We start from the raw sequence: 251,053 nt of genomic DNA, 5'->3' as shown, positions 1-251,053 counted from the left end.
AAATGATCACCATTTAGAATTTATACCAAATTTCCTCTTATCAAAGCAATACATATGTGTACATTGTTATCATTATCAATTTATCTAACTATATCCATTATCACTTCATTTTTAACATAATGCTCTAATTTTAACTAAACTTGACTAATATTTTGTTATTAGTTTTCATATCTCCACCTGCGTCTTTCCAGTAATAGTGCAGTCTTATGTCTTTTGCCATTTGTGGAATTAGTCTTCTGGTTATTTCCTTAATCAAATTTGTGTGGACTTCTCTTCGCAACTTATTGCTTTTTGCATATCTTGCAATATCTCGAGACCCTCCATCAGCTTCTTTAATCAGCTTATCTTTGGTTATCAGTAGTGCTTTTGTCAAAGTTTCTCTCCTTGAATCCATCAATTCTTCTCTTTTTTCTTCTCCTATGCCTTGAAATCTGGGGTAGAGCTCCTTTCCATATATCTTCCCTTTCCATGTTCCACTCTTTCCATCTCCAACCACACTCAGTTCACTGTCACTATCCATAATTATCTTGCCTCTTTGTTCATTTTCCCTTGGGTTTTTAGGACTCTAACCTCCACTTTTTCCATTTGCTGGATATCTTCAATTTTTCCATCGAAATTTACTGCATTACAATCTATATTTTCCAATCTCTTCTCAATTCTCTCTGTTGTTTCTAATAATTTTTGAATTTCAAACAATCTGTTGTAATGTTATGGTTTCTTTTTGGTGTTGTGCCATTCTTTCAACTAGTAAACACTGCTGCTCTAATTTCAAAACAAGGTTTTGTTTTCACTTCTCTCCAGCTGCCAAAGAAGCATCCAAAGAGCACCTGTATAAACAACCCATGCTCTATTCTTTATCTCTTCTGTAAGCAAGCTGAAGCCTTTGAAGTGCAAAGTCAAAATGATCAAAGAGAAAAAAAAGAAAGCAATATTTCCAGGACTCAACCTCTAACCTCCAAGTGGCAGTGTAACTTCATTTTCCTCTGATGTTACTACCCTCTTTATATTCCTTTTATATCTTCTTTATATTCCAGGCTTAACAGAAACAAAATTCTTAAATGGAGCAAAATAAAGAGAAAAAACCCATCCAAACCAATATTATAAAAATAAAGAAAAAGATTTAAACTATAGGTAAAAAAAGAAATAGAAGAAGAAAAACCAATACTTTCACTTTAAAAAGTAGGAAATATTTGCAAAACTTCCATCCATTAAAAAAAGGATAACACACTGTCCAATAGAGCTTAATTTTGCTGCTTATTTTTTTTCTTTGCAAGTTTAATTTAGCTTTGATTTTTTGGGGGGACAGTCTGTTTTATAACAATAAAATTTCCACACCAGATGGACACACTTTCTCTTTCCACTTTCCTCCTGTTGCGGAGCTGTCCCAACTTCAGCAACTTTTGGCTGTGCTTCTGTCACCAGCAAGAAGATATTCTCCTGCATCAATCAGGGACTTCGCGATGTCCCTGAGATCAACAAGACATACTCTTCCCTGTCACTGTCTCTTCGGGATGGTTTAGGTCCAAAAAGACCGTCCAGCGGCAAAAAAAAAGAGCTCCGAGATCGCACATTGTACCGTTGCGATGTCAGATCCTGTCTCCCAAATACTGTTGATTTCTTCTGGAGTTTTAAAATTAGCAGCATAGGTTCAATGTACTTATCAACTGTACATGCATCCAACAGGAATATCCACACATTAGTTGGCACTGTTAGCAAAACATGCCCCCATGGAAAATTTGTATTTCTGCTTGAAACTAATAATAGTATTTAAATTTTAAAAATTTAAATTACCTTCCACGTAAATCAGATTAAAACCCAAGTAGAGATTTCAGTGACAATATTTGGCTTTCAGTAAAGTGATTTGATTTCTATTTTTTCTGCATTTATTTGAAAAACTGTCATCTAGCTGAAACAGATAGTGGTTCTAAAGTTGCAGGAGTCCTTTTTCCTCCATTATTATTGATGATGGCATATATTATAATGGAGGATACTGGACAATGACACTCAGGCAATGTGGTGGAGAGCCCATATTTGCATACAGACAAACTCCCAATCTGAAGCTGATTCTCAGAAGCATCAAAAGGACAATGATGCTAATATGGGAGACCCTGCAACAAATCCACGTATCTACTTTGCTCTCACATCTACCCCAACAGCACCACCATAGGCCACAATAAGTACACAAATCAAATCATTTATTAAATTCCATAAGACCAGAAATGAGCAATATAAGACCTACAGTGAATATAAGTACTGGTATTCCTGGCATACTGACCACTCATTCAGTGCAAATTGCAGTAACATTGAATGAATGGTAATTATGAGAAGTCCTCAAAGTTCTGGTCATTCTAGCAACCCAGCCACATAATTGCAATTCGGGCACTTGAAAATCAGCTCCCATTTATGACAATTGCAATAACCCATAGTCGCATGTTGACCATTTGCAGCTTTACTTGCCAGCTTCCCACAAGCAAACTCAACAGGGAAAGCCAGCAGGGAAGCTCATTCTCCTTGCACGCAATGGCAATCCTGGTCCCATTGTAGTCTGAGGCATATGTGTGTATGCGTGTGTTTAAAAGAAGTAAATATAAATATGAGGTACCTAATAAAGAATATACAAATGTTTTAAAAATGAGATAAATAATATAATAATGGTAAAGTAAAATAACATATAATACAAGGAAATTGATGAAACTCCAGATCTTTACTTACAAGTAAAGTGAACTGAACAAAGACACAAAAAATCAGGGCAACTGGGAAAATATACATGAGATTTTATCAGATAGGAGGAGAACAAATAGAAGTCATGCTCTGTGTCCAGAAACTTCTTCAGGATGGAATGGATGGATGGCAAGTCAGCCAAAAGCCCCTGTAAAGGGAACAACAGAGGAGCATATGGCTTAGAGACTTTATTCACTGTTTACACATGAGCATGGGTAGTGGTGAAGAGGGATGTGCTTGCAGTATAGCATCCAAAAAGGAATACTGTGGAAAGTGCATTGAGCCTGCATATCATAGAGGCTCGGCAAATGTTCATTATTGTTATGTTCACTATAGGTATGAAGCTGGTACAAAACCTTTTGAAAGAATCCCCAAAATTATAGAACTAGACTTTAGGGTTAGATTGATTTGAAGGTCAATATCCTTAGATGTGTTGCTTGACAACATTGCCATCATTTTAGAGATTAGTGAGATGTCAGCCCAACTAGATAGATCAGATCAAGATATCAATCAACTCCATAGGAAGGTTAAAGTTACTCATATTGTGATTGGCTATAATAATATAATGTTGCATGACTGATTGTGTGGGACCTCCTCCCCTATCTTATACTCCAGTGAATTAGGGACATGTCTCTCTGAGTCACTTCTAAGTCTTATCTGGACATTGTGGACTTAGCAAATGTTTTACCTCTAGTCACCTTAGCAATAGAACTTGCATATCTCCATCAAGGCCACCTTCCTTACTCTTTACATCAGCAGAGGCTCTCTACTGAGAAATGCAGTGAATGAATTTTGTCAATAGCTTTCTTAACCCATGTTGATTTAATGTGGCCTTTAAAAACCAAACCTATAGGGAAGAAAATCAATTTTAACTAAACATTAATGGGTGGGAACCAAGCTCTGTCAACTACAGGAACCAAATCCATCTCTAAACATAAGATAGCATTCTTAATATATTTGGGAGTGCATGAATGACTCTAATAAACGTAGTTTGAACAAGTTCAAGAATATTGAACTTGGGAGGCGGGGCTTGATGTCACGATGACACGACATGCATTCTTGGGGCTCCAGGATTGCTGTCGATATCTCTGTTGCTGGACAGTCCTTTTTGGATCTAAACCATTCTGAAGGAACGGTAATAGAGAAGAGCATGTCCTGCTGATCTCAGGGACATCGCAAAGTCCCTGATCGATTCAGGAGAAAGCTCTTTTTGCCAGCTACAAGAGAAGCAGTCAAAGTGGCTGCAGAAGGTTGGGACAGTCCTCTGAAATGGAAGCAGAACAGGAGAGCCAGTGTGTCAAAATGGTGAGAAAAATCCTTATTATTAGAGAGAAGAGAAAACCCAAAAGACTTAGAGTTAAAATAAAATTGAAGACAGAAGTAAGTAAGTGGCGAATTAACCCTGGTTTAAAACTATCAGGTTATCTTTTTCACTTTAATTTTGTTTGTTTTCTATGGATGGAGTTTTTACAAATGCCTCTTACTTTTAAACTGGACTGGTCTTTTCCCCCTTCTCCCCCTTCTTCCTCTATATTTTTTCCATTTTTTGTATTTATGGATTAAAAGTTTCTTTCCTCGCAAGGCTTGGCTGGATTGTAATCTTTAAACTTTTTTTCCCTTCTCTTCCAGAGTTCGGAGCTTAGAAAGAGAGGCAAAAACAGAGGGAAAGTATGTAACACTGCCATCTGGAGGCTAGAGGCTTGGCAACACCTGATAATACAAACCTATTAGCTTTGTTTACTGAAAGGGTCAGTGGAAAACATCTTGTTTATACAGGTGTTTCTTTGAAGGAAAGAGAAAGCTTTGACCTGAAAAACTTTACTGGATTTGTTTGAAACCTAGCAAAAGCCTTGGATGTTTTAGTGGCAGTGCTTATATCCTGGGAAAATGGCCCAATATGAAGAAGAAAAAGGACTAACATTGCAAATAATTATGCTAGAAATTCAAAAAGTCTTAATAATCACAGAGAGAATTGAAAAGAGACTTGAAATTATAGATCAGAATACAGAAAGTACGGAGGGAAGAGTTGAGAATACTTATAAAACAACGATAAAATTTGAGGACAGAGTTCAAAAAGCCACAGAGACACATGAAAGTGATAAGAAAATTGTTGACACTGACAGCAAATCGAGAGTGGAGGAAAATGAAAAGTGCGAAATACGGAAAGGAGAGATTGATGAACTGGAACTCTATCTCAGATGTCAAAATATAGATGAAGAAAGGGGAGAAAATTTGGCAGAAACAATGAGAGTAATTTCGGCAGAAGCACCAGCGATAACAAAAGTCAAGCTGATGAAAGGAACAAATAGAGGATTTCGAATCTTTATAAGATATGCAATGAATAACAAGTTGTCAAGAGAAGTCCACATAAGATTTATCAAGAAAACATTTAGAATACAGATTCTACAAATGGCAAGAAATATTGGACTGCACTATTTCTGGAAGGATACAGGATGATGAAATGAAATGTCACAATAAAATTTATTTAAATGTAGTTAAATTTTGAATACTATGTATAAGACAAAGTAATAATAGCTATAGTCAAATAAATGATTAATAATGATAATAAAGCACTTATATATACTAGATTGATAATATGAAATTTTATACAAACTGTAAGTGAGGATGATGGAAATGATGTTGAAAAACCTTTTTATAAAAGGTAAATAATTCTATATAGAATAGAATATAAAGATGTAATATCATTGGATGATTTCAGGATGATGTAATGAAATGCCATAATATAAATTTACTTCAAATTTAATATGTTTCATATAAAAAGGATGTAATAATAGCTATGCTTAATGGATATTTAACAATTATAACAATTTGCATATATGTATATTAGATTGATGATACTAATAATGGAAAAAACATGGAATTGAAAATTATTAGAGAATGTTATCAATACTAAAATAATAGAATGACTTAGAATAGGATATAAAAAATTCTTTATTATTGGATATATTGAAGATGATATAATGAATCATTATAATATAAATGGATACATATTTAGAATACCTTGTTTAAAATGGAGAAACAATAGTGATAATCAAACAAATGAAGTATAATAATAATGTATACAAAGATATTTGATTGACAATATGTGAATTTTGATAAAGCTCAAGTGATGACTATGGAAAGGACGCAGAAAGACCTTGTAACCAATCGACACACTGTATGCATTTGAAGAGGTTTTTATGTTATATGTTTTGTATGTTTGTTTGAAAATAAAAATTTTATTTAAAAAAAAAAGAATATTGAACTTGTTAAGAGGACAAATGCAAGTACCATAAAGAAGTTGAGGAACAACCTTGGCTAAGAGAATCTTACTGGCTACAGGGATACAATGAGCCCTCTTTTAAATGAAAAGATATCATAATAGCTGTCGAGTTACACTGATCAACACCTGCCTAATAGGAAAGAAGTGCCCTACAAGATAAAGAGGTCTGGAACAGCACACCAGGGCTTCACAGTTGAAGTGCTATTATTTGATCATTTCTGAAAATTACCATAGTATTGAATAAATACTAGAACTTTGTTTTTTATGACATTTAATTAATAATCTTTCTTTTAAACCTGAAAGGCCAAAGACCTTCTCATTTCTAGTTGGGAAATGGACATAATAATTACACTAACTGCATGTAAAGAGTCTTATTATTGAATTTATATAGAAATTAAAAATTAAGGAAGCCAGTACAAGCTTGCTTTACTCTTCTCTAAGTTGAAACAGCTTCAGAAAGGTGACCCCAGGGGAGTGTCTAACTCTCCGAGAGGTGTTAGAGTAGAAAGATTGGATAAGTAGAAGGATCCTTTTGTCAATGGTGGATTACCTTAATTTGTCCCACAATCTGTTTTGGGGAATTAAATTCAAAGTCAATGTAAAGTTATCAAAGGTTGCAAAAAAGGGGAAAGTATTTTTCAGCCAAATTTAAAAGTGCTTTCATATGCAATAGATTTAATGCAAAATGCAACAACTTACTTCTGGACAAAGAGAACTAACCTTACTTGGAATTCCTTTACTTTATAAAGGCAAAAATGAACACCATTTTTATATTAGGACTAAAAACAAGGACAAATTTATAGCAGAGCATTCCAAGCCTCCAAGGATATGCTATTGCAGATCCCCAAAGTGACAATTTTGGAAAGCTGAAACTTTAAAAGCAACATTGGCAATGGATTGCTGAACTCACAAACATCAAAAGGTTTCAAGACATCTCAAAAGGTCTCAATAAACACAATGTGTTTTTAACTAAATACAATTGTTAATTGTTAAGATATTTCAATATGTATCTGCTGTTTCGTATGTGGTCTGTATCTGCATAACCTAGCTACTTTTCTTTCCCTTTCCCTCTCCTAACCTGATTTAAATCCTACATTAGTCCAGCTACGCTATGCATCTGATGAAGTGAGTTGCAGCTCACAAACGTTTCTGTCTTTTAATAAAATGTACTATCAGACTAATGTATTTTGCCTAATTAGCATTTTATTATCTTTTAGTTTACTCTAGGATGGTTCCATTTATTAAATTGTATTACAAATTTGAGTTCATGTCCTCTGCCACATTAATATCTTCAATAACAATGAACTAAATAATTGAATCTATATTATTGAGGGGAGTAGAGGATCCAAGTACATGTGCCCAGTACATCAGATGTAATCTTGGAACCATTGAACAGAAACAGGTTACTACTGATATTTAGGAATTGTTGAAATGGACACAGGGGTTTTACCATGACTGAATGCAATCAACAGGGTTACTCTTTTGTCCATGTATAGCCATGAAAGGGAATCTGCTTCTCCTGTTGTTGTTAGGTTTTCTTATCCACCCTTTTTTTTCAAAAAATATTTTGGGGTCAACTCATGGCAGGGATATCCTAATATACCTGTCTGCTGTTATACATGTGTGGCAGCCTTGACTGCAGCTGTCAAATAGCTCTCGATCATCCTGTTCCACTGAAGGTGTAAAGTGAGATAAGCTGTCTATCCTTTACCAAAGCAATAAGGAGAAGAACATAGCTTAAGTCTAAAAGAAGAAGGGATACATAAGTGGTTCCAACACACACCACCCTAATTTAATGGATATTAGAAGGGGAGGAGGCATTGACAATCAGACTTGCAAGATTATGTTATTGTAGTCCATCTTAGTAAAGGTAATTTTAGCCTTCCTTCCTTTCATGGTCTATTCTATCTGGTGAGGCTGACACTTCTGATATGATGCTGAACTACATAATAATATTTTTCTTATAACTCTGAAGTGTCCTGAATGTAGATACTTGTTTACTGATATCTTTATATTAGAAATTGTAGTAACAAGAATAAAGCATAACTCATATTTCCTTCTCTTTATTAACATTAATATTTTAAATCATACCTAATATTGATATATCTTTTTTCTTTTCTATCTTTAAAGGTCTAAGTTATCTAAACATCATAGTGTTAATGATCTAGTTGGTGTTACCTTTGGCTCAAAACGCCTAGTTGGTGTTACCTTTGGCTCAAAACAATACAATAAAACCATTTTTAAAGGTAATATTAGATATGTTCCTAGAGTGGCTGAATGACTGACTTCATGAAACAAGAGTAGTAATTAATTTCTTTCCTACTGTAAATGTACTCTTTGGCAGCTGGATATGATAGTGCTATTCTCTAGGAAATTACCTGAGATGTTTTGTGTACATCAAATATACTGTTATTTCAGTCTCTCAATATATTTGTGCTTAGAATCCAACTAACAATTTGAAGAGTATTCAAAAGTTGGACTTGAAAGAAGCAAGTTAGGAAAAATAATAATACTTTTGAACTTTGGTGTTCAAGACAAGACAAGAAAGCAAATGCGTCATTGAACAAATCAAATTTTGTGTGGTCATTAAGACTTAAGGCCATCTGTAAGGGTTGATACCAATTTGATGGCACATGCTGATATCAAGTGGAATTCAAAAAAACACTATATATGTTAGTGCCCAAGGGGGGGGGGAGGAAGTCATAAATGCTGCAAGAATGTTGGATAACAGTAAACTTGTTGGACTAGATGGGGTAGAGAAATGTTAAAATATGGCTGTGGTCACATGGTAGAATGGCTGTGCAGTTTGACATTAATGTCTACCTGAGTATTGAAAGAATGATGTTGGTCCCAGTGGTGGAATACATTTTTTTTTACTACCGGTTCTGGGGGCGTGGCTTGGTGGGTGCGGCAGGGGAAGGATACAGTAAAATCTCCATTCCCACTCCACTCCAGGGGAAGGTTACTGCAAAATCCCATTTCTTCCCGATCAGCTAGGACTCAGGAGGCAGAGAGGGGGCGGGGCCAGTCAGAGGTTGTATTTACCAGTTCTCTGAACTACTCAAAATTTCCGCTACCGGTTCTCCAGAACTGGTCAGAACCTCCTGAATACCACCTCTGGTTGGTCCCCTATATAAATAGAAGGTGACCATATGAGTGACTGCAAAAACTGCAGTGAGCTTGGAAGACCCGTCACAAAATTCTGATTTAAAAGAAATGAGAAGTGACACAAATGAAATCTAGTAAACACAGTGTAACTTTCTGCTAGGCAGAACAGATCTTTTCTTGTGCAATCTCTGAGAAATGTATGATTATCAGAAAGAAAAAAATACTATATGTTTGTTGTTTCAGAGACAGACTGTAATTAAGCAACAAGATTTTAATTGTATCTTGCTTTATGTGAATAGGAAGTTTAGTTGCTGAATACAAAAGTGCAGTCACTGAGGGAAACTGAGCAAGCACGAGAAAAAGATGCTTAGCCATGAAAAAGAACTAAAATAACAATATATCAGGACCCCCTTGGTTGTTCCATACATTTATAGATAACTACATAAGAAATATTCATAGTGATGTTAAAAGTAGAATATGTTGGTCGATATGAATGTGCATATACTTTTTGTATGGAGAGAAGTTGCAGCAAATATTAGATTATATGATACCATGAGAACTATAGAACTGCAAAACAATCTGTTTTAGACTAAGTGAGCTATATTTTAGTATAAATGCATTTTAAGGTCTGTATCTTTGTTGATTGCAAAAAACACAGTGGGTAATAGCAGTAGCCGGCTGAGAGGAAGTAATGTTTGTTGAAAGCAGTGAAAATGTATTGTGAGAACCTGCTAATCTCCATTTTGTTATATGACAAATGTTCAGTATATCAGAAACAAAGAAGCAAGTTAGGCATTGTATGGATGTAATTAAAAATAATATGATGAGATTATTTGGAATGAAAGTAAAAAGTAAGAAAATTCTGGAACACGCACTTTAGGGAATCTATATGTTAAATATTTATTGAGGGAAGTTGGATTAGAAGATGATAAGTGTGGTTTTAACATTTAAGAAGGCAATGTTAATAACCATGCTATGCTGATGACACTCTCTCAGAGATGAAAATTATCTGCAAGCTGTGATAATGAAAGTTAAGGAGCACAATGAAGAAAAAATGAGACTAAGTTTTCCCAGAGGGTGGATGGCTATCAGTAAGAGTTGTTTGTTGTTGTGGATTCTGGAACAAAGCAGAGACTGAACTAGATTATTTCCAAGATCTCTTCTAAAGTGATTGTTTGGATAGCCCCCAACATTGCTTTCTGTCCTTCAGTCAAAATGTTGATGATAAGATACAGTCTTTGACATTTGATGGGTTGAACTTGAATCCAAAATTTCCCCTATCAAATCTATATATTTAAATCATATATATTCAAAATAGTTCTAGGACATTTGGTGTTCCTTGGGTTTTTGATTGGAAAGTAAAAAGAATTTTCTGAAATTAAGAATATTTGGAAATCTCATAGCAGACTAGAAACTAGAATCTAGTTTTTTACTTTATTAATATCTGCAATATGTTGTCACCTTCTTGCTTGCTTTTTGCTGCGTGATTTAAAAACACGTCATGTATGCTTCATCTGTTAGCTAAAATTAATTTTTTATATCCTAATTGTGGAAACATACATAAATCCTTTAAGGAAGTTAGAAGAATTATGAGGATTGTATTTTGGAATGAGAGATCAGATTCACATTCCTTTAAAGTCACGAATGAGGACTCTGTTAGCGTTTATTTATTATTAAGTATACAAGCTTTTGTGTACTACAGCTTACTTCATTGGATGCATGAGGAGGCTACATTGATGTAGGGTTTAAATTGGGATGAGGTGAATAGAAAGGGAGGATGTGGAAAGCCAGAGTGCTTATCAAAGTACAAGTTATATGTAAGGCAAGTATCTTATCACTTAACGATTGTAATCTGTTAGAAATTTATTTTTTTGATCGCATACTTTTCCTCTGATGTGAGATATACCATTCTTTGCTAACAATGTCGGTCTGAATTCAACATAGAACAGACAGTCCAAACTTTGTACAAAATAAATAAATTGACATGTTTGACATCAGGACTCAAAAAAAGGACAAGGCATATCAGAGGATTTTAACCTCTCAAAATGATCCATTACAGATTTCAAAGTGGTTACTTTGAAAAAAAAAACTTTTTAACAGGACAATTGAGCAAGATATCGATGAACTCATATACATCAAAAGGCTTCAGGCTATCTCAGCAATACAATGGAATTTTAACACATTACAATTGTTGTTTGACGTAATGCTTGTTATCTATCTCACATTTTACTTGCACCTTTTCTTCCTCTCGATGGATTGCTATTATCTATATTATGTCTTCTTGATTTTGATCAGGAAGATGCTGTGCAGAAAAGTAAACACCTTCGTGATATTCATTTTGCAGTTGCCTTTTTTGTATAGCTTTTACATATTGTTATTGGTTACTTAGGTTCTATATATGGAGAGGTGGTAAATATATCAATAAAAAATATGGTAAATAGCATTCTTTCATTACTGCTGAAAATGTATTTATAGCCTTATTAAAAACAGTGCACCTGGTTTAACATTATTCTCCAGATGCTTTTATTTTACAGTCTTTTGAATGAAGTTTAATATTTTCAAAAGAAATGTTTGGAGAAGTTTTCATAAATTACTTGCCATGGAGTGTATATTTTGGGTCTGAAGGTTTAGAATATATTAATTATAAGCAAAGAAACTCAAAGCAAATTGCCCTAAGATTTAATGTTGCCTGCTTCAAACATTTATTTGTGTGCTTCCCATTCAGGAAAATATTTGATTTACTGATCTTGAATGAACTTTTGCCAAAGAGCTGGAAATGCCTAGTTGGTGTTACCTTTCTTCAATAGAATCTGCCTTTCTCTTTCAGCCTGCTTTTATCTCTTATCATTTGTTCAGCTGTCACCAAAGACTTTAGGCATTGATGAAAGGAATTGGAAACTTAGGGCTCATGAAAAAGATAGTTCCTAGAAGCTATTTAGTGAGGACACTTTTGTATTACTAGGAATTAACTGGTGCTATAGTTCCACTGCTCTTTGCGGCCTTTCAGTGATCCACTTATTGCCTGGAAGTTACTAATTTTATACACCCACATTGAAATGTAGGTCAGCTCAACTCAAGGATCATCCTAGTTTTGCTGGGTAAAAAGGAAATAGATAAAGCTGAATTCCTTATTTTTAGAAATATAATATCTAGTTCTTATACTCACGCCACTTTCCACACATAGATAAGAATATTGTTTCCTCAAACTTTGCAATATTAGTACTACCATTAATAACACTAATTATGTCAAGGGAGGTGAAATAAAAATGCCACTTGCTTTTAATCATTTTTATCTATACTTCCAATCAAACAATGGTAGAAGTTTCAAACTTTATACATTAAAACCATGTTCTTGGAATCCAACATATTTAATGGGGGAAAAGGATCAGTTTGCTTCCTGTTGCATAATTTCTGAAAACCGATCATGAGATATTCACTCTCATTTGATTTTCCTCTTTTGTTCATTCAAAGACCCAGATAAAACAGAATGTAATTGGTGAGCTGTATCCCTATACTAAAGAAGTAATGTATTTAAGTGGTAGTTAAAAGTAACTCAGCAAAGAGAGGCTATACATTTTTCCAGATAGATAAATGCACAGATACAGTATAGGTGGTACCTTGTTCAATAGTAGTAACTGTGAGAGGGATCTTGGAATCCTAGTGGACATCCATTTAAATATAAGCCAGCAGTGTGTAGCAAAAAAGCCAACATAGTTCTAGGCTACATAAACAGAGGATAGAATCAAGATCACGTGAAGTGTTAATACCACTTCATAATGCTTTGGTAAGGCCACACTTGGAATACTACATTCAGTTTTGGTCGCCACGATGTAAAAAAGATGTGGAGACTCTAGAAAGAGTGCAGAGAAAAGCAACAAAGATGATTAGGGGACTGGAGACTTAAACATATGAAGAACGGTTGCAGGAACTGGGTATGTGTAGTTTAATGAAAAGAAGGACTAGGGGAGACATGATAGCAGTGTTCCAATATCTCAGGGGTTGCCACAAAGAAGAGGGAGTCAGACTATTCTCCAAGGCACCTGAGGGTAGAACAAGAAGCAATGGGTGGAAACTAATCAAGGAGAGAAGCAACTTAGAACTGAGGAGAAATTTCCTGACAGTTAGAACAATTAATCAGTGGAACAGCTTGCCTCCAGAAGTTGTGAATGCCCCAACACTGGAAGTCTTTAAGAAGACGTTGGATAGCCATCTGTCTGAAACGTTATAGGGTTTCCTGCCTAGGCAGGGGGTTGGACTAGAAGGCCTCCAAGGTCCCTTCGAACTCTACTATTGTATTGTATTGTAAATGTAGACATTATTTCCTATGATTAATTATGTTTTGCTATCATTTATACACATGCCAAGGAAAGATTCACTGTTTTTAAACTTTTGAATATGGTCTGCTGTCAGCCATGGAAATAATCTCAGATCAGGCACAATGGTAACCTACCATTTTGTGGTATATCCATATTTTCACATAAAAAATATATTTTTAAGAAAATGTAAACATTGCACCTAAGCTTCTGATGGCATTTGCAAAAAGGCCGTGATTTCTTCATACAGCCTTCAAATCTGTGTCATGAGATCAATGGCTTTTATGATACTTTGCTTGCAATGCAACTGAACGGAATGTTGTTTCCGATTGGAAGGATTATTCCTTCATGCAAATGAAAGGTTTGCTATAGGGCTTGGGATGCTGAATGGCTTACATGTTGTTACTTTAATTTTTCCATCTCAAATTCTTAGCAATCTAAGTTGAATTACCTCCCAATTTGCATATGTAAATATTTTCCATTTACTATTTTCTCCAGTATTTGAATATGATCTATTGAAGCACTTTTCTTCAATAAGTATTAAGCATTCAGATTAATGTTAATTTTGCACATTCAACTTTTATGCAACTGACATCTTAAAAGCCTTGAAACACGGACTGCACTACTACTCAGACTGTATTTGGAATAAAAATGGTAAGTACTATCATTTATGGATACTATCAAATATAATTGTATTAAAGATGCAATTTAGTCAATAATTGGCAAGTTTATGCATGTGGTTTATAGTGCCACTTTTTAAAAATCACAGACAGTAACTATTCTATGTGGGCCAAAGAATAAATTGTGTAGATCAGAACTTTGGGGACGTAGAATGAATGAATGAAGCTAGGTTTAGTAAATTGAATGAAGCTAGGTTTAGTAAATTGTAATGGCAATTTGGAAGTAAAAATAAAACCCCAAAGCATCCATAGCAGAGGCATATTTGAGTTCAATCATTGTGCTAAACCATGGCTTGATCAACCATGGCTTAATGAATTGACCACAAATAATTTACTGAGTAGAGCACACTAAATCAAAAATCAAGCAAACCACATTATAGTTTATCTCAGACTTCAGGCAGAAGGAGATATCACTGAAAGATCAGGGTTCCAAAGCCTTGACACTGTCACTAAAGATATGAGCCTTTTTTATTATGGTTAAGTTAATCACAATGTAGGTATCCCATTGACTATTCTGCAGTATATCTACTCATGTCCATAATTTTTTCATAAATACATGCTGAATACAACTTAACCAAACTTTAAAAAATATATATAGTATTAATTATCTTTGAACAATCATTCCATGCTTTTGCTGATCTTTAATACGATCGGTGCACTTTATTTTTACAGTAGAGCCTTCATTTTATTCTAATTTATGTATTATATTATTTATACTCTATCTTTCTGCTTATTTTGCAGTCAAGGCAGCTTACAATAAAAAATATAGACCACTGTATAAAATGCAAAATGCATGAAATTAAAATCAAAGGTAAAATTCCAGCCAATAATTAACAGCTTGGCAGGAGAGATACTTTTTCCATTTTCCTAAATACTAGGGGTCTGGGAGTCAATCCCACCTCCTTATATTCCATAGCCAGATAACTAGAGAAGAACAACCCTTGCTGTTTAACCATTGTTGGGTTGAGAATGAAGCAACTCTGTCATTGCAGTCATATTATTTTGTTCTGCTCCAACTTGATTGCTTAGAAAGATTTAATAAAGTCATTGCCACACTCCCCATTTAATAACATTACATTAAGCTGGGGGACAAATGCCCGATTTTAGGAAAGAGCAAACAAAACTTACTCAACAGCTTATGTGTGCAATTTGCAAGCTGCAGATGGAATATAAATAGCTTATTCAGATAAGGTTGTAAAATATTCAACTTTAGCTTCTAAAATCTCATTCCATTCTTAATAGCACTTGTAAGACTTAGGCAGAGAGAGAGAGAACAATGAGGGTTGCATTTTGCATTAACTAATAATGTGGTTTGTTTTTTACTTTGTATGTGAACTTAACCATTGGGGTATATAAAGCTGAATTCCTATCTTAGCATATTGTTTGAACCTAGCTAACTATCTCTGCAGTAGGGAGAGGAAGCACTACAATTTCACACCAGCAAAACCTTGCAGAAAAGGGGCCAATTTGTGGCAGTGCCATTTTGCCCCATTTTCCAGGTTCTGGAAGAAGCTATGACAAAGACATATCCATGAGGTCATCAGGACTTTTCTTTTGTGCCTTTGAGTCAGTGTTGACACCTGGGGACTACCTGGACAAGTCCTTGCACTTTTCTTAGCATTGTTTGCCTTTGCCTGCTTCCTAGGGCTGAGAAAGTGACTGGCCTAAAGTCACCCAACTGAGTTTGTGCATAAGGTAGAACTAGAATTCATGTCTTTGTTTCTACCCTAGTGCCTTGATCACACCACCAAACTGGCTCTCAAGCTTTATGGTGACTTTATATCTTCAATGTAACAGAAATTCTGCTTTTATACATAGAATTCCTTACTTGAAGGGTGGATGGAGTTGGCTGGTTGCAGAACATATCCTAGTGGAGAGATTTTTTATTACTTACATACAGTAACACTTCAGATACAGGTAGCTGAAACAGTCTGTTCATGTTATACTGTTGATTAGTTGAACATCAGATGTGTCTATGAGACATAAGAACCACATTGCAGACTTGGAAATAATGTCTGAATCAGTATGTTCTTTACCATTGAATTATCTATCAGACTACATAGGTTCTCTTACAGAACAGATGGCAATATCTTATTTGAATGTATTTGTGTAATCCGTATTTGGTTCACTGAAAGAATTCACACACAAGCACACACATCAATTAAAAACAGCTTAAAGAGATTTAATCCAGAAAGCTTAACTTTCTGGCAATACCATTTTCATATGGATTTCAGGATAGAAGGGAGGGGAATCTGCTTTGCAACAAAAATAGGTTATTCTTTTGCACTTTCACCCCATTAGCAGAAAATATTGAAGAACTGTGTTTTTCCCCCCACTCGTACGTTAGCTTCTTTTTGTACTGAAGTTCCATCCTTAATGTCCAGGCATAAGCTTGTCCTGTCTTGATTTGAATCCTTTAATTTAATCATATCATGCTTGTTGTAAGTCACTCAGAATTTCTTAAGATGTACAGCCATTTAAGTAAATATTTCAACATAGACAAAATAGCATACATGGATCCTGTCAAGGATAATATGTGTGTGTCTATATTCTAAAGTTTTTATCCAGAACGTGGATTGATAAATGCAGTCTAGATAGAAGTGGTCTGTTTATACAGACACAGAAACATTGACATCTGATTGTTAATATATTTCTGTGTGGTTTTTAATCTTATAATATTGAGGTGCATGTATACTTAAAACTATGTTTATGTCTTTTAGATATGCTCAGAAGTGTATTAAAAGGCACTGGAGAAACCACTCCTCTTATACACAATATTCCTACTTGCCTTATAACAATCCTTACCATGCAAATGAACAGTGGCTATATAGCACATAGGCTCAAGTGAGTGTCCACAGCAAACCATGATGATGTCAAAATAACAAGCATGTCATCACATAAAAGCTGTGATTGTTGATCCCTATGTCTGAGAGAAGAAAGCTGTGGCTTTTGTGTAATATCATCATACATTTTATCACTTGCCCCTTTTGCCTTCTCCCCCCCCCTTCCCAAAGCACCCTCACTTTCTGGAATTAAACAATGCAGTAATATGGCAGTTTGAAAAGACAGACAGTGATATGGCTTACTCTGTGTTTCTCAATGTGGTTTTTATTCTACAAGTGGAATAAAATATTCTGGACGTCCTGACATTGACTGGATTCATATATAGTGCATTCCATCTTGGTTTATGAAATATGCCACTGTTTAATTAAGTTCAGCCAGCGCACCACACTATGGAAAAGATCCTCAATCTTTCTAGGCTGGTGGGCACATTGGGAAATGTTGAGAACATTGGCTGCTGGAATTGTTCGGTCATTAATAAAATGACTGCTGTGCGGGGACAGAAGCTATTATAGTGCAATGAGTTTAGCAGAACCTGCTTGACATCCTCTCTAAAAGATAAGGCAGCTGTAGCTCACTGGAGAGTTTTGCAGAGGTATCTAGGAGCGATTGCTGGAGGGCAAAGAGGGCAACTAGAGGCTCTAGTCAACCCTCCTTGCCCTCCAGCATTCGCTCCTAGATACCTCTGCAGAAATCAAGACAATGTTGGAAGTTCATGTTTTGCTTGGCAAAATGCTAGCTAGGAAACCTGATGGGGTAGGAGAGAGCTCAGTGGGCACCAGTGGAAATGCCCGCGGGTGCAACTGGCGCTTTTGCGCTATCACATTCAGCACCCCAGCCTTAACCTTCATTTTACAAGTCGCAACCCGTGCTAAATTACAACCCCCCCCAAAAAACCCCAACCCTTTCCGGTTGAACGTGGGATCGATGAGTCCAGCTACCAGCGCCTTTTATTTGAGGAGCCTCGGCAGCAAAACACACGCTGAAGAGAGAAGGGCGAAAGAGCCGCGACCGGCGAGTCCAGCTCCGCGGGCAGAGAAGCAGCGGATTCTTCGATGCCCGGGAAGGTTTTCCGAAGAGGGGCGCGGCTCGGGCGCTTGCGAGGTTGGGCCGGGAAGGAAAGGGTCCCGCGGCCAGGGAGGCGCAGCTGGTATTACCCACAATTCTTTCTCCAGCCCCTGCAAAGAGGTGGAGGTTAGGGTTAGTTTTATACACACACGCGCACAAATCGGGGGGTGGGTGGGTGGGCGGCAAGAGGAGGGAAAAAGAGGAGGGAAAGGAGGCACGGGTGGAAAACGCACGCCCTCTTTATCGCCGCCGAAAGGGAACCTGTCCTCTTCCCATTTGAACCCCAGGCTCCTTGTAAAGTCGCCCGTCGTTTGACAGTCAAACGACCCTCTGCTCTCACCGCCCTTAAACTCTTCCTTTCCCCGTCGCTCCCCCTCCTCCCCCCGAGAGAAAACGCCGCCGCCTCCATTGCCCCCGCCTCCTTTTCCCGGGCGATGGCTTTGACTACGCGGTGGCAACTCCCCGCTTTTGCCTTTCCCTGCTGACTCAAGCCCGCGAGAGAAATGGGAGCAGAAGGCGTAGAGGAGGATTGAAGGGACGCCGTCCCTCCGCCTCTTGAAGAGGCTCGTGCCCTTTCCCGGCTTCCTCCCCTCCCCTCCCTCTCTCACCCTCTGGGGAAAGAAAAGGTGCCCGCGCCCAGCAGCCGCAGCAGGCAAAGTGGGCGCTTGTGAGGAGCGAGCGAGCGGGCGGGAGGAACGGGTCGAAGCGGAAGGGGGTCGCGGGCGGATGAAGCAGCCCCCGCCGCTAGGAGCAGCCGGAATCTGCAAGGACTCGGGGCAGCGGCTCCGCCTCTCTCTCTCTCGCCAACTCCGGTCCTCCTCCAGCATCCTCCAGAGGCGCCGCTGGAGGGAGGGAGGTGCTGCAGAGGCAGCGTGGTGCATGGAGGAGCGCGCCGAGGCCAGGAAGCCTCGCCTACCGGAGCGCGGACCCTGGAGGAAAAACCCCTCCCGCACCTGTGCTCCCCCCCTGCTGCTTTCAAGCCTCCCGGGGCAGCTGCGGACTGCGTGGCTTCTGGTAAGTCTGAGGGGAGTCGCCGCCTTTTAGAGGTGGGGGGAGCGGGAGAGGCTCTTGTTATGCTGGCATTTTGCGCTCATCGCCGCGGGTGGGTAGGTGGGTGGAAAACAAGGAGGGAGAAGTTGCTTTGTTTGCGTGGGCTACTGGGTGGTTGGGGTGGCGCTGGCGGTCGCCCCCGTCCTTTCTTCCTCTACATCACAGCATCTTTTGGGAGGGTAAGAAGAAGCAGAAGCGAATGAGTCAGTCGTTATGTGTGCGTGCGGCTCTCATGGCTATGGGAACATTATTATGTCATTTCCTAGGCTTAGCATGCTTTTCGTGTCAAGAGGGGAAAACCTTTTGGTGGCCGACGTCGTTCGGGATCCGAAGTCGGCTAGGACTGCTGCAGCCTTATCTGTTTACATTTCCCCTGCGAGGTGTTAATGGCAGATGTATCAGATATCTCGGGTCGGCTGTAGCTCTCCTGACCAATTCATTTGGGGTGCTGATGATGTGTCAATGTACGCACACAGAGGGCATTGCGAAAGGATTTCCGTATGAAAGACGGATCATTTTCCACTAATTCCCTCAGGATTTATAGTGACCATGTGAAAACGGCAACAAACTAATACAATTATTCTTTGGACATGAAGTTTCAGTAATCAGACTGAGTCAGTGGAAACATTGGCTTGAAAGATTTCCTTTGGCAAAGAATTAGATTGGGGAGGGGGGGGATTGTAAGAAAAGCCAGAAACTGTTTAAGTAAATGTAGTGCCAACAGTTCTCAGAAAGTATTTGAACATTATATTGGATATAAATTGTCATATATAATCATTTGTTTATAGCAATTTAGTTCAGTGGTGGTTTACCTGACATCAGTCTTTGTTATTGATTATATTGATTATTCATTACGAAGGCAAGATTTTTAGATAGGAGCTTGCATTTGTAAACAGGAAAGGGTTCCTTTTTGGTTAATTTAAACTGCCAATGCAAGTAATATTTGATGGCTAATTTGATATTGTGGATCATTGTTATTCATATTCGGATATTTTTTCCTGTGCTGTATAAAGATTTTTCCAAACCTCTTTTTAATTCTTGTGAAGAAATTGCACTAAAATCAGGATATATAGGCCTCTGTTATTAAAATAAATATTTTTTCCTATGCTTTAAAAAGTAGGAATGCTGCTGCTTATCTTTAAATATATCACATGCACACACGCACACACACTCACACTCACTGAATACCATACCTATTGTTTCGGTTGATATTTTTAAAAAACCCTTTTTTTACATTTATCAACTTTTAAACTAATTTCAGGGGATTTTGAGTGTTTTATATAGTTGGCTGTTGTCTTCAAATGCTTATAAAATCTGTAATACAGTAAATGCTTTTGCTACTTGTTTTTAAAGATGATAATTACCAATTAAATTTGGGGAAAGAAAATGTTAACTGAAAAGTTTCAGATTTGCTTCATTTATTCAATATTTTCTTTTTTAAAAAACAAAAATGAAATACCAAGTTTAGGGGTGATTCTTAAATCCTACTAAACTCTTAAGCTAAATGGAAGAACACTACTTAAATGTACATTTGTTTAGAATTTATGTGATTCATTTTTCATAATTGTGTTACATTTTTTATTCAGTGAAGTTTTGTCCAGATTCTCTTAGGTTTGCCTTACTTGTACTATTAATGGGGAAAATATTTTCCTTGCTAGCCTAGCAATGTGATTCAGGCTCTTTAGTATCAGTAACAAAATTGTGTACCATGTATGGTTCTCCCAAGAATGTAGGTTTTTTTAAAAAAGTGTAATGATTTTGTCTGAGAAAAGAAAATCAATATTGAGTCAATACTTTTATTAAGTTAACTCAAGCTTTTCCAAATAGAATACAAGCTTCTGAGTTTCCAAGAATGTTTTATTTGGCAAGTTGATATGATATTGTAGATACTATAATACTAAATTCTTAAGTGTAGTTAAAAATGATAAAATAGTTATGTAACTTGTCAGTTTCACCATTGCGATTGAGTCAAATATAGTCCAAGGTCACTGCCATACATGGATTTACAGTGAAAAAGGAAGTTCTGAGATATACAGTTGAATTGTGTCATAAAAGCTTCATTGGTGAGGATAAATATGAAATACATGCAGCAGAGCATCTACCTTAAACAGAAGAATAATCCTTAGATATAATCATCAAAGGAAAATTGAAGGGATGGAAGCAATGAGTAAAGAAGCAGCTGTATTCAAGAAACTACTGTTACTATTGAGAATAAAATTCACATAGCGAAACAATAATACATTTTCCCCCAAATGGACATACAGGACAAAAAATGTATCTCTTGTAATACATACCGTTTAGTATAGGTAGCTTTATCAGATATCGACCTGAAATCCTCTGATAAGATATTCATTTTCAACCAATAGTTTGTTGATCAATTTCAGTGGTATCAATTTGTCTGTGAACTTTGCTCAGAAACCTTTTAAATAGTAGGACAAAAATGCAATCTTGCATTGTATGTAAAAGATTGTAAGCAAAATTTCCTCAAAAGGGTTAAATAACCTTTCAATATAGTGAAACTTAACTAAGCCAAAATTGAACTTCAAATTTGCTATGATTGATGGTTTCTCACCTTGTAAAACATAAATTTCTATATATTTGTTCAAAAACATGGAATAGTTATGACCTATTAAATAGATTTGTTAAGGTACTGAACTATTAATTGTTATTGCAATTCACTAACAATAAATCATATACATACATTTGGAAATAAACCCTACTAAATGCAGTCAGATTTTTAGTCAGGTATGTGTATATAAGGCAGTGCTTCTCAATTATTTTCTGTCATGCCCCCCCTAGGAAGAAGAAAACATTTCGCGCCCCCCGCGCGACTGTAAATAGTATCATTTGTCTATAAAATTGTTATAAGTACACCTCTGCATAACACTGTATCCTTATTAACGTATAAGAGAATAAAAAAAGAAAGAAATGTGGATCAATTTACAACAAAGAATAGCTTTATTAACTATAGCAGAAAAGATTTAAAGGAGCACAGGATTTAAAGGAACACAATATTAAAAAAAAACTTTAACCTGCAAAACAAAAATATATAAAATAATTTGAGCTGAGCCCCCCTTTACGGAGCCTCGCGCCCCCCCCTGGGGGGCCCGCCCCACTATTTGAGAAGCACTGATATAAGGCAATAGCTTTTTGTTACACTCAAAACATATACTTTAAAACATTAGAATTATTAGTTTGCATTACATTCTGCAAGTATAATAGAAGCATTTAGATATTACTTGGGTAAATAATCAAATAATGTACCTGAGTGACTGAACAGTGATGACTTTAGAAATAAACATTTCTTAACTTATTCTTTTATGGAAATTAGTCAGAAGGCTAAGTATTACAGATAAATTTTCTTAATACAATATTATTCCCTATATGTACTGGTACTTAGAGAGTCTTTTTGGATTGGGCTGTACAACAGTTTTGGAGCTAAATGTTGCATTTAGCCTTTGAGAGGCTTTACTTCAAAAAATCACTATTCTAAAGACATAAATAGTGGATTAAATATATTTTATATTTAAACTTAATTGACATTTCATCAGTCAAATAGATACAATTAATATGGCTATTCTCTATGTATTCCCTATTTTTCCTTTGATCATATTAAAACTTATAATTTGGTAGCTAAAATTGAAAGGTTTCTGGAGGTTGAAATAAAATCTTTTGGGTGCCATATATGCCCTTCTCCCCTACTTTAAATACCACACCTGTTCCAAATGGGCTTCTGAAAATGTGTAATAAGGCTAAGGTGGGATTTGTAGAGAATTTAGGAAATTTCTGCAGTAAAGATTTATGGCATCTCCATTGCATTGCCTGGGTATCATTGTAGTGATATAAAATTCGTCTGTGCCACTTTTCTTTTGGCACAACAATGGTTGCGAGGATTCTGGAAGTTATTATAAATTGCTAGTGTGGAAATAGCCTTTGTGAAAGGGCTTGTTGTTCTTGGTTTTGGTGCCACTCTGAAAGCAGCTTAGGTCTTCAACATCAACTGTATTGAGGATCTGAATTCTGTCTCGGATGAAAGTGCTCTGAAGCAATTTTGGGGCTTTTTTGAGATGATGTGACTTCATTTCATTTTTGGATGGAATTCTTCCTCAAACCTTCCCATTGCTTCAGACCCTTTAACAGAAGTCCTAGTGAAACCTTTGTACTTAGGTTTTAGCAGAGTCCACGGAAAACTAAGAGGCATGAATTTGACAAGTATTTTGTCGCTCTCTTCTTTCTGTCAGCACTGAATCTTTTATTTTGTTTGCCTTTTCTTTGAGTGGAAGATGAAGGTATTTTTGTCTTTGCAGCACCCACAGGGGGTCAGTGACTTTCAAATCTTGTCAGATTGGCAGAAGGAGAGACTGTAATGGGCTGATGTCCCCACTGGAGAAATAAGACGATGAAAACAGCTGAAATGCATCCTTTAAGGGAGGTTATGTTAAAATATGCTGTCTTATCTTGGATAACAAAAAATTAAGATTCAAAGGAGTGTATTCTAGAATCTGTTACCACTGTATCATTAAAAAAATAATGCCGTGTATGATCATTGTCCCAATTTCTAGAATTGTGAAAAATATTTCAAGAGCTACTTTGTAAAGTATGTTGACAAGAGAGAAGCACCCTCTGGGAAGCCCCGAGACACACCTGGACTCTGGAAAGCTCAGCCCAGTTGGTCTGGGATCTTTCGCAGGTGATCTTCACTTGGACATATTGATGCTTCTCTTTGCTGGTAACCCCAGTGGAAGCATTGCCTGTGCATACACGTGCAGAGAATCTAGAAATCTATGGCAGCTGTGACAAACCTTCCAGAAGACACAACCACTTCAGTGTTTAAAGAAAATATGTGCTACTCCTGCTAGTTCCCTTTGCAAAGCACTTACTGTAATTGTGCAGATCCTATGATTTACCTTACTTTCTAAGATAAACTAGGACCACTTGGAGAAAGTACAGTAAAGGATCCAAACCATGGATGCTGTAGAATACTTCCCTATTTTTATATGGTGATTCTAATTTCTGAACACATCCAGTTTCAAATTAATCCCATTTGTTTACTTGGAACCTTTATAATATTCCTGTATGGAATCTCTGCCACCATCAATACAAGGTTTTCTCTGACATTATTGATTTCTTATCCAAAAAATAGGTGCTCTGGATCAGTGGTCAATTGGCAAAAGACAGGAAATCTAAAACACTTAGATATATTTTCTCAATTGCTTTGATGAGACTTAATGTGCTTTTAATTTTTCATTTGATTTATCCTTATAATATAAGTTGGATTTATCATTTGCTTTCTGTGTAGTTTTTCTTTTTCTTTTTGGTGTCTTCAAGTGTGTGTTGACTCCTAGTGACTACCTGGACAAACGCCTGCAGTTTTCTTGACAAGATATTGGAAATTGTTTGTCTTTGCCTACTTCCAGGACTGAGAGTGACTGCTCCAAGGTCACCCAACTGGTTTCATGCCTAAAATGGGACTAGCATTCACAGTCTCATGGTTTTTAACCTGGTCCCTTAACCACTACACCATACTGTCTTTCTAGGATGCTGCATAGCATATAGGTTGCAGCTGATCATTTTCCTAAGGTGAAATCTCTGGATCCATGTTTCATGCTAAGCCATAATTTAGCTTGTTTTGCCATAGTGTATCAGTAAAATGTATTAATCTAGCTACTGGGAATTGGAAACAAGTTATTACTTAGCTTGTATGATAAATAGTGATTTATTTAATGAACTATAGTTAAGCAAACAGTGGCTAAATGCAATCCAGAAATTAAATTGATAGGGGTTTAATAATGAATACATACAAACATTATGTATAGAATCTAAGTATCTGATGCAAGAAGTAATGAATGGAAACTTATCAAGGAGAGATCTAGAATTAAGGATAAATTCCGTGAAAGTGAGGACAATTAATCAGAGGAACAGCTTCCTTCCAGAAGTTGTGGATACTTCATCACTAGAGGGTTTTAAGAAGAGAATGGGCGGAGACAACTTCCGGTCCCTGAAGGCGACGGATATGTGCGTCCGCTTCTCATCTTCTCAGTGGGCTCCTTTTAGGAGCACGGGGGGCCTTAGAGGGGCTCCCTGCCATAGGGCGGCTTGTTGGGACCCCCTGGATCAGCAGCAGCCGCAGGGGGGTCTCCAACTTTGCGCCAGGAGCCGGGGAGGGAGGGGGTACGTGGCATCGCTGTCATGTCGCTGCATGCCTTCGCCGAGCGGAGCCTGGAAGGAAATAATCAATCAGATGTTACAGCTGAAATGCGTTGAGGTGGGAAGTCTCCCTCAATCTCTTTTTAAGTTACTCAATTTATGAACAGCAGCTTCTCTAAATCCTGGTTTCAATCTTTTGAAGTGTTAAGATTGGAGGGGGGGGTTTTCCACACCCCCTTGAAAAGCAGCATTCCCTCTCTCTCGGAGGAGAGAGAGAGAGAGTTAAAAGTTACTTTCACTTCCTCTAAGCAATGGGAGAATGACTTTTTGCTACAATTGCAAGAGATGACTGCTGAGTTGATTCTTTTAAACTATTTTATGGAAACTTTGGACATGTTGCTTTCTGATCTCCTGTGAAGGCAGAGCCAAGACGGCCAACTTCCTCCTTCTTCTTTGCTTTTATGAATGAAGTTTCCCTTTTGAAAGTTTCTGGCTTTGTACTATTTCACACCCTAGAGATCTCCAGGAACCTCTCCTCTCACGTATCTCCCTGGGATTTGGAACATTTGACTTATATCATCTGGTGTGGAACTGTATAGGAAGACTAACTTTTCTCTTCTGGGCTTGCTTGCCTCACGATCTCTCCCAGCTGTGTTTTTCCACAGACACCATTTCTTTTGTATAGACTTATAGCTATCTCGGAACTTAATATGGGTCCTAAAAAGTTACCGCCTGGTAAGGCATCTTCGGCCCCGACATCTTCTACGTCCAGTCCGATTACACAACAGACACAATTGGCTTCATTTCTACAACCTAAAACAACTGAAGAGAGTTCAAAGGATTTATCTGTTGCCCAAATGTTTCAAAACATTATGAAGGGACAAGATGAACTGAAAAAACAGTTGGTGGATTTAAACGATCAGCTCAAAGAAACGCAACAACAAACAACACAAAATAATCAGAGAATAGGTGTGCTGGAGGAGGACGCGACTGGGATGAGGGAAGAGGTTAAGACAATTCAGAAGGGGAATACAGAATTTGAAAATCATATGATAAAGATGGAATTTGAAAGAATGTCCTTTTTTCTTAGATTTCAAAACGTGCCAGAGACAGAGAACGAAGACCTTAAGGAAATCATGACCACAATTTCAGCAGAATACATTAAAAGAGATAAACAACAGTTATGGTGGGATATTGATTTGATTTATAGGATCAATTCAGCATACACTAGAACACACAATGTTCCAAGGGAAATGCATGTTAAATTCCTTAGAAAGACTACAAGAGATGAGGTCTTAGGAGCTTGAAGGGTGGGACCATTAAAATATAAAGATAAAGAAATAACCATTCTTAAACAAATTCCGAAGAAAGTAAGAGATAAGAGGAAGAAATATTCCTCTTTATCAAAGAAATTATATAATAAAGGAATTTGGTTTAGATGGTTATTGCCAGAAGGAATGCTGATTTTCTGGGAGGGCAGCAGAATTAGAATTAATACAGTTGCGGAGGCAGAGGCCTTCATTAAAAAACACAGTGCCCTCCTAGATGAAATAGGGGACAGTACACAAGATATGAAGGAGGGAGGAGCCGTGGCTCTGCCAGCAGACAGGGGGGAGGATGCAACAGTGAAAAGACTCAGGTCACAAAAATGAGTTTGAAACATTATTGCAATTGTTGTTATAATGTAATTGTTGGAAGTGACATAAAAGTTGATTGAATATATTGATGATATAATGTAAAACAAAAAGCTGCCAATGTCTATTTCTAAACTTTTGATGTTTTTTTTCTGTAAAAGTTGTGAGATTTGGGGGGATTTCCACCTTTCGCATGATGTAGCTGTCAAAATTTTCTATACCTATTTACCCTTTTCCTATAAATATTTGTAAAAACCAATAAAATTCTTTTTTTAAAAAATAAAGAAGAGAATGGACAGCCATTTTTCTGGAATGGTATAGGGTCTATTGCTTGAGCAGAGGGTTGGACTAGAAGACCTCCAAGGTACCTTCCAACTCTGTTATTCTGTATTCTGTAAGTTAACCATTTTTGTATCTGGTTATGGTTTGGAGCCTGCTAAATGATGACTAGCACTTGCCTGCTTTTTATGTTTTCTGATTTTAATTTTGATTTTAATTAGGTTTTTTTCATTTGGTTTTAATGGTTATTGCATTTTTATTATTTTCCTGCAGTTTATTGTTTGTGTTGTTTCTTTGTTTTAACTATGTGAGCTACCCAGAATCACAAATGAGTTACTATACAAAGCGAATAAATAAATACTGTACATAAATTTTTCAATAGGAATATGAGAGAGAAAAGGTAAGTGTTAAAACATTTGTTTGAGTGCAGAGTATGTGTCCTTACTCATGCTGATGAATTCAGATGAACAACTATGATAGCATAACTGCTGAAACATGTATATGTGTATGTGACATTATAGAAGCAGCTGTATACATATCCTTTGGATTATGCATCCCTCCCTCCCTCCGTCTTCCTGCCTCTATCACTATCACTATCTCTGTACGTGGTCACACTTTTTTGTGATTTAATGTACCTTCATAAGTGATCAAGCAATACTATAAAATGCCAATTGTGTAGCTCTGAGCAATAATCCATAGTGAAATTGCAAACTCTGTGACTCTTATCTGAGGTATCCTTTGCTTGGTTTCAGCATCTTTTAAATGCCGTGATTTAGCTATTTGAGAACTATCTATTCTATAACATTCAATAGTATTGTTGCATTAGGGCTCTTTCCCCTGCTGCTTAATAATACATTTCTTAGTGATGCTATAGAAACACGTTTAGGTTCCTTGAAATGAATTGCGTATGTGTATGTTGTATTTGTGCTGATAAATAAATAAAGGGAGACTAAATAAATAAATAAATAAATAAAGGGACACAAATGTAACAAAGGCAACATTAAAAATATGGTTTTCTGCCTGGATGGTCTCCTGGAGTGAGTCGAAAGACAGAAAAGGGAAGCAGTGTGTTCCCTCCCATATTTGGGCATACCAGGGGTTGTGACACAATACATACATACATACATACATACATACATACACACACACACACATATATTCATATTTTTATATTTTTATATTTTTATATTTATATTTATATTTTTATATTATTTTTATATTTTTATATTATTTTTATATTTTTATATTTTTATATTTTTATATTGTTATATTGTTATATTGTTATATTGTTATATTGTTGTATTGTTGTATTGTTGTATTGTTGTATTTTCGTATTTTCGTATTTTCGTATTTTCATATTTGTATACATATACACACACACACACACACACATATATATATATACACACACACACACATACATATACACATATATATGCTAGTCTTGTTGTATTGGGGTCTTTTCCCATGTAAGATTGAGATTGTCTTGGCAATGTTTCAGCGAGGTCAAGACAATCTCAATCTTACACGGGAAAATATATATGTGTGTGTGTATGTGATGTGTGTGTGTGTGTGTGTGTATGTGTTTATGTGTGTATGCAGGTCTTGGCGTATTCGGGTCCTTTCCTGTGTAAGATTGAGAGTATCTTGGCGACGTTTCGCCAAGGTCTCACTCGTCATCCTCAGGCTGGTGTTTTTGGCTTAAAGTATGATCGGAGCTGCCATCTTTCTATAAATCTTGATGGGGGTGTGTGGAGTGCTGGCTTTGTTTCAGTAAGTGGAATAATTGGTTGTATGGTTGTACCATGATTGGTAGATTGGTGCTGATTGGTGCTGGCTGTGTGTCCGTTGTTGTTTCATGTTGTAGGCCTGGGTTGTGGATGGGGCTCGTTTGTTGACTAGGGCTGGTTTCCAGATGTCTGATAGGCAGAAGGTATTGTCACATTTATTCATGTTGTGGGGGTGATTCTCTATTTCGATAGCTTCCATAATTATTCTCTTGTTGAAGTGTTCAGTTTTGGAGATTAACCTGGTTCCTTCAAAATTAATTTCATGTCCTGTAGCTTTAAGGTGCTGGTAAAGGGAGGAAGTTCCTTGCCAAACAAACCAGCCCTATGAGCAAACCGGAAGTCAGATCCTGAATTTCTGGTTTGCCCGTAGGGCTGGTTTTTTGCACTCTGGAGGCTTCAGGAAAGCTCAGGAAAAAATGGCCTCAAAAGAAGGCCAAAGTCAGTTGCCCAGTGCACACATGCACACTGGCCACTGACAGGGCAACGCCTCGCATGCCCTGACAAATGGCTCCGTGTGCCACTTGTGGCACGAGTGCCATAGGTTCGCCATCCCGGTCCTATAGTGACACCCTGAAAGGAGAGGTTAAAACAGTTTATTTCCAGGATGTGAAGGGTCTGTAACTAGTTTCTCAGCCCTCTTTCTGGTCTATGCAGTATACAAGTCCTCAATGGAAGGCAGGCTGGTTTCAGTTGTTTTTTCTCCAATCCTAACTATCCGTTGAAGTCTGTACCTGTCCTGTTTAATTGCTGGGCCAAACCAGACAGTTATAGAAGTACAAATGACAGATTCAATAATTTCTCTGTAGAACTGCATCAAAAACTCCTGGTGCAGTCTGAACTTTTTGAGTTGACATAGGAAGAACATTCTTTGTTGCACCTTTTTAATGATGGTTTTAATGTTAGGTGTCCATTTCAAATCTTGTGAGATTCTAGAACCCCAAAACCTGAAGGAGTCTCCTGTTGATACTGTATTGACTTCCAGGATTAATTGGCCTATATATTCAGGAGAGAGGTCAAGACTGCAGAATTTTGCTATGCAGGTACAGTGCCAACGGGATTGGTAATTGTCTGACAGCAGCAGAAGCACCAGGCCTGTAGATGTGATTCTTAAGGCCTAAAATTAGGATCCTAGTCCAGGCCTGAGACTTAATGCTTGGCATATTGGCTTCAAGCCTCAATAGAGGGTGCATTTTGGAGTGCCAAGCAAGATCCCAAGAAAATTTGATTGAATGGCTGCATAAGCACTCATATTTATGTAAGGCCCAAATTGTATGCCATATAATAGTTGAACAACTGTTTTCACTGTAAACAATTTAACTGCTGCTGGGAATGTACTCTGGAAACAAAATAACTGTAGTCAAGGATTCGGGCAGAAAGAATCCACTAAGAATCCTAGATATTTGATTGAGCACTCTGTTGAAGCAGATGTTGGCCTTCAAAGAAGCAAGATAGAAGAGTATTGATGAAGAAGAAGCCTCCTGAGAATACTGTGGATGGCTAAGAAAACAACCAAGGGATCGTTGAACAAATCAGCCCAGAATTTTCACTTGAAGCATGAATGACCAGGCTCAAATTATCTTACTTTGGATACATTGTGCAAAGACCTAACTCTTTGGTGGAAAATACTCTAATGGTGAGAAAGGTGGAAAGAAATATAAGGAGGGGATGACTAGCAGCAAAGTGGATGAACTCAGTTACAGTGGTGATGAGTGTAGCATTGGAAGACCTGAAAGACTAAGTTGGAGCTAGATCATTCTGAAGACAATCAATCTACGTGCTCTCTACTAGTTAAAAATTATTTGATGGCACATAGAGAAAAGGAAAAGAACATAGTGCTAATGTCATAAAAATCAGGAAATGCAGTCAGATTTTAAACAATTTATTTTTAATTTCTAAAAAAACAATGCTAAGCTCCAGAATTTACAGCATTTTTGTCTTAATATTAAAATCAAATATTATACTTAACGGCTGAGTTCTTTTGCTATGGCAGTTTGACACTGTCATATTAGTTGCTCCTTCTTTCCCACACATTTGTTTAGTTTCATTATTTGTGTACACAACCAAGAATTATGAGTTTGTCCTTGGTTATCAGCACAGGAAGGCTTTTATAAATTAATGTGTTTTATTTAGGGTTCTGAAAATGGAATGATCTCTCTGAAAAAAGAAGGAAAAAAGAGTATAAAAGATATGGATAAGTAGTTCCTTGGGACAATTCGAAATGAGGTGTTATTCTTTGGCAATTTGTGAATGCATTTTAAAAAAGCAAATAATAGTTATAGGTTCCTTAATGTAGGACACAGGGTGGGTTTCGCAGCCACCCCTGCCATTAGATAGAGAGAGGCAGCAATTTTGGATATCAGTAGATTGTTAATGATTTACTTAACTGTTGATGTTTTCAATCAGGGTGAAGGAATGATTCTTATGATCCTCTCCTCTGCCCCCCTCCCCCATTGCCACAGAATAATTTCACTGGCAGAGTTTTGTGTATATTGGTTTGGTTAGTAGGAGGTAAGTCATCTTATATTTTCTCAGGCAGCACATTTTTTTACATTTCATGTAATTACATTTTGGGATTCGCTATCACAAAATGTGGTGTTGGCTACTCATTTGGCTGACTTCAGAAAGGGCTGGACCCACTCATAGAAGACATGGGGATTGATAGCTATTACCCTGATAGTAGTCTATAGGTAATCTACTGGGAGACTAGTTTTGATACTATAATAAATTAACAATAGCAGCCACTGGTAACCAAATAGAGTAAATGCATATTCCTAATTCTATTTATCACTGTGGATCTTAACAAGAAGGTTTTACCACCAGTATATGAGCTTCTGCATATGAAATAATTTGAGCTATATAGTTTTTATTATAAGAATAACTGGTATTTTCATTCAGATTTGGATACCAACTGCAAACCTTTTTTGACCTTCCACACAATGAAAAGTATTTCCATTGCTTGCTAGTTTCCTGACTAATTGAAGCTATTAAACTTATGGCCCTTTGCTACCTGCCACATTTTTTTTTGCAGGCAAGGTGGAAAAGGCTTTTAAATGATAAGCCACTTCTTTTTGAACAATAATAAACAGGTTATATATATATATATATATATATATATATATATATATATATATATATATATATATATATATATATATATATATATATATATATATATATATATATATATATATATATATATATATATATATATATATATATATATATATATATATATATATATATATATAACAATAAGTTGCAAGGAATGCAGCAGCTACTGAGCTTTATTATTGCAAGAAAAGCCTTGGTATCTTTCCTGAATCTCAGACACTCATATCTGCTCCTGGATTTTAGTAACAGTATCTTACATTATTCAAAGCTGAGAAATGACATAGATCTTAATTGGCATGTGCTTGGAGATCATTTCAAAGAAACTAGTTAAAATGAACAGTAGATTGTCAGCTGTGATGACATAGCAAGATGTGGTTAATCAAAAATTAAGTATAATTCTTGCAAGGTCTTTTTCACAAATTAGAAGCAGAAGGGAGAAAGAGAGTAAGGAGCGAGCTAGAATGATTCTCATCAGAATATCCATGACACAGTCCCTGTGAGTTGGCTTTTTAAAAGGGCTGGTTTGACATCTCTATAAATAGCATTTTTTTTCACAAGCAAATAAAAGAAGCAGAAGTAGGTCTGGACTTTTGCCTACTTTGTATTGAAGTTTGTGTAGACCAATGTGATCTTTGGAACTCCAAGATATTTTTATCTTCACAAAGATAAGCCATCTTAATTGTGTTTAGCATAGTGGAAGATGATTTTAAGCCACTTAAAAATAGGTTTGGATGAACTAAGTTGCGAAGAATTTGCTGGAGAAGGAAACCCTTGAAAGAAATGAGAATTACAACTCTCAGATTCCATCTAAGAGTGAGGTTCCCTATTAGTTCTCCATCCATTCAGTGTGATGGAGGATCTTATCTATGTTGGCTGAAAGAATTAGTCCCCAAAGATATTTGATTCCTTCTGAGCCCAGTGGCTTCTGCAGATGCAGAGCTGGCTTATTCGCATTCTTTGTGGCATCTGAGGACTGTACAGTATTCCTTGGTGGCAAGAAAGTGCATGTGCAACTCCCACCCAATCCAGTTCCTAGGTGAAGAGGTGTTCTTCCAGTATATGTTCATGGCAAGAGTAGAGGGTTTCATTTTAATCACTTGTAGATAATTGTTCCTATATTGCTTTCCCTTCATATAGCTATGTGAGAAATTCAAGCTTCAATGCAGACTCAAACTTTTCAAAGAGATAAGTAACCTACACAGCAGTGGTGGGTTCCTACCAGTTCGGACCAGTATGACCAAACTGGTAGTGGTTTGGTGGCCTGAGTTGCTGGAACCAGACTTCTGTGCATGCGCAGAACCATTTTTATAGTACTGTGCATGTGTGCGCATCAAGCACACATGCGCGTACGACCACGAATGAACCAGTAATAGCAGCTGCTGGAACCCACCCCTGATACACATAACATTATATTGCATTGCCTCCTGTTAACAGAACATTTACCCTTTTTCATTTTTTCTTTTGATTTTTTCCCCCCCAACCAAGTGGAATGTTGAAAAGAAATTATGTGAAGGGATCGGGGTTCTTTCTGTCTTTCTATCCATTAGTCTGCTTCTCTATCAAGAGGATAATTCTTCAAAAGCTGAACAGAATGAGTGTGGGGGGGCAGAAGCAGATGGACTGCGAGCTCTAGTCTCATTTTAGCCATGAAAATCAGATGACTGACTTTGAGCCGGTCATTTTCTCTCAGCCCAATTCCCCTCACAGGGTTGTTGTTGTGGGGAAAATAGGAAGAGGAAGATGTATTGGCTGTGTCCACTGCCTTGAATTCTTTGTAAAAAGAATAATGACGGGATACAAATAAATATATGAAAAACGAAAGTGGTCTACTAATAAATGGTTAACCACAGGTTTTGCTGTCTACATTGCCACCACTGTGCTGTGCTGTTAGCCTCTGAACAAGTGTTTGATGCACTAGACGACATGGCTCAGCTGTGCTTTCAACTGGCTCACCAATTTCCAGAGAATATAACAATAGGGTCTCATGAACCACTATAAGCTGGTTGCAGCACACCACTGGGCACCTCCAATTAAAGGCTGTGGAGGGGGAAAAAAAGGAATGGAAAATGTCCAAGGTGCATCACTATGGGAGAGGCAAGTGGCTTGGCTTGGACTGAGTCCAACTATCCCATTCTAAGTCACTTCCTTCCTGGTCACATGAACCAGATTGGAAAGTATGCAGTCCACTTTATAGTGCCAGGGCACACGTACACATAAACACAGACAGATGTAAAGCAGGGGAAAGCAGATTACAAACATGCACATACACAAACTCAACACATTCACATCTGGCCTGAATGAAGGAATGGTTTCTATAGGCCAGCATAAGCAAATTCCAAATAGAAATACAATTATTGGATCCAAATAGGTTAATAAAAATAAATACAATGCATTTACGTATGCATAATACATAAACATAGTCAACTGAATAAACAACTAAAATTAAGATGGGTAATCAGCAAAACCAAATAAGAAATATCTAAGAGCTATTTACACAAAGACTGTGGCATAGTGTACAGTTAGCAACATTTGGCAAAGAAGAGTCAGATAGCTTTGATACTAACAACTGGAGGTGAGAAGCATCAGAATGACCAGGATGCTTGACTAAAAATGGAGATAACAACTGCCATGTGTTAGGATAAGATGAGCAATATGATACAACGTGATCCAGCATTTCAATTCCTCCTACACCATCAGAGCACAATCTCCACTCAACTGAGATGTTCCCATATCTCCCCTTAGTAACAGTTGTTGGGAAGGCATTAAATCTAGCCAGAAATAACACCCTTCTGAATTTGGGGACTTCTTTACAGCTAAAGTACTTAGCAGAATGGAATAGATGAATAGTACAACTCAAAAACATGTTCCTGGTAAAACTGACAGATCCATTTGGATCTCTGTTCCATAGCCTATTGCTTAAGGGTGGCTGATACATGTTTATAGTCTATTTGGAAGATTGTGGCCCATGAAAAGCCAAGGGATTTTAATTTCTCATGAAGTTCCTGGACCCAGGAAGAATTAAAATTGTTAACCAAGATCAGAACAGCCAAATCACTTGGGAGAAATAATAGCTTAAATCAGTAGGAAAATATATGAATCCAGTCAGGCACAATACTGCATTAGAAAATTGGAGGGGCTCTTGGAAGATGGATCCCAAAAATTGGGATTGTACTTTTACAAAGAGAAGGAATTCACCCGTAAAGTCCAAATTCAATTCCAAACATTAAGTGCTTCAGGTACAAACTGCACTCTTTTGGAGAAATGGAATAATTGTAGAACTGAGTTTAATTTTCAAAGTATTTAGGATAGCGCACTCAGCATGTGCTTTATGATTGACATTGATGCAACAGTAAAATAGTTATAAAATTGGGTGATGTGATGACTTGCTTAATGATTGCATCACTTAATGATTGAAATTGTGTCATAAGTTGAGGACATATACATTGAGGACATATAAGTAGAGGTCATATACAGAAGTCAATATAGATGACTCCTATGGTTAGTGTTCGTAAACAAAATTTGAAACAATTCCAGAAACCATTCTCTGCATTCTTTCTTTACTTCCTTTTCTTTTCCAACTTTTCCTCTCCTGGCTGCTGAGTATGCTGGGTCCATTAGTCAATGTTTGTTTCTTTAAATTTTTGTTTAAAACAGGGGGGAAATTTCTGTCAATGTTGGGGTTGCCCTAAGCATGCAGTTGGCTACATTCCTACGAATATGTCAATAGGATTTGCTTTTAGAAAGGATTTAATGAAATTCTGTGCTTCAGATACATCAATGCAGTAGGGTGGAGTTAGAGGTCAGGGGGGGAAATTGTGCCATCCTCTTCATGTATAAAAAAAGCAGAGCTTCTGGCACAAAACTGCTTTTGTAATTTCTAGATCCTGCAGAGGTTTCTGGTTTGCTTACTTGCTAAAAACCAGAGTCTCAAGTAAACAATAGCCTGAAACAGTCTGATATGTGTGATGGAATAATGAGATTTGTCTTTTTATCATGCCTATTTAATATGTTAAGAATATCTAGCATAACCGAAAGATGCATGGTTTTAAAAAAACCATACGTACAAAAAATTCCACATGCATAGTTTTAGAAAGTAAAACTACCATCCCATTAAAGATCAGGTAATCAAACGTATAATTTAGATCCTTAGGCACCATGAACTATATCATATTATCCTGAAATAGTGTTATTGACTATTAATTTGTTTCCATATGTAATTCATATGGGGCAGTTTTTGTGCTATTTTTATCAAAACTTGAGGGATGGCTTATGTGTGGATGCTCCTATCTACAAGTATATATGGTATCTATTATTACTTTTTTCATAGTGTCTTTCCTGTAGATGCATGCTTTAAGAGTCAAATGTTATGTGTTTGAAGCCTCGGTGAATATGTGGGTTGTCAGGTGAGGCAAGTGAGGCACAGCCTAACCTCTCATCATCAGGGCAGCGAGTCATTCGATGGGAAACTTGCCTTTTGGGAGGAATGACCCAGCTTGGCTCCCGCTTTCGATCTGCCGCCCAACGACTGAACGGAGAAGCGAAGAGGCAGGAGAGACAAAGCAGGAGCCAAGCCGAGTCATTCCTTCCAAGAGGCAAGTTTCCTATCGAATGACTCGCTGCCCTAGACTCAAGGCTCCAGTCCAGCCTGTGGTGCCTGCAGCCCCCGCCAGCTCCTCCAGGGACTCCCAAGCTCGGCACGAGAGAGCCGCAGCGAGAGAGGCTGGCCAGGTTGCCCGGGTGGCGGCAGAGGTTCCCTTTGTTCTTTCAGGCGTGGGAAGCAGGGGGGGAGAGTCTTCCTCCGCTCCGTCCACTCCCCACCTGCGCTGCCTTCGCCTGACAAGCACGCCCCGGATTCCACGCAGCTCTGGCAGGCGATGCCATGGCCGAATCCCAGGGCGGAGGGCGGCAGGTCGCAACTGAGCATGCCTGACCGTGGAATTCTGGGAGTTGAAGTCCACAAGTCTATTGCAGAAGCAACCTGAGCGTTGTAAGCCTGCATAGTTGGTCCCCAGTTGTGGGTTTCAAAATTTTTTGGAACTTCTGTAGGTGTGGCCTGCTTTGTGGTAGTGGTTTGCCAGCCATGTGACAGGGTGGGAGTGGCTTGGCAGTCATGTGACTGGATGGGAGTGGCTTGGCAGTCATGTGACCGGATGGGAGTGGCTTGGCAGTCATGCGACTGGATGGGAGTGGCTTGGCAGTCATGTGACCGGATGGGAGTGGCTTGGCAGTCATGTGACCAGGTGGGAGTGGCCAAGATGATGTCACTGAATTCTTTGCCCCAATGGATGATCTACAGAAACATATAAAAAAGGAAAATTATTATTTGGTGTACTTACTACTTAAATAAGATTAAAATAAGTACACAAAACAATAAAAGAGCTACTTACAGAAGGAAGATGACTGTCCTTGCCAGTCTCCAATATCACTGACTCCAATGAATGGCCTGCACAAAGAAGAGACACAGAAATGAACTCTTTCATTGCATGCATTGCATCAGGATGAAACCAGCACACAAAATAATAGAAAAGGAAGATTACTGTCCTTTTGTGTGTTGAAGTCATCCACTGACCACCTTGCTCCAATGAATGGCCTGCACAAAGAGATACAGAAAGGAAGACTCTAATTGCTTGCACTGCTATATTAAGGATGAAACAAGCACACAAAGCAATAAAACAGCTACTTACATAGGAAAGATGACTGTCCTAGCGGTCATACTCAGTTTCTTCTTCATCCTGTTAAATAATACTAACTGCAGAAGAAATAAAATAATATTGGACTCGATTGTGATTGTAAGCTGAGGACTACACTACAGGTAACAGAAGGGATCTCTGTTTTCACCCAACAATGTACAGTCTTTTCAGGAAGGATGTCCCCCAACAAACAGGAAAGATATAGTTTTTCATCTAAGAAGTTAGATCAAGAATGAATGTCATCGGTAGATTCACAGAGAAATACGGATTTCTTTTTCTGAAATTTATTTCTCAGTTCAAAAAACAGGAATATATGAATTAGGTTCAGTACTTAGGACAGACCAAGTAGCTATTCAAGAGTTACTGGTGTCATGGTTAGAAGCAATGGTAAAGTGAGATATGGATTTAAAACCAGTAATATTTGATTGGGCATTTCAAAGGAAATACAATACATATTTAATTTTACACATGTTAATAGCTGCTGGAATTGTGTTTGCACAACAGTGGAAAAACAAAGATATGAAAATGAATAAATATTGGAATGTGCAGAAATGAATAAATTGACAATTAAAATCAAGAAGGCTTCGAATACTTTTTCACGTGAGATTTGTTTTATCGATTGCTAACTAACAGAAACAGAAATTAGAAATCTAAAAGTATGAAAGAAAACACCAATTATGTAAGGAAAGGTCACTAAAATGTATAAGGAAATATTATTAGTACTTGATCATTATTAATGTGTAGATAACTGCAGGACATTAGATGGTTCCAGCTAGATGGTTCCGCCCCAGGCACCTGATGGACCCCGAAAGGTTCCTGATGGAGCTTGGAACTTTTCCTGAATCCCTTGCTCACAACTCGACCGAAGCCCTAGTGGAAGCCTGGGATAGGGCTGCGGCTGGGGCCTTGGATCGCGTTGTGCCTTGGATCGCGTTGTGCCTCTGACCCGGTGTTGATCCCGGGTGGCTCCCTGGTTTACCAAGGAGTCCGGGAGATGAAACGCCGGAAAAGACGCCTAGAGAGTGGCTGGAGGGCCAGCCACTCCGAATTTGATCGAACACTAGTAAGAATTCATATTAAATCCTACTTAGTGGCGATAGAAGTGGATCTGGATGGGGAGGAACAGGCTCAAGCTCAATCCCTCCAAGACTGAGTGGCTGTGGTTTCTGTCATCCCGATTTGTATATCTTGTTCCATCTTTGACGATAGGGGGAGAAATTTTAGCCCTCTCCCCCTCAGAGAAGGCTCGCAATCTGGGAGTCCTCCTGGATACGTGGCTTAGTTTAGAAGAACACCTGACGGCCGTGACCAAGGGGGCCTTTTACCAGGTTCGCCTGGTATGTCAGTTGCGCCCCTTCCTGGATCGGGATGCTCTGTGCACAGTCACTCATGCCCTCGTCCTTTCTCGCCTGGACTACTGCAATGCTCTCTACATGGGGCTGCCCTTGAAGAGCACCCGGAGGCTTCAGCTGGTCCAGAATGCGGCCACGTGGGTTGTCATGGGGGTACCTAGGTGCTCCCATGTTACACCCCTTTTAGGCGGCCTGCACTGGTTGCCGATTGTTTTCCGGGTGCGATTCAAGGTATTAATTATGACCTTTAAAGCGCTCCATGGCTTAGGCCCAGGGTACCTGTGAGACCATCTACTGCCACCAGTAGCCTCCCACCGTCCAGTACGATCCCACAGAATTGGCCTCCTCTGGGTGCCATCGGCCGACAGTGTCGGCTGGTGACCCCCAGGGGGAGAGCCTTCTCTGTGGGAGCGCCTTCCCTCTGGAATGAGCTGCCCCCGGAGCTTCGCATAATCCCTGACCTCCAGTCCTTCCGACGCGCCCTAAAAAGTTGGCTTTTCCAGCAAGCCAGCCTGACCTGTTAATTTTAACTCATTTTTAAATGTATTGTCTTATAAATTTGGGGTTTTTTGGGGGGATATGTATTTAATTTCTTTTTAACTTTTGGGATATGTGTTTTTTAATGTTGTACGCCACCCTGAATCCTTTTGGAGAAGGGCGGCATATAAATCCAATAAAAACAAACAAACAAAACAAAACAAACAGACATTACACACACACACACACACACACTATGACAGTGCCAGGAAAACATCAAAAAATAACAATTTCCTCCCAAAAGACTGCAAATTAAACCAGTTTTTTTCCCCTAATCCTAAGGACAGGAAAGACAAAGCCACTGGAATAAAAACCATCAAGGCATTGTGGGAAATTATAAAGGACAGTACCAGGAAGCTCACAGAACCAGGAACCACAATTACCTAAACAACCAGGTATCACACAGAAACACACAAAATCTGGCAAAGCTGCCTTGCACCAACCTGGCCTGCCCATAGAAAAGTAGCCACTTTGAGACACATAAACCATGCACCAACCTGCACACTTAAAAGCAACACATTGCATCACAAATAAAACATTTGCAAAAAGGAATAACATTTCTTGTAATAAACATATTCTATAAACAATAAATAAATAAAATTTCCCTTAAAATAATTTAAAAAAAAAGATATTCTATAAATAATAAACAAAATCCTGAAAAACATTAAAAAATATTCTATACACAATAAATTAAAATAAACCATTTAAAAATATTGTATCCACAATACTTTTAAATGTATTGTGGATAGAATATTTTTAAATCGTTTTATTTAAAAGTATTGAGTATAGAATATTTTTAAATGGTTTATTTTAATTTATTGTTGATAGAATCTTTTTTTAATAGTCTAAGACAATTTAAAAAAAGATTCTATCAACAATAAATTAAAATAAACCATTTAAATTTTTTTATACTCAATACTTTTAAATAAAATGATTAAAAAAAATTCTATACACAATAAATAAAATATTCTTTAAAAAACCATTAAAAGCATAAAAGAAAAAAAAAACCCGGGTCACTTACCAGCAGGCAGAATCAGCAGCTCTCCGACGCGATGGATGCAGCAGGGAGCAGGCAGGAGACGAGGCAGCAGGTAAGCTGGACTTAAGGGACAAGGGACAACCGGGTCAGCTAGGCCCGCCGCCTGGCAGGCTCAGCCAGCCAGGTGATGCTGGGGACTGGGGGTGGGGGTGGGGGTGGTAACAGGAAACCCCCTTTCGGCCCGGCAGCTTACGCCAGCTTGCAGCTTTCGCAAAAGCCGCGGGCGGGCATATGCTAGCTTCCTGTGGCCACGGCAGTGGCGCCCATTTTGGCCATGCAGCGTATGCTAGCCTTCCCTCGCGAAAGCCTTTTGGCTGCGAGCTAGCATATGCTAGCTTCCCACTGCTGCTGCTGTGCCCCTTTTGGCCACACGGCATATGCCAGCTTGCAGCTTTTGCGAGGGAAGGCCTGAAGGCCTTCTCTCATGAAAGCCGCAAGCTGGCATATGCTAGCCTCCCACCGTGGCCACCGCCCCCCTTGCACTTAGTTGCTTACCTGAGGGAAGCAGCAAGCTGCTGGAAGGCAAAGCGAAGCGAGGACCCGATCAGCAAGCGTGATATGACAGCTGCTTGGGAATGAGAAAGTCTCTTCAAAAGAGAAAGACTCTTTCCAAAAAAGGAATGCTGGCTGTTGGCGCCGCACTTTTAAATGGGTGTTAGAGGTGGGTGGGTCAACTCCAGCCTGCTCACTGATTGGCTGGACTCCAGCCAATCAGTGAGTGGCAGGCTGGACTAGTTTAGTGCGGATGGGCAGGGGAGCGAGTGAGCTGCGACGGAACGGGTGGGACGAGCGAGCGAAAGGGCCGGGGCAGGTGTTCCGGAACTTACTTCCGGGTCCACCAGTGGAACCTCTTCTAACCGGTACAGTAGATTTGACGAACTTTACTTTCTTTACTTTTATTTAATTTATAAACCGCGCCCTCTCCCGGAAGGGACTCGGGGCGGTGTACAGTCATATTAAAACAACAATATAAATACATAAATATAGATAAATATAGATGGAGGAGGTAACATATAAACTGTACAGTAATAGTTAAAATTAAAATTAAAGATACATTAAAAACTACCCCTAAAAAACTACCCCAGAATAAAATGTTTGCCAGGAGGTTAAAAATGGGACTATAAATCGGCTAGGCCAGCTAATTGGAACAGGTGGGTCTTGAGTTTCTGTTGGAAGGAGCGGAGGTCGGTAGTGGTTCTGATATCGGGGGGGAGGTCATTCCAGAGGGTTGGGCCCATCACATTCTACCGAATCGGTTAGAACCGGCAGGAACCCACACCTGTTGGTCCCCCACTTTCTGGACCATATATTGGGCAGGAGGCAGACTTCCCAGAAGTCTAAATTGCAACAGCCCTTATATTATGGAACCAAATCCTGCCTTGCCAGAGGCTTCCACTTTAGGGCCTCTTGAGCCTGAACCAAGTGATCCAAAAATACTTATTAGAAGCTAGACGCCTCTTCCCTCCAGCCCTCAAGAAAGACCTAGGTTACAATGCAGAGTCCTAGGTTAGCTGAGAAAGTTATAGATTCTGGCAGGGGAGGCAGATGAAGGTATATGCAGGCAGTCTAAGGACTTTTTGCTGGATAGATTCTTTGTGAATATTTAAACCACCTTTACAGGTAAGAGACTACTCTGACTGCTTGCTTTGTCACAGTTATGGTATTCCTGTAGATTCATGGTCTGTTGTTTGATTGTGTTTCTGGACTTCCCCACTAGTTTGATTTTTAGGGCCATCTTGCTGTTACTTCTGCTTTAGTGTATGTTTGCCTAATGTATATGAAAACTGTAACAGTGTTTTCAGTTGCTTACTGCTGCGTGATCTTGGAATCTTGGCTTCTGACCTTACACATTATCCAAGAACAGATTCTAACACTTTTCCATGAACAGTAAATTTGAATAATACTTTCATAATTCTAACATTAAATACAGTAGAATCTTAATTTAATAGGCCCTCCCATTTATTGGATTTCCAGGTTCAATAGATCACATTTCTTGCTAGTGAAATCATGGGTGATACCACTTGCATAAGCATTTATAATTTTGCAGTCAAACTCTATTTTGTCCGAAATACAAACATAATCAAATGGATAATTCTGGTTGATTCTAACAGGATGGCAGTATATTTGCATATTTTCATGAGTTATCTAATAATGACAACAAGGTTGATTTGTGGATAGTATGCTATTGCAAAGCATTTCAATAACTATTGCTCTCTTCACATGGCCCATTCTGTATTATAGCTGCTACAATATTATGGTTGAAGAAATGGAATGGTAACATAATGGTATTTTATATGTGTGGAGTAACAGGCTTGGCAGAATCGGAAGATGGTTTTTAAAGAGTGTTCATTTCAGAGGCTAATTTTAGCTGTCATGCTCTGTACAGACACTTAAACTGACTCATGAACCAGGAAATATTTGAGTTCGAGAATGCATAAAGAATACCCAATCATCTCCAGTTTTTCCTACTGAAGCTAAAAATAAAAACACCACTTCATTGCTAACCTTAAAATATGCATATCTAGTCTTATTGAATGCATAGGCAACACTTAAGTTACCGCCCTATCCTAAATACAGTTTGGGAGGCTGTTTCCATTGCAAAACTTTTAAGGTTCTGTAAGAACCAAGTTAAAAATATGCTCTTTGTGGTAGAACTCATGCTGATGATGGTGACTAAGATAAAAATAATTGGCATCCATTTTCTGGTTGAGTTATTAAATGCTTAATTATATTTGGAAGTAAAATATTAGTTCTTGGATTTTATCCAAAAACACTTGCTTAAAAGATTTCATTTGTTCACTTTGTTTATCATTTATGCAGCTCAGTAAACATGAATGAGAAGCCTGTGTTCAATACCCTTTTCTTTTCAGTTACACTTTTCTTGGAAAAAATATTATGTAAACTTGCAGTCATTCTTCTCTTCTTCATATAGTTTTTAAAAATATAATATATTATAATTTTAGACTGCTTAATGCGTTCTGGGACATGATTGTAGAAACATTTAATTTTAGGTAAACTTTATTTCCTTCTTTTTAAATTTTTCAAACAAAAGTTTTCAAAAGAGAAAAACTAGTTTTATTAGGAGACAAATATTTTGCACTAAGTGATAAATGATTGGATAATTATTTTAGATAAGTTCTATGGATGCATAGAAAATTCCAGTTTGAGGGGGTTGCTTAATGTGTCACACTAGAAACTAAGAAACCATGAATTCTAGTTCTGCCTTAGGCATGAAACCAGCTGGATGACTTTAAGCCAGTCATTTCTCTGTCAGCCCCAGGAAACAGCCAGTGTCAAGCAATTTTCAAAAATCTTGCCAAGAAAACTGCAGAATTAGTCCAGGGAGTCATGAGGAGTCAAACACTGACTGAAAGGCATAAATAAATGATCATATACTGTATAGAAGATTAACCTTTCACAATTTTTTGAAGAAAATAATACTTAATTAGCTTAAACAGTAAAAAAACATTGTCCAGCTTAGTTATTGTAGAAGATGTTGTCTGAATTGCTATAGACCAATGATGGCGAACCTATGGCACGCGTGCCACAGGTGGCACGTGGAGCCATTTGTCAGGGCACGCGAGGCGCTGCCCTGTCAGCTGGCCAGCACGCATGCGTGCGCTGGCCAGCTGAGTTCACCCTTTTTTAAAGTCATTTTTCACCCTCCCCAGGCTCCTATAGAGCCTGGGGAGGGCGAAAACAGCCTCCCCCGCCCCCCTGGACGCCCTCCGGAGGTGTCAGGGAAGCCTCCGGACAGTCCCTGAAGCCTTTGGAGTGCTCAAAATGATCCTCTGCGCAAACCTGGAGGGTCGTTTTGAGTGCTCCGAAGGCTTCAGGGACCGTCCGGAGGCTTCCCTGAAGCCTTTGGAACGCTTAAAACGACCCTCCGAGCAAACCAGCAGTGACTTCTGGTTTGTTCGGAGGCTCGTTTTGAGTGCTCCGAAGGCATCATGGAAGCCTCAGGACGGTCCCTGAAGCCTTCGGAGCGCTCAAAATGACCCTCCGAGGTTTGCTCGGAGGATCGTTTTGTGTGCTCCGAAGGCTTCAGGGACTGTCTGGAGGCTACCCTGATGCCTCCAGAGGGTGTCCGGGGGGGGGGGGAGGCTGTTTTCGCCCTCCCCAGGCTCCTATAAAGCCTCTGGAGCATGGGGAGGGCGAAAAAGCATGTACAAATGGGGGGGTTGCGCCTGTAGTGCACACATGCGCACTGGGGGTCGTGCATTGTATTATCGGTGCGGCATGCCCACACACGACCACCTTGCGCTCCCCCCACTTATGGCACACGAGCCAAAAAACATTCGCCATCGCTGCTATAGACATTCTATCCTTAGTATTTATTCTGAATTAAAATACTGCATTAGCAAATCTTTGAAGCAAATTTTGAAAGGAGAACTTACCATGTTTCCCTGAAAATAAGACAGGGTCTTATTTTCTTTTGACCCCCGAAATAAGTGCTTGGCCTTTTCAGGGAGGTCTTATTATTTTTGAGGTGCAGGAGGCGGCGAGCCATGGCTGCTGCAGTGTCACCTCATGGCTGCTGCAGTGTTGCAATATTTTCGGGAAGGGCTTATTTTCAGGGGAGGGCTTATTTTAGCGCATGCGTTCAAAAGCCCAATTGGGCTTATTATCCAGGGAGGTCTTATTTTGGGGGAAACAGGGTAGACGTATTGTGCAATAGTCATTGTATGTATGTATGTATGTATGTATGTATGTATGTATGTAATGTTACATGCCATCCCAAATCATTCCATAGACATTCCACAGACATATCATCGCAAATCATTCCAGACAACATCTTTATGGAAGGTTATGCACCTTCTAGCGTGCCTTATGTCTACCATGATGTCCCAGGGAGATGTTTTTTCAACTTCCCAGTGTAGGACTAGAATGCATGACTGATTCAAAATCATCAAGCCAGCTTCTCCACTTATGGGAAGACTGGAATTCTGGCTCTTCCCACTTCTAGTCCCACATCTTAACCACTGCACCACAGTAGCTTTTATGCACCTGCACACATTATAAGTGATTGTACATTTTTTTTTGTACAATGCATATTAAATAAAATCTTCCAAGGGCACGATTACAAATATGTTTAACAGAGGGCTGTAACCCAAAATAAAATTCTGTATTAATCTTTCCACGCGTCTTTCAGGTATTATTATATTTCTTCTGTTCATCTTGTAGTGATTATGGAACTAGGTAGTGATATAATAGCATTTTTACATATAGGATTATTTTTTTCTCCTTTAAACGCAATGCCATTATGCATATAAAGATTAACTTCTTTGTATTTCTTTAATAGAAGAAGATATTAAAAGAATCAAGTTAAAATATTAGATATTAGAAAATATTTTAATATCCAAAGTATTAACAGATAAATTTAAGAGATGTGAAACTTTTTAATAGAAAATAATATAGTTATTTCAGAGTCCTTTTTCATGTTTTTCATTTTATCTTTTGAATTTCATTCTCTTATGTGATCATTTCTCTGGTTAAGAATACTGTGGCACAAGAGGCAATTATTACATTTGAATCCTCTGAAACAAGAATGTTGTCAGTAATAGGGAGGTATGAACTGCAAAGAGCAGGAGAGTTAGAGAAGATCTGAATTCTGGAGCTGAAATAAAAAATCCCAACTTGAATGTAATTAACTATCCATCCAATACTCTCCAGATTCAAATAAGGCAGACCAGTCAGACTGGAACTAGCACCATTCCCAGACACCAATCAATGGATATTTCCCAAGAAGCATCCAATCACTGATCAACCCCAGAGAATTTGCATTCCATATAGACTATAAATACCATAAGGCAATCCCTATTTCTGGACTATCATGCTGGGAAAATCCCTACCAAGATGCAGAGTAAAACATATAAAGAAAATGTGATCTGCACATCACTATATTTGAACCTGGAGAGCCCCAATTTTTTTAAAAAAGCAAGTATTTGAAGTCATAGGGATCAATAGTGGCACAGGAAAGGTCGATTGTGGTTATGTAGTCTTTTGCAGTACTCATGATTCTGTGCATTTGATATTTCCAGTTGCATGCTGTTATACTTCTATTGTTTCACACCCTAAACCTTATTAATTTATTTGTTATTCTACACAGCAGAGGTAGTATTCAGCAGGTTCTGATCAGTTCTGGAGAACGGGTAACGGAAATTTTCCGGAGCGAGGGACAGGAGGCTCCAGTGGATGGTATTGACACGCCTATTTGGCCACGAGACCGGGATGAAGCTGAAGACACGCCTGTGCTCCACCTTTTCTTCTCCAGTTCATCTCAGTCCAGCCAAATAGCGAGTCATATTTTAAACTTCTCCTGCGATTTCTATCTCTACTGGAACCTCCTTGCCTCTGCAGCCTCTGAATCTAGCTCTCTGCTCTAGCCTGTAAGTAGCTCTATGTGGTTTTCCAGATGGACAGCAAGTCCAAGTGGCAGCTGGCGTCAGCCGACTACATGGGGGGCTCCCTCTTCGGGGCAGCCCTGGAACTGCTCCTCTGGAGGACAAAAATAAGAAAAAAGTCTTATCCACCTTGGCGAAGAAGGTGGATCAAAGGTCAACCCCGTTTTACCACAAGCCCTTGTACCATCTCACGGAACAGGAGGCTCAGCAGAGCAGGTAGTCTTTTCCCAGGACAGAGAGGACATCTGACCGCAACTTCAGTAGGGACAGATCCCGCTTCCAGTCTCAGAGTAAGTGGCCCTTTCAAGGGGGAGGTGGGTGCCCCTACCGCCGGCGCAAATAGGTCGAACCAGGAGGGCCGGGGGTTCTGTTCAAACCTGTTCCTCGTGCCAAAAGCCTGGGGGGGTTGGAGAGCTATTCTCGACTTGAAGCTCTTGAATCAACATCTTGTGTACTGCAAGTTCAAGATGGCCTCGCTTAAATCCATTCTAGCAGGCATACAGGAGGGGGACTACATGGCATCTATAGACCTCACAGAGGCTTCTCTCCATATTCCCATCCTCCCACAACACAGGCGGTTCCTCCAGTTCTCCTATCTGGGTCGCCATTTCGAATATAAGGCCCTACACTTTGGGTTATCCTCTGCACCTAGGTCATTCACCAAGGTACTGGTGGTGGTGGCAGCCTACCTAAGGGGTTTCCCCATTAGGCTGCATGGCTACCTGGATGACGTCCTTGTCCAGGGGGCATCCCCGGGTCAGACGAGGGCAGACCTCTTGCAGGTTGTGGACACCCTTCAGGGGCTTGGGTTCTCTGTCAACTTTGAAAAGAGTTCCCTCACCCCGTCAACTAGAATTCTCCATGTAAGGGTGGTTATAGACTCCCATTCAGGGAAGGTTTTTCTCTCCCTGGACCGCAGGGCCAGTTTGGTTAAGATGGTTAAGCAGGTCCGTAGGGACCGTTATGTTCCCATAGCCCTTCTATCTAGCTTGTTGGGGAAACTCATATCCTGCATCGAGGTAGTACCGTGGGCACGGTTGCACGCCAGGATTCTGCAGTGGCGACTCCTACCATTCCAGAGGGCCAACACCAGCAGCTCGCCAGCCAAGGTCGAGGCCACCCCTCAGATACTGATTTCCCTCAAGTGGTGGCTGTCCCCAGCCTTGCTCAAGGGGTGCGAGTTCAGGGACCAGGAGTGCCTCATTCTCACCATGAATACCAGCCTGTTCGGCTGGGGGGTGACCCTGGGATCCCAGTTGGCGCAGGGCCGATTGTCCTGGCAGTAGCTTTGACACAATATCAACTGGCTGGAGCTCCGGCCGATCCATCTGGCGCTTTGAAATTTCCGGACTGCCGTCAAGGGTCATCACATCAACAACATAGCGGCCAAGGCCCACATCAATCGGCAGGGCAGCACACATTTCCAGGGCAATGCATACTGAAGTGATGTCGCTGGGCAGCTGGGCAGAGAGACACATGTGGTCCATCCGGGTGGAGCACATCACGGGGATCGACAACCATCAGGCCGACTGGCTCAGTCGAGAGACAGTGGACAAAGGAAAGTGGAGCCTGTCCCTGGTTCGCGGACCTCAAGATCCTGTCAGTCCAGTCTCCATGGCGGATTCAGGAGGGGGAAATAGAGCTGCACCAAGGGAAGCTAATGCACCCGGAACCACACTGGCTGCAACTAGCTGTGTGGAGAGTGAGCGGGAGCGCCTAAAAGGAGCTCAATTTTCTCTGCAGGTGATTAGAGCCATAGAGGCCTCATGCAGAAATTCCACCTCTATGACTCTACATGGGTTGCCTTCGTTTCCTGGTGTCAGGCAAAACGGGTTGAGCCCAACAGGGCCTCAGTCCCACAAGTCCTGGATTTCATCCAGGAGGGCCTAGACAAGGGACTCGCCCGGGGTACTGTGCGCAGGCAACTAGCTGCCCTTGCCACGTTCCTCCCAGGCGAGGGCCCGGTCCCTCTCACCCAACTACCTATTGTGAAGAGGTTCCTTTGGGGGGTCTCCAACCTGCACCCCCCAGTGGTGCATAGATTCCCCATGTGGACTCTTCCCCTGTGTTTCGGGCTCTCGTGGAGGAACCCTTTGAGCCGTTGCGAACAGTTAGCTTGAAGCACCTAATCCTTAAGGTGGTATTCCTAGTCGCTATCATGTCAGCAAGAAGGGTGTCAGAGCTAGGAACACTTTCCTCCAGGGAGGACTTGTGCATGTTCCACAACAACAGGGTCATGTTGACCTAAGGTGAATTCCATCTTTCACCGTTCTCAGGAACTTGTTCTCCCGGATTTCTGCCCAAATCCGGCTAAGGAACAGGAATAGCAGTGGCACCGGTTGGATGTACGACAGGCCCTGCATATTTACTTGAAGCGGACAGCCTCCTTCCGGAGGTCAGAGGCACTCTTCCTATCCTTCCAACCTTCGTCTCTTGGTAAGAGGGTAACGCCTTCCACCATTAGCCGGTGGATCCGCTTAGTCATCTCCCTAGCATACGAATCCCAGAGGTTGCCAGTGCCGCCTGGCATCACGGCACACTCGATGAGGAGTGCTGCCACCTCAGCAGCTTGGGCCTCCATGGCCCTGATAGACGACATTTACAGAGTGGCTACATGGGCACCCCATCGCCGTTTATCTGACATTACAGGTTGGACGCGTTCGCATTGGCTGATGCGGCGTTTGGGCGCAGGGTGCTACAGCAGGTTATTGCAGAGCATGAGTTCCCGCCTATGGGACTTAGCTTTGGTAGGTCCCATCCACTGGAGCCTCTTGTCCCTCGCTCTGGAAAATGGCAATTGGTCTTACCTGAACTGCTATTTTCAGGGCTCGGATAGGAGGCTCCAGTTCCCGCCCTAGGTAGTAGGATAGCTGGGGTGGTGGGAGTTCTCCTTTGTGCCTTGTTTTCAGGTCTGTGGGGAGCTCACTTCGATGAACTGGAGAAGAAAGGGTGGAGCACAGAGGCGTGTTTTCAGCTTCATCCCAGTCTCGTGGCCAAATGGGTGTGTCAATACCATCCACTGGAGCCTCCTGTCCGAGCCCCGAAAATAGCAGTTCATGTAAGACCAACTGCCAATTTGAGTAGTTTGAAGAACTGATAAATGCCACCTCTCACTGGCCCCATCCCCAACTATTTTCTGCCTCCCGAGTCCCAGCGGATCAGGGGGCAATGGGGATTTCGCAGTATCCTTCCCCTGGAGTCAGGTGGAAATGGAGATTTTACAGTATCCTTCCCCTGCCACACCCACCAAGCCATGCCCACAGAACCGATAGTAAAAATTTTTGAATCCCATCACTGCTACTCACCACTGTACACACAAGATGAATATAAGATGCCACCAAGTTGTACAAAAACCACACTTTATAGTAATAATTGTACAACAGGCTGAGAGCTCACTGGCTTTTAGAAAGTGAACCTTGGTTAAATAGTAAACCTTGTATAAACTTTTCTATAGAAAATGCACTGAAGTTTTGGCAGTCCACAAATGTATCAATACAGTAATTTATGCCCAATTCATAGTCTCTGCATCTATTGGATAATATAAATTAAGAGTCTTGTCTTGTTGTCTTGCTGCCAGTTTGAAGGGTAAGATAACAAAAGATAATACAATACATATAGTCTTACTGCAACAGACAGTCATGATTGAATATTAAAGTCTGATACTTTGGAAATGCTATTTCATAGATACTCACTACTTGAATCACAATCTTTCTGTAATGTTTATAACCTAATGTGGGATTTTGAATAGGATTTTTTGGAGGAGGAAATAAATTTCATTGAATAAAATTGTGCCCAATACCAGAAATAGTTGCCCAGTCCTAATGGTTAATAGAATCAGAATTTTTCCACTGGGATTTGTACTAAATACTGAATTTAACACAAGAACATTCATTTTTGTTCTTCTGCCTATCCTTACTTGTGCATTATGTGTTATTGAGCTGTGGTCAGATTATCTTCGCTTTTTCTCCGTTATCATTTTAAGAAAACCAGCATTTTTTTTATTTATATATTATTTATTTGTCTTGCAACTCACCATAATCTGCCAGGATTCCTGGCAGTCACCGAATAAATATATGTAGCATAAAATGTCCACAGTAATTCAAATAAGGTACATAAATAAATAATATCCAAAGCTAAATAAAACCAACAAGAGAACAAAAACCCAGATGGCTGCTGCTCATGTCATAAAAGCTTCCAAAATGTGCAGACTGAGGGAGGCAGCCTGATCTCTACCAGAAGGCTATTCCAAAGAGACAGCCTGCTGCACAAAAGCAGTGCCTCAAATCACCTTACTTTGCAGAAATGAGACACCGTCAACAGCTTCTCAAGGGGACTACTGAGACAGTTGAGTTAATCCTGGAGAATGCAGTCCTAAAGATATCTAGGTGCCAAGGATTTAATGGTAATATAGGATAAAACCAACACTTTGAATTGCACCTGAGAGCTTGTTGGAAGCCAATGCGGCATTCTCAGCACAGAGGTAATGTGTCCTTGGCAACATGTAATATTAGCAGGCTGCTGCATTTTGAACCAACTGCAGCTTTCATTCTAGTAATCCAGGTGATGAGGTCATTAGCTACTTCTAACTCCAGGCACTGTAAGGATTCAAGTGGTGTACTAACTGAAGATGGGCTTAAGTTCCTTTGATTTACCGGATGCAATCTGAGTTGGTCACTCTGGTACTAGTGACCAGTCTAGATTGGATTCTGAACATTATCCTGGGATATGTAATATTTCTCTTCATTCGTAACAGCCTTTACCCGTCCAATGAGTAAAAGCCATGAATGAATCCAGGAGGATCCCCAATTCACAAACCTGCTCCTGCAGAGTTAGTGTTTACATATCTAGAGGCAACAGAAAGCCCAAACATGCAAACAGCAGGTGCATCTTTTTTGCAACTTTAGCCAATCTCAGTACAGTATCTTGGTGCATTGATGTTAGCACATTTGGAATTGATGGTTGATCTTTCCCTCTGACTTCATCTAAACATTAAATAAGGAAGAAGAGCTGTATCCTCAGTTTAATATGCAATTGTTCCTAAAATATTTTAAATTAACCTTAATCCCTTTGATATATCAACAGTTAAAACTTGGATGATACTTTAATTGGTATTACTATAAAGTGAAGCATACTTTTATAGGCAATTTCTGAATTTTACTATGATATCTATTGTAGAAAATGAGAGGGCACTATCACCTCTCAAAGTAGAGCACAATAACTTTCTGTCTCTGAAATAAAAAGAGAACAGGGTTATTAACTAGATTATAAATGTGATCAATCAGACCTTATGTACAATATGTTAAAATCCATCATTAACCATGTCAGATCCTTAGATTTTAATGTTGGTTTTCACTTATGTTTTAATTGTGTATGTATAGACACATAAGTTGGATGACTAATAAATATTGTAAATAAATAAATAAATAAATAAATAAATAAATAAATAAATAAATAAATAAATAAATAAATAAATAAATAAATAAATAAATAAATAAATAAATAAATAAATAAATAAATAAATAAATAAATAAATAAATAAATAAATAAAATAACAGTGCTTCCACTTTCCATATCCAAAAAATCTCATCAAGCAATGGCTTAATCCATATTCAAGCATTGCACAGTTGTATATAAGGCTTGCTATCCTCACACTAATGATTACTGCCTGAGGATCTCTTGTCATGCACACTGTAATTATAAATCTATACTTGGTGATCATTTTGTTCTATTCTTATACCAAGGATCAAATATTTTCCATAGGGTAAATCTGGAAAGTAAGCATAAAGGTTAAATTGATCATACTGAATGTTGCCTAAAAACCTGCATCTCACACCACAGGGTGGATGTTAACATGTCTATAGGTATCATTAAGAATTTGTCACATCCTGAAACTCCCAAGAGAAATTTCTAAAGGTCAGACAACTCATAGATTCTTTTTGGTCATTTTTAAAGGATTTGTTTCTTAGCAAAAGGAACTTGACATTTTAACATAATCTCCCCATACCACACTGTGAGGTCTATTTGCTTTGTTCCACGTTGTCATCCTGGGAGAATAATTAAACTGATCTCTCAGCTAAATGTAACCTATATTTACAGTACAGAGCAGTAAATGGTAAACAATCCAGGCAATATTTTTAAACTTAAGAAAAACCTGATTAGCATTATGTTGATTAAAATATTGGTCTGTTTTCAAGAAAAAAGCACTGGGTGTGTTAAAAATTGCATGCCTTCTCCTTAAGTTGTTTTATAAATTAATCTGTATAGAAATTTATTTCTTAAACCAACAAATGGACTGCTCCAAATATTATTTTGTTTGCTGATACTGACTGCCAATTAAGTGTGTGTGTGTGTGTGTGTGTGTGTGTGTGTGTGCGTGCGTGTGTGGGGGGTGGGTGGGTGGCGGCGGCATCTTTTTCTGCTTTGTTCTTAAATTATGCAGCTTTCACCTGCTGTAGTAAATCATTCATAAGTCTGCATTAGTGAGTAAGAAATACATTATTAGTAACAAGCTTTAGTGCAGTGGATATGAAACATTTTGAAGAACAGTGGTTAAAGTCATATATTTTTTCAGATTTAATACTCTTTACATAGGGAATAGTAGGAAACAAAATTATCCTGATTCCTGAAGAAGGAATTTGCATTCAGAGACAGAAAACAGACATAATTAATGACTTCTGAATTAAACATAGAGTCCCCTCTCCCTTTTCCTTCCTAGTGTTTTTCCACAAGTGCAGAATCTCCCCCCACCCCCCGATTAACTGTGTGATCCATTCGTTGCGTAGGAGTTGGCTGACTGGTTTGTCATGTGAGCCTGATGTGGTGGATTGAGAAATAGAGAGATTAGCTCAAGTCACCCAGTCAGCTTTCATGCTTAAAACGGGACTACAACCTACAATTCACTATCTCACCATGGTTTCTAGCTTGGTGCCTTGATAACTAGACCAAATTGACTCTTATTCCTAAACATAAAATAAATGTACACACTAAATCTGTTCTTGAAAGTTTTAATGCAAAAAGATATTAATTTTGTAATATCTATATTTTAAAATGTGTATAATTTTGTAAGTTAAATAATTTTTCTTGCTGAACTTGACCTTGACTTGACGGACTATCTGAATAGGAATGAAATGAAACATATAATGAAGAAAATAATATGAAATGGAATGAAACATAATGAAGAAAATAATAAAACATAGACTAATGCTCGGCATGCATAGGCTAATTAGAATTTGAGGTTCCTTCTCCAGTTGGCTCCTTATTCAACTTTTTAAAGGAACTCCCATATATGACATTCCAGAACTACCTGTTGCTTTTGGGGTTCTCATTGGAAGTGTAGCTCTAGCAAAACCAGTCTTGAAGTGCAGCTGCTGGAAGGACCCCTTTCTCTTTGAAACTGAGTGAAAGCATACCAAGTCTGACATTGATTTAAAATTATGATGACATTCCTTTTCCAAGACCATGCTTTAAGGCATTTAATGCCAGCTCTCCTGCCTGAGGGAAGCAGCACTCCGGGATTCCATTATTTCAATTAACTGTGGAAATGATTTTTCTCTCTCTCTTCTTTTTTCCAGGAGGGAAATAGTAGTTTAATACTCATAAATATGTATCTTTTAAATTTACAGGAATGATATCTTTTGTTTGCTCTGCCATAATAATTGAGACTTAGAAATGGGGGAGGGAGAATGAACGGGGTAAATTCAAGGAGGTGAAGGCTATTTTAATGTTGTCTTTTATTGAGTTTTGCAAATACTATCAAATATACTCCTTCCTTAATGTTTGTTTAAATTTATACAATTTGCTTTATTTTAGTAAATTAATTCTGAAGCTTTCTAAGGATGCACATTTATGGAACATGAAATATTTCATATGTCACTATAATCGGTACGTAAGCACATTTCATGATCAAAACTTATACACAGGACAAATGGTGCTTTTGCAGTAGAAACATGTGAAATGCTGTAAATCACCTGAATTAATGAAGTAATGGAGCAGCAAAAAGACCACTAGTGCTTCATAGTTCAGATGGGGAAGAATTTTCTAAACTCTTACAAAAATGCTAAATGCAGAACTGAATCAGTGCTTCATAATATGAAAATGTTTGGGGAAGAAACGAACTGTAGCATAATATTTTTTGTTAAAATGAGAAGGAAACGTCACTGGTAAATTTAGTTGCACTGTAAACCCGGGAAATCCAGTAGCATAACTTGCACATATGAATCTATTATTATTAATGGCTATTTTTTGTGGGTCAAATCTAAACCTAAATGACAAAATACATTATACTGAATTTCAGTTTTGTTGAATCCAGTAGCCTATTACACTGACTTCTTCATCTATAAAATTATGTTTGTATAAATTATTTCTTGTTTCTAAAAGGAAACAATAATAAGTACAAGGAAAAGAAGAAGAAAAGTAAAAATATAAAGAAAAATATGCAAATAAGTTACTTCCAAATTTCAATATAATTATAAACAAATTTAGTGACTCTTCACTCCCTCTAAGATTACAAACAATTGTTTTACCCCATATTCCATCCCTTACCTATAGGCAAATTCACAAACATTTTGTCCATAAGTGCCACTTAATTATACAAAAGGTAATCTTTTGATTTTTTCTCCTACCTAGAATTTTTAGTCCCTTCTAGTGTCCAGTTTTTAAAATAAAATAGTTTATCATGTTATGGCTTACAAAAACAAAAATAGTTTTATCTCCTACAATAATTTTTTGTTCTTTATAATTAATTCCAATATCTTATTGTAAAAGTTTCTATATTCCAAATTTATCTGTACTCTTAATGCATTTATAACTTTTAAAATCAAAATCTTACTTTGCTTATTACTATTTATTTTAAATTCTTTAAATTCTTAAATTTATTAAAAATTTCTTTCATTCAGGATTGAAGCAAAGTTATCTGGCATTTTCAAACTTGTCATTTTGAAGATCTATAATAGCTTAAAAGTATGTAATATGCAATATCTGAAAGTGATTAGAAAGTGATGGAACTTAATGGCCTTTAAAACACACTAAACATGGTTTCAAGCAAGATTCCCATCATCTCCCATCACCCACACATTCAGTAGACTGTGGTCCAGTGTCTTCATAAGGAATAGCTGCCTGGAGAACATGTGGGTGATCTTTCATCTTCTCCTTATCCAGAGAGATTTAAAAGAACCAGTCTATTCACTATTTCTGTGGTCTTTGACATTTTTGTAGAGACATCTCTAGTCCACCATTCCTTCCATGGAAGCTGAAAATGTTTTTAATCAGTATCAATAGATAGAGGGATATAAATCGATCTCAGCTAGTGGGTGCATTCTGGTCTATTAAAGAAAAGAAGTAAGTCAGGTTTTATGATCATTGATTAACATTAGTCAGTTTCAGGAACTATCACAGACAATATGTACAGGTCAGCTTAGCAACGGTTCAAAATTCTGATAGACCTACATGGGGGATACTAACGACATGTATTCAAAGTTGCAATGGTTCTGTTTCCCCACGGTCACATGACTGAAATTTGGGGACTTGGTAACCGGGCTGCATTCCCCATTTTACAACACTTATACCAAAAACCAGCATTTCCTTCTGGTTTTTGGTAAAACCATGCCCATAGGGAATCATGGTTTTATTTAATGATCATAGCAGTCACTTAATGACTGTGGCGATTGCTTAACAACCACAGAGTTCACTAGTCACCCATTTTACAACCACCATGAGTTATGACCATGATGGGCAGTTTCCATTATGGTCAGTCATAACTTGAGGACTACCTGTACTAGATTTATTCATAATGATCTGGAAAAAAACTCCTTGAAAATATGATTGATTAGCTTAAAATTAAATAGGGCAATAATGATTAACAGTATTGAATGTAAAAGACTGGCAGGACATCATCAAAGACACACCACAACAACATCAATTAACAATAATTAAGGCCACCAGAAGAGCAAGATCCAAAACTTTGTATCTTCCTTGACACTTGAAGTGGTAAAAAAGGAAGTAAAGAAGGAGAAGAAGGTAAAATGTAAAAATATTCTAAAGAACATGGCACAAATTTGGTTAAGATATCCAGAGGTCACAATATACTGAGTGGAAGAATTTTAGAAAACATTCATGTAGAGTTCAGAGCTTCCTAAAATATCACACCAGATTAACCATTTTCAAAGCTCGCTGAAGCAGATTGTAACTATTTGAATGTAAAACTTTTAGCAATTATTGCCTTTCAGCCTTTGTATGTTTCAACAGGTGGTTCCCGAGTTACCAATGCAACTGGGACTGGGATTGCCATCGCTAAATGATGCAATTGTAAAGCGCAACCTCACATGACAACGTTGCTTAGCAATGACAATCCAGGCAGTCTCAGTTGTTGTCGTAACCCAAGATACATGGGTTGTTAAGTGGGAAGCAGAGGGAGTTGTAGGTAAAAGAGTGTGGGTGTTGCTGCAAGGCATGGGTGGGGAGGTCTTGGTTGGCCCAGCCCAGGGTCATATGCAAGTTAGGGGAGGTAATGTAAACTCAGAAATGCTGGGGAAAGAGAGTGTAAAGTGCATGAATATCTATATGCAAGAGCAGGGAGGCCAAGGAAAGGTTCAGGGTCCATATGATCCCAGGGAAAGAGAGCACAGGGTACATGTGTGTGAGAGAGAGGAGAGAGGGGTGGGGAGAGAGATTGCAGGGAAGCCATAGAAGGAGGGCATGAGCTACATACAATTGCAAGGAGGCCATGGAAAGAGGGTGTGAGATGTGTGCATAATTTCCTGCTATGATAGATTCTTTGGGCAATCTAAACTTATTAAGATCTTCAGTTTTAAAGTTTATGAAGTTGGCCACCTTCGTAAGTGTGCTGAATTTAGCAGAAAACAACATTTCCTTTGAATTATAATTAAAAATAGTAGCAGAAGATGGTGACCTAGGCTAGAATAAGAATTTCATTTCCTCTCTTTAATTGATGTCACATTTTTGGTAAGATACTGATGTGAAAAAGATGCTCTTTTCTTTTGTCCTTGATAATTTAGCAGTGGCAGTGCAATTAGCAAATGACACTAAGTGCCCAAATGCAGTGTTTTTCCTGACCCCTGCAGTGAGCTTGCCTCTAGAGGATTGGAAACCTTATATAAATGTGTAACCATACACATACTGCCCCTTTTATATTTTCTGCTGTTTAAATGACAGGAAACTGAAATTTGAGGGTTTAAAGGAATTAGATATTATCATAAGGGCTATCTATTAAATAACATTCTTATAACTGGATTCGGTAATCTATAGACAAATGTGGATCAAAACCTTCAGAAAGTTAATACTTTTTCAGCTGACTAATAAAGGTCTGGTATGGGGAAACTTCATATTTTCTGGCTATTATAATTTGCCCGTAATATATGTTTTATTGTTGGGATTTTTGGTATACAATGTATAGATTATGGGTACATAATATATACATTATATGCCATGTCAATGGAATCTGTCTTAAGACTGAGTTATAACCACCAACTATTCTTTTAACAAAGCTCTGGGATATTGGGTAGTATTGCAAGCTGATGCTGCATGACAGATAAATACTGTAGATAGATAGATAGGTAGGTAGAGAGAGAGAGAGACAGAGAGACATACACAGACACAGACAGGCGAGGAAAACGTTTGATGGATACCAAGAGGATTTTCTCTGGAGAGATTCGTGTCCATAGAAACCACAGACTATGAGGATGCAAAATAAAATTAGTACAACATTGCTGAAGTGTTGGTATTACATTTTAAATCTGATTCCGATGACTCTGTCTTCAACTCTGAAAGGATCATATTCTTCATCTGTCCTGGGAGAATCCTCATACTGACAGTTTTGCTACCAGAATATATATATATCTGCATTTGTTTTTAAACAATCAGTTTTAAGACTGGATTGGGTTTTCTTCCTTCTTCAAAATGGACCTTTTAGCCTCATGAAATCTCTAAATAACAAGTCATTGCTGAATAATGAGTGCCATGCTTTGATGAACGATTCTGGCTCACCAGTTTGATTCTAGAACAGTGTTACATGCTTCAAGATATCTATAGTTACACCAACTAAGTGCCATAGCTACCCTCATGAGAAGACCTAACTATCGTCAAGATGCACAGAGCCAGGAGAAACTGTCTTCTAAAGGACAATGTTACTAGATGTAAGTTTGGCAGGTTGGAGAGACATAATCTGTGAGTGACATAAATCTTGGCTGGAGGCAAAGCATGAGTTCATTATTGCAAAGTGAAATAATATGGCACTAATATAACCCATTTTTATAGCTTGTTGATAAAGATGACACAAAGAATAATGTTATCTGTCATTTTTATTATTGTTTCGGAATCTGCTAGAAAAACAACTTTTGAAACCTGAATTTTACTATTTTCTTTGGAGACTTTGACCTATTTTACTATTTTCTTTGGACAAACAGATACAGCAATGCTTAAAAGTTTTCAAGCCTTTTTAATTTTCAACATTGACCTAAAATTTGACCTAAAATATGGTTTGTTCTCCACACGTCCTAACTAGATAAAGAGAAACTATTAAGCAAATGAGTCAAAACCATGATATGTGTTCATTATTTTTTTTTAAAGAAAATGATCCAGAACTGCATATTTGTGTATGGCAATGTTTGTGAACCTCTAGGATTATAAGTTCATTTGAAGGGAAATTAAAGTCAGGTGTTTCAATCAATGGAATGATGATCAAGCATGAGTGTGGGTGGTCTTGCCTTATTTAAAAGATAGATAAAGGTAGCTTGCACATATTTGCTAGTCATTCCCGACTCTAGGGGGTAGTGCTCATCTCCGTTTCAAAGCTGAAGAGCCAGCTCTGTCCGAAGACGTCTCCGTGGTCATGTGGCCAGCATGATTAAACACCAAAGGTGCACGGAACGCTGTTACCTTCCCACCAAAGGTGGTTCCTATTTTTCTTCTTGCATTTTTATATGCTTTCAAATTCCTTGGTTGTCAGAAGCTGGGACAAGTAACGGGGGCTCACTCCATTACACCGCACTAGGGATTCGAACCTCTGAACTGCCAACCTTTCTGATCGACAAGCTCAGCGTCTTAGCCACTAAGCCACCATGCCCCTTTTATTTAAAAGATAGAATTCTGCATATTCACTATCTAAGTCTGAAACAGATATGTGGAAGTGTGCCATGGCTCAAATAAAGGAGATTTCTGAGGACATTGATGCTCACCAGGCTGAAAATGGTTTCGAAACTATTTCCAAAGAGTTTGGATTCCACTAGTTAGGTAATTCTCGTGAATTGGGGAGGTGTCTGCCCGAGCTGCTTCACAATATTAACTTGTTTCTCAGAGCTTAAAAATACTTCAGCCCTTTTGCCTTAGGCTTAGGCAATGGTTCTTGTAAATTTCCATCAAGTTTATCCTCCTTGCTCTCTAGATATGGGTGTCTTCTGAACCAACCTTGTCCAATTTATCTGTGTTTTTTTCCCCCTCATGATCTATTATTTGCAGTTTTCAGGACTCAAAACCTATATGTTATTTTGGGTATCTCTGAAGTCTATTAGAAAGCCCACCAGTATCTGCAGTTCTCAAAGGTAAAATTAATATGCTTGAATAGTTGGTTATTGATTCTCACACTATATCTCAAGAGCCATTTACCAAAGCATTTTATCCTTCAGTGGGAATTAGGTATGTCTGTGCAAGCAGTAGTAGATCTGTGGTTTGGTAGATAAAATGGACCAGCCAGTCGTGCAAATAGTATTGCACTCACTACCTAAATGAAACATAACTTTATTCACTGGATTGTTCAAGAAGGTTAATTAGGCAGAGTAAGATAAAGAAAACGAATGCATGAGCTATTAGCTGTCTTACTGGCAAATATGATATTCATTCCAAGATAAAATTGGCAGAGGTTTCTTTCTGATGCTTACAGTATGAAAGGTAATATTAAAGTTACCTTTGCAATCTTTAATGGATTATTAGATAGTTTAGAAGACAGCCAGTAAATCTTATTAGGAGACTCTTAATTAGGCTGTGCTGGGAAACTTACATTACTGAGTTACCAGATATTACATATATAATTTTAAGGTGACCAACCGTCCTCCTTTAGGGAGGACAGTCCTTCTTTTGTAAGTTCTGTCCTCCCTCGAAAAGTGTCCTCCTACATGTCCTCCTTTTTGATATTTGAAGGCTAATCTGTTGCGCGTTATGTGACGTATTTTATTAAACAGTTTTTAATGGTGGTTTTTTTTACTTCATCGCAAGTATATTGAACAGATATTGAATCTTGTGTTGAATTTTTATCTAAAGAAATGCTAGACGTTAAAATAGATGACAATTGTCTCTTTGAAGAAATTAGAAGACTGAATGTATATTTAAATTCTGAAAAATTAATACAATGGGAAAATCAACATGTTGAAATTGATAAAAGATGGGTGGATATTTTCAGCCATTTCAAAAATGAATGAACATATTCCATGTGAACATTTAGTTATACTTGTTCAATTTACGTTGTGCTGCCCTGGAACTAATGCAGCAGTTGAAAGAGTTTTTTTCAATTGCCAATGATTTTTCGACAAGTGAGAAATCGAGATTGAATGTTGATACTCTAGCTGCAGCACTTGCCGTAAAATTCAATATGAAGGATATTTCTTGTTCAGATATTTCCAATATATTGTTAGAAGATGATACATTGACAAAAAGTATTAATTCAATGGAAAAGTACTCATTTAAATAATAATTAACAGGCATGTAAGCATAATTACAATATAAAATGTTGCAAATGTTTTATTATGCATATATCATATTTTAGTGTATTATTGTTGCAATGAATAAAATATTTCTTTTATTTACGATATATTTTTTCCAATTTATTTGTCCTCCTTTTCATTGTAAAAAAGTTGGTCACCTTAATAATTTAGACTTTAAAATATGTGATAATACTTGTAAATCACATTTTAACCAGCCTGTTTTTATTGTGTCATACTTCTCCATATAAAAGTTTTAAAACATTGTATCTAATTTTGAAGAAAAAAGACATCAGCATCCTCCCAGACAATTTTTGCATGCATATTCTCATTATCTACTATGTTGTTCCTGAATTTAAACTAGGTTGCCATGCATTGCAAACTAATGCAAAGATTCTAAGAAGCAGGTCTGGAATGTATTAAGTTAAAAATAGGACTCCTATATCTGGGCTACAAAAATTCAGATAATTGGCAGAGATAGCAAAACATGAAAATTAAATCTTTGCTTCCATCAACTGGCTCTCTGGATTTTTGCCATTGTATTATAGTAGCTTTGGAAAAAAACAAGTTTGATTTGCAGGAAAAACAAAATATGCGAAATGCTAATATAAAACATACTGGAAAACAGCAACTGTTCGATCTGAACAACATGTATTGTGCATGATAATCTGTCTCGATTCCTTAACTTTGAGGGAGGAAATACAGGGGCAATGTTTAATCACAAGTACTCAAATCCAGTTCTGCATGAGTAGATCATCTGATCGGAGGCTCTCTTTTCATCCTTAGTTTTTTTTATGAATGCGATTAACTACTGCTCAAATGCTCAAATAAAGATTCAAATCATTCTTCAGAAGTATATTTTATTGATGCAAGGAGAATGTACTTTCAAGTTAAAAAAAAGGATGACAATCCAACTTCAATTTTTTGTTTGATTTCATTTGTTTGGCTTGAGCTGAACACTTTCTCCCTTGCTTTTAGACAACTCCGTTGTCAGTTATTTGAATCCTTTTTTAAAAAATGTCTAGGCCAATATCATGCCATGACATTTGAAAGAAATTTGAGATGGGAAATGCTTTTCATTCCCAGCAACTAATTGCATATATTGGGTGAGTCAGAACGTCTGGGATGTTAAAACATTGATTATATCCAACATATGATTTAAAAAAAGTTTTTCCATGTGAGTCTCAGAAGAGCTTGTGCTTGAACCAGTTTATGCTGTTATTGCAAATGGATCTTATCTAGAATAAGTGTTCATTTCCACAATGCCATAATGGATTGATGACATTTACAAAGGATTCAAATTGCTTCTCTTATTTGCCTTTGCTTTCTTCAGTTTTGTTTGTATGTGTTTTATGGGACCACAGATGGTGTGGTGTGCGTGTGTGTGAGTGTATCTCCAAATAATAAGTCAGTCAGCTTCATATTCCGGTTTGTTCTAAAGTTGTTACACATAACTTCCCAATTCAGATAGTCCTTGACTTACTAGTCCCACAGCAACTGTTCAAAGTTAAAACAGACCCTGCCCAAAAGCTTTTTAGGATCCAGTTCCAAATTCTGATGGTTGCCCGTCGCCCCCGTCCCATCCCCCCCCCGCCTGCAGTTACATGATTGTGATTTACAATGTTTTTGCTGAAAACTGGCATTTCAGGTTTTCAGCAAAAATGCCCCATAGCAATCAATGAGTTCACTTAATGGCTGCAGCATTCACTAAATGACCAATTAAGATTCACTTAACTACCTCAATTTTTTTGCAAAATCAGCTCAGCCACATGGGTGACACACTTTATGCCATAACTTACAACTGTAATGGGAAGGCTCCATAAGTCAAAGAGTACCTGAATGAAAAACCAGAGAAACACCATTTGTTTGTTTGTTTGTTTTTCACCCTTTATGTGTATCCCAATTAATAGACTCTGGGTGGTATACAAATACAAGTTGAACAAAATTCTACCCACATCTACATTTAAAAACAGATCAATAACACTTGGCGAAATATTTATAAGATAAAAGTCTCCTTTGTGCTGAGCTACACTACCCATTGACCACATCTTAGATACTCCATGTAGTGTTTTGGCATCAGTGTGGAAATAGTCTGCCACTTCCTTCTTCCATGATGTTTTTGTTTTCATTCTCCCAGTCCAGCTTACAGCCCTGGCATTGCCAAGTGGTCTCCCATTGAAGCTTAGCTTCTGAGCCCAAAGAGGATTTCTCAGGTGATGCACTGCTGAGGTACTTTGCTTTGTGGTATGAAAGTGAAAACTGAAGGTAACCAAGATGATTGTGTTCATCATTTGCCTAATAAAACTGAAGATGCAGTTATCTGAATATGACCAGTGAGTTGTGGGGAAATGATGTGTGGAAAAAGGTTGGCATTTCTGACTTTTTAAAACCTATTTATGGTGACATTTATTACATCGTAAGAAAGTTTAGTTGCCTCATAAATAGAGCCATTATGTTCAGCTCTCAGGTTGTGGGATCATTAAGTGTTCTCTCTGAGTTGCTAAATTTGAGACACATATTCAGAACTGTATCCTCCGTGTACAGCTTTTCCAAATACTAGAATTACTGAACTTTATCCAAGTTTAACCGTCTGATCTAGTAAATGGAGTGGAATAATATAATTGTGCAGGCTCTGAGCTAAAAGGCGCCGTGGTGAATTTTCTAAGTATTTACCAGCATTTAAAAGCAAGCCTTTTAATACAGTTGAATACAGTTGAAACTCATTTCTGAGCAAAAGATCTATCATTTGGGAAAAACCGAGGAGGTATTCAATACCACCAAAAATCTTAGTTTTAATGCAAGTTTAATTCAAACTTAATTAAGATTTAAATGTATGGTAATTCTCTTATGTGAGAGAATGAGCATCAGTGAAAATATTAATAGCCAGTTATCTGTCTTTTACATTTTTATGTGTTAACTTAGACCTACATACTGCTTATGTTGACAAACTTTTGGTGTTTACTGTTGGATGGAATAATGAGAAAGAAACTGGCTCCAGACTGGCAAGTTGTGGGACAAGGTTTTATATTTTCCCTTTATGTATTCAACTAATATACTGAATAGATATTGAGGGAAGCTGTATTGGAAGATGATGAACATGATTTTGAAACCAATGACCTGCGTCTGCTATGCTGATGGTGCTACTCTGATAAAGGATTAGCAATGAAAATCAAGGAGCATATGAAAATACAAGATTGCAACTAAATATAAAGAAGGTCAGATTAATGACTAATGAGATTGAGTTTGGTGTAGTGGTTATGGTGCTGGCTGGGATAGAAACTAGGAGGCTATGACTTCTAGTCCTAACTTAGGTATGAAAGCTGGCCAGCCACTCTCTCTTAACCCAATCTACCTTATAGTGTTGTTGTTGTTGTGGAGAAAACAGGAGGTGAAAGGTGTACTAGATATATTTGCTGCCTTGAGTTACTTATAAAGCAAAAGGCAGGATAAAACTCTAATCAACCAATCATCAAATGCAGTGTAGTAACCAGCCTTAGAATAAGGTGACCAGATTTTAACATTGGTAAAGCGGGACACCATTGACTGGGTGGTGGTGGTTCTTGATTAAAAATTTGGTCTATATCCTTGCATCCCTAACCCTTTAGGGAAAAAAACCCCAGGGGTCTTCAAACCTGACAGGTTTAAGACTTGTGGACTTCAACTCCCAGAATTCCTCCTCCAGTCATGTTGCGGTGACATTATCTGCGTGGATCTGCTCCATCTTCGGTTTTTTTCACCGGGGGCAGGGCTGCCGCTGAAGATGCCGACGAGCTCCCGCCACCAGCAGAATAACTGCCTCCTCCTCCTCCTTCTCCTCCTCCTCCTCTCCTCCTCCTCCTCCTCCAACAGCACCACCACATTTGCTGCCCGGCGCTGTGGCTGAGGTGAAGCTGCCAAAGCTCCCGCTAGTGCCTCCGCCTGTGGCAGTGGCCCCGGCGCCACCCCCTCTGCTCGGAGCACCTGAGCTGGGCACCGCGTTACCCCCTCCTCCTCCACCGTGCTTTTGAGAAGCCATGAGGTGTTTTTTTCATGCTCCAGCTCCCTCTGCCGCCTTGCTACTGGCTCCTGAGGCCTCATGGCTCCTCAAAAGAACGGCGGAGGAGGAGGGGGCAGGGGTAATGCGGGGCCCAGCTCAGGTGCTCCGGGCGGAGGGGGAGGCACTGCTGCTACGGGCAGGGGCACCAGCGGTAGCTTTGGTGGCTTCACCTCAGCCGCAGCGTCAGGCAGCAAATGTGGTGGTGCTGTTGGAGGAGGAGGAGGAGGAGGAGGAGGAGGAGAAGGAGGAGGAGGAGGAAGCAGCAGTTATTCTAGTGGCAGCGGGGACTTTGGGGGTTCACTTCAGCTGTAGTGCCAGGCCAAACGGCTGGGACTGGCTGCCCACAAAGGACATCCCCAGGCTTGCTTTGCTGAACATGGGGCGACTGACAATAGTTTGAAACTACTGTTAGTCGCCTCGCGCTCATCAAAACAAATCCGGGGAGGTCCTTTCCGGGCGGCCAGTTCTAGCTGCCTGCAAAGGACCTTCCCTGCTTCTGGAGCCTGTGACAGTAGAAATCACTGCATGGCAGTTGCAAACTGCTGCGCGGTGTTTTCTTGTCATGTGTGCGGCCACGCAACCATGCCACTTAGAGGGAACATTGATCCTGGCTAAATAGCCACATGGCCGCCGAAAACCGTATATTCCCTTCCCGTTCTCCCACCGTTCCCTAGCTTGTCATGCATTCTTTCAAAAAATTGGGACTTTTTAAAAACACCGCAGGACGCAGGACAAATTGTTAAAAATTGGGACTGTCCCACCAAAAGCGGGACGTCTAGTCACCTTACCTTAGAATGAACAAATTCTGAAGTGATAGATAGCTTCTGCTTTTTAAGATTAATGTTTAGCAACAAAGAAACAAGCAGTAAAAATACACCACTGACTGACTGTCACTTAGTAAAATAGCAATGAAGTCCTTGGAAAATAATTCAGTAACTGAGATGTGTCTAGGCATACAAAAATCAGAACCGTGCATGCAGTGATTTTTTGTGTGGCACTCTATCGAAGCGAAAGTTAGATTTTGAAAAGGGATAGGAAGAGTATTGACACTTTTAAATTTTGTTATTGGAGAAGACTCCTGAGAATGACATTAATAATAACCAACCCCCCACAAACAAATGGATCTTCACCTCAACCTAGAGTGCTCACTGGAGGCACAAATCACCTGGCTCAAATCATTGTCCTGTATTTTAGACACATTAGGCAAACCTCTAACTCACTGGAGAAGCCTGTGATGCTTCTTGCTGGGAAAAATGAAAGGAAAGAGAAGAAAAGGACCATTAGTGGGTGGACTGGATTATGACTGCAATGCACGCATGTTGACAGAAGACCTGAAGGGTCAAGTTGGGGATATTCCCTCCCAGAGAAGGTGTGGTTGCTAAAACCTGGCAAGGAGTTTTCATCAGTCAGATGTGCGAATTAGGATTTAATTATCAGGATTTTACTTGATTTCTAAATTGTGAAAATTTGGCTAAAGAAATAAAAGTGCACATTAAAATGTATGCATATCACAAGAAAAAAATGGGAATATATTATTAAGGATAAAATATGCTTTAGGGATATATGAATATTTATGCATATTCATGCAGATGTCTGTGTGAAAGCAGAGCAGAAAATATTATGGAAAAATATTCAACAGTAGTAGATTGAAAATAGTCTGATTCATCCTCACAAAATTGAATTGCATTATAGAATTAGTTGTTAATGATCATTTTAAGTGGGACTAAGTTCAGTTTGTTGGGCAGTTCTGTTGGCATTTTATTTTGGGCTGCCTTAAGAATAAGAAGTTTGTACAGTGATTTATAGTATTTCATTTAAATATTAACACGTGGATGTGGAAGCAGATCCTACCCATTCTGTAATGGGTATAAAAAGATGTACTTTGGCCAATTGTTATGATCAGAGCAACAGCAATGCTTATCTTTCAATGTTTTATAACAGCAATGGGAATAATAAAATATTCTGAAATTTTTAGATATGATATTCTTAAGCTGTATAAATAAGCGTTTTTCAGTTGCTACATTTGGTACTTTTTAATTCATACAGCATTTTAAAAGCATTTATTAAAAAAAGCAATTCTAAATAATGGAATCTGACTTTTTACCAGTATGATTGTTAATTCGCAGGACTTATAATTGTCTGGGGAAAACAAATGGGGGATATTGTATAATTGAGGGCAACTTAAGGTGGAGGAAGGGCAGAATTGGCAATTTAGGTTTTTGCAAAATAGTTGCTTCTCATTTATATTATTTACTAAGTATCTTTGCTTTTGGGGGATAAAATAATATATTTATGTTTTTGTGCTAAATTAATTCCTATTGCTGTTAATATTTTATAGTTTCAATCCCATTGCATAATTTTATTTTGAAATATTTTACAGCAACAGTGATGTTCCTGAAATGAATGTTGCATATTTTTTCTGATTTTATAATCAATATAAAAAAACTCAAGAGTCTTTTTTTTTTAAAGCTTGACCTAGTTCCTTTTTTGAAACAAGAAATAAAGTAGTAAGCAAGATCTGTTGCAGAATGGAGATGGGTGACTTTTCTCTTGGTCTCCTCTATTCTCTAGAGTCTGAGATGATTTGACAATCATAAACAGTGGTGCTGGCAAGATTGAGTAAGCCTAGCCTGTACGTCCTTCTGGCCCACATCACCATGTATCCCACTCACTGTTCTGTCTTAGAGATGTAAATATGGCATCTGTGTTCTCTTCTCTCCTCAGCTGTTTCCCATCAGATTCTCTCTCTCTCTCCTTAAGTGAAGAAACACAATCCTATTTTTCTCACTTGTAGCCATTCTATGTTATTTTATTTTCATTTGTCTGATTACAAAGCTGAGGCTGAAAAATAAGATATAGGATATGGGAGTGCTGCATGGATTAGCATGTTATGCAACCTTAAGCAATGAGGCTATGTTTATTACTATGTGGTTTTTTTTTCTTATCAAATTCTAAGGTTTAATTTTTAATATCAAAAATGTATTAAAAATAAACATTTTCTAAGCATGGCTCCTAAATTGTCAAGCATTGTTCTGGCTTGATGCATTTTTTTAATCAGAATGGTTAGGGAGGCTAGAACTCCTCAATTCTTGGATGAAATTATCCAAGGAAAAAATCAGCGCCTTGCTCCTGATGGATTATTAACCAGTGTTTTCAAAATGACTGTTCACTAGGCAATCGCTCCTCACACTGGTGATAATAGAAGGGGCTCCTCCAAATGCACTGCCACCCTGCTCCTCTGTGGCTCCATACTGCTGCCTCCTCTCTTGCTAGCCCAGTGAGATCCCTTCAGTGGAAGAAGCTCTGCTGCCCTGCTGCACTCACTAAGCCAGGACTGTGCTCTTACCCAGTGTGTAACTCCCAGGCCAGGAGTGTGTGGAAAATGATTGTGAAGATCAGCTAGGTTTGATGGTGGAGAGTGGCAGGAATAGGTGGTGTAGGTGCTGTATTAGATACATAGGTGGTGTATCCAAAAGGGCAGAGATGGGGGAGGCAGGCAGGTGGGAGAAATTGATGCAGAGGGAATTCGTGCAGGGCAGGAGAACACAACCATGGGATGCTGCCCCAGTCATAAATGTGGGCCAATTGCCAATTGCCTAAATTTTGATCATGTAACTACAGGACTCTTCAACAATGAGAAAGTCTAAGAATGGTCATAATTACCATTCATTCAGTGCAGTCATTATTTTTGAATGATTCCTGAATGAATGGTAGTAATGGGGTAGTAGACTACCTGTATAGTGTAAATTGAATTCACTAGCGATGAGTTTTTTAAAGAAATATATATATAATACAAGGAGCAATAGAGTCAAGAATGAATGGATGATAAATTGAATAGGGATAGAATTAAAAAAAATGAGTGGTCATATACAGAAAATGGATATGAATTAAATCGCAACAAAAATACATGAAGAAATAGTGAATTTGGGAAAAACGGTAGGACTGGTTGTATGACATTGATAACCAATATGAAGGGGTGTACAAATATGATAGGACTGCAGATGTTGCAAGGATAGAAAAATACGGAGAAGTATCATGAATATTGCTAATACAGAGAACATTTCCTTAGATTTTCTTTTGTCTCCTGCCTTTTATTTCTTTTGCTGATTACATGTCACTGTTTTCTGTGCTTTGTATAATTTATGCCAGAAGTGCATAGAATGATGGATAACCTTCCCCTGCCTGGATGTTGCTGGATTGCACTTTCCACTTTCCTAGCATGACTAAATTGAAATATAGTCAAGTAACACAATAGTTGTCATAAAGGTGTTAAGGTGAAAATAGTTTCAGATGACATGTAAGACACCAAGAGCTGTCCCCTTCCCACTTGACAAGATGCTTCCTTTTATACAGATTAATATACTCTTTGTAATCAGCTGGGAAGACTTCCAAACCAAACAAACTGCAGTAGCCGCCTAATACTTTTATTTTCCAAGTTTTTGTAGCCCAGAGGCAATTTCTGGAAATATAGATGAGGGAAATTTGCTCCTTGTTTCCTATTAAAATAACTTTTGACTTCCCAGTTAGGATCTGATGCACCAGCAAATTCTCAAATCTTAAACTATATTATTTGGAAGTTGTTTAAATTTTTTTAAAACCCAGTCTTTGTTTTTACAGATACTTGAAGATATGATATTTGCCCTTGTAATTTGGAATAAAAAGTTAGAATATACTATTCAACAAATTAATGGTCTTATTTCTAAATAATGTTAAATAGGTTTCTTATGAATGTGAAATAACACTAATTCATCAAAGGATTATTTTCAAGTTTATGAATTTTAGTGCATTTTAAAAAGATTTGAATGTCAAATTCTTTATGCTGCAAATATAATATATTTGAAGAAAGTTTCTCCCATGCGATTTGATCATATGGCTGTTCCATAGTTCTTCATTTTTGGTTGAACGCAGGTATTCACATTATTATGAATTTGATCTTGGACAGAGAAATATGGTTCAAATATGTTACTACTATATTGAATTATATATTAAAAACTTGTGATTTATTTTTATGAAGAAATTTGGACTTACTGAGCATGGAAAGTAGGTCAAAATTATTTGCTGGAAAAATACTCCTATTTCAGACTTAAAGTCCCTGCATTCAACCTCTTCTCTTTGAATGAATACATATAAATATAGTTTTCTATATTGTGATTGCTCCCCTCTTATTTTAATAAAAAAGAGCATGCCAGATTCAATTTCTTAAAAAAAAAGAAAATAATGCATTAAAAATGTAAAATATCAAGTGGGAGAGAGATCGTGTAGGATAGAAGAAAGTTTTTTATGCATGCATTTTATAGACAGATCGCATTTACAGAATGTCCTTTTTTCATCTTGAGGCACATCTCTTCATTTTAGTCCTTTAAAACACACTTGCATTCTCCAGCATTATGCATTAGCCATCACAAGTATCTCTGTTAGGATAAACACACAATTCCAGTGCAATAGTGGCAGGCCAAGGGTGAATCAAATTTAAAATCTGGGAAAATTCTACAAATTATTTTACCCTAGAAAACAAAAATATGTTCTCTGGCATTAAATATAAAATAATAATGAATTAAATACCTAACAATTGCATGCCTTTTATGTCATCTTAAGATAACTTGTTTTATCTAATAGCATGGCCAGCCCAGTCTGTTAATGACTTTAATTCAAACCAATGGACTTGCTGCTGTCCATAACAATAGGATCCCACCCCATTGTTTAGATAATTAACTAGTTAAAGAAAAAAAAGCTTCCCAGTGAGAGTTTTATGAATTAGCTAAATCTGTATTGTGAACATGATTTCTTTATGAAAGGAAGATTTTAGATATTTTAAGATGAAAATAGATTTTCAATTTTTTTTAAAAAAATCTTCTTTCTCTTTTAACATTCTTAACCAAGTTTCAACATTTAGTCTGATGTGAGAATTTGTTCCTAATGTTTACATTTTGTTCTTTACAGATTTGTAAGTAAAACGGTTTCTCTATAAACAAAGATCAGGATGACCAGCTCTACCCGAGAACATCTGCTTTTTGCCCGAAGGCGTAATCCACAATTGCGTTACACTTTGAGTCCAGAGAATCTCCAAAGTCTTACATCTCAGGGCACTGTGGCTGAGAACGTGAACTTGCAGCGTGCCAACAGTGACACAGATCTGGTGACTTTTGAGAGCCGCTCTAGTTTGACTGCAAGCATGTATGAATACACTCTAGGACAATCTCAGAACCTCATCATTTTCTGGGATATTAAAGAAGAAGTGGATCCCACAGACTGGATTGGGCTGTACCATATTGGTAAGTAATGGGTTTTTACTTTCTTTACAAATAGACAAATTCAGCATCCCAAAAATTACAAATCAGTCTGGTAAAATTAGTTCAGCACTTAGGAAACAAACATTAACAATAAAGGAGCAATGTATACAATATAAGAGAGACTTGGCTAGAATTGAATGTATATACAGTACATCTGCAGTAATTTAAATCAGGTGTTAAACTGGAGCTATCAGTTAAATATGGGCAGGGTAGACTAACCAGATCCCACACTAATTCTTTAACTGCTTTCCAAAAGCCATCTACTAGCATCTTAGCTGTAAAATCAGTAAATGGGCAGGAAGTCAGCTGATCTACAATGAGGAAGTATAAGATTTTCTTGGACTGTTCTCAGTAATTTTCATGAACAATGAATGTGTTTTGATCATCTCTTTTTATACTATATAAAACAAGACGTCCTGTTTTAACTATCTTGCACAATCTTTAATTTGATAGCATTCGGAGAAGGAGTACTGAATTAATTTCAAAACCACAAGAATGTTTTTTTTTAATCATGGTTGTTCATATTATAATATTACATATGAAAGTCAGGCCATGTGCTTATGGACAAGTCCTTTCAGTTTTCCTGGCAAGGTTTTCCAGCAGTGGTTGGCCAATTGCTTCCTTCCTAGGACTGACAAAGTCATTGGTCTAAGGTCTTCTAGCTGACTTTGTGCTTAAGACAAGATTAGAATTCACCTTTTCCCAGTTTCTAGCTTGAAGCCTTAAACCACTACACCAAATCGATTCTCCTTTTGTTGATACAGTAACACAAAGAACTCAGATGATAATTTTTCTATATGAACTATTGTTTACCATATTTAATTGTGATGTTTTTCCTTGAGATTGTCTATTTCCTCCTGTTTTCAAGCGTCCTTAAAATTTGATTTATTATTCACAGGGTTTAGAAAATAAATCCCTCAGCTGAATGATCCTTTGATATAAGTAATGTGTTTTATATTCTAGGTTATCTCTAGTTTAACGTAATAGGTAATGCATGTGAGTTGAGATATCTCTAGTTTGAAATGAACTGATATATAGTTATCATAACCAGCAGTTTTATTAAGGTGGTATAAAAGTACAATAAGAAACCACATTGCACAACAGATGGAAATTCTTTGAAGAATTTGACCTGCTATCAAATTAAGTCATTCCTTTCTTTTCTTTCTGCAAGTGGCATAGATTACATGCACTTTAGGTTTTATGCAGTTTGTCTTACGCATAGGAAGGATCTCTGGACTGCTGCCAGAGTAATGCAGCACTTCACTTTTTCCCTTCAAATACTGGAGAGCTGTTTGAAGGAGAATCATTTAGATCAGAGGTGTCAAACTCGATTTCATTGAGGGCCGCATCAGGGTTGTGTTTGACCTCCAGGGGGGAGGAGTGGCCAGGATGGGTGTGGCCAGTATGATGTCACTTGTGTTGGGGGGTACCTGTGGTTGCCTGAGTACACTGCCAGTGAAAATGGGCTCCCAAGCTTTCCTATAGAATGGAAAGCTGCTCATGTTAACAGTTATACTGTATTTGTAATTAATATGAAGTATTTTTTTGGTCATGCAGAGTATAAAATAGTTTGGACATAAGTTTGCTTAGACTACTTTGAAGCTGGAAGTGAAATTCTTATACCTCATATGACTGATAAAATAATAAAAAACTCTAGATCTAGAAAACTACTTATTTAGGTATATATTTCCTCCCTCCCTCCCTTCCCAAAAACAAAAATCTTAACCACCATGCTATTTTAGCAGTTCTGGTAAAGAGATTGGAAACATTTGAGTGCTTGCTGCATTTTTAAAAAGTGTTTGTTGTGCTTGGATATATCTGTATTTTGATAACTTTGTGTATGTATATTTAACAACTTTTTTATATATAGCTATTTGTAATTTAACAACTTTTTGTGTATGCCCAGATTATGTGTACACACACACTTATAAAAGTATATCTGTCCAGGAAGACCTTCCCACAGAAAGAAAAACAATTGTTTTCCTGAAACAGAAAGATGGGAGCTATTGTAGGTGGATAATTGTTCAATGGAAGAATGTAGTAATCTGTAGACCAGATCGAATATCTTCAAACTAAACCATCTTAGAGTCAAACTGGCATGTGCACAGGACAGGAGCATCTTAAATATAAGTTGCTTAAATGTAACTTAAATCTAGGTACATAATCTGAAGGGCAAGCAGGGAACTGATATAATTTGCAGATGATATTCAGGATAGTAATGTTCGAAAAGGAACTCTTTCAACAGAATAAACATTAAGTCAGGTAGAAAATGCAATTCAGTTTAAATGTCTAAAGTGTGGTCCATTTGGAGCAAACAAACAACCTGACTTCCTTTCTGCACAGATGGGTTTTATAACAAGGAAAATGTTGTGGATTTTTATTGGGCAACTCAGTGGCAAAGATTAGTAAGCAATGCAGCAGCTCTCTCTCTCTCAAAACAAAAACAACTAGGGAATCACTAAGAAAAGACGGAAAAATACCATATACAAAGCATTGTATATCTGGTACATTGTACAGTTCTGGTCATTATATTTGACAAAGGATAAAGCAGATTTAAAAAGTGCATAGGAGAAAAATTAAAATGACCAGGAGCATCTAACTTCTTTCTTATGAGAAAAAGAAACAAAGGGAGAAATAAGGTGCCTACAATCTTGTTTAGAGAAAGGACTCTCTTGTAATATTGTGATGGCCAGTAAGTTAGGAAGGTGTTAAAAAGAGATTGGGTACATTCAGGGTGGACAGGTCAATTGAAGATCATTTGTTTTGAGGTTCAGTGTTATTTTCAGGGTGGGAGTAGCATTGTAGGAGAATAACAGTGAGAGAGAAGTATCTCTTTGTCTCCTGCTTGTGAGTATATCTGAGGCATCTGTGATCAACAAATCACTGGACTAACATGGACCTTGGTCAGATCAGGGCTACTTCTATATTTTTATGTTCAGGTTTATTTATGGATTACTCGGTCCTATTATATCATTGTGGATTAAAATTGGAAAGAACTGTAGGTTCAGCAGCACATCTTATCAGCAGTCAGTTCTATTTAAAAAAAAAATCAGACATGACGGCATACCCAAAATTTGCAAAAAGGCTGGAAAGCAATGAGATCTTCTTAACCAATGTTGTATGCTGCATCTGATGCTCTTCCAGAAAGTTTTTATGATTGAACCGAGTTATTTCTAACCTGGTATAATTTGATGTTTGCAGGTGTGAGATAATGTTTATGAAGTGATGCTTCCAGCTTCTTTTCTTCCAGTGGGAACATTTCCTTAATTAGGTTTGCTGAGAACTCTCTGAAATAGGAAGAGATGAAGCAAAGTTCATTTTTCTTCTTCTTCCCTGCTCCTCCTTCCATGTTGAATTGAAGGAGTATAGAGGATTTGGAGGGTCAGGAAAGGGTCAGAAGTTGATGATGATTGCCCCTTCATAGCATAATCCACACTTTTGGTATCTCATTGGGAATGGGCAGTAATCCTTGACATATTGCATCCATTTTGCATTCTCATTTGTTCATTATATTGGATGCATTTTGAGAGAACGTTCTGGACATGCTGACAAAACATTCAATAATTCCAGTAGTAGGAGTTGTAGGTATTAAAACATTATACATCTAGCCATTTTGTGAAACTGCTTAGCAATATTATATTTTAATGTTTTCTATGTTTTTACATTTCTCACTGTAGTGTTTTGACTTCATTTGTTCCCTTGTGTCTTTTTAAAATTATATATTTTGTATGTTCCTTTAAACAACTTGTATGCCATTAAATAACAGAATAATAGAGTTTGAAGGGGCCTTGAAGATCTTCTAATCCAACCCCCTGCTCAAGTAGGAAACCCTATATCGTTTCAGACAAATGGTTGTTCAGTCTCTTCTTAAAAACCTCCAGTGTTGGAGCACCAACAATTCTGGAGGCAAGCTGTTCCACTGATTAATTGTTCTAGTTGTCAGGAAATTTCTCCTTAGTTCTAGGTTGCTTCTCTCCTTGATTAGTTTCCACCCATTGCTTCTTGTCCTGCACTCAGGTGCTTTGGAGAATAGCTTGACACCCTCTGCTTTGTGGCAGCAGCACCTCAAGTATTGGAAGACTGCTATCATGTCTTCCTAGTCCTTCTTTTCATTAAACTAGACATACCCAGTTCCTGCAACCGTCCTTCATATGCTTTATTTTTCATTAGGCAAGCATTCTTACCAAACAACAACCAACCCTGAACTGTAGCCCCATTATATTCTGGCAGTTACTCCCAATACAGGTAGTCCTTGAGTTACAAGAGTTCATTAAGTAGCCATTTGTAGTTACAACAGCACTGAAAAAAGTGACTTATGACCATCTTTCACACTTATGATCACTGCAGCATTCCCATGGTCATGTGATCAAAATTAAGATGCTTAGCAACTAACTCATATTTATGCATTGTCCTGGGATCAAGTGACCCCCTTAAGTCAATGAACAAATCAGATTCACTTAACAACCATGTTGCTAACTTAACAACTGCAGTGATTCACTTAACAGAAAAATGGTCACAGATGGGGCAAAATTCATTTAACAAATGTTTCACTTAACAACAGAAAGGTTTGGCTCAATTGCGGTATTATAAGTCGAGGACTATCTGTATATGCAGTGAATTAAATATTTGCCTGCTGTAGAGATTGGCTGCATCTTGTGACATTTTTAGCATTTTTTCTTCTGTAACATATCACAAAAATAATAAGTGAGTTTGGAGGAAAATATTTTATTGAGTGTCCCAGAACATCTTTCCGGCTGTCCTTTTCTTTACATGGGGAGAGGGCAAGTACCTATGGCAAAACTCAGAAACCTGGTGGCCTCTAAATGTGTGGGAACTATAATTCCCAGATTGCCTAGTCAGTGTGGCAAAGTAAAAAAAAAAAAGAAACATACAAGGTAAAAATTTCAATTCTGGTCAAAAATAAAGTGCTTTGCAATTAGTCAGAATTTTATCTGTGATGTGGTGGTTTCTTTTTTAAATTTGATGAGGCCAATTAAACTTCAGAAAAGTAGACATGCACTCTGTTTCTTTATTTAAAGAAAAAAATACATCCAAGTTAGCACATTTCATTTTATACCTTTCTGTGTTGTAGGTAATTTTTTTTATGGTTGAGGAAGGTTAAATATGAGAATGTAGTAGTACTTTTTTCTGCTTCTTTAATATCTGTTGTTTTGAATGTTTCTACATGCATTCTCCCCTGAAACTGACAAATGTTACCTTGGCAATGAGAGCTATTATAGAAATGCTTACTTTCTGTTATGTATTGTGTCATTATATGTCTAATATAATTTTAGGGTAAAGTGCATTTTACTAAGACTAAGAAACACCTCCCTTCCCCTAAAAAAACAAAACCAAAAACCAAGAGAGGAGGGGGGGGTCCCTGAAACTGCAGTGCCATTAGTAGGAGGAAAACTAAATCAAGTCAAATAGTAAACCATGTTTGAGGATATTTATAGGAGCTCCTTTTTCTGTAACTAGGCACCTATCTGTTGTTCAGATCTTGCCAGAGTCTTCTGAATAGAACATACACTCTGCAGTTGCAGGCCAAAACTTCTCTACTCCAGAGGGAGTTTGCTAACTTATTTAACTGTATTGTCATCTGTGATTAGAAAACATATTGAAACAGGAAGTGTCTAGTACTTATATAGGAAGAGACCGGGTTTTGACATTGTTCCCTCTGAAACAAAGGGGGTGCAATCCCATTGGAGTTTTCTTTGTAGAGTTTACTGTTTGTATCAGTGCTTTGTAACTTTAACTATTTCCTTCCGAATTCCATAATATTACACAGTGCTTGGCTGCTGTCCAGTTTGTGGTTATTATTATATTTTTCTATTTATGGCCTTTCTAGAAAAACCAGTTAAAAACTCATTTTATTAAAATCCCTAAATTTTAAAGAGAATCCCATAAGAATCCTACAACAGCAGTTTGCATGAAGAGGTGCCCACCTAATGGATAACAAAAAGGTAAAATGAAATTAGAGATACATTTTGAACAATTTTATGATATTTAGAGTAATGGCAGTTTTATGAGATTGCCTACTAGTGGGAAAGACTTACAGATAGATTGCACAGTAAAAGATTTCAGGTGCTGCTGTTTTGAGTAGAAACTAGAGCAGAAAAGTGACAGCTCACGTAAGTAGAATCTTGGTTTAGTTCAAATTGGAGCTTTGAAACAATGCTGCTGGAAGGTTTTGAGCTCTGTTGTCTCCTAGTTGTTTTTTATTTTCTTATTTCTTTCAGTGCTTATTTAGGGGAAGTGAATGAGAAACAATAATAAGGTAAGCAATAATAAGATAAGCATAGGAGGATCTGGTGATTAGGAAGTGTCTCCACACAACTTTAGTGATCTCCAGCATTTTTGGCCTGTGATGCATAAATGTTCTGTGCTACTGGTTAAGTTAGACACAAACAGCCAGCTTGTGATAACAAACTCAAGATACTTAGTGCAATCATAAGCATTTCACCACAGTAGCACAAAACATGCTGCAGAATCAAAGCTTTCTGCACAGAAATTGTGCACAAATGTTATTTTAGGAAAACGAATCCAGAAGGGGGAAACAAAATGCCATGTTCAGGAAGATCCAAGTTCAAGGTTTCAAGTGATCCAACAACAACAAATGAATGTTAATTGCCACAGAAAACCAGTCACAAAAGCCATCGTTTATATAACCCTGATTGTCAGCTGGAGTAATTTGCTGAATCACATTTCTTTCCTTCAAGTAGGTTTCTTGACTTCCTTTGCTCTTCCCTTTGTAATTTCTGATAAGTTGTTGGTCTTATGACCTTACCTAGTTCATAAGTTCTGAATCAGTGATTTAACCTGTACCTGTGCATCTCCAGGTGTGCTGTCCTTGGGTAATTATTTTAGTGCATGTTGAAGCTCAGACTGGTCAACTCTTTCAGCTTTTACATCTAAAAATCAAGTTTACCCCTAACAATAAGGAATTTTGGGGATATGTTACTGCTGTTTTGCAAAATGACTGCTGGTGGGATCACAAGGTGGCTTCTATAGATAGAAATCAAGATTAGTCACAATTTTGCATTTTCCCCTCTTAGGTAAATAATAAAAATAATCTTTTCCATGTACCTGACCAACTCTTGCCCCGTTGTCTAAGGAAATATTTCTCCTTACCTTTGTTAATACAGTAAGCAACATAAAAATTGTAGCCCTGTAACATTTGTAAAATGTTAATTTCAAAGGTTTTTTACACAGGAGCTAATCCAGAAATAAATTGCAATATGTAGGTCACAGTTCAGTGTTTAAGATGAATGTATAAGTTCTAATTGAATTGCAAATATTGTGGCTTAATTATATAAGTATGCTTTTTCTATAGACAGAACAAATCATTTTGAAGTCCATATAACACTATCTTTGCTCATTATATTTTAATGTATTTATGATACTTAGTGCTTTTGGAGCAAGGGTGAAAAATGAATCTCCTTATTTAGATGTCTGGATTGTGATGTGAATTACTAATGAAAGTGAACTGTGTATATTGAACCCATGTGCAACTGACCAGCTTAATCATTAATGTATAAGATATTATTAAAGTATAAAATATTTAAGATTAAAGTGCCTTACAGGAAAAATACAATGGCAAAACCAATGATGCAGTTTTGAGTACCTGTAGTCTTGTTTTTTTGTACTGCAAGTAAAAGAGCTCAGTGTATGGGGTGCAATCTAGATGAAGTAAACACATTTAACCCGTTAAGATCAAAAGGATCAAAGCTTGCACTTAAATATTTAAGAGGTGTTTGAATATAAACAGTGAGGGTTGTTCTTATGAGACCGTATGCCTATGATGTTTAAAAATATTCCTACAATAAAATATTCTAACATGAAAGTCAGAATCATTGAGAAGAGGATGATATGGAGGATTGTATGAGAAATCAGAGTTATTATTTCAACCACCATGTGTTGATGAAGTACTAGTGTAGGCATATTTTCAAACTTGATGTTTATTGGTTCTTCATTAATTGATGATGCCTGCATTGTATACGTTTTCAGATTGTTCACAGTTTCAGAATTACCATATGTGCTATACTGAACTTCTGAGGGTTTGGAGACCATTTATCCTCCTAACAATCTGGAGGACCACCAGTATATAGTTGCATTTCTTCATTCCATTTTTGGGTAAATTTAAATGCAGGGCTGGGGTAAGAGATTGATGAGAGACTTCTCCTGGCTTTTAAAGAGCTGGTGATCTTTCTCCCCAAGAAACTGGTTTTTTGTCCTGTTTTCAACCTTCCCTTTGGGTGGCAAAGTTGTTGGGTCAGGTTGCTACTTCAGAGGATCCTAGAAGAAATGGATTATCTGGATCCTTTTCAGTCAGGTTTCAGGCTGGGCTATAGTACTGAATTGGTATTAATTGACTTGTTGATCATTTTTGGCAGCACTGAGATAGGTGTAGTGCATCCACACTGGCCCATGATCTCTATGCAGCCTTTAATGCTGTCAATCATAGTAACCTTCTGGATCAGTTTAGGGGTGTGGGAATTGGGAGTTTTGTGTTATAAAGATTCCCCTCTTCTCCATTGAGGTGGAGATAGGATCCAGGAATGGGTTGATCTCGTTTGCTAGCTGATTGGACTGAGTCTGTCAGAGCTGTTAGTTCACTCCCCTGTTGCTAGGTCTTCCCAGCTTTTCTACTCAGTCCCAGCTGTGTTTTCTCCGGTTTAACATTACATGAATTCTCTATGTGATACTGTCCATTGCAGAACCTTCTGTAAGATGCTAAAATCTAACTTTTCCCCTTGACCATTGGGCTAACGCATTAGATGAGCTCATACTATAAGGGGAGAGTGATTATGATTGACTTTGGATGTCTTTATTTCTCTTCTTATTTTTTAATTTTAGAATATTTTGTTGCTTGTTTTTTATTTAGTGTGAGCCACTCAGAGTCCCAACTGCCAGTTGGGCAGCCATGTAAATTAATTAGTCAAACAAATGTAGAAAACTCCTTGTTCTAGGAGGCCACACTGGTTGGCTGAAAATAATAGGAGATCCATTCATTTTTTTCCTGAATTATTATTAGCAAGGCTTTCCTTTAATGCCTAGGAGTTTTTGAGAAATGACAATGGGAACTACTGCCTATTGAGACATATTGTTTTGCAAGCTTCACTACTGAGTATGCAAGTTTAGTTGGATGCTTAGACAGAGTCCTATACTATTTGTTGTGCAGGAAATTCACTGGAATGTCTGTGGGGTCATGTTTATTTGCTAATACCAGTCATCCCCCCACATTATGGATCCTTATATAATCCCCACAAAATATCAGAGCCTTCAACAACAGTTTGGAAACTGTTATAAGCCAGTTTCTAATTGATTAACAAGAACCACCTGGTTTTACTTTATTTTTGTTATTTTGATTTATTTCGTTTCTATTGTTTTATTTCTATAAACAGATAACTAATACGCTAAGGTAATGTTGCATTGTTTATATTCCATCTGGATTGATTTGTCTGAGCATTTCTGTATGTCAGAGAATTCTTTTTGAATCATTGAAGTACATAAGCTTTCCCAAATAACTTTAGAATTAGTTTTCCCACCATTCTATTGTCTCTTCACAAGATGTCTGATAAACATGAGCTTCTGTTTATTGGCAATGTCTGGACTAAATCCTAGAAAGTCTTGATCACCCACTGAGCCCTCTGTTTCTTGTTAATGTTTGATGTGCTGTTGGATGTAGTAAAAACAATCTCATTATAGTTTACAGATGGCAGTTATCTTACTACCTAATAGTCATCTTTGTTTCTAAGAAAGTACAAGAAGCAACGTTGTTGTTTTTATATTGCTCATAGGACAGTTTTAATGCTTAATTCGCATATGAATCATATGCAGGTAACATTCCAAGACTTGGCCTAGAAGTTCTGCATATATCAGAACTGCAGTATACAGTAGATGTTATTTGGGATTATTCTAATCGCTAATCAAATATTGGTTAGGCAAGATAAAATTAATAAGGTTAGTATATAAAATGATCTGATTTAGTAAATACCAGCAGACTATCTATATTGTTACCACTTTTTAAGCATGTCATTTATAAAAAAAAAATTGTTATGGAAATAACTGTTAAAGCAAAGTGACAGTGCTTGTGTACTGGTGATAATATCTCAACCAGTTGACAGAAATATTTTATACAATAGTAATAATGTAAACTTAGTTGGGAAAGATAGTGGCAGAACATATGCTCCTCTTTCTGGTTCTGCCTTAATACGGCTGGAAAATATATTGATCTAAGATATCTTTCCAATACAGTGGGTAGATGGGTAGACTATTATTCCAATTATCCATGGAGGTCCACGGCTATGCTGGAGAAGGCTAGCCACAGAGGACCATTTTATTGGCTTAAGCCACTTAAACTATATATAAGTACTTACTGAAGTACTTTAAATAATGTATAAATATATAATGGAGAAACATACTGCGGCAATGTCTAGTTTAATGAAAAGAAGGACTAGGGGAGACATGATAGCAGTGTTCCAATATCTCAGGGTTGCCACAAAGAAGAGGGAGTCAAACTATTTTCCAAGGCACCTGAGGGTACAACAAGAAGCAATGGGTGGAAACTAATCAAGGAGAGAAGCAACTTAGAACTGAGGAGAAATTTCCTGACAGTTAGAACAATTAATCAGTGGAACAGCTTGCCTCCAGAAGTTGTGAATGCCCCAACACTGGAAGTCTTTAAGAAGATGTTGGATAGCCATTTGTCTGGGGCGGTATAGGGTTTCTTGCCTAGGCAGGGGGTTGGACTAGAAGACCTCCAAGGTCCCTTCCAACTCTGCTATTGTATTGTATTGTATTGTATTGTAATGTTATTGGAAAACAAACTAAACTCTGATTAGAACTAACCCAAATTCTAATTATCTAAAAGAGTTTAAGTGTGATCTCCAGGATGAAATTAACCCATGAAACATAAAAGATACATTCTTTTTATTATATCTTTCTTTATTTTGCCCCTCTTCTGTTATTAAAGTGTCTGTAATAAATTCAGGGGGTGGGAAGAGAAAGTGCTGCCATTAAATTTGGGAAAGGAGGAGAAATGGAGAGAATGAGCAACAGAGGATTTGTGTGTATTTTCTGCTCAGGGATTTCAGTTTTCGTATCCGTATGAGTTTGGTGGACATCAGCAAGCGAGAGCAATCATGCTGAAGCGATAGGTTCACATGAATGGTTTTGTGCTTATGGTTTTTTTTCCCCTCCCAGAAGAATTAAGACTAAATTATCTTTCATGGCCCCTGCCTGATTTTCTTTCAGGATGTGTGGAGTTATTTCCTTGAATACTTTTTTTAAAAAGAATTTTATTGATTTTTAAAAATTTATGGGAAAGGGTAAGTGGATATACAAAATTTTTTGGCAACTCCATCGTGCTAGAAGTAGAAATCTCTCCAATTCTCACAACTTTTACAGAAAAGAAAAAACAAAAGATAAAAGATAAGCAGAAACAGCATCTTATTATACATTGTATCAACCATGTGTTCAATCATCCTTTTTGCCACTTTCTAATGTATCAACAATATTTCCAATATTGTTCCCTCCCCCCTGTCCCCAGGCAGAGAAGCAGCCCCTCCCTCCTTCATGTCTTGTATATTGTCACCTTTTTCACTACCTCTTATATTTTTGTCCTCTAGGAGGGCACTATGTTTTTTAATGAAGGGCTCTGCCTCCACAACTGTATTAATTCTAACTCTGTTTCCCTCCCAGAAGATCAACATTCCTTCTTGTCAGGGGAAATTTCACCCTGAGCTAATGAGGTCTAGAATTGACGGCTTTTCCAAACAGCATATCTTCAGAAGAAGCGAAAATAAAAACCCGAGAACATGTTCTAATGAAAAACAAGCTTTAATACAAAAATAAGAAATAAGAAAATAAACAAATCTATCTAATTGTTACATTTTGGCAATAGCAAATTATCGTCCACCTCCTTGGCAGACAAACAAAGATCAAAAAGAGAAGAAGTCTCTGGAATGTGTGATGTATATGAAACGTGTTAAGCATGCACAGTAAATCATTGCTGATAAGGGCCTATGACCTGCGCAGTAATTATTCAGTTCGGCTAGCAAACAATTAACGCAGTGACACTTCTGGCAATAACCATCTAAACCAAACTCCTTTATTATATAATTTCTTTGATAAGGAGGAATACTTCCTCCTCTTATCTCTTATTTTTTCGGAATTTGCTTAAGAATGGTAATTTCTTTGTCTTTATATTTTAGTGGTCCCCCCCTTTGGGCCCCTAGCACCTCATCCCTCGTGGTCTTCCTAAGAAATTTAACATGTACTTCCCTTGGAACGTTATGTGTTCTGGCATATGCTGAGTTAATCCTGTAAACCAGATCCACATCCCACCACAACTGTTCTTTATCTCTCTTAATATATTCTGCTAAGATTGTACTCATGATATCCTTAAGATCTTCATCTTCTGTCTCCGGTAGGTTCTGGAATCTGAGAAAAAGGGACATTCTTTCAAGTTCCATCTTTACCATAAAAATTTCCAATTCTATATTCCCCTTCTGGACTGCCTTAACCTCCTCCCCCAGCCCGGCTGCACCCTCCTCCAGCACACCAATTCTTTGTTTATTTTCTATTGTTTGCTGCTGTACAGCTTTGAGCTGTTCTCTAAAATCTGCCACCTCTTTTTTCAACTCATTTTGTCCCTGCATAAGAGCCTGGAACATTTGTATAATAGATAAGTCTTTTGAACTCTCTCCAGTCCCTTCTTGTTGTGAGAATGATGAAATTTTTGTCTGTTGAGTCATAGGGCTGGATGTAGAAGATGTAGGTGCTGAAGCTGCCTTGCCTGAAGGTGGTTTTCTGGGCCCCATTTGTCTGAGTTCAGAGATGACTGTAAATCTTTTGCAAAAGAAATGGCATCTGTGAAGCATGCAGCCGAGCGAGTCTGAGAAGACAGGCAAATCCAAAAGTGAAAGTTAATCCTCAGTCAGAGTTCCAAGCCAAGAAGTCACAAGAAAAAAAAATCAAATAATCCAAATCCAGAAAGACCACATAACAGGAGAAGCTCCAGGAGTCCTTCAGGAGGAAATAGTAATGTAAAGCCAGACTTTCTTCAAAGGTAGTTTCAAAAGGCAGACTTCATTTATAAGTGCGAAGAAGACGACGGAAGCAGGCCATCTTAGCTCCCCCTTTCACAGGGAACCAGGGAGCAGAACATCAAAAATTTCCATAAAGTTTTTAAAACAACTCAGCAATTGCCTCTTGCAATTGTAATATAAATCTTTTCACATAGTTAGTACAAGTGACTAATTCAACTTTTTTCTCTCTCTCTCCATTCTGAGATTGAGAGATAGTCCAAATGCTGCTTTGCCTGAGGGGGTGAACCCCCCCCTCCAATCTTCCAACTTCAAATAGATTGAATCCACAACTTACAAAAGGCCGCTGCTCATCAATTAAAAGGGGTTAGGGAGATTGGAGCTAATTTCTCACCTCCAGTACTTCAGCCGCTACTTCTAATTAGTTACTTCCTTCTGGAATCCATTCAGCGAAGGTGCTGCTATGCACCCCCCATGCTCCCCGGCTCCTGAGGCGAAGCTGGAAACCCCCCCATGGCTGCCACCGATCCAGGGGTTCCAGCAAGCCGCCCTACGGCAGGTGGTCCCTCCAAGACTGCCTGTGCTCCTAAAAGGAGCCCACCGGAGAAGCGAGCAGCGGACCAATGTCCGTTGCCTTCGGAAATCGGAAGTGATCTTCTCCTTAAATACTTTTAAAATATATATACACCCATGATAGATAACAAAGGAAGTGAATCTTGAAATAAATCATTTGGTGGCAGACTAGAGATTAGGTTAATTTAAAGCACAACATATATTTGGACTGATCTCTTGAAACCTTAGATTTACTTGGATAATTACTGTATTTCAGAAGATCAAACCACTTCTGTGTTTTTTTTAAAAAAATCCTATATAGTCCTGTACATTAAACTCTAAATAATTCCATACCTTTCCTGAGATAGTGAATCAAGTGGGAAACAACAGCCAAAGAAGAATCCAGAATGTTAAGAATGAATTGAGTGTTGTTGCATTGAATTTAAGATATTAGATTTTTATAATACAGATTAATATAATTATTTCTCCTGATCTCTGGCATTTTTGTTCTTACAATGCATTCAGTATATAATACAAAATATTAAAGCTTCTTAATAACTTCCGCAGAATTAGAAGAATAATACCAATTCTGGTTTATATTTAAAAAATGTAATATCCACTTTCTACTCAAAGGCCAGCAAGGATAGAATTTTAATATTTTAGTAATTCTTAGAATCTGCAAGTTAACATAATATTAACTCTTAGTAAAGCTACCTGGGTTTTTGCTGCATAGAATATGGTTAAATCAATTTTTAAAAACTTTTTCTCTTATTAGCTTTTAGCATAAATTGTTCATGTTTTTCTCACTTTGTTGAATTTAAAATACTTTTCCTAAATAAACTCAACTCTTAAATAAAATTCACAGAAGAATACCAGAGTTTACTCATATATATCATTATTTTTGCAGGTAATATGTTTGTACCTTGCTGGGAGTTCAGAAAAAAAATCATGCGATCTGTCAGATGGGATTTTGAATATTTAAAATGAGAAATTATAGTGTATAAAAAACACTATAAGCACAAATGCCATTTTTGTTTGTTTCTTTTTATCCCTAAATAATCTGTTCCAAGTCATTGAGTATTGTATGAAATGATGTTTTAAAAGAGAAGTAGACTTGTAAAAAAGTAGCTTAATAAATTTTTGTTCAGTTACATCATTGTAACTGATATTATGCTATGTTGACTGTAAAGCAGAGGTAGGTTCCGACCAGTATGCCCCAGTACACACGTACTGGGGGTGGAAATTGGGCATTCATTTGCAGTCCCTGGCGGCCCCGTACTGGTACAGTCCTTCCCCTGGCCTGCCTCCTCCCACCGCTCGCTCCCCCACCTGCCCAGTCCCCGCTCTCTCTCTCGCCCATACTGTCTGCACCATGCTTGCCCCGCCCACACACTTCCTTTGCTGGAGTGGAGGACTCAGCTGTTGGAAGAAGCCCATGTGTACTTCTTTCTCTTTGACAGCTGCTTCATTTCCATTGGGGTGCGGAGAAATCATGTGTTAGAGAGGGAGGAAAGGCAGTCCCTAGCAGAAGCTTGGCCTTCTCTTCCCTCTAACGCATGGATTTCTCCGCACCCCATTGGAAACAAGGTGGCTGTCAAAGAAAAGGAAGCGCACATGGGCTTCTTCCAAAAGCCGAGGAAGGAACAGGAGCAGAGGATTCGGCTGTTAGAAGAAGCCTATGCACACTTCCTTCTCTTTGACAAGCGGCTTGGAAAAACCAGGACTTTGCAAACCTCTTCTCAAAGAGAAGGAAGCTGGGGGGGGAGGGGGATGGACTTCTTCAGATGAGCCCAGAAAGGCCGCTTTGCCACCACTATCCTCCTTCCTGCACTGCAGGAGTGGCCTCGAGGAGAAGATGTCCTACTAAGGCAATAACATCCCTCGGATCACAATGAGGTATTCTGCCAAACTTGGGCGGCCGAGGCGGGGGAAGCTGGTGGGTGGGAATCTCCAAAAGTCCGGCAAGAAGGGGAGGGGGCTCCATGGGTGGGGGACACAGCTTCCCTTTCAGCATCAGAAGCCACACTTGGCCTGCTCAGCTCCTGGGGATGTTTTCCTGTCCTGTGTCCGATTTATAAACAGAAATTAACCATCTTCTTTAAACTTTCCATTTCAATGAGAATTTAAGAAGTTTTAGAAAAAGTCTCATTGAAATGGAAAGTTTAAAAGAAGTTGGTTAATTTCTGTTTATAAAGGTCACGTGGCGGTGGTGCGTGGGCTGCTGACTGACCCAGCATCTGGCCAGTGTGGCAGGGCTGACCTGGAGTGTCTCCCAAGCCGGGAAGGGGCACCAGGAGAAAGCGGGGCCGCCAAAGGCCCAACTGCAGCTGGCAACGGGGCACAAAGGAGTGGCTGCCCAGCAGAACTGGGAGCATCCCCAGGTTAGTGGGGGTGGCGGGGAGGTTGTGTGGGCCTGGAGGTGGTGGGGAGGCAGGGGTCAAGGCTGTCCTTGGTTTTATTGCATTGTATCTTAATCTCTTCATTCTCTCCCGCCGAGAGGAGCTGTGGGTATGGCTGCTCTCTGCTCCCCGTGCTTTGCAACCTGGCTGGAAACTACCGCCGCTGAAGTGGCACTTTACTTGATGTCGCTCGGACACTGAGGAGGGAGGTGGGAGTAGCGCTGTCTGGGTTTGGGAGAAGGCGGCCAGGGCTGGGCTGCCGCAGCCGAGCCTCCACTGACCTCTAAAGAAGAAGCGGTGGCAGATAATTGGTTGTACAAGCAAATCTTCTTTAGGGGTCAGTGGAGGATCGGCTGTGCAGCCGGCCCGGGCCGCCTTTCCCCAAACCCGGACAGCACTACTCCTGCCTCCCTGGTGTCTGAGCTGCAGCAAGTGAAGTGCCACTTCAGTGGCATTTATCTCCAGCCAGGTTGCAAAGCATGGGGAGCAGAGAGCAGCCATGCCCACAGAAGCAGAGAGCAGCCACCGCCGCTGCTACCCCACTGTTGCTGCTGCTGGTGATAGTAATAGTAGACATGGACGCATCTTTGCTGTATATTCCACTGCACCCAGTCTCATGGGAGGTAAAATGGGAGGCGCCCCACTGGCAGAGCCTCTGGGTGGAAGGCGAGTGAATGGCGCAGTGGTGGAAGAGACTGGCCATCCCTGAAGCCAGCTCTCAAGGAAGGAGGCAGAAAGGCCACCCAGGGCTCACCTCCCTGCCTCCTTCCTCCAAGAGCTGCGGGCGGCAGGGAAAATGAGGCTTCTTTATCAGCCTCCCAGCTGGCAAAAAAGAAATTGTTGCGGTTCTGTGGGCGTGGCTAGGTGGGGGCATGTGACTGAGTGTATGTGTGTGCATGAGTGATGTCAAGTTGGCCACGCCCACTCAGTCACATGCCTTCCCATACATAGCCACACCCACAGAATGGGTAGTAAACCCACTACTGCTGTAAAGGCCAGTAAAGAATTATGTGGGCACTTCATTATTAGGAAGGTAGTGATGAAATGTTTAGGTGTAGAATTGTAGGGAAAGCTGTAGACTTTCTTTGGGGGATAAAATTAACAATTGTATTTTTCCATAATTTTTCCCCCAAATTATTTTCCTTAGAGGATGTTTATCAGGATAGCTGCAATGTGGAATATTGATATATTATAATGTAAAGTTGGAGTGGGGAAACGTTGTCACCCTGGATGTGGTCATGCTTTAATTCAGCACATCAAAAGGGCTCATACATCATTTATTTATTTATTTATTTGAACTTATTAGTCGCCCCCTCTCCCCACAGGGACTCGGGGCGACGTACAAAAGCAACAATCAAAACAGTATCATATAGAGGAGGTAAAAATAAATAAATAAATTACAATGCTTAGAAAAAGTTAAAACCCCAATAACATTAAAAATTTAAAAACTAAAATTAACAGTTAAAAATGACCAAGGGGTGGAGAAGTTGTAGAGTTATGCCAGGCCGGCTAGTCGAAACAGGTAGGTCTTCAGTTTCATATGGAAGGAGCGGAGGTCGGTTGTTGTCCTAATGTCTGGGGGGAGGTCATTCCAAAGGGTAGGGCCCACCACAGAGAAGGCCCTATTCCTGGGCACCGCCCTCTGACACTCTCTGGAGGACGGCACCCGGAGGAGTCCCTCTCTGTGTGAGCGAATGGGTCGCAGGGATGTATGGGGCAGGACACGATCCCGCAGATAACTAGGCCCTGTGCCATGGAGCGCTTTGAAGATGGTGACTAACACCTTGAAGCGCACCCGGTAGGCCACAGGAAGCCAGTGCAGCTCGCGCAGGAGAGGTGTTATATGGGAGAACTTCGATCTCCCCATAATTACCCGCGCGGCTGCATTCTGGACCAACTGCAGTCTCTGGGTGCACCTCAAGGGGAGCCCCATGTAGAGAGCATTACAGTAGTCCAGGCGAGACGTCACCAGCGCGTGAGTGACTGTGCTCAAGGCCTCCCGGTCCAAAAGGGGTCGCAATTGGCGCACCAGGCGAACCTGGTGGAATGCTCCCCTCGCCACGGCTGCCACATGATCTTCCATAGCCAGCCGGGCATCAAATTGCGCGCCCGTTCCACCGGGGCTAATTGCTCATCCCCGATGGCCAGCGATGGAATGTGCTGGTTGAACCGGGAAGCCGGAAGCCACAGCCACTCTGTCTTGGAGGGGTTGAGCTTGAGCCTCTTGTCACCCATCCAGACCTGTACGGCTTCCAGACACCAGGACATCACTTCATGCTTGGTAGAGAGATATAATGGAAATTAGAATTTGATTGTACTTAAAAATGTAGCATTCCCATGTTTTGCCAGTTGATAAGAGTCATATGTAGCCTATGAACTGAATGTGTATTTGACAATATACTTCAACAATCTTCAGAGCACTGAAAATCCATAGCAGATCTATGAATCTCCAAACTAGCCTCTGAATTGGGTTCTGCTTATCTTTGTCTATTCTAGCCACAGGAAAGAAATGTTCACCTTCTGCTGAAAAATGAATGTTGTATTCATTGAATATAGTTGAAATGTTTAGGGTTTTTTCTTTAAATTTCCATTAATTCCTAGGAAAAAATCTGTCTATGCAAAAGAAACAAAGTGGGCAAGTATAGGAAGAGATATCTCTGACTAAATGACACACCTTATTTATCAATTTATTTAAAAGATTTTTTTGTATTGTTGCTATGCTGTGTATGACTGTAATAGTAACTTGATGTGGTTAGTCTCTAGGATAACTAGATCTAGTTATTCTCTAGGAGATAATGGAGTTCTCTTGAATGATTACTTCAAACAGTGATTTCAAGATGGAGAATAGAGGATGCTGTAGAAGAATACTGATTTGAGGAGATTCCCAATAAGGGATACTAGAAAGGAGCAGAAGATCTCTTTTAAACTTTGCCTTGCCTGCTATCTGTGTACCTTAAAACTCTGGACAACTCCTGAGATTAACAAAGAGATACAGAACTCTAATCTGCTGCTGCTAATCTAGTGCTAAATGCAAAATGCAATAGCATTTAGATTTATATACCACTTTACAGTGATTTAAAGCCCACTCTAAATCATTTACAGGGTAAGCATATTGCCCTCAACAGTCTGGATCCTCATTTTACCAACCTTGGAAGGATGGAAGGCTGAGTCAGTCTTGAGCTGGTTAGGATCAAACTGCTGGCAGTCAACAGAATTAGCCTGCAATATTGCATTCTAACCACTGTGTCACCACTGATCTTTACTAATTCTTATAGTTAGAAACAGTAGCCTCTAACCATTGCCTTGCAGGTAGATTTGAAAGCCCTTCAGACTAAAGGTTCCATACCCTTGAAAGATTAAAATGGAGTTGCCATCTATTAAAAACAGACTTAAGTTTGGGGATTGAATAATTTATCTTGGTCCCTAAATAATAATAGTAAGAAGGGCATATTTCTCTTGGGGAGATATAGCACCAGTGCTTTGCATATACAAAATAAATTTATGAATAACAGCTACAATGGTTATCAATTCAACAGTTGGGATCTAATCTTAGTGTGTATCTACTTCTCTAATCTAAGGTCAGGACATTACATTGAAGTTACATTGATCTTTGGCTTGGATTATCGCCATTGCAACACAACCACTTGAAGAATGACTGCTAATATTGGTAGGAGGTTTTTCATGCCAGAATAATTTATGACCATGGAGGTCTGAGTCTTCCAGGAAGCCTGTTGTCCTTTTTAGCTTCATAATAGGTATTTCGGCTCTCAGAGACATCTGTGCAATTCTTTTGAACATGTTTTTTTTTTAAACTCAGGACAATTTATGTGGAGTCACGTATAACTTCTAGGGACAAATTCAGAGTTACTGTATGGTCTAATCTGATTTCATCTGATATGTTTCTACTGCATTTTATAATTGAATATATTGATAGAATATAGTTCTTTATGTTCTGGCCACTACACAAATATATTTCATGCTTCTTTTAGTTAGAATTCCTACATTAAAGTAACCCTAAAGAAATGCATGCTGCATTGTTAGTATAGTACATTTTTCTTTAATCTGAAAATAAATCCATTAATTTTACAAAAAATATTTTGAAGTTGTGCTTATGTTTTGAATTCAAAGGCAGCCATTATCCTTTAAGTAAAAATGGTATTCTAATACCTAGTAATGTCTTATTTAAAAGTATCTGGCAATAATTCTAAACAAATTATTTGTCAGTTATTTCAGTTGCCAGTTCTCAGCAGTTGGTTTAAAGGAGAAGGTAACATAATTTTATTGAAACCATCTTTGCTGCTAATATTTACCTGATGTTTTTTGAACTTTTGTGTGTGTCTGCTTTTGAGTCAATGTTGATTCCTAGCTGTTGTCCGGACAATTTGCCTTTAACTCCTCCATCAAACTATTTATCTGTCTCTCTTTTTAAATTCAGCTAATCACTGAAAGGAGACAAGAAAAGAAAGATGGAGGAGGAAAGAATAACACAGTCAACATATTATGTCACAATGCAGATTGAAAACTGCATAGAGGCAAGAAATAGAATTAACTGGATATAGATTTGCCCTAGCTTTTTAGGCAGCTAAGAATGATGTGAAATATAAACCCATGGAAATGCTGAGGAAGGTAGGAGGTATAATTACTTTGTGGTGTCCTGTTGCAGCATTTTAGTGAATTGGTGTAAAGAATGGCATCTATTGTCTACCAGCATATTTTAAAATGTAATGTTAACACAGGTATAACCTTTCATGGAGTGCAGCTATTTAGTTGGAAGGAGGAAAAGAATTGTCCTCAAAAATGCCAAAATTTGCTTATCCAGTCTGTGCCCAGTTTTAACAAAAACATAAATTAGCAGGATAAGTTTTATTATTTCTGAAGTAAAATTGTGAAATAATATAACTTACACTTTAATAGCAATTCTTAATTTTCTCCTTGAAAACTTTGAATACAAGATGTCCCCTATGCCTGATAAGATGTGATACTGCTCTTGGTTTGTTCTCCTGGTGAGTCCCCAGATTTTCTGAGAAGAAATTTCCTAGGCTGCATAGAATATCAGAGGAAAAACAAAAATAATACCCCCATTCAGTAGGGTAAATAGTTAAGGAATAAGTTACAGGTTGATGTATGTTACAATGAGACATTTCTCAGTTCAAATAGTAAACAGAAATGATAACAACACAGTATGTTATCTTTTAATAATATGATTAAAAATAAGATTATTTCCTCCAGAGTGCTTCCAGCAGAGAGCTTCTACTATTACCAATACAAATGCATTACACAATTACTTTGTGATATGTTTTTTTTTTGGTCAATACCATTTTAAAAAAAGATGGAAGAAGCAATAGGAAAAGATATGAGGATCATAAAAGCAGGGTGGGTGGGAATGTTAATCCATATAGCATTTTCTGGATGATGCAAGATCAATGCATACTTCAAGACACCCAAAATCAATGTTGAAATGCCAACGTTTTAATGCTATGATCTTACTCCTTTTCAATAGTTTTCTGGAAGCCCAGGAGAGTGGGTGCTTAATGCTATGATCTTACTCCTTTTCAATAGTTTTCTGGAAGCCCAGGAGAGTGGGTGCTCCCTGTATCTTTGGGAGGTGGGAGCCATGACAGAGAATGCACACTTCCCAGATCCCACCAGAGGGCAACATTTAATAGAAGGGACCTGGGGCATGCCTACTCTGCCCAAATCTGCTTGGCAGGCAGAAACAAGATTGGATGTTATTAAAATTATTAAAAAATAAATCCTGGTTGGTGGGCATCTATATTAGCCCCCCCACATCTATTGCAATTAAACATTCTTATTGCTTACCAAAGTGTGGCTTAATTCTATCACTCTCCCAATATATAAGAAAGGAGAAAGGCAAAAATTCTGACAAACTACCATGTTTCCCCGAAAATAAGACTGGGTCTTATTTTCTTTTGACCCCCGAAATAAGAGCTTGGCCTTATTTTTGGGGAGGTTTTATTATTTTTGAGGTGCAGGAGGCGGCCAGCGTGGTCACCTCATGGCTGCTGTTGTTTTGCAATATTTTGGGGGAGGGCTTATTTTAGCGCATGCGCTCAAAAGCCCGATTGGGCTTATTATCTGGGGAGGTCTTATTTTCAGGGAAACAGTGTACTACTCAGCTTATAATCAATCATTAACAAAATCTATGGCCAATTTCTGTACCATTAATTTTTAGATCGGATGTATTCAGAGAATATTTTGACTCGTACAAGCAGGTCTTAGATCAGGATATCCCACCATAGATCAACACACAGTTTTATACATTTACATTTTTACACCCTTCTGAAGCCCTCTCTATGTTCCCTTATTGATTTAAGCCCTTTATTAATTTACTGTGAGAGACAGTGGAGGAAATAAGTCATAATATCCATTGATCATTGTTTTTCAGGTTTATGATTTTGTTACATCAAAACTCTGCCATGCAGATTAGAACCAATTTTAATGATGTTCTTACCATTCCCATTCCTATACTCATACAAAATAGGGACTATATTCCAGTCGTATATTGTTTAATTTTTATTTAAATGACATTATTGTGGTTCTTTTGTAAGCCAGAATTTCTCCTTTCCATACTCATCTATAGTCCTATTTCAATTCTTTTATATGTGGATGGTGCAATCATTTTATCTGTAATCCGGGTGGGCCTTCGTAAATGCCTAGATTTTTTTAACCTTCATTTACATATAATGAAGGTTATAGGCAAATATATTAGTCTCTGGAATAGAGCAGAAGCTGAGTCAATAACCCAAGTACCACACATAGTGTCTGGCATTCATAAACCTAAGGGTCAGAAAATGTAGCTATCATATCTGTTTGATCAAGAAATTATGATGTTCCTTTGATAAGATCTAACTTGGAAAGAAGCTGCAAAGTTTCTAGCAATAATTAAGGTTTGTAGAATCCAATTGATACCCTTTTCTCATTATTGCTTTTTTCATTTTTTTTGCACTTTTAAATTTTATACTTTTTATTTACGTTTTATTGGCCTAAGACTGGTTAATTTCAGAGGCACTTGATCTGAGCTTTGATGGCAATTTGTAGCATGTTGGTGAATTCTGGTAGTTAAAGTCCACACATCTTAAAGTTGCTTAGGTTGAGAAACACTGCTCTATCCTGTTTGTTTCTTGGTATATTAAGAGCTTATAGAATGCTAGGCCAAGTCTGACAAACACATTATGAGATAAAATATAGTTTATACTGTAATAAAATGTGGCATAGGAGAAGCACAAGATGATGTGCATTTTCTGTGTGTCAAAATCACATTGCACACATTGTGTTTGGTAGATCCCTGCAATTATACATTGTGTTATGAGTGCTATCTGCCAAAGTATCCTTGAACATCTTGTGAGCTGGTAGTTTTCTTAAGGAGCAAGGCTCAAGGCTTTGCAACTTGAGAACTATTTACAGCATTCATTAAACCTATTTTCATGCCACCACACTATGAAAAAAGATTATTGGCTTAACATAGGAAGTGAACTAATTAAAACACCCACAATAACAGAGATAAAAACAACTACACAAAAGTGAAACCATACAAAATAAAAATAAGTGAGGATAAAGATAAAAATAGCAACATTAAATCAGGGGAAGAATGTCTGGAACAGCTCAGTCTTCAAAAATTTCTGAATGATTAACAAAGAGTCAGCCTGAACTTTATAGAGAGGCTGTTCCACAATGTTGGCACTGCTACAGAGAGCAGCAACTCCTTGTCTTAGCCCCATCCCACCAAAGACCTCCCCCAAAGTTTGGGAATTGTAGCAGTTACTCCCCGGTAGATTTAACTGGACAAAATGATGGTTTTTGCCAACTGGTCTACAGCTGTTGATCTCTCAGTGGTCTACAGAGAAATCTGGCTCGCTGGTGGGTTGGGGAAACAGAATATTCAAGCTCTTTGCTGTCTTCTTTAAAATACTTCCAGTGAAATTACTTTGATAGAACATTTGAGCATTTTAGGGACCTTAATGATCACCAGATGTTTCCAATATTACAGATTCATTTCTTTTCTACTGGTGCCAAAATAGATATCTTTGAAACATAAAATGTGTTTGGCTCATAATGTCTTTTGCCTTGACAGTTAGGCAGTGTCAGTGAGACACCGTGTATAGGCCAAGATCTTGCTTAAAATAGAGATATTCTATTTGCTAATCTATTTACATGCCTGCACACTAAAACTGTTGGGAAATTTAGCAGTTACCAGCAAGATCAGAATTATATTATTTTTCTAATATGAAAGCAGTGATGCAATAAATATAAAAATTGATGGTTCAATTGTTGCTTCCTCTGACTAATGCAGTTATCATTTATGTTTGTTTGTTTTTTAAAATCCTGTTTATTAATTCCCCCAAACTCTTCCATGGAAAACAGTAAAGGAAGGAAGTTGAGGGACTTTGTATCCTGTGTCCTTCAAATGGGAGTAGCTACAAATAAACTAATCTTAAGGACAAACTGCTTCATCTATGTTTTAGAGCACCAAAAGCAGTTAGCTCTGTAGTTACAGTTGCTATCAAAAGCAACAACATTTCTTTAGCATTTCAAAAAACATATTTAAGAACTCTGAATCTAACAGCCAAAGGAAGATGACAAATGCAGAAGTACTTCTCCAGTGAACTCATCATGATGCCAGTGAGGGTTCAGCACAGTACCGAGTTTCCTTTTTCAAGAAGTCAGCAGTATTTAAAATGGAGAAAAGAACTGTCATATGGATAACAGAAACCATAAAGAAGAGACTTCCTTGCTAGGTCATCTCCAGATAATTAACCTGACATTAATTGAACAAAGGTGTTGGCGCAGGATAAATCAGGTAAGGCACAAAAAGAAAGAGTGAAGAATGCTGTTAAAAGAAACTTAACAGCATAGTTCTAGGCATGCCAATTCAGAGGTCTTTTTTAGTTTCTGGAACTTATTTACACATAAAGTAGGGCTGTGAAGAAGATTTGAAAGGGAAAAAAAAAGTGATTCTGTGTATGTATTCATAGTCTTTTCTTATGACCACCCAACAACTGTGGAAGACAACCACCCAGAAAACAAAATTCAGCTGCTTTAAGACATTGTAGGTAGTGCTATGTGCATATCCCCATGTACTTTACTCACTCTTTGGTCTTTAAGAGTTATGAAACTATGGACTTAAAATGGATTTTCCTTAGAAAGCATAGGAAAAATGTATTTACTTTTAAGAATAGAGGATTTTTTAAAAATGAAAGGCTGACATGATATCATAATAGCTGGACTTCCAATAAAAACCTGATAATTCAATAATGCTAATTGTTTTTTAAAAAATGATTACAATCGCATTTTAGCAACATGTTCAGCAGTAGTTACCATACAGATTTGTTTTTCAATTTAATATTGCATTATGATTTTGTAGTGGTATATATAACAAGTATGCTACAAGATGTTCTGAACTGTAATAAATTGATTTTGACAACCATTTAAAGAGAAAATATAGTACAACTGATGCTCTGCTGTTTCTTTAAAATTCTTTTTTTGTGAACTGAAAGATGAAAAAAGAATACAGTTTAGCAGCTGCTAGATGATGGGGTCCTGTGGCTCTCCCAATAGAAAGTAATAAATATTTCATGGTGAAAAGGAGAATCAGAACTCTAGCATCTCACAGCTCCATTCCAAGACCAATTTTATTTATTTGTAATTATTATTTTTATTTGTTTGTCTTGATGTTGCTTTAACAGGTTCATGTATGTATGTTTGTATATGTGTGTGTGTGTGTGTGTGTGTACATACATACATATATACATATATACATCATATACAACATACATACATACATGCATGCATGCATGCGCGCGCGCGCACACACACACACACACACACACACACACACACACACACACACACATATATATATATATATATATATATATATATATATATATATATATATGTTTTCGTAGATTTTCACGGGTGTAGGTATGCTGGTTTTGTTGTATTCGGGTCTTTTCCCGTGTAAGGTTGAGATTGTCTTTGCAACGTTTCGGCAGGATCACACCTGCCATCTTCAAGCTGTGGGCTTTTTTAAGCCCACAGCTTGAAGATGGCAGGTGTGATCCTGCCGAAACGTTGCAAAGACAATCTCAACCTTACACGGGAAAAGACCCGAATACAACAAAACCAGCATATATATATATATATATATATATATATATATATATTCGTAGATTTTCATGGGCGTAGGTATGCTGGTCTTGTTGTATTTGGGTCTTTTCACATGTAAGATTGACAGTATCTTGGTGATGTTTCGACGAGGTCACACTTGTCATCTTCAGGCTGGTGCCTTTGGATTCGTGCTTGTGCGAGCAAAGCGTGAATGTAAAAATAATGAAGTTTCAGTTAATGAAATTATGGCTCAATTAATATGGTAGGGGGATGTTAGCACCTGCCTTGAAGAAGAAGTAAGAATCTGTATGGAAAATGCTTTTCAAGAAGAGTGGAACACTTTTCTCTTAGGAATTGATTAATTATGTATTCATTCATTTTACAGCCATAATCTAGTGGCTATATAACTAAAAAGCACAGTGGAACTGTTATACAACAGCTATTGTTTCCTTTTCCTACTCTTAATGCTTATGTATGTTAAAGTTTAAAAAGTCTTGTTCCTAATTATTTTTTTCTATAGCAAATTAAATGAAGTTCTCTCCCCCAGATTCATTTTATTCTATTGGGAACAGAAATGGTCCTTTGCTGTCCGTCTTATTCACAGCATTAGTCTTAATAACAATGGAGATAATGACTGAAAGAAGGAAATCAGTTTAATTAGTGTTTAATACTACTTGGATTACACAAATTGCAAAAAGATGTTTATGTTGGAGCCAAAATGTTATAAGGAAGTTCTTACCACTGTGAAAAATAATAGTCTATATGGATTGAACCAGAGTTTAATTCTTGGAGGATGCTTGGATAAATTGGCCTATCCAATTATAACTGCATATTGAACATGTTTTTTTTTCCTCAATTTATTGGATGATTTCACAGAAGCTACAAAAAACTATTGATTACAATTCAGAGATTGCACATTCTATAGTTATAATCTCACATTTCAAGTGGCTTTTATTTGATAGACAAACAATTCTTAACTATAAGAAAAGCTCATCAAATAGATCTCTTATGATAAGACATTGAAAACGTGATTAATGCATACCAATAAAAGAAAACAAATATAGTCAATTCAGTTTAAAAGACAAATATTTCCTTTAGCAAGATAATCTTTACAGGGAAGACAGAAAAGAAGAGATTAATCTAACCCAGTAGGCAACAATTTCCAGTTTCAAAGGAGATTTTTCCTTTTTGCATCCTATTTGTAATTATTACAGATTTGTTATAGATTTCTTTCTTTTTCATTTTTAGTAGTCATTTGAAATGTGAATGCTTTTAGAGAATACCTTTCCCATCAATTGTAAGCCACCCAGAGTCATTGACTGAGATGGATGGCCACAGAAATTGAACAAACAAATAAATCAAATTGAACCTGCTAGGTTAATAAAATCTGTGGTTCCTTGCAATACACCCAGAAGCTTCAGCTACCCCAGCTTGCTTCAGCAAGTGCAAACAAGCATTCGTTTACCCAGCGGCCTTCTCTCCCCAACTCCACATGGCTCCCCAGCACCAGTTAGCAAGCATTCATTTGCTCCTCAGCCCAGTCCAGCCCAGCCCAGCAACCAGCCCAGCAAACATTCATTTGCCCAGCTGCCTTCTCTCCCAATTCCCCACGCAGACTTTTCATATTTTGCTGCCTGCTTTTTGGACCCAGCTTCTCCAGCAAATTTTTCATACTTTTCTAATTTTATTCCTTCTTTCTGAAGACAGTGCTTTCTTTGCAAAGCTGTGCTGTCTTTGAAATAAGAGGTTCTAAAGACAATGCATCTTTGCATAGATAGCACAGCCTTCAGAAAGCTGCACTGTCTTCAGAAAGAATGAAAAAAGTAGGAAATGTTTGCCTGAGAAACTGGATCCAGAAAGGAGAGAACAAAAGCTGTGATGCTTTGGTCAGGGCAGCTGGGTGTAAATAGCAAAAGGTTGGTGCAGGGAACTGGGAGAGAAGAACCACATATTCTGTGATTTCTACCTCTCTGGAATCACAAGGGCAGAAAATTTCAGCCAATGGAACATTTAAATATTTCAATACTATCCAATATTGCAGAGTATCATAACTCTCAGTTATCTAAAAAATACTTTATGTGCCTGCAATAGGTACAAATGTTAAAATTCAGTAAATATCAATATAACACCTTCAGAACTCAAGTGCAATGTTTGGTTTTAAAATAAATATTGAAAAGCCTTCATATTTATACTCAACAATGAAGGAACCACAAGAAGTCTCTGCTGTGTTACTTTCCCTATTCTCTGACTTCTTGAATGTCAATCTGTGACAATAATAGAAAAACTTAAAAGGCTCACCTCATTCACTTTCTGGAACTCAATCCACTATCAAGCATTTTGGCAGATGATGGTAACATTATTCCTGCTCTGATAAAATCCATGTATTGAAATCTCCTTTATGCAGCTCATACTATGACAGATATAATGGAGATCTGGGACAGATAGATACGGTTTCCAAGCATATTCTGTAAACAATCTCTTCCCTAAGTCTTCCTTAGGGAAAAACAGTAGAAAAGGATTTTTTTCTCCAACTATTCAAAGATTAGAGCAATTTAATCTTTTCATCAACACATTTATATTATGATTTAGAAATGATTATGGATTAGCAGGGAGCTCCCTTCTTGAAAGGTACATATAATAGTGAGCTTCCAATGACCAAGCGTGAATTCTGTTACTATTTTTGATGTCTTTTTCTGGAGCTTCAACTGAGAAGACTGCTGCTGTTACTGGCTCTTGTGCATGCCAGGGCAGAGGGATTTACCATCTAATACTGAAGTGCAATTATGCCTTTAGTGAAACATTTCACAAGCTGCTGCTTTGTCATATCTAAGAAGGAGGCCTTAGTGTTTTGACATTTAAGACTCTTAAATGGCTCTTGTTGAGGTGCAGGTGGCAGCTGTGGCCAGGAGGACATTTGCACAACTTCAAATGGTTTGCTAATGGTGCCTGTTCATAAACCAGAAGGCTCTACTTGTCATCACTGATGCCTCATTCACCTCCCAGCTGGATTACAGCAATGTGTGCTTTATGTGGTGACCTTAAAAGCCACTCATGGGTAGTTATGGGCATACCGTGGCATGCCCATGAAGCATCACTGTTTTCTGAGCTTATATCTCCCAATAGACTACAACATGCAATTCAGGGTGCTGATAATCATTTATAAAGCCTTACATGACACAAGAAAGGATTATTTGTTGGACTGCCTATCTCCAATTACATAGTCCCTTCCACAGGCTGGGCATGCCCCAGTCTCTTTGTTGTGTCAAGATTATCTACTTAGATCTAACAAGTCTAACTTGGAAAGGTAGCATACATCCTCTGGAGTGACCCTTACCAAGACTTTATTGGCCCCAAAACCTGCTGGCTTTCAGAAAGCATTAAAACCCATTTTCATTTGGATTGGAATGTTAGATGTGCCTTTCTTGGGGATGGATGATGATGTAGCTGAGCAGAATACTTTTTATTTTAGTTTTGTTGATTGATGTTTATAAGGTTTTTGTTAGTCACTCAGAGTCACTATGGCAAGTGGTAAAAATATAAATATTTCCTTCCTCTGTCTAAAAACTAGAGGAATTCTATTATATTTGGTGCATTATTCATTTTGAGCTTTGTCAAAGGGAAATCCTTTGTGCAATGATATTTTTAGGGAAAAAACAATGATTTCATTTGCCCAAAATACTGAGAATGAACAGACTTGCTCTCAGAGGAATGAGATTAATTAAATCTTAGTTGTGATCTTACCTGGTGTGTTTGTGTGTGTGTGTGTGTGAGAGAGAGAGACAGAGACAGAGACACACAGAGAGATCTCATGCTTGAAATGCTGACAATTTTATTTATTTATTTATTTATTTATTTATTTATTTATTTATTTATTTATTTATTTATTTATTTATTTATTTATTTATTTATTTATTTATTTATCTTGATACTGATTTTACTATTTTAATTCTTTAGGTAAGTTTCCATGGGAGATGTTCAGTCATCCACTGCAATCTGTGGCTGAAATAAACGAAGTTTCAGGCTCTCAGTTATTGTAACATGGATTAATTTCCAAGCACTTTTCCCCCTTTCAGATGAGAACTCACCAGCAAATTTCTGGGATTCTAAAAACCGTGGTGTGACTGGAACACAGAAAGGGCAGATCATATGGCGGATTGAACCTGGTCCCTATTTCATGGAACGTAAGTCCTCTGATGACAGAGAATGTATATATGTGAATAACATTTCTAGAGGAATGCTTAGCCTCTTTGCAATGAGTTTTAGTGTTCCCTAGTATTTATATCCTCTCAAAATCTTATCAGGCATAAGACAATGACAATACAAATCTGTTGATTGAGAAATATTGGTAGGTAAGCAGTGAATTGCTACATATTCATATTACATTATTCAGTTTTGAGGCAAGTAGTGTTATTCAAACTATAGAAAAACAGAAAGAAGTAGTAAGTAAAAGGAAATGAATCAAGTAGATAAGAAAACAGAAAAGGAAATAAAAGTAAGCCTGGTTTATGTTTTGTACTTCAACTCTGCAAACCTAGATATTCTTGCTAAGTATAATCTTTATTGTCATTGTATTTAAATACAACGAAATTGGTTTTAACCTTAACAAAAAAAGAAAAAAGAAAAGAAAAAAAACTAGTGTGTGTGTGTAAGTATCCTTCCTTCTGATATGTCTACCTTCCAATACGGTAACTTTTGTTCTTTAAATTGCTTATGTTTCTTGTTTTAGGTTCAGCTGAAATGTGAAAGTATCAAGAAATCGGTTAACATTTTGTTCATATTTTTATCCTTTTGCTTTACAATTCTTCTTAACTATTCTAGAGCTTGAACAAGTGTGAACTGTCACAGCAAATTATTATTATTATACAGGGCTAATCTACAATTAGATTCATTGTAGATTCATCTAGGATGGGTGGAAACTTATTAGTTCAAGTCCTAAATAAGAACCTAATAATTATTAAGGTAGCATTAAAATATATAAGCTGTTCCAAGCAGCATGGTTTTGGGTTTTCTTTTTGCAAAATTGTTCAAGTCTGAAAAATTCAATACAGGGGTACCTTGATACTCAGCTGCTTTGAAACACGTCCAATTTAATACTTAACACATTTTTACACATTTTTTTTACCCAGGTACTCATTTGTTTGGCACTCAACACACAGATTAGAACTTGGCCAGTGTCAGCTGTCTTGAGACTCATTGGAGTGATGGGAAAAAATTGTTTAGTTCTTTATCTTTTACCATCCTTCCTCTGGTATTGTCACATCAATTATCCACATTTTCTTCTTTTCAACTACAGTGAAATAGTGAAAGAACTTTATCAATTTGTATTCAGAAATCCCATAATATTTCCACCTGGTCATTTTTGAACTACTTTTTTCAAATCTGTTTCCAACCATTTTTCATTACTGGTACATAATAATTTTTACAGATGTTCCGATGAATCATTTTGGTGACTTTGTTATGTCATTGTTTATAATCAGTTTGTGTGATCATCTTGGTGGAGGAGGAAGAATCCAAATACAGGAATGTGGTGCTCAGTTTAAATAACTCAGGAGAGAACACAAAAGGGAGTTAGAGGAAGAAGGAATGATACAGCTGTCAAATAGGATCCTTTGATCATCATTGTAATAAGTCTTTGCCCTCCAGCTGTATCATTGGTTTAAAAGACAGGCTGAATTTGTACTACAGCATTAATGCTATTAGAGGAATGGAAAAGTATGGCCATCCCCATACTCTAGAGAAAAGAATAAAATGGGAAATATCCAATTGGAATTCTTGTTGCTTTGGCAGTGAGCAAAGAAGAGCTCTCTTCCCCCATAGAAAAGCTGGAGGAATATGACATACTTGTTGCATAATGCTAATGTGGCAAATTGCTCTTTTGGACTACTATTTATTTTTGTATTTATTAAATTTATATGCTATCCCTCTCTATCCAAACAACTCTCATCATCCTACAGTGCAACCCGCCCCAAATATAAAAACAATAAAATTAATGAAGATTGTACAAAAATATTGCTTTCCCTGTTATATTTTAGCAGGCAGAGCCCATCTTTTCTTCCTAGCTTCCATGGAGGATAGGATGGCATCCTGAAGCTCAGTAATATGGCTTGCTTCCCCATGTGATTAAAAGCTTTGTGCTCTGATTTCTAGAGTACCTGAAATAAATAAGTAAAATATTCAATTTTTATTCTAGATGCATTGTCTATAGTGGAATTAGTAGGTTATATGTATCCTACTAAATGTATTTTAAAGCCACTGGATTTCCCCGAGATGGTCTCCATGGCATGGAAATAAAAAAGTTGGTATTGTAATTAACCATCCTTTTTAGGATATGCCAGTAATTGTTCCTCTGAAATTGAAGGGGGGGGGGAGAAGAGAAATTCTTGATCCTACCTTTTTGCATTGCTCAGCCTACCCCTTTTATATCACTTAATCCTCTCTAGATTGGTGGACTAGGCAGCAAATTCATTCATCATTTTTGGCAACATTTTCATAGACATATGGGTGCAGCATATACTGCAATTTCAAATGGCTATTGCAATGAATTGTCATAACTGTGACCTATAGTCTTCCCAAGATGTTATTTTTGTTAGAACAATACTATTTAAATATTTCCATACTCTTCTAAGAAGTCATCTCTTATTCAGATGATATCTGATCTGAGATAAAGTCCATCAAAACTCCCGAGCAACAATCAAGGCCAGAGAAGAACAGCAAAGGAATAATTCCCTCTGACCTTACATTAATAAAGTTTATTACTTAAAGGGGGAATAATATAAGAACCCCAACAAATAAGTTAGTTTTCAGATATGGAACCTATTTATAGACTTTCTCCTGTGTTTTTGGTTTAATGGAAAAAAGTCTAATATGAGAAAGTGGGCTAGTCACAATATCTTCTCTCCTGTGAGGAGAATCCTTTCCTTCAGAGCCCAGTGAAGAAATGCATACTACTAATCATTGTCAGAGTATCCACACAATACATTCTTCCTCCTCCATGTTTGTGCCATATAAAATAGGATTTGGTTTAATGCTTCTATGCTGGTCATCAAGAAGGGACATAGCAGGGACTGCAATTATGGAGTGTGCATTACTGATGGAGCAGCTTCTAGGTGGCGAGCCTATGGCACCCGGGCCAGAGGTGGCATGCAGAGCCCTCTCTGTGGGCAAACGTGCCATCACCAGCTGCTCTTCTGGTTTCTTGTGAACATAGTTTTCAGCTGATCTTCACAGGTGCCGGAGCACTGGAAAATGGCCCGAAAACGGCCGAAAAACTGCCTGAAAACAAGCCCCAAAATGCCCAAAAAACAGGCATGTGCGTGGTAGCCAGCTGCCCTTCAGGTATCCAGTGCTCCTGCGTGCTCACACGGACAAATGCACATGCATTTTGGTTTGGGCATTCGGTGCCGAAAAGGTTCGCCATCACTCTTCTAGGTGATCATTGAAGAACCTTACTTATAAATAACTGACAGCACATAATTACTTAGTTCTCCTTTTACATTTTCTCTTATTCTGATAACAGTTGGGATGACCAAAATGACCTTATATTTTTACATTGAGGCTGACGTAGTAAACATTTTCTGTTTAAGAGTTTACAAAGCGCCTATTGGTTACAACTAAGGAAGTTGCATATACAAAGTTGACTGTAAAACTAGACCTTTTAATTTTGTATTCTTCTGATTATAGGACCTTATGTAAAAGTTGAGGTATAATAACGTCTCATGCCTTAGAAAGGAAAACAACTTTATTTTATCTTGTGCTGCAACTGTGAATTAATATTTTGGCTAGATGCTTAAGTACAGTTTCCCCTTTCTGCATATCCTTTGTTGTGATTCATTAAAATTGAGTTAATAAAAATGGCAAGATTTTGTCTTCCCCCTGAGGAAAATCAGTTGACAGAATTAATTCTTGCAAGGAAAGAAATAATAGTAAAGCTTGTGGGAACTGGCCATAAAGTTGAATGCCTGTATCTCTGGTATTAAGTCATAGATATGTATTTACAGCAGCTCATCATTTGCATTACTGTTTCCTCAGGGAGAATTCATATGAGTTGAGAGAACATTTTGATGCTTGTGTGATGTTAATAAAACTCTTCTTGCCTGCTTGATGTTCTGCCCTGTTCCCTTTCTCTGCCTTGTGTTCTCTTTGTACCATCCAAGTGTAGTTTGGAACCGTAATTGTCTATCCGTTATAGCAGTTGGGGTGAAATTAGCAATTCATGTAGGAAGAATGGAAGAAAAAGTGAAGTGCGAAAAATATATTCTGCACAGATTCTTGATTCTCAAGTTATAATTTTGGGTACTAAAATGTATATCTTAAGTAACAAGCATAACAACAATCATAATATTAATTATATATTCAAATTGCTACACAACTCAACAAGAGCTGAGGTGGCACAGTAGTTAGAGTGCAGTACTGCAGGCTACTTCAACTGATTGCTAGCTGCAATTTGGCAGTTCAAATCTCACCAGGCTCAAGGTTGACTCAGCCTTCCATCCTTCTGAGGCGGGTAAAATGATGAGCCAGATTGTTGGGGGCAATAGGCTGACTCTATAAATTGCTTAGAGAGGGCTGTAAAAGCGGTATATAAGTCTAAGTGCTACTGCTATTGCTAACTCTGAGCAGATTTGCAGCTGATAATTACTTAGTCTAGAACTTAGTCTTGGATTAGTGAGCACATCTGGATTTTTGAAAGTGTATTATGGTCCCTCACATAAAAGATGTTTATTACAATCTTCCAATTCAGCAGGAAGTATTTTAATACTGTAATCCCTTGCATCAGAGTGAGGTTGGGGCAACTTAATGGAGCTGAGTCTATACTGGCCAGATGCCCTTCCTGTCACCAATGCAGAGGTCCCAGTAGATATTTACTCATTGTGCCCAGAGAGAGAAATTTCTGCCGCTACCTAGGATTGAACCAAGGGTGAAATCCAGCAGGTTCTGACAGGTTCTGGAGAACTGGTAATGGAAATTTTGAATAGTTCGGAGAACTGGCAAATGCCACCTCTGGCTGGTCCAAGAGTGCGGTGGGAATGGAGATTTTGCAGTACACTTCTCCTGCCACGCCCACCAAGCCACCCCATGCCACCCCACGCCCATCAAGACATGCCCACAGAACCGGTAAAACAATTTGAATTTCACCACTGGATCGAACCCACAGCCTTCTGATTGTGAGGCTAGAACGCCACCTCTAGGCCACTGCATCACTCCCTCTAATTCAGCAAGAAGTGAATGAGTGGAAATATTCCTGCTACTCTTTAGCCCCTCAGGATTCTTATTATCAACCTACCAACTTTCCTTTGTCATTTGGAGTGGCAAGTATCATATTTAAAAATGGCTGGGCTGTCATTTTTATTTGTTAGGTATGGCCTTCCAACTTGTGACTGATTGACTTCTGACTTAACTGGCTCAAAAAGAGATAATGTATTACAGTAAAAACAGACGCTGTTATGGATTGTGGGGTCCAGGAAAAATGACAGGTTATTGCAGTTGCTTAAAAAAAACAAACTTGGGGGGAAAATAGATGTGGAAAGCAAAGGAGGAAAAAGCTGAAATCCTTTCCTTAATTGGGCTGCTTAATTTTAATTTTGGCATCTGTAGAGTTTCAACAGCTTAATAATACGTATGTTGCCTGCCAAAGGTTTCAAGGGCATCTCTTTTGGAGAAACAATTATTAGACTAATGATATCATTATTTAATCAAATTGCTACAATTTAAGTAATATGGTCTCAATGAATTGTGGCTTCTGTTGTATCAAGGCAGCGGTTCCATTGACTCTCTTCACTCATTATGAATTGTGCATGGATTCTTATACTTCTTTCCCTTCATTCCCCCCCCCCCTTTTAGCTGAAATAAAAATCTGCTTTAAATACTACCATGGTATAAGCGGAGCCCAGCGTGCAACAACTCCATGTATCACTGTGAAAAACCCTGCTGTGATGGTAAGTATATATATTGCTTACAGTGGATCAATTTATTTAACACTAACATTAAACCTGTTAATTTAGTTTGACAAATAGTATTTTCCAATGAATTATCTGATTTAATGAGGATATCAATATAAGGATGTGATGAGTGATATTTTGCCCCTAAAGGTTACATTTCATTTATTCTTAAGCTGTTTGATTTTAAGGTATCTTGAATTTTATTGTCTTGTTGTGTCAGATAAGATTGTTTGGGTTTACTTAATGGTTTCCCAAAATCTGGACATGCTTTATCATCTCTGATGTCCTATAGCAAGTGATGGCTAACTTTTTTGTAGTTGAGTGCCAAAAATGCGAGCGTGCATGTGTGCCAGAACCCATAATGCAAAGTCCGCCCCCACATATGCACAACCCCCCCACACACGCTCCTCCCCACATGCACCACACTGCTTGCCTCACCTCCTACCGGAAGTTCGGAAATGATCTCCGTTTCCGGCTTCTGGAGGGCCTCCGGGGGCCTGGGGGAGGCCTGGAGGAGGCCGAAAAATGGGCCCAATGGGCCTAACAAAAGTTGAGAAATGAACTTCCGGTAGGCCCATTGGGCCTGTTTTTCACCATCCCCAGGCTCCAGAGGCTTTCCTGAAGCCTGGGGAGGATGAAAATGGCCTCCACCAGCCCTGTGGAAGGCCGAAAACCAGCTGGCAGGCACACACATGTGGAGCTGAGGGCCTAAGTGCCAGCATTTATGGCTCTGCGTGCCACCTGTGGCATGTGCACCATAGGTTCGCCATCACGGTCCTATAGAGACTATTTAGTGTCATAATTATGCCTCCTTAGCCTTCACTAGCCTGCTTTTTTGGGGGGCCTGAGTAAAAGTAAATGTGCCTTGGAATAGAATTTGATTCCAGCTGAGGATCTGGAATGATCCCTGAATACCCTTGTACGCTGCCCATCTAAGCACTAACCAGAACTAAATCCCCTTAACTTTGGAGCCAAAACAAAATTGGTCACCTTAGGCTCAGCAAATCACAATAAAACATGTCTCCTTCTCCTTATTCCCCTCTCCTTGCCCGATTCATTTTTATTCATGAAATAATATTGTGATAGCTGAACAACTTTGTGGAACCAATTTGATGCACTGGCTATGGCAGCAGGTGAGAAATCGTAAGACCCTGAGTTGTAGTCCTGCTTTGGGCACAGTGCCAACTTGGTGACCTTGTGCCAGTCAATCTCTCTCAACCCTCAGAAGCAGGAAATGTTAAGCCACTCAAAATAACCCAAAAAAACCTTGGTGTGGAAACAGTACACTCCAAATAGCCTTTCCCAACTTGCTGTCACCCGAGGTATTTGCTGTATCTGTTGTACACCTTGAATGTTAGTGATGCTGAGCAGGGCTGTAGATTTTCTGGTGCAACAAATCTGATCAGCTTGTAGAAGGCCGTGTTAGCAAAGCTATCTTTAGTATTTAGGCATGCACCTGGCCCGAGTAAAAAAAATTTCCCCCATCTTTGTGTGGCTTAATGTATATTCATTAGAAAGGTATATGTTTGATTCCTAGGTGAGAGCGGGCTAGCAACCTCATCTCAGATTCTGCCTAGCAGAATCTGGCTTATCTAAGAGATGTTAGTATTACATCAAGTATTGTTGACCCAATTCCTTTTTTTAAAAAAAGGCTTATAAATGTGTAGGTGAAAGTCAGTTTAACACTGTGGTTAAAAAAACTAGGCTAAGCAGCTGTGAAATCTAGTCCTGCTTTAGGTACAAAGCCAGCTGGGTGACCTGGGGCTAGTCATTCTACCTCTTAGTCCTGGGAAGCAGGAAATGCTTCTGAAAAACCTTGCAAAGAAAACTGCAAGGTCTAGTCCAGGCAGTAGCCAAACTTAGCAATGAAGAACCAAAAATGTCTTCAAAGTACCTTCCTAAATAAGCAAGATATTTTAATGATTGCATGTGTTCCTTATTCTGTACAATTCATTGAAACAAACATGCTATGCATATTTAATTAGTTTGTTGTAGAAGACAAAATGCAGATGAAGCCCAATTGCAATTGTGTTCAATTTTGGATAATTACACCATGAGTTTTAGAAGTGTAACTGGCTTCTCTGCACCTTGCAGTAGGCTACTTATATTCTTTGGAGGCATCATGTTAAGGAAACTCTTTTCTACAATTAGGCAAAGTTTAGACAAAGAAAATATTAAAGTAGACCCTTTTCTCTTTGAAAAGATTGATAAGAAAAAAAAGAATCTATTGGAAGCCGTTTAGGCAGTATTTGGTGGCAGACACAAATAAGAGCAGTGCAATTTGCTATTCTCGACAAAATGCCGTATTTTTCGCTCCATAAGATGCTCCTGACCATAAGCCGCACCTAGGTTTAGAGGAGAAAACCAAGAAAAAAAAATCTGCCTCTGCCTCCCAGTGTCCATGCGGTATTCATCTGCCCAGTGTCCTTGCAGCAAACAGCAAACAACCTGCCTCCTCTGTATATGCTGCCTGTGTTGGGGAATGCTGGAGCCTTCGCCTCCAAGCAACTGATCGGCAGTTGGATTGGCCCCTTGAAATACTGCCAACCAGCTGTTCCAGGTGGTGGGGATCGCTGCTGCCGTTCACTGCTGCTGCCTGTCGCCCATATTTGCTCCATAAGATGCACAGATATTTCCACCAACTTTTGGGAGGAAAAAAAGTGCGTCTTATGGAGCGAAAAATATGACAGGTGAAATGAATGAATCATGCTTCTGCCAAACCTGAAACTCAAGAGTCCAGTCCTCTTTATTCTGGTGATGTCACTGCTGTTCCTGACAACCCCTGATCATTGAAAAAGTTGATTTAAAAAGTGCTGCTATTGGCCAGAGAATAATTGTGCACCCTTGAAATAAACAATAGCATAATAGCATGTGGTGTAATAATTACGATGGGCGAGTTAGACATCTGATAAGTAAAGCAAATGATGTATCAATTTCTGATATAATATAAACATAACTCTTAAAATTGATGGCAATATTAAGATAACATACATATGAGTATACATAATTCAGTAAATAGAAAGATTCACCATCTTCTCTGTAAATTTATCAGTAACCAGGAAGAACAACAATATGTATACAACAGCTATTTGGAGAAAATAAAACTTACCAGAATAAAGCGTATTATGTCTCTTCTATTTTTATTAGACATTCAGATCCCTACAATTGTATTTTTAGCTGTCACTTCCTCAATTATCTGCTCTTTCAAACCCAGATCTTGAGGTTAAATAAAACAGGCTTATTTATATAATAGTTAATCTTTGTATATCAGTAAGAATATAGACAATGGGTGGAATTTGGAACAAGATGTATTGCTGTTCAGAGCTTAACTAGCAAGAAGGCCAAATCACAATTCCCAAGTCATTTTTTTTCTGTTTTGTTTTTAGTTTGATAATCAAAATTCCATAATCTATAGGAATCATTGAGTATGTTTAGTTGCTGTAATCCTTTCAATTTTAATACATTTTTATTTTCTACATTTCAAATGTAGCACATCTTGGATTTTATTCAGCCATTGTTGTCAGGCATGCCTCCCTCACTAACCAAGAAAGAAACCTCTCACTCCAATGTTTGTGGAATTAAAAGTACTTTTACTGGTTATGAATAGATAGCAGCGAAGTAAAGCAAGGTCTGACGTAGAAAAGCGCGAAATCATACATATCAAACTTTTGCCCAGCCCCTCCCTCAACAACCCCCACCCTTTGCCCAATCTGCATCTCCCTTAGGTATCATGTGAGTGCATCTCCAAGTAGCATCATCAGGTTGGTATGCAGGACGGTTGGCCTTGACCAGGTCCAAACATTGGCCATCAGCATGCGCAGACGATGGTGAGAACAAAACTCCCTGTTTGACAAATCCTCCTGTACTAATTATTCCCATCCCAAATACCACACCCTCCTCCCCGGTTCCATGGCAGCCGAAAGCAAGCAAGTGAAACAGAGGCTGACAATTGTGATAATTCCCTCATATTTTTCATAATCCTATTTTGATTCTATGCTCCACTGAGTTTGCTGTGAGTGACTGATGTTTCTTTCTCCAACTGTTCATCCCCTGTTGGACCAGAACAATAACTAAAACTATAACTTGTTATTTATAATAATAAATCAATATGTGTGCTGCAGAAACCAAAATGGTATTTCAAAACAAAAAATGACATAACACTGATATTCGACAAAAGCCATCTGTTTTCTCATTACTAATTCTGTTATAACAAAGGATATTTTGTTCACCTATTTATTGTGCACTTAATTAACTGATTCCTATATAGAAAGTATTTTAAGAATTTAATAGATGAATCACTTTGTTTTATGTTTAGAAGGGTGTTTTTTTCAGATTTTTCTTATATTTTGAACTGCAAAATACAAAATAAAATATTCTTTGCCTTTTAGATGGGGGCAGAAGGCACTGATGGTGCTTCTACAGGTCAGCACTCCCGAAAATTAATTAGTTTTACACTCTCAGGTAAGTTTTGCTTATGTTTTTGTCCCTTTAAAGCAGAGCATTACGATTTTTTTAATAGGGAATTCTGTAAAGAATAAAAATCAAATAAATTTGATGGTTCAATTTTAAGTGGAAATTTGAGTGAAATTTAAGAAGAATATCTGATGAAAATAATAGATTGGATCCAGATTGTTTGAGTCAGGAGACTAGAACATTAAAGATAGATGGAAAAAAAGGAAAGAAATAAAAGAAACTGGAGTGAAAATAGAATGACTGCAGGAAGAAAACCCAAGTCCTTTATGAACAAGTATTAGAAGGTGAACAGAGTGAATAGAAAGCAGGAAGAGAAGAGGGTGGAGAAGATGCTTGGAAGGAATTGCCACAGAAGGCTGTGAGTCAGATGCTTATAAGGATTATGAAGAGAGACCCTTGGTCGAATGATGAAGTGAAAAAGACGGTGGATGAGGAGAAATATAAAAGAATGATTTCTGAAATAAATGAGAATTACATAGCCCAATTACATAGCCAGATGTTTTAGCTCAAGTAACAATTATAGATGCAAGTAGTAGTAACAGCCGGGAAGGAGAGCAAGGTAAATGCCTTTGAGAAGCCTGATGCATCTTTCCAGTGCCTGCTATGAGCACAGTTAAGGATCTCTCACCCTCTCTGCCCCCCCCCCAGACTGCTTTGGGTTTATGGATTCAATTTGTTAGTGCTAAAATCTCTCTCTTGTAATTTTGGGTGGTCAAAATGGCTTTCCATTCCTGCTTTAATCTGCAGCAAGATTTTTCATCCTTGAGCAATATATTAGTTATGCCTGTCCCTAGTTTTATTAATTTTTATTAACTTAACAACTCATTAGGTATAATTCCTGGAAGCTTCGATAATCTGTGGTTATTATTTAGATGTATATGGCAACTCCCTCCCTCTCAATGCACAATTATTCCATCCATTTTTTTAAAAAAATACTTGAACACCATGTTTATCTTTGACTGATAGCTGTCCTTATACTTCTGCAAGGTTAGCTTCTTCCCCATTGTGGAAAATGATGCATCAACAAACATTACTAATGGGTACAGCCCACTTTGGGGCTTTTTTCGAACTAAGATGTCATAGTGCTAGTTCATCATTTTGAATGGCTTTGGCATATATGTTCAAACAGTAGGTATGTCCATGAGAAGGTTCAATTTTGCATTCACCAATTCAATGGGATAAACAAATTTAACACAAGCAGTGAATTTTCTGTAGCGGCATTACTCAACATGATATCCTTCAGCTACATGTTCAGCTTTCACAATTCCCTGCTAGTGTGACCAGTAAATCTATATAAAAGCAAAGTGTTATGTTGTTGGAACACTTAATGATAGATTGGAAAAATATTTTTTAGCAAGTATGCTTGATGTACAGGTGGTCCTCGACCTACCACAGTTCGTTTCATGGCCACCAAAAGTTACAGCTGTACTGAAAAAGTGGCTTATGGACTTATTTCACACTTACGATGGTAACAGCATCCCCATGATCACGTGATCAAAATCTACACACCTGGCAGCTGACTCATATTTATGACAGTTTCAGTGCCCTGGAGTCATGTGATCCCCTTTTATGACCTGACAAGCAGAAGAATCCAGATTCACTTAACACGTTACACTAATTTAACAACTACAGTGATTCCCTTAACTGTGGCAAGAAAGGTCATAAAATGGGGCAAAATTCACTTAACAAACGTCTCACTTGACAACAGAAATGTTGAGCTCAATTGTGGTCGTAAGTTGAGGACTACCTATATTTCTTGTATTCTTCTTATTCTCTGTTCTTCTTTTTTTCGCCTTTTCTTTCAAAGATATTCGGGCCATTGGACTTAAAAAAGGAATGTTCTTCAATCCTGACCCTTACCTAAAGATGTCTATTCAGCCTGGAAAAAAGAAAACGTTTCCTACATTTGCACACCACGGGCAGGAAAGGCGGTCCAATATCATCAGTAATACAACTAATCCTATTTGGCATAGAGAGGTAATAAATGGTTTTGAAGAAAACTTAAAGCTGTGGTACGATTACTTGGGCACCAGATTATTATGTTCTTGCTTATAGCTATTGGTTCATGTTAGGTACAGAAGCAGGGTGCAATTTTAGATGATATTTACCTGGACATAAAGTGAAAAGAGAAAGTTTGTAAACCTTTAGAGCTGTTTGTAATCCTGCAGTACATTTACAATATGATCAGAGTTTATTAAGTCCTAATGTTTTTATTGAATATATTGAGGCAACAAATTCACCATCTTTTTTGGTGAAAATATGTGAATGTCTAAAGGGTTAAATTGAGATGCTCCATTCAGTCAGAAAACAATCAAGTGAGAGTTTCAGAGGCCTATTCCCTACTAATCTCCCCTCCACATATACACCTGTTGAGTGACCACCATAGAATTGGCTTTCCGTGACACTGTAGACCTCAGAAAAAGTGGTCTCTTAGGTTGAAATGCGCTATAAATCTATTGCCACCAAAGACTTTGTCTTTTGTAAATTCAAGATAGAGATATAATCTACAAATAGAGAAAATGTCACTTTTCCCAAACTTATTTATCAAACAAAAATCATTGCAAAAACAAGATGTATCATATGGGAGGTTGTAAAGAACTCCAGAGTAATGGCAAAAGATCTATAGGCCATTCTTACATTATCTGATGCCAGTGTTCAAGAATCTAACATATGCAAAACATTGAACCAAGAGGCGTAGTTGTAGGATAATATTGAGGAAGAAACCACTGTTTTCCAGAAAACACATTGCCACCTATTTGAATTTATTAGAGTCTGCCCGGATGATCTAGCAAGCTATTGGAACAATGTTTTGCGCACTGATGAGACAAAATTGGAACTGTTTCATAAACTGTTTATGAAAAATGTTACGTTTGGAGAAAACGAAACACTGCATTCTAACAAGAGTGCCTAATCCTAGTCATGAAACATTGCTGTAAGAGTATTTTAGATTGGTACCACTTTTTAATAACAGAATCTGATAGCTCCCAGTCATTAAGGGAAGATTGGTGACAAAACATAGAATGTTCTTTCTAATGGAGATGTATTTTTTTAACACACCACTAAATTAATGCTTATGTGAAGCCTTTGTGGCTAAATGTTTTCTAATTTTCCTGTTTTAACAATGGTCTCAAACTGTTGCCAATAGATATTTGTGAAATCTGGATTATAGTAATTGATGTTTGTATAGGAATAATTCTTTTAAAGTATTGCTGAACAAATAATAGATATACTTATCTTCATTGCTTTTTTATGAAATATGGATGCATATATATTTTATGTTTGCAGAAATATTCTTTTGTAGCACTTTTGACTGATGTCTTGGAAATCGAAATCAAAGATAAATTTGCCAAAAGTCGTCCTATCATCAAGCGTTTTCTTGGAAAGCTCACTATACCTGTGCAGAGACTATTGGAAAGACATGCAATAGGGTAAATGAATATGTTTTCTTTGTTCATTTTAAACCTATCTGAAGGAAAGGGAAAATTCTTTTCCTTTAAAAGACTTAAATATTTGGTGCCAATTTATTTTATTTACAATTCTTAATTTTTTTCTTATATGTTGTATCATTCTTTCAACACAGTCCCTCATATACCATTTTAACAAGATATTAAAATTAAAATGTGCTGAATTATAAGTCACAGGTTCGTACAGTAGTGTGCAAATTTATTGACAACATTATTGTCTGGCTTCAAATATTTTCAAATATTTTATTGTTGAAAAGATGAGATTAAATTCAGTAAGGTTAGAATGTATATATACTCTCTACAGGTACTTTGTGAGTTCAAAATTATTTTTCCCAATCAACAGTTCAATACATTTCTAAAGTTAATTTGCTTCTTAAACAACTGTATAGAGCAAGGCATTAATCAAACATAGCTGATGTTGAAGTTTAATATGCATTAAGAATCTGTTTGAAGATGTGTTGCTATATAGGGTGAAAAACTAACGTAAAGCATTGTAAGTCACATTGGGAAGGATCATACATTGAAAACTAAAGTGTTAGATAAAATACTTACATAAAAATTCTAGGAAAGGGACATACTAATTAGTAAGAGGCTTTGTAACAGAGAGCATAAAATGCAATACTTACAGTACTTTAATTACGGTACAGATCATAAAGATCACAAAGCAAGTCTAGGCTACTCAGTACCTCCGTAGATTGTCTATTAAGTGTTCTACTGAGATAGGAGGGACCTCACCCAGATCCTCTCTAGGTTAGGATCCTACTGTGATTTTTTCAGAATTGCTGTTGCTCTGCATTTGTGCTGCTTCTGCTTCTCTTTTTGGATCAGTTGCATTCATTAGAGGGATTGAAATAATTCCCATAAGACCTGTGGAATGGCTGCTCCACCAGGTTTGGCACGCAGAGTTTTACTCGGGCACACATTTAATGTACCTTAATTAATTGCTGAATTGCATCTTGTAGATTTACTACACAAGAACGTTAACCAGTTATTTATGTAATATTGTACCACTTTTTATTTAGCATAAGAACATTCCCAGGGAATACCATAGGTCCAATGAATATAAAGTTCAGATCTCCTATCTTTCTACTAGAAAATTAAGAACCTGACTGAGAACATTCTGAAGTTTGTGGAACACTTCACTTTGTTGTCAGTAGGCATCTAATCAGGCACACACTGCCTTGTACACATGCACGTAGATGTGCAACTGTGGTTTAACAAGCACGTTGCTGTTTAGTAAGTGAAATGCCACTGTGGATCTCTTCTCTGAAATTGTGAAACATCTGCAACCACTCAAAGGCTTGGCGCGATTCCTTCAAGATCTTCTTGAGGACTTTTGGGCATGTGTACATATTGCCTGTCCTGAGTTCTACAACATTTCTATTTCATCACAGTGTTGTCATGCTGTTGCATGACTATTAAGAATCAAACCAGCTTGTAAACAAATGGCTCCTTTCCCACAGATTTTCTCAGCAATATAATACGTTGCATATATGGAGAAAGACAAATTCAGTTTGAAAACAGTTATCAGCTTTTCCCAAGTGATGTTGATGCAGGTAAGAAAAATACATTGCAGATTTGAAAAGAAAGAACAGGTTACTTAAGCTATGTTGGCCTACAAAATGAGTATTCCACAGAGCCAGTTAGATGCTGTGGTTTTCTAAAACATTCAGGATTCTTCATTAAACTTTGGTCAAAGTTTTAGCAGGAAAATACTATGCTGATGCCCTAAAAAGTAAAGTTTCTAAAATTTCAAACTTTTTTTCATGTTATATTTTTTGCTTCAGCAACTATATTCTAAACTAGAATTCAAAATTGTGCTGTGCTAGTCAAATAGATGTGTTTTTAATAAATTTGCACACTACTGAATGCTACAGTATAATTATTAATTAGGAAAAAATTGAGATATTATTTAATCATTCACAAGAGGTTAAGATCTGGAATGTTTACCTTGGAGATCTTTTTACTTAGAACTGTTTGCTAGAATATTATTATGATCTGCACGCTGATGCTGGTGACTTCTTCCAGCACAGTATTTTTAATATTGAAATATTCATTAATAAGACCTGACTGGATTCTAACTAGGTTCATGTTTAAAAAAGAGATTAATGGGAAGAGTTTCTTACATATTCATAAAATGCTTTCTCGATATCAGTGAGTTCCGTCTGGTTTGTAGATTTTGGCTGCCATCTTGTGGTCAACATGAAATTGCTCCGTGAGGTACTGGGTGTTTCACTTTGAAAATACTGCACATTTTGAATGTATTGTACATGTACATTGATTTTTATATATATATAAAAATCACATTCTGTTCAAGTTTGCATTGAACAGCTCATTGCAGTACAGTACAAACCATCTTCTGGAAAAATCAAGAACTGCTCAGAAATATTATTATTTATATAATAATATATAAACTAAATATATACATCTTTACCCTGATATCAACATTTATTCAAGGCAAGGTATATTAATGGTATTTGAGAACTTAAGTCATCCAGTAAAAGGTAGTAATGGCTTAGTCCAGGGGTGTCCAAACTTGGGAACTTTAAGACTTGTGGACTTCAACTGTCAGAATTCCCCAGCCAGCCATGCTGGCTGGGGAATTCTGGGAGTTGAAGTCCACAAGTCTTAAAGTTCCCAAGTTTGGACACCCCTGGCTTAGTCTGTCTCCCACAGTTTTTAGACTTGATCATAGAGTTGTTATCTTTAGAAGAAGCTCTAATACAAATGCCTTGAGAGAATTCCTTGTTGGGAATGTGGAAAAATGTCAGAATCAGGGATTGTTAAATGGCTAAGTATCTTGTTAAATATTATGCTTTTCACTAAGATTGAATTAAATAAAATATTGGTATTACTGTTGGTCATATGGACAAGAAAAATATGCATGTTAAATTCTGTATCTAAAATAAAATGTGTAATGTTTAGATGAGGAAATGATAAATATCTTTATTACAGCCATGGGCAAGGGGATGTTTATACAAGATGATGAAACATTCAATTATACAACCTATTTTTAAAAAGTTATTTAAAAATGTATTGATTAATTCATTCATTTTGGCATTTTTTCTTTTCTATGTTATAAGAAGGTAGAGTGTTTGAATTAATGCTTCATGAAATTTTCAATGGTTAAATTTGTTTCACATAAGAATGTATTGTGTGTGCTAGATGCAAATATCAAATTATTTTGATTGGTTTTATCTTTTTATATCTGTCATTCTCCTTTATTTTGTGCTTGTTCTTTCAACAAAGTTTTTATTGCCAATTATATATCTAACCCAATCAAATATTACAAAATATATGTGTAGTATGATCAACAGGTATCAGCCTCTGGTCAAGCCTGTCTTTGTTCAAAAGCTAAGCAGGATCAGCCCTTTAATAGTAGGATTTGACATCATTGTTAACTGCAACCTGGATTAAGAAACTAAAAACCAGGATAACAACTACAGGAAGGCAAGATACTTCCATAACTGACACCAAGGGAATGGTATGGATGTGCCCAGCTAATTATTGGGTCTACTCAAGGGCATGTTTTACTTTTTTAGCATAGCATTATACTGTAAGAGAGCCAGTTTGGTGTGGGGGTTAAAGTATAGGTTAGAAATCAGGGGACTGTAAGTTCTAGCCTTTAGGCACAAAGCCAGCTGGATGACTTTGGGTAGTCACATTCTCTCAGGCCCTAGGAAGGAGGTAGTGGGAAAATGCAGGGCCAAATCCAGGCAGTTACTAGGAGTCGACAATTACTTGAGGGAAGGAGAGAGGAAGAGATATAGGTACAAGTGTACGCACATGAGAGAGAGAGTGTGTGTGAGAGAGGGTTGTAGTGATCCTTTCTTGTCTCTTACTTTGAATCCCCACCACCACCAAAAAAGAAGGAACATGTTGAATTATTGCGAAGATAACCAGGTTCTCTGTCTTGCCATGCTTTATTGGTAGGCACTAAAACCTCCTGTACAACACAGCAACACAGCCCTAATGGGGTTTTCATAGTGGGAAAACAGATTTCTCTGAGACTATAATGGATCTGGATCCAATATAATCATCATCCTCCTCCTCCTCCTCCTCCTCCTCCTCCTCCTCCTCCTCCTCCTCCTCCTCCTCCTCCTCCTCCTCCTCCTCCTCCTCCTCCTCCTCCTCCTCCTCCTCCTCCTCCTCCTCCATAAAAAGCATCTTGTATGTTTACTATGCATGAAAATGGAGGCTAGGGAAGCTAGGAATTCTTCAGCTGAAGTTTTATTTGAATTTGAGAAGAACTTGGTGAAAATCATCTTTATTTTCCTGAGGAGCCATTACTGCATGAAATCCTGATGCTTGTTACTGAGTTGCAAGTTCTGAGAATACACAAGTATCTCCAATGACACGTGCATATTAGTCTACTTTGGTGACATTATCCTCAGTTGGATCAGTGTATCTTTTTTGTTAGTACAGGAATTTTAACACTGAAAAATAAAATTATTGGCCCAGTCAGAAAGTATTCTCTTCACTATAAGCTTTGTATTCTTGTATGCTCCTTTCCTCCTAAGTCCAGCAAATGGGGTGATGGAGGTATGTGACACATCTGGGAAATATCCCCATTTCCCTCAGCTAGTTAAAACATATTGAAAGTTACAGAAAGCAGAATGGAAATATTCATACACGATTCCCTTTTGCAGAGATCAGGTTCTCAGTTATAACCTTGGTAGAAGGCTACCGGCAGACCATGTGAGTGGATGTCTTCAGTTCAAGGTAGAGATTACATCTTCTCTTCATGAAGGTAAGATTTTGAAGTATCTACAAACATGTTTGTTGTTTTATGACTGAATAGTGTTCACAGAATGTTAGGATGAATTTTGATTAATTTGGATTTTTAACATTGGAATTTAATGAATATGGCAATGGTGTTTTCTAAGAAGCTTTTAGGAATGAAGTGACAATAAAGATGCTAGAGCAGTGATGGATAACCTTTTTGTCCTTGTGTGCTAAAAGTGCATGCACATGCGTGCACCCATAATGTGCACACCCCTGCGCATGCATGTGCGACTCCCCCACACCCCACACCCCCTTGCATGCATGCGCTCCCCCTCACATGTGCTCCCCCTCACATGTCCCGCCCCTGCACATGCACACGTATCCCCTGTGCATGCCACATACACCTGCACGAGACCTCCGCATGTGCGTCTCAGGTGCGCCTTGTGCATGCGCAGCAGAGACCAGAAAACCAGCTGGCTGGTGGGAGGTGCGCACGTGCCTGCAGACAGGGCTCTGATTGCCACAGGTTGGCCATCACGGTGCTAGATCATTACTGGAGAAAGACAAGAGTCTACATTATAGAGATATGGGTAGGAAAAAACATATTTTTTTGGCTGTGAAGTCTGTAAAATGCCAGCTAGCAACTATTTTTATTGTAACTTGGACCTTGAGTCTGATGAATGGCTGCTGTGAAGAATCTAAGCATTTTAGATAAAGTTGCTGAGATTCACTCAGAGTTACATCTTAGTTGGGGAGATTCTTGTACTTGGCTAAGAGCAGGATGTTGCCATGTTATTTGGGAGAAGGTTGAACCTGTGAGGCTTAAGAAAATAGATTGGTCCTCTGTGGTGTTAATGCTGCCCCCTGTATGTTGCATCCTTGCTCTTCTTCCTTCTATAGTCCCTGTATATCCTTATTTGAGATGTCATTTTATATCAGTTCTTTTAATTAGTTTTATAATCTTTCATTAACGTTTCCTGTTTTGAAAGTTATTTATAGTATTTCAATGGTAGGCATTTTAACAGACTTTGTACTTGCTAATTGGTCTACCTAATTAAAATCATTCTGTTGTCTAATCATTCTTATAGCAATTACTGTTAATAAGTTCTGTACATTCCTTGCTTTCCATTAGAATTAATGCTCCCAAATTTTCCGATATTTACAATGAATTAATAAAAAGAATATTAAGATTATAACGTCTCATAGATGGAAACTTATCCTCCCATCTCTCTCTTTCTCCCTCCCCCCCCTCTCTTAAATTATTCTGTTAAATATCATGCATTTTATGGTAAGAATTTGGTCTTTCTTAATTAATCTATGTGCATTCAAAGGATGCCCAACTGGTTTTTATATCATGATACAAAACCTCTTTTTTTTAATGAAAAAGCAAGTTAATATTTAATATTTGAGCTGTTTAGTAGGTGCTGCTGAGGAAAATGTGCTCAGAATTTGAGGATTCCATTTTCCATTTATGATTTTATTTGCAAAGGATTATTCTTTATATGATCCTAAGTTACATATTCAAGATCTTCTGTTTTAATTTCTTCTTTCTTCCTCAATTATTATTTACCTACTAGAAACTTCTGTCTGCATCCAAAAGTGTATTTGGTTAAGGATGTGCAAACTGATTTTGTAGCTTAAGAAAGTCCCTGTAAAGTGATCAAAACCAAACCATGAATCTTAAAACAATTGCATTGTTCCTGCTTCTCCTTAAAATGTTAGAATTGAAAAAAATGAAGTAGGTCAAGTTTGTTTCCTAATCACACTAAAGTAATTTGTTATTTGTGGCCTCTGTTGCCTTTTAGGGAACCATATTTATGTGGATATGCTGGTACTGCATGCAACTAATTATATAATTGTTATGTATGAGAATAAAGTAGTGTGGTAGCCCAATATAAGCACTTTCTCCATATTCAATTATAGCTACCAGATTACTTGGAGCTGTGATGATCCTTCATATACTCTTCACCATTCTCTCATGTCTACTGCTGCCTCCCCACTGTAGCAGACATAATGCAGTTCTCAGGGGCTTTCTAATCATTGTGCTTTGTTGTCTATTACTCTGAAACTTGGCAGCCTGCAATTTTTCTATAAGTAAACCTAATTCTGTTGAAAAAAGAGAATTTACTATTATGTGTCTTTAAAGGTGCTTTTTCAAGAGGCAACTGGAGTTTCTGGTTTTTCTTTGAAGATGTTTCACTTCTCATCCAAAAAGAGCTGAAGAAGCTTCTTGGATGAGAAGCGAAACATCAAAGAAAAACCAGAAACTCCAGTTGCCTCTTGAAAAAGCATCTTTGGGACAACCATGCCCTGGATGACTGAGAATCTCCATAGTTACTATTATGTGTTGCTCCAACATTAATTGATGGGAGGTATGTCTCATTTTGGATTGGAGTCTGAGATGAAGCACAATGTATTGAATGGAGCTCCACTTGAAATCATGTTCAATGCATAATTGTAGAATATTTCCTAAAAGGAGATTTAGGGAAATGTTAAATGAAAGTCAGCGGTATAGTTCTGTACACAGAACTGTTTCCAGGGCTGCTTCTGTCTCGTACAAACCACTTGGGCCCTCAAAATCTATTAAAAAATAGTGCCAAGAACTGGAGAATGATCTGAAGACTTGTGGTAGATGCAAAGAAAGGAATAAGTATCAGCATAGATAGCAGTAAAAATCTATTCACATGATGTTATATTTCATCCAACGTACTTCATGTATAACCTCTGTGCTCAGAATTTGAGGATTTCCTCTTTAAATTCTTCATTCAAGACTGAGAGCTTAGAAATCCAATGCATTCTGTTCTGACAAAGTGCTGTACTGAGGTTGTCAGTTAGAGAATTAAGTATAAACATGATTATGAATACATGAAATGAATACAAATACAAGGGAATATTAGAACAGGGATGGTAGGCATGCTGGTGCGCTTATGCATGCCCCTTAAGGTTCACAATTAAGACGCATGCATCAGTTTCACTAATCAGCCTTTTGTCTTTTCTTTGTAGATGCTTCACCAGAAACTGTAGGAACCCTTCTTGGAGTAAATTCTGTCAATGGGGACTTAGGAAGTCCTTCTGATGATGAGGATATACCTGCAGGGCCTCATGATACACATCCACTTTTTTCAAATGGCCCAATTCTTGAAGACTCGTCTGGACATGCCATCTTGCGGCATTCCTTTAGGACTAGTACTACTTCGGAAACAGATCAAGAGGATTCAGCCTCTACAACGTCAAGGTCCTCAGTTCCCAGGGGCCGCCAGGACTCCTTGAATGACTACCTAGATGCAATAGAACAAAATAATCTTCCTAGATCTGGGACCTCTGCTTGTAATGAACGTACTATTGGGGCATCCCCAAAATTGAAGAGTAGCTTTCCTACTGATACACGACTTAATGCTATGCTTCACATTGATTCTGATGAAGAGGAACATGAATTCCATCAAAGTTTGGGTTTCCAGTCATCAGTGGATGATGACGGTGGTGGTTTGATTATGCTAAATGGTACTACTAGAAATGATGAATCAGCTTTCTTAAATGGCTCCTCAAGCCAAGTAACACAAAGCCAAGTCTCTGAAGAAATTGTGACAGCGCCTGATGTAGAAATACCTCCGCAATCTTCCTGTTGTCAGGAGGAGATGTCCAATGGGCCTGCTGAATTGGAGACAGCAGGACAAGAAACTGAAACTCCTCAGAATTCTCAGGATGATTGTCTAGAAGATTCAGCAAGCAATACCATTTCTGTACCTCAGGAGGCAGAACAACCCATGTCTGGTGCGGATCCTGGAACTTCTGAGTCAGTTTCTGGGAGCAAAAGGGAAATCAGGGAAGCTGAATCTATTGATCAAGGATCAGAACCTTCTCAGATTTCATCAGAGACCGAGCAAAGTGATGCTGCTCATACAGAGAGTGTTAGTGAATCAAGCACCAAGCCAGAGGGAGAAAGTGACATAGAAGGGGCTGATGGCTCTTGCAATGAAGGCACAGCTACCCAACTCTCCTCTGTTGACACTTGCTGCTCTTCCCTTGAAAGCAATCGCTTTCCCGAGACTCCAGCCTTTTCTTCTCAGGAGGAAGAAGAGGGTGCCTGCGCAGCAGAGGCGTCCAGCAGTGAGCCAGAAACTCAGGACACTGTGTGCACTCAGGCCTTTTTACCTGCAGTGCACTTACCAAGCACTCAGGAGGAAGGCCAGTTGTTTGAATATGGGCTCCCAGATGGTGATGACTCAGAAGAGATATGGCAGAGGAGACAGAACCTGCAGGCAGCAGCTGCACATAACCACTCTCAAGAGGAAGATATGAGAGGCGCATCAGCATCATGTGAAGGAGCTGCTTCACAGGAGGCTGGAGCTAGTGGAGGTAATCAGCACTAAAGAATGGCAGTAAGATGATTGATAACTTACCTACCTTCGTTCCATGATTGATTATATTTACCTTGGCAAGCTAGTTTAATTTTTAATTTTGAAAAATATAGTCCAAATATGAAACACTGGTTTGCATAGCAACACCAGTATTTTCCCAATCTGTTTATTCTTAATCCCTGTGCAAGGACTGTAAGAATCTACTGACAAAACTGCATGAGCGTAACAATCCAGGCAGGATTTGGTGTACTGTGGTTTTGCTGCAGATCATTTTAAAGCGTCATGAAGGATTTTTATTTACACTATTTAGTGCTGTCTAGTCATTCAAACACTGAATGGCCTTTGTTTTCCATTGAAGAAAGCAGGCAAGCTAAGTTGGTCAAGGAATTGGGCTAGACATCCTTCCTCTGCTTGGTGCCCCAGGGAAGGCTGGTATTACAATTTCCAGATTTTTCAAACAAGTTGGTTGGGAATTCTGAGAATTATATTCCCAACCAATCTTGAACTCACCAGACCTCAGGCTTAGGAGGAACTTCCACTTCCTCTCTGTGACCAGTCATCTTCTGTTTCTTTAAAAGTTGAAGGTAGACTATGGCAGAACCAAGTTTAATTGGTCAGAAGTTCCATAATTTCTTCATAGCGTATTCTGAAATAAATAAAAATTAAAATCTTGTCACCCCTCTCCCCAAATGATAACCTTGAGTTCTTGTACTGAGATAATACATTCTTTTCTTGGCAACATAACACTATAGACATACCGAGGGACAATTATTATTTTCTTCTCTCATTTACTCAAAGGACCATTTAATTATCCACAATTAAAAACAATAAGACATAGGATTTAAGTTGTTTCTATTCAGGGACGCATTCGTAAAATCCTCCTTGGGTGCTAAATTACAGAAAGATTATCACAAGAGTTACCAGTGCATTCTCTGACTTCTTTTGACTTCTTCTTTCTACTGATTGCTGCTTTTCCTTTATCTTCTTTGTTCACACTCTCCTGTCCATTAAAAGAGCTGTAAAAATCAAGTTGTTTCCTCAGGGGCTGAGCTAGGACATTGTAGGACACCATTTCTAAATTTGAATCACTTTACTAATTTTTCTTTGCCTCCTTCCAACATGCCTCCTGCTTTTGTGTTCTCTAAAATTATTACTCTATTATTGTCATCTTTTTAAGCTGCTCAGAATCCTGTGTACAAATAGTAAATATTGTACATGTATTGATGGAAAGTTTACACCGTATTTCTTTTGGATTTTAGGTTCTCAGCCTGATGGTCCTCAGCCTCTGAGAACTCTTCCCTCAGTTCGTCAGGATGTTAGTCGTTATCAAAGAGTGGATGAAGCTTTGCCACCAAGTGAGGAACTTTTTCTGTTTTAATTAAAAATATAGAGAATACAGATTACATGAAGGTGTACTTTTATTTTTTCAAGCACACCCAGAAGAATTTGAAGTAGCAGTAATCGGATCCCTGTTTAAAAAAATAGATTGTGTGCTTCACCTTCTTTCTTTTTTTCTCCCTAGAGATGGTGCTGCTGTGAGGTCCTTTTAACTGGGAATGGAATTATATTATAGATGGTCCTCATTTAAAGACCACTCTTTCAACAACTGTTTGAATCTGTGACACTGCTGAATGAATGGTGGTTAAGTTCACTCTAGAATTTCCAGACAGTGCAGTGCTGCCTGCAGACATATGATTGCAATCCAGGCACTTAGCAACCAGCCTGGATTTCCAATCATGTCCTGCAATGACATGATTGTGATTTGCAACTTTCTCTGCTGGCTTCCACAAGCAAAGTCAATGGAAAAGTCAGTTGGAAGTCACGGCCATTTGAGGCCCTTGTTTAACAACTGTAACTGGGGATTATCAGAGCTGCCATTTCTAAGCACTAAAGTCACATGACAACACACTTTATGAGTGCATTGCTTTGCAATGTAAGTTTCGTTATTAACTGAGGATCACCTGTATAGAGAAATATACCTGGCATAAACTAGGTCCCTGCCTAAGTCATGGTTAACTATTCTGGCAGACAACTTTCAGGCGGTTCCTTTCAAGCTAAGATGCCAGGACATTCTACATACAAGATATATTTTGCAACTCCTCTGCAATTAATAGTCCTAAATTGTGTGTTAAGGTGCAAGATATCTACATTAAATAACTAAAGACTTCTATAAACCCAAAATACTGAAAAGGGTGCCTCTCACTTTGTATTTTGTTGCTCTGTCTCCACTCTCTATATGTGTCACAGTATGGCACATATCTATGGCCATGATAAGCTGAACTGTCAATGTATGTACTTAAAAATAATTGAATGAATAGATAGACAAATAAAGTGAGATATTCACTGTCCAATAGAAAACATTGCTTTAAGTTGTTAAAATCCTTATGTTTTGTGATACATCTTCTTATCTTAGATTGGGAAGCACGTATTGACAGTCATGGGAGAATATTCTATGTGGACCATGTTAATAGAACCACAACGTGGCAAAGGCCCACAGGTCCACCAGCCCAGCAAATCCTTCAACGTTCCAACTCCATACAGCAGATGGAGCAATTGAATCGCCGGTGAGAAATTTTCAAATTTTTGTATTATCTGCAATACAAATGAAATAAAGTGCAAAACGTCATCACTATGAATTTACACAACTCCCTTGAATTAAACAAATGTAGAAATATTCATCTTATTCTTCATAGCTTGCATCATACCAAATATCAATATTAGCTAAGAAACTATTTCACATTCTGTGGGAAAAAAAGCATTAAAACTGTGCAGCCACAGTTGAGTGCAAAAATGGGGGACTGATGGAGAATTTAATAAATATAATATTGAAAAATTATTATAATAGTTATTGTAATATGGTTTGGCACCTATAAAGATGAAATGTTTCCAGAATTTCAAATAGTTGCTGAATTAAAAGTCATAAGGACAATCTACCTGTATAGCAGTGACGTGTGGTGAGGTTTATGACTGGTGAGGCTGGTGACGTCATCAAACCGCGTGGTTGCTCCGATCGCAGGGGCGCAGCCCAAACGGAGAAGTTTTTCTTCTCAGAAATGTCAGAAAGGGACAGACAGGCTGCCGCAGCTCCACTGAGAAAACATTTCTGAGAAGAGAAACTTCTCCTTTCTCCTCCTTCCCCCCCCTTCTAGCACTGATGATGTTACCTAGGCATTTTTTGCATTGGGCGAGCCCGGGATTCTTGCAAGGGGAATGGGACCACGTGTGCAGGCGGCTCCTCAGCAGCGCACAGCCTCAGATTAGCACAGCCGCAATCCCCTTCCCCTGCACACGTGGTCCCATTCCCCTCCTTCCTAAGCCAACATGAAGGGGACCGCGGCTGCGCTGATCTGAGGCTGGCATTGAGGAGCCGCCTGCACACGTGGTCCCATTCCCCTTGCAAGGATCCCAGGCTCGCCCGATGCAAAAAATGCCTAGGTAACATCATCAGTGCTAGAAGGGAATGGGCAGGGAGAAGGAGGAGAAAGGAGAAGTTTCTCTTCTCAGAAATGTCCGAAAGGGACAGACAGGCTGCTGCAGCTCCACTGAGAAGACATTTCTGAGAAGAGAAACTTCTCCTTTCTCCTCCTTCCCCCCACCCCCCTCTAGCACTGATGATGTTACCTAGGCATTTTTTGCATCGGGCAAGCCCGGGATCCTTGCAAGGGGAATGGGACTACGTGTGCAGGCAGCTCCTCAGCAGCGCACAGCCTCAGATTAGCACAGCCGTGATCCCCTTCCCCTGCACACGTGGTCCCATTCCCCTCCTTCCTAAGCCAACATGAAGGGGACCGCAGCTGCGCTGATCTGAGGCTGGCCTTGAGGAGCTGCCTGCACACGTGGTCCCATTCCCCTTGCAAGGATCCCGGGCTCGCCCGATGCAAAAAATGGCGAGATCGGCACACTTGGGGCTGCTGCTGAGATGTCCAGGGAGGCTAAACCAAGCCGCGCGCCTCTCCCAGCCACTTTCACAGCTTCCCGGAGTATTTTTTTTTGTTTTCATGATGAGAGCGGTGAGGCTCTGCCTCCCCTGCCTCTCCTGACTGCACGTCACTGTTGTATAGATTGGGGAACAATGCATGGCACATATAAGAGTGGAAGTGTGGAAAGTAAATAACTGCTCATGGTTCAGAATTGCAACTTTCACAATGACTGTCAACAGTAACAACTATTAGCCATGTTCCTTATAGGATTGGCTAGATATATTATTTTCCATTATTGTTTCCAAATACTAGTGTTTGGAAAAGCATACCTAAAATTATGAGAGGGATTATTGTGTGGAAACAAACAAACCCAAACTCCCAGATTTTAGGTATACAATCATAATGTTTTTGCAGCATTTTACTCAGAACAAAAATCAATAACAAGGCAATGTCTGACCTGAAATTTGGAACAAACAGAAAATGTACTATGAAGGATAAAGAAAAAAAAACAAGAAGCATGGACACAAGTTTGTAGTTAATAAATGTCTTATAATGCGGTGCTTGAAATAGTTTAAGATGAGGAAGAGCGAGATGTCATTGAGGTGGCTATGGTTTAACTTTTGATTAAGCAAACAGCTTTTTAGGTGTACTACAAGAGAACGCTTCATTGTATGTATTGTGTGGTATATATAATGTCAGTCTTGGAACTTTAGGTATCAGAGTATTCGCCGAACAATGACTAACGACAGGCCAGAGGAGCACTCAACTGCTCTTGATGGAGCTGCAGAAGATCCTGACTTCCATAGCCCACCTGCTGGTAAGAAATACAACCTCAGTTTAAACTGCTTGTCAAACAGTTTCATTTGAGATTGATCCACTATATATTGAGGACAAAAATACGTTGCCATTGAAAAATGAATTTTAACACAAATAAGTTGGAGGATTCCCACCCACCCCCCTTCACCTATTTCTAGGTGAAATTCTGAATGGTATTTCCCAATGGGTTCTATTGGCCAAGGAGAGCCCATTTTTGTTCTTTGGGGCACTGTCTAAGCAGTGTGGGGGAAACAACACAGTGTGGGTGGGAAGATGAGTACAAGTTGTTTGGACATTGCCTCTGCATTTCATTCTTTCTTCAGTGAAGCTGGTCATGTGGGATTATGCTGCTTGTAGGTCCGTAGTCACACAATTTTGGTTTACTGAATATATTGTCATATTTAGATTTCTTGGGATTTCCAATATCTATCCTTTGGTTGTCAGCTGCTGCTGGTTGAATAATAAATCAGTTTTGCAATAGCTTTTATTGGCTTCCTAATAGAAGCAAAAACTCTTGTTTTGTATAATTTCTTCTTTTATATTTTCCCATAGAAAATATTTTTGTTTCTTCCAAGGTCAGGATTCAATTTCCTTTTCTCTCACTATCTCTTAAATTCCTGATATTTTAAATTTAAACTCAGCAGCATTCCAGCAAGGTACCAATGGATGGATTATTAAAAAAATAATGAGCAATAATTTAGACATAACTCTCTCAGATGTTAAAAGTAGAGATTTGAAGGAAGGAAAGTGAACAAATTATAGCGCTACTGTGACTGTCATTTTTTCCCCTTAGTCACCTTAGTGATCTAACAGTATTCTTTATTCATTTATTTCACTTAATCTGTTTTAAAAAGTATTTAAGACTCCATTTTATAGTGGTATTTAATACTAAAGAAAAAATAAGTATTCCATGTCACATATAAAGATAAAAATAGATAAGTTTTTACTTATTGATGGCATTGAAGTCTTTGTCCGACTGAATGACTCTTACTACATCTTTGTATTAGATTACCGAAGGGACAATGCGCTGCCTCATTCTACCTCCAGATCCAGGCTTACTCTGCTGCTCCAGTCACCCCCAGTAAAATTCCTCATCAGCCCAGAATTCTTCACTGTGCTGCATTCAAACCCTGTGAGTAGCACCCACAAATCAAGCTTGGTTCTAGACCCGGGAGGAGTCGGATATATTTGCATTTTTAGTACCACATTTTTTTCATACTAGAATAATGGCAAGTTGGGCCTTCAGTAAAATGTGTGCGCTCGCGCTCATGCACGAGTGAGCATAAATATGTTTAATTTTAAAAATTGCACAGCTGTAAAAGGCCACTCAGGATGGTTTACAAAATAAAATCCCATGGTTTGTTGAAATGTGTGGATTGCACTATTAAATGACATTAGAGTTGTAGGAATATGGATCAGGGCTTTTTTCTGTGGCCACCTTTTGCTTAGGGAACCATCCTGACAGAATGATCGGAGTGGCTCTGGCAAGCAGCTGAAATAATTATCAATAGTTTGTTGATGGTCTGAAAGTGTAGTATGAGAAATACGAATAGTAATTCTGTTATGAGACCTGAAATACTCAGTGTGACACTCTGGGCTTTGGTATGCCTCTAGGGACTTGATACTTGTTCTTTCTTGCCTTTTTACCTTTTTTAATTTGTAAGAGTTACTGACTGTTCCAGGATTGGGAGCGGGGAATGGAATGAAATAGAGAATTAGTTTTTTGCGGAAAGTGTATAGGCCTAAATGAAATGGTTTTGCACAACATGATACGCTTAACTTCAGAAACATCCATAGCAGTTAATTGTTTTTACCATAAATTAAGAAAGGATATTCTCCACGTTCTTATCATCTTATTACTTCCTTTATATCCAGACTAAGCGAGAAGCTTACAGCTTTTAATTTTGCATTGGTCAAGCATTTAACCAATGCAAACATTTAGTTCAGCTCTTGAAAACTGGTTCTCTCACCCTAGTGTTAACACTGTACAACACCAGGAATACAGTGAGCAGTTAATTCTGAAGGAATTGGAGTTTATGTTAGGGGACGGCAAATTCCCTTGGCTTGTAGTATACATTTTTCAAAAGTGATGAAGCCCTTAAAATGTTAGTCCGAGAACCCGAAAATAACTTTTGATTTCTTCTCCTTCCGCCAGAGTGCCTACAGAATGTTTACAAATAATACTTGTCTGAAGCACATGATCACCAAAGTTCGACGAGATACCCATCATTTTGAGCGCTACCAGCATAATCGGGATTTAGTTGGCTTTTTGAACATGTTTGCCAACAAACAGCTAGAATTACCACGGGGCTGGGAAATGAAGCACGATCATCAGGGCAAGGTAATAGATATAAAGAGGCAATTTTTTAAATAAACATATTGGTTTGTCTTAATCCAAATATTGACAAAATCAAAGCATACACACATACTCATTACACTATAAATGAAAAATTTAAAAATGCATTCATCTGAAGGTCTCTTAAGTGCTGCACAAAAACAGTGACATAGTCAATGAAATATACAACAAATGCAATAAAATGGAAACATAACTTTAAATAACAACAAAAACACTCATACTTGATGATAGCAATTATGAAATCAGACCATTCATTTATTCAAAATGGAGTACTTAATTTCTACAAAAGAGAGGTTACAATGGTTCCTGGCAATGTCGTGTCTACATTTTCAACCTGACTCAATTTCTCATTATACATCATTTTTATTCTAATTTAAGTTTGACCTTAAGAACAATTATAAATTTTAATGATTAAAATTTAATTTTATGAGCTATAAAAATCCTTGTATATGTGTTAGTAGATGATAATATTATTTATTTTATTTACCAGGTTTATTTCCCATTCCACTCCTAGTGACTCAGAGCTTTTAATTTACAAGCCTAAATGCAGTAATTCTGATGGAATGTGTCTATGAATGTGTCTGCTGTGATGGACTACAGTGAAACATCAGTTTCCCAGGAAGGAGGGAGCACATTCCAAGGAAGGGGGAGGTGAAACAAGAGATGGCATAGTCCAGGGCTGGATCATGAAAAGAGGAAGAAACTTAGGATAACCACTCCCTAGAATTGTAACAGTGGTGAATATCTGTAGGATGAGAGTGAAAGTTTGTTCTCTGAGCTTGTGGGTTGGTTTCCAAACAATTCGTTACTAGGCTAGGTAACATCTTCAGCAGAGTTTAGGGGATATCAGTGTCAGTGTTCTTCCCTGACTTGAGGGGTCCCTTATCTGACGTAACCTGACCATCACAAGACCTACTGACCACATGAAGCCATTATAAACAGAAGAACACTGACACTGACATCCCACTCCACTGAAGATAGCCTGGTAATGAAACATTCAGAAACCAACCCACAAGCTTAGAGAACGAACTTCCACTCTCACTTCCTAGAATCTCTTAGGGTATATATGTTAGGTTAGAGTAGTATAGGTTTAGTTTGGCAAATTTCCGTCTATATGATGTATGCAAATAAACAACTGAATGTTGGCTGGGCCTAACAGTAATCAACTATAATATAAATAACAAAACATTACTGTTAGATACTTGCTACAACTATAGTGGTTTCCACCAAGGTCCTCTGTTTCGGCGGGAACAGAGGTTTAATCTCATTGGTCGAAGGGTCTGACAGCTCCCTGTCCACTGAAACTCTGAAATCCACTGAAACTCTGCAGCGCCAAAGCGCTTCACAAGATGCACAGAAAAGTACACGTGTACATCATGAGGCTGCAGAGGCCGAGAGCTAAGAAGGCGAGGAAGATGACAGCTGCCTCATGCGCAGTAGCTGCACCCAGCCAGCGCACAAATTCAAACTGTGTATCCTGCCTTAGCTAGCTACGGAGGAGACCATGCCAGATCGGCTTGCCGTTTCCGCGACACTACCTGTCAGCTCTGTGAGCGAAAGGGGCACATCGCCACAGCGAACTCCCTGCTACTACCTGGCAGCCAAGAAGCATACCAAACCGCCAGCAGAGGCCCAACCAAGGGACCTGGCAGAAGTCACCACGGCACTCAGAGGGTGAAACTAGAGTCACCTACCATACCTCAATCGGCCAAGTCCGCACCAGGCGGCCAAAAAAGCTGAAGGTCACAGTCCTCACTGAGGAGTCTCCATGCGAGATGGAGATCGACACCGGGTTATCACTGACCATCATGCTGTGGTCTACCCTCAAGCAGGCTATCCCTAGCTTGAAGGAACAACATCTATCACCCCTGACATTCGCCTTCGCGATTACCAGGGGAACCGGATCCCCATCGTGGGCCAAGGCACCTTCCGGGTGAAATTCAAATGCTTCAGTGGCCAACTCCCAGTGACAGTGGTCAGTGGCAACCTGCAGAGCCTTCTGGGGCTCGATTGGTTTGAAGCCCTGGGCCTTGACATGACCGGCATCAATGCCTTGAAAGACAAAGGAGCCGAAACCATCTTTAAGAAGTTCGAGGACGTCTTCGGCACCGGTTTGGGTAAGTATGTGGGGACTCCAATCTCCTTTAATTTGGACCCCAACGTAGCCCCCATAAGACTAAAACCCAGGAGAATACCTTTTGCTCTCCGCCCCAGAAGCGGTCATTAAGGTACTACAGAGACTTTTCTCTACACACGGTCTGCCTGATGTCCTGGTCTCTGACAATGGGCCCCAATTCATGGCCATGCAATTTGAGACCTTCCTAGCAGCTCAGGGAATCAGACATGCCCTGGTTGCGCCATTCCATCCGGCCTCCAATGGTCAGGTGGAGAGAATGGTGAGATCTACAAAAGAGGCCCTATCCAGGATGGGCCTGGGAGATTGGCAAATACGGGTTGACCACTATTTGCTAATTCAGCACCTCACACCCAGTGCCACTACAGGGAGAAGCCCCTCCGAGCTTCTCATGGGTCGCCAGCTAAGGTCCCACTTAGACCAGCTACACCCAAACTATTCTGCCTCATTGCCCCCTGACTCCACAAGCAAGATTCGAAATTTTACCATAGGGGACTTGGTATGCACCCACAACTACGCCGGGGGAACTCTGTGGATTCTTGCCACAGTGATAGGCTCTTATCTGGTAGAGCTCGAGGATGGTAGGAATTGGAGAAGGCACGTTGACCAACTCCGTGGCCGCCTCTCCACCTCCACTCTTAGACAACCAGAGGTAACTCCTGCATGAGTTAGCCAAAGCCCTACCCAAATGGAGCAAACACTCACTCCTTCCACAGGTAACTCAAGCCCGGGGGTACCGGGGAACCTATCTGGTTTTGTTGCAGGCCCGCAGCGAGCTCCAAGCGAACCGGCTCTAGAAGCTCCAGCCGTGGCCTGTGAAAGGTTCCATGAGCTTCCACCAAGCGGAGCTGTGGAGCAAACAGGTCCATCCGACCTGTCCAAAGAACACTCTTCGACTGAACTGTGCAGGTCTGGCAGAGCTACTCAAAAGCCCACCTACCTGCGTGACTACGTAACGAGTAGGATTGTTCCATCCAAGAGGGGAGGGGTGTTAGATACTTGCTACAACTATAGTGGTTTCCACCAAGGTCCTCTGTTCTGGGGGGAACAGAGGTTTAGTGTCATTGGTCGAAGGGTCTGACAGCTCCCTATAATAGGGCTGCTGTCAGACTCAACCTTCGCTAGATTGTTTTCACTTGTTGCATTTAATAAAGAGCTGTTGTTACCGTTAGCATGTGTGTGCCTATCCATTACCCAATCTAACAATTACCATAAAGAAAAAAGGCCAAGCCCCAAGGAACAATACAAATACAGGTAAAAACACTTCCATGGGACATGAGAACTTATCAGACCCTGAAGCCTTTTTGAAAGAACAAAATAATTGAAGTTGATCTTACATTCAGGAGAATGCTATTCCAGAGCGGGGGCAGGAAGTAAGAAAAGTATGTTAAATCTTGAGCAATGCTTCATGATTTTTTCCCCTTTCTGTAGTTATGCTTGTAAGTTTGTGAACCTTTTTGAATTTTCAAAATTTCTCCATAAATTGTTCTCCACCGAAATCTTACTAGATGAAAAGATCAAAAATAAATAAATGACTCAAAAACATTATAGTCTTTCATTTATTCATTGAAAAAATGATCCCGAACTACATATTGGTGTGTGACAAAGATATGTCAACCTTTGCTGGAGCACACACACACCGGCAGCAATAACTGGAAGTAAATGTTTATGATAACTCTTGATCAGTCCTACACATCAGCTTGGAGGAATGTTAACCCAATCTTTCCCACATAAGAACTTCAACTCAGGGATGCGGGTGGACTTCCTTGCATGAACTTTGCTTCAGGTCCTTCTATAACATTTCTCTAGGATTAAAGTCAGGATTTTGACTTAGCTATTCCAAAACTTTAATTTTCTTCTGCTTTAGCCATTCCTTAGTTATATAATTTATGTGTTTTGGGTCATTTTCTTGCTGCACAACCCAAATTTCCCTTGAGCTTCAGTTCATGATCAGATACCTTGACATTATCCAGTAGAATCTGCTAGTCTGATTCAGAATTCATAGTTCCATCAATGATGGCTTTGCCATCATTGATCATTATCAGTAAAAGTTGCTTTTCAACTTTTTTTTATCAATTATATAGATAGATGAGTTTGAGAGAGTCTGCAGAGAGTACAAAACTGGGATGTTTGGCTAATGATTTTGATGAAATAGAGAAGATTCAAAAAGATCTAAAAAGGCTGAAGCAGTGGGTCAAAATGAATAGGGTTGAATTTAATAGGAAGGCATATATAATTCTGCCTGTGAGTAGGAGAACTGTACGGCACAAGTATGGGATGGGTTTGTGTGATCTGACTTGCAAGTAACATATGGGAAAGGGATCAAGGTGTTTTGGTCTAATCACAAGTTAAACATGAGCCAGCTATGTGATGCAGTTGCTAAAAAAGCAAATGTTTACTTGGAGAGCGTTAGGGGCATATAATCCAAGTCATGAAAAATAATTATTGCTCCTCTCTGACGTGGTCAGACTCCTTTTGGAGTACTAAGTCCAGTTCTGTGTACCACAGTTCAAAAATAACAATAGTAACTACTGGAGAAGAAGGCTACAGAGATACTGGAAATCAAGTCCTATGAAGAACAGTTGAAGGTTCTGGCTATGTTTAGCCAGAAAAAAAGAAAGAGTGGATCTACTTTCTGTTACCCCAGAGATAGGATCAGAAGCAACAGGATAAAACTGCAGGGAAGAAAGTTCAAGCTAGGCATTGGGAGGAGCTTCTGGACTGTACAGGCTGTCAGCCAGCGGAAAAGTCTGCTACATGATGTGGTTCTCTCTCATTAAAGGTCTTAAAACAGAGACTGGATGGTTATTTGTCATTGATGCACTAGCGGATATTGCACTGATAGTTGGATTGGATAGCCTCTATGACTTCTAAAGCTGCTTCAAATCAATCCAGTTTTACTTCATTTAGCATTGCAATTATTTGTTTTGAGCTATTTTCAGTTTTCTCCAGCATTAATTATCATTCAGGAACCTCCGTTTTTCTTTTCCAACTCTTTTGTATGTTGTGACTGGACAAAGCATGTTGTGACTGGACAAAGCATCGTCTTGACAATACATACTTTTCATTATCAATTTAATTTCACTGCATATTACTATAGTGCCTATAATTTACTTGAAACAGAGCTTCAGTTAGCCAACTTGGATACACTTGTAGTTTGTCCAAACCAAAATATCCTGTTTGTTTTCCCAGCTACCATAAATATCCAAACTACACCCTTTCTCTGGTAGCCAGTGGAAATTTTAAAATTAGGCCCATATGCTCTCACTTGGGCTCTCCTTGGTAGTATTCAGCTTGGTTCCCAGTTTCAGTATATTGGTTCAGATTAGAACAGAGCTTTGAAGCTCCATTGATATTTCTTTTCTCTAATAGTGCTTCAAAACAGGAATTTCATTACATAACAAAATGCTATTGCTTGCTCAAGCCCGTATGCATAATATGATTATATTCATTTAGTGTAATCCATAAGCACCTTTACTATTTTGCTTAAATATATGATATAAATAAATGCTGTATAGTTTGTTACATTTCTGTGAAAGAATCAGTGTTTTACATAAGCAACTCTATTTATTGGGAGCCATTTATTTCCCTACCTGACAAACATGCTCTCAAATTATGACTATGCTTTCAAATTATGTGTCTAATTTGGGCTTCATCTCATTAGGATTTTAGCCTTTGGGAGATTGCACTCATGCTACCTTATTTTAGATAGAAAAGATACCAAGCAGAGGTTCATAAACCAGTTAGGCCAGAATATTTGAAATACACAAAACTGAACAGGATTGGAATGGTTTAAAATATCAAGCTTAATTGGGTTGACGACAAGAACAAGAAGAGAACCCCCAAGCTTTCAGCTAAAACAATTCACTAAAGCTTGGAGAATATGGAGAACTAGGGTGGCTTCTGACAGCCAGTTTGGTGTCAGTAGTTAAAAGTGGTGGCAGGAAGTTTCTACTTTCAGAATTACAAGATTGTGTTAATGTAGCCTTATGATCAAATAGAATTAGTTTGTCTAATCATGATTCCTATCTAGTTTATCTGGGAGAGGTGACATCAAGCTTGCAAGCTTGAAAATTCAAAGTTCTTTCTGACAATTTTAACTGTTTGATCCATTAGGGTGGATCCTTCATAAGTGTCTTTGACAGTTAAGCCACTGGAGCGTCCTACCTCTCTTGTCTGATTGTTACCTAGGCAGCATCTCTTTCCCTGGTTCCCAAGGTCATCCACACATTCCATTACATCCAGGCACTCACCAGGAGTCATCACTCACTCAAAGGCACCCATAAAGGAGAATGTGTTTCTAAGTTTGACTTTCAAACAGATTCCTATGTCAATTTGTAACGCTTATCTGTTCTTCAACTTGTGTTATGCTACCATAGCGTTTCCAGCAAAGACAGTGTAGTTAAGAACAGCAATATAAATAGTTGTGGTATTTTGTTATATTCTATAGTTGTTTTGTTTCACTTATTTTGCTGTGATACAAAGACATTTGTTGGTCCTGCACACCTGGTATTTCACAATTATTTATTTACAGAAGCAGCTTATTTAACAAGCTATTGTACTATGGAATCTCTGTAGTTAGCTTCATACTTGAGTTGGGTGATAAGTCTTTGATTAAGCTGTCTTTAAATGTGTGTTATCTTTGATGTGTAAATATTTTAGTCCCCTCCCATCAGCATGTATGGGATTTTTTTTTGACAGTTTCAAGGAAGATCTGTGGCTGTATGCAAGACAGATAATTTGCTAAAGCAGGTAGATTAATAGTTATAAAATAGTACACATTTGACGAAAATTCATACGAGATAATACTTATACCAAAAATAAATTGAATTTATTCACACATTCCTCTTTTCCAAATTGCTTTAGAGCAGTGGTGTCAAACTTGCAGCGTCACAGCGGCATCATGTGACGTATCGGGACTTTCCCCCTTTGCTAAACCAGGCATGGGTGTGGCCAGCATATGACGGGAGTTTGACAGCCCTGCTTTGGAGCATCTCCAGAGCAGAGTGGATAGTGGGGAAAATCTAATGAGGTTTATTGTTTTGTGACTCGATCATCATGATTGGATTTAGCATCTTGGAAATAGACAAGAAAAAAACTAAAAAACACAAGTTAAGGAAGTTCTTTTTATTTAAAGTATCTTGAAAAACACAGATAGATTGGTCTTTAGCTATAGGAAGATAACACATTGCTTGTAGAGCCTAGCCATATTTCAGTCTTTCAGGATGCAAAAATGATTGGAGGGAAAAACAGTGAAGAAGAATCAGTAGTTGATCATAGTTAGAAAACTAGATAGATTAATGGAATATTGTCTCTTCTAAATACCACAGTAGATAATATAGAGAGTCATCCTACAATATGGGAGGAAACTTGTCACCCAACAAATTCACAATCTATATAAGATGAAAGAATGGCTAACTTGGATGGTTTTGAAAAAGAATTGGATAAGTCATGAAGGACAGGCTTCTCAAGGGCTAAGTGTCTCGAAAACTCCTTAGTACCATATTGGGAAGGAAAACTCTAAAGTTATTGACCTTACATGGTATTTTTAAAATCTGCCTTTGGAACCTGTTAATAAAAGAGGTTGGTAGAGTTGGAGTAGCCCTGCTTATGTTATACCAGACATCACTCAGTCTATAGTAAAACATGCAATAGGAATTAATTGGTTTCTTTGTATTTTTATTCTTCTGTTCATGGTTGTAATCTTACTATGTATAAGAATTAAAGTGAGAATATAAGAAGATTGTATTATAAATTATTTTTCTAATAGTTTTTTAATTTTTTAATTTTTAATAAAAGAATAAGAAACTTGTTTGTGAGCAGGGACATGTTGGGAATTTTGGGAGTATGTAATAAGTGGCTCACAAAATGGCTGCCATGATGATCTTTGTTGGTTACAAAATGCTCATGCTTTAGGAAGCAAACTACTTCTCAGGAAACTCATGTCATTTCTCTAACACCATATGATTCTAGAGGATGCTTTATATCACATCAGATTCCTTTTGGTTTATATTTGTCAAATGAATCTGTTGGATACTTGTCCTAACTACAGTGGTTTCCACCAAGGTCCCCTGTTCCGGTGGGAACAGAGGTTTAATCCTATTGGTCGAAGAGTCTGACAGCTCCCTATAAAAGGGCTGCTGTCAGACTCAACCTTCGTTGGATTGTTCTCACTTGTTGTACTTAATAAAGAGCTGTTGTTACCATTAAGCCTGTATGTGCCTGTCCATTACCTAATCTAACAGAATCCTTTAAAAAAAAGTTAGGCAGCCTAGGAGGATAGCATGGTGAGTCTGAGATATAGCTACCCCATCATTCATTAACAATGAAGCCTGTCATTACAACATGTAGTGCTTTTAAAAAAATCTCTTTCTCCCTCTCTCTCCCTCTGCCTCCCACCCATCTTCAAGTGTTAGGTCTTCTTTTAATTGTACAGCGTCTTGAATGTAGTGAATTTATTTATTTATTCAATTTCTATGAGAAGAGAAAGGAGAATCTCTGTTTTCTAGAGCACTAACTGTCTATACCATATGTATTATGCGTTAAGAAAAATAACAAAAATCTTTGTGTCATAGTTTGGTTCATAACTTAGCTTTCATTAGACCTGTGATTTCCTGTGTCTGCAATCAGTGATCTAACTGAAACTTAACGCTGAATGTTATGCAGCCTGAAATACCACAGCGAGCAAAGAATTGTGAATAATGCTATTTTTTTTCTTTCGCTAGGCATTTTTTGTTGACCACAATTCACGTACCACCACGTTCATTGACCCACGGCTTCCTTTGCAGAGCAGCAGACCAACTAGCGCTTTGGTTCACCGGCAGCACTTAACAAGGCAGCGCAGTCACAGTGCTGGTGAGGTAAGCTTGAATTGGCCCAAGTGTTTTGGTTTTATTAGATGTTTCACCATTTATTTCTGTCTTTCATTATTGGCATTTTCCATTGTGTTAAAAGCATACATTCACGTACCCACCCCTTTCATAGAATGAATGTCCTCTTATTATAGGAAACACATACAAGGGATTTTTGAATTTGCCGTGATAAAGTATGGATTATGAACATGTGAAAGTGTTCGGATTATGGAATGAACTGGGGTTTGAACCTGGGATTTCCACTATTTAACTTAATGCTATGAGCCACTACACACCATTGGTTCTCAAAGAAAACATATTATTGCATCAATTTTTAAATTGCTGTACACACATCCCCTTGCTTTCCTATCTATCAATTTGCCCTTCAATGAAGGGAAGCCAGTCAGACAAGGCAACAGCCGTAAGAGTATCAGCTGAATGATTACATCTGAGGGATAGTGTATGGAGACATTGCTCCATCAATACTGATTACACCTTGGTATGAAGACACCAGGTTTTGATCTCCAATTGATTGGTTGTCTCTTTGCAACCCACAGATACTGTGGGTTGAATCTAGCATTTTGGAGGCAAAGCGTATTCAAACCATCCGAGATGCTGACAATGTATTTTATTTATTGTCTTGACTTCTGAACACTCCCAATTCTTCCTTGGGCAATTTTCTACTAACTCCCAAGTCATCAGCTGTGTAGCGATGAACTATTCTAAGCCTGGTACTAGAACAAAGTACACAAATGTCAGAATTGCAATTATTATCTATTGCACATGATGGAAGATAAAGAAGACAAGAGCTCCCATTGCTCCTGGGTATATAGCAGGTTGTGTCAGGTTGTGACCTGAGTCAGCTGAATTCAGGTTGTGCCAGGTTGGCAAAGGAGTTTGAACTTTGCAATTATTTTTTACAAAACTCTTTGACATTTTCCTTTTATACCACCAGGAGGCCCTTTCCTGCAAATATATTCAAAGCAACATAAGCAGTAGGTTGTTTGTAGAGCACTTCCGTAAAACAGTTGATAGTAGAAAAGAGGCATACATAGAAATTTGATCCTTCCAATATCAAAAGACAGAATAATCTTAAATAAAAGGTAAAATCTCCACCAAATTAAGCTTGGTGATTTGTATTATCATATTTCATGAATTTAATTTACTGGGCAAACCTATGTGTTTGGACTTACCAATTGTCAGGTTGGAATGCAAATCCCCCCCCCCCCGCCCTAATGTATTGCAATTCAGAATGCTAAAGACTTTCTAGTAATCATGAAACAATAGCTGTGCTTAAAGAGAAATGTATGTAGAAACACAACATTAAACAAAAAGTCAGCAGTGATCTACGAGCTTTATTATTTATTTTATTTTATTTCTTAGATTTTTAGACCGCCCCTCTCCCAGAAAGGGACTCGGGGCGGTGTACAGTCAATACAAATAAAATCGGTCATAATAATAAAATACATTTAAGATACATTTGGAGGGGGAGATAGGCTGTACTAAGAAATAAATATATTCTAATCCTAAAAACATCACAATTAAAACCCCAAACCCAATTAAAATAAAATAAATCCCCGGGAGGTAAAACTAAGAAAGTGCCAGGCCAGCTGATTGAAATAGGTGAGTCTTTAACTTTTGCCGGAAGGAACGGAGGTCGGTGGTAGTTCGAATGTCTGGGGGAGGTCATTCCAGAGGGTTGGGCCCATCACAGAGAAGGATCTACTCCTAGGCGTCGCCCGCTGGCATTGCCTAGCAGACGGCACCAGGAGGAGCCCCTCCCTGTGTGAGCGGATAGGTCGCAGGGACGTGTGTGGTAGGATGCGATCCTGCAGATAACTAGGTCCTATGCCATGGAGCGCTTTAAAGATGGTGATCAATACCTTGAAACGCACCCGAAAGGCCACAGGTAGCCAGTGCAGCTCGCGCAGGAGAGGTGTTACGTGGGAGTAACGTGTACTTCCCATAATAACCCGCGCGGCTGCGTTCTGAACTAGCTGCAGTCTCCGGATGCGTCCCAAGGGAAGCCCCATGTAGAGGGCATTGCAGTAGTCCAGGCGAGACGTCACCAGCGCATGAGTGACCGTGCGCAGGGCACTCCGGTCCAGTAGGGGGCGCAATTGGCGCACCAGGCGGACCTGGTGGAACGCCCCCCTTGCCACGGCTGCCACATGGTCCTCCATTGACAGCCGGGCATCGAGGAGGACGCCCAAGTTGCGCGCCCGCTCCACGGGGGACAGTTGTTCGCCCCCTATGGCCAGCGATGGAGTCAGCTGGCTGAACCGAGGTGCCAGTACCCACAGCCACTCGGTCTTGGAGGGGTTGAGTTTGAGTCTGTTGTCCCCCATCCAGACCCCGACGGCTTCCAAACACCGGGACATCACTTCGACAGCCTCGTTGGGGTGGTTTGGGGTTGAAATGTACAGCTGAGCATCATCAGCGTAAAGATGGTACTCAACCCCAAAACCACGGATGATCTCACCCAGCGGCTTCACATATGCGTTGAACAGGAGAGGCGAGAGGACCGACCCCTGTGGCACCCCACAAGTGAGTGGCCTCAGGGACGACCTCTGCCCCCCTGTCAACACACATTGCTTCCGGTCGGAGAGGTAGGAGCCGAACCACCGCAAAACGGTGCCTCCGACTCCCATCCCCTCCAACCGGCGCAATAGGATACCATGGTCGATGGTATCAAAAGCCGCCGAGAGGTCTAATAGGACCAGGATAGAGGAACAACCCCTATCTCTGGCCCTCCAGAGATCATCGACCAACGCGACCAAGGCTGTCTCAGTGCTGTGCCCGGGTTGGAAGCCGGACTGGCGTGGGTCTAGATAGTTGGATTCGTCTAGGTGTCGTGGAAATTGCTGCGCCACCACATTCTCAACAACCTTCGCCAAAAAAGGGAGGTTGGAGACTGGACGGTAATTAGCTAGCTCCATTGGGTCGAGCGAAGGTCTCTTGAGCAAGGGTCTCACCACCGCCTCTTTCAAGGCGGTTGGTAAGTATCCCTCACCCAATGAAGCGTTCACCAGGCCCAGGAGCCAGCCTCGTGTCACCTCTCAGGCTGCCAGTACCAGCCAGGAGGGGCACGGGTCCATTAAACATGTGGTGGGTCGCAGCCGTCCACGCAACCTGTCCAAATCCTCGGGGGCAACAGAGTCAAACTCCTCCCAGAATGGTCTCTCAAGACTAATTATATTTGCATTGTGTTTCCCTTATAAACAAAGTATAATGACAATGACCACTTCTCCTTCCTTTAATGAAGTATGGTATGCCCCATTTTGCTAATACTGCATTCAGTTTTGGTCACCATGATGTAAAAAAAGATGTGGAGACTCTAGAAAGAGTGCAGAGAAGAGCAACAAAGATGATTAGGGGACTGGAGGCTAAAACATATGAAGAACGGTTGCAGGAACTGGATATGTCTAGTTTAATGAAAAGAAGGACTAGGGGAGACATGATAGCAGTGTTCCAATATCTCAGGGGTTGCCACAAAGAAGAAGGAGTCAAACTATTCTCCAAGGCACCTGAGGGTAGGACGAGAAGCAATGGGTGGAAACTAATCAAGAAGAGAAGCAACTTAGAACTAAGGAGAAATTTCCTGACAGTTGGAACAATTAATCAGTGGAACAACTTGCCTCCAGAAGTTGTGAATGCTCCAACACTGGAAGTTTTTTAGAAGATGTTGGATAACCATTTGTCTGAAGTGGCCTAGGGTTTCCTGCCTAAGCAGGGGGTTGGGCTAGAACACCTCCAAAGTACCTTCCAACTCTTCTATTCTATTCTATTCTATTCTATTCTATTCTATTCTATTCTATTCTATTCTATTCTATTCTATTCTATTCTATTCTATTCTATTCTATTCTATTCTATTCTATTCTATTCTATTCTATTCTAATATATCAACAGCAATTGAAGAAATTGATTCATCTGCTTCTTTATATCTCTGAAATTTCTTGCATTGAGACAGATTTTATGGAAATAAAGGCAGCTGTAGGGCACTGAAAGATAAAAGAGAAGTTCACGTGCAGATATGGAAGGAAAAATCCATTGCACAAGTGGAAACTGTTTATGCAGTGTTGCTATTAACCATTACATTCAACCATAAGTTTTTCCTTTCTTTATAAGAATTCTTGGTAACAAAGCCTGCAGTTGGATTTATTTTTCAGCAATAGTGAAAAAAATCAAGGAATTGGAGTGAACAGTACTTCGATTTCAACTTCTGGGCATCAACTTCAGAAGGAGCTGTTCTTTTCCATTTCCAGGAAAAAGAGGTTCCCACTGAAAAATGGGGAATTTAGAATAGTTCTTCAGTCAATTATAAAATAAATAAAAGTAGATCTAATGCGGAGAAGCAAAATTTAATAGCTATACTATCTGTTTGGCAAAGCATTGCTGGCATTTGCGATTCTCACGCTGAGAGAAAAGTGAGTGCTGTCAGCATAGAAAACAAATAGTAATGTGGTAAAAAAAAACACACACACACACACACAACTGCAGATCCTCCAGCAAAGAGACCGACTAACTGGAGCCAGGAAATTGCAGAAGTTAAGCTTGTGTTCAACAAGGGGAAATTTTGGGTTGTTGCTGCAAAGGGAAGTGACGTGCGTAGATGATTGGCTTAGGCTTTCTATGTGCATCCTAATACTTTTGTTACATTAACCATTAACCTTCACTACATTTAGTGAAATTTATACTCGTGAACTATTGGCAATTCCTTCTGCATTTCGTAGGTTGTGTTATCTGCAATGAAACATTGTGATGTTTCATTAAAACATCCCAAACCTTCAATCACAGCAGTGATGAATTTATCTCCTTACTTAAAGGCAGGTTAAGAGCCTTTAAGTATTTCATATTTTCACAGGGACGAAATATGAGATTACATACCAGCTACATGAGATTTAGCACATAGAATAATACAGTAACCTTCAGTCTAATTTTATCCAATATTACTCACAGGAAATTAACAATCTTTGAACTCTTGGACAGTCTGAAAGGGAATTCCAAATCTTTCCCTCCATGCCTTAGTCCTTTTCTCTTTCATTGCTTTATATTTGCATCTCAAAGAAAACTCACACTCGTGCTTTTAGAAGCTTTAGATGCTGGAATATTTTAAAGGACTTCTTCCCATCCAGCAGTAGTGCCTCAGCGGTTAAGATGCTGGGCTTGTCGGCTGGAAAGCTGACAGCCCAGGCTCGAGACCCAAGCTGTGTGTGACCGAGAGCTTCTGTTCTCCTGCCAATCCAGCAGTTCAGAAGCATGCAGATGCAACTAGATATATAGGTGTCACCTTGGCGGGAGTGTAACAACATTCTGTGACATAGTGGAGGCTACATGACTATAGAAATGTCTTTCGACAGTGCTGGCTCAATAATCTAGAAATAGAGATGAACACTTCCCCCTATAGCAGGGTCCCCAACCCCCAGGATGGGGCCCACAACCAGGCCCCAGCCTGTTGAGAACTTGGCAGTGGAAGTGGTGGGCAAACACACATTCCCATGCACAGCTCCATTTGTGCCTGCCACTTGCGCAAATAGAGTTGCACAAGTGTGCTTGCCTGCTGTTCATGTGGAACCATCCCCTCTCCCCCCCTCGGCAAATCTGGAAAAGTTGGAGACCGCTGCCCTATATTCAGCAATGATTAGTGGAGTAAATCCACAGGGATTCCTTTACCTTTATCTCCCCATTCAGCTCCTGTAGACGCTCCTACAATTGCTAGGATTTCATAAGGATTTTGTTTACATAATATATTTAAAAATACAATTCTTCTTCTTGCTATCATTATATCATGGGAAATCTAAATCTTTTGGAAAATTTAAAATATGCTTCCTGATTTGTATTCATTGAATGAACTCATCAGTAACGTAAGATAATTTTTATTTTTTTATTCATTTTTAAATTTTATTGCCTGTCCATCTTACCTGGGCAGTTTACAGTTACACATACAGTTAAAAACATTAAAAGAAATTGATAATTAGTAGCATTATAACATGGAAAAGCCACATTATTCTTCAGAATAGAAATATTAAGACTGCAGATTTACATATTTTGTCTGATTTGTACATCTATTTTTCTCTGGTTGTTTGTCTGAAAACTATCTGAATTTTATCCAGTGCCTCCTAGTTTACATGAAAGTCTGTATTATCAGCTTGGGAAAAACAGGGGGGGAAAGGTTCGGGTTTCTGTTCTAGATATGGTGGAAATTCAGCTGAGCAAAGAGAGATCTTCTCCGATTGAGTAATGATTTCTTCACAGAAATCATTGGGATTCCTTTTTAATTTTCTGCCATCTAATAAAACCTTTTCTTTTGTCAAACATTCACTTTGCTTAGAAAATAAAAGTTTCTATGCTCAGTAAGATTTTAAGGAAGGACAGGGCAAAAATTCTCAAATAAATAGTATATAAAATGTATAGGATGGTAAGAAGGACTTCTGTACATTAAAATATCTTTTTGTTTTATTTTTCAGGTGGGAGAAGACTCACGCCATTCAGGACCTCCAGTTTTGCCAAGGCCATCAAGTACATTCAGTGCAGTCAGCAGGGCTCAATACCAGGACATGGTGCCAGTGGGTATGTCTTCATTTGGAGCCTCTTGAAATGCCATCTTTGCTTTTTATGTTATTGTGTCAAAGCATAAGGTTGTTTCTACAAGTACTCTTGTATTGCTCAAAAAGAAAAATTTAGATGCTTCCTAACAATAAAAAGGGCTCAGTGCCTAAGACGCTGAGATTGCCGATCAGAAAGGTCGGCAGTTCAGCGGTTTGAATCCCTAGTGCTGCATAATGGAGTAAGCTCCTGTTACCTATCCCAGCTTCTGCCAACCTAGCAGTTCGGAAAAAAATACGAACCACCTTTGGTGGGAAGGTAACAGTGTTTTAAGACTTCGGGTGAAATATTTCCAGGTTCATGTTTGCCTAGGGGGAATCCTAGCTATCAAATGTCATAATGTGAATAATAACTCTAAAAAGTTTATTCTTGTAATAAAACTGAAACTTAGGAGTCTCTTGCTGATGACATAACTGAAGCATTTTATTGGCCTGTTTCCCCATTATTACTTCTTAGTTTGCCAAACAAACCCTATCCCATATGCTTCCCAGTTGCCAGATATCCAGCATTTTGCAGGACATCCAAACACAAACCAGTTTTTTCCGTTAGTTGGACATTTTAAAATGAGATAACTAACATTTCCACTTCTTAAACTCTGTATAGAAGTCCTTAGACAAAGATAGGGAGGTTTGGTTAATCAAGGTGATAATTTGGAGCCATACAATGGAGAAGAGATTTCTGAAAGGGGAAAGATCTTTCATAATTATTTTTAATGCATGGATTAAAAAAACGAAATAAGACTCTGATGTGAACACACTTATTTTTCACAATAAAAAAAAACCTTGTGAGTACCCTATTTTTTTTAAATCAGGTATTTTGATCAATTCTATAAGTAGGCAACTCAGGATGCAGTTGCTTGATAAAACAGGAAGCTGGTTATTTAAATACATTGAATATGAAAAACAGTTTAGACTTTTATTTTGAATCCCTTTGAACCATTTACAGGTAGTCCTCAACTTATAACAGCTTATTTAGTTACTGTTCAAAGTTACATCACTGAAAAAAAGTGACTTATGACTGTTTTTCACACTTATGACCGTTGTAGCATCCCCATGGCCATGTGATCAAAATTCAGACAGTTGGCAAATGATTCATATTTATGATGATTGCAGTGTCCCCGGATCATATGATCACCTTTGGTGACTTTCTGATCAGCAAAGTCAGTGGGGAAGCCAGATTCACTTAACAGCCACGTGACTAACTTAACAACTGCAACGATCGACAACAACTGTGTCATAAAATGAAGCAAAACTCACTTAACCAGTGTCTCACTTAGCAACATAAATTTTGGGCTCAATTGTGGTTGTAAGTCAAGGACTACCTGTAGTTGAATATCTAGAAATGCATCCTCTAAGGCACGGGTGTCAAACTCAATTGCGTCACGGGCCAGATTGTGACATATTGTGACGTTTATGCCTTTGCGAAGCTTCGGTGGGCATGGCCTGCATGTGATGTTTATGCCAGTTTGACAGCCTTGCTCTAAGGTGTAAGCAGATACAAATATGGATTTAGTAAACTTGAGCAAAATATTTCCCTGAGATGTTTTTCTGCTGAGTCCAGAGACTGATAGTGTGTATATTGTGTCTAATTTAAAAGGAAGTAAATGTACTCTTCTCTTATACGTAATATTTAGCAAGGCAGGACACTGGCTTTACATATCTGAGCTATAAGTTTCTCTACCGCTATACAACTTCATTGGGTTTTGCTTGTGTTGATAGGGAAGTTCATACTGTGATTATGTCATTGTGCCTTTTTACAATATCATGGAGAAAGGGGAACAGGAAAAGAAGTCAGTGCTTTTGACAATAATTTAGCAAGCAGTTATTACTGGTGATTCTTATTTCTGTTCAGAGTTGTCCCATCCTAGCAGCAACGGATCATTATTTGTATGCCACAATACCCACTGTAAAGGAGAGCCAGTTGGTGTAGTGGTTAAAGCACCACAGGCTAGAAACTGGAAGAGTGTGGGTTTTAGTTTTGCCTGAAGCACAAAGCCAGCTAGGTAACCTTGGGCCAGTCACTCTATCTCAACCCTGGGAAGCAGGCAATGGCAAGCCACTTTGTTAAGAAGACAGCCGGGATTAATCCAGGTAGTTGCCTGGAGTCAGCAATAACTTGAAGGGACAAAAAAGCAAAGCAAAGCAAATCCCACTGAAGCGATGAATCACACAGTTTTAGAGTATTGGGGCTGCTCCAAGGAATCCTAGAAGGGTACAGTTCTCTTCTTAGTGTAGCAGTACTGTAATCCAAATTAAAGCATCTCCAGCAAAGGCTATCCAATTTCCTTGACGACATCTGGTGGGGGACAACTCAGCATCTCCGTAGATAACTGATTTCAGTAACAGAATTTTTGGAATAGATACCATGGTTTTCACAAAGTTTTGTATCTACCTCTTCATTCCAGTGAGTGTAGAGGGTGTCCCTTGCTTTAAAGTATGAATGTTTTTTTAAAAATTACAAATAGTGATTGATATTTGCTTGATGTGTTAATTAACAGATGTATATGTTTCATTGCTCAATATTACTTTAATTTATCTATATTGCTAAATTAGAGAATTTTGCAGTAATAATGGAAACTTTATAAATATGTCATTATATATGTTTTATTCGAAAAAAACTACTTAAAATAGGTTTCTTATTTTTCATACAGTATCATTTATTTAACTATCAAATTTGTTTTCAATGAGCTAAGTTACTTTGGCAACTGTTTGTATATTTGATGGTTCCTTACACATGACAAAATCTATTGGCTTCAGGACTGGTGATTCATGGTTTTAAAGTACAGAAGTTAATTCATTGAGTTCAGCAGCTGTCACATTTTGTGGGAAGACACCCACAGCTAATTAATCTGATGGAATGGCTAGATGTTTGTTCAGCAGCACTGGTTTTTTGACAATCACTACTGATTTAAACTTCTGTTGCTGCCCATTTCTTCAGTGCTGCGTATGGTAATACTTGCAATAGGCGACTCTGTTTAAAATTCAAGGACCGTGCCTTTTCATCAGAATAACATTTAGAACTTGTAATCTAATTCACAATATTTTTTTTATTATTGGCTTTAATAATGAGGGGAAGAGAATGGGTGGTCACAAGCTGTGATCATGTGATGACTTGCTTAATGACCATGGGTGATTTGCCACAACTGGGATTGCCAGAACCACTGTAACTAAGCATGTGATGCTTCACTAAATGTCTTCTTTTCTCAATGACTGTATTATTGGTCCCAATTAGTGACATTAAGCAAGGACTAGCTGTACTTGAATAGCTACTATCCTAGAAGATTTAAATTTCAGAAATATATTGATGGGATTAACAAAATGTCTGAAAAATAATAATATAATCTAAGAAACGCAAATATAAACTCTTCACTTAGGAAAAAGAAATCAAATCAAGTGCATAAGTATGTAGACCCAATTGATTCTACATTGATTGGACTTGGGCAAATCGGAATGCTGTTTTAATTTGGCTGGCAATGAAAATAATGAGACAGATGGAAACTAATTCTACTGTGAGTCAAATTCAGGGAATTGGTTATATTTAGTTTTGAGAAGACAAGTTTTATAAAGAATACAATGGCACCCTACAAGTGGTTAAATTTTGTCACACAAAAAATGTCATAATCTGTTCTTTGTCATTCCAGTTTGTAGGACACTGAATAATGTTTTTAAGTTATATTAAAATATATTCCAGATAAAATTAACAACGACAATGACAACAACCACAACAAACCCAAGTTCTTCTTTTTGAGAAATGACCAGTACTTGTTACAGATCTTTAAACTAAATCCTGGCATAAAACTAGGTACTGGATTCCATGCTCATGTATTATATTGTCTTCATTTTTCTTTTTAAATTAATTCATAAGATCTTATATTACTGTGATCTGGGCAAGTCTGCTTCTTTTTTAATAACAGAGTTTGATTTTCTTTAGCTCCTCTGAGATTAATTTATCTCCCAAGGAATTGAAGGAGGGCTAAACATTATAGCAATGCTATGCTTTTATATTATTTGGCAGGTGATGACACTGTCAAAATTATTTCAATTTTTTCATTTTGATTTTTTAATTGCCAGAAAGGCAGCTCAGGCTGTGAAGGACTATTCTTTCCTTCATACTGGATTAAAGAAATAAGTGCCATATAAGGCACCTTGTAATGGGTGGTGGCTCCCCCAAACAGGATAGAAACAGGATAAGTGTGAAGACCTAGCGGGCATCTAGGATAGGATCGGGATCTCCAGTGGTTTGCAGTATCACTGCAGCATAACAGGTGTACAAGCCCAAGAAAAAACACACTAGCTTAACAAGTTTTGATAGGCACCAAATAAATAGCTATATACCTTTTGAATCAGAGGTGGGTTTCAAATCCCAGTCTGCTGGTTTGCATGTGCTTGCATGCATGACACTTCTGCCCATGCGCAGGAGCATTCGGGCAGGTGGGCGGAGCTTCCTGCCACCACCACTACTGGTTCGCCCAATCCGGGCCAAACTGGGAGCAACCCACCTCTGGTTTGAATGTCTCTTTTCATCCTTAATAAAGATCCCTTCTTCTGGAAAAACATTAATTTCTAAAGGGTAAAACTTGTACCTACTGGTATGTTTTCTGAAGAAAAATGACTATTATTTTTAAGCAGAGGTTTTCATCATGTACTCTTTATTGAATTTTCAGCTTACAATGACAAGATAGTTGCATTTCTGCGGCAACCCAATATCTTTGAAATTCTCCAAGAGCGACAGCCAGATCTCACAAGAAATCATTCACTCAGGTGAGCAGAATAATGCCATTTTTTTCTTACCTGAGATGTTTTGATTTTAAGGCATAAGCAAAATATAACAAGTTCACATTCTCCTTTAAAAAATCAGTGCAGTTTAGAGAAAAAATCCAAAAACCTATAAGAATTCGTAAATAATGAAGATTCCAGTGGGACTCTCACAAGTAACAAACGTATGTAGTATGTATTTGTTAAGTAGAGCCTACTTCAGGAATTGTCTATTCCACAAATGCTTTGAAATCATACATTTGTTATACTTTATACAAAAATCTTCTGGTTTTGTTATAATTGATTAATAGAGTTTGTATCTGTATTTTCTTTACTTAAAGAAGTGCCACTGCTCTTGGACTAGGTAAAACATCCAAAAGGATACATCTGAAGGTAGTTACTTTTACAGATGAAAACTACTGCTATTTAGTAGACACAGAAACCGGAATCACTAATATGATTTTGCAGAATATATCTTTGTGCCCTAGTTCCAGTGATGTGCGGTGAGGTTTATGACTGGTGAGGCACTGACACAGTGCTGGGTTTCAAATATTTTTAGACTTGTGGACTTCAACTCCCAGAATTCCACAGCCAGGCATGCTCAGTTCCAATTTAAAGCGACAGCATTTGTTTTTCTCCTTTGCTCCTTCTTTCTTTTTCTTTTTCTTCTCCTTCCCCTCCCTCCCCTCCTTCCTCCCTCTCTCCCTTCCTCCCCCTCTCTCAACACACACACACACACACACACACACACACACACACACACACACACAGAAGTTGGATTGGACTATCTCTCCTACTCCTTCCCTCTCTCACTCACTCTCAAACAAACCCCCCCACACACAAAAGTTGGATTGGATATCTTTTCCAGTGGCTTGAAAGCAGCTCCTCTGCCATCCCCCCCATTCCCCTGCTGCCTTTCCCAAACACCTCCACCATTGCAAATGCAGCCTGCTGTCTGGGTGGGAAATGCCTGGAACACAATAAAGCCCACCCACCACCTCCTGCTGGCAGGCTGGGGTGAGAGGAGAGGCAGAGAAGCCGGAGGGGAGCCAAGCCGAGCCTTCCAAAAGAAAGAGGCTGGGGGGAAGTGTGTGTACTACAGCATGGCTCTTTGCCTGGCTTCCTGCCTCCTCCTGTGGTCTCCTCAGTGCTCGCTTGTGCTCTCCCTCCCCAAGTGTAGTTTGATTGCAGGCGGAGCCACGTTGCCTTTTCAAACTTGTAATCAGTGAAGCTGGGCTAGATTTTTATATAGTTTTATCCAGCTGTGTGTGTGAGAGAGAGAAATGGATGGGGGCCTGGAGAGGAAGTCACTACACTTGGGGAGGGAGAGCACCAGTGAGGTTAAGCAGAGTCATCCACGGTGAGGCAGCAAGTAGCTCAGCTTTTTCCTTTTACTTTTTTTTTTCATGATGAGAGTGGTGAGGCTGTGCCTCACTTGCCTCACCTGACTGCACGTCACAGCCTAGTTCATACCCTTTTAGGAAACTAATATGATTCTCTTTAGGTTGGTAGGAAGAGGAGAATCCATTTATATATTTTTAATGATTCACTTTTAGAACAACAATGCCTTTCTCTAGAGCTTGTGCTATTCCTTGGAATTCATTTATTCCGGGAATATTTAGCATTACCACGAATTACTTATTTTCATTGGCAAGATACTTGAAGCAGTTTGAGTAGAAAAGTTATGCCAAGAGAAAATAACAGTATTTAGAAACTATTAATGAGCCGTGGTGGCACAATGGTTAGAATGCAGTACTGCAAGCTACTTCTGCTGACCATCAGGAGCAGTTCAATTCTCACATCTCAAGATTGACTCACCCTCCCGAGGTGGGTAAAATGAGGACCCAGATTGTTGGGGAAAATTTGCTGACTCTATAAACTGCTTAGAGAAGGTTCTAAAGCACTGTAAAGCGGTATATAAGTCTAAGTGCTATTGCTATTGAGGGCCACTGGTGTTAATAGAGGGGTGCTTGCTGAAGAATTCTTCTTTGGGGGGATGGGGATGGTGTAATGAATAAAAATGTGCCTAAAATAATTTAGAGGCCTGTTTGATTTGTCCCCTGAGTTTTATTTACTGCTTTGACATCCCTGCTTTGATGCAAACAGGGAGAAGATCCAGTTTATTCGGACTGAAGGAACACCAGGGCTAGTGCGGTTATCCAGTGATGCTGATCTTGTTATGTTATTAAGGTAATGGATACTTACTGCAGACTGAGTATCTGTGATACATTTACTTTAGCCAATTTTTACACTTTGGTAACTGTCATAGGTTCATTTGATCCAATTTTAGTTTTTCCTTTCATGCATAATTATGGGATTTTGCAATGTGTTTTTTTAAGAGCATTTCTATATTTGTATGGTTCTCATTATACATCAGAAGGCTCAGTTAGAATGCATCCCCATTCCCCTAAGAAGTTAGTATCATTTCTGTAGTCTATGCATTTTTCACAGAATGACACTTTACCAGAGCCTCCCCACCCCCGCCCCACTGGGGTATTACATCTCTGGTCTACTTTCTGCCCTGAAGCTCTTCTATATGTGTTTTAACTTGTAGCGTATTGTTATCATGTGTAATTTGTGCTTTTAAAAAAGGAGAGGAGTGATGTGTAGATGCTGCTTTGAGCAACAGGGACCTTTTCTGCCTTGCATTTTAATTGGAGCCAAGCTGGAGCATATCCGAGCACACTTGCTCATTCATAACTCTCAGGGTCTTAGACTTACTCTGCCATGAAAACACACCCACTGTGTAATGTTGCCTCTGATATATTGCGGGGGTGCCCTTACAGAACTTTCATGCCATAACACAGTGTGTTGCTTGTATTCAAACTCTTGCATAATACTGTTCTTTAGGTTCCCCCCCCCCCAAATGTTCATTTCAAACAAGACATTTGCTTTGTTTTGAAAGTTATTCGTTTTATAGCAATTCTGGGATTATTCATCTGTCAGGAAACACATTCCTCAATGGACCTGTCATTTTTATGGCTCTGAAGGATGATTATGTCAGAAGCATTAATTGTACTGTTTTAACATACTATCTTGAAGGCTTATGAATAATATATTATCAAGATAATCCAAGACTGATTTGATAGATAACTCAATGTGTTTTACATCTTTAAAAAAATACTATGATCAACATTTTTTTAAAAATATCAATTCTTTTTGGATCTGTGCAGTGTTCCTTTATTTCTATGTATATTTGCAGATGGAGAAAATATATTATACCCTACTTTATTAACTTCAGGCTAAATTGTAAAACAATTTGTCTCATGGAAAGAAGGCAATGCCTCTCAAAATTTGTTTACGTTCTGTCATAATAACCCTTTGTTTTTATTAACATTAAACAAAGTGACAATCTGGGAAGCTGTGAAAACTCCATTCACGACACATTTCCACTGGATAAAGAAAGCAGTTTGATGGTTTTCACTGTTTCCTTTCTTTTCTGCAGCCTTATGCTCTCCCATCTGCTCCAAAGTGTTTTGAAATTGCTACTGTAAGATTATAGCTCTAGTTCAGTGCACTCTTGGGGAAAAGTGGACAAAATAGTTTTCTCCCAACAGATGCCTCAGCAGGATCAAAGACTTTCCGTGAATAAGAATGGCCTTCCATTCAAAGCAGGGCAATTTAGCATCCAAGCAACAAAGTCTGAATGCCATATTTCACATTAGAAATGCAACTGAAGTAAAGCATTTGGAAAATCTTGCAAGGTAGAAACAGTTCCATTGGAATGTTCAGTTACATTGGAAAATATTTGCAGTAAGCAATCAAAGGAGCAGTGCTTTACTTAGCAAAAGAGGGGGGGGACTTGTGCTACATGCTAAGTAAGAGAGAGTCTTGCTTTTTAGGACTGGATTATTTTTCCCACCTTCACTCTCCCTTAAAAGACATATGGAAGACATTTATTGGGCTGAAAGCTACATGCATTTAGCGCAGAAGAGGAAAGATACATAAAACATTGCTTGTGGGTTCCATATTTTAAAAATTGCATAATGTAATTTTATTTACTTCCTAATGAGTGCCTATACTGCTCATTTTAACAGCTGCAAGTGACTTATCAGTGTATAAACGTAACATAAAAAATTCTACAAACCTTTAAAATGATAAAACATTAAAACAAAATCTTGAAATAAATTATAAAAAAAGCCTAGAAAAAAAGGTATATTTAAAGAAGTCTCCTTTACCTTTAACTAAAAGATAATGAGGAGGCCTACCACATTGCAACTTATTTTACAATTCTGTGCAAAAAGCAGAATTACAGGTAAAACTCGAAAAATTAGAATATCGTGCAAAAGTTCATTTATTTCAGTAATGCAACTTAAAAGGTGAAATTAATATATGAGATAAGACTCATTACATGCAAAGCAAGATAGTTCAAGCCATGATTTGTCATAATTGTGATGATTATGGCATACAGCTCATGAAAACCCCAAATCCACCATCTCATGAAGCACAGTGGTCCAAAGTCCTCTTTTCTGATGAGAGCAACTTTTGCATTTCATTTGGAAACCAAGGACCCAGAATATGGAGGAAAAATGGAGATGCCAATCACGCACAGTAATCCCACAGTCATTGAACCAGTTTTTGGTGCTTTTGGCAAAAGTTGCTCTCATCAGAAAAGAGGACTTTGGACCAAGGAGCAACAGGACTTTGGACCACTGTGCTTCATTAAGACCAGGGTCAACGCAGCCGTCTACCAGGAGATTTTGGAGCACTTCATGCTTCCTTCTGCAGATGAGCTTTATGGGGATGCTGACTTCATTTTGCAGCTGCCCACACTGCCAAAAGCACCAAAACCTGGTTCAATGACTGTGGGATAACTGTGCTTGTTTGGCCAGCAAACTCGTCTGACCTGAACCCCATAAAGAATCTATGGGGCATTGCCAAGAGAAAGATGAGAGACATGAGACTGCACAATGCAGAAGAGCTGAATGCCCCTATTGAAGCATCCTGGTCTTCCATAACACCTCAGCAGTGCCACAGGCTGATAGCTTTCATGCCACGCCGCATTGAGGCAGTAATTGCTGCAAAAGGGGCCAAAACCAAGTACAGAGTACATATGCATGCTTATACTTTTCAGAGGTCCGATATTGTTCTATGTACAATCCTTGTTTTATTGATTGCATGTAATATTATAATTTTCTGAGATGATGGATTTGGGGTTTTCATGAGCTGTACACCATAATCATCACAATTATGACAAATCACGGCTTGAACTATCTTGCTTTGCATGTAATGAGTCTTATCTCATATATTAGTTTCACCTTTTAAGTTGCATTACTGAAATAAATGAACTTTTGCACGATATTCTAATTTTTCGAGTTTCACTTGTAGCTGTTGCCATTACATATTTCTGGTGGGACATACAGAAGTATTCTTTGTGTGTGTGGTCTGAGCAGCAAAGCATGAATGCTTTAGGTCAGTCATTCATATTGCACGTAGCTATATAGACAGTGGCAACCTGATAGTACTTTAGAACAAATAAAGATATTTCCAGTGGAAACACTTGGAACAGGGAAGTTACGCTTAAACTTTTTTTTTTCACGTGTAGCTTTTGACATTCTCAGATGCAAATGTGCAGTCTTCCAAAGAAATCAACATGGTGTTGTTTGGTGTATATAGGAATATATAATATTTCTACAAAATGTCACATGTGGCATAGTCAAATCAATTTGCATACCTGCTTTATTTTTGCTTACTTTCTGCCTAGTTTATTTGAAGAGGAAATTATGTCATATGTACCACCACATGCCTTACTTCATCCCAGTTATTGTCAGTCACCACGTGGGTCCCCTGTGTCCTCTCCTCAGAATTCTCCAGGTGAGCTCTATCGCAACTGCTTTCGGTGTTTTAAGATGGTGAACCAAGTAAGGTTTCCTCTCGCCTGGTTTCATGGTCTTCCTTACGAAATGCAGGAGATGAATGTTTTGATCTTAAGATTAAATGAATTCTTCGCTGTTTACTTCAGACATTTACATAACATTTCTCAGAAAGATGATTTTGAAGAATGAAGAAAATATTCTATATTGTGGAAGTAGCAGTTTTCTGCCACTAATATTTAAAAAAATTAAGGGAGAACTTAACATTAATTATTTTTAGATCTCTTTTGTACACAGAGGAAGAATTTAAACAATTACTGGGTACCGTCTTCCATCAATGGAAGATGATATCCTGGGATAAGAACAGTCCAAAAGAAAACATTGAGGCAGAAATTGATTAAATTATTAGGCTTTGTAAAATGGATTTTGACATTCTGCCTGATGCATACGTATGTACATATACATGTCTTCCCTTAAGGATGATTTCTTAGGCATCTTTTCCTAAGAATGCTGTATTAGCAAATCTTTATACAATAAGAAAATACTAAAATATGAAATAGAATTCATTCATTTTTAAATATGTATGTGCCTATGCTTTTTCTGGAAATATCAATAATACTATTTTTAATAAACAGTTTTCAGTCTAACAATTTCTTGAATGAAGTTATATATTAACCTGATAAGGATCATTTTATTAAAAAATTGATAATTTATATTGGAGCTTTTTGCAGCTAAATACAGTTTTATTTTTCTGGGTGGAAAAAACCCTCAGCACCTTCTGTTAATTACATATGATTTGTTACATAATTGAAATAATTTGTGTGTTTTAATATGAATGATTAATTAATCTCTTGATTCACTTCATAAAGGAAAGAAGTTCATCATCGGAGCTCTTTTCCCATCCAGTCTGATGCTACAATTTAGATTACACAAATAACCTTAAAATTACTTGATTATTTATAAAATTCTAAGTTATCAGCATGCAAAAGCATGTGCACGCAGTACTTATAATGAGAGAAAGAGAGACGTATATAATATGGGTAATTTATTTTAATAACAGCTCCATTCTTTTGTTATTGTTACGATGGAAATAATTGCTTTAATTGCCCAGGAAATTCTTGACAGTGCTAGCTGATTTGTCGTAAGAATTTGTCATGTGCTGAAAAGATAATTTAGGAGCATTTCATCTAATGTAAAATGAATCTTCCCAAGTCAGTTCTCAGACTAAGAATTTAAATAGGTCCTGAATGATGCCAATAAAAGTAAACAATTAAAAAAAGATAGTTGCAGTCTTTCTACAAAGTAGCATATATATGTTACAAATGCATTTCTCAAACGTATTTCAGTTTTACAGAGGTGGAGTTCATGAGAAAAAGGTGTTACCTCTCCTTCTCTACTGATTGAAGGAGATGAGAGAGCTGAGTACCTTTGGAATAAAAAGAAAGGGGTTAAAGAGAAAGGGTGAGCTGCTTAGTCAAGCAGGATTCCTTATTTTTATTTTATTTAGTTAGTTAGTTTGTCAAACATGTACGAGATAACAGGCATAAATATAAACATGGACATGAACACAGGAAATGGGTACAAATAAATGGGGTCAGTAGGACGGGACGGTAGGCTGGTGCGCTTATACAAGCCCCTTACAGACCTCTTAGGAATGGGGTATGGTCCATGGTAGACAGTTTAAGGTTAAAGGTATGGGAGTTTGAGAATATAACAACAAAATCAGGTAATGCATTCCAGGCATTGACCACTCTGTTGCTGAAGTCATATTTTCTGCAATTGAGTTTGGAGAGGTTTATTTTGGGGGGAAAGCCATGTACTTGGGGAAATTAGCAAATTAAAAGGGGAAAAAAATCAAGATTTCACTTTAGGGTTTGGGAAATCATTAATAAAATGTAAAGTGTAAAGAATGAAAGGAGAAATCTGCTTTCTCTTTTCCTTTCTGGATAAAGAAAAGAAAAAAATAGGTTTCTTTAGCATAATAATCAACAATAAACAGAATTTCTCTGTTAACATAACCAAAAGGCTTTATTTTAAGTGACTGAATTTGGCAACATCAGCAGAATCTGATAATCTTGTATTATGGATATTCTGATATTGTGTACAAGATAGCTCATTTAGTCCAACCCCTTACTCAGTGCACTCTGTTAAGCCATTATCTCTGTTGAAGAAAGAAAAAAAAAAGTTAGTTCGGCATAATTTTTTGTGACAAATTCCTGGTCAAACAAATAATGTCCCCAAATTAGTTTCTTTCCTTCACATTCAACATCTGAAGGTGATATTTTCTTCAACATAAGACAAATGTAGGCATTTTGTGTCTCTGTGTATTTATGTATAGATATACAATTGGGTATCATTTGTTTCTTTATTCATTTATTAATCACATTTATTAATTACAGCAGTATATAAAAATACAACCATTACAAAATATAAAAATGAGGAACAATCAGATGTTTAAAATATATAAACCACATATAGAGAGTAAAAATATCAATCACAATGAAGCTATCTAAAATGTCTCCAGTTTCCTGGGACCCCCTCTCCCCCGGCCTAGTGACATACTTCGGTTCTTAGGGACTTTCAAAATGATACTTTTGGAGCTAATCTGACTTTGTGCGTGTGTGTGTGTGTGTGTATGTGTGTGTGAATGATATCAAGTACAAAAGAAAGTCGGTGGGCAATTTCAACTCCAATCAAGTGATACATTCTAAAATGAATCAATAGCTGTTTCTATGACAGATTCATTACTTGATCAACATTGTCAACTCCTAATACTGCTGCAGTTGTGAATTCTTCTCTTCTATGTAGCTTTTGCTATGGGGAAAAATGAGAAAGAAGCATAAATTAAATCCTTCAGGATTTACATTGTAGAATTCCGTAGTTGACTGGTTAATGACCCTCCTTCTGGCAGGAACAAAGATTGGTAATTAAATTATATTTGCCTACTTCCCTGATTGTCAAAATGACATTACTGATGTAGATATCATACTGCTAACTCTGCCATTGTTACAAAGATTAACAGCACAAATGAGGAGGTGTGGAAAGGATGTGTGCACACTTTTGATAGTTATGCAGCTTGTTTGGAAATGTCAGTCTTGGGTCACCTAAATGTTGTTTATTCCCTACTACTGCCAAAAGGAATCTGGAGGGGCAACCCGTTTTTCGGCCAACTGGGGTTTCTTGCCAGCTAACCAGACCTATCTGCTCACCTTTTAGTGCATAAGGCTACCAGCTTCACTATAAGAATAAGCTGCCTGCTGCCAACAGCATCTTGGTTCTTCTGGCTTACCCAGAGTATTGAGGTTATCTAAATGTTGAGCCTAGTTACGGGTACAGCTTAGGGAGTATGGTAGAAAACCAGTTAATTCTGGACATACCATCCTTTGAAACACAATTATAACTGCGCAATAATCACGAGATGTAACTGACTAGAAATGCAGTCTCTCACAGGACTTACAATCATTGCATGTGCACTATCATGTGTCATTAAGTAAGATAAGCAAAATATGTCACATGGAATACCTTATTATATATATCATATATATATATATATATCATCACAGAGCTGTAGTGGCACAGTGGTTAGAATGCAGTACTGCAGGCTACTTCTGTTGACTGCTGCCTGCCTACAATTGTGCAGTTTGAACCTCACCAGGCTCAAGGTTGACTCAGCCTTCCATCCTTCCGAGGTTGGTAAAATGAGGACCCAGATTGTTGGGGGCAATAGGCTGACTCTGTAAACTGCTTAGAGAGGGCTGTAAAAGCACTATGAAGCAGTATATGTTTAAATGCTAATGCTATTGCTATCGATTCAACTACAGCAGGAGTGTCAAACTCAGGGCCTGCGGGCCAGATCCGGCTCATGGGGTGCTTGGATCTGGCTCGCGGGGCTGGCCTGGAAATAGCAAAGGACTGGCCCGTGGTGCCTTTGCTACAAAAATAGGGTGCAGAGGGCCATGTGTGCCCACCCTCCCCATTTTCAGCCAGGGTGGTCTCCTGCAGCACTCTGCATTGGCTTAAAGTGGACTGCTTTGGCTATTTTGAGAACTGTTCACAATTCTCATTTGATTTTAATAAATGAACAGTGTCATAAATAAAATTAGCTACATAACTAGTTATTCCTAACTAATTAAGGACTACCATTCTCAGTATTGATGCCTTTGAACCTGGCTTTGACTATACCACCAATCCAGAGGTGGTATTCAGCAGGTTTTGACCAGTTCTGAAGAACCGGTAGTGAAAATTTTAGTAGCTCGGAGAACCGGTGAATACCACCTCTGACTGGCCCCGGCCCCATCTATTCTTTGCCTCCCGAGTCCCAGCTGATCAGGAGGGAATGGGGATTTTGCAATAACCTTCCCCTGGAGTGGGGTGGGAATGGAGATTTTTACAGTACCCTTCCCCCACCACGCCCACCAAGCCACGCCCACAGAACCGGTAGCAAAAAAATTTGAATCCCACCACTGCACCAATCTGAAAATTGTATCTGATTTCTGTCCTTTAGCCAGTTTCCATTCCAGGAAGTCACCTCTCTTCTACTCCCGTGACTGCTAATCAAGAGCCCTTGGTAGTATAAATTAGAAATGATACCAAGGTTAAATAAATAAATAAATAAATAAATAAATAAATAAATAAATAAATAAATAAATAAATAAATAAATAAATAAATAAATAAATAAATAAATAAATAAATAAATAAATAAATAAATAAATAAATAAATAAATAAATAAATAAATAAATAAATAAATAAATAAATAAATAATAAATAAATAAATAAATAATATATATATATATATATATATATATATATATATATATATATATATATATATATATATATATATATATATATATATATATATATATATATATATATATATATATATATATATATCTTGAGAAAAGTGGTGTCCCTTCAAAACCACTTTAAGCTCTCTGAAGAACTATTGTCTAAATTTTTACCGTACTGTCATATGGATATCTGCTGAGAAGTAAGTCTCATTGATTTCATTGCAAATTATCCCTTAAACTAGCTTTTCCAACTATCGACAGACAATTGGGAGTTAAGGTTCAACCCACACGGAGGGCGTCAGACTGGAAAAAGCTGTTTTAGGAAGCGTGCATAAATGCGTAGCCTGAGATCTGCTTCTATCTCTTGTTAATATTCCTGTTTCTCCACTCCTCCACATCCAACGTTACTACAAGTCTGAAATCACTAATGCTCTTTCCCTTGCAGCTATCCTATGCCCTTTTGGCAGCGATGTATCTTTTCTTTTTATCAAATTGGAAGTAGCTAGGATTATTTAATACCAATAGAGTTACAGAGTTAATCTTTAGTCAGATTTCACGTTATAACATCTTTCTATCCCTTCCTAGTGTGACTTGTGAAAAATAATTGTACGGCTGTTCTCTCTTTCTCTATGTGGTGGTGAAGGAGAAATAATGGGAAAACAAGGGTGGATTATAAATGGATGACAGCATTGTCTGAATATTCTTCCCAATAAATGTCTGTGGATGAAGCATTATCAATCTGATTTTGAAGGGTTTTCCTGTTATGAACTTAGAATATAACATAATAAATGTTTCTGCCCAAAATTTGACTTTTCCATTTTGGGTTATAAACAAAGGAGTTTGTTAGCTTTGATATTTCACTTTGGCGGTAGAACTATTTCAACTTATGAGGTGTGGGAACATGCTTCAAAATCTTAGAAAGTCAAGAGGCAAAGGAATTATACAAAGAAGCTGAAATGAAGACATTGAGGAGACTGTTTGAAAGTAAAATATATTTGATTTATTCAGATCAGCTTGTTCATCATGTCAGTCACTTCTATGCTTTAAATCTTTAAGCTGACAAAAGGCTGAAATAGGAAGTGGGTTTACTAAAGTTTCCTCTAAAAATACCAGTTGTGGATTCATTTACCTGCTTTGCTTACAAGTTTCAGTTACTGCAAATGTGGTTGTATACATGATAAATGTAGGGGATTTTTTTTTTTGCACTGACATCTCTTTTGATAAACGCAAGATTTGAAAGTTAGCTTTCAAAGCTAAACATGTGTTTTGTTATGTACCACTTATATCAGAAGCGAACAGCAGTTTTCTGAGAGGAGAAACAATTAAGTCGTTACTGTTTCATTGGAGTTAACTATTTTGATACTTGACTAGAAATAAATCCAGGTTTGAATTTTTAAAGAAGCAGCCATGTTGTTTTTCAAGCAATGAATTCCTGTGATTTCAAGTTAAGAATTATGCTATTGAAGCATAATCATTTTATAGCAATTTTTTGCATGTAGAGGGTACAAATCCTATTCCTACTTGTCTGATAAACTGGGGCTTTCTTCTCAACAAACCACTTTCAGGTTGCACAGCAAGAGTGTGAAAGATTCTGATCCTCCTATGCTTTTTCTCTTTCATTCAGAGATCTGTGTGCTTTTAGTTTAAACAGAGATTTTGCTTGTTAATAACAGTGGTTGAATTCAAAACATGTGACTTTCATTTTTCCAGATGGTGGTTAAGGAAGAAGTTGTTCTCATCTTTTTTTCAGCTAAATTAAATTTTATGGCATGATAGATCTATGCAAAACAAAAACAATCCCTTTATGTTCTTTGTCATTCTGGTTCTTTAGTAGCTTATAAATATTTAAAATCACCCACACACTAGAATTGCAATGAGTTGAATTAAGTTTTGTGGGGTTTGTTTTCTAGAACTAATTGATAGTAAATGAACAATATTTAAAAGTTATGTGTAATCATGTTATACCCCCCCCCAATAAAACACATTTTTAAAAATAAGTCACTATGTAGCTTACCTCTATGCCATGATTTATCTTTTGTCCTCAATGTGATATCATAATGCAGCTTTATATCATTATGTAACATTTATTTATGTTTTTGGTGATGTTTTAATAAAATCTTGTTTTCTGACTGTGGTGCAGGTACCCAACGTGCTAATGCCCGTGCTCCTGCTCCTTATAAAAGAGACTTTGAAGCTAAGCTGAGGAATTTCTACAGGAAGTTGGAGACTAAAGGATATGGACAAGGCCCAGGGAAATTGAAGTACGGAGATACTAGATAATTTGTTTTGCTATTTAAAAGTAAAAGAGCTTATACAGCACCTGTTGGAAAGATTTTAAGGCAGCTGGTATTTCCCTAAACTTGCATGGCTGGTTTAAGTTGTTCCTGACAAGTGCTGAATGTGCTATGTCTGCTGCCTATCACAATTTGCTTTTGAGTCCAGATCCCTATGCATCCTTAGTGGCTACCATAAGTATAAGTGGTACATATTGCCATCTAGAATTAAAAGATAAAAAAGTGCTGATAAATAAGCCCAGGTTCAATTTCCAGTAAGGGTATGGCTAGCTGATGAGAGCTAGCCATACCCTTTATTTATTTATCAGCACAAATGCAATATATACATACATACATACATACATACATACATACATACATACATACATACATACTGTATATGTAGCTGATGAGAGCTAATTAGCTCGAAATAGATCTATCCTAGTCTCCCTTTATTTATTTATCAGTACAAATACAACACATATATATATATATATATATATACACACACACACACACACACTGTATGTGTATGTGTGTATGTATGTATGTATGTATGTATGTATGTATGTATGTATGTATGTAGGTAGGTAGGTAGATGATTGATTGATAGATAGATAGATAGATAGATAGATAGATAGATAGATAGATAGATAGATAGATAGATAGATAGATAGAACATTTGGAAGGAAGAACATAAATGAAACCAGTATACTATAATGGTTAGCATTTGGGACAGAATGTAGGAAAGCTATATGTGCTTCATATTTGGGATTAATTTAGCTATTAACTCCCAGGCATACTGCTGGACTTTTGATATATCTTCTTTAAAACAAAGATCCACTATGGAAAACTGAACTTGGATAGATAAATTGCAGTAACAAAGGATTGCTTCACTTTTCTTCCTTTCATGTTTTATAATCAAAATAATGTTTCATTCTAAGCTGCTCCCCACTAACTCATATTTGCTCTTCTCCTCACAAGTATGTGCTTTAGCTAAACGGCTAAAGTGAAAAAATGAGACAAATGCAACAAATGTATAAAAATTTGGAACAATTTATATTCTCACTTCTGAGTTTAATCCACATTATATAAACATGTTGACTATAGATTGTCCAACTACGTATAAATATGTCAGAATGGAATTTCTAAGAAACATGAATAATGTTATAATTGCATTAATGTGTAAATCAGATGATTATTTTTGCTCAAGAAATGGCTTACCAAGTACTTAGTCCTCTTTATTGCATCCCTCTTTAATATTGGAATTTAATTTTGTCTTGTCCATTCGGTAATATTTTATTGATGCACTAGAATATGCATATTAAGGATATTTCAAGACATTGAAATTTAATAAATCTTTGTCTGTAGTCTAGTAGTTCTGCCTCTATCTTGTTGATGCATATACGGTAGCTGAAGGGAGGGTCATTATAAACTGAATATAAATATATAACCAAGCAGGAAAGATAAATATCATTATGAATTTATGTAATTTGATTTTTTTCATTGTAAAGATTAATTATCAGAAGAGACCACTTGCTGGAAGATGCCTTCAATCAAATTATGGGTTATTCAAGAAAGGATCTACAGAGGAATAAACTGTATGTCACATTTGTTGGAGAGGAAGGGTGAGTAGAAGGAAGTGACTACCAACATAAAGTATACTTAATAGCTACTTTGTTTTGCAGCTGTGTGCAGATATTTTAGTGTGCTCTTTGTAGAGCAGAAATGGGGAAGAATTACTGCCAGGAAATGCCTTTTATAAGCCTAGAACCTACAACTGTTCAGATAGTGCTGATTTTCTGACATCTGAGTTCTTTAGAAAGCATCACATTGCACATATTGAACTTCTACTAAATCTGCTCTGATAAGATTTTAGTCTTGCCTGCTGCACTGCCAACTCTCTCTGCAATTAAAAATAAAATAAAATAAGATTATGGTTTGAAGAACTGGACTGGATTTACTAGCTATTTTAGACATATGATTGATGAAGTTTGATATTAACTTCTTAGATAATTTGGATAAAATTGAAGTTGTTCACCATACAGTCTCACATAACTGCAAACATGTAATGGAGGGATGAAAGTCCGTCCATCAAACACCTATATTTATTGGCATTTCTAATTTTCAGGCATTTGTGTTTAAAAATCATGAAACTTCTAAATTATATGGGCAGCACCTCTTCACAGGTTTTGCCTCTTTTCTTATCACCCTCTTATTATGCAGTGTAAAAGTTTTAAGTGAAGGCCTGTTCATGCTTCATCATCGTTCTATACTTAGAAGTGTCAACCTTCCATGCTTAGAGGCAATAGCTTTGCTTTTATGATTTTGTTTGGATGATGCTTTATGACTCCAGAGATGTGATGTTTTGACAACTCTTTTATTTTGTGAGTTGCTTGGAGTCTTACAAAGTGGGAGCACAGAGATAAGGATAAATAAAACCATTTTGTACGTTACTTTATTATGTTGGCACCAACTTGTTTTAAACAGATTCTGCTAGTTCTGTCCAAAATCTTGTTCTTTATAGGAAATAAGAATCTTGCCATTTTGATATTATTTAATGAAAAGCTTTTACAACTAAATGTTCTTTTAGAATGTACCAATTAGTCCAGGTGTTTATATAGAAAAGAAACACTTAAAAGAAAGTGTTCTTGGAAACACAAAGTAGAAGCTACTGTGACTCATGCCTGCAGTGTTTTATGGACAAGAAAGGCAAGATGAATCCCAAGATAATTTAAAATATGAAAATGTTAGGAAACATCCAGAAATGGCAACACTAAGAGTAAAATGGCTAAACTCTGAAATAGCATATTAACAATTCACATGAATGTGATGACTGTAGGAGGGGGATCATATGAATGAATCTGGGAACATGTCTCCCAACTAACACATTTTATTAAAAATTCTAAACTCAGATGCATGGAGTTGCTAATCTGATATAGGATATAGGACAAGTTGGTCTAATTCCACCCTTCCACCCCACATCTCATCCTAAATTTGTTACCTGGGAAAAGTGCTATCATTCTTATTTTGATTTCAGTAAATGTACTCAAGCAGTTACAGAATATTCTTAAGGAAACATGACATTAGCATTTATATAAATTAACTGATGTATACATTTTTCTCCCTGTGTCTATATTTACTATTTTTCAGAAGAGGTGTTAATGATAAAGCATCTACACATAAATTAGCTCAATTTGTTTAAAATATTAGTCAAACAAATCACAGAGGTTAAAAGGTTTCCACCACATTTCAACTTTTGTTTGTTTGGCTTGATGAACTGTTTGAATACTCAAACAGTGATCACTAATTTCTTCATGACCAAATTTTTAGAAACAATGTGGATTCAAAACATGCAGAACATCTCTTTGCTGGAGTGAGATTATTTTTAGGTGACGTGTGTATGTTTTAATAACTAAATTGTGTATTCAAGAAGTAATTTGTGAGACATGGTATTAGCGTGCTTGAATAGTAAACATTTGCCCTTGCAGCTGTTGTTGCAAACGTTGTTTGTAATCATTCCCAATGCAAAGCCTTTGGATGTACAAGAAACTTGGGTGTCAGAGTCTCTTGTAACACATAAACAATTCAACAGGCAACTAATTAAACAGTTGTATGAAAGTTGCTAGATGCTAGAATTAAAATGTATGTGTTGAGGGACATGGTGGTGAGGAATACATGTAACCTCTAATAACTATATTAACCTCTAATAACTATAGCTTTGTCTGGATTTTTCCCCCTTGGTGCAGATGATTTCAGGATATTATCCAGGATATTATTTTGTGTGGTCTTTGGGTGCTGGGACACTAGAGAGGGCAGGAATTTAACGCTGTCCCTATCTGCACTTTCAATTAGGGCCTGAAAAGGAATTTTAGATGAAACAGGTTGGAAAGGTTTTACCTTGTCTATACTGTTTGGTTCCTTTTGTGGGGGGCAGAGTCTGCGTCACAACCAACTATTGGGCAGGATCTATTTCAGATGCAGGCAGGCAACCCACTTCGCTAAAAAAGAAAAGGGATCTTAGTGTGTCTTAAAGGTCAGTCCATCTTCATAGCATGAGAGACAGTATAATCTGTGACACCATCTCAAGTTGAAAGGTTCAAGATTCATGCCATGTCCTCAGTGTATAACCAAAAAATGCTGGGCATCAGGTGAGCTTCATAAATAATTGGATTTGAGACTCAAGGTCTTGTTGTAAGTTGTCACCAATAAAGGTAATGGTCAATTTAACTTTAAGTATGATTATGAAATGTTCATATTTCGTCATTACTCTGTTTCATGGCAAGTAACATGAGCATAGTGTGGTTCAGGAAGGGAGGTGACACTATGCTTCTGTGCAGTGACACTAAAATAACTGTACAAAGCAACCAATACTTCCCTCATAAAAATATAATTGTTTTTATGTAATGTTTCTGCCTTAATACTTTTATTATTGAGGTGGTTGATTACAAGATAGATATCCATAAACAAAGCAAAATGTAAAACAGGCTAAATTGCAACAAACCTTCTGAAAACATTGTCAAGAAACTCTTGTAAGAATAGGATTTCCCTCTTCCCTTAAATGTTTTTACAGAATGTATAGCTGCGATCTAGAAAACATGCAGCTATTTCCACATAAATAGTTTAAAAGAAATTGAGTCAAAATCAGATAAAAACATAGAAAATCTTAATTACAAACAAAATACATAAATCAGTAACTGGGTTTAAGAATGCCTATCATCCAACATAAATAAACAATAAAATAAAACTTAGATAAACAATAAATAAATTTAATAAATAAGAAAACAAAAACAAAAAAGTTAAATGATAGACTTGCTGGCCCACTGAATCTTTTTCTGCTGTACGTTTTCTATGTTCTATGTTTTCTATAAATAATACAAGGTAAAAAAATGATAAAGGCTTCCCTGCCAGTCATATCCAAATCTAGGGCACATAGTTCATCTCTGATTCTTGGCCGTGGGAACCAGCATTACCCGAAGACAATTTCTGTGGTCATGTGACCAGCATACCTATACGTCAAAGACATATGCAATGCTATTACCTTCCCACTGAAGTGATACCTATTAATCTACTTGCTTTCAAACTGCTAGGTGGGAAAGAGCTGGGGCAAGTAATGGGATGCAGTTGGATCTCAAACCTGGACTGTCAGCTCTCCAGTCTTTAACCGCTGAGCCATCGTGCCCTGAAAAATACTATGTAGCATTATATAATACCATTTTGAATTCTATAATAAAAATTGGAAGAAACACTGTAAACTCCTGTCCAAGAAGTGGGATGTAAATTAAACAAACAAATAAACATACCTATATAAAATTAATTCCACAAATATTCCTTTCTGCCGCAAACTTTATAAATTTTATCAATTAGCAGCTATTTAATATAGCATTTAACAGATTGTTTTGGGCAAGTGGGAAAACAGGATGATAAGAAAGTTTTTTTCCTTCAGAAGGAGTACACCGTCCAGAGGAAAAATAAGTATAGGAGTCCAACAATACAAAACAGAGTCTGCAATAAATCCCAGAGAGAGGAAAAGTGATAGAACAGAAGGAAACATCGATATATACTAGTGATAGTATAGAGCACATTACATGGGCAATTGTAATATTAATAATATATAGTGTATATATATATATAGATAGATAGATAGATAGATAGATAGATAGATAGATAGATAGATAGATAGATAGATAGTATAGAGAAAACATTTTAATAGTAATAGTTTAGGAAACATATATGTCTCTGTGTGACTCTGTGTATAACATAAAGCAGGAGTCCCCAAACTCTTCAGCTCATTGACCTCTTCATTAAATTTCAAATTGTTCATCAACTGTAGGAGATGGCCAGGCTGAGCATGAGAGAGGGATCAAGCAAATCATCAGTTTGGAGTTCCTTTGTGCACATAAGAGATCTAAGTCCAGCCTTCCTTGAATTCCATTGACTTTTATCTACTGCCAATTTGGCTTGACTATTAGTAGTTCAGATTCTACAGTGAGCTAGCATGGATTAAGTCTGTACTTAGTTGAATCACCTTGGTTCCTGATTTCTTGCGCCTGACAACAACTTCCCAAACGTTTATTATATGAAAATAATTTAATAATTATTTCTTTAAATAATAGTACTACAAATAATAACGTCAACATCAAAACTCCACTGATAGTTCTATCGATCCTTGAGGGGAGTCAATACTGTCCACATAGGGGAACCCTAATATAAAGGAACTATCTGGTCTAGGTTACAGTGATTTTGTGTATCTCTCAAGTCTGGGTCAATCTAATTGCACATGGTTTAAAAAAGAACCAGTGCAGAGGAGAAATTAGAAAATAAAGAAATAATTCTGTTGCAAAAATTGTGTCTTCTTTCCTGAATAGTTTTAATCAACAATAAATAAGGTTTTTTTGATTTTGAACATACAAAATATGAAAGAAAAGTCTGAAAGAAAATAGCTATTTTAAGGTAATTGTTGCAACAGTAAATCAGTTATACTTATATGTAGAAAAATATTAATAAATGCAAAATGTAAAGTATTTTGTTAAATGTGTTAATTATTTTGGCAATGTATAATTTTGTATAGTGTAAAAGCAACCTTAGTAAAATTTGGACTTTAAATATTATTGTATGTTTTTCTAACTAGAATTACAATGAGTATAAATCATGAATATTATGAACTATTGTGTTTTTTTGGATCCAATAATTCCTGATGTCACAGCCTTCTCATTACTAATAGAATTGCCATGTGGGATTTCCATTTTTCAGCTTCTGAGGCCAGTAATTCCCTTTTGACAGGGGGAGAAAATAGCATCATATTTACATGAATTGGGACTCTCCTTGATGATTGCAGTAAAAAAACAAAGCAAGGACCAAACTATGTGCATAGTATGGCTTATTTGAAAGTATACATTGAATCCTGTTTAAATGCAATTCCACAAAGAACGGCTTCATTCCCTGCTGCTCAAACAATGACAGATAATTTATTCAATATATACAATGTGTCCCCAAAAATAAAACAGGGTCTTATATTCTTTTGATTCCTGAAATAAGTGCTTGGCCTTATTTTCGGGGAAGTCTTAGTATTTTTGAGGTGCAGGAGGCGGCGAGCATGGTGCTGCTATGTTGCAATATTTTCGGGGAGGGCTTATTTTCGAGGGAGGGCTTATTTTAGCACATGTGCTCAAAAGCCCAATTGGGCTTATTATCCTGGGAGGTCTTATTTTCAGAGAAACAGGGTATCCACAACTCCCATCCGGGAAATGAGTTTCATTTAATTTCTAACTATTCACAATGATTGGCCATTATAAACAAACATACTAAATGAACTGTAATTCTTTTAATAAAATTCAACATTCCAAAAAAAACCCCCCATAAAGCAGAAAAGTAAGAGCTCAAAGTAAATTTTTAATCACCACTTTTAGGCAAAGTGCATCACTCTTTCTTCGTAAGAGATGATCAAGCATTTTATTTTTCAAATTAAAAAGTACTTAAGAAATATTGGTAAAAATCTCTACTTAAAACATTATATCCAGAGCATCATCTCACCAAAAGATGTCCCTGTCATAAGAGCAGTACACATCAAATATGTTGTCATACATATTTGTCCAATCACTTGCTCTCTATGGTAATGGCTTCCTTATAGATTACTCATTGGGCAAGAACAAATCTAGAAGGAGACTGAACAGCTAAATGGCAGATAGATGGAGAAAATCCTATCTTATATTGCAATGAATTTCTTATCTGAATGGCAGATTTGGCTTTTATAAAAGATTTCTTATATTACATAATGATTTAAACAGTTGTTGGGTGTGCGTGAGAAAGCTAAGGCAAAACAGAGAAAAATTTTCTCCAGAAAAACAAATGAGCTTTACTTTGCTCAGTTTTCCTATCATCTGATATGCCTATATTTACTACATTGAAGATACTAGCTTCTATTCTACAACAGCACCTGAACTAAAGAAAACTAAGCTATGTAGAATAAATGAAGAATAAAGAATAAAGATTCACTCATTTCAGGATTGGAATGAAGTACAGTTAACCTAAACCTATATGTTGCAAGCTATTTAATAGGAAATTTTGCATAACCTGTGCCTTTAAATCAGAGATACTATTATGTCCGGTGGATGCAAAATAATAAATCTACATTTTCATACATTCTGAAATAGAAATCTGTGCTTTGAATGTTGCTAAGGTAGTGTACTACTAACTACCTTTGTAACATTCAAAGCTGTATAAGTGGTCATTAAATGAAATGTTCAGAAGCTACACAAAGATGAAAGGATCCAAAATATTGAGTGTGAGAGGGAAGGAGTAAATCATTAATTCTCTGAGGAAAATATTTCTGTGTTTTTAATTTTCTTTTTTAAAAATACATTTGTATAGTATCCCTTTATGTTTTGTTGTTTTTAAGACTGGACTACAGTGGACCATCAAGGGAGTTTTTTTTCCTGGTATCAAGAGAACTCTTCAACCCATACTATGGTTTATTTGAATATTCAGCCAACGACACATACACTGTACAAATTAGTCCAATGTCTGCTTTTGTCGACAATCACCATGAATGGTAAGAATGCTGGATCACAGAAATACTGTTATTTTGATAAAGTATAAGTTGGGCTCTACTTGCTCATTTACTATGAAAGATCCAAGTAAGGTGAATCACATATAAAGATTCAAGTAAGGTAAATCACACATATTTTCAAATAATAGATTGCAAGGTGTTGGAATAGAATCCTTGAATCTTCCATGATATACCCAATGATCTTCCAACCTAAGCAGCTAACACTGGAGCTAGGCGGGAGCAAACTCTTTCAGAGCTCTGAGGGTTTCCTAAGTATCAAAAGTTCAGCTTGTCAAGGCATAAAATCAATTACACTTCTAGTCTTTGTTTTGGAGTCTGCTTTTTTTAAAAAAAAAATCTGTCTAATTCAGTAAGATGTGCAATAATCTTTTCCCCACTTCTCTCATGTTAAGTCTTCTCACATAGTAAAACTACTTTGTGGCTCTGTGTTTTGTACCATCTCTTGGGCTATCCATGTTTCTATAAGAAAGGAAAACAGTTACCTAGTCTGTCAATTCTTGGAGGATAAAATGCAAAATAACATTAAAGGCAGAGTCAAGTCAGCCAGAAAGAGATTGAAAACAGTGTTTACTGCATCTCATTAGTCTGAGTTCTTTATGTGAATACAAAAAAAAGTGAATGAAAGGGGGCACAAAACACTGGCCCAATTTCTTATCTGACAAAACATTGCTGTTCTCAAGGACTGCACAACATAATATATGTCAAGAAAAATTATCATTGATGTATTTTTCACCATATACTTCATGTCTGTAGGTTGTTGTCTTTATGGAGCCATTGGAGGGAATGAAGTTTCTGATTGGTTTTCATCAGTTCACAAACACACACTCAGCTCTAGCTCTCTGAATCAGGAGAGATGATGAATCTCTTGTCTGGATGCTGTAATGAGCTGGATGAGAGCCAGTAAACAGTAACTGAATCCTAATAATATGGAAGGTCTGTGATTAGGACAATTTCCTTGTCTGGGAATTAGGCAGGTTGCCTGTTCTGAAGAATAGTCTTGCATACCCTCTGAAGGAACATCTGGTTAATTTGGGTATGTTCTTCCTGTCGTATTATGAATGGAACACAGGTGGCCTCTATAACAAGGATTTCCATATTATTATTATTTTTAGCTTTGCCTGTACTCCAGTAAGACTATTCCTTATAGTGATAGCCTTCATAATAGTATATATCCTGGTAAAATCAGGTTTCATTATTGCAACGTATTTTGCATGGGACTGTCCTTGAGAGTCACTCTCAAGTTGTGTCTGGGGCAAAATACTGATAGTAGGTTGTTGATGGGGGCAGCTTACCTACAAATAAATTATACATCAGTTTTCCTCAATCTAGTGTTCTCCAGATAAGTTAGGATTGCAACTGCCTTGCAGCCTAGGAATTCTGGGAGTTACAACACATAGGTTATTCATGTTCTGAAGGAGTTGCATTGATTCCCAATTTGTTACTGTGTTGATTTTATATTTCCTATAATTTTTATTGACTCACAGAAATCAAGGAAACAAGAAAAACATCTACCAGAAAAAATATAGCATTTGCCTTCCACATGAAATGATAACCATAGCATCTTCAATTGTATTTAAATCTCAAAGGGCAAATATTTTTGATAATTTTATTTAATGATAAATCCTTTAAATTTGAACTATTGACAGTATCGTTTTAAATGATGATCTTGTGAAAAGATAATGCAAAAGTTACGTTTTGGACATGGATAATAGTGTCAAAGCTACTTACTGAACTAGCATATATAACAAATTTAAATAGATAAATAATAATCTAAACTGTACTCTAATTTCTTTGCAGGTTCAGATTTAGTGGTCGAATCCTTGGTCTTGCTCTGATTCATCAATATTTGTTAGATGCCTTCTTTACCCGACCATTTTATAAAGCCCTTCTCAGAATGTAAGTAGAGAAATTTGACAGGGTTATTTTTATATGGAAAGAAATGTATTTTTACATATCTGGAGGCAAGTCATATTTGTAATTAACTGCTTTATGTCTATTAAATAATATTATATATTTTTTAAAAATCACAGACCGCATTTATACTTAATGTACTGATCAAGGAAACTATTTTGGAGGCAGAAATAAAATATCTTTCTATTTTCCTATTTTTGATAAATTTGTCCTTTTTACTTCAGGAATCATTTATTAGGGGATGAACTACATTCAAAAACACATGTTGTTCTGATGTAGTATGAATATTGAGCAGATAGTTTGCAAGGTATCCACATTTAACATCATGTAGTTCTAGGATATTCCAATTGCTGATTAATTATTGATTTGAAAGGTATTTCCCTTTAATTGGTGCTGAAAGGTGAAAAAAATTGAAATAATACTTTCCTAGTAAAATGGAAATGAAGTTTTTTATTGGTAAGTTTAGGATTTTTATTTATGATTTAAGATGTGTCAATGAATGAATGAACATGTATGAATATGTATGAAAACATAAAAAACTCCAGCAGTAATAATTGTACAGATTTGCTTCTTTGTTCTCCTTATTATTGAATGAATAACCTATCTACCTTGCTGCAGTCCTGCTATGCTACCTCTAAGGTGGTGTGAGGTTGTTCCTAAGAGGGTTGAATAAACAATGCTGGGTGTATGCAAAGAGTGTGCAGTCCCAGCATAGTCATTCAAGGTATGAATCATCTCAACCTGTTTAGCCAAAGCAAGAAGGTTCCAATATTGGCAGCAGTAACATAGGAAGATGTTGGAGGCAGAAGATCTCTTTAGTGGTAAAGGCAAAGGTTTCATTTCATATTGCACAGGAGAAAGCAGTGGTAAACAACTCCTATATTTTACCAAAAAAACCACCATGGATAGACCATCTTGAAGAAATCCATATGTGGTTATTAAGAGTTGAAACAGACTTGGTAGCACATATTCATCTTCTCTTCATTTGTATACATCACCATAATCTGGGTCATTTTTAATCCTCTAATTACTTCTTTATTATAGATTGTGTGACCTAAGTGATCTGGAATATCTTGACGAAGAATTTCACCAAAGTCTACAATGGATGAAAGACAATGATATCCATGATATCCTAGATCTCACATTCACTGTAAATGAAGAAGTCTTTGGACAGGTGTGGGCAATTTTTTTTCTTTCTTTCAAGGGCAGTTGTGTGATACTTATTTTTACAATGCTTTTAATTCTCTTCCTGGATCATCTTGCTTCAAGATAATGTTCCAATAGAAGAGAATATAAGTATTTTAGGATTGAACTGTATTGTTCCTGGTGTCCTTTTGCTTACAAACTTCTTCAAGGATAGAACTAAGCTCAGAGAACACCAAAACCTCCAGATAAGGTGTCATTTACCTATTGCTTTGGTACATTGCTTATTTTGCCTAAAAGCCACTATTTAAAACTGTGTAGGATAAAGGCAGTCCTCAATATATGACTATAATTGGTTCCTAAACAAAACCCAAATCTAAGTGTGTCCTGCCGTATGTATGGAATCAAACAATAATTGGGATAAATAATCCTGAATTGCTCCTGAATGGGCCAATTCAGTGTAGATCCAGAAGTCCTCCAGGACAAGGAGCCTTCAGTGCTGTAATTGAGGTTGTTCTGAAACAGAGACAATTTGGAGTGTGGGGTGGGTGGAAGCTGTTTCCTACAGATAGCAGTGCTGGCAAGCATCCAATTTTCAGAAGTTATACTATGTTTTAAATCTCTTGGGATAAGAATTCTCCATTATACACGAATTCTTGTTCTAATATGTACATTAAGAAGTGCTGCTAAAATCCCTTTTCTAGAATGCCTTCTTTGTATTTCCCCTTTTGATGCTTTCAGGTTTTGTACTTGGTGCCATTAGCTCCAAAGATAAAATTTTTAGCTCTTTCTATATTGACCAAATTTGACCACTTCAGAAGGATTTTTATCAGTCATTTGGGGAATTAGTACCACTTTGATACATTAAAATTTCTCTTTGCAATAGATCTTGCTTTATAATATATTGGTGGTAATTTGCTTTTAAGATTACTGAAAGGGAATTAAAACCTGGAGGTGCCAACATCCCTGTCACAGAAAAGAACAAGAAGGAATATATAGAAAGAATGGTGAAATGGAGAATTGAGAGAGGTGTGGTGCAGCAGACAGAAAGTTTAGTACGTGGTTTTTATGAGGTAAAAAATAAATCTGTTTTCATATATTGCATGCATTAAGTGCCTAGAGCATTTGGCATGTATTAGGATTATCTATGATTCATAATTATTTCCTATCCTGCAACTGTTTAAATCATGTTGGAAACCACTGCATTGCCTCTGAAGTTGTTCCACTCAGGATTTGTCATTAATGTCACCAAAGTCAGGCAACTAGAGTTGCCTGTAATAATGTATTAATTCCTACACATGAAGATGGTAACCAGTTAGTGTTGCCAGCACAATTATGCTGCATTTTGAAGTTGCACATTTTTACCTAGACTTTCAGTTGTTTTCAAGTTCAATCCCCACCCCAAGTCATTCATTTGGGGCACAAGCTGCATGATGGGAGAACCTATTTCTTAAGTGCAGAGCAAATGCTTTTCATGCAACAGGTTCCCATCATTCAATCTGGCATTTCCAAATAGGGCTGGAAAAATGTCTGGCTCAAGCCTGAAGAACTACCACAAGTCAAGTGGGATAGTTATACCATTGGCGTGACTTTCTAGATCAGGGGTGTCAAACTGGCAGCCAGCGGGCTGGATGGGAAGGCCAAGCCCACCCCAGCTCCGCGAAGGGAGAAAACGTCAGGAGATGGCAACGTGATGCTGCGAGTTTGACACCTGTTCTAGATGGTTGTCATCACAGGGGATGTTAAAAGAAAAAGCTATTGAATATTCCTGGCAGTAAATCAGCCTTAGGTTCAGGAATCACAATTCCTGCTAGTATACAGTATATTGATAGATGCCTGGGTGTCTGTCTAACTTCAGTGGAACAAATTCTGCTGAACATCTAAAATTTGATCTTGAGAATGCACTGCTTGGAGATATTTCCACATATTATTTGTGGTATGAATATGCCTTCTAATGCTCTGCTTAATATTTTAAAAGTATAGTAGAACATGAGGGAGATGCTTTTCTTTCAAATTTAGTGGCTATATCTAAATGTTGCACAAAAATTATAGTGTTATGAATTATGGACCCTATATAATAATTGGTAGGAATAAAAACAGAAAAGGATACATATTGAATATATATATTCTCCCCTAGGTGGTTGATGCTAGACTGGTGTCTGTATTTGATGCAAGAGAACTAGAATTGGTTATTGCCGGCACTGCAGAAATTGACTTAAGTGACTGGAGAAATAACACTGAATACAGAGGAGGTGACATCTTCTAAAATACACATACATATATTGTTGGTTGTAGTTATCCTGAGTGATCATAAATAGAATTAAATAAAAGTGTGATTGTTTAGTCTGTTTGTTTTTTATTTTAGAGGAATCCCAAAAACTATTTTAATTTGCAGTATAATTTCACAAACATATGGTGTTATGTTTTCAGCTGTCTTTATATTTTCCCATTTTTGAATGGGCAATCCTTTCATTTGATAAAAGAGGTAAAATCCAAAACAGCACGACTAAGCAATATGTGAGATCAAGTAAATTAGTCTAAGACAGGGCTGTCAAACTCGCAGCCCATGGGCCGGATGCGTCATGTGCTGGCCATGCCCACGCCCAGTTTAGCAAAGGGGGAAAAAGTCCCAATACGATGTGATGCTGCCATGACGACATGAGTTTGACACTCCTGGTCTAAGATATGAAGATACCCTAGTTTTTAATGTATAACAGGTAGTACAGATGGCAAAAGTTGGGGGGGAAAGAGACTTTTCAATGAAATGAGACTCTGACAATCAAGAATTGAATTAAGTGGTCTTAGACTTCATTTCTGGAAGCAAATTGAAACATGCTTACATCTTTTGTAAAAGGTCTGTTGTTTGTGCAGACACAGACAATAATTTAAAGAAAATCAATGGAAATAAAGTAATTAAAACGTGAATACATCCATGTTTTAAAATAAATGTAAATAGATTTGGGATTCAAATAAATTGCTTGGGTTCAGTAGAATTTTTGATATATTTTACTTTAAAAATGATTTCATATGGTATATTTTATTTTATTTTATATGTTCCCTTGCACCACTATTACAAAAGTGTCTTCTCATGCCGCATTTATTGTATTTGTGATTTAGATTGACATTCAAAAAACATAGGTCCAAAATATCTTTTTGTGGGAAAGAGGAGTATGTTGAATATAATTATTTGAATGTTCACCTATGTATTTATATATTTTTATGTTTGGAAAGACTAAATCATAAAACCATTGTGTTTGAAAGTACTGTAGATGTCAGTGTTCCAAATATCATCCAAAATTAAATCAGAGTCCAAGGCAAAGTATTCCTCAAAGTTCCAATTTATTAAGAGGGACATGTTGGCACATCTGTGAAAACCCGAATCTAAAAGCTTCCCGGGTTTTCCCACCCAGTTGAAAGTTCATGATCTTGCCCCACACCCACAAGTCCATCACATGGTCCAATCTTCCATTGCCGCACTGGCAGTTCCACCGATCCAGTTCCGGTCAGGCTCAGAGGTGTAGAGAACAAAAGATGACCTTGGTTTCTAGAAAGGAATTTTATTTTGACAACAATACATTCTACTCCTTACTATTCCCTCTCCCAATTCCCCACTAATGAAACAGCATAGTAAAATAATAGAGTGTGTGGCAGGCCAAAGATCCAGCAAGGAATATGACTGCAGGTCTGACAGGTGGTCTCTCCTCAAAAGGGATAAGTTTAGATGACAGTAGAGGTTATCTAATTCAACCTAGAGGCTCCCTTAGAACAGTGGTCCCCAACCTTTCCAGCTTGGCAGCTGGATCCAGTGGAGACATGTGAGTAGTAGGTGCACATGCATATCTGTGCACAGCTCCATTTGTGTGAGTGGCTGATGCACATACTCTCCATCCACATGAATGAGCTTTGCACATGAACACAACTGCCCTCCGCTCATGAGAGTGAAGTTTCACATGCACATGCTTGCCCATCTCTCCTGTGGCCCAGTTCTGAACAGCCCTTGGCCTGGTAGTGGGCCCCAGCCTGGGGGTTGGGGACCCCTGCTCTAGAGTATTTTTAAATAGATTTATTATTCAATTTATTTGCTACCCATCTCGCTATGAAGTGACTCAGGACACCTTACAGCATAAACAACATTAAAATAATCAACAATAAATATTCCTAACCCAGTGGTTATCTATCACAGGATCTCTGATAAATAACCATCCTGCTTATATTTGAGGACGTCTAGCAGAGGAAAACTTGTCATTTCATGTTCTACAGTACTAGCTGAAAACTCATATACTCAAGAGATTCCTTCTGATGTGAGGGTTCTTTCAGTAATCTCCCATGTTCTATTCAACACTTTACTAATTTATATTACAGACTTTCAAATATTTTGGTTAATAAAAATAGATTTGATACGTACTACGATAGGAATTATCCCAAACTATTTTGCCGTACTTTTATCTTAGGTTGTTTAAAACCTTGCATTCAGTTCCCCATTATTTCCTGAGGCTGTTTTTCTGTCACTTTATCTTATTCTCCTTAGATAATATATCCATCATTCCTCCAACTTTTCTATCATCAGTAATTTTTAACTCATGTTTTAACCCGTGTACATTTTTGTGAAGTTTCATGTCCAAACATGACAGTACATCCTGAAAGTCTACCAAGGGAACGAGAATTAATCTCATATATAGATTCTATAGATTAATTTAGAAAATGTTAGGGCCTACATCTGTAATATTTCTCACTTCTTAACATTTTCTCATTATTTTTTAAAAGTACGATTGCCCTCAATAATATATTCTTAATTGTAATTAAACAGGATACCATGATAATCATATTGTAATTCGATGGTTTTGGGCTGCTGTGGAAAGATTCAACAATGAGCAACGGTTACGGCTTTTACAAGTAAGGTTGCAGTTAGCATCATTTTAGTTGTCATCAACATAGTAAAAAGCTAATTAAAAACTATGAAGAGTTGGAATCTCAAAATTGTTGAATGGCTTGATAAGTAATTCTCACTCCTTTCCTGGTGCATTCATATGAAAACAGCAATTATAGGTTTTTTTGGGGGGGGCAGGTATTTGTGCTTTAAATATTTAATAATAGGTTGCTGTAGTGGGAATAAGTCAGTGGTACATTCATTGTTGCATTTTTTCCATTTATAATTCCTGGGATGAAACAAGTCTACATGCTTTATCTTGCTGCCCTTTCAATCATAAAAATTAAGGAAAATTCTTTCACTATTTCAGAACCTGCCCAAAAGATTTAGGTTTGCATAACATTTTCTGCTTGATTATAGATTTTTTAAATATTAGTAAGAAAACTAAAACAAAGGAAAAAATGTCTGCAAATAGAATTCCAAACAAAACCCCACTCTATCAGAACAAAATGGAATGAAAGACACATTCTTCTATTTTCTGTATTTTATGCTGTGGCTGAAAATCTGTTGGGGCCAGGAAAGGAGGATCAAACCTGATTTTACTTTTTTCCTTCCTCTTCCTATTCTATTTTTTTAGACTGAAAAAATAGGAAGTGGTCATTAAGATATTTTTTTAAAGAAAGCTTTGTATTAAATACAGATTATTCGCTAATATTGTGACCTCAAAGTCTAATGTATTACTACATTCAATTGCAAGAAACCTATATAGTATTCTATAGTATAATATTTGTCTTCTTCCCCTACTTCCCCAATTGCTTAAATAAGGACATTATCCCACTAGACTAGAGACTCACCGGTCATGTAGATTGCTTTAATTGGGAATAAACTTTTACCATTGCTGCTAATATGCATGTAGGGCAGTGGTTCCCAACCATTTTTTGGCTATGCCTCACCTAAGTATCTCTAAAATCCTGATGCTCTCCCTGTGACATATAATTCTTACTTTACTCAAAAAGTGAACTCTACTTACACAGAGGAAGCCTAAAAGGCCATTAACTTGGTTTAAACAAGGTTCAAATTGCCCCCATTAAAAATCAAATTGCCTCCCTGTGGGGCGTGGGCCCCATGTTGAGAACCACTGATGTAGGGGAAACTTATGAGATCAGGACAATCCCATGTGTCAATGATTCCATACATGATGAGTGTAATATAATGAAGCAGTTTTGGGTAAAATATGCTAGATCTTGTCCTTTATTGGCAGATTGCTGCTGTCTGAAGAGCAAGGCACAAAGAAGGTGATTGGGAATACTGGTGATGCCTGTATAGACAGGAATACCTGCCTGTCTCCCACCACTTGACCCAGCCCACCTCACCTCACCAGCCAAGTGCAGATACTCCATTTTCCCTGCTCCTATCTGTTTACAGGGAAGCGAAAGAATGTGTGCTTGATGGGATAAGAGAGACAGGGCAGTCAGGAAGAAAAGGAATGAGACAGAGGTTGCAAAGGAAGTTACCAATGGGAAAATCATTATGTATGGAGACAGTTGACTGTACAAGATTACCAATGGGAATAGTGACCTCATAAAAGTTGGTTCACAAGGCTGAGATTCCTCTTTTTAAAAAAATCCTTGAATTACCAGGAAGACCCTGGCTTTTCTGGCAGCCAAATAGGAAGAGGAAGACCTGCAGGAGGCCAGTTGAGGCTCTATTGATCACAAATCTATCCTAGGCCCCTACTCCATTTGACATCAAATATTTGCATAGCAAAGAACTAATTACATGCTCTAACGGAAAAGGCTAATTTCCTACTGCGTCACCTTGATTGAAATATCTTCAGAAAGCAGTAAGTGGACTGTCCCTGCAGCAGGACAAGGCAGATGTAAGGATAATCCCAAAAGCTCTCATAGCCAAATCCATACAGCGTAATCAGTATGCTCGTTCAGAAGTACTCTATATTCCACCAACATACTTCTTCCATACCAGGTTCAATAAAGTCTTGAAAAGATTGTAGCTAGAGGCATTTAGCATATTATATCTCCTTTCAAAAGCTGAATCCCTGTTTGTTTCCTGTATGCATTGTCTCGATTGCCCTTTCTACAAAGACAATCGTAAAACAAATATTATCATTTTCCAGATAAATGCATGTAAGAGGTCATCTATGTATTTAAAAATAGAAAATAAAAATAGAACTATGCATAAGATCACCCTTTTCAATAATAAATAGTTACAGTGTTTTATGTTATTTTCCAGTTTGTTACAGGTACATCGAGTATACCTTATGAAGGTTTTGCTTCTTTGAGAGGAAGCAATGGACCAAGAAGATTCTGTGTAGAAAAATGGGGCAAAATCACTGCTCTGCCCAGGTAAAGTAACTCTAAGAATGTTTAAAATAAATCAATTGGTAGCAGAAGATTTTGGGTTTCTTTAAATAAAAGAAAATCGAGAGATTTAGCATAATTTGTTTCCTGTTCCTTAGATTTGCTTACTGTGAAGCTTAAAACCACTCTTATTTTATTTTTGTCTCCAAAAAACACTTGCTTTTCAGCAAATTTCTACATGAAATACAAACATAGTAACAGTGTTTTGAAACAATTCCTTTCTGCCCTGTTTCTTTTCCTCTATCTTTGTCTTTTCCCATTGATGTATACGGTAATATCTGACTGTAGTCCCAGTGCTTGTCCTGATTATGGTCTTGGGTAGAATATAGCATTATATGTCTGTGTCAAGGAATGAATGTTCGTTAAAAGAAGTGGAAAGCAGACTCTTTGAGCTAGTATTGAAAACCTTATGATGTGGGAAAAAATCCATAAGACTAGTACTAACAGAAGATGCTGTTTTTAGTGGATAGAGCTGGTGAGAGCTAGAAGCACCAAAGTCAGAAGCAGAAACATCTCTTACTAGGAGTTTCCACAGTGATGGCACATGTTGAAGAGGGGTGGAGCTTCAATTGCCCAGTCATACCCATGATTATGATGGTCTTATATTACAACATGAGTGCAGAGTATCAGCTGCCCCTTCCTCAGAGAAGTAACTGACTCTCACTCTGCCAGGATGCACAAACAAGGAGAAAGAAACAGAAGATTTGGAAGAGAAAGAGATGGCTGCATTCTTACATTTATAGTTACTGCTTTTCTGATATCTGTAAAAAACTAGTTTATCAAGAGTTGTGTCCTTGTATCTATGCTACCTCTAAGTTACTAATTTGAATATCTGTCAGAGTATAGCCAAAAAGATCCTATTGTTCTGCTCTGCAGAATACTGTAATGTGTTGAGCAGATGGCAACAGTGAGCTTCTTAGGCAGCACTGGATTTTTTTTTCTTCTTCTAACCAAGTAGCGGCTGATTCTTTCTCTCATACCCTTTCCTGTGACATGCCTCTAAACTTTTGCTTCTATTTTTCCTTAACTGCAGCTTGTCATATCCTGGCATATAAATTGTGGTTAATTTAAAGTGTGCTGGAAAATCTCTTGTGTTTATACCCATTGCCTCTCAGATTGAGAAATAATAATACCTCTGAGAATAGGTGAAATAAAACAGCCTGATCCCCCCCCCATGTATATCATAATAAATGTTAGCACATTGAATGCCTGAAAATAGATTTAATTAATTTTTAATTCTGACATGTCCTTTCTATGCTCCTGACCTGGACTCATAATTTTAGCATGACTTAACAACATTTAAAAGCATGGAAGCACTTTTAAGTGTAGGTATGGATGTAAACATATTTAAATAAAACATAAGATTAATCATAAACATTTAAGAAATCGTACTTTGATCCCGTCTCAGCTTTGGATGAAAAGAAAGTTTTCTTCAATTCCATAGTACTTGTGTACAGAATTCTTCAAGCACTCAATAGTACAAGTTCCAGATGCTGCCTAGTACTGACTGACTGGCTACCCATTTTGGGGGAGGCAGGGAGATTTCCCTCCAAGAATCTGCTGCTGTGTTACTGGAGACTGATTTAAAATACCGTCTAACCTGTCTGAGTTTTCAGCTGCAAATACATTCTTAGTTTATGTTCTGCTGAGACACATTAAGATTATAGTCTTCCCTGAACATTTCTCAGGTCAATTAAGCTAAAGCTTTACTGTCATGGGAAACCAGTTTTGCTCCTATGTGCATGATTGTCTTTCAACTTATTGTAGTTGAGATATAAAGGAAAACAGAATTGAGATAGATCCTTCTCCTTATCTTCCTGCACTTTGAGCTCACTGGAGCCATGAGGGTAAAGGTTCCATCCATGTTGAAATATGTAGGGTGATAAAATAGGGGAGGGCATATATAGGTGAATGTGTATTATTCATAAGGATGAAAATGGACAGATGTGAGACCAACACATGCCATCCAATTTAGTCCCTTGTTGTTTGTGGGTAATTAATTTGAATCTCTGTGAATGAAACTTCTTGTCAAGTTATATTGGGTTTTGGATCCATAGTAATTTCATTTTATGATGAAACTAAAAATGAATGAATGATTTTAAAAGGAAAGTTAATGGACATGGTCATAAAAAATCTATTATCTAAGGAAGTATGTTACCATATTAGAAAATGAGAATTATCAATAAATATAATGTAACCCAGGAGAATTCTTACTATAGTCTTCCTTCCTGAAAACTCAAGCACTTTACCAAAGTTGTAATAGAGACAATTTATTTGCAGATTTGATGTTCTGAAATATAACAAAAATGAGAGTAATGAACTGGCTAGAACAATATTGCCTCTGTTTTAAGATCCACCAAATGAATAATTTACAATGTATTTTAATAAAGTAATAGCAACTCTATTAAATTAAGTCTAATTTTATTTTTGTTCTGATAACTTCCACTGTTTGCAAATGACTTTTGGCATGCTGCTGAAAAGCTATGATTTGTAATCTGGAAAATATTGCAAAGTTCTTATTTTAACTGGGACGTGTTAGCTCAGCGGTTAAGATCCTTGGCTTGTCGGCTGGAAAGCAGACAGCCAGATTTGAGACCCAAGTGCCATATGATGGGGTGAGTTTGAAAGCATGCAAATGCGAGTAGATAAATAGGAACCACTTTGGTAGGAAGGTAATAGCCCTCCAGGACACCATGCTGGCCACATGACTGTGGACAAGTCTTCGGACAGTGCTGGCACAATGACAGTACTGTCTCAAAGGCAAATGGAGATGAGCACCACCCCTTATAGTCAGCAACGACTAGCAAATAAAATCTGCAGGGCCTGCATTATCTTTTTAATCTTATTTTAATTTCTTTAAAGATTTATCTCCTTTCCCTCTCCCCCCTATCCCAGTAGTTTTGAAAAGCAAAAACATTGCAGAAGATTTCTAAAAATCTAAATTAAAAATACACTATATACTGGCTACTACTTTGGCACAAACAACTAGAAACCAAGTATATAGTGCTTTTAGACAGAGGCATAGAAAAATAACAATAAATGTGTTTACAATTCATCTTTTAATCTAGGAATAAATTAATTTCTAAATTAGAGTATGTTTGGGAAGAAGTTGTTGTTCTCTGTTTTTCCACATTTGATTTTTGGTGTCATAAAAACTTTCTCTCCATTTTTCCCCAGAGCTCACACTTGTTTCAATCGTCTTGACCTTCCTCCTTACCCATCGTTCTCCATGCTCTATGAGAAGCTGTTGACAGCTGTTGAAGAAACAAGCACATTTGGTCTTGAATAAGACACAAATTGTCTAACCCAGTATCTGGGATTTTTGTGAATCACTCCCCCAAAATACACAAATGCTTACAGCAAGTGGCAAAGACAAAAACTATTGTACAGTGCAATTGGAAGAATGGGACTTTATGAATGAGAAAAACTGTAACAGCTGCATGAGTACTCTAGAGCAAGGATTGTGGCCTTGTTCCTCTGAGCACCAAATGTTTAAAACTTAGTCGGATTTTTTAAAAAATGACAAGAGATTAGCAACAATTAGACCGCTGCAAAATCTAATAATCTCAAAAATGGATTTCATCAAAATATTTGAACAGAGTTCAGTGAAATACAAAGATTGTTAGCTTGCTGCTAAATTGTAAGAGGATAAGTAAAAAATGCTTTTTAAAAATCAAATAGGAGTTATTTCCCAATGGTACACTACTATATGTCTTACACAATACAAAAATATGCTATATATGCTATACCTAAATCTTTGTGTGCCTGCATGACATCTATTGCATTTCAAAGATACAGCACAAAGAACAGTTATTTTCTGCAGCTTAACAAGGGTAGGAAGAAAAGTTGGCAGCAAAAGATGGTGTGAACAGAAAGACTTTTAATTAGGAAAACCTGTACAATTGTATATGCAAATCATGTTTAGCAGAAGGAGAGCTATTGTAAGAGATTAATGGTTAACTTTATTCTTTATACTGCATGAAGGCTTTTTAAAAAAATAATGTGAGTTTATCACAGCATATCAGGAAGAAGAAAGCCTCTTACACAGTGACTTTTGTTTATTTTTATAAGTTCATAATATTGATTTTCTTAGGGTGTAAATAAGAAAATAGACCTTTTTTGTTCTTTTCACTTTTCCATGCTTAAATAGTTCCTGTGTTCAATTCTTTACACACTTAAGGTGTTTGTGTGTGTGTGTGTGTACACACACACACACAAACACACACCTTTATTTTTATAAAGATAAGGTATTCCTAAAACTATTTTTTGCACCGAATGTACCAAAGTCAAAGGGATATTGTGAATTAAATAACAAAAAATATGTATCACTTCATCCAAAATCTATAGGAGCTACTTTAAAGAACCTGATTTTTATTTCCCAGTTACATTCTAGTTAATGTCGGCATTCTGCACAGTTAAATAATAATTTTTAAAGGTCGCTACATGTAATAATGTGTAATATGCATTTTATTTCAAATGCACTTATTTTCCTCCATTAACTAATTTCATTAGAGCTGAATACAGATGCAGCTGAGTACACGTTTCATATTTTGCTGCCTTTTTACTTTTGTACAGCACTATTATAAGCATTACAATGGATCTGGAAAAACAAGAGGACTAGCACCTAAATGGATGAACCACTTTGTGTCACTCTCACATTTAGCAGCAAACTGTCTCCAAGATGTAAATTGTTTGAAGTGTCTTTCTAAACCCACATTTTCACTGATTAGTTTTCTTATAAATGTTTCTTAAAATGAAGTACTTTTCTATGGTTTATCTGAAAGCATGAATTCACCATGTCAAATATGCTTTTAATTTTAGAAACATTAAAAGGGATTGAACTTGTTTATAAAAATCTCCTGTGCTGAAAGACCAGTTTCCTAAATGGCAGAGGAGAAAGGGGTGTCTAGTTTTTTACTCTGGTTCCGGTGATCACCAAGAATGAATACACGGCACGTAATTTACTTCTTTACTCTTGATGGACATGGATGATATTCAGGCCATTGCCATTCCTGTCTCTTAGAAACAGACTGGGATAAATGCATTTTAAATTAGACATTGCTATGAAAAAAGCTAGATTTCATTCACCTGAAATCTAGCTTAGCTACAGTGATGTCAAATGGAGGCTAGTTCTACATCTTTCCTAAGTAAGATTTTGATTCTGTTTGAGCCAATGCAATGAGAGGAAATCATGGTCAGCCTCAAAATCAAGATAAAATGTCTGTTCTTAAATACAATTGTATATACCTCAGTTTCTGCTTTTTCTAAATTGGTAAAAAAAAAAAAAAAAACCCGCAAAGAATTCAGTATTTCACCAACAGATAGGCACTTTCTCTACAATTGGCAAACAATTGAACAAATCTCAGAATGATTCATGTTTCAAGAATTTAGTACATGACTCACTTCATTTTAGATTTTAAAAAGTATAAAAATGCCCATAGATTTTGTGTTGAATTTGTTTGCTAATTTATAATCCAGTAGACTATATGTGCAAGGGATCCTGTTGTCCTGTGAGGAGGAAAATTCTGCTTTTTCAACCTGGTATCCTAGTTCTACTTAGATTCACTTTGTGTGCTCATAATCTATATTCTATATTCTTTTATTTGTTACTCCAGAAAAAATTGAACAAGTTATTTATTTGACATGGAAAAAAATGGTATGTTCAAGGTCTGGTTTTATTAAGACTAAAAATAATTTTATATTAATTAAACAGGCACTGCACACACAATTTCATCCATATCAAATATGTAACTCTATTAACTGCAGAGTTACATGAAATGTTGACTTCCTATGGCTGAGAGAGGAACTAGCCCAAGGTTACCCAACTGGCTTTGTACCTAAGGTGGAAGTAGAACTTGTGGACTCTCAGTTTTTAGCCTGATACATTAACCACGGCAAATATCTGGATGTTGTAAGATGTGTTATCTTACATTATCCAATTTTTTTGGGTTTTTTACCAGCTCTATTATTTTGAACAAAGTGATTCTATTATACACAAATCCAGGGTGTAATATGAACAATCCTATCACTTCTGATTAGATTAGGAAAACATTTAAAGTGAAATTCAATTCTGATCAAAAGACCAGCCTATGTACAGCCTAAGATAAAGCCTTTGTTCACGGAATACATAAATAGGCTCAACATATTATCTCCAAGGGAAGTTGGAAATCTAGCAATAGCATCTGGCAGAGCTTCTGAAGAAAAGTTTCTGGCAGGTCATAAAGTTGGCAGAGAATATTAGGTTGGCATTTTGCTCGCTTTTTTTAAGCTGTGGGAATAAATTCTGTGATTCCTCTCGTGCTTCCAGAAATTCACTTTTTAACATTGAGAATTGTATCTTTTTGTTTATGCTCTGACATCTCCAAACAACTATAGCTGTTTGTAAAGCAACTATAAATAACTGTAGGTTATTTATTGCAGATGTCATCCAGGTCATCTTAATGTTGCAACAGATGTTACCATGGTTTCTGAGATTCTCTTTTTGGACTTAGGGAAATTCAGTGGAAAAATGTTGACTTCCTGAAACTTTTTACTAATGTTAGAGCTACTGTGGTTTATTATGAAGAAATACTAGCTTTTTGAAAATCTGGTTTTATTGAATTATCCAGTTCTAGTCTAATATCTTAACCACTATACCAAACGACACTTTACAGTGACGAAGTAATTACTTTGGAGGAGCAAAAATAGATTCAAGTTAATACAGTCTCTACTTACTGCTCAAAAGCTTTTTCAGACATGAGGTTGAACCTTCAACAATGTCCCAAGGCAGCCAATTATCTACTTGGCTATGTTCTTTTTTACATGAGTATCAAAAGAGGATTAAAGCTGGAGGTGGGGACTAATCTGGAGTCTTAACAGCAGCAGCTCTATAATGAATAGCGTGGAATACTTGTAATCATAGTATTTTTATGTTTTAATAGTTTATATCCTAACTCCACTATATTTGATGACTGACAAACATGCAAATTGAGATTTAAGCCCTATTTATGGCTTCTTCCCAAATGTGCTACCGGTAGTTTCCAAGTAAAGTTGTGGCACTGCTTTGTTGTAGAGGTGATCATATAATTATCCTAAATTTAAATTTTCTTTTTGTATGGTGAAACCAGTTGTAGTGTCCAAACACAGCTTCAGACTTGCAGCTCACAAATTCTAGGTTCCTCCAGATATTATAGTTCAGTAAAATCGTATCCGTTTGTTTTGCATCCTTATTTGGGGAGGAAAAATGCCCTTTTAAATTATTTCTGCTGGGAAACAAATGGAGAGATTTGAATCCAACACTAATTGAATTTGTTTTGGGGCTTTCAATTCCAGTGATAATATTTTTTTCTGATGGGGGCAGCTAGGCTCGAGAAAGAATGTAGTATTATTGTGGACCCAATCCTTCACCAAAGCTACAACTCTGAAAGGTTATGCAGAACACTCTTTTTTTAGTCTTCGGCTTTTGAAATGTCTTATGGTTTTCTCTTGTTAATTATTTTCAACCCAATAGAATCACTTTCCAAAACCAGAGCAGAAAAGGACTATATTTTGTGAGGCAGAAGCCACCAAAATGAAGCTTGAATTTTAAAAAATGAACATCTATGTAGCTTTGTGATGAATTTGTTTTTGAAGAAAGGGGTAATCCTATCACTGCTTAAAGAAGCTATGGTTTACCCCCCTCCTCAAGAAGCCATACTAGATCTGATGTTTTTGATAACTTTTGTTCTATCTCCAATTCTTTCTTAAGGAAGATGATTTGAATCCTTTCAATTGGGTTTTAGACTAGAGTACAGGAAAGCAATGGCATCAATCACACTTCTTAATTATTTTTAGCAAAAGTGGAATGGGGTTGTGTATTCATCCTGACTTTCCTTGACCTGTTAGTGGCTTTCAATCATACTATCTTTCTAGATCAGTTCTGGGGACTAGGAATAAGAGGCACACTTCTGCATTGGTCCTTCTCCTTTGTCCAGGACCAGTTGCAATCAGTGCTGAAAGGAGAAATCTAGTCCATGACCTCTTTTCTGTGGGATTCCTTGGGTGCTCAATCTTTCTCTCAGTTTTAACATGTACATGAAGTTGCTGGGTGAGGTAATCCATTGGCACCAGTGAGGATATCATCAATATGCTGATTATACCAAGATCAACACCTCTATCCCAGGCCAATCAAAGGATGCCAGGAGAATTCTGTCTCAATGTTTGGAGGCTGTGAGGGTCTGGATGGGGAAGACCACTCTTCAGCTCAACCATAGCAAGATTGGCTGTGAGTTTTTGGGCCCACGAAATCTAGTATTTTTCCACCTTTAGTTCTGGATGGGGTTGCTTACTCAGAACTGGTGTGTAATCAAGGGATCCCCCTGGACTCATGGCTTTTCTTTGGAGGTAGCAGCTGTAGCCAGGAGGACTTTCGCACATTTTCATCCTGTGTGCCAGTTGCACCTTGCTATGCCTGTGTTGCACTTCAGTTCCATGAACTGTACTGGCTCCTAGTGTAATTCCGGGTAGAATTCAAGGTGTTGGTTGACACCCAAAGCCTTTCATGCCGCGAAGCTGGGTTATTTGTTTCTTTCTTAACTCTCCAGGTCTCAAAGAAGAAGAATGCTCTGGATTCCATCAAGAAGGTCCCTAGGAAATGGTTGTTTTGTGTTATGGGGTCTGCTGTCCGGAACAAGATTAGATCCCAAGATTAGATCCCTGCTGCTTTTTCCAAAGCTTTAAAGACTTGGATGTGCTCCAAGGTGTGGGGATTGGGAGGTTTTAGATGGCGTGTGAGATAAAGCTTAATTGTACTGTGGAGTGTTGTACTGTTGGGTTTTTCATGTAATCACTCTATGCTTTTATATTTTGTGGCATTGTTTTTAATGTGTTATCAACTGCCCATAGTTAGATCTACAAAATGGGCATCCATACATCTGTTTTATAAATTCCCCAATTCATTCTTAAGAGAGATACAACGGAATAGCAGCTAAGTTAATTCCCCTCCTTTTTCGTTCCTTGTCATTCAACCCATAAGGGAAAGGGCGAGAAAATTAGATTTGTTTCACATGGAACAATCCATGTGAAGATGGCACTTCAAAGTTAATGCTAAAATGGCATGAATATATAAATGACTTACAGTTTGACCTTGATATTTCTAGCTATAAAAGTTAAAGGGAAGCTGTGGAATTCTGAATAGACATTTGCAAATAATTCTAATCTGAAAGAGAACTAAGAAATTAAGGAAAGGTAGAGATTTTAATCTTAGAGTTTAATGAAGCAACATGTGACACTAATGACCAACTTAAATTAATGCATTAGTTACAGGACAGCAGTTACATGTAGAGAAAGTAATGCTAGCTACTGTAGTTTTGGCTGTCAGTGTATACTTGGCCATTAACATTTGCAGGACTCCAACATAGAAATTGGTTTTGAAAGACCAGCTTTCTGATCTATTGTACAAAAACAGTCCCATTATTGCCAAAATCCCTACCTTTTGAAATGTGTGGCACCAACAGTTTTTTTTAAATATTCAAAATTACTTGGTTTTTAAAAATAAATTCATCTGAAATTGATTTCAAACCTTTAAAGTGTATTTTTAAGTTGTCCCTTTTGGCATCATGTTTAGTTTTTAGATTATTTACACTGATTTTATAGTTTTATTATAATATGGTTTCATTGTGAATGATGCTAGTATTGAGAGAGCTGTATAACCTTTGAACATATTATATTAAATGTTTACAATAAATATACAGGAACCTCCATGTGCGGAAGAAGAGGATATTTCAAATGCCTATTTCCTGAAAAGTTCATCAATGGGCAGGTCATGAGGGAATGAAGGGATCTTAAAGTTGATTGATCATATATCACATGAGTAAAATTATAGATTACTGAAATGTGAAGGCACTGTCTTTGTCTAGGACACAATGTAAAAGAAGTGTTGAATCATGTTTATTTTTATTTATTTTTATGTTTATTCGTTTATGTTTATTATTATACAGTTAAAGCTAATGTATTTTCTTCTAAAGAGAAATCAATTTGTCTATACAATACTTACAAGGATAGGGTGGAATTCTCTCACTCCTCCCTGCTTCCTGCTTTGGATATTTAATTGCCTATTAGCACTGTCTGACTCAGCTGTTAAGTTCTTAACTTTGCATATAGAATATGCATCACACATTGTTAGGTCTACAGTGCTGTGCTCTGCAATTATCTTCACATAACTAGCGCAGTCTGAAGATTGTTACCTTAGCCTTGTTTCCTATAGCTATTTTTTTTCTGGTGAGGAAATAAGAAAAGCTATTTTGAAGGAAAATGATTTAAACAAATTACTTTTTCCCCAAGTTTTTTATTTTTTTATAAATGTATCAAATCAATGTGTGAACAGTGTGGCACCTGGGTGTCTTACATTCTAATACAAATAAAACTAATCATAATTATTACATTCAATCAACTTATGTATTACTAAAAATAATACACATTTATGTTAAGTTGCAATCTATCATTGTTCAGTTGTTCCACATTTTCTCTTATTATTACTATTTTTTTCTTGTGAGGAAATAAGAACAGCTGTTCTGAAGGAAAATGATTCAAGCAAAGTCTGCAGAGTACAGTGGATCCAATAAAATAAGTGGAATGACTGTTTTTCTAAAATGGTAGATGCATTGAGTGATGATGTAGGCCTTAAAAGAGCCTTGTGTGCCCTCGTCCAGTATTATAATTACAATAAACTGGACATAAATTAGCAGAAAACCAAGGTTATGGCCTTTGCAAAAATGCCCAAACTCTGCTCATGGTATCTTAATGCTCATAATGTAGAGCAAATAACGCCCTTTAAGTACTTAGTGGTGGTCATTCATGCCACTGGCTCAAGAAAAGCACACAGTGAATATGCCTCTGGTCAAAGATCAGCAAACGCCACTCTCAATTTTTTGTTCCTGCCACAATTAAGCACTTTCTGGCCAAGTCATTAGCACAGCTTCTATACGGGACCTTGCTCGGACCCTCAGCTTCACGTTTCACACAACTGGAAAGAATTCAATCCAAATTTATTAGAGCAACTCTCCAGATGCCACTTCGTGTCTCAAATGCACTTCTGTGCCTGGAGACAAGATTGATAAAAATTGAAGCAAGGATTTGTATAGCTTCTTTAAATCTTTGGCTAAAGCTTAATTTTTTCCTGCAAGGCCTTGCTCCATTAATCCTCTAAGACAAATTCTCCTCTTCATGGATCAAGGCCATCAAGTCCAACCTTGCCAAACTAAGCTTCTCTCCAGCCGCAATATTCAAGTTGGACTACGACCAAACAAAACAAACCTTGCGACAAAGGGCAGAGGACATTGAGAGGCAAGTGGACTTAGGGAAAGCTCCATTGTTTTTGGTTTCAGACTCTATATATTGTTACTCCTGCCAGTTATCTTAGCCAGTTGGAAACAGCAAACCACCAGAAAGCATTTTCACTTGCATGGTGTTATGCGCTTCCATTGTCCATCCTGTACAGCAAGTATAAAAAGATACCATTGATTGAAAGACTGCTCCTGTGGCTCGGGAGAGTGGAGACCGTTGGACACATACTCCTTCGATGCTCTTCCTATAGAGTTATTTGGGAAAAAACATATCCCCCAATAATTGACAGGTATCCTGGCCATTCTAACACTGCTTATCTCCAATGGCTGCTTAAGGATGAACAGACTGTGATTACAGCACAGGTGGCTAGATTCTGTACAGCAGCACTGAGAATTCATTGGAAACACTTGATTAATCCACCATAGCTGTTCTACACAAATAATGTAGCAAACTTCTTTGCATTACTACTCTTCTGCATTTTAATATTTAATGACTTAAATGTATTTAATGTTTAAGGATTCGTATTATATAGTTAGGCCAGGAGTGGGTTCTGGCTTCTGTTGCTGCCGGTTCACTCAGGGATGTGCTTCGCACACACATGTTCTTGATGCGCGCTATGTACGTATGCACAGTAAAAAATTGCTTCTGCGCATGCAGAGAAGCGAAAAACAAGATGGCGCCAATAGAACTGGTTTGGGGCGTGGCCGGCTGAGTTACTACCTACTTGGCTGAACCAGTCCGAACCGGTAGGAACCCACTTCTGAGTTAGGCCATGCAACGACAAAAAGGTTAGTCATTACCGTACCATGTCGGACAAATGGTTGTCCAATCTCTTCTTTAAAATCTCCAGTGATGGAGCACCCATAATCCATTCCACGGATTAATTGTTCTCATACCAGGATATTTCTCCTTATTTCTAGGTTGGATCTGTCTTTGATAAGTTTCTGTTTGTTGCTTCTGGTTCTCCCTTCAGAGAATAAAACACTGCTATCATGTCGTACCTAGTACTTCTGTTCATTAGACTAGACAAACCTAATTCCTACAACCATTCTTTGTATGTTTTATCTTCCAGTCCCCTAATCATCTTTGCTGCTGTTCTTTGCACCCTTTCTAGAGGCTCAATATCTTTTTGTATCGTGGCAACCACCAAAGCTGGATGCAGTATTTCAAGTGGGGTCTTACCAAGGCATTATAAAGTGGTATTAACACTTCACATGATCTTGATTCTATCTCTACGTTAATGCAGTCGAAGACTGCATTGCCTCCCCCCTTTTGTGTGCATGTGTGGCTGCAACACACTGTTGACTCAAACTTACCTTAATTTTCAGAGTATAAGATGCACTGGAGTATAAGACGCACCAAGGTTTTGAAGAGGCAGATTTTAAAAAAAGTTTTTGCACTCTGCAGACCTCCCAAAAATGGCCCATTTTCACTGTTTTTTTTCCTTTAAAAGGGGGCACAAATAGCCTTTAGGAGGCTTGTAGAGTGGTCCTGGGGGAGTGGAGGTTGCCCCCAAATGAGCAAAAAATGGCCCATTTTTTGTAAAAATGGGCTTGTTTTTTGTCAAAAAAAAGAGGGCACGCATAGGCTGTCAGGCCTGTACTTATGTTTCTTTTAGGATCTTTGGCCTGCCACACTTTCTTATAATTTCCTATGATGTTTCATTAGTATAGCAGTTGGGAGGGGGGAATAGAAAGGAGTAGAATTGTGGAATGTATTGTTGTCATTCTTTTATAGAAGCTCAAGGTCATCTTTTGTCTCCGCACCTCGACACCTGACCGGAAGCAGAGGGGTGTAGATGCCAGCGTGGAAGATGATGATTGGAACATGTGATGGATTATGGGGTGTGGGGATAGATCATGAACTTTCAACTGGGTGGAATTCCAGGAAGAACATTAGAGTTGGAATTCCATAGACGTGCTAACTTGCCTGTATGAATAAATTGGAACTTTAAGGATGATTCTGTCTTGGTCTCTGATTGATTTAATGCATGATATTTAGAACGCTGACATTATTCCAACTCTACCTTTAAAATGAAAGAGCTAGCACACACACCCCTCGTCCGGGGGGGGGGGGCTGGTGATGGAGGGTGCTGAATTCCCAATGCTGACCGGGACAGCATAAAATATCAGCAAAGAATTATGAGAAAGCTTTTGGAGATAAGAAGCTGAGAAAAACGCTTCTCTGTATACTTCAAAGGCAAAGGAATCTGCTTCAAGATTATTGCATCTGGCAAGAGGACGGAGGGGGGTGGAAAAGACTTTTCTACACCCGGTTAGAAGATGAAAGGAATGGAGATTCAAGCCATCCCCACGCAGTCATCTCTGATTGGCTTCCCGGACCATCTCGGACAACTAAATGTGAGTGCATGCTCCCCCTCCTTCCCCCAGCTTGGAAGCAAGGCTTGGAAAAAAACTTTGGAGTGGAGGTTTTGACTCCTTCCAGACAGCAATAAATGAAATGGCTTATTACCCTGCAACTGAGTGGGAGACAGATTCCCTATCAAAATGGGAATTTCAATCCAGCCAGCAAGAAGGGATTTGGCCAGCATCTTTCACTTGCCAGCCACAAATTGGGCTGCAACCAGTGAATGAAGCACCACCAGATTGGGCTTTCTTCCCAGAGTATGGATGGATAAGATGCCACTGGGCAACTCCTTTTCCATCAACATGGGAAAATGCTCCAAGCCAGCAGAGGGCACCTACTTGGCCCATAACTCCTCCAAGCCAACAGAAGGATCCTTGGCACATAAAACCCCCTAGCCAGGCATCATTGGTTGAACTGAAAACCGTGAAGCAGGCAACCCCAGGATAGGTCTTAACCCCAGGTCATGGATGGGAGGAATGCCAGTAGGCACCTGCCCTCCCTCAGCAGATGGCACCATGGCAGAAAATTGGGCAGTGGCCAACCAAGGGATTGACCTCCCCACCGGTTACAGTTACACCTGCGATGCCCCAAAAGGTTCTTACCCCACCTTCCTACAGAGAAGCAATCTCCACAAGGGAAGAAGCATTTACCAAGGGGGAAGCTGCAAAGTGGAGAGCAGTCCAATGTGATGAGGAGGTTCTGAAGTTTAGAGATGTAACCAGGTTCCATTCCTCAGGGGGGCCAATGCCACCATTGTTGTCAACTTGGCCACAGAGCGTCAGAGTGCTTGGCTCCAGCCCCGATATCACAAACGTGCGCACCAACCACCACGGCGGTAAAGAGAGGGTCCCAGATGCCACCACAGAAGAGTCATCTGGGCCAACAACCTCTGGAAGATGATCCCCAACTTAAGGTGATGAAGTGTCCTACCAAGGGGGAGGCCTCAGAAGAGGAAAAGGGCAAACAATCTCCGGAGGAGGATCCCCAACTTAAGGTGACAAAGAGTCCAACTAAGGGGGACGCCTTGGAGGGGGAAAAGCCCAAACGACCTCTGGAAGAGGATCCCCAACTTAAGGTGACAAAAAGTCCTACCAAGGGGGAGGCCTCGGAGGAGGGAGTTGCTGAAGAGCAAACGTGTGTACCAATCGCCACGGTGGTAAAGAGAGGGCCCCAGATGTCACCACAAAAGAGTCATCTGGGCCACCAACCTCTGGAAGAGGATCCCCAACTACAGGTGACAAAGAGTCCCACCAAGGGGGAGGCCTCGGAGGAGGAAAAGGACAAGCTGTGGATGATTGAATCCAAGAGCCCAGAACCTACAGCACCTGCAGCAGAGAGCCCTAAACGGCCAAGGGAAGAGGTTGCAATGGAATTCATCATGGAACTCCCAGACAGCAGTGGGAACAGAGTAATTTGGACAGTTATTAATTTGGTTTCTAAGCAGGCACACTTCATTGCTTGCTCAGGATTGCCATCCGCAAACGAATTAGCAAAAAATTTGCGAAACACATTTATTGCCTGCACGGAATACCCAAGAGGATCATTTCAGACCGCGGAATCCAGTTCACAGCTAAGTTCTGGAGAGAGGTCCTGAGATCCATTGGGTCCACACAAGAACTGAGCTCAGAGGTTCATCCCAGCATGAACTGCGCAGCAGAGAGAGCCAATGCGGTGGTGGAACAATACATCCAATGTTTTGTGGACTATCAGCAAGACAACTGGTCGGACTTGCTACCCTTCGCCGAAGTGGTGTACAAGGATGCGGTCCACAGCAGCACAGGATTAACTCCTTTCCAGATTACCAGTGGCATGGAAGTTGTTGCCATGCCTGAGTTGCCTAGAGAACCTCCTTCCTTCATGTCTTTGAATGAATGGATGGACATGCTAAAGAACGGATGGGAGAATAAGAAGAAGGCTCTAGCAGTTGCGGCAGAAGCCTACAAGAAGCAAGCTGATCAACATCGCTCGATCCAAAACCCCTTCCGTGAGGGGGACAAAGTTTTTGTATCTACCAAATATATAAGATTAGGAATGCCTAGTAAGGAATTGGGTCATTAATTTCTAGGCCCATTCCCAATAGTGAAGATAGTTAACCCAGTTACAGTTCAACTCAGTCTACCCAGAAGTCTAGGGAAAATTGACCCTGAATTTCATTGTAGCTTGTTGAAACCAGTAATTGGGTGTAACATAAGAGCATCCACCCAAGCTCAATCTCCTCCTGTAGTGATAGAAGGGGAAACACAATCTGAGGTGGAAAAAATTGTAGACTCCAGGCTGAATGGGGATTGCTTACAGTACTTAGTGCAATGGAAGGGTTACCCTTGGTCTGAAGCTACTTGGGTGAACAGTGGGAACCTAAAAGTGGAGAAGTTAGTAAAGCAATTTCATGAGAACTTTCCCGATAAGTCAAATGGTCCCCTTGGGGGGAGGAGAGGTGGTTAATTTTGTTATGTTAACTTTTATGTTATTCTCTTTTCAGGAAACGTTTTTCTTCTGAGGAGAGGCCGCCTGTCAGGCCTGTAGTTATGTTTCTTTTAGGATCTTTGGCCTGCCACACTTTCTTATAATTTCCTATGATGTTTCATTAGTGTTGCAGTTGGGAGGGGGGAATAGAAAGGAGTAGAATTGTGGAATGTATTGTTGTCATTCTTTTATAGAAGCTCAAGGTCATCTTTTGTCTCCGCACCTCGACACCTGACCAGAAGCAGAGGGGTGTAGATGCCAGTGTGGAAGATGATGATTGGAACATGTGATGGATTATGGGGTGTGGGGATAGATCATGAACTTTCAACTGGGTGGAATTCCAGGAAGAACATTAGAGTTGGAATTCCATAGACGTGCTAACTTGCCTGTATGAACAAATTGGAACTTTAAGGATGATTCTGCCTTGGTCTCTGATTGATTTCATGCATGGTATTTAGAACGCTGACATAGCCCTTATGAGGCTTAAAGAGTGCTTTTGGGAGCAGGGGCAAAATTGAGCAAAAAATGGCTCGTTTTTCACTCATTTGTGCCCTCCCCAGCCCCCAGGAGCACTCTGCAAGGCTCCTAAAGACTATGCACAGCCATTTTGGTGAAGGGGTGGAGTTTCAGGAGGCAAAAAATACTGTATAAGACGCACCCAGATTTTCAGCCTCTTTTTTGAGGGAAAAGGGTGCGTCTTATAGTCTGAAAAATACGGTAAGTGTTGTCCTAGATTTCCCTCACAGTTACTACTATTGACCAGATACCACGTATTCCGTACCTGTGCATTTGATTTTTCTTGCTTAAGTGTAAAATCTTACTTTTCTCACCATCACATTTCATTTTGCTGGATAAGACCAGTGTGATATGACAATGACAGTTTTTCCCCATTGCTTCCTTAGCACTCTAAATAGAGTATCCATTTAATTATTTAAGGTACCCCAGAAATTAGTGCTAATATACTTAATTATTTGAATTATTTTTCCAGAAATGGACAAACTGATTTGGGGGGGGGGGGGGTTCTGAACAGTTCTCTTGATTGAATTGCAATGTCTTTGTAAATAAGCAGAGAAAAGATTTTCTTTAAAAAATGTCAGATATGGATCTTGTTATACTTAGTAGAAAACTTTTTGAAGAAACAGTTCTATCAATATTATTTTTCTACATGTAAATGTATTTATACGCTCATATAATTCCACTGTAAAAAACTTACACTTAAATACAGGATCATTTGTAGGAGAAGAGGTATATGTGTTGCTCTAAACAGATAAAAGCAATAAAGTATTTTTTACAATAGATAATCCTCTACAAAAAAAGGATCAATAGAGAGCAGATTTTGAATTCCCAGTCAACAATTAGCTCCTGGTTGGCCGACTGGTTGCCTGCCTTCTTCTTGCCTTCTTATCAATGATTGTGTGTGTGTGTGTGCGTCTGTGCGTGTGTATGTTTGAATATATATGTATAAAAATAATAAGAATGTATTTTTGGAGAGATATAAGTGTGGCCATTGGATTGAATTGAATTGAACTTTATTTGGCAAAATATGTTTAGACACACAAGGAAATTGTTTCCGGTATAGAAACACTCGGTGTACATGCAAAGCAACACAATCATCATCATCGTCCCAATAAAAAGGGGAGGAGGGAGTAAGAAAAATAAGGATAAATAATATCAATATAGCCACACTACATGGGTAAATATATATAGACATTGGACAGCACTGTGAGAATTAGGTGTAATGGCACAAGAGAAAAAAAATATCTCCCTATGTCTAATTGTTTTGGCATGCAATGCCTCAGAGTAGTGATGGTGAACATGCATGTGGTCGTCTGGGCTGCAATCCGGACAAGGAGCCAGGGGGCATGTGCATGCTGGAAAACAAACTTCCAGTTTCCGGCGTGCGCATGTGCTCCAACCAGCAAGTCTTCAGGTTTCTGCCGGGCATGTACACATGCCAGTCAGCTGGCCAGCGTGCATGCTCACACCGGAAAATGGAAGACCAGCTCTTCTGGTTTCCGGCACTGCAGCATGCACGAACGCCTGCTGATTGTTGCATGTGCATGCGCGCCAGAAACTGAGAAGAGGAATGAGCGATTCTGCATGTGCCTGCCATAGGTTCGCCATCCCGTCCCTATAGTGCTGTCCTGAGGAGATGAATTGAAACAGTTTAGGTCCAGGATGTGAGGGGTCTGCAGGTATCTTTTCAACATTCCTTCTCACCTACACCATATTCAGGTCTTCTATGGAAGGCAGGCTGGTTGCAATTGTTTTTTCTGCAGTCCTAACTATCTGTTGGAATCTGTGCCTGTCCTGTTTGGTTGCTGTACCAAACCAGACAGCTAGAGAAGCACAAATGACACTCAGTAATTCCTCTGTAAAACTTTTATCAACAGCTCCTGAGGCATTCTGAACTTCCTGAGTTGACGCAGGAAGAACATTATTTGTTGTGCCTTTTAATGAAGGTTCTAATGTTAAGTGTCAAGTCCTGGGAGATTATAGAAAACTGGAAGGACTCTGCTGCTAATACTGTGCTATTAAATATAGTAAGAGGTGGTAAAATAGAAGGGCTCCTCCTAAAATCCCCTTTCATCTCTACGGTATTAAGCATGTTCAGCTCCAGATTGTTACAAATGTACCACAGGGCCCACAATTTCATGTAGTTGTTAAAAAGGAGCAGAGAGACTATTGAACCCTGCAGCACCCACAAAGGAGCGGCCATGGACTGAACCTCTTGCCTCCTGTTAACACCAATTAGAACCAGCTATGGAGAAAGGAATGAAATCAGTGCAACACTGCACTACCCAGTCCCAAATTCCACAGCTGGTCCAAAATGATACCATGATTAATGATATTGAAAATCATCAAGAAGTAAGGAGAACGTAGATTATGGCACTTTCCTTAGATAATCCCACCTATGCCAATGATCATCAACAAGACAACCAATGCCGTTCCCGTTCCAATGACCAGGCTTGAAACCTGACTGAAAGGGGTCTAGATAATCTCTTTCATCCAAGATCCTCTGGAGATGCAACACAACCACTTTTCCCATGTCCTTCCCTAGAAAGGGAAGATGGGAAATTGTATGAAAAATGTCTTGTATGGTGAGATTTAATGATGGCTTCTTAAGGACGGGGAGGACCACAGTCTCCTTAAAAGTTGTCGGGAACACACACATCCTCCTGCAGTGATGCATTAATCACTTCATGCACCCTCCCGGAATTCACCTCCCGGAACCTTTCAATAACCAGGAGGAATGGGGATATAAGAAGCAAATAATTGCACTAACAGCCTTGAGTCTACTTCCTCAGGTCCAGCAGGATCAATCAGCTCCCAGATAACAGGGTAAGTCCATCCTTTGGGCATCTGTAATATCTTGGGTGTCTCAGAAGCTGAAAATGCTGCTGGCCCAAACAATGGTTGCTAATAGATACTTTAGCTGTAAATATTGCCACTGAGTCACATCTGATAGATATTTATCTCTTAGTATTTGAAATTCATCTTTGTCTATCATTTGGTCCAAAGACAAATTTTCAATATCCCCATTCCCCCCCCCCCCATTTTTAATGTTGCAGTTCCGCATAAAATGAATTTAGAATGAGAAAAAGGTTTGAATCTTTTAAAAAAAGATATTACATGCCATAGCTTTCTAACCAATGTCATTGATTCCAAAGATACTAGAGACCTCCTGTATTTAGATCTTTTTTATCCATCCAGCAAAAGATGCCATGCATATGTATTCCAAAGTTGCCCTAATCAAAAAAACTAATACCAATTGTTGACTTCTAGTATTTATTACATGACAACAGGTGATATTGCTCCAGATTAAAAAAAAAAACTGAATCCTCCTTCACTAATTGGTAATTGCATTTTCCATAAGGACATTCTTGGAATAAAGAAATCCCAATAAAATTTCTAAACAATTTTTTTAAAAAAAATAAAAAAAACATATTTTCCAGATACTTGAATAAGTATTCCTCTCTGCATATAAAATTAATCTGGGAATGATATTCATTTTGAAAGCATTCATTTTACCTGAAGAATAAGGTTTAATGACTCCCATCTATCCATATCTAAAGAAACCTTTCTATATATTTTTTATTATTCATGATGTAACTGAGTTTATATCTTTCGGTTTGTATTAAATATTTTGGTATGTGCATGCTGAAAGATATAACTCAGTAAAAAGGGAGCTTTAAAATAGGTTCTCAATATTTGGATCTATCTGAAGATTCCAAGAAATGGAGTTCTGTCTAGTCTAGGGACAATAACATGAATATGAAATATACAGAGATTGTCCTCGGTCCTTAAAATACAACAATAACATTTTATAATGTACAATAATCTGATAGTATTTGAATGAAAATTAACTATATTACAAGTATGTAATGAGCCTTGGTGGCACAGTGGTTAGAGTGCAATACTGCACTTCTGTACTTCTGCTGACTGCTGGCAGCCTACAATTTGACAGTTCAAATCCCACCAAGCTCAAGGTTGACTCAGCCTTCCATCCTTCTGAGGTGGATAAAATGAGGACCCAGATTGTTGGGGCAATAGGCTGACTCTGTAAACCACTTAGAGAGGGCTGTAAAGCACTGCGAAGCGATATATAAGTCTTATTGCTATTGCTATCTGGTTTTCAAATAAGAACTTCGACTCGGATACTTTGCAAAGGATACTCCAGGAGAAAACATCAAATTCCCAAGTGTGGAAACCAGGTGTAAATTAGCATAATGTGTGACTTATCAAACCTAAAGTGGTTCATGGTACACAGAGGCTTGGTAAACAGGTGGATTATGTTGGGTCTGATAGACCACAAGTTACCCGGGCCTATTTATAGTATTTTTATAAATATTATAAACAACAAGTGCATAAGACAGTCCTTCAAACATGCAGGAAACAGCCATTGTAAAAAAAGAAAAAAGCCAAACCCAAGCCTAATGAAGTGATTTAAATACGTGGAAAAGGGCATGTTTTTCCTTTGTTAGGAAGATGTGGGAAAGATCTTTATCGGGATTATAACATGTTGGACCTATCGATTCTAAAACAGAATCTTTTTGCATCTATTATGCATGATAGTAGGAAATAACTCATTGCTGCTAATGGGAGGTGTTTTAAAAGCAGTGGGAAAAACTGCAGAAAGGGGCTAACTAGGACCCTGGGTAGCTATTTATTAAAGAAAAAGCTAACAGTGGATGTTAGTGGATGCAAGCATTACCTGGCCCACTACCAGGCCGTGGTCTGTTCGGAACTGGGCCGTGTGAGCGGTGAGCCAGCACATGTGTGTGTGTGTGTGCAGTTCAACTTGCGTGAGAATCAGGCTGATGTGCTCATGTGCAGTTCAACTTGTGAGAGGAGGGCGCATTTGTGCAGGCCAGTTCCCGTCTCCCCCGTGCTGAGCTGCCAAGCCATAAAGATTGGGGACCGCTGTACTATGCAATCCTCAGTGTAATGGGCTGTCTCCATAGAAAAAAGAACAAAGATGTGAATCTGGTCCTTCAGATGTTTGTTTGTTTACATATCCAATCAAAATTACAAATTCGAATGAACAAAATGGAAAAACCTAAATTGTAACAGGGGTAATAGGCACGTTAGTGCACTTATTCACTCTCTCTTAGGAGCCTCTTAAATATAGGATTCCACAGAAGTTAAGTTAGAATTAAAATTTAGAACGTTAGAGCTGAAACAATTGAATCAGGTAAGATATTCCAGACTTCAACAACTCTGTTGCAAAAATTGAATTTTTTTACAATCAATTTAAACTTGTTGCTGATTAAGTCTTCCAGCATTCTTCACCATTATTCATGCTAGCCATTAATTCCCAAGTAATTCCCTACAGAATCACAGGTCACAGGCTCTACATTCTGCATGCCCCACCAAAGTTTTTAAGCAGTGCAACAGCTATCTCTTCTGTTTCTAGCAACTGCTATATACAAAAGAAAAATGTCTCTCTTAACTTTGTTTCTAAAAGCTTTGTTGATAGACCTACCCTTCATTAATTTATCTAATCGTCATTTAATATAATCACTGCAGGCTGTGCTTCACTTAACCGTTTTTCATAATAGTTAAAATATTGTAGATATTTATAATATTCATAATATTTACAAAATGGAAATAAATTGTTCGGCACTGTTGTATGAGCATTATGACAAACAGATTACACAGAGATATATATCATCTGCACACTCATAATCGAAGCAGGTAATGGACTTCTAAAGGTGACAGTAGAGCAAAGGAATGTATTATTGGCTGTTCACACACTTGGGCTGAAATGAATCACCATTTATTTTACTGTATGGTAGAAGAGCAGGCAGTCTGAAAGAAATTGCCCTACTCTGTGCCGCCTTTGAGCCTTTTCCCCAGTGCAGCCTCTCCCAGGGCAGAGTTGTCAATAAAGATGCAACCTTGACACAAGTGTGGAAGAAGAGGGAAAGAGAAGGGAGGAGACGCCCATTCTGGAACTCTGTAACCACCAGCAGAGAGCTCAGTCCAATCAAAAGGAGATCTTTTCCCTTCAGCAGTCGACCATACAAAAGAGAGGAAAAGAAATCTAGCAGCCCAGTAAGACAAAGCACAGTATAAAAATAGTGCAAGAGATCTACATATTGGTAGACAAGAAAAAAAAATCTCAGAGAGACGGAACTTAAGACAGCTTTAGAAAGACATGATGCATACTAGCAATGTTATAGAGTACATTATATAGGAAATTGTAATAGAAAAGCAGGTAATAGTAATAGAGTATACGTGGTGGTTCAGTAGCTAAGACGCTAAACTTGTCAATCAGTTCAGTGGTTTGAATCCCTAGCACCGCATAATGGAGTGAGCTCCCATTACTTGTCCCAGTTTCTGCCAACCTAGCAGTTCGAAAGCAAGTAAAAATGCAAGTAGAAAAATAGGAACCACCTTTGGTGGAAGGTAAGTGTTCCATGCGCCTTTGGCATTTAGTCACGACAGCTACATGACTACAGAGACATTTTCAGACAGTGCTGGCTCTTCGGCTTTGAAACAGAGATGAGCACCGCCCCGTAAGTCAGGAACGACTAGGACATATGTGCAAAGGGAATCTTTACCGTTACCTTTATATTGAATAGTAAGACTATGTAATATAAATACTGTCATAATACAGTAATTGAAGAATAATAGTATATAGTAATTGTCATAGTAATAGCACACAGGTAGCAAATGAATAGAGCACTGTATAGGAAACACTCACATAACATGTTTATATGTTTGCTTTTACAAAATAAAACATCTCTTCAAGCCGAAACCACCTTTCCTAAGTCCAGTGCTTTTGTATCTCTATTGAGTAGAGATCAGTTCAATTGGGTGTGGTTTAAAAAAAGAACCCATTACAGTTTTCTTTGCTTGCTTTTTAATATTTTTCCCCTTTGGTTCAGCTATGTCCATTTGTTGGAGACTGCCTGAAATTTTCTTTGCAAGTGTTTTTTTTTTAGTAAAATAAGAGAGCTGAAAGGGACATCTCCCCCCCCCAAAGACCTAAAACTATGACAAAAATGACTGCCCAAGGTCATCCAGGTGGCTTTCTGCCTAAGACAAGACTAGAACTCACAATGTCTCCTATTCTAGCCTGATGCCACTTAACCACTACACCAAACTGGCTTCTTTTATAAGTATACTACATCATTACATACATCTCCAGGGCATATTCCTGGAACAAGGTCAAAGGAGAACGCTTATGCCTGCAAGAGGTCCAGAGAAGAAGCTCAGCATGTTATTCCATTGGATGTAATCAACAATATTCTAACTACCAAGAAAACGCCTGTTATGGATCCAACTGTAGGAGAGAGGATGAAAAGAAAGGACTTTCTTCCAAAGGACCTGCCCAGCCAAAGTCCAACTCTGAGAGAAGTTGAAGGACTTTGTTTAACAGATACTAACAATAATTCCTCACAGTGGCCCTGCATGTGATCTCCCAGCTTCTCCATACCCAGAAGAGACTTGGTTACCTAAAACAGGACTATTAGCCAGTCTTTGCAGACAGCATAAGAGAGGTAGGTTTCCATCAGCCACAAGTTGAATAATGAAGATTCTTCATTACCTGTGCTCAGCAAATTTCATTTCCTCCAGAGGCATTCTAGGTTCTCTTGTTTCGCCTCATCCCTCGGAATTCCCTGGCAAGCCATAATATATTAGGACAGTGTTTCTGAAAGGGTGCTCTAAGACCCTCTCAAGGAATCTGTGCTAGATACTGAAGATTTTTGCAAAAATTTGTAACAATGTCATTCTTCTCATTTTTATTCGTTAAAATATACTTTTCACAAGAAATATTTTGTGTTTGTTGATATCTAACTCAATAAATATTCTATAAATGCATCAATGTAACTTTAGTACAGTAAATATTAATAAATATAACCTACAAAAACAAAAGCTCTTTTGGGGTCCCCTGTAATGTTTAAGAGTGAGAAGAGGTGTTGAGAGCAAAACATTTAAGAAATGGTGCTCAAGGAAATCTGCATACCGGAGTCTGCACAGGTCTGATCTGATCCAAGCCCCTTCCACAGTCTCATTCCAAGGACCTCAGCCAACTGCATATCAGAGGTTTAGGAAACCCCTAAATTTCTCCTGAAACCATAGTGGGTCCGCCCAGTCCCTGGGATGGATGGATCAAATACACTCTCTCATTTAATGACCACAATCCAGTCCTTTAATTGAAAGTAAAATGGCCACTAAGTGAATACATGATAGAAAAACAGGTGCTGCAAAGTTCACTGGCTGCTACCCTCTCATTCTTTACAGTTGTGCCAGTGTTACTCTCAGTCCAATGTACAGGTGTTGTCAGACACACAAAATCCATTTGCAAATGCATATATTGGTCAGAATGATTTTTTAAAAACTTACCATTATATTTGCAAATGGTCATCAAACAAGATGGCTGCTAACTAAGGAGTGGCTATAGGACTTGGCTCCCTGCAGGAAGGAGCTATTGGGAAAAATTCAGGGTCAAGAGGGAGTAGCAAGGGACTGATACTTGTGCTACCAAATCCCCACTTTCATCATTTTTCTCCCCATAGTATTCCACCAATCTTAAAGCAAATGGATCCATCCTGATACAAATAGTCCTTGACTTATCACTCAGTCATGGTTCAAAGTTGAGGAAGACCCTTAAAAGCTAGTCACAACCTGGTTCTGAAATTATAGGCACTGCAGCATCCCTGCAGTCCATTCACCCTTACAACTGACCACAGGGGCACTGCAGCAACTCTCACCTAATCTCCCCTTCCACTCAACTGGATCCCCACAGGCCTTAGGCCTACTTTTCACCCCATACCCTCCTCATCTTTAGAAGACCTCTGGAACTTGAGTTAGGGAAGGAGGGCAGATTGCTCCATTCCTGGGCCATATGGCACAATCCTGCAAGCAGCCACATGGAATTGTGACCATACTGAAAATAGTTGCTGCTTCCAGGATTGCACCATGCAGCCCAGGAATGGAGCAGCCTGCCATTTGGCCAACACTTCTCTAACCCGAGTGCCAGCGATCTTCTAAATGTTAGTGCACGATGGGGGTGAGGGGATGAGGAGGGTGTGGGGCAGTGGTGGGTTCCTCCCGGATCGCACCGGATCGCGCGCGCTCCCTTTCAGCGCTCCACCTGGCTTGCGCGCTCCCTTTCAGCGCTCCACCTGGCTTGCGCGCTCCCTTTCAGCGCTCCACCTGGCTTGCGCGCTCCCTTTCAGCGCTCCACCTGGCTTGCGCGCTCCCTTTCAGCGCTCCACCTGGCTCTCGCGCTCCCTTCCGGCGCTGAAACCGGAAGTACAGTTTTGCCCGGCCCTGGCGAAGCAACGACGCCTGTCTGTGCTCCACCAGCTCGGCTGGGAACGGAGATGTTTCCTCAGCGGAGCGGAGCGCCGCTCCGCTGAGGAAACATCTCCGTTCCCAGCCGAGCTGGTGGAGCGCAGGCAGGCGTCGTTGCTTCGCCAGGGGCGGGGCAAGACTGTACTTCCGGTTTCAGCGCCGGAAGGGAGCGCGAGAGCCAGGTGGAGCGCTGAAAGGGAGCGCGCAAGCCAGGTGGAGCGCTGAAAGGGAGCGCGCGCGATCCGGTGCGATCCAGCAGGAACCCACCACTGGTGTGGGGCCTGGTGGGATGGGAAGCAAGCCCAAGGCCTACAGGGATCCTGGGGGGTGGGAAGTCAAGCATGGAGTGCCTCAGGGGATGGAGGAGGCCTATGCTGCTAGGCTCCCAAGGCCTCCCTCATGAGGCATCTCATGCAGCACTTAATGGCTTATGAGTTCCTTTAAATGGGACAAACAGGGATGGGTGGTTGTGAGACAATCACATGAGCGTTTCACTTAATAGCCATCATAACTACCGACCATAATGGGCAGGTTTCATTATGGCTGTTTATTGAGGACTATTGTACTCAGAGACAAATAGGGATATGCAGGCACAAAACCAGGTTACCAGCAATTCTGTCCAACATTTAGCACCTCCACCTATGTAAACTCTCCTTCCCCATCACTGTTTTGGATGTCTTATGAGCAGTTTTTTTTTCTTGAGTCCATCAAAATCTGCCTTAAGAATTAGACAGGAGCCTAAGCAGACCTAGTAGAAGCTGATACTGTCATTATGATATTTCAACCATTTTTCTTATTTAAAATGTAGCAGATGCCTCTCTCTCTCTCTCCCCCTCCCTCCCTCAATCTCTCTCATAAATCTACTTACCAGATCTAAGCAATCACAACTCACTTTAAACAGCTGTGTGTCATATTTCAACAATTTGATTGCATGAATTTCCCCACTTGAGTGGCACTTAAGATGTTCTGAATGGAGTTAAAGAGTGGAGTTAAACAGTATTCTTCATTGTTGCAAAAATTTTATTGGCATCCAGCAAATCAAACCTGCGTAACATTCTGCTTGCTGTCAAGGCTTCAACCGAAGATCCAATTGTACGCTTTCCATCAATGCTGGGGTATCTGCCAATATATTGCCATGGTTATGTATTAATAAATTTTATATCATTTAGGGGATGGCAACAATTGATCTTTTATAAATGAAGCCCTCGAAAAAGGCCTCTTAATCTTGGCAAGTAATCTAAGCTCATAGATCAGTGGTGTCAAACTTAATTTCATTGAGGGCCGCATCAGGGTTGTGTTTGATTTCCAGGGGGTGGGGTGGGCATGGCCAGGGTGGGAATGGCCAGCTTCACATCACTTGTTTCAGGGGCTCCGGTAGTGGTCTGAGCCCTCTGCCAGCAAAAATGGGCTCCCAAGCTCTGTTTTCGGCTGCAACGGCTTCCTACAACCCTCTGCCAGTGAAAACGAGGCTCACACGGCCCTCCAGAGCTCCATTTTCACTGTTAGGAGCACTGCAGCCCAGTCCTTCACTATTTCCAGGGTGGCCCATGGGCCAGATCTAAGTACCGGACAGATCCGGGTCCCGGGCCTTGAGTTTGACACCCCTGGCATAGATTGATAAATTGTGACTTGATAGGAAGAAGTCAAGTAAAAATATAGAAGAGCAGCAGTCTGAAATCAGAAACCCCATTAATGTGGTGACAAAAACTATTTGCACTTACAGAGAGAAAAGATGGCGCCACACATAAATGAGGGATGACAGCATTGATTTGATAAAAGATGGATGGCTAAGCTTGCAAATGCAACAAAAAAAGAACTGACAAAATAAATCTGCAAAAAGATGAAAAGTGGAAATGAGACCTTTGGGGAATAGCACAGCTGCAACGATGGAGACCACAGTTATGCATGGTAACCAATGGACACACATTTCAACTATGAAAGTACTATCAAGCATAGGCATCTCAATAGGACCATCCATCACTGTATCATGGCAAATTGCTAAAATGACAGCGGAGTGTTACAATGCTGGAAACAGGACTTTATTGTACATTTAAATTGTGATCCATCCACAGTACTGGATCAACATTAGATGTTCCTGTGTGACCCTTTAAGATTGCTTCAGTTGTTAAACAACCTAAAATAGCTGCATAACATGATCAAATTATGATGGAGATATTTAAGACAGAAGGGCCTGTAGTGGTGCAAAAATGATCAAGGCTATGTCTGATGGAGCACAAATTAACCTGGTCCTTAATAAGTCAACTGAGTAGCTGGATGAGTTAAATACCCATCCTCCTTGATCTTTGCATCAAGATCTTACATACAATACAGTATGGATATTTTGCGGACATCTATTCATACTATTGAACAAACTGGCAGTGATCAAGTAGCCTTTACCAGCTAAAGAGGTAGCATGTCTTAAAAAGAAAAACATCAGTCCAAAAATGAAGCTCTGAGTATTCATTGCAGTGAATCATATCATGGACACTACTTGCTCAGGACATACAAAAACTGGGCATCAGGTGAGATGTCTAAGGACAATTATGGGCGATTCCTTGTGTAATCAATGGCGGAATGAAGACATTTGATAGATATGCAGTCAACAACCTATTACTGGCAATAATAGTATATCAATCATGCTTTTGTTAGTTCAGGTCTATCTGCAGAATGTGTACAGCATCCCTGGCTGGAAAACAAAATGTCCCCAAATGAAGAAATGGATCAGCTACTTCTAGCCCTCCAGCAGCTAGGATCTAATGTTAAAGAAGTTGCAGCATTCACTTAGGACAAAAATACTGGAGGGGTATTTGTAGAGACTCATTAGCCATGGCTGCCTCTGTTCCAGTAGTGAGACTCCGTGGAGCTTTCCTGCTGCTTCTTCAGCATGTAAATGAATGAATGCATATCCTGTTGCATGTCTGGATGGTCACTATGGGAACCAAATGCTGGACTAGATGGTCTTTTTCTTTGAATCAGTATGGCTGTTCTTAGGCTTTTTAAAGAGAATGAGTGTGGCTCTTAGATTAGCTTGATATGCAAACTAGGCATATTAAGTTTAAAGATGACAAAACAACTAGATAGAAAAAACGATCAGCTGCCATTCTGGTATATATCTTTTCTAAAAGTACTGATGAATATATGAACATATTTAGTTTGCACTTTGTGTGCTTCATAATTTAAACAAGAACAGTGTCTTTTTACTACTTCAGTGTATTGTTGTTGCTGTGTATGTATGTGTGTGCGTATTGAACCACTGACAAGTTACAGAGAGCTCTTATTATGTAGTTTTGTGGTTTTATCAGCAGATTTGGAGATTCATGGAAGTGGGAGCCCACAAAATATTTATACTGAATCTTATGTAAGATCTTGAAGGCACTCTCCAATGGTTTTACTTATTTTTATGTTCTAATTGTTTAATAATTATGTTTAGATGGCTTAATTTAAACTTTTATTTTTAATTGTTCTGTTTTATTGTGTGCCGCCCAGAGTCACTTTAGTGAGATGGGCAGCTATATAAATTTGACAAACAAATGTTAAGACCATAAACAAAATGGAAAAAAAATCCTGTAAACATGCTATGGGATAACAGAAAAGTTTGGGACATTTTTTTTCATGCATATGGAGGGCAATCTTTCACTATTTAAATATGAATTTATTTTAAAACTTCCCCAAGCCTACCTCTATATGTAAGATCAAAGTACCTACCAATTGACCAGTCAACACATGATAAAGAACAAATCAAAGTTTAGCAAACAGGACTTCAGAAAGCATCTCTGGGAATAAGTAGTGATGGTTATGAGAAGAAATTGTTAAAAAGTCATGTATAGCATTTACTGTGAGTGCATTTTTCATTTCAGTTATCAAAATATCCTGGCTTGGCTCTGTATACATGAGTTCACATATGTATACCGCAAAGAATAAATGCTGGAGGCTTAATTTGGAGCTCTTTGTCTACCAACCATCATTTTCACACAGAGCTATACTACTTTCCTGCTGAACCAACCGAAATCTTATTTACATCAAGTCAATAGGTATAACAGAAATGCCATCATATGCTATGTGAAAATAATATAGAATTATAATTTTTCTATCAATCACAGGGAAGGCTGTTTTTGGTTCAAAACTTATGATTGAGGGAGCACAAAAATATTACAATATTATACTGAAGTTTGAATTTAAAAACTATGTAATTTTAATGGTTGTAATATTGATATCCTAAATTGTATATCATTTTGATAAGAGTATCTTATTATCTTTTCTATTTTCAGTTCTTAAAGTTATGTAAATACCACTGTACTGAACTAATAGAGTGTATGAAGACTTACAATAGAATAGAAAGGAAAAATTGTTATAATAAATATTCAACAATTGTGTGAAATTGTGGTAAGTAATAGCATATATCACATGAAGATTTATGATCTTGGTTAGCCATAACCCTTATCTTTCTATTGTATCAGTTCCATCTTCCTCTCATTTTAATCTTGAAGTCTTTGAGATTCCAATTAAAATTGCCTGGGCTCTCAACTTCTTGGTATATTTGGCTTTTAGAAGATCAAACAAGGAACATTTCTGGCTCCAAAAGGCTCTATAGAGGAGACATAGTATACCAAAGAGGTACATAGCTGCTGTCTGCCTGCATTCTGAAACTATATCTCATAAGAACGCAAAGCATCTTAATTGCGGCCATCTTTTAATTTTCATCTTGTATATTTGGTATTCTAGGAACGCTTTTCTTTTCATTCTGTTCTGAACGTATTCCGAATCCTAATCTGGTGAAGCTCTTATAGGCCTTGAAGTTCTTTTGCTTTGTTTGGCAAAATGACATGGAATTATAATTACAATTAAACAGGTGCGTAGGTTCACCTTGTCAGAAATGTGTAACTAACTCAGTGGGTAGATCCAACCGAAGATTCTAGACAGAGATAGTGAAAAACATATTTGCCATGAAGAGAATTTAAAGTGAAGGTCATTTAAGATAGAATTGCAGTGTACAATATGATGGTTTCTGTAATCATAAAGATGCCACAAATACTTCTTCCTATGTGCTTATTACATAATGCTGAATTTAGTTCAAGATCTGCTAAAGATTTTAATATGTATAAAACATATTAAAAACTGATGTCAACCAATAACCATTTCCTCTGGACAGTTAACAAAGAAAGAAAACATAGAACATGTTATATAAACAAGCTGAAAATCTTAAGTGACATTTGAACAGCTGCCTAAATAATTTTATCTTACACTGCAAAAAGAATAAGTATCAGCCAAGGTTTTCAGAGCATCACTACTATAAGAAGTTGCTGTTGAAGTTTCTTTGAAAGATGCTGCTCTAAAAAAGGCTTCTGAAAATGTTAAGGTACATCAAGCAAGTGGGGATAGAACCAATTTTTTAGTTACAGCTTTAAAGATAAAAACGAATGGGCTGAATAGGTCCTGTATCCAGACTAGATGGAAAAATAGTGTTTATAGGGCATCGGAATACAGAATCCAATTAATAATTTTACTGACCTATTTTTGTACAGCTAGAATTTCAAGCTATGTAGAGGTGTATAAAATGCAAGGGTGGATATGGTCCTAATTATGGTACACTTAAAATAATTTAAATAAAATAACTAGGCCTCCAGTAGTTTGGTCTACTAATTATCTAGATTAATTGATTTCAACCTTTTAAAGAATTGAAATGTACTTCTAATTTTATTTTAAATGTAAATGTGGCAGATTCTATCCTAGAGGATGCACTTCCATTTTTATTTCATATAAACATGTGAACATTCTGAATAAAAACACATCATTCAAAACTATTTACATGTAAATGTTATTAATCAAGCCAGTAATTCTATGAGTTATTTCCTGGAAATAAACCTTAGTGAACAAGATAAGTTTTATTTTTAACTAATCATGTCATTTTTTTTTTGCCTAGTAATTTTTTGTTGTTTTTCTCTTTTCGTCATATGTTACAATCGTTATGTCAACATTTTGTACATTGTCATATCGTCTTATTTATACATGTTTTTCTCTTTTCACCATATATTACAGTCATTATGTTAACATTTGTACCTTGTTATATCATCTTATCTATACATGTTTATAATATTCTGCTTCTATATTTACATACTTTTATACACAGTTCTATACGTATTTATATATATTGTTTTTGGCTTAATTATTTTTAATCATGTCATTAATTGCACTGTAAAATTTGTACATTTCAATGTTAATTGGCAACCCTAAAATATTAAATTCAGACACATGCAATCTGTCAATTATTTTTCTAATGCAGAAATATTTTAAAGTTAACACTTTTAATGAAAAGTACAAATAATTTGCTTGTTTCTGTATTGGGTGTGCGAGCCTATGAAAGTGCTGTTATATGACTGAATCTTCATGCAACTGGCAATAATCTTCTGAGTTCTTCTGATGACCAGTATTGGGCTTTCTCTGTCATTTCTCTGGCCATATTCTCACCAAGGTGAAACTGATTGCTGTGCTATTTTCTGTGCTGTTCTAAAGAGATTATTTTGGAGACAGGAATGATGGACTCCCTGATTAAGATTTGGGACTCAAAGGAACAGACTAATGTAACAAATGTCCCTGGACACTCTGGTCCCATTACTAGAATTCCCTTATCTGAGACTGGCTACTACTTGGTCACTGGCACTGACTCCTCAGTCAACTCTGGAGTCTTCTGAAGAATTTGTGAAGCTGAAGAATTTCAAAACACTGCAGCTGGATAATGACTTAACCATAGTGTTACGTTATCTAGCCATGGGTGGTACTGATGTGTAAGCATTCATCTGTAAGCAATGGACAAAAGTTCTTCACTTCACAAAACGTAGTGGGCTCTTTGGAAGTAGCCTTTGGGTACCACACCAAGTTCCTTGCCAAGCATGGACAGAAGCCTGAGATTCTACAGCCTGTAGCTTGTTTCTAGGCTGTGAAGAAGGTTGATCCTAGTCTTTTGCTGTAATGAAGATATATAAATATGGAGCACTGAGTGGGTGGAGTGATGGAAAATAGGGCACTATAGCTTTTTATGTCAGTTTTCTGCAGTTGTTATGTCAGTTTTCTGTCCTTTCTTCTCTGAATCTATTTAAATCAGGACAGAATTTTCCATAGGAAAGTCTATAGTTGGCAATACAAACAATTTTCATAGTAATATATCAAAAAGGATAAAAGTTCAAAGTAGCTCAAAGAGAGATGGAAAAGAAGTAATAGAATTTGACTCACAGAGAAGTAATAGAATTTGACTCACAGAATCAAAGTTAACATCAGGCGTTATGAAGTCAACTGTTTTTGGTATTGAATTTTCTCCAAATATAATTTAAAAGCGTTTGGGCTATTTACAAGTATTTGTTGTCTTCAGAATTGGTTTTGGGATATTTTTACTTTATTTTTGGTCTAAGGCCTGATGATAGAAGTCTCTTGCTGATGTTATTTATCTGTCAGACATACTAGGAGCCTTTTTGACTGAAATGTATGAGATGTTTTATATAAAGAAACTCATAAACCATAAGCCCCAATTTGGAATACTTTTGTTACAACATTAGGATAAGTTTGAAAATTGTATTTGGATAACTGAATGTTCATTAGTTTAGAAGCAAAACTAGACTATTGAAAATTAATAAGGTAGCCTCTACAAACTTAAAAAAAAAACAGGTAGAGATATTTTTCAATTTTAAAACAAATACTTTTTTTTTAGAGCTACTTGATTTTCAGAGATGGTGGGTGCTGTTAACTAGTTCTACTGAAGTATTTTTCTTCTTTCAAAACACAGATGACCATCCTGTTTGATTAGCAGGTAGAATGGGGGCATAGGATTTTGTCTGTATCCTTTTCATGAGGTCTATCTGTGCATGGCATGTATGTAAAATCACTTAACAGCTGTAGAACTTGTCGAAGCCCTTCTATGAACCTGGATTACAGGGTGAATGTAGAAAAAAGAATAAAATGGCTAAAAAGAGATGTGGATGGTTTAGAGTGCGCGTCATATGCAGACCACAGCCACATCCGCTTTAATATGCAGGTTTCCTTTAGCTGCAGATTTCCTACATCCCATCTCATTTCTTCAAAGATCATTTTTTTAAAAAAATGGTTACTCATAATTGGTTACTTTAAATTTATTTTTTAAAATAAGTTACTCTTATACTCTTAGAGGCAATGCTCTCTCCTGTCCTTGCATATGGCAGAATGGGTAATTCAGTCCCATGGAGTGTTGTAGAAATGTCAGAGGGACAATGTTTGCTCTTTCTTTTGGACGCCTTGCAATTTTCTGACACGGTCTTCTCATCTATTTATTTATTCCCTTTGTCCTCCATTCCTCTTCAGGAATGTCCCCTTCGTCGGCTTAAACGCGATAAACAAGTGAAATGGCGGCGAGAAGTCTTACGGTTCCTTATATTCAACTTCCCATTTTGCTTCCTTCATTACCTATTACTTTAATTTGCTGTTGGAGGCCTTTCACAAGCGGCCTTTGCCTGGCAGGTGATCCCACCTCCGCAGTGGATGCCATGAGGATAATAGCTGTTAACGATGATTTATGGAAGGCAAGAATTGCCTTGCGCTACTAGTTTCATAGCTGTCAAGGGTGTCATTTTTATTTTCACCCAGGACATGCCATACGTATTCGACTCTGCTCCTAAACTTAGTTTCAATCTCAAGAGTGTGCCTGACTCGGAGGATGGCAGGCGTGCCTCCGAGCACGGAGAAAAAGAGCCGACGTCTCATTTAGATCTGAACAACAAGGCCACCTTTACCTCAACGACCTCGCCTATCCAAGACTAACCGACTTCGCTCGAGAAAACCATTACGTACCTCCCCTCTTCGCCCCGCCCCTTATTTCCGCCCCGCCCATTCGCGGCATTCGGGCAACCGATTTGCACGCACTTTTGCCACTCAAAGGAAGACGCGACCTAAGAACAGGGGGGGGGGGAGCCGGCTGAGTCGAATAACCCGGTTTTCATTGGTTCGGGAGCGATCCGGAGGCGGCACCGGCGCTGGAACAGCCCCCTCTCCTCAGAAACCGGCTTTGCGCTTTTCAAACGCCAACCGTGGAGGTGACGGGAGCGAGCTCGGGGCCGGGCGGGAGCGAGCGAGCGCGCTAAGGCCGCCACCGCCGAGGAAGAGGACCTGCGGAACACCTCGTGCGCCGAGTTGGAGGCTGTCTCGCGGATGCGGGTTGCGCGCGACTGTTGCGCTCCTCCGGAGGAGAAACCCGAGGCTGTGGAAGGAAGCGGAGACAGCAAGCTGGCCGGATTTGCAAGCAAAGACAATCCCTGAATGCTGGCTCGAGTGCGGTACGGTGTACTTTCTGGGTTCTCGGGAGAGCTTTTATTTTCCTCTCCATTTCGTATTTGTAAGAGCGGGTCGTGACTTGAACGGGGCGGGTGGGCGGGTGTCCCCTTCCCCTTGTTTCAAGGGGTCTCGTGTCTTGGGTCTCACGCCATAGAAGCCCACAAAATGATTTTTCTCGAAGTCAATTATGGGAGGAAGCGCTGGCCTGCGAGCGACCTCGATGAATAATAATTTTTTAAAAAATGGTGTGTACGGATGTGTCACTCGCCCAAAGAGAAGTGGTGACTAGTGGTGACTGGTCTTGGAGTTGGAAGCAACCGCCTTCTGCTTTGTTAGGAGCCCCGGACAGGAAAGTTGTTTTTAGGACGTCGTTGGTTTGGGTAGGTCTTCTGTAAGGTGCCAGTTGGTGTTTCTTTTCCCATTTGTCTAAAACTCTGGGAGTTTAGCTTGCACGTGTTGCAACACAACCTTGGAGTTGATCTGCCCCGTCTTTTGCAGTCGTCAAGATCAGTGGCAACACTGGCCGGAGATAATCATAATTGTGGTCCAACACGTTTGGCTTCCTGTCTTCCCCTTCTCTTTGCACTGTGCAGTTAGCTCAGTCTCCACATGACAGATGTGAAACGTTTCTTCCCATAATTCAAAATTTGCTTAAGAGTTAATTTAAAGATTGATAGTCCTATTCACTTAAAGTAGTTTAGACAATAACTGCATTAGCCTGGAATAGCATTTCAAGGAGATTCTCCACAGCATACAGTCTTTGGGATTTTAGAGCTTATCCAAGGGTACTTTTATATTTCCGTGCTCTGTATAATTTATACTGAGAAGCTCAACCTTGTCTGAATTAGAAAAATCTCCATGTAGCCACCACACTTTGAGGCACCTCTTTCAGGGCTATTGTTTGGGAGCACCTGTTGAACGAGCATTCCTTCATTGTCAGTTCTTTTCTTGTTATTACAAGAAAAAGATAAACCAACATTTTTCACTAGAAGGGGAGGGCAAATGATAGAAGGTGGGAAAAAGTAGCAAGTATTAAGAGGATCTTTGTTAAGTACCCCACCACAGCTGAAGCAGCGTTGATGAGAAAGTTTAGTGGCAGACTTCTGTGAATTGTTGCCTTTTAAATAGTTATTTATGATGCTTCAATTTTTTTAAACAGGTGCTTGTAAAATCATTCACAGAATGTATAGTTAACATTACAAACATGAAATTTTAGGTTTATTTTTGCCATTTCTTGGCTCTGTTTCATGCTAAAGTTATATTTCAAACCTCGAATAAATGATTTTATATCCTAACAAAGCTCAATACAAAGCATACATGAACTTTTACAATGAAAGTCAAACCATATAGCTTCCATGCTATCCTTCAAATGAATTCTCAGTTCTCAATCATCTAATGAGTTGAAATGTTCACTTTAACATTTTGTTAAATGTAATATGTTTCTGTGCAGGTCATTGGGAAGCAATGGATGTTTTATGTGTTCCAATCACAATTTCAATTTTTTAAAATTGTGGAAATGTTAGTTTGTAGATAATACTTTGAGATATGGGGAAATATTTGTAAATTCATCAGATTTGAACTATTTAGAATCTGTGTCATTCCAAGCAAGCTAACTGGAGAACATTGCCTTTTGAAGTTAGTTGAGCTTGATTGTGACTTAATATGTTTTGGCTTAGCTTGAAAATTAGTTGTCTCTAAAAATTAAATTTGGGCTAAGAGTTTTAGGGCTCACCTTTTGAAAGAAGTAATGAAATGGAATTCTGAGAAGTTTGGGGAACATTTACCTCTGAATGACCCCAACCCTTTTTCAGTTGCTTGGCATTAAGAGAAAGTGTTATCTTGATCAGAGTATGTAATTTCCAAAAAATGATTTACTGCATTATCTGTAATGATAGAAAACATGTGCAATGTGTACAGAAATCCTTTGTAAGAGAGCAGCCGCTCATTTATTCTTGAATTAGAGTAGCTCACAATAATTTGAGAGATCCATTTTAAACTCCTCCTACTCTATTAGGATTACAAATTTTAAATAATTTGATGTTACTCCTGTTGTCTACTGTGTTATATAATTATGAATTAATGTAATAATGTTGCTAATAACTAGTAGTGCTAATTGTAAGACCTAACTATCTTGGCAATTATACTGCAGAATTGTTTCAGCGGGGTTTTTTTTTTTTTTGGAGAAAAATGATACACATATTTTGGTCCCATCTATCTTAAAGATAATGAGAACTTACTAAAGCAACACTTCAGTATGGAAGCCACAATAGATTTCTTTGGCAAGAACTATGTATGTATGTATCTATCTATCTATCTATCTATCTATCTATCTATCTATCTATCTATCTATCATCTATCTATCTATCTATCTATCTATCTATCTATCTATCTATCTATGCAGTAATTCTTGTTATAATAAAACTTTCACACTAATTATTTCAGACTGCTTGAGACTACAAGATGAACAATATATTGAGGAACATCTTTCCTCCCCATGGTTTTTCTAGAAATTTAAATCTAAAATTAAAATGTTGTGATGTCACAAATAATTTGGCTGGTGATTTATATGATTTGTCATATTTAACTAGAAAAACACACAGTTTTAACATGCTGTATGACTTTTTCAATGACTTTTTTCCATAATGGCCAAATTCTTTGAAGTATCTATGACAGAGATATGGAAAAGTTCATTATAATTTTAAAGCTTCCCAGTTTAATGTTTTTGTAAATTTGGTGTTCTTGAGCCTGAAGGATGAAGGTCTTACATCTCAGCTCCCATGGGCTTCTGGAATTACATATTCTAGCTCCACCTCCTGCCTACCTAACTGCTGCCTCCACCTAGCCTTCAGGGGTGTGACACACTTCCCCCTAACTCTCTGTGTGTGTGAGTGAAAAGGACTTTCATAGCCCTTTTGCTTTATTGAGATGTAAATGAGGAAAAATGATAAAATGAAAATAAATACTGTTGTGCCCCTTTCTGCCCCTGTAACACTTAGAGGTGTTACTAGGGAAATTGGCCCCTTTACCTTTGTGAGAAGATTGACCAACTTGACAAAATAAATATAATAACATTTAGTTTATTTTAAAAAGGAAGGGTAGAAAATGGAATGTAACAAATCCTTTTTAAGTAGCTATATGCAAAGCATTCAGGTCAAAAGGAGTTGAAATATAGAATTGTTAAAAAGACAGTATGAAAAATAATCATGCAGTAATCCAGTAGGTCCACATTGAATAGATCACACAATGATAGATCCACCAATATAAAAGTAACTTTGATGTAAATTTGAATAAAATACTTGAAAATTGAGCTTGTAGAGGCAGTAATAACCAGAGACAGTAAATCACGTTTAAACACACACCCTGTTAAAATAAAAAAAAAGTAACCTTATGCAATATTTCTAGCTCAACTAGTTTCCTATTCCTTAGGATGACCTGATGCCTGAAGCTAAAGTCCCCTTGCTTTTTCTGCTCTTTTTCTGGCCTTTTTCCCAGCTTCTTGTAGATGTTTTCCTTTTTCTCAGTGATTGAAGAGATTCCAACCTTCTTCCAACCTTGGCACAAAACTTTTTGCTCTTTTTCTCTGGCAGTCCTTTTAAAGATAAACCTTTTTCCTCCATAGCAGATTTGCAGGATTTGGAGGGACAACTGCTTGTTGATGCTAAAACTCATATAATTTTGGTTGAGACAAAGAAGATATTCTCTGTTTGGAAAACAGCTTTCAATCTTGTGAATGCCAAGTGTCATAAATTCATTCATGAAATAATTGTAAAAATAACAGAAAAGCTTTGTTTTTATCACATCACATTCTGGGTCGGTTCTGCTTGGTTTTATAGCCACTTTGTTTGCTTTAGATCAATTATTCAAATTTTATTAATTATTTAAAAATGAATTATTATTTACATCCTTTAAAAATTCAGCTTGATTGATGTATATAAATTTGTTGGAATTTTTTATACTAAAATAGTTTCTTCTAAGATCTGAAAAACTGTTAAACGGCAAGAGCTTATTTCAAGTTAGTCAATAGGAGTTTTAACTAATTAAATAAAAACTAATGGCAGAATGGAAACATATGAGGACTATGAGATACTTTTATTTAAATACAACTTTCTTTAAACAGGTGAAAATCAGTACGGACCTTGGAGAGACTCCATGCATTAAGTATGTCTAGGAGAAAATCAGAAAACAAAAACATCCCGGGCTTGTTGCTTATATCTCCTCAGACACAGATAAAGGCAGATACTTTTCACCATTTCTATGAAGTTGAACCCAAGGAATTGGGAAGGTAAGTATATATCTCAGGGTTGTTTTTTTTCCCAAATTGATCTTGCTTTAACTTCTGTTGTATTAGTGCATAATGTACTGTAATAACAAGCTTGTTATTGCACCTTTTTCAGATGATTCAAACTAGTTAATAAAGAAAAGAGTAAATTCAGTCCTGTTTATATCAAGAGGGTCTAGATCTCCATTGAAAACACCTACAACAGTTTGGCCTCCTGTCTTAGAACAGGCTAACTGCTATATGTGTGCCTAGCTTCAGTTTCAGCTTTTTCCAAAACTACAGTTTTTCTGAACCTGGGATATAGCATTGATCTTGCTCTGTTAAAGTAAGTTGCAGGTGGGGCCCAATAGAAAAGCATTTTAATATATGAAATATGACATGAGAAATATTTTTTTTCTGCGATCAGATTAAAAATAATTACATTTGCCTACATTACAGATAATTCTTAAGTGTGGATGCTGTTTCCCACAATATTGGGAAGGAAAATGAGCCACCTTGTTTCTTCAGTATGCTTAAGGATTTGGGGAGAAGATAAAGATTACTATGTTGGTCTTCGAAGATTTTTGGAAGCAGTAGGAAAAAGTCTGAAGCTGCCAAGAGTTTGTAGAGCTTGTTGCAAGCTAGAAAGCTACCCTTCTTTATTCCTAGGTTCCCATGAACATTGAACAGCTAGTGAATCCACCTATGAACTTTAAAACTCTTAAGAGTAGTAATATGCTTTCTTCCAGTTAGAATTACTAGATAATTTTAAAACTAGAACTAATGAAAGAAAAATCATGTTCTGTGTCTGGGACAGCCTATTCTGTTGCCAAGAAGAGAAATGAGAAGAGGAAATCATTATTGCAAGAACTTTGTTCCTTCCTCATAGAAATGATCAACACATATAATTCTATTGTGAGAATTTCTTCATAGTAGTAATAGCCACATTCATGAAAAATACAAAGCCTGTATAGTTTTCAGTGATGTTAGAACCTAACTAATAGCTTAATTTTTATATTTTAGGAAATAGATGTAGTCCTCAACTTACAACCGTAATTGGGACTGGAAGTTCTTTTGCTAAGTGAGGTGGTAGTTAAGTGAGTTGCTCCTGGTTTTCATATTTTGGCCATGGTTTTAAGTGATTCACACACTCATTAACTGAACCTGGTCTCCCCCATTGGCTTTGCTTGTCAGAGGCCAGCTAGAAAAGTTGCAAATGGCAATCACATGATACACTCCCCCCCCCCCCCCGCCATTGCAAACATCTTAAATACATGCCGATTGACAAGTGCTCAAATTTTGATCACATGACCACAGGGAAACTGACAGTTGTAATTGTGAGAACTGGTCATAAGTCACTTTTTTCAGCACTGTCATAATTTCAAATAGTTGCTAAACATATGGTTATAAATCAAGTATTATCTGTATGCTAAATCAGGGATCCCCAACCTCTGGGCCATGGTCTATTTGCAACCACACTGCGTGAGGGGTGGGCCAGCATGCCCGTGTGTAGCTCAACTTACCCAAATTGAGCTACTCATTCATGCACACTGGCCTACCTCTCACACAAGTCGAGCTACATGCACACATGTGTGCTGGCCCGCCACTCATGCATCCCAGTTCCTCTCTTCCTCCTCCCCTCCCCAGCTAGGCCACCAAGCTGCAAGGGTTGGGGACCGCTATTCTAAATTTATTCAAAAATTCTTTACCATTCACAGATTCCTTCTTTACTATCTATAAAAATGTATTTACCGTATTTTTCGGAGTATAAAACACCTTTTTCCCTCAAAAAAGAGACTGAAAATCTGGGTGCGTGTTATACACTGAATACAGCATTTTTTTGCCTCCCGAAACCCCGCCCCCTTTACTGAAATGGCCATGCATAGCCTTTAGGAGGCTTATAGAGTGTTGCTGGGGGCTAGGGAGGGTAGAAATGAGCGAAAAACTGTCCGTTTTTTGCTCAATTTTGCCCCAGCCCCCAGCAGCACTGTAAACCTCTTAAAGGCTATGCATGCCCTTTTTTGACAAAAAACGGGCCCATTTTTGGGAGTTCTGCAGAGTGTAATTTTTTTAAAAAATTTGCCTCTTCAAAATCTTGGTGCGTTTTATACTCTGGTGCATCTTATACTCTGAAAAATACGTAAGGTGAATGGAACTCCTGGAAACTACAGTACAGCAACACAGCTTTGGGATATTTTTAAAGTCAACCTAATATTCCAGGTCAATTACTGCAAACTAAATAATTAGCATGGGCTTTCTATTCTGGGAATGTGTTAATGAACATTCATAAAACAATGTGTTCTTATAATTTTAATTAGCACTGTAGATATAGCAAAAAAATAATCCTATTTGTTCTTAATAGGAAAAACGTAGACAGTTTTGGCCTAGTCTTTGGTGGTACATATTTCATTTTGAGAAAAATGATTTTGAAAATAAAAAAAATTGAACATATTTAATTTAAAATTGTGATCAAAATATACACTGAGGTTGAAAGTTCATTCTCCAAGCTTGTGAGTTGGTTTCCGAATGTTTTGTTACCAGGCTAGGTAACATCTTCAGCGGAGTTTAGGGAATGTCAGTATCCGTGTTCTTCTGTTTATAAGGGCTTCAGGTGTGAGTGTGTGTCAAGTGAGGGTCTTGTGATGGGTCAGATGTGAGTCATCAGTGAGAGTCTTGTGATAGGGAGATTATATAAGGTCAGGTCATTGGGAGGTGAATGGTGGGGGTGTTGCATGGGTTGATTGAGGCTGGGTGCTGTCTCTGGTTGGCTGTGCAGTTGATTTGTATTCTGAGGTAGGCTGATTGTAGATCAATATGTTGATGGAGTTGCTTGTGGAGTGCGAAGCTTTGATGAACTCACAAGTGTGGCAGGTGTAGCATGGCCAATGATTTTTGTTGCTCCAATATAACTGATGCTGTTTGGTGTCAGTGTGGGTAGAGATTAAGGATTTGGGATCGTGGCATTTGACTGCCAGCCAGTGTTTTTAATTGTCCCACATAGGTTGCAATAGTTACAGTTGATTTTGTACATTGTTTCTTTCATTCTTCATATTCTTTCCTTCTTTCCTTCTGGATAATTCTGGGCAGAGTGTGACTGTCGTTTTGTCGACTATTGCTATTCTTAGGGGTTGAAGGATTCTGGCTGTCATTTCCAACACCCCTTTTCTGTATGATAGCATTAGTTTTTGTGTGGTGGTTGGCTGGATGGTATGTTGTGGTTTGGGTGCTGTGTGTTGGAATATGAAGGTTTTTGGATATCCGTTATGGAGAAGGATGTCAAGCAGCCATTTCTCTTCTGCTTTTCTTAGTGTTGTGGCGCTGCAGTGTGTCCTGGCCCTTCTGAAGAGGGTCTGGACACAGCTTTTTTTGCATGCAGTGGGGTGGTTGATATTCGCCAGTATTGCAAAATATACGTGCTTGGGGCTGTTGAATTGAATAATATAGATTTGCTAAGGTGGGGCAAGATTATAGAGTGTGTGTTACTTTATCAAAATGTTTGCAAAACAGCTTTTGAACATGAAAAGGTTGTTGGTGTGCCTGAACATTAGGTGAGAAATTTTAAAATGTCTAGCTATAAGAGGTATAATCAATGCCAAGAAAGTTAGAATGTGCTAGATTTTAAGTTAGTCAATAGTTAATAATTTTATTACAATAAATATGTAGAATATATGTGTGTGTATGTATATGTATATGTATATATGTATTTATGTTACAACCCCTGGTATGTCCAAATATGGGAGGGAACTCACTGCTCCCCCTTTCTGTCTTTCGGCTCACTGCAGGAGACCATCCAGGCAGAAAACCATATTTTTAGTGTTGCCTTTGTTATATTTGTGTTGTATTTGTGCTGATAAATAAAGTCTCCCTTTATTTATTTATCAGCACAAATGCAACACACACACACACACACACACAAACATATTGATTTTATACCTACCTAAATTTCCTATACTGAACTGCATTATATTTAGTTTCTTTTGTGTATATGCCAAGTCTTTTTGTTTTGCTAATTGCTTCTATGAAGAATTGTTTAAATCCACTTAAAAGTGATGTTCCCTGAATCACATATTGAAATTCTACTTCCTACTGAGGTTTCACAGGAACAGTGGTGATTGTGACAGTAAATACAAATGTGAAATATGCAAACATTTTGGGGGAAAAGGTGCAGGAAAACAGATTACAAGGCACTTGTTTTTAAATAGTTAAAGTAGTTAAAGGTTCATATACTGTAGTTGCTCCAGAAGCTAATCTTTTTTTGTCCCTAAATGCATTATGTACACAGATTTAATAAATAAATAAATAAACAAATAAATAAATAGCCACTCAGCTTTGTTTGGAGACTCTAAAGGAAAATAGTCAGATAGGAAAACCGTGGAACTAAGCTAGTAAACCTTTTCTAAATTTGTTGACTTTTGCTACCTCCTCCCTAGTCCTGTTGCTACCTCCTCTTCCTCCTGCTTCTTTTTATTTGTAGATAATTGGATCCTGAAGCCCCTCTCCCCCCTCATCTCACTAAAATGATGCATACTAAATAGTTTCAGGATCCAATCTAGGTTGGTCATCGGGACCAGAGGTTTTGCCTTCCAGGTTTTCAGACTCGTGCTGGAGCTCAGAGCCATCCCCATACCCAGCACACTGAGGTAATCTAAGCAGGAGGCCATGAGTGCTTGAACCAGTGTAAGCAGAGGTTGCAGCTGGCACACCAGCTGAGGCTGGCAAAAAAACCTCATAGCTACAGTTTCTATCTCTTCTAGCAGGACCTGTAAGTCCAGAAGAACTGCCGGGTCAAAAGATTGCTTCTTTAGGAGTAGTCCCATTCTGTCTAAGGACACTTGATGGACAAATAATAACTCCATCTTACTAGTATTCAGTTTACGACTAAGAAAACTTAAAGATTTCTAACTAGCTTATGTGTCTGTCACTTTCATTTGTACTGAGAGATCTTGTGGAATATTAATGTGCAAACTGTCAACTAAAATGAATGAGTGTTATATCTCCATGTCACTTGAAAATACATCTGGCAATCCTGATAGATATGTATATTTATAAACAAAATCTTTGTCTGAAATATCATAAATTTTGAAGGTATCCAAAATGAAAAAAAAAAAGAGATGTCTGCTGATGAGTGTCATATCAAAGGGAGAGAAATCAGGAGTCGGCAGGTGAGGCAAAAAATGAACAATATACTTACGCCTCATGAACAGCTATGAAAAATGTGGAATGTTTCTGGTTATAACTTCCATGCAAAATTCCTGAAATGTGCTCACAATTTTTGTGTGACCTTCAGTGCCTTATGTACCAAAACCTCTCTTCTGCCTTAGATGGAATTGGAGCTGATGGCAAATTGAACGCATACTTGCTGACATATATGTACTTTCTTCCATGTTCTTCAAAGCACTTTTACTTAATCAAATGACAAGCATTGCACAATGCTAATGCATAGGTTATGTTTGGTTGACTTCAGGAGAATGAAGTAGTTCCTTCTTTTTGTAATAGTGCCAGCAAATTTATTGAGCTAATTTCACTTAATGTATAATGAAGCAATAATAATAATTACTTAAAGAAAATTCAAGCTTTATTACATTACTGAATTTCACTGGCTCACATTGCATTTGTAAAAAAGCAGTCACCATGAAATAATAGGTGAGATTTTATAGTTATGTTTCCTTCTGGTAACTATTCTGTTTGTACTTCAGTACACAATTCAGTTGCTGACCTCAGAATGAGGAATCTTTTGTTTCTTTTGGGTGTTTACTTGGAAAATTCTTCTTTTAATCGTTTTATAATAGAGTCCTATGAGAACTGTTGCATTTTTTTGAAAGAAAAAACATGAACTTGCAAGTTGTTCCCAAATTTGTGCATTTTATTAAAGCATTTTATTTGTTAATTGAAATACGATAGTTCAAAATAGAAGTGTATTTATATCAGGAAGAAACTTCAGAGAACAAAAATAATTTCTTTTTAAGGTAATATATTTTACATATACAAAATTTATAAATTCTACCATTTCCACACTCCAGTCCAATTAATGGGATGTTTTAAAATTACCTCAGTTTGTCAGACCCTAAATTTAAAATTAGTGATTGCTTTTGGAGGAGTAGTCTCAGTAACTGTCCTTGAAATGTGGACATTTTCCCAAGCTAATTCACAACTGTCTTAGTGTAGAGCTTACCCAGTAAAAGTTAATTTCAAGAATGTTTTAGTTATATATTTTAGGTGTTTTCTGGTGGCATTTTATTGTCTTAAGCTTTATGAATATAGGTGGAGTAAGGTTTTAAAAATATTTTAAAGTATGGGTGGGTTAGCTAGAAAGAGTTTGGTGCTCACAGCATATACTTTTCATTTAATTATCTTCCAAAAAATTTAACTTCCTGATTCTGTTCCCTGTCTAATCTTAGTATTGTATTTCTGAGCATTCCTATAAACTTCTGTGCTAAAATAAAAATGCTGGTTTTCAGGCATTCTTAACTTGGCTGAGGGAATACATTTTTCTTTACTTATGAAAGGTCAACTTGGTTTTTAAACAGTATGTGGTTTTCTTCTAAAAACACAAGCTTAGCAGCATACATTTTTTATTCCACAGTGAAATGAGTGGTAAGGGGAAAAATGGCATGGTTTCTTCACTAGCATTTTTTTTTTCCTATGGAGACTTTGAGATGTACTTTTATATTGTATCAGGGAAGTTGTTGTTTGAACTTGCCCAGTTCATTAATTTTGCTTTACCTTTTTATCTATGAAGGATGCTTATCAATAGCACTATTTGGGGTCCTTAGTCTCCACCAAAGATGTGATTTGTCTTTGACACTTCTATTTCAAATCTTTCCTGATTTTAATTGTTTACTCCTCTTATGGCCTAATTGTGGGCCATAAGAATTCCTCAGGAGTCATTTTAATTTCTCTGCATTTACTTTTTGACAAAGGGTAATTAAGAAAAGATAAAACAAAAGCATCAGTGATGTAATCTGTTTTGGGCCAAGTTTCACTATTGATAGAAAGCCAATATATATAATTTGCTCAAGGATTTGGCTACCCTGATAGTAAAAAAATCAAAGGATCTGCAAACTCATATAATAAAAGTGCACAGTGAAAAATGGGACTGAAATTAAATATAAAGAATACCAAACTAATGATAGCAGGTGGAAGAACTAACCTTAGAACTGACAATAAAGATGTCAAAGTATTGGATAGCTTCAACCATTTAGGATAAACCATTAACACCAAAGGAACAAGTAATCTTGAAATGTGCCACAGATTAGCCTTTGGAACATGCTGTGATATGTCTATGTCTACAAAGATCAGAGTTGTATAAGCAGTTGTATTCCCTGTAACACTCTATGGAAGCAAAAGTTGGATCTTGAAGAAACATGATAGAAAGAGTACTGATGCTTTGGAAAAGTGGTATTGGAAAAAAATGTTAAGAAAAACACAGACAGCCAAGAAAACAAAGAAATGGATCATCAAAGAAATCAACCCAGGGATCTTGTTTGAGGCACAAATGATCAGGCTCAGATTACCTCACTTTGGATACTAGTTTATACAAAGACCCAGCTCTCTGGAGAAAGCTTTCTAAAGTTTGAACTTTCTAATTCTGGGAATGGTGGAAAGAAAGAGAAATGACCAGCAGCACTTATAGTGGCAATGGATGCACCACTGGTAGACCTTAAAAACCAGGTTACAAAAAGGTCATCGTGGAGAAAATCTATGTGGTTGGTTAAGAGTCAACAACAGCTTGATGGAATATAATCAGGATTTTAAAACTCTGTTCACGTTCAGTTCAAAAGTCATGCCAGTTTATTGTTGCAAAGCTATTACAAATTTAGTCTAGAGGTTTTTTTTTGTTTTGAAAAAAAATATAAGACCCCTTCAAACTAAAAATCTGAGGAGAATTTAAGCAAATTATATGTTTGAAAAGCTTGGGAAAGAATTCTAAATGAATTTGGGTGAAAGTAGCATTTCTCATAGATCTCAAAAAAAGCCTGTATGTTTTTATTCTGGTTAATGACTGAAGTAAAGATTTGATTGGTTTAGTTTAATATTATTTTCATAGAGGTGTAAAGTGCTCAATGACTGTATATTTATACTTGCCAATATAAAACTGACATAGGGTAAAGCATTAATATTTGAAGTGCTATAAAATCATTTCATGTTTTTGTCCTGAATATCATGTTAATATATCTGATAACTACATTTGCACTCTTATATTCAGTGTTCAGAAAATTAGTTCTAACACTCAATTTGTTTTAGCATAATTTTAATGGCTAATGTTCAATAATGTCATTACAAACATTGGTTTAATTGTTAAAATCTTAAAAGGGTTACTGAAACCTGTTTTAATAATAGAGAACTCATTAAGATTATTTTATATAAAAGCAATATGGTTCTAAAGTGATAATCTTTATACCCCATTTTATACCTCAGTTAAATTGAGCACATTCTTTATAAACTGTAGTTTATTTCTAGGATCTAAATTTTGGAAGGAATTGAGATAAGAGAAATGATGAATTAGAAACAAAGAGATAGGAAATTGAAGCTATGGTAGCAGCTGCATATAGATCATGGCTAAACATTTTGTTGAAAGAGCTTTTGGCTTTGCATCAAGGATGAATGACCTGTGATCCTCCAGATGTTGGAATACCAGCTCCATTCAGTTTCAGCCACTACAGGCAATGTGAGGAGGCTGGGACTGTATTGCAAGACTATCTGGAAGGCCACACGTATAGCACACATATTTTAAAATAAATCTTTACAGAAGATAAACTTATGGATGCAAAACATAGCATATTCCTATCTGTAAAGAACAAAGGGTGATATATTACAAAATATTTTTGTCCTTCTGATTTGGGCTGGGGAGATAAGTACTTCACAGTTATTTCTTCTGGTTTTTTTTTTTTTTCAGAGGAAAATTTGGTGTGGTTAGAAAATGTATTGCGAAAGCTACAGGCCAGGAATATGCAGCTAAATTTCTGAAAAAGAGGAGAAGAGGCGAAGACTGTAAAGCAGACATTTTGCATGAAATTGCTGTTCTTGAACTAACAAAACCAAGTCCTCGGGTCGTAAATCTCCATGAAGTCTATGAAACAACAAATGAAATCATCTTAGTTTTGGAATAGTAAGTATACATTCTGTGTCTGTCAGTGTCTATGATAGTACCTTTAATGAGCTAGTTGTTGAAAATATTGATTGAACATAATCAGAAAAGCAATATTTGAGGATTCCTTGTATTTTTCAGGTTTTGGTCCTTTGTTGAAATGACACTTGCCTATCTGTGGGACTCTTATCCTTGATTTCTTTGTTGTTCTCCATTTTGAGTTTCAGTTGTAATTTACAAATTAATATGTGGTGCATGTTCTCTTGCTTCAGTATACAATTTTACAAAAAACATGAATTAAGTGTTTCATAATGATAGGAACTCTGGGTTAAAAGAATAAGGCAAATTCAAATGTTATTTGTTAGGCAGTTCTTGTGTTTGTTTTATGCCCATTTGTCCTTTCCTGAAAGAGATTAAGAGGTATCAGTGGCTTATATTGATTGAGTTTACCAATTTCAGTGATAATAACTTGACCTGGGTATCCATGTTAAGCCATAATGAATGGTTCAAACATTCTCCTCAGCTAAAATATAAAACAGTACATTATAGTTCAGCATTGTGTGTGAAGTTGATTTTTGGAGAGACTAAACCAACAGTTTACAAGGAAACAATTGGAGAAACATTAAAAAAAATCCTACTTTCTTAACCTTTTTTTCCTTCTCAACTGAATAAAATATTGGAAAGAAATTATGTAAAAGGGCTTGTGACTTTGTCTGTAAGACAATTCTTGGAGAACTGAGCAGAATGGGACCAAACTTTTCATGACAGGTAAAGTCAACAGCAACAAAAAGAGAGATCAAATGTGAGTATGGGCCAGATCCCATCCAGCAGCTTCAGGGGGAAAATAAATCCAGGAAAAAGTGTCCCAGTGCATCCTCAAGGGAGACAAAGTTGGGCAGTGGCTTGGAATGCTAGTGACTCCTCTGGTCTCAACTCCCTTTCCTTTTCCTTCTTGTTCATGTGACTTAGAACAGAACCGTTTGAAGTAGTTGGAAAGTATTTCAAATACTATACATGTGTTCCTAATCTTAATTTCACTGTTCTAGATTTATTTGTTTATTTGGCAAATATTTATTGCCATTCAACTAATCAGCAGAAGTATGGATGGTGAACAGAGATAAGAACAATACAATTATCCAAGCCATTTAAAAGAAAAATCACCCCCATAATAAATACATTGCCAACATATCACTCTTACATATATCAAAGTTCTATTAACATTCTGATCCCACTGTCCAGGAAGCCAAATCTTTATGACTTTCTTGAAGGTCAGAAAGATCAGGAACATCCACATCTCTGGAGGGGAGCTATTCCATTGGGTCACTGAGGAAAAGAGATGCTTCCTGGCACCCATCAGATAACATAGCTTCACCAAGGGAACTCACAGCAGAAACCAGTAAGAATAAGTGATCCCAGAAGTAACTTGGCTTATACCATGTAGGACTTTAAAGATGACAACCAGCACCTTCTCATTGTACCTGAAAGCCCACTGGGAATCATGAAGCAGCACTATTACATGGGCATAAGGTGTTTCAGAGTCGCTTTATGAAAGAGATAGGTGGTCTCTAAATTTCCTTCCTTCCTTCCTTCCTTCCTTCCTTCCTTCCTTCCTTCCTTCCTTCCTTCCTTCCTTCCCTCCCTCCCTCCCTCCCTCCCTCCCTCCCTCCCTCCCTCCCTCCCTCCCTCCCTCCCTCCTCTAGAATCTACATGCACACAGAGTACATATAGTCAGATTCTAAACAGCAACTAAGGCCATGCATCAGAGTTTTAGGAACTACTTTAGTTCCTTCTTGAACCCCACTATGTGTTCATTGGGGAATCTTTCCTCTTTGCAATAGAAGGTAACCACAGGAAACTCCAAGGATTCCATCCTCCCATCCACAGGTCCAGGAGCCTTACCATGCAGCCAAGCAACAAGCAAGTCAGCTGTAGCTCCTGAGGGCTTTGTGATAATAATACAGCTATGAGAAAATAGGATAGTTATATTTAAGACCAAGTGGATTGAATGTATTTGATTAGGAATATTTGAAGTAAATTGTTTTAATTACACACATTAAAAAATTCATGTCTCCCACTCCAGCTCTGCCCCCAGAACTAGGTTGCAGAGAGCAAGTTTGCTCTAATGGTTAAAGCGTGAGGCTAGAAACTTGGAGGCTGTGAGTTGTAATCCTGCCTTAGGCAACAAGCCAGCTGGGTAGCCTTAGATCAGTCATCCTCAGAAGGCAAGGGCAAATCACTTCTGAGGAGGCCACTGCAGAGACTTGCTGAAGCAGTCACTAGGAATCAAGACTGACTTACACAAAGCCCCCTGCAATCCTAAAAGAAGTAGCAGGCTACAAATATATCACTAAGGAACTTTATATTTCTTCCATGTGTTGATGGGCTGCTATTTATTTTGACTTTAAAGAACAATTTGTGATTGACATATATAACCTGTTCGGCTCACCAAGCTGCTGCTGCTGTCTTCTCACCGGCATTTGCTACTGCCTCCTAGTAAGGGAATTATGTCCTCAGGTAACAGATGGTGCAAACAGGAACTTAGCTAGTAAAATCTGCTTTTCAGACTAATTACTTGTAAATCTGAGGGGATGCTTACACACATAAGACTAGAAGCAACTGTTTAAAACCCAGGAATGGTTGGAAGTATGGGTAATTTACAAGCATCATTCCTGAAAAAGCCTGGATCCTTTTGAAGATTATACTTAATATTAGTGAAGGTTTCCTTATATGGCCAATTGAATCCTGTTTTTGTCACAGGCCTCTTTATCCTTTCATTTCCAATTGTCTAATTTGTTTTGGTTCATCTATTCACAGTGAATCTGCTGTTTCCTACCTTCATCCTGTTTTTCTTTCTTGTTCTTTTGAAAGAGGGGAGAATATATGCATTTTATTTTGTTTATTCTATGGTCAGATTGGTTTCAAAGTGGTGGAAAGAATGGTTGATATATTTAGAAAGGGACCTGCTTATGAATGGAATATTTTATTTTACAGGCAGTTTATTTTAATCAGTACTTTCATTATTCTCAGACCTTACCTCCTTTTTTTAGAGGGTAAATGTGTGTGTGATTGTGTCCATGGACACACACATAGTGGTCTATATGTGTATGTTTATTGGAAGGGGGAAGTTGGATGGGTTTCAGTTGTAGTTAACCATTTTAGATAAATAAGGTAGGGAAAGTGGGTGCTAGTACATGGGATTTTTGTCTGTGTCGTTGCTTTTTTCTGCCTAATTTTTGGAATTAATCTTTCAGGTAAATGGAATATGAAGTTTTTTCTTTGGCTTTATAAATGATATTCTTTCTTTATTTCTTTTTTGAAGTCATCCATAATGTATCCTGTAGTCTTTATAACATGGATTTTTTGTGTCACCTTTTTAATTGATACAGTTCAGTTATTTAGTTCAGTGCTAAATAGCCATTCTTTTCTAGTGTGAAATTGTGCTGTATGACAATTTCACATTTGTACAATTTGGCTTTCTATATTGTCAGTGTAGGCCATATCCACACTAATCTTATTTCCATCTTTCTAGCTCTTTTAAAATCTCTGCACTATATGTTAATGTGTCAGATTTGCTGAAATAAATATATAGCTTATGAGTGAACCTTTTTAGCAGGCTGCAGATGAAATATATATATACAAATATATATTGTCCAAAATAAGTAACTTTCACTGAATGCAAAGAACTCACATAATTATTATATTGATAAAAGATTTAAGGGTGATCCCCATATAAGCTGTCTTGTTTCGTGGAAGAAAACTGGGGGATAAAGACAAATAAATTCATGATGTGATATTAACAAAATTAACTGCTACTCTTTTGAAGTGGAAGTGTCTATTTGGGCCAAATTTTCCTTGAGCACAAATGATGCAAAAATTATATGGGTTGTTGAATTTGTATATGGAACAATACCATGTTTATTGCATCACATATTCCAATGCAAAGGATATGCAGTTAGTTGAAAAAGTATGTTGCATGTGTGCAAAAATTATTTGGGTGTGCGCACAGGAATCTTAGAATGCAATGGAAGAAAATTCATTGATGTGTGGCTGTGGTTCTGGCATACGTTTTGTTTTCCTCTTCTTTCTTAAATTATGTGTGTATTAAATATAAATAAACATGATCGCTTCGGGGAAGGTATGTGACCAGAGTGCCAAATCAAAATGTATTCCAAAAAATAGAAGGCTACATTTTTTGCATTTCTTAAGAGGTTGTGGTGAATTAACAATTTATACCAGTCAAACTATTTTTGTTTACTTTCAGATTCTTAGATGAAAATTGGTTCAGGATAAAATGTTTTAATTCTTTTTTATTTATTTATTTATTTATTTTATTAGACTTGTTAGCCGCTCCCTCTCCACGAAGAATTTAGAGAATTAAAAAGAGTATTCCTAGAAACTCTAAAGAAAACAAAACAAGCTTCATGTGTTCTGGATCATTGTATTTGATTGTTACTTACTTGACTAGGAAAACAACTGCCATATTTTAGAAATAAAAGATTCCTTTGCCACCAGTAACAGACTTTGTTGAGAGTCCAGTATCCAATAAAATCTGTTTTTGTTGTTATTTATTAACATTATAGAAAGTGATGCCATTTCTTTGAGCTCACAGTTGTGATGCTTGCATTCAGTTCTGCTTTTTTCCATATAATTTCTTTACTGCAATTTTATCTTTGAAAGGACTGGTTCTTCCAAAAGTATAAAAGAAGAATGATTCACTTTTGTTTATCTTCACCAATATCATTTTAAATAAGCATGTTTAAGAAACTGTTTGAAATTATAAGCCAACAGCTGACTTCAATATTCTATTTTGACAGTAGGATACTGACAATTACATGTGTTTGCATATAATTTTTTCAGTGCAGCTGGAGGAGAAATCTTTAATCTATGTCTCCCTGACCTAGAAGAAACTATAGAGGAAATTGCTATCATTAGGCTTATACGACAAATACTCGAAGGCGTTTTCCATTTGCATCAAAATAATATTGTGCATCTAGATTTAAAGGTAATATGCATAGTAACCTTCATTGATAGTGTTTTAAAAATTGTAAAGTAATAACTGTATGAAAACAGGATTCATAGAGAAGGAGGTAAATAAATGTTATTCCACATGTATCTTTAGAGTTTCAGCTGTTACTGATAAGGGTTCAAATCCTTACCTGTTAAAGATTACAACTATTAGGCAATGCAAATTATGGGCAATATGGTATTACATAGTTGGAAATATTTCAGAGTAAGCGATAGAATCTAAAATACATCAAATGTTTATTTAACAGGCCTTTTCATAATATTTCATAAAACTTTTTATATCATTAGATATACAACAAGCCAAATAATCATGTAAAGAATTGTAAAGATTTCAAATGGATAAAAATTCATAATGCTTATTTTTTAAAAAACAAATATTTAAATAAGTACTTAGCTTTCTACCCAGGACTTTAGTTTTTCCATTTGTTTGCCTTCTCTTTGATTTTGTCTAAAAACTGATTTTTCCCTTTGTCATTTGCTTTTCTTTTTAGTTGGAAGTAATTCTAACTAGGAAAGCTAAGATAAAAGTTGCAGGCTGCTTTTGAAAGAGTTGTGTAGCTACTTGCAATTTTACAAATTTAGTATTTATGCTGATAATGAGATTAATAGCAAAGTGTCAAAACTGTGTGAACTTTATCTTTATAGTCTCATTTACTTTAGAATTAAAAGAGGCAAATTTAAAAAAAAGTTGTCTTCCATCCCACCATTTCTTCCCATTGAAAACATGGGATATTAATTAAAAATAAGGTTTTGAATTTCTCCTTTTTTAACATTTCTAAAATGCTGGGATTTATCTTTAGGTTTATTATGAAAATAAATAATCTATTACTAAGGAGCTATTTGACAGCAACCTACAATTTAGAGTTCCATTGATTCCACTGGGATTATCCCAGTATAGGTAGCCTTGTTCATGCATTGATGTATACATTTCCAACTATAATATAAATGATTAATTCATTTATATAATAATGTTTGTTTGTTTATTGTAGCCCCAGAATATTTTATTGAGTAGCGTATGTCCCCTCGGTGACATAAAAATAGTTGACTTTGGTTTGTCTCGGAAGATTGGAAATTTTGGTGAACTACGAGAAATTGTTGGAACACCTGAATATCAAGGTAATTTGCACATATTATTTGAATGCATTTTCCCTAACATTGCACTAGCCAGACTTTTAGAAGAATATAAGTTCCTTTGCTCTCAAGACTAAAACAAAATTTCATCTTCAAACGTTCAAGTAACCATAAAGCACATTTTTTTCCAAATGCAAAAAGTATAACTTCAAAATAAGATGGAGCAATTGTGGTCCTACAGGTGCATAACCATTTTTAATTTATTTTTATTTATTTATTTATTAATCCATTTTATATGCCGCACCCTCTCCACCAAGGGACTCGGGGCGGCGTACAATTTACTACATAACAAATAAATAACAAGGAGGAGATATACAAAAGCATTATACAACACATAATAAATAAATAATCAATTAATTAAAAACAGCAAAAAGCAATTAAAAAACAATTAAAACACCCAAAGTCAAACCTAATTTAAAATTTTATCCAGAGGGATTAGAATAGCTGTAATTCAGGCCAGGCCGGCTAGTTGGAACAGGTGGGTCTTGAGTTTCGTGCGGAAGGAGCGGAGATCGGTTGTTGTCCTAATGTCGGGGGGGAGGTCATTCCAGAGGGCTGGGCCCATCACAGAAGCCCTATACCTCGGCGCCGCCCTCTGGCATTGCTTGGTGGACGGCACCCGGAGAAGTCCCTCCCTGTGAGAGCGAATTGGTCGCAGGGATGTATGGGGCAGGATACGATCCCGCAAATAGCTAGGTCCTGTGTCATGGAGCGCTTTAAAGATAGTAATCAAAACCTTGAAACGCACCCGAAAGACTACAGGGAGCCAGTGCAGCTCGCGCAGGAGAGGTGTCACATGGGAGTACCTCGTACTCCCCATCACTGCCCGCGCGGCCGCGTTCTGGACCAATTGCAGTCCTCGGGTGCATCTCAAGGGAAGCCCCATGTAAAGAGCATTGCAGTAATCCAGACGAGACGTCACCAGCGCATGAGTGACTGTGCGAAGGGCATCCCAGTCCAATAGGGGGCGCCCTTGGTGGAACGCCCCCCTTGCCACGGCTGCCACATGGTCATCCATAGACAGCCGGGCATCTAGGAGGACGCCCAAATTGCGCGCCCGTTCCACGGGGGCCAGTTGGTTGCCCCCAATGGCCAGCGATGGGGTCAGCTGGTTGAACCGAGAGGCAGGTAGCCACAGCCATTCCGTCTTGGAGGGGTTGAGTTTAAGTCTGTTGTCTCCCATCCAGACCCGTACGGCTTCCAGACACCGGGACATCACGTCAACGGCCTCGTTGGGGTGGTTCGGGGTGGAAATGTACAGCTGAGTATCATCAGCGTACAGATGGTATCCCACCCCAAAACCACGGATGATCTCACCCAGCGGTTTCATATATGTGTTGAACAGGAGAGGCGAGAGGACCGACCCCTGTGGCACCCCACAAGTGAGTGGCCTCAGGGTCGACCGCTGCTCCCCTGCCAACACACATTGCGTCCGGTCGGAGAGGTAGGAGCAGAACCACCGTAAAACGGTTCCCCTTACTCCCAGCCCCTCCAGCCGGCGCAATAGGATACCATGGTCGATGGTATCGAAAGCCGCTGAGAGGTCTAACAGAACCAGGATAGAGGAACAACCCCTATCCTTGGCTCTCCAGAGATCATCAACCAACGCGACCATGGCCGTCTCCGTGCTGTGCCCGGGTCGGAAACCGGACTGGCGCGGGTCTAGATAGTCATTTTCCTCCAGGTGGCGTGGGAACTGCGTAGCCACCACACTACAACCTTCGCTAAAAAGGGAAGGTTGGAGACCGGACGATAATTAGCTAGCTCAGTTGGGTCCAGCAAAGGCTTCTTGAGTAAGGGCCTCACAACCGCCTCTTTCAAGGCGGCTGGTAGGAACCCCTCACTCAACGAAGCGTTCACCATTCCCAAGAGCCAGCCTCGTGTGACCTCCCAGGATGCCAGTACAAGCCAGGAGGGACATGGGTCCAATAAACATGTGGTGGCTCGCAGTCACCCACGCAGCCTGTCCAAATCATCGGGGGCAACAGAGTCAAACTCCTCCCAGAATGGTCTCTCAAGACTGGCCTCGGACGTCTCCCCTGGAACACTGAGGGAGATCCATTCCCTCCGGATCTGAGCGATTTTATCCTGCAGATATTCCCCAAATTCCTCTGCCCTGCCCTGCAGAGGGGCTTCCCGCGGCTTCTGTGATAGAAGAGAGCGGGTCACCCGAAACAGGGCGGCAGGGCGGTTATCTGCGGATGCAATGAGAGTGGCACAATATCGGCGTTTGGCCACCCTCAATGGCACAAGGTATGTCCTTAAGTAGGCTCTTACCTGTGTTAATGGGAGATGAATGCTCCATAATAAAAACACAAAATAACCATAAAATTATGTTTATATTGGACTTTTATTACTTTTGTAATTATTGTATTTTTCAGACTATAAGATGCACTTCTCCACTCCTCCCCCTCAAAATGTGGGTGGAAATGTCTGTGCATTGTATAGAGTGAATATTGCAGTGGGGGATTGGTGCGGCGCTGATCAGCTGTTCTAGGCGGTGGGGATTGCCACCATCCGTTCGACACTAATCATGGCAATCAGTGGCAAACCGGCCATGGCGAACGGGTGGCGGTGAAGGGCTGCGGCGAATGGGCAGTGGCAAATGAGTTGCGGCTGCAGCGAACAAGCCTATTTTTTCCCCTTGTTTTCCTCCTCTAAAGCTATTGTGTGTCTTATGGTCCGAAAAATACAGTAATTATGTGTTTGTTGGAAGGTTTCCCTGTATTATTGTAAAGTCTTCAGTCACTTGAAGAAGAGGGATACGGTCTCTTTGCACATAAAAAAGAGTTGCATATAGAAATGGTGTATAAATATAAGACCAAATATAACAATTTCATACTATACACAAACTTATAAAGAAATAATCTCCCTGTAACAAGTCATTATATTGTATTAAGAAATGAATGTTTATTTTTTCCCTTTCCCTGTGGTCCGTTTCCAAGCGCCCCATAGGCAACCAAACACTTTTCACCCGGACAGAGAAATGACGGGGACTCAAAAGTTTGTGTGCTTGCAAAGGGGATGGTTTGAAATGGAGTGATTTGCTCCGTTTCAGAGTGCCCCCTTTCAAAGCAGACAAAGCTTTGTCTCCCTCCCTCCCTGGGCAAAAAGTGGTTGGGGAGCTACCACTGGCTCTGCCCTTTCCGTCCCACTGTCTGCTTGCCTGCAGCCTCAATCGGGATCAAGCTCTCGGCACACCCTGGCCTCCACCTGCCCTGCCAGGAGGGTGAAGAGCCCCCATCAGGCCAGTAACAGCATGGGCAGTTGCTTGGTGGCCAGCATAGTGCCCACCACAGCCAAGAAGTGTCTCAGCAGCAGCTGGGCCAGCACGCAGGGCGTTTGGAGGCCAGGGCATGCTGAGAGCTTCACCCATTACAGCTGCGGGCAAGCAGACAGTGGGACAAAGAGGACGGAGCCAGAGGTAGTTGTGCTCCCACTCCCGTCGTCCCCATGCTCGCCGCCTCTTGCACTTCAAGAAAATAAGACCTCCCCGAAAATAAGCACCCCGAGTACTTATTTTCAAGCCCAAAAGAAATACGACTGGGTCTTATTTTGGGGAAAATACGGTAGGCATTTCCCAATACAGAAAAGAGGTCCTTCAGGCAGTGCACATGCCCAGGTCACCTCACAACTGAATTATTGAAATGCATCTTTGTGATTCTGCCCTTGAAGACCACCAGGAAGCTACAGCTGGTTGAAAATATAATGGTGCAAGCAGTAACATGACTTAGCATGCTGATGTGCCACTCAGACTCCAAATTCAGTTAAGCTACTTATGATCACATATAGTTCCGTGTGTTATGAGGGCTGGATAGGTGCATTATGAGAAACAAATTAAAAGACCATTTCTGGTTTGCACAAATGAACTCAAATTAGCTAAGGCAAGATTCCTGGAAATAAATGGGAAAAATCAGAATACTGAAAATGTTCTTGGTTTACATGCCATACTAAGCTATAGTTTACAAAACACAGTGGGTAAGTTTACACTAAGCTAAACTCAGTTAAATAACATTATGGTTTAGTGTATTGAGTGAATCAAGCCAATGTGGGGTATATACAGTCAGTTTCTACAGTCACTCTTGTCGATAAATAATATCTTTAGTGAGCTGTATGGTCACTCTCAGTGTATTGTAAAATCGTGTGGCAGATCAGCGATTATCTTGAATATATGATAACATTATTTTAATACTGTATTTAATGGTACTTTTTCCTTCCAGCACCAGAAGTCTTAAATTATGATCCCATTACTACAGCAACAGACATATGGTAAGGTAATTTCTTAAAAGATTAAAGCAACTTTAAATACCTTGATTGTATAGTTTCATCTTAAAAGCTTATTGATTTTCTCATTAGTCTTTGAAAATCCTTTTTGAACACTTATGGCCTTTGGGAAGAAGTTATGATCTTCCTGAACTAGAAAGTGAATTTGGGGCAGACAGTTATTTCCTGTGACTTTTTTTCCAGGTGGAAACAGCCTAAAACAGATTTCCATGTTCAGTATATTTAAGCATCACCTGTTGGTGATTAATTTAAATGAGAACTGTCATTATGAGTATTATTAATTAAAATCTGTTAAATAAGTTACTGTTTTCTATCAAACCGGTGGTGGTTTGTTATCTTTGTTTTTCTGACTTTTCTTCAGTGATCAGAAATACCATCATACTGTCTTATATTTATTTGGATTCTTTATATAGTGCAATATGAATTCCAGGTGAAACAAGTTTACTGTATAAACCAGCTGTCCCCATACTTTACAGCTTGGTGGCCCAGCCTGGCATAGGGGAAGGGGACATGAGTGGCAAGTGCAGGCACAGAGCTGCACCCTAACTCTAACCGTGGTGCCATTAACTCCTATACAAAACTGGCTTTCATGAGTTTGGATATGGATAAGGAAAACTGTTGCTTACTTTCAGAAGCAATCCTCCTCCCATTCTCGCTCCAATAACCCAATCCCACTTCAAATAAATCACTTTTTAGTGATTTTAGAACTCTACCAGAACAGATCCTTAAGTTCCTGAAAAATATGCTTGAATTGCAGAACATGGGCCCTCAAATTCTGCTCATGTCTTCACTAATTTCAAGTTTGATGTCTGGAGGTTTTGTGTGTGATTCACATTATCTCTACAAGTACAATGGAATGTGTATCATACTTGCTTCTTTTCACTGTAACACTTATCTTTTGAATTGATATCAGGCAGGTGACTTCCCTTTGGTTTATTGCAGAATTAGATTGTGTCTTAGCATGGGACATGCTTGCCAGGATTTTTAAAGTCTTTATGAAAAGCCTTTTGTTTCTTATATAATCAAGTTAACATTTGTTATAAGACACTGATGAGACAAATATCCTGGTGCCTGATCCCCTATGTGGAAAATATAAGCAAAACATTAAATGTTTCAGGAACTTATTTTATCAGAACTGTAATCCAAGTATATGAAAACTTTAGTATAATTGGAATGACTTTCTCTGATAGGTAAATGAAAAAGCAATAAAAAGATAATGTTTTAGCATCTGTTACTTATTGGCAAGAAATATTTTCATTTCTAACATACATGAAAACATATACCTTCTCTAATTTCAGGAGTGTAGGTGTAATCTCATACATGCTGCTTATACATGAATCTCCATTTATGGGAGCAGATAAACAAGAAACATACCTCAACGTTTCTCAAGTCAATGTGGATTATTCAGAAGAAACATTTGCTTCAGTTTCATCACTGGCCAGAGATTTCATCCAAAAACTTCTTGTTAAAAATCCTGAGTAAGTTTATGGGGATGGAGAAAGAGGTATAGAGAAAATATTTTAACATTAATATACCATTAGAAAGAAAGCCAGGATAAGAAAAATATTTTGATTCATAGTGGGCAAGAGGGCTTTGGATCTATCACGGGCTCTGTATTTCTATCTGTTGATTACTCAGGAAGGTAAATGTTTGAGTTAGGGAGCATTATAGAGGTAATAACTGGTCAATTTGGTTGACATCCCCTGATTCAAATACTACATTAGAAAGCAATAGGGACTTTTCATGTTGTTTTCCCTCACATCTGTCAGTATTTTTTCTTGGCTGATAGGTTTTTGAAATCTAGCATAAAAGAGCTGACTTAGGGTAACTAGCTTTTGTTTAGGATTACATAGCTCACTGAGGAATCTGGTAGCAAGGTGTTGAAATTGTTATGGAGGAGAATGGAATAAACCCTCTTTCTTTTCCTTTTGTATCCTGTCAAATCTAGTGGACAGATAGTTCTATTTGATAGTCTGTGCCAGTGCTAAATGGTAGTGAACTATCAATTGCAACCTAAGTTCCAGATCTTAAATCTACATATCTCTTATTTTACTTTGTAGAGAGCGACCATCAGCAGAGGCCTGCCTGTCCCACTCTTGGCTTAGGCAAGGAGAATTCTTATTGTGGTATAGCCCCGAAGAAAACCCCAGCTCTTCTCCAGCATATGATAATATGAATAAGAGCATAGAAGAGAGAATTAATAACAGGCCCATGTCTAATGGAGCATGCATTGAGCAAGAAGATAAAGAGAATATTCCAGAAGATAACAGTACAGTCTCCAAACGATTCCGGTTTGATGATTCTTTGCAATATTCTCCAGAACTCACAACAGACTTTGTATGTTAACAAATGCACTCCCTGCAGATTATCTTGAATTGTATTTATGATTCTAAATTAATCTGGTGGCATGTGGTTTGAGATTATAGCTTGGCCACAACTGCATTTTTGTTATTCTGGAAATGCACTTTCAGTTGATCTTGTTTGGACCCTTCTTTGTGCTGCCATTGCTGGCAATGGGCATGACCCCTGAGACACTGGAGTCTTGGCACCTGAACTGGCTTGTTTTTGGAGGCAAACAGGTAACTGGGTATATTTGCACTTTCTACATTCAAAACATGGCATTTTGGTCTGATCATTGGTAAAGTAGGCAAGAGTATTTTTAAAGTTAGCAATAGAGCCAAGTTCTAAGCCAAAGAGTGATGTGATAATACGTACACATTTGTATTGTAATTGAAACTACATGAACTTGGCAGTGTGAAGAAATGAGTCCTTTTGTTCATTCCTAGAAGAACAATCTCATCCTGTCATTGTTTGTTGAAAAAAGTCAAATTGTTAACAGTATATAGTATAGTCCAATAAGCCTTTTTTCATGTCTATGTTTTTACTTGGACTAGTCACTGGGACGGAAGTGCTTGGACTGGATTCCTGGTTAGCCACCTTTTTTTTTTTTTACATGTTTACTCAGAAGGGGCCTTGTCTCCTCATTTATGGGAGAATGAGTTTTCAGTTGTGGATCAGTTCCACATGGAACATAAATTGGTGTTCGCATTCTTTTTTTTTTGTTACAGAGATAATTTTTGGATTGAATCGAATGCATACTTAGTTTTGAAATCTTCCATTTCTTGTTTATGTAAATAAGATGGAAGAGATTGAAAATACTTCTGGTGCCAAAAAAAATATACCCTGCATTTTTTCATTAGGAAGTAATGTTTTTTTCCATGCCCAATACCAAGCTATTTGGAGACGATAACCTTGTAATATTATGGATTCAACAAATTAAATATTGTGAGGTTTAAATTTGAAAATAAGATCTTCCAGAAAAATGTACAGGGTCAGGTAATGGTATTAAATTATCTTCTCCCAAATTAAAAATACAATTATTTCTGTGCTATGTAAATTGAAACTGCTTATCTTGTCCAACAAAGATGGTAGTAATAGCACAATCCTATTTCTGTGAATGGAGAAGTAAATCCCAGTTTGTTAATGGATTTTACTTCCAAGGAAGGTGGTACAAAAAAAATGCTATCTGAAATAATGTAATGGCAATATGAATATTTCATTAATATTCATTAGTATAAATAAAGCAAAGAAAAATAGAGAAAACTGAATCAGTCTTTGTGACATTAAGTATCTAATTAATTCAGATGTACATTAATGTCCAGTCCTGAAATGTGCCATGTTAGGGATTAGATTAGGGTTTGCTCTCGGTTTACTAGCCTCATCTCACAAATAACAAGATGAACTGCATCCATAAGGGATGATGCAGAAAGGAGGAAAAATGGTGCAATTTCAAGACCACAGTCTAAAATTAATACAAAATTTCAATACTGAAAGCCATATTTTCTTCTGATTTTCAGTTAAAAGCCAATATGCAATACATGGGTTCCCCTACTCATAGATACATTAATCTAATTTAATTTTTAGAATTGGTACTTTTAGGAAGTCTTTAAAAAAGGATCATAATACATTAATATATTTTACTAAGAAAGAAAGATAAGTGAAAGAGTATGCCACAATAACGATTATTATAGCACTTTATAAAAAAAAAGTATATGATACAATAAATCTTTCTGTTGTGGTTTTTTTTAAGTTTACATTTCTCACTCTTTCCTTCCAGTCTTAAATCTTTTTTAATATTTTGAGTACATGAGTAATTGTTGCCTCCAGTTCACAACTTTGAGAGAACTTTTGAGATTTTATAAATACTTGTATATGTATGTAAATTTGGGATACGACTTGAATCTGACAGTTCTAAATTTTGAATATATCTAATTTTGTAAGTTTTCCTAGTTAATGCGTACATTTGTATATAATTTTATTGGAATTATAATTGTTCTCTGACTTCTTTGTTTTGTGTTCAATATCAATGGGACTTTGTAAGTGGTTACTGGCACAGAGAGAATGAATTTTAAAAGGGTTATTTCTCAACTAGATTAAAAAATGATTCGTAAAAAGAATAATTAAAAGTAGGAAAGCGTCAAATCTTAATTCTTGCCAATTTTTAGTGAATATAGGCTCAAAGCTTCATTTAGAAAGCCTCATTATCTGAATTATTTCTCCCCTTCAAAAAAAAAGTTGTTTGGATTGAAGCCATAGTACAAAATATATTTTAGATTTATGACATAATCCAGCTAATTTTTCTGCTGGGTGGGATCACTGTCTAAAAATAAATTAGCAAATATGGAGCTTTTTTTTACCTATGACAATTGATTAAATATCAACTTGCTTGCTCAATTAATGGCTAACACTAAATATTTTATATCAGATGCTCTAGGTATAATTAAAATTCATTTTAACTGATTTAATTGCACAGAGGTGATGGATTATTGTTCATGAATGTCTGATAAATTAGAAATGAATGGAATGGAACAAACAGAGTTGGAAGGAATTTTGGAGGTCTTCTAATCCAACCCCCTGCTTAGACAGGAAACCTATACTATTTCAGACAAATGGTTGTCCAATCTCTTCTTAAAAACTCCCAATGTTGGAACATTCACAACTTCTGGATGCAAATTATTCCACTAATTAATTATCCTAACTGTCAAGAAATTCCTTCTTAGTTCTAATTTGCTTCTCTCCTTGATTACTTCCCATCCATTGCTGCTTTATCCTGCCCTCAGATGTTTTGGAGTATAGCTTGACTTCCTCTTCTTTGTGATAGCCCCTGAGATATTGGAACACTGCTATCATGTCTCCCCTAGTACTTTTCATTAAACTAGACACACTCAATTCCAGCAACGTAGCCTCCAGTCCCCTAATCATCTTTGTTGCTTTTCTCTGCACTCTTTCTAGAGTCTCAACATCTTTTCTACATTGCGGCGATCAAAACTGGATGCAGTATTCCAAGTGCAGTCTTATCAAGGCCTTATAAAGTGGCATTAACACTTCATGTGATCTTGATTCTATCCCTCTCTTAAATGCAGCCTAGAACTGTGTTAGATTTGGCAGCTGCAGCACACTGCTGGCTGATGTTTAAATGATTGTCCACTAGAATGCCAAGATCCCTCTCACAGTTGCTACTATTGAACATATATTGTACCTGTGCATTTGATTTTTCTTGCCTAAATGTAGAACCTTACTTTTTTCATGATTGAATTTCATTTTGTTAGATAGTACCCAATGTTCAAATCTGTCAAGATTCTTCTATATCTTAAGCCTATTTTCTGGAGTGTTAGCTATTCCTGCCAGCTTGTTGTTGTATGCAAATTTGATGAGTTCTCCATCTATCCCCTAATCCAAATCATTGATGAAGATGTTGAGTACTGGGCCTAAAACAGAGCCTTGGGGTACTCCACTGCATACCTTCCCTCCATGTAGATACAGTTCCATTGAGAAGTACATATTGAGTGCGGCTGGTCAGGCAGAATCCATCTGGTGTTGATGTTATCTAACACACATTTTTCTATCTTATCAAGTAATAGGTTGTGGTCTACTTTATCAAATCACTTACTGAAGTCCAAGTAAATTATATCTTATCAGCATTCCTCTGGTCCACTAATTTTGTCACTTTGTCAAAGAATACAATAGGTTTTGTCTGCTGTGATCTGTTTTTGACAAACCCATATTGGCTTTTGGCTATGATTTTGTTTGCCTCTATATCAGGGGTGTTAAACTCAAGGCCCAGGGGGCGGATCTGGGCCGTGTGTGCTTAGATCTGACCCATGGGGACCTCCTGGAAATCGAAAAGGAATGGCCCGCATTGCCTCTGCCAGAGAAAACGGAGCTCTGTTTTCACTGGCAGAGGGTTACAGGAGGTCGTCGCAGCTGAAAACAGAGCTCGGGAACCCACTTTCTCTGGCAGAGTGCTTGGACCACCACAGGTGCCCCCGACATGAGTGATGTTGAGCTGGCCACGCCCACCCTGGTCCCCAGAGGTGAAACACAACCGTGATGCGGCCCTCAATGAAATCGATGTTTTGACACCCCTGCTCTAGATTTTCACTGATTTGTTGCTTGATTTTTTTTTCAGAATCTTCCCAAGTATTGAGGTCAGGCTGATCCAGGACTGTAGTTTCATGAATCTATTCCCCCCTCCCAAGTTTTTTATTTTTTATAAATATATAAAATCAGTGTGTGAACAGTGTGACATCTGGATGTCATACATTCTAATACAAATAAAACTAACAAAGTTAATCATTTCCTCCCCTTTTTTGAAGATGGGAACTACATCAGTTCCTTTCCAGTTCTCTGGCAATTTTCCGGTGCTCCAGGGTATTTGAAAGAGATAGTTCAGTGGTTCTGAGATCATGTCTGTCAGTTTCTTCAGAACCTTGGGATATAATCCATCTGGGCCTGGTGATTTGAACTTCTCTAGGGTGGACAGGTGATTTTTTTTTTTTTTGCCAATTTTAACTTGTCTTCCTAATCTGTTTTTATGGTGCTGTTTTTGATAGGTTGGACTGTTTTTTCCCTTTGTTTTTTCCCTTTGCATTCCCTTTGATACAAAAAACGATCTAAGTAGTTCTGCTTTCTCCCTATTGCTTATCACCTTCTTGCCACTTTCTCCCACTAAGGAACCAATCATTTCCTTGACTTTTTTCTTATTTTTTACAAGTTTTTACAAATTTACAAGTAGCTCATTATAATGGTATAGAATGCAAAGCAAATGACATAAATTAAACAAGTTGTTCAGCATATAAGTAGTCCTTCATGATGACTACAATTGAGATCAGAATCTCTATTGAGGAAACCGTCTTTAAGGGAGATACCTTTGCTCAATGACTACAATCCCGTAAACAGCTGTGTGGGTTATGACGCAGACAGGAGCTTGCTGAAGCTCCTCTCCGTGCACAGAAGGCACATTGGGTTGGAGAAATGAAGCCTGGATCTTTGCAATCCATGCTTCATTTCTTCAGCCCAGTGCAGAAGTTCCCTTTCTTGCATGGAGGGTTGGGGAACTCCCAAGCTGTATGCGCACACACACAGATGAAGAAGAAGAAAAATCCTTTACTTGCAATCTTTACTGCCAGTGTCCTCACTGATTTCTGGGGAAGCTGTCAGAGAAGATAGCAAATGACGATTACATGACTGCAGGGCATTGATGGGGTGGGGAAGGTACGTGTTTTACAAAGGCTGGTAGGCCCTTTCTGAACCGTCATAACTTCAAACACTTATTAAATGACTGGTCGGACTATCTGTAGGAAGATAGATATGGCTGCCCAAGCATCTCAATAGGGCAATTGGTTGGG

The 251,053-nt window shown here is 38.1% G+C and overlaps 2 protein-coding genes across 11 annotated transcripts in view; both read left to right on the top strand.

Moving 5' to 3' along the window:
• Window positions 1-18,712: 18,712 nt before the first annotated feature.
• HECW2 (HECT, C2 and WW domain containing E3 ubiquitin protein ligase 2) lies at window positions 18,713-189,421 on the top strand. 10 transcript variants are annotated; one of them, XM_081944321.1, is made up of 29 exons: window positions 18,964-19,028; window positions 71,729-72,060; window positions 102,280-102,387; window positions 108,047-108,141; window positions 112,533-112,605; window positions 114,425-114,594; window positions 115,903-116,045; window positions 120,731-120,831; window positions 123,810-125,162; window positions 126,424-126,519; window positions 127,578-127,728; window positions 129,798-129,901; window positions 130,908-131,032; window positions 132,056-132,241; window positions 141,116-141,250; window positions 147,709-147,811; window positions 152,511-152,607; window positions 154,708-154,791; window positions 158,306-158,415; window positions 165,347-165,467; window positions 166,994-167,107; window positions 173,878-174,030; window positions 175,846-175,944; window positions 177,004-177,133; window positions 178,029-178,175; window positions 179,240-179,354; window positions 181,910-181,995; window positions 184,220-184,332; window positions 187,525-189,421. In XM_081944321.1, the coding sequence occupies exons 2-29, from the start codon at window positions 71,769-71,771 to the stop codon at window positions 187,634-187,636; spliced, it is 4,716 nt and encodes a 1,571-aa protein (XP_081800447.1). In that variant the 5' UTR covers window positions 18,964-19,028; window positions 71,729-71,768; the 3' UTR covers window positions 187,637-189,421. The 10 variants fall into 10 exon arrangements, with proteins under 10 accessions (XP_081800448.1, XP_081800447.1, XP_081800450.1 ...); XM_081944322.1 differs by lacking the exon at window positions 71,729-72,060 and having other exon boundaries at window positions 18,713-19,028; XM_081944324.1 differs by lacking the exons at window positions 18,964-19,028; window positions 71,729-72,060 and adding an exon at window positions 77,571-78,041 and having other exon boundaries at window positions 187,525-189,419.
• A 29,790-nt stretch (window positions 189,422-219,211) lies between these two features.
• STK17B (serine/threonine kinase 17b) overlaps window positions 219,212-251,053 on the top strand; it is a 32,729-nt gene continuing 887 nt past the window's right edge. Inside the window, exons 1-8 of the mRNA XM_081934184.1 lie at window positions 219,212-219,581; window positions 223,697-223,861; window positions 232,734-232,946; window positions 237,783-237,927; window positions 238,940-239,066; window positions 243,302-243,350; window positions 244,664-244,843; window positions 245,426-251,053. The exon at window positions 245,426-251,053 is cut by the window's right edge and continues 887 nt beyond it. Of these exons, the coding sequence (XP_081790310.1) occupies window positions 223,740-223,861; window positions 232,734-232,946; window positions 237,783-237,927; window positions 238,940-239,066; window positions 243,302-243,350; window positions 244,664-244,843; window positions 245,426-245,711 (1,122 nt within the window). The 5' untranslated portion in view covers window positions 219,212-219,581; window positions 223,697-223,739 and the 3' untranslated portion in view covers window positions 245,712-251,053. The remainder of the gene's footprint in view (window positions 219,582-223,696; window positions 223,862-232,733; window positions 232,947-237,782; window positions 237,928-238,939; window positions 239,067-243,301; window positions 243,351-244,663; window positions 244,844-245,425) is intronic.

The sequence above is a fragment of the Natrix helvetica genome, assembly GCF_964273705.1.
Source record: "Natrix helvetica genome assembly, chromosome: 1".
NCBI classification, from domain to species: domain Eukaryota; kingdom Metazoa; phylum Chordata; class Lepidosauria; order Squamata; family Natricidae; genus Natrix; species Natrix helvetica.
The sequence above is the reverse complement of the archived record's forward strand: the minus strand, read 5'-3'. Positions and strand labels throughout refer to the sequence as shown.

Bases quoted from the DNA above. Each gene is read 5' to 3' on its own strand.
- HECW2 (XM_081944321.1), top strand. From the start codon at position 71,769: ATGACCAGCTCTACCCGAGAACATCTGCTTTTTGCCCGAAGGCGTAAT. The intron at 125,163-126,423 runs GTAATCAGCACT...TTTGGATTTTAG, and splicing joins GGAGGCTGGAGCTAGTGGAG to GTTCTCAGCCTGATGGTCCT. The intron at 184,333-187,524 runs GTAAAGTAACTC...ATTTTTCCCCAG, and splicing joins AAAATCACTGCTCTGCCCAG to AGCTCACACTTGTTTCAATC.